Source organism: Meles meles, chromosome 5 (genome assembly GCF_922984935.1).
Source record: "Meles meles chromosome 5, mMelMel3.1 paternal haplotype, whole genome shotgun sequence".
Classification (NCBI taxonomy): domain Eukaryota; kingdom Metazoa; phylum Chordata; class Mammalia; order Carnivora; family Mustelidae; genus Meles; species Meles meles.
The window spans coordinates 50559679-50819642 of record NC_060070.1 but is presented as its reverse complement, the minus strand read 5'-3'; the positions used below and the strand labels follow the sequence as shown (position 1 = coordinate 50819642).

At 39.4% G+C, this 259964-nt stretch overlaps 1 protein-coding gene, 1 long non-coding RNA gene and 1 pseudogene across 2 annotated transcripts; all 3 read left to right on the top strand.

The window, feature by feature from the left end:
* Positions 1 to 117377: 117377 nt before the first annotated feature.
* SH3BGRL2 (SH3 domain binding glutamate rich protein like 2) lies at positions 117378 to 181415 on the top strand. The gene is made up of 4 exons (XM_046005221.1): positions 117378 to 117653; positions 158268 to 158453; positions 173701 to 173781; positions 176561 to 181415. Exons 1-4 carry the CDS (start codon positions 117609 to 117611, stop codon positions 176570 to 176572), a joined length of 324 nt encoding a protein of 107 aa, XP_045861177.1. The 5' UTR covers positions 117378 to 117608; the 3' UTR covers positions 176573 to 181415.
* A 9474-nt stretch (positions 181416 to 190889) lies between these two features.
* LOC123941153 lies at positions 190890 to 197205 on the top strand. The gene is made up of 3 exons (XR_006818225.1): positions 190890 to 191068; positions 192206 to 192278; positions 196631 to 197205. It is a non-coding gene; the product is annotated as an uncharacterized LOC123941153 (long non-coding RNA).
* Positions 197206 to 206086: 8881 nt separating this feature from the next.
* Positions 206087 to 209700, top strand: LOC123942130 (annotated as a pseudogene).
* The last annotated feature ends 50264 nt before the right edge of the window (positions 209701 to 259964 follow it).

Below are 259964 nucleotides of genomic sequence, written 5' to 3'. Positions count from 1 at the left end.
CAGAGAACATGTAAAATGCCTAACATATAACTCTTTTTGAATAAAAGTTAACTGAATTTGACTCTCCTGAATCTTAAGATTTATAATAAAGACAAATGCTTATTTTTGACAGACGTATAATGACCAAATCACCATTTTTTTTTCTGGGGGGGTGGGGGCAGTGGTGGTTAAGGCAAGCCTAATAGGAACAGCAACAACAAAAACCTACCTACATAAAAGTGTAAAACTAAAGTATGGAAAAAAAATTAATCAAATTAAAACACCTAATGAAAAATATCTGCAACATGACAGAAAAATGGTTACCATCCTTAACATATAAATATAACTCATACCATCCCATACAAAAAATAAGAGGCCAAAAGTTAAATGGGCAATTACATATTAAGACCCACAGTGGGCAATACAAGTGATAGGCACATAAAAATATTCAACTTCAAAAAAAAAAAAAATTCAACTTCAGATACCATTTTTAAACTTACAATTACCTAAGTTTTTTCAAAATAACACTCAATGCTGCTAGAATGCCTATCAAGAAAAGATCCACAAGATTTTTGGAAAAAAAGTTGGCAAGATATATTAAAACTTTAATTGCACTTTTAACCTTTGATCTGGTAATTCTATGCCTAAAATAACAAGAATCCTAAAAGTAGAAGAAAAGTTATGTACAAATGGTTATAGAGTACAACTTTTTTAAAGATTTATTTATTTATCTGAGAAAGAGAGAGCATGCAACCAACTGTGCCACCCAGGTGCCTCTACAGTACAATTTTTTTTAAAAAGGGAAGCAACGTAAATGTCTAACAATTGCAGAATAATTAAGAATACTGTAAAAATCAATACAGCATAATATCATGCTATTATTAGAAACACAAAAAATTTGTTACTAGAGGAAATGTTTATAGTACTATGGTAAAGACAAAATTCAAACTAGTGAATACAATATGGTCTCAACTATACATATTCATTGAAAATAAAATACTGAGTATTCTTCCCTCAGAAACCGAAAAATATTTGTGAAGTGCAAGATATATATACATCAAAATAGTGTCTGGCCCACAAGAATTTTAGATGATTTTTTTCCTCTCTTTATATATTTTTATTTTATAATAAAATAAAACTGGATTATCTTTTTAATTGGAATAATTGTTTTTAATATTCAGAAAAAAAGTCCCATTAACAAAATTAATATTTTAAGTATAGTGGTTCTAGTACTATATGGAAAAAATATGCAGACAAGGCAGTGGTACTAATGTTCACTGCAGTATTATAGTGGCAGAGGACTAAAACAATTAGAAGGACCATCAATAAGGTACTGGCAACATAATATAACCACATAATGAAGTACTGTACTATGAAGCTACTAAAGGAATGAGCACTACTTCTGTTTACTTTCTGCAGTCTGGAGCGATCGCCACAAAATATTAAGGAAAAAATATGGATAAAGCATGTATAGTATATTAACATTTATAAAAAAAATTACAAACTTGTATACATAATGTTTCATGCTTTTAAAAAGTAAAAGGACAAACTAAACACTTAATGAAAAAAAAGGGGGGAGGGGTTCTGTAGGGCAAGGCTGCCCAATAAAACATTTCATGTTTTTTCATGGGGCGTCAGCGTCTGCTGCACTCAAAGGAGAACTTTTATGAAAGCAGCTTATGTTCTGAATTGATAATGATGAGGTCTATAGCCCAGCGTTCTGAAACTCTGTCCCCAAATAGAAGAATAAACACTGATTTCAAGGTTTCTGTATTTTCCTTCACATAGTGTCCTTATTTACATAAACTTCGACTGCATCATGGCAAAAAAAAAAAAAAAAAATGGAAATGTTTTATAATCTGTGCTATCTGGTATGGTAACTGGCCACATATGAGCACCTGAGCACCTAGTATGTGGCAAATGTAACTAATTTTTAATTTTGTTGAATTTTAATTAACTTAAGTTTTAAAAGCTATACATAATGGTGTTTGGCTTGCTGAATCTCAGTGATCTAATTTTTAAAGGGAATAGTAATAGTAACTTCCTTGGAGAACTGCTGGGACAGTTAACTAGGTTAATTCAAGAATTGTGACACCATAAGCACTCAGTAAAAATCAATTACATTTAAAATTCAAACATACAAGATGCTCAGTAAATTGATTGATATTCCTTGTCAAAGACTTAGTTTTAATTACAATATAATTAAAAGCTGATCATATGGTATAAATGAGGATTATTTATTTATATGCCTATAGCAGAAGTAGCTCCCTATAACCTGTCCCATCTTAATCAGAGGTGCCACCTAACCTTTCACTGCAAAAGATATACCCCACAAAACATTACGGGCCATTCATCTTCTATGCACCAGCATTCGTCCTTCCCCATCCATGCCTCAAATATATGCATATAGTTTATTAAAAAAAAAAAAAAAAAGGAACCTTCCACTGCCCCATTATTCAAGTCCCTCTCCCTGGGATAGCTATTTTAGTGGCTTATACTTTTATGCTTATGCTATTTCTTGAATTAGCAACTTAAGACTATGTAAGATGAGGATTTAACTTGTGGCTCATTTTTAAATGGTTGCAACATGTAATGACTTGTTTGGAAGTTTTTTTCCTTCAGATTCCTAATTGTCCTTTTTTCTTATTGAAAAGAAAAAACAACTTTCCGATATAACTATTATTTACCTAGCTTGCTAGTCATTCTATCTGTAGCCTGAATTCCACTTCTTTCCTCCTCTTAAAAACATTTTTCTTAGAGGGGCGCCTGGGTGGCTCAGTGGGTTAAGCCGCTGCCTTCGGCTCAGGTCATGATCTCAGAATCCTGGGATAGAGTCCCGCATCGGGCTCTCTGCTCAGCAGGGAGCCTGCTTCCCTCTCTCTCTCTCTGCCTGCCTCTCTGTCTACTTGTGATCTTTCTCTGTCAAATAAATAAATAAAATCTAAAAAAAAAAAAAACAAAAAACATTTTTCTTAGAGATCAATTATTTCCGATTCTAATTTAAACCAATTATTCTGTAGCCCTGTGGTACCACTGTCATTCCGGAATCGTTTTTGTAGTACTTCTGAGATAATCCACTATTTCTAACAGCTCATGTCATCATCTTTATTAGTTTTGATCATCACTTTTCTGGTCTATATTCTCAAGTAACTTCTACAGAAGGGTAAGTAGGTTGACATGAGAAACAAACTGAGGGTTTTGGAGAGGAGGGGGTGGCAGGATGGTGAGCCTGGTGGTGAGTATTAAGGAAAGCACATATTGCATGAAGTACTAGGTGTGGTGTATAAACAATGAATCTTGGAACGCTGAAAAAATAAAATTAAATTACAAAAAAAAAAGGGTAAATAGATTGAGAAAAATGTTCTGAGTCTTTGTATGCCTGAGAAGGTCTTTATTTTGCCCTCCAATCTGGTAGTTTTTTTAAGTTCTGCCATCTAAGTTATTTTCTCTCAGAACTTTAAAGACACTACTCCACTGTCTTCTAAACCCTCAGAGGTTCTTGGAAGATGTTATACTCTCTCTTTTAACCAACATGTACTTCTTCTGAGCTCTCACCATGCAACCGTAATGAAAACAACAACCTCAAAAATCCCTGCCATTATGGAGTTTACACTCTAGTTATGTCATCTGATTCTCATTCCCTTATAGGTTATCTTTTTCTTTTCCTTCCTAGGAGTTTTTAGGATTTTCCCTCCTCTTATACTGCAATCCCACAACATGCATAGGTGGGAGTCTTTCTTCACCGATTGTGTTGCCCCTTTACCTCCCTCTTCCTTTTAATATTGAAACAAGTACCTTTAAGCACAAGAAATGTTTTTATGTTACTTTTCTGATAACTGGCTTTCCTATTTATTCTTTTTGACATTTCTCCTGGCTAAATAACAAACTGTTCTCTCTGTATTTCTATATTCACTCAACTTATCTTTTAACTATCCAGGATTGTTGTGTTATTATTTACTTTGTGCAAACACCTTAATTCCAAGAATTCTTTCTCATTCTGGTTTTTTAAATAACTACCCTGTTCTTGATTTACTGATCCAATATATCTTCATTCCTCTGAGAACACTAAATAGACATTTTGTTTGCTTTAAAGTCTCTCCTGATCCAGGACCTCTGTCTCACATGGTGACAGTTTTTCTCATATATATAACCATATATATGGTTTTATTTCTTTGAAGATAATTTTTGGTTGTCCATTGATATTTTAAAAAGGAAAAAGAAAGAAAAAGAATAAATGGAAAACAGGTATTTATAAATAAGGCTTCCTGACATGCACACTTTGCTTAGGATAAGTAGCAGAGAATCAGCCATTTTCCAGGGGGCTCCTAAAAAGCTAGAATTACAAGGGATAATCTTCAGATACAAATATCTACCATGGCAACTCTACTTCTCTTTTAGGGTTGTCTTTATTTTGATTTTCTGAAGAAACTGCTTCTGTATTTTTTGATGGAAAAGAAAGGGAATGGTGAAGGGCAGGGACTATTACACTGAGTCACTGTGTATGGGACTAGGTAGGAAAGGAAGCATAACTATTACACAGTTTTTCCACTATTCTTCCTTCCCATTTTCAATTATCCTTTTTCCCTGACTTTTCAAATTCTAAGATCCTCTGAGATTCTTTTGGATATACCTGAATCTTTCTTTGCTGTAGTTCCCTCCTGAATGTTTTCAGACACAGCTTTCTCTGTATCAATGTGTTTCATCTATCATTACTCTTTTCCTCTTTCAGAAATGTGCTGTGATGTCTTCTCTACAGACAGTACCCTAAACACCTGATTACTAGTAAGAAACTGAATTGGTACTCAAAAAACTCCCAAGAACAAAAATCTGGGATCAGATAAATTCACAGGTGAATTCTACCAAACATTTAAAGAATAACCCTATTCTCGACATTTTTCCAAAGACATATAGATGGCCAACAGACACATGAAAAGATGCTCAATATCACTGATCATTAGAGAAATATAAATCAAAACTACAATAAGATGTCACCTCACACCTGTCAGAATGGCTAAAATCAAAAGCACAAGAAACAACAGGTGTTGGTGAGGTTGTAGGAAAAAGGGAACACTCTTGCTCTACTAGTGGGAATGCAAACTGGTACAGCCACTGTGGAAAACACTACAGACGTTCCTCAAAAAGTTAAAAATAGAACTACCTGGAGCACCTGGATGACTCAGTCAAGTGTCTGACTCTTGATTTTGGCACAGGTCATGATCTCAGGGTCATGAGGCTGAGTCCTATGTTGGGCTCTGTGTTAAGACACTGGAGCCCGCTTAAAATTCTCTCTCTCTCTCTCCCTTTGGTCCTCCCTATCTCCCTATCTCCCACTCTCTCTCAAAACAAAAAACGAAAAACAAAAAAACTACCTTATGATCCAGCCATTGTACTACTAGGTATTTACCAAAGAATACAAAAAAAAAAAAAAAAAAAACTACTCAAAGGAATACAGGCACCCTGATATTTATAGCTGCATTATCTACTATAGCCAAACTATGGAAACAGCCCAAATATTCATTGACTGATGACTGGGAAAAGATGTGGGGGTGTGTGTATGTGTGTATAATGGAATATTACTCAGCTATAAAAGAGAAGTCTTGCAGTTTGCCATGGTGTGAATGGAACAAGAGAGTATTATACTAAACAAAATAAGTCAGATAAAGAAAAATACCATATGATTTCACTCAAATATGGAATTTCAGAAACAAAACAAACGAGCTTAGGGGGGAAAAAGAGAGGCAAATCAGGAAATAGACTCTTAACTATAGAGAACAAACTAATGGTTACCAGAGGAGAGGTGGGTGGGGGAATGGGTTAAACAGGTGATGGGGACTAAGAAGTGTACCTGTTGTGATTAAGCACTAGGTGTTGTATGGAAGTGCTGAATCACTATACTGTAAAACTAAACTAATTATTACACTGTATGTTAACTAACTGGAATTTAAATAAAACAAAAAAAAGTAAAAGATAGTTGTTTTCTTCAAACTATTCCAAAAACAGAAGAGGAGGGAAAGCTTCCAGATACATTCTACAAGGTCAGCATTATGTTGATACTAAAAGCAAAGATAATACCAAAAAAAGAAAACTATAAGCCGATATATCTAATGAACACAGATGCAAAATGTCAACAAAATATTAGCAAACTACATTCAATAATACATTAAAAGAATAATTCAGTACCATTAAGTGGGATTTACTGCAGCAACACCAGAACAGTTCAACAACTACGAACCATCAACATGACATACCACATAACAAAGGAGGGATAAAAATCGTATGATCATCTCATTAGATGCAGAAAAAAAATCTGACAAAATTCAAAATCCATTCAATCCATCGACTGAGCGAAACTGTCAACAAAGTGGGCTGACAGAAAACATACTGCAACATAATTAAGGCAATATATGTCAAACCCACAGCTAACAATATATTCAATGATGAAAACTTGAAAACTTTTCCTCCAAGATCAGGAACATAACAAGGATGTCCACTCCCGCCATTCCTACTCAAAATGACACTGAAAGGGGCACCTGGGTGGCTCAGTGGGTTAAGCCTCTGCCTTTGGCTCAGGTCATGATCTCAGGGTCCTGGGATCGAGCCCCACATCAGGCTCAGCAGGAAGCCTGCTTCCCCGACCCCCACCTCTCTCTGCCTGCCTCTCTGCCTACTTGTGATCTCTCTCTCTCTCTGTCAAATAAATAAACAAAAAATCTTAAAAAAAAAAAAATGACACTGGAAGTCCTAGCCACCTCAATCAGACAAAAAATTAAAGAAAAGGCATCCAAACTGGTAAAGGAAAAAGTAAAACAGTCAATAACTGTAGATAATGATACTATATACAGAAAACCCTAGAGACTCCACCAAAACACTATTAGAATACATTAATTCAATAAAGGTGCAGGATACAAAATACATAGAAATCTGTTGCATTTCTATACATTAATAACAAAGCAGCAGAAAGAGAAATTTTTTAAAATTCCATTTACAATTGTTCCACAAATAACAAAATGCTTAGAAATAAACTTAACCAAGAACGTGAAAGAACTGTACTCTCAAAACTATTAAACTCCGAGGAAAAAAATTGAAGATGACACAAACAAATGGAAAGATATACCATGCTCATACGTTAGAAGAATTAATATTTTTTTAATATATTTTTTTAAGATTTTATTTATTTATTTGACAAAGAGAAAGAGAGAGATCTCAAGTAGGCAGAGAGGCAGGCAGAGAGAGAGGGGGAAGCAGGCTGCCTGCTGAGCAGAGAGCCCGATGTGGGGCTCAATCCCAGGACCCTGGGATCACAACCTGAGCTGAAGGCAGAGGCTTAATCCAATGAGCCACACAGGCGTCCCAATATTATTTAAATGTCCATACTACTCAGAGCAATCTACAGATTCAATGCAAACCCTATCAAAATACCAGTAATATTTTTTATTAACTAGTACAAGTAATCCTAAAATTTGTATAGAAGTACAAAAGACCCTGAACAGCCAAAGCAATTTTGAGAAAGAAGAAAAAAGATGGGCGTATCACAATCCCAGAGAGTACTGGTACAAAAATAGACACATAAATCAATGGAACAGTACAGAGAGCCCAGAAATAAACCCACCCTTGCGTGGCCAATTAATCTATGACAAAGAAGATAAGAATATATAATGGGAAAGATATCCTTCTCAATAAATGGTGCTGGGAAAACTGAACAGCAACATGCAAAAGAATGAAACTATACCACTTTCTTAAACTACACAAAAAAATAAACTCACAATAATTAAAGACCTAAATGTGAGACCTGAAACTATAAAACTCCTAAAAGAATATAAGCAGTAATCTCTTTGATATAGACCTTAGGAACGTTTTTTAGGTATTTCTCCTTGGCTAGGAAAACAAAAAAGCAAAACTAAACTATTGGGATTCCGCCAAAATTAAAACTTTTGCCCAGCAAAAGAAACCATAAACAAAAAGGCAACCTAGTACATCTGTTAAAGGGTTACTATCCAAAATATATAAAGAACTTATCCAACTCAACACCAAAAAAAAAAACAAAAAACCAATCCAATTAAAAAGTAAGCAGAGAACCTTAATAGACATTTTTCCAAAGAAGACATATAGATAGCCAACTGACAAAAGAAAAGATGCTCAACATCACTAATCATCAGGGAAATGCAAATCAAAACCACAATAAGGTATCAACTCACACCATTCAGAACGGTTAGTATCAAAAAAAGAATAAATTACAAATGCTGAAGAGGATGTGGAGGAAAGAGAACCTTCACACACTGGTGGCAGGAATGTAAATGGATGCACTGGTAGTAACAGATAGTAGCCTCACTTATAATAAGCATAGCATAACCTACAGAGTTAAATCCCCATGCTGTATGCTTAAAACTAATGTAACGTGTGTCATTTGGACCTCAATTTAAAAATATGTGTGCATGTGTATGTGTGTGTGTATACATATATATACACACATATGCAAATAAAAATAAGTACTATAGCTTAACATACCAACTTTGCACTGGAAGGAACCCTGAGGAATCATTTTCTCTGAATAGAATAAGGAAACTAATACCCAGAAAAACAAACTGACTTACTTACCCAAGAGTACAATTTACCTTAGGTGACAGAATTAAGTTAATAAGCCTTGAAATGGATCCAGGCACACCTCAGAGATATTGCAGGTTTAGTTCCAGACCACCAAAATAAAGTTAATATTGCAATAAAGCAGACTACAATAAAAATAATCAAATGAATTTTTTGGTTTCCCAATGTGTATGAATGTTTGAACCACACCATATGATAGTCTACTAACTGTGCAAGAGCATTGTTTTAAAAAAATGTACATACCTTAATTTAAAAATGCTTCATTGCTAAGAATTAAGAAATGTTAATTATCATCTGCGCTCTCAGTGAGTTGTAATCTTTTTGCTGGTGGAGCCCTGCCACAGTTGATGGCTGCTGACTGATCAGGGTGATGGTTGCTAAAAGCTGGGTGGCTGTGGTTATTTCTTAAAATAAGACAATAAGGTTTGTCTCACTGATTGACTCTTCTTTCCACGAACAATTTTTCTGTAGCATGCAAAGCTGTTTGAAAGCACTTACTCACAGAAGAACTTCTTTCAGAATTGGGGTCAATCCTCTAAAACCCTGCCACTGCTTTGTCAACTAAGTTTCTATAATATTCTAAATCCTTGTCACTTCAACAATCTTCACAGCATCTTTACCAGGAGAATCCATCTCAAGAAACCACCTTCTTTGTGCATCCATAAGAAACAACAACTCTTCTGTTCCAAGTTTGATCATGAGATTACAGTAATGCAGTCATATCTTCAGGCTCTACTTCTAGTTCTCTTGCTATTGCCACCACATTTATGGTTACCTCCCCCACTGAAGTCTTAAAACCCTCAAAGTCATCCCATGAGTGTTGGAATCAACTTCTTCTAAACTTCCATTAATATGAATATATTCACTTCTTCCCACAAATCACAAATGTTCTTAATGGCATCTAGAATGGTGAATCTTTTCCAGAAGGTTTTCAATTTACTTTGCCCAGATCCATCAGAGGAATCATTACCTATAGCAGCTACATATTTCTTAAATAAGAGAACTTGAAAGTCAAAATTACACTCCTTGATCTACAAGCTGCAGAATAGATGCTGTGTTAGCAGGCATGACAAAAACAATCTCACTGTGTATCTCCATCAGCTTTTGGGTGATCTGGTGTGTTGTCAATGAGCAGTAATATTTTGAAAGGATTTTTTTTTCTTTTTCCTGAGCAGTAGGCCTCAACAGTGGGCTTAAAATTTAAATTCAGTAAACCATGTTGTAAACACATGTGCTGTCATCCAGGCTTTGTTGCTGTATTTATAGAGCACAGGCAGAATAGATTCAGCATAATGCTTCAAATGGCTCTAGAATTTTTGAAATGGTAAATGAACACCGGTTCAACTTAAAGTCACCAGCTACATTAGCCTGCACAACAGTCAGTCTGTCCTTTGAAGCTTTGATGACAAGCACTGACTTCTCCTTTGTAGCTATGAAAGTCCTAGATGACATCTTCTTCCACTAGAAGGCTGCTGTGTCTACATTGAAAATCTGTTGTTTGGAGAAGGAACCATCTTTATTATCTGAGATAGATCTGGATAACTTGATGTAGCTTCTACAACAGCACTTACTGCTTCACTTTGTACTTTGACATTACTGGGATGGTTTCTGTCCTTAAACCTCATGAAACAAGTTCTTGCAGCTTCCAAGGCTGCAAAAGTTTTCTTTTGCAGCTTCCTCACTTCTCTCAGCCTTCATACAACTGAAGGAGCTTGGGCTGTACTCTGGAATAGGCTTTGGCTTATGAGACTGTTGGGGCCAGTTTGATCTTCTACCCAGACCACCAAAACTTTATCCACATCAGCAATAAGGCTGTTTTCATTTTCTTATCTTACTGTATGTGTTCACTTCAGTAGCACTTTTAATTTCCTTAAAGAACTTTGCCTTTGCACTTGCAACTTGGCTGTTTGATACACAGGTCTACTTTTGGTTTTTCTTGGCTTTCAACATGCTTTCCTTATTAAGCTTACATCATTTCTAGCTTTTGATTACAGTGAGAAATATCTGACTTTCACTTGAACACTTACAGGCCATCATAGAGTTATTAATTGGCCAAATTTCCATCTTGTATCTCAGGGAATAGAAAGGCCCAAGGACAGGGAGAGAGAGGGGGAACGGCTGGTTGGTGGAGGAGCAGAATGCACACATTTATCAATTAAGTCCACTGTCTTAAATGGATGCAGTTCATGGCACCCCAAAACAATTACAACAGTAACATCAAAGGTAACTAACTAATCAGAGATTACCACGGAACTACTATATCAAAAAAGTCTGAAATATTATAAGAATTTAGAAAATGTGACACAGACAGAAAGTGAACAAATGCTATTGGACGAAAATGGCGCCAAGAGACTTGCTCAATGCAGGATTGCCACCAATCAAATTGTTAAAAAAAAAAAAAAAGGCAATTTCTGCAAAGCACAATAAATCAAAGTCCAATTAAACAAGGCATCCCTGTACAAGTTTTCTCTTGGTTAAGTATCCCATTAGGTATTTCAATATCAACAATCAGATGAAAACTACCTCATCTTTGAAATCATCTCCATTTGCATCAATACTGTTGCCTTCCTGCCACTAAAACTGAAGAACCATTTCTGTTCCTTTTCAGAGCTAAACCTTTCACCTGTCTCCTTTCCCATATCTTCTCTCCATCTCAGGACTGTGCCCCTGCTACTGTACTCTGCACAGGATCATTCCTACCAACAAAGAGGCTCTAATAAAGCTGTTGCTTGACTCCATGTCCTAATACATCTATGACCCAGTTGCTCTATTCTAATTTTCCAATAAATCTCTTCTGAAGAGTAATCTAGAATCTAGAATGTTATCTCTACTTTGTTGAACCTGCCTCCTCTTCCTTATCTAAATGTTGGAAAACCCAAGACACCACATATTGGTTCTCTTTTCTTCATCTACACTCTCTCCTTAGGTGGTCTCATCTAAGCTTCATTTACTCTTCCAGATTCACATATCCACCTTCATATGTGACAACTCTATCTGGGTATCCAAAAATCATTTCAAACTTACATGTCCAAAGCCAAAATCATAATTTGTCCTCTTTCTATCCCCACTCTTTCCTATTTTTCTAATTTCATTATATGGCACTTCCATCTACTAAATTACTCCTGTCGCAAATCTAAGGATCATCCTGGATTCCTTCTTAACCTCACATCCCACATCTAAGCCATCTGTGAAACCAGATGGTTTTATCTCCCAAAATACATTCCACATTATTTTTTATCATTCCCACTGCTACTGCCCTATATCAAGCCACCATCTTTTTTCACTTGAACTTCGGCAACTGTCTCCTAGTGATACCTGCTTTTATCCTCGCTTCCACAGAGGAAGCTATGACACAGAAGCAGATAGCATTGCTCTCCTGCTTAATACTCTTCAATGGCTTTTTATAGACATCAGAATCCACAACCAGACCTGCAAACTCATACAAGATCTAACCCCTCAGCCTACTTCTCCATCCTTATCTCATGCCACTCATATACTTTTTCCGCTAAAGTGGCCTTTTTTGTTGCCTCCAACAAAAGGTTGGCAACTTACAAAAGGTTGGCATCAACCTTTTGCCAACTCACAGACTTTGGACTTGCCTCACCCTTTAACCCTAAGAGGTCCTTCTTAGAACTTTGCTCCTTCTCTTCCTCCTGTTCTCAGCACAAATGTCAACTTCTCAAAGATGGCTCTCCTAACATTTCTATTAAACTAAGCCCAGTCACTCTATCTTAATTACTGTTTTATTTTCTTCATAGACCTTGTTACTATTAGAAATAATCTTACATTCATCTTTCTCTTCCTACTAAACAGAAAACTCGTAAGACCAGAAATCTTGTCTGCCTAGTTCGTCATGGTAACAACACCACTCACTAATTTTTTATGGACTGAATGATTATTCTATAAAGCTATTCCAAATAGAACATTAATAATTTCATTCTATAAAGTTTGTCTTTCTGTTTCAAAGGAAATGTTAAATTTTTCCCTCTTTTAAATAACTAAGTAAGACTTATTAAATCTCTAAAATTCCTTAGAAGGGAGAAAAGTTAGCAAATCAAAAAGGTCTGCTCAGAGTCATTACCACAGTAAAGTTGGAATATTCTAACTCAGTTAATTTTAAATAACTGAGATGAACTAATATGGCTTCAGACAAAATAAATTTCACCTGTACTTACAATAATATTTTCCGTTTGACTAATATGGTCATTATATTACTAAATGAATAAATATTATTTTCTCTTAAAAGAAAAAAGTTACCTAGATTAACAGCACACTAAAGATTTATATTCCATGTACAGTTCTCCAGCTAATTTAAGCTAATTCTTTGTGATGGAGAATAAATCAACTAACAGTTGGTTCATCTGTCACCCCTATCTGTAAGAGGGTAACTACATAAAAGCAAAAAAGAAAAACTACAAGTCTTGCCCAATTTCAATTCCTAAGAATTGTTTATTTTCTAAAAATAGCCAAGAGTGTTACCATGGCAATGCTAGAAAACTAGCAAATCTAACATGTCATTTTTCATCCAAAAATAAACTTCTAAAAAGTCCCAAATAATATAGTTCACATGTAACAGGTCAGAAAAAAGATGACCATAAACCACTTCAGTACCAGAATGCCCCCTTTATATCGTTTCAAATGAATCAAAACTAGGTCTAAGCTAAAAAGCTTACTATATATGGAATAACATAATAACTATCTTATTTATAAGACTTGAATAAAAGTTCTTAGTTTTAAGGAAAAAACTATATAAAATCAAAGAACTGTTCATATCTTGTGTTCAGCTTCTTTGTATAAAACATTGCTGCCTGGCTACCTCTGCTGCCAGCAAAAGAACTCAAAACAAGCAACTAGGTAAGTAAAATAAAAATAAACTAAGAGAGAAAGGTATAAATAAGATTTCTCTCCTCAAAAAGGAATATAAATAACTGAAGATGAGACAAAGGTAAAAACAATCTTGTTGCATTTAAAACTGCAACTACTTCTCTCTTATAAAGAAGAAAAAATTATTAGAAACAGATAAAGCCAAGTCATTTTTCTACCCTTCTACAGATATGTTCCACTGTATTCCTAAGCATTTTTTTATCCTACCTTTATTTACACAACACCTACTCCTGCTTTAAAATCAAACTATGTTTAGATTTTAAATATGGTTTTCTGGACTCTACGGCAGAGCACAGCATATGCTAGACTTAAAATTTAAGACATAATCAGCTTCATTTAAACAGCATTTTGAAACAGTGGTTCAAATTAAAGCATTTTAACTACAATACGCATTCCCAAAGTGTAGTCAGTCAAATGAAAACATCACAGAATATTCATTCATACATGTATAAGGCATTTACTGAACACCTACTATGTCAGGCACTGAACTATGAATGGAGATACAAAAAATAAATACAACTGACACCTTACCATTTAGAAACTCCAACGCAGGAAGAAAAAGATAAATACAAGAGTATGAGTACTAATGACAAAAAAAGTAAAGTAGACTAAGTAAACTTGAAACTAAGATTGAGAGGACGGAGGGAATTTGGAAAGACTTCCAGAGGAAATAATGCCTAAATTAAGTCTTTGGGTATTACCTGAGGCTAAACACAAGTATGAGTGTTTTGGGGTTGATTTTTTTGGTGCAGGGGGTGGATAATGGTAGATGAGGTTACTAAAAGAACACAGTTTGTGACAGAAGAGTCTATTTCAGGAAAAGAAAGCAGCATGTGCAAAAGTAAAAGGCATGAGATAGGTGAGGCATATCATCATATCATCAAACCGAAAGAAGTATACAATTGTGCTATTCAAACAGTGGCTACTGAAAATGTGAAATGTACCTAGTCAGAAATGAGATATGCTGTAAGTGTAAAATACACATGGGATTTTGAAAACTTAGTACATAAAAAAGAATGTAAACTATCTACTTGAATATATTTTTAAATATTCATCACGTTAGGGGTGCCTGGGTGGCTCAGTGGGCTGGGCCTCTGCCTTCGGCTCGGGTCATGATCTCGGGGTCGTGGGATCGAGCCCTGCATTGTGCTCTCTCCTCGGTGGGGAGCCTGCTTCCCCCTCTCTCTCTGCCTGCCTCTCTGCCTACTTGTGATCTCTGTCTGTCAAGTGAATAAATAAAATCTTTAAAAAATAATAATAAAAATAAATATTCATCACATTAAAATAGTTTTGGATGTACTGTTTAAATAAGATATACTATTAAAATTAATTTCACCTGTTTGTATTTTTCTGTGACTACTGAAAAAATGTTTTAAATTACGTATATGGTTCACATTATATTTCTTTTAGACAATGCTGGTTTAGAATGACTGCACTGGCTCTAGGGCAGTGATAAAGTAATAAAGGAGACTGGATCAAGTGGAAGACTGTTATAAAAGGATCTTTATATCATATAAAGAAGTTAGTTAGAAAAAAAAAAGGATCTTCAGTAGGATTAAAATGATCAGATCCACATTTATAAAGATCCATCTCTAGCCCAAGAACTGGAGGCCCAATAAGGCTGAAGGCAGAAAAACAGCTGGTCTTGAAATCAGGTGACAAGTGATAGTGCTTTGAACTAACAGAGGGTAACTAGAGATCTAGAGTACAGAATTAAGAAATGTTTATCAAATAAAACAAACTGGACTAGATGACAGATTATATGTGGACTATGAGAACAGAGAATTCCAAATTCTTCCAAATTCAGAAAATGAATTTCAAAGTTTTGGGCTTACAATGGGTAAATATGATACCATTCAATAGGACAGGTCTGGTGGAGAAAGGTGATGGTTTCATATTAGATACATCGAGTTTAGGATGCCTGTAAGAAATCTATGTGGAAACATCAAAAATTAGCTATATAAACTTAGAACTAATTCAAGAGTTCCAGGACAGAGACAAAAACTGATTGTGCATTAATAAAATATAGATGGTAGAAGCCAAGATGACCAGAAGCCTGAAAATGAACTCAGCCAAGAAAAGAACAGAGTGAAGAGAAGGCAGAAGACTAAATTATGAGGAAACGCAATACTGGTGAGCAGAGGAGAAGGAGCATCCCACAAAGAAGCAAAGAAGATCAATAAAACAGGCAGAAGAACAACCAGGTGAAAGAGCAGAATCTTCTTTGCGGGAGGCGGGGGGGGGGGGGGGGGGGGTGGTACGGAGAGATAGAATCAAGCAGGCTCCATGCCCAGGCCAGAGCAGACTCCATGCCCAGGCCAGAGAGCGTGATGCAGGGCTTTATCTCCCCACCTGGAGATCATGACCTGAACTGAAATCAGAAGCTTAACCAACTGAGCCACTCAGGCATCCCAAAAGTAGCATCTTCTAATGGACTTCTGTGTCTGCTATTCAATGACTGCCTAATAGAAAAGATGTGCTGCTGACAAGAAAAAGAAAAATCTTTTCCAAAAATCACCAACTACTTTTTGATATTTAAAATGATGCTCTATTTGTATATATTTGTAATATAAAATTCAAATGTGGAACTATAACTTGAAAAAATATGAATTAAAATAACATAATAAATAATCTCCAGAACTGTACCCTTTTTTCAAAACTGCATGTAGACCCCTCCTGCCAAAAAAGATAAATACATAAAAATCATTTAAATGGTGACTTTTGATCTCAAAGATATTTTTAATCCAAGTTGGTGGTAAAGGACCAACATAAAAATGTTTGTGCCCAAGTGTACTTTCCTATGGAGAGGAGCCAAAACATTCTTCAGACTTTCAGAGAAGGATCCAACAAGCAAAATATTAAGAAAATCTCCAGTAATTGCAGCCCATTGAACTGCTCACACAAACAAAATTTCAAGAACAAGTCCACTTTAACAGAACCATCCAATTTTTTTTTTCAGTTATCTCATTATAGGTGCGAACATCACAAGAAATTAATCCTCACAACAGTATCTACTATTCCCATTCCCAAATGGAAAAAATATATATATGCCCCTTGTTACTAGCCAACAATTTGTTACTAATTGATATTAGTAATTTGTCCAAGGTCACAAAGTGAATGAAGGGGGTTTAAACTCAGGTGAACCTGGCCCATGGTCTTCACCACCGCGAAACACTGTATCCTTTTGGTCCTGCCCACGCAGAACACCAACCAGAGCACTCCGACTCACCTGGCACATTTTTTGCCAAACATCTTTCCTCTCATCCCAGCCTTGATGGACATGTAAAAATTTCACAGCCAGGATAAATGGGCCTTTCCGCTTTAAACAAACTGTCTTTAATCTCCAATTATTATCCCAGAGATACCGAAAGTTTCAGTCTCCTTCCCCTTCTTGGCTCTGTCCTTCCTTTCCCATCTTCAGTCTCCACAGGCCTCTAGGGTTTCCTAATAATTCCCAACCCTATCTCTAGATCCTCCTGCAATGAGTTCCATTCTTCCTTTTCTTTATTCCAACAAATAACCAAACCTTCTACAACTTCGTCTCCTAACTTCCCAATCCCCCACCTGTAGCCAAACTCCCCTCCTCCTTGTCCTTTCCCGGCTGCCGTGCTCCTCACTTATTTGCTTAGGACTCTGTTCTCCCCGCGTCCCCAAACCCTCCCTTATCCCTAATCCTCTCGTCCTCCCTGCTTTAACAACTCCACTCTCACACCTCCATCCACGAATAGCCAGCCCCTCACGCTTCAGTCCCAACCTCACTTCGCACCCCCAACTCCCCAGTTTCCACGCCCACGCCAAAAGCCCACCCCCAACTCGCCCCGGCCCCTCCTCAGATTCGACGCGGCGTCCCGCCTCCTTGCCTTCTCTCTGCGGAACAAACTCCCGGTCTAGCCGCCCAAGAGTGGGTGCCGGGTTGCTGCGAAGATTGAGGGGCGGGAGCCAAGGTTGCCGGGGTGCGGGAAGTTTGAACACAGGGCCAGGTTAGGGGCGGGGACCGTAGTTCCCTGGCTGCGGCGACGCGGCGACGCGGCGACTTCGGCACCACGGTAACGGAGACGGAGGACCATACGGCACTGCGGCAAGACTGCAGCCAGTGATTCCCGCCCCCAATCTCCCATTGGCCTCCGGCACCAGACGACCATTCCTATTGGGGTCAGTGGAACTGGAAGGCGGGACAATGAGTACGGGAGAAGGCAGCCATTGGTTGACCGCTTCAGTTGTAGCGGCAGCCCAGAGTGGGGAAGTGGTTCCCGCCCAGGTTCTGCGGGCCCAGCGGGCCTCCCTGGGCAGTGCAGGGCGATAGGCGACCGCACAGCTTTAAGGGCCTTGGATGGTTCGGGGAGGGTGTGAGCGGAGGGGAAAAGGGGTTGGTGTAATGAATTGTAGAAATTGGCAAATGCGTGATGGAAAACGTTGAAAATTGTTTTGAATCCTTCTTGGAAATCAATTGATTTTAAATTAGGAAGAAATTAATTGTAAACAAATAGCTAGTTACTTCTCGGTCTTAGCACCGAGATTGCTTGTTTTCTGGAGTTGGTGGAATTAGTATACTAAGGGTCCTTCCTTGAGGTCCTGACCTTTGTAATTCACGAACGCGCAGCAAGTTTGGCTTCAAAGTGGGTTTTTTAAGGTTTTGGAAAGGGTTCGAGGCGAATGACATTTGAGAGATTTGCATATTTAAAAAAAAGTAAATGTCGTGGTGCACGTCAGTAACCTATTGAGAATTGCAGTATGGCATTTTCCCTTTTAAAAAACTGACAGTGCGTTAAATGGCATTAATTGCGGGAGGCAGGGAAAGTAAAAAGAAAATGATCTTTTCAGTGAAGGTTATTTTAAGCCATTCTAAAGGTTCTGATTACCAAGATGGCTTAACACCGCACCGCGCTTTTTTCGCCATTGGTAATTTCTTGAAAACTGGACTTTACCTCCATTCTGCAGAGTATCTAAATCTTGAAGGCAAATGCATTGTAATCAATCCTCTCACCATGAATTATGGTAATTCTGTTTCTTGCCTGACCTCGTTTTCCCAATTTTTCCCTATTTCAAAGCTTTCATTTTATCCTGTCAATATCTTTCACTAAAAGTTACAGACTAACCCACCTAAACAATACTGTAATTAAATGCAATTTTCTCTATAGAAAGTAGAAGATAGGAATCGTCTATTAGTGAAAAATAAAGATGAGTAATACCTAAAGTGCACTTAAATAACATTTCACCAGTTTAAATCTGCTAATACTCTTCGTTTAAAATAGTTCACTGGTTATTACTGACTCCATTAGAGTTAATATTACGTAGTTAAATAAGCGCATTGGTGGAGTACTTTTAAAGGAAATAGCTATATAGGGTGAAGAAACATGCTGTGTTTAGGTGAAAGAACAAACGTCTCTCTCCAAGGAGTCAAATGAAGGTTGCTAGCACTCAAGGACAGCTGAGAATGAAACTAACATTTATTCTGCACTAGCAATGTGCTAGGCAATGTAATCTCATTCCATCTTTATTGCTGATTCTAGACGGGTGTTATTCATTGTTATACCTGAGGAAACAGATTCAGAGAAATGAAAGAATCCATTAGGACATACTAAAGTAGTAAGTGGTAGGTGCAAGAATCAAGCCTAGGTCAGCTAAATTCCAGGCTTCAAATTGAATGCCTTTAATATGTTTCACCTACAGGTTAATAGAGTTGCTAGAAAGCAAGAAAGTACTTAAAAGGTTAGTCGTCTCCAAAAAATTATCTAATTGTATATAACACATTTTCAAAATGTTTACAATGTGCACTTTTATTCGTTCTATCATGTTTGGAGTAACAGTGACTATCAATTTATTTGACCTTGAATAAAGACCCAAAGGATTTATAAATCTCCAGGACTAAAAACCAGCTTATTGAACTAATTCTTTAAAATGTATCCCAAAACATGAGATAATTTCTATTCTGCTTTTCAGAAAAAGAGAAAGCCAACAAAAGTATATTTTTATATTATGACACTTGAAATTATATTTAATAGGAATAAGCCTTCTTATTCTTAAAGATTATATTTATGAAAGGAATTATACTAATAATCAGTATAATTGGAGTTTTATTTTTAATATATATTAAATATATTTTTAAATATTTTTAATATATTTTCATATAACATTGTGTTTTATTTTTAGTATTTTGGCCTTACACAGTATTGCAATATTTCCAGATTAATCATTTTGCTAACTGAATGTTCCCTTTCTGCAAGATTTTGATTGCCTCGATTAATACCATGTGATGATACAGATATTATTAATTAAACTCTTCCTAGAAGTGCTTACCAATGAAATTATTCCCATTTTCCATGTGAAGAAACTAAGAAGTTTGAGCAATAAATCAGAAGTTTCATAAAATTAATAGGTAGAGTTCCTTCTGTAGACAATCCAGAAATTACAATGACTGCATTTTAAAAGGAGCATACTATAAAAAATCGTATCTTAGAAAGCACCAAACTTAGCTAAAGTTTGGTTGTGGGTGCCTGGGTGACTCAGTAGGATGAGCAACTGCCTTTAGCTTATGTCATGATCCTGGAGTCCCAGGATCAAGTCCTACATAGGGTTCCCGGCTCAGTGGGGAATCTGCTTCTCCCTCTGACCCTCCCCCCCTCATACTCTCTCTCTCTTTTTCTCAAATAAATAAATAAAACATTTTTTTAAAAATTAAATTAAAAAATAAAGTTTAGTTGTCCATTTAGCACCATTCTTGGAAAAAAAAAAAAGCATTGTCACAATTTTACATATCTTACCTAGATAAGTGGTGATAAAAAAATGGGGGGGCCTGTCGATTAAGTGTCTGCCTTTGGCTCAGGTCAGGATCCCAGGATCCTGGCATTGAGCCCCACATGGGGCTCCTCCCTCCCACTTGTGCTCTATCTTGCACTCTCGCACTATCTCTCGATCTCAAATAAATAAAATCTTTAAAAAATAATAAAAGATGCTCTTAAAAAATAAAAATAAAAAATTTAAAAAACTTTTAAATCAAACTTCTGGTGTGCATATTGCTAGAAAATTTTAAACTTATTAGGATATTACAGGTTGGGGCTCCTGGGTGGTTCAGTTGGTTTAAGTGTCTATCTTCACTCAGGTCACCATTTCAGGGTCCTGGGATCCAGCCCCTAGTGGACTCCCTGCTTAGCAGGGAGTCTGCTTCTCCCTCTCCCTCTGTCCTCCCTCCCCCCACCCCAGTTATGCTCATGGGTGCATGTGCATGTGCTCTCTCTCTCTCTAATAAATAAGTAAAATCTTCTTAAAAAAAGAAATTACAGGTAAATAGATTGTCAGCATATAATACTAACTTTTAAACAGCATCTAATATGCTAGGTTCAATTTCAAAAGAAATTGAATAGCTTAGGAAAACTTGAGCCAGGTGTAAATAATAGTAAAATTGAAGACACATATGGTGATTTGATCTTCCAGAAACAAATTTAGTCTAATTAATTATTATTATTTGCCTTTGCAGTACAGAAGGCTGATACCCTTTGATTATTGCTTTGTTTAAAGGATAAATCTTTTTTGATCGCTATATGAAATTTGCAAGTTTATTATTTTATTAGTGGAGAAAGAAATAAAACCATTGAGATGTTTACTAGTATTTTTCTTCTTTCATAACTGGTGAGTAAATCATTGATAGTTTCTCAATTTCATAGAATTTATTTGAATGTGAGGATCTTTTACTTTTGTTTTGCATAAAAAGAGTTAAGCCAAAAATTGATTTAAGTTAGTTTTTAATACATGTTTTTGGGTTTCATTACTCCACAACTACATCTTTAAGTAAACTGACCTACAGACTAAGTGCTATCTCCAAAGCAGTAGAAATAGCACTGAAGGAAAACACAATTCTATTTGTATTTACATTGTTAGATTTGAAAGGGAGAATGTCAGTACAATTTTCTTAGTAGACAATTGCCTGTACTTAACTGAAAATAATCCATAGGAAATTCTGTTAATATCAGTGACTATATTTTTAATTTACAATAAGTATGCTAGATAATTTTAATTAATATTAAATTATTGCTAAGTAATAATTTAATTAATGTGCTTTTTAATGTGATTTTTAATTTTAATTGACAGATATGTTAGGTAAATCAATATTATTTATTGAAAAAAGTGTTTTTACTACTTTGGGATTCTAGCATAAAACAGCCAGTTATTTCTCCAGTAAAGAAGGAAAGGAAAATGGTATGGCAGAATCACAATGGAAAACTAAGTTAAACACTTTCATTCATTCACTAAATACATATTGAGTACTTACTATGCACTGTTAGAGAATACAGATATGAAAAATAAAGTCCTTGTCTTCTAGCTGCTTACTGTCTAATGAACAAGAAAAATAAGTTTCTCGAATTGCAGTTACTGTGTAATAAGGGCTATTATAAAGGTATGTTTAGGGTGTTAAGGGGACTTGGAAGAGTGACTCTTAGCTCAGCCTGGTGGCCCAGATATGCTTCCCAGAAAAACTAACTCTCGAATTGTAGCCTATGTTACATAAAAGCTAACTGGAGGTGGGAAGATTGATAAGATAGAAACAAATCAGTATACAGCATTAGAGGAGCAGGACAGATCACTGAGTAAGACATGATGGGGAACACTTAGAAAGGGAACAGCCCAAGATATGACTTGAGAGGGAGCAAAGGCTAAATGTTTAAATGCCTTTTTAAGAAGCATGTATTTAATACCAAAAGCCAAGTAGTGACTAATGAGCTTTTGAACAGAGGATTGATACGATTTGAACTGTATTGGAGAAAGATTGTCTCAGTGGCATCATGCAGGGTGAGACTAGAAGCAGAAAGTCAGCTAAGGGCTTTAAAACTTCGGAAAGGGGTGACTAATATAGGCAAGAAATGAAGAGGCCTGCATCAGCTAGTATCAATTGAGCACCTTCTATTCCTGGACCTGAGCTTAAAGTTTTATAAACTCCCTTTATCCTTGCTACAACCCATTTTAACCCTTGTTACAATTCTATGATACCATATTATTTTTATTATTTTGTTGTTGTTGTTGCAAGTGAAGCCATGGTTGGAGGGGGTGGCAGTTAAGAACTTTGCCCAAGGTCACAGTTAAATAGAGGAATAGGGATTTAAACCCTTGTCTGACTCTGGGACCTGAGATTTCATCCATCTTTTTTCCAAACTCTGTTTGTAACTCATTAATTAATCATCAAATCAATTTATGGTTTATGATCACATTTTTTAAATGGATATAGAGTGGGACAGAAAAATAGAGTATTTTCTGTACAGGAAGGATAAGTACCGTGAAGTTTTTATTTCAGTTACTTTTATATACATGTGATATGTATTTTTTTACTATATCTCAAAGGTAAAAAAATGTTTGAGGGCACCTGGGTGGCTCAGTGGGTTAAACCGCTGCCTTTGGCTCAGGTCATGATCTCAGGGTCCTGGGATCGAGTCCCGCATCGGGCTCTCTGCTCAGCAGAGAGCCTGCTTCCCTCTCTCTCTCTCTCTCTGCCTGCCTCTCTGTCTACTTGTGATCTCTCTCTGTCAAATAAATAAATAAAATCTTTTAAAAAATGTTTGAAAAATCACCATATTGCAATCATAATGAAGAGAGAAAGAAAATGGATATGTACCACCTGTGTTACCAGATTGATTGCATGTAGGAGGGTGCAGAGGGAAGAAGGAAGCTAGGTTGAGCCCAGATTCCTGAATAAGACAAGTGGCACCCTTCAAGAAGACAGTGAGTACAGAATGCAAGTGAGAGGTAAAGGACAATAAGGAGTAATGAGATATCTATGGGACATCCAGGTAAGAATGCAGATGGTGTTTCTTATGTAGACAAACACACATCTCTAACATACCCTAGTAATTTTACTCCAAGGTAAAACAGGAGAAACAAAAGCAGATATCCAAAAATACTTAATCAACAGTGTTGATTTAATAATATTATGAAATAGGAAACACCCTAATTATCCATCAACATGAGCATAAATTTTTAAAATGTATATCCCTTTGTGTTCAACTAAATCGAATCATAATTTCAACTAATGTTTTATAACAGTAATTATGTTTTATAGTAGTTCAGTTTAAACATAATTTCCAAAATCCTTAGGAAACTTAAGAACTTGGATTGATAGTACATCAAGTTAATTAATGAATAATCTTTTGATACCTAAAACATTTGTAAGGCTGAATATTGAACAGTGATTACTACACATGTTTTTCTTTTTTTATATACCCAATAAGTGATTATATCTTTAGGTCATGTTAAGAAATATGTTTATTTTTTTCACTCATGTGGAATTTAAGAAACAAAACAAATGATTATAGGGGAAAAGAGAGACAGACAAACCAAGAAACAGACTCAGCTATAGAGAACAAAATGATTACCAGAGGGGAGGTGAATGGGGGATGGGTGAAATAGGTGATGAGCACTTAGGTGTTATATGGAACTGTTGAATCACTAAATTGTACTCCTGAAACCAATATTACACTGTATGTTAACTAACTAGAATTTAAATAAAAACTTTAAAAAACAAAAATGTATATCCTTACAATGTAATGCTGGGTACCAAGAAAATTAACTGATCAACATGATAAATTTCCAAGGTATGTTAAGCAGAAGTCAACCACAAAAGAATATATTCTGTATATTACCACCAATAATCAGCTCAAAAGCAGGCAGAGTTCATTTATACCGGTGAAAATGAGAACATTTGACTATGGGAACAGGGTAGCAATTGACTGGAAAAAAATGAGATTTTTTTAGAGTATTGTAAACAGGTTGTATCTTGACTGAGGTGGAGTTAAAAGAGTGTTTCCTCTATCAAAACTCATCAAAATGTAAACTTACAGTAGGTGTTTTTCACTTTTTCAATGTATGTATTATTTCAACTTTTTCAATGACTTCATTCTAAAAAATTGCATTGACTTATATAATAGAAAAATCTAGAAGGTGACCTATTTCCAAATATGGTTAGATCCATACATTCGATGTCATTAAAATTGTTTTCTCTTCAAAAAAATGATCTCTTTATCTTGCACGTACCTCCCTGTGTGTTGGTTTTATACCAGGTAGGCTGTAGGAAATGCTAGGTATTAACACCTAAGCTCCAGACTTACACTCTATTCACCTAACAACCCCATGGAGAAAAGAACACCTCTTTTCTGATTGGTCCAACAGAAATCCTGGTATTCATTCTGACTTCTCATACCAGGACATGAACTAATTACTGCAGCCAAGGGGTTGCTTGGGGTAAGGGAAGTAGAAAGGGTATGATCCAGTCTCCTGAATTTTCATGTTCTTCCAGAAGAGGTGAGAGAAATGTTTCCCCAAAGGAAAACTGGAATGTTGTTACTAGAAAAAAGTATACCAGACAAAACTTTAAAAAGTCCCCAAAAGTGACAATGACAATTTTATTCAAATAGGTTTGTAAACCAGTCTGGCATACTTAATTTAAAGTTCATTTAAGAAAAACGTATGTAATTATGTAGGCTGTAAATATAGATAATAGCAACCATATATGGTTGTCTTTTGACCCCCCTTCTGATTTATAATACTTATATTGTCAAAAGACTTGGGCGCCTGGGTGGCTCAGTGGGTTAAGCCGCTGCCTTCGGCTCAGGTCATGATCTCAGGGTCCTGGGATCGAGTCCCGCATCGGGCTCTCTGCTCAGCAGGGAGCCTGCTTCCCTCTCTCTCTCTCTCTCTCTCTCTCTGCCTGCCTCTCTGCCAACTTGTGATCTCTCTCTGCCAAATAAATAAATAAAATCTTTAAAAAAATAATAAAATAAAATAAAAAGACTTTCCCACAGTAATTTCTGGGACTCCCAAAGAATGTCTCATACTTACAAACACACCAACCTTCACTGGTAGTCCTTCCTAGGAAAGACACCAGGACCACTGCTGTATCATGCAACAGTCTATCCCATTTCTTTCCAGAAGCCAGCAGTTTCCACTGGTGGCTGTCACTTGCTCTCTGACTCTGAGTGCCACCACCATGTCAGGGCCACAGTTGAATTGGAATTACACCAGAAGTATACCTATTGTTTCTCAGATCCAAACCTACCTTTCTATATTTTGTTATGTAGTGCTGAGAACTCAACAAACTACATTTCCCGACTCTTTGCTAGTTGGTTAATTGTTTGGTTCTGCTGATAGAACACATTAGGAAAAGGTGGCAAGGTGGGAGCTGGTGAGAGCAAAGTTCCTTTTTCATGTCTCTGCTTCTTTCTATCAGTGTGACTACAACACCAGCAGCTGGCTCTATTCTAACATGTCTTTTGCTGTTCTTAGGTCAACATACCTGGAACTGTCCCCTAGGGGTGTAGACATCAGCCCTGTAGGGCCTCTCCTCTGATTACCTAGGCTCCAGTAACCCCCAACCCCAATTATTTTGTTCCCTTAACAAGTTAACTGCTTTCTACAGTGCAAATATCCAGGTTATCTCAGTGTTCCCTTTGTGATCTTTTAGCCTTTCACCACCTATATTCTAATTCCCTGTATTAAATACCTTCTGTTCAAACCTAGTGTGGTTTCTCTTTTCCTGACAGTACCCTGACTGATCTAGTGTTCTAGAACCAAGTTTGGAGATGAATGTGAAATGCCCCTTTCCTATGTATTAATTCTCTTTTAAATGGATCCCAGTGAAGTGTTACTTGCTATTACAGACTAAATGTTTGTGCTTTCCCCCACAAAAAAATTTCTATGTTGAAATCAAAACCCCAGTGAGATAGTATTAAGAGATGGGGCCTTTGAGAGGTAATGACACCATGAGAATGAAGCCCTCACAAATGGGATTAGTACCCTTAAAGAAGACACCAGAAAGCTAGCTCTCTGCTCTCTGCTCTCTGCTCTCTGTCATGTAAGGGTACAACACGACAGCCATCTGCAATCCAGGAACTGGCTTCTCACCACACAAAAAATCTGCTAGCATCATGATCTTGGACTTCCCAGCCTCTAGAACTGTGAGGAATGAATTTCTGTTGTTTTATCCACCGAGGCTTCATTATCATACTTTGTTAGAGCAGCCTGAACTAAGACATTTGTTATGCCCAGACGTTTCATGTAAGTTAGTGAAACAGTGCTTTCATTTCTCATGCATTATGACACAAACCAGTAGGGAGATGATCTGGTATATCTTTGAATAAGTCACTGTGCTATGTAGTCAGACACTACCTTCTTTGATAGCTCTTGATCAAGATAACCATGCTTGACTCTTCCCCTTAGAAAAATTCTTTTTTGGGGAGGATTCTAAGTCCTGTCACTCAAACTGAGGTTCTCACTGCATGTAAGTAGCATCTACAATCTATACAGCTCTGCACTGAGGCTAATGAGTAGATGGGCTCAGCACATACACAGCATATAAATAATCTGAATGAATGTGTTCTTTATATTGTTTGCAGCCTACACTATGATCTACCTCCTTCCCCCCAAAACATATAAACAACAACAAAGAAAAAACTCCACAAAACTTTTCTTGCCTTCCAGGGAGTAATTAACACAGTAGGTAACCAAGCAAACTTAAATACTTAAAATGCTTCAGAATATGATCTTATATTTGAGTAGCATTTTTGCATAGCACTCACAAGGATTACTTCATTTGATTTTAAAACAACCCTGAGACGGATGCCTAGCTGGCTCAGTCAGAAGTGTATGTGACTCTTGATCTCAGGGTAGTGAGTTTGAGCCCTACACTGGGTATAGAGATGACTAAAATAAAATTTTTTAATAAAAATTTTTTAAAACCCTGAAAAATAGGAAGGCAGATATTTCCCACTGTACATAGTGTGCAAACTGACCTTTTGGTTAGATCAGATTTGCCTAATAGAAACACAATATGTGAGCCACATATTTCATTTTAAATTGTCTAGTAGCCAGTCACATTAATATGTTTTAAAAAATGAAATTAAATTTACCATATATTTTATGTAACACAATATATCCAAAGTATTATTTCAACATGTAATCAATATTTTTAAATTATCAATGAGCTATTTCACATTGTTGTTTTGTGCTAAGAATTTGACACTTGTTATGTATTTTGCAGTTACAACACATCTCAATTCAGACGAGCCACATTTCATGTACCTCAGCAGTCACATTTGGGTTGTGACTACCCTACTGGGACAACACACGATTAGATTATTTACCCAGAGACATATAATGGGAAGTAGTGTTCCTCGGTAGCCAGCTTCTGAAAAGGGAATGACCGGTCTGGAAACCTGATTTCACAGACCTGAATTCCAGACATGACTCTGCCTGTTACTGGTTGTGGGATAGTGACAAGATATTTGTTTTCTTTAAAGCTTGGTTTCTTGGTTTCTGGTTTGGTTAAACAAAGCAAACAGCATTAATCTGATGACTTTACTTCCCCTTTCACCCTCCAGCAGAACCCTTTCTTCTAAAGAAACTTGTATGGAAACCCAGTATTTTAAAAACAAAAAGCATGATTTCATAGGACGTATAGGAAGGGCTGCTTCTCCATCTAAAGGGACATAGTAGTGGGGAGGGAAGTGGATTACCATGTTAGTGCACAGCCCTGTTTGTACACACACACACATGCGTACACACAGAGGCATTTTTCTGAGGGGGTTCTGATGAACACTTTGGGCATATTTGAAAACGCTTGGAAGAAGTCTTCTCTAAGATACTTATTGTAAAAAGTCTATGATTCCATGCATATAATTCCACTCAGGCATGGCTGACTCTTTCAACCAGTCTTTAGTTTAACACTTAACTGAGAAAGAAAGTCTAGTACTATCCACAGACATCCTTCTGTTGGTGTTTGACTCACAATTTAAGTTTCATAGTATTGATTTTCATAAATGGAAGCTACACTTTGAGATCAATTATTCAAATAGCTTTCTGAAGCTTCTCTTCAAACAGTACCTGACATAGAAATCTAAAATCCTCTCCCATAGAGTCAGCATGGGCCCGCAAAGTTGAAGTGGATGTGAGGAGGTACAACCCAATGGTGCAGCATCTCTCAAATACCGTTTCGCAAAAGGAGCCCCAAGAATCCTCCTTCCACCCGCCCGGGCAAGCTCATGGAGACTTTTAACAGCTAGAGTTGAACCCTAGCTCCAACCCTTTCATCTGATGGGGAAACAGAAGCCCAGGGAGGTGTTCAAAATCTCACCCCAACCTCGTGGCGGAGCTGACCCAGAACCCAAGTCATGGATATGCTAGAGCTAGCTGGCACTGGCTCACAAGGGCCCATTATTAGATCTTCAGAAATTTTGCAAGCCAGCTGACATCATATTGGTGCCTGGAAATCAGCCATGGGGAGAATATTGACACCACAGACATCAGCAAATGCTACAAATCAGGGTTTTCCCCAGAGAACTTGCTGTTAAAGCCTTTTCCCAGCACACTGATATCCAGAGTTCCTGGGCCCAGGTCTTTATACCCTACACAGCAACCTGGGAATAGATGCACTGCCTTTTGATAGGAATCACAATTTTAAGTTAATAAAAATTTTAAAGCTTTTAAAAAAAGGGTTTATGAAAAAAGGACTTAATACCAAAAATAGCCATTTTTCTCCATATTTACCACTTTCTATTGTCCTGTGGGTACGGGTTCCATTGTCTTTCAAGCTGTTATTTGGAGTCTTCCGTCACTTTGGGGATTGGTTTTTAGTGTTAAGTGAGCCAGGCAGGCCAAAGAACATTAGTTAAATTAACCCCTAAACAGAAGAAAAACCTAAAAGAAATTATCGAAACTGCCGTTTGAGTAGCGAATTATCTGATATACCTTCTCTCTCAGTCCCCTCTGGTTCTATTTCTGGCTAAGACGGTATTAAAAGGTCGGTGTAAACAACTGCCAGTCTCCAAGCTTCTCAGATGGCCTTGAGCCTCCCCGCATTTAATCCCCCCAACTGAACTTCTGATTCATCGCCTTAACAATGACCCTCTCCCTCTGCCTCTCTCTCCCCGCCCTTCACTGGCTTTTCTTCTGTCCTTTGTGGCGCTGGCATTGCAAGCAGCAGCTCTCCTCCTGGGCCTGTTTGGGCATGCTTGTGATGTCAGATGCCTGCACTTCAGCTGTCCTTTCGTATCCATGGTGATGGATGAAAAATAAGCTGCTTTGCAGTGATTTGAACTTTAATCCATTCAAATGATGCATGCTTTATTACTCAGGTGATTTTTTTTTCCCCCAATACTTTCAGATCACTGAAATCTTGAATTATTAAAGAGGAATTAACATGCCTTCTCTTTCTTTGCTTTTTTTTTAAACCTTTTATGCCTTGTTAAGTTTAAATAATCTTCTTTGATCTCAGCACCTGAAAATTTTTTCTTGATAATTAAGCCAATAGGAAAACAATTTTAGAAATATGATTCCAAAGGAAAAGAAATTATAAAAGATAGTATTTGAAGTTCCTTCTCCCTACACACTTATAAGGAATTTTTATTAGGCTGAGTAAAGTGTGGAGGGCTTAATAACACAAGGGAAACATAACAAAAGCTATAAAACATTTACTAAGTGATGTTGCCCAAAATGTTGATCACTTAACGCTAGCAGTACTTGAAATCACTTTAGTGATCTATTGATACAGTATTAGGTAACTGGCTTCAAATTTTTTTGAATTCAGAAAACATCTCAATCTGTTGGTAGTCTTTAGCACCTTACTAATACCTGTTAATCACTTTTTTATGAAAAATGAGAACTGCTTTTCACATGCAAACTGCATGCAGTAGTTTCTAGCTGAAATGTAAGAACTATGTTTAAACTCTAACAATTTTTATAGTGTCTTCCATTTATAAATAACACTGACTTTCTAGTGATATAAAGTTCCTTTCTATTGAAAAATGATCAATCAATACAAACAAAAAATGCAAGGAAATTCAGTTGTCTACAGTTGTGCTGTATTAACAACCAGGATCCTGCCTCTCTTTCTGGAGGACGAAGGGAAACATGCATTCCTACACTTTTCTTAAGTTAGCTATAACCTCTCATCTTCCTGCTTCAGAAGTCTGGACACACAACGTTCAGTGTAACCAGAGGTGATTAGCCCTGGGAAAAACATTAATATTGTATAAAATATCTAGGATATCCATACTCCTAGAGACAGAAAGTAGAGGTAACCAGCCACTGGGGAGAGGAGGGAATGGAAGTTACCTTCTAATGGTTACAGAAATTTTATTTGGGATGGTAAAAAAAATCTGGAAAGGGAGAGTAGTGCTGGTTATACATACTTGGAATATACTTAATACTGCTGAAATGTATGTTTAAAAATGGTTAAAACAGTAGCTTTTCTGCATTTTTATGTGTATTTTACCACAAGCTTAAACTATTGCAATTTATAGCTGTCGTTATTCTTGCTGAAAGAAATCCTAGTGAATTGACCTAGGCAGAAACTAGTGATGGGTCACAGGTCACACTCTGCCATTAGAGTTTAGTGAAGCTGATGCACAGGATATCCTCTCTGAATACTCAGATGCAACAAAGGATCTTTGACAAGTCTAGACTGTGGTTGAATATCAATAACCTAGTGATTCACTATATTGGATCCTGAGACAAGAGCAAGGGACATGGCTATGTAGACTCGGGTAAGAAATCAGACCACAGAAAGCATGATCCCACTTGGCCTGTCTGATATCACTGAACTCTGTTTCTTCTCAACAAGGGCATAGTGACTAATTCCCTGCTCTTAATGATGGGAAAGAAGTGAGGTCAAGGTCATGGTTTCTGGAATCGGTGGCAAGGTAGGGAGAACAGGGTAGCAATTTTGTATGTTTTGATCTGGTTTATGACACCAAAATTAATAAATGGGAACAAAAGCCAAGTAGACTCTAACAACATGATACAATCCAATATATTTAGGAAAATCATAACAGTTGAGTGAATTAAGATATTCAGATAATACAAATTAAATTATATAAATAATGAAGTAAAAAATTGCTAAATTTGGGCGCCTGGGTGGCTCAGTGGGTTAAGCCGCTGCCTTCGGCTCAGGTCATGATCTTGGGGTCCTGGGATCGAGTCCCGCATCGGGCTCTCTGCTCGGCGGCGAGCCTGCTTCCCTCTCTCTCTCTCCGCCTGCCTCTCTGTCTACTTGTGATCTCTCTCTGTCAAATAAATAAATAAAATCTTTAAAAAAAAAATTGCTAAATTTGAAAGTGTCTTTAGTCTCTCCCACCCCACTTCCTGCCAAATGGAATCTTGCTTGGAATTTTTCCTGTTGCCCTAAAACTGTGGCTACTGTCTGAAGCTTAGGTCATTCTCTTAACAGCCATAAATAATTAGGACTCAAAATCTACCAAATCTTACTAAAAAGTGTAGAACTAAACTTCCTATCATCAAACACACCCCTAGAAAACTCTTCTCTTCACCTTCACCTCACCAACGGAATGGCCTAGTGGGTGGGGGTGAGGGGAGGAACTCCAAGAGAAGAATTCATAGAGATTCATAAGGTGCCATGAAGAAGAAGAGACTAGCATTTAGATTCCTGACTTGTATCTGCTCCTTTGTCGCAGCTTCTTTATAACTTTGTGCTGCCATTGGAGTAAAGCATTTGAAAGAGTTCTTAGGAGAGTTTTCCATAGTTCATGGTGGCATCTCTAAGACGCTAATATCCATTCCTACTCTAGAAATGTCCAAAGATAGGAGTCAAAAAAGCCACTGCAAATAACGTTTAAAGATGCAGTATAGCTGAGAAAATGAGGGCTCCTGGCCCCAGTCTGGTTCTTCATGACCTTAAAGGCCTTGGCAAAGATGTCCGACTTTCATGATTCCATATAAAGGAGTGACAAGTGAGAGGAGAGGCAGAAGAGCACAGAGCTGCCTAGGAGGTTGCTGGGCAGTAGATGTACAACCCAGAGAGGAAGCTGGGAGGATGAACTCCTAGTCAAACTGAGGGAAGTCTACTTTGCCCTCTCTTCTTCACAACTAAAGGGAGCTAGATAAAACTGAGCATTATTCCAAGGGAAGCACACTTCATGTACTTGGAATCCAACTCATCCTCTGGGGCATCAGCCTCAGATACAAACATGTTGAACCAGAATGAGGCCAGTGATGTCTCCTCACCTTGACCTGTGGGCCATTCACGTAAGAAGGAGGATGCCTTCCACCAGAGCCAGTTGTGCCATCTCCCCTATTTCTGTTGTTTTCAGAGTTCTAGTTCTACTACATGGGGGAAAGAAGAGATTGAATCAGAAATGAGACTGAAGTTTTCAGATTGAACTATACTTCAAAACCTGAAAGTAACCAGGATCTTATGGAATCTGTCAAAGATGTTAATGTGGACTTTAGTAGAACATAGTTGAAAACAGTGATGGGGCGGGGAGTGATACTATTTTTATTAATAACCCACTGAGCTGAGATTTCTCCATTAGCATACAGATTCAAACTATATACATAATTTTATATCATGATTTCTTTGTTTAATAGTAACAATTTTGTCATCTATCTTTAAAAGTCTTCATTACTATCACTTATGATAGTCTCATATTTCCACTTTACAGATATGTCATAATTTATTTAACCATTACTCTAAGACAGTGATGTTGTTTTCAAATGTTAAGAATTGAATTTTAATATTTATTTGTTCCTTTATGTGATTATTATTATCATTACTAAATATCCACTGATCTGTAGACCAAAGTAATTCTAATTACTGAGTAATTTGTTAGAAGACAGCCAGGAGTTTTGATGATATGTTTAACTTGGCAGCATTACACATTTTATCCTTCTAGTGTTTGCCAGTTTGTGTGGAGCCCATGACTATAATTCTACAGGATGTAACATATCCCTGCCTTCTAGAATATAATCACCACAAGGGTGTGAATTCATCTCTGTTTCATTCTCTGCTATATGCCTGACACCTAGAATAGGGCCCAGAACAGAGTAGGCAGTAAAAATACTTAAGAAAAAAATGAAAGCAATTTTGAGTAGGAGTGGTACATAATTACTCCTCAGTTTCCCTTTGGTTTTTGCAGAGTGGGTTTATGAGAATCACATAAGTAGGTGATTAGGGCAAGAATGGATACAAAACAAATAATGAAGGATGAAAGACATATAGCAGAAGATAGGGACAAAGAGGAAAAGGGAGCTCTGGGTCCCTGGCATCTAAATAAATATGAATGCAATCCTATGTCTTTGTTTTCATTAAGATTTAAATTGATTAATACAATCCGTAAGACATCAGGCTCATAAGATGGTTGAAATCAAGCAATGGATATATGGGAGAAATTATTTCTACTGTTGCTAAGTGGTGGATTGCACATACCTCTCTAACCCCTGGACTCTCAGTCTTAGTAAAATAATGGAAGAGCCATTAAATATATTTTAAAAAGATTTTTTTAAAGATTAAGAACATGCCATTAAGGGAGGAGGTACAGAATAGACATAGCCACAGACCACAAATTTGAGGAAATCCTGGAAGATAAAACCTGAACAAGAGAAGGAGTCCAAGATGGTAGAGGAGTAGGAGACCTTCGTCTCATCTGGTCACAGGCATTCAGCTAGATAGCTATCAAATCATTTGAAACAACTGTGAACTCAACCAGAGATCTAAGAAGTGAATCCTAGGTGATATATGGGAAGATAAACTAGAGCGGGGAGGGACCCTCTGTAAGCCAGCTACCAGAAAGTTATATAGCAGCAGGGAGTACAATCTGAAGCTTTAGAAGTCTGCTCTGGTGAGGAAATGGCTCAGGTGACTAAGTGGGATCAGAACCCTTGCTTGAACAATGTGGTCTCAAGATCCTTGGGATCACAGGAAGACAGGGGTGACTGAGTGTGGCAGAGCTCCCAGACATCAGAGTGGGGAAGCCAGCTCCAATCAGCAAGCCCAGGAGAGGGCCCTTAGCTTGGGGTTGCCATAAACTGCAAACCATGGCACAGTCAGGAAACTGCTCTCTGAGCAAGGGCCCAACAAGCAGCAGAACCACAGGACTCTCCAATCTCCCCCTGGAGGAGCAGTGCAGGAGTGCACCACAGGAATCTGCAGGGTTTAGAGACCCTAAACAGGGTCTAAACAGGGGATAGAAACTCTGGGTCACAGGCCAGGTGAGCATGGAGTGTGAACAGACACCAAGGAGACAGAAGCGATTGACTGCTTTTCTCTGAGGGCACATTGAGGAGTGGGGCCCTGAGGTTTTGACTCTGGGGCTGGAGATTGGGACGCCGCCATGTTTATTCTCATCCTCTAAAGCTGTGTGGAAAGCCTTCATGGAAAAAAGATCACAGAGGGCAAACCTGAGCAGATTACATAGCCTGGCTCCCTGACAATTCCACTGGGGGAAATACACTTGAGAATCAAAGCAACAAGGCCCTCCCCCAGAAGATCAGCAAGGACATCCAGCCAAGACCAAGTTTACTGATTAGTGAGAACTGCAAAAGTCCAGTGGTGGGTAACACAGCACATACAGAGCTCATGGCTTTTTGACCAAGATTCTTTAATCTTTCAATTTTAATTAATTTATTTATTTCTCTTTCCTTTCAACCAATTTCTTATTTTATAACTATTTTTAAAATCTTTTTTAATTTCTATTTTTGCACTAACTTTCAATCTCTTCATTGTATTTAATGTATATATATATATATTTTTTTCTTTCTCTGTAATTTTGGGATGCAGTTTCTTCTAGCAGATGAAATATACCCACAATCTAGTATATGGTTCTGTTCAATTCATCTATTTCATCATATTTGCTTTTTTCCCTTCTTCCTTTTTTTTTTTGGTTTTGTTTTGTTAAAGTCTTTTTTAATTTTCACCTCTAAATTACATTCTATCATTTCAATGTATTTAATTTTATTTTTGTATACATAAGTTTTTCTTTCTTTACAATTTTGAGATGTATTTTCTTCTAACAAACCAACCAAAATACACACAGGATACAGTGTATTGCTCTGTTCTGTTCACCTGTCTGTTTATATCCCTTTCTTCGTTGTTGTTGTTGTTGTTTTTCTTGTCTTTTAATTTTTGCTTTTAGTGTTACATTCCATCCCTTCACTGTATTTAATTTTATTTTTGTACATATATGTTTTTCTAGGATCTAGTGTATTGCTCTATTCAGTTCACCTGTCTGAATACTCCCTTTTTTCTTTCTTTCTTTTTATAACAATTTTTATTATTTATTTATTTTTGCTTTCCAGTCTCTTCTGATTGGCTTAGTGCACATTTCTCTGGGGTCATTGTTGTCATTTTAATATTTTGTTCTCTTATGTATCTTTTCTTTTCTGGACAGAATGACAAGACAGAAAAACTCACCTCAAAAAAGAGAACAAGAGGACAGAGTGACTTCCAGGGACCTAACAATTATGGACATAATAAGATGTCAGAATTAGAGTGCAGAATAACAATTATAAAGATACTAGCTGGGCTTGAAAAAAGCATAGAGGACACTAAAGAATCCCTCTCTAAAGAAATGAAAGAACTAAAATCTAACCTTTCTAAAGAAATGAAAGAACTAAAATTCATCTAAAATAAATTTGACTAAAGTCAAAATCAAAAAGGTTATTAATGGGATGCAGTAAAAAATGGAGGCTCTAACTGCTAGGATAAATGAGACAGAAGAGAGAATTAATGATATAGAAGACTAAATGATGGAGAATAAAGAAGTTGAGAAAAAGAGAGAAACAACTACTGGATCATGAGGGGAGAATTTAAAAGATAAGTGACACCATAAATTGAAACAATATTAGAATAATTGGGATCCCAGAAGAAGAGGAAAGAGAGAGAAGGGAAGAAGGTATATTGCAGCAAATTATAGCAGAGAACTTCCCTAATCTGGGGAAAGAAACAAGCATCTAAGTCTAAGAGGTACAGAGAACCCCTATTAAAAATCAATAAAAATAGGTCAACACCTCTATATATAATAGTGAAACTTACAAATCTCAGAGACAAAGAAAAAAATCCTGAAAGCAGCTGGGGACAAGAGGTCTGTAACCTACAAAAGTAGAAACACTAGATTGGCAGCAGACCTATCCACAGAGATCTGACAGGCAAGAAAGGACTGGCATGATATACTCAGGGTGCTAAATGAGAAAAATATGCAACCAAGAATACTTTATTCAGCTAGAATGTCATTCAAAATAGGAGTGATAAAAACTTCTAGGATGAACAGAAACTTAAAGTTGTGATCACCAAACCAGCCCTATAAGAAATATTAAAAGGGATCCTCTAAGCAAAGAGAGAGCCCAAAAGTAATATAGACCAGAAAGGAACAGAGTCAATATATACTGAAACAGTCACTTTACAGGTAATACAATGGCACTAAATTCATATCTTTCAGTAGATACTCTGAATGTAAAAGGGCTAAATGCCACAATCAAAAGATGCAAGTTATCAGATTGAATAAAACAACAGGACACATCAATATGCTCTCTGCAAGAGACTCTTTTTATACCCAAAGACACTTCCAGACTTAAGGTGAGGAGGTGGAAAACCATTTATCAAAGTAATGGACATCAAAAGAAAGCTGGGGTGGCAATCCTTTTATCAGGCAAATTGTATTTTAAACCAAAGACTGTATTAAGAGATGAGGAAGGACACTATTTCATGATTAAAGGGTCTATCCAACAAGAAGATCTAACAATTGTAAATACTGATGACCCTAAATGGGAACAGCCAGTTATATAAACCAATTAATACTAAAATTAAAAAAACATTGATAATAATACAATAATAGTAGGGGACTTTAGCACCCCACTTGCTGCAAAGGACAGATCATCTAAGCAGAACATCAACAAGGAAACAAGGACTTTGAATGACACTTTGGACAAGATGGACTTCACAGATATATTCAGAACATTCCATCATAAAGCAACAGAATACACATTCTTCTCAAGTGCACATGGAACCTTCTCTAGAATAGATCATATTTTGGATTACAAATCAGGTCTCAACTGGTACCAAAAGATTGGGATCATTCCCTGCATATTTTTAGACCACAATGCTTTGAACCTAGAATTCTATCACAAGAGGAAATTTGGAAAGAACTCAAATACATGGAGGCTAAAGAGCATTCTATTAAGGAATGAATGGGTCAACCAGGAAATTAAAGAAGAATTTTAAAAATTCATGGAAATAAATGGAAATGAAAACACAACTGTTCAAAACCTTTGGGATGCAGCAAAGGTGGTATTTAAGAGGGAAGAATATAGCAATACAAACCTTTCTCAAGAATCAAGAAAGGAAGAAAGTTCTCAAATACACAACTCTACACCTAAAAGAGCCAGAGAAAGAACAACAAATAAAGCCTAAACCCAGCAGGAGAAAAGAAATAATAAAGATTAGAGCAGAAACCAATGAACTGGAAACCAAAGGAACAGTAGAACAGAACAATGAAGCAAAGAGCTTGTTCTTTGAAAGAATTAATAAGATTGATAAACCCCTGGCCAGATTTACCAAAAAGAAAAGAGAAAGGTCCCAAATAGAAAAAATTATGAATGAAAGAGGAGAGATCAAAACCAACACTGAAGAAATACAGTTATAAAAACATATTATGAACAACAATATGCCAACAAATTGGGCAATCCAGAAGAAATGGATGCATTCCTAGAGACATACAATCTATCAAAACTGAAATAAGAAGAAAGAAAAAACATGAACAGATTCATAACAGCCAGGAAATTGAAGCAGTAATCAAAAAACTCACAACAAACAAAAGGCCAGGGCCAAATGGATTCACCAGTGAATTCTACCAGACATTTAAAGAAGAATTAATACCTATTCTTCTGAAGCTGTTTCAAAAAATAGAAATGGAAGGAAAACTTCCAAACTCTTTTATAAGGCCAACATTACCTTGATCCTAAAACCAAAAACCCCCACCAAAAATGAGAATTACAGACCAATATCCCTGATGAATATGGATGCAAAATTTCTCATTAAAACACTAGCCAATAGGATCCAACAGTACATTAAAAGAGTTATTCACCACGACCAAGTGAGATTTATTCCTGGGTTGCAAGCATGATTTAACATACTCAAATCAATCAATGTGATACACTACATTAATAAAAGAAAATGCAAGAACCATCTGATCCTCTGAATAGATGCAGAGAAAGCATTTGACAAAGTATAGCATCCTTTCTTCCTGGTGTAGGAATAGAGGGAATATACCTCAATATCATAACAGCCATATATGAAAAAGCCCACAGTGAATCTCATTCTCAGTGAGGAAAAACTGAGAGCTTCTCCCCTAAGGTCAGGAACATGGCAGGGATATCCACTATCGGCACTGCTATTCAACATAGTACTAGCCTCGGCAATCAGACAACAAAAATAAAAGACATCTGAATCAGCAAAGAAGTTGAACTCTCACTATTTGCAGACTATAGGATACTCAATGTGGAAAATCCAAGACATTCCACCCTAAAATAGCTAGAACTCATACAGGAATTCAGTAAAGTGGCAGGATATAAAATGAATACACAGAAATCAGTTGCATTTCTATACACACACAATGATACAGAAGAAAGAGAAATTATGGAGTCAATCCCATTTACAGTTTCACCAAAAATTGTAACATACCTAAATAAACCTAACCAAAGAGGCAAAGGGTCTGTACTCCGAAAACCATAGAACACCCAGGAAAGGAATTGAGGAAAACACAAAGAAATGGAAAAATGTTCCATGCTCGTGGATTGAAAGAACAAATTGTGAAAATATCTATTGCTCTAGGTAGAGCAATCTATACATTGCTCTAGGTAGAGCAATCTATACATTCAGTCCAATCCCTATCAAAATATCATTGACTTTTTTCACAGAGCTGACCAAATAATCCTAAAATTTGTATGGAATCAGAAAAGACCCTGAGTATCCAAAGGAATGTTGAAAAAGAAAACCAAAGCTGGTGGCATCACAATTCCAGACTTCAAGCTCTATTATAGGGCTGTAACCATCAAGACAGTATAGTAATGGCACAAAAACAGACACATAGATCAGTGGAATAGAATAGAGAACCTACAAATGGACCCTCAATGCGGTGGCCAACTAATGTTCAACAAAGCAGGAAAGAATATCTAATGGAAAAAAGACATTCTCTTCAAAAATGGTGTTGGGAAAATTGGACAGCTACATCCAGAAGAATGAAACTGGACCATTTCCTTACACCATACACAAAAATCACCTCAAATAGATGAAAGACCTAAATGTGAAAAAAGAATGCACACATCAAAATCCTCGAAGAGAACACAGGCCGCAACCTCTTAGACCTCGGTCACAGCAACTTCTGGCTAGACATGTCTCCAAAGGCAAGGGAAACAAAGGCAAAAATGAACTCTTGGAACTTCATCAAGATAAAAAGCTTTTGCACAGCAAAAGAAACAGTTGACAAAACCAAAAGACAACCGACAGAATGGGAGACAATATTTGCAAATGTCTTATGAGATAAAGGGTAGTATCCAAAAATCTATAAAGAACTTACCAATCTCAACACACAAAGAACAAATAATTCAATCAAGAAATGGGCAGAAGACATGAACAGACATTTCTACAAAGAAGACATACAAATGGCCAACAGACACATGAAAAAATGCTCCATATCACTTCTTTTCAGTGAAATACAAATCAAAACCACAATGAGATACCACCTCACATCTGTCCAAATGCCTAAAATTAGTAAATCAGGAAACAACAGTGTGGGACAGCCACTCTGGAAAACAATATGGAGGTTCTTCAAATAGTTGAAAATTGAGCTACCCTTCAGCCCAGTAAATTCGTTACTGGGTATTTACCCCAAAGATACAAATATACTGATCAGAAGGGGTACCTGCACCCCAACGTTTATAGTAGCAATGTCCATAGTAGTCAAATTATGGAAAGAGCCCAGATATCTATCAACAGAAGAATTGGTAAAGATTCCATATATATATATATATTTATATATATATGTATATATTACATTACATATATATTCCATATATATGTATGTTACATTACATATATATTCCATATGTATGTTAGATTACATATATATTCCATATATATATATGTTAGATTCCATATATATATATATATATTTATTTATTTATTTATTTCTCGGCCATAAAAGAAACGAAATCTTGACATTTGCAACAACGTGGGTGGAACTAGAGGGTATTATGTTAAGCAAAATAAGTCAGTCAGACTTCTATCATATGCTCTCATCATATGCTCTCACTGCTTTGTGGAATTTAAGAAACAAAACAGGATCATAGGGAAAAAAAGGAAACAATAAAACAAGATGAAACCAGAGAGGGAGACACATCATAAGAGACTCCTAATCATAGGAACCAAACTGAGGGTTGCTGGAGGGGAGAGAGGTGGTGTGATGGAGTAACTGGGTGATGGATATTAAGGAGGGCTCGTGATGTAATGAGCATTGGATATTATATAATATTGACGTGTCACTGACATGAATAATGTATTATATGTTAATTGAATTCAAAATTTTTAATGGGAAAAAAACAAATAAACAAAAACATAAACAGGTTCTGACTAAAGGAACACATAGAGGAGTGAAACACTATAGCCCCAAAACTCCTTTCTGAAGTAGGTTCAGAGGAATTCCAAGTTCAGAGGCATCATTTACAAAAGTCAGTTCAGTATAGGGGTCTCATCAGAACAATCAATAAAGAAGTGCTGAGATCATTGGGTCCTCCCTGCTCCCCTTTCCCTCTCTTTCTCTATCTTTCCCCTGGGTTTACATTTTCAAACTCAATCTATAAACATAGCAGAGAAGAGCTATTTTTAAAAATGAAAGCAATGAGACAATATAAATGTAAACATCAACAATTTAAGAAGTATAACAAAAGTTGGGAAGAACAGAGGTGGAAGTATCCTAATTTCCTCATCTTTCATAACAAGTTGATGAATACTTCTAAAATCAATGTCAAGAAATAGAAATAAAATATATTCTTTTAAAGAATAGCTGCCTCAAACAAATGAACAAACAAAAATCCCTTAAAAATATTCAACAGGCATGATTATTTGATGAAAATAATTTTGTCTGGGGTATGAGTCTTGGTGTAAGAAGTGGGAGGAGGGGCTGTGAGTATCAGACACATTTGTATAATTTTAAAAGTCTTCTAAGTTTTGATATTGCTTTAATTAAAAACAAACTAATTTTTAAATGGTAGTAACTAGAAAATGTAAAATGTTACTTTAAAATGTTAATAGTCGTTATTTTTGAATGATAAGAATTATGGACAATGGTGGCGGGTGGATTCTACAATTCTACATTTTCCAAGTTTCCCATCTTCATTATTTGTACAGTAGAAAAAAATCATTAAGAAAATGTCACGGGGGGCGCCTGGGTGGCTCAGTGGGTTAAAGCCTCTGCCTTCGGCTCAGGTCATGATCCCAGGGTTCTGGGATCGAGCCCCGCATCGGGCTCTCTGCTCTGCGGACAGCCTGCTTCCTCCTCTCTCTCTGCCTGCCTCTCTGCCTACTTGTGATCTCTGTCTGTCAAATAAATAAATAAAATCTTAAAAAAAAAAAAAGTGGTTCCCCCTGCTATCCTCTCTCAGAGCAACTTACACTTTTAAAAAAAAGAAAATGTCACAGCCATGGGTTTGCTGTAAAGTATTATACATACAAATAAAAGACTTAAAACAATATTTACTGAATAAAAGAGAATCAAGGAGGCCAAGAAAGAAGACTTGACTTTACAATCACTGGTAATTGGAAGAAGTGAAAGTTGGGATTGAAGAGAGGAAGCTGGCACCACTTTCAGAAAGGAATAAATTCTGAATGTACACTAGAATGGAACGTTTGACCAGCCGTAGAGTTTACGGAGCCACTCCTGAATTTTGGTCCACTGTGATCCTGTTTATCTAGATTTTTCTGTATGATGAGGAGCATGCGTATCCACTTTCCCTCTCCTATTTATTACAACCAGATACAAATCCAACTACTGCAGAGATCACAAACGAGAGCTTTCCCATTAGGACATACTCCACCTGAAGCTGTTGCTTCCTGATCATGTACTTGCTGATCATGTCCCTACAAATCAGACATGACCTTACACTGTTCTTACTTGGTCAAGGAGTCAGGGCCATGCCGGCCGTTGAGTTCTTCCACAAGAAGAGCTTGTCACATACGGTGTGGTTAATATAGAGTGTGACCAGAAAGAAACTGCTTACTGTGGAAGGTACATCTGCATAGCAGTCTTCATGCAGCCACAACGTTTGTGCCTTCAACAAACCTCTGGCCCTTGTACTTCAATGTCATGACCATGGCATCTGTCTCTGTGCCTTTCTTTTTACACTTTTTCTGCCAATGTCTCAAAGAGCATATTCTTTTATGCAACATCCAGCAATAATTTGCTACAGAAGTCAGTGGTCAAGGATGCAGTGTTAATTGAACGTCAAAAGGGTAGCACGCCAGCCTACTACATGAAAAGAGTTCCTTCAGAAATAACCACATTGGAGGACACCTGGATGTCTTAGTTGGTTAAGCATTTGCCTTCAGTTCAGGTCATGATCCCACGGTCCTGGGAGGGAACCCCACATCGGGCTCTCTGCTCAGCGAGAAGCCTGCTTCTATCTCTGCCTGCTGCTCCCCCTGGTTGTGCTCGTTCTCTCTCTGTCAAATAAATACAATCTTTTTTTTTTTTTTTTTAAAGATTTTATTTTATTTATTTGACAGATAGAGATCACAAGTAGGGAGAGAGGCAGGCAGAGAGAGAGAGAGGAGGAAGCAGGCTCCCTGCCAAGCAGAGAGCCGGATGCGGGGCTCGATTCCAGGACCCTGGGATCATGACCTGAGCGAAAGGCAGAGGCTTTAACCCACTGAGCCACCCAGGCACCCCAAATAAATACAATCTTAAAAGAAAGAAAGAAAAAAAATATTTCAAGGACCACTGATAAAGGCCATTTGAGAGTTTTGTGCAATGTTTCCAAAATTTGGATTTTCACCTTTTTTAAAGAATTATTTATTTATTATTTATTTATTTATTTATTTGACAGAGAAACAGAGAGCACAAGAAGGCAGAGCGGCAGGCAGAGGGAGAGGGAGAAGCAGGCTCTCCACTGAGCAGGGAGCCTGATGCCGGACTCCATCACAGGACCTTGGGATCATGACTTGAGGCGAAGGTAGCCGCTTAACAGACTGAGCCACCCAGGTGCCCCAGATTTTTACTTTTTGAAGCACCTTTTCTACTGATTCTTCTGGTGGGCTTTTTTCATTGCGGGCTGTAATGATTAAACTATGTTCAAGTTCTTTGGAATTACCAAGCCTCATCCCTAATTCTTTACTATATAATGGAGCGATTAGAGGCTATTGAACTATTAAGGAAGCCATGGCTGTCTTCCCAGTGGGATGTCCAAAAGTCAGCTGGGATGTTTTTTTGGCCTGGGTCTTGCTTCTCAAAGTGGGGTCCGTGAACGAACAGTGTCAGCATTGCTGAGAATCAGTCAGGATCTCAGGTCCCAAACCAGAGCTACAGAATAAGAATCTTCGTCACAGGTGATTTGTCTGCACAATAAAGTTTGAAAGGTACTGGTTTAGGAAAATTCATGGTTGTTTTAGGAATATTCACTGCTGTCAAAACAGAGACTTTATATCTTACAAATTTTGCAATTAATTTCTGAACATGCTATACTGATTATTTGATATTTAAGATAGATTGGATGCTTCTCATAATGACAGCAGTATTTATTTCAAATAGCAGTTACTCTAAGCATAGGATGCTATGCCCTGGGGTATGGAATCAACCCCTTCATTGTCTTGGTGATTCATACCCTTTTAATTGCGATTGCCTGACCCAGAGAGGATTCCAACTCCCAAAGAGTTTTTCATATGGAAGCTGCTTTCCAGTTATTGGTTGGAATTTTCCTTTGACAAGCACTTACATGTTCTACACAACCAAATGAAGAAAGAAAGGACAGAGTTCACAGCTGAAGCAAGTCAAGGAACAAATTTCTCATTTCAGCCTCTTATCTGCCTTGGCCTCTGAGTTTATACCAGCCAGTCCTGATATTACTCTGATCAAAAATATAAAGGAAAGAAAATGGTGTTTGTATGTTTTCTTACACGTGGAAATACTTAGCAAGTCTGAATTCTGATGAACCCCTTCAAAATCACAACAAAACTCAGTTTTGGATAAGATACTCACATGTTCCAATGAATTTCATGAAGAAGAATTTCACCACCTAAATGAGAATAATCCATGCTGTGACTCCAGTGTGTAGAAGGAACCTAAAAATTCAATGTGTGTTTTGGTTTTGGGCTGTGTGTGTGTGGTTTTTTTGTTTGTTTGTTTGTTTTGTTTTGTTTTACATTTGGATGGACATGCAAACACAATGTATCAAAACAAGGGTGATGTTTGCAGCCACCATGGGCAGAAACTGATGAGGGAGCTGAAGGCTACCTGAGGACAAAGCCGAAGCTGATACCACCCCACTCCCACCATGGGATATAAGCAACATTCCTCAGGGACTCCTGGATGCCCTAAAGGAAAAACAGTTAATCAATCAATTAAAATTAATTAATTAATTTTAAAAATCAATTAATTTATTTAATTATTAATTGCTTAATTAATTTTAATTAATTAAAATAGTTAATTAATGGGACTCACTATCCTGCAAGCCCTGAGTCTCCCTCAGTTTACAAATTTCCTAGTGATTTATAAGGAAGAAACTTTCTTGTCAATAGCCCAACTTCCAGAGACCTATAACTCAGTTTTCTGAAGCCCTAACATCACCCTCCTCTCCATGAAATTGAGGGAGGCTGAGGCAGAAGGAAATGTAAACAAAATTGAATTTCTTTTAAACCTGTGGCCTATTGATAAGGACCCGTGATAGGAGGAATGTAACATTCCTCCAGAAAGCTCCCAACTATCTTAACGTTAATGCCTTACTAGAGGGGTAAACAACCTTAACTTGACAAGGCCAAGCTCCACCACCTCTTTGTATCTTGTAGGTCTTCTTTAATACCTGAAAGTTCTTTCAAAACCTCCCTTTTTCCTTACTTCCCCCAACCCCGGAGTATATAATCAGCCACCCCTCACAAGCTTGGTGTAGCAGCTCTTCCTGCCCACGGGTCCTGTCCTTGTGCTTTAGTAAAATCATCTTTTTTGCACCAAAGACGTCTCAAGAATTCTTTCTTGGTTGTAGGCTCCGGACTCTACCCCACCGAACCTCACCTATATTCCAAAACCCTATCAATATTACCAGAATACCAAAGAAACTGGGTGACTTAATCTTGTAAGATAGAGTCATTTTCTTTCTTCTTCCACTAAGTATCTTCGATAATACCTAGTTTTCTGAGAAAATTATATGGTCTGGTCTTTCTCCATTCTGAGGAGATACTATAGTTGTTATTCACAAGCTATTATTTGATATGTTATCATCCATTTTTTAATGGTCATTTTAGTTAGGTGGTCACTTGAGCTGTGCTGAGAAACTCCAGCTCATAAATACAATTCTCAATGGACTTTGGAGAAGAAATGACCTATCTCTCCCTCTTATTTTTCCTGTTGTACCTACAGTAGTTGTATTAATACTATATCATTATAATGGTTTTCTAATGTATGCAAAAATTAAATAAGAGTTTCTAGAATGTCCAGAAAGCTTTTAATTCCAGGGTGGGAGGGAGACATAATTTTTAAATTGCAAAGTTTGTGCTTAGGACATAATATATGCAAAAATATTAATAGAGCCTTTCTAATCTTCTTTTCACATTCTACTGACAGTCATTTGAGAGTTCTTGTTTCTGGAGTATTCTTTGAAATTCAATAGAGGATTTATTGAGGAGTCTGCAATAGGGAATAAAGAATGCTGACTTGAAATTTGTTATTCAAATACACTTTTCTCTAAATCCTGAAATTCAGTCAGTCAGAATATAAGTGAAAAATATAAAATTTAATAGCTTTCATATTATAAAGTGATGTGGTTAAGAGCACAGACTATCAAGTCAGAAGTCAGAGAGACTTGACTTTGTCATTCAGAAGATGCAAATGGAGGCAGGTTACTCAAGTCTCTGTTTTACTGTCCTTGTCTATAAAATGGAAACCATGATGCCCACTTCCTCAGATTTTTTTTGAAAGTTAAGACAATTGCTTAGTAAACCCCAAGACTAATGAATGTAGGTATTATTATATTATTATTATATACCTGGTAATAACAAGGTAGACAATGAAAGAGATAGATATTATTATATAGACAAATATAACTAATACAGATATTATCATTATATATCTGCCAATATCTGGCTAGATAATGTAAAAGACAAGATATTTCATTCACAGTAGTCACATTCTGTGACCTACATAAGGAAAAAAACTAAAAATATACCATGCCCCTAGAAAAGGAAACTGAATAATTTAAAGGTGTTGAATCATCCCAAATTGAATTACAGACTCACTGACAGTTCAAAACAATTTAAGTTATTCAAAATAACCTTAAAGTTTTTTAGATGTAAAAAACACACAAAATGAGTTTTTAAAAATGAAAAATAATAATTATGAGGAGAGATACTAAATGTCCAGATATTAAAATAGTACTAACACAAAATTAAAATATATGATAAAGTAAATGTCTCAAGTCAAAGAAAAAAAAAGAATTATTCATTAAATGATTCTGGGAAAAGTTGTAGGCTTAGAGATCTTTATTTCTAATCGGAATTTTATACCATTTCATTAAATACATACCAATGAATTTAAGAATTAAATTTAAAATTCAAAATATAAAAAGAAAGCATAAAACTAAAGTAAATGCTTATCAAATTTCTCCAAAGAGGAAACTTCTTAAGATTAAAAATAGGGGGGAAAAGTCTCCACTAAGCACAAAAAAACAAAGGATATGAATAGATAATTACCTAAAGAGAAATTAATAACAAATGTGGAAAAGTCTAACATTATTAGAAGCCTTTAAAATTAGATCCAGGTAGATTCCATTTTCATTTAACCACTTATTTCACATTTCAAAAATAAAAATACTGAATGCTTGTAAGAAGATGACAAAAAAGCCATGCTCAGAACAAAGCTGGAGATATCACAATCTCAGATTTCAAGATATACTACAAATCTGTAGTAATTAAAACAGTATGGTACTGGCACAAAAATAGAAACATAGATCAATGAAACAGAATAGAGAGTCCAGAAATAAACCCATGCTTTTATGATCAATTAATCTATGACAAAGGAGGCAAAAATATACAATGGGAAAAAGACAGTCTTTTCAATTAATGGTGTTGGGAGAATTGGACAGCTGCATGCATACAAACAAAGTTAAACCACTATCTATACCATCCATAAAAATAAACTCAAAATTGATTAAAGACCTAAATGTTAAACCTGAAGCCATGAAATTCCAAAAGAAAACATAAGCAGTAATTTTTTTGACATTGGCTATAGAAACATTTTTCTAGATATACCACCTCTGGCAAGGGAAACAAAAGCAAAGTTAAACTATTGGGGCTACACCAGAGTAAAAAGCTTTTGCACAGTGAAGGAAATCACAATTAAACCAATAAGGCAACCTATTGAATGGGAAAAGAAATTAGCAAATGAGGTATCTGATAAAAGGTTAATATCCAAGGTATATAAAGAACTTGTACAAGTCAACACCAAAAAAAAAAAAAAAAAGAAAGAAAAGAGAAAAAGAAAAGCCAATTAAAAAATGGGCAAAGGACCTAAAGAGACATTCTTCCAAAGAATACATACATATGGCCAACAGATACATAAAAAGATGCTCAATATCACTAATCATCAAGGAAATGCAAATTAAAAACACAATGAGATATCACTTTATACATGTCATAGTAGCTAAAATCAAAAACACAAGAAATAAGAAATGCTAGCAAAGATATGGAGAAAAAGGAGCCCTTGTGCCCTGTCAGTGGGAGTGCAAAGTCTTGTAGGCACTATGGAGGTTCCTCAAAAAATTAAAAATAGAATTACCATATGATTCAGTAATCCTATTACTGGGTTTTTACCCAAAGAAAATGAAAATAGTAATTCAGAAAGACAAATGCACCCTTATGTTTATTGCAACTTTATTTACAATAGCCAAGATACGGAAACAACCTGTGTCCATCCATAGATGAATGGATAAAGATGTTGTTTTTCACATCACAGAATCTATAAAAAAAAGAATGAACTCTTGCCATTTGCAACAACATAGATGGACTTAGAGGATATGATACTAAGTGAAATAAGTCAGAGAAAGACAAATGCCATATGATTTCACTCATATGTGGAATTTAAGAAACAAAACAGATGAACAAAGTAAAAAAAGAGACAAATTTAAAAAACGGACTCTTAAATAGAACAAGCTGGTGGTTGCTAAAGGGGAGGGGGTAGGGAATGGGTGAAATAGATTAAAGGAATTAAGAATACACTTATCTTGATGAGCACTGCGAAATATATAGACTTGTTGAATCATCATATTGTACACCTGAAACTAATAGAACTCTGTACACTGATTATACTTGAATAATAATAATTTAAAAAGGCACATTCATACTGGGTAGGAATATAAACTGGTTTAAACCTTTCTGTTAGTAATATATAAAAGTCTTAAAATGACTATATTTTCTAACCCAATAATTTTGCTTTTAAAATTACTTTCTTAAAGAAGTTCCTAAATACAAAAATTGTAACGTATACATAATTATCACAAATTCACTTATAAAAGAAAATTGAACATACCATAAATAGTAATGTGATTACATATATTACAGTATATGATTAAACTTTGGAAAGCATTTAAAATGTTTATAAAATTTATAATGATGAGAAGAAATATAATAATTTTTTCTAAAGAAAAACACTTCCATACAGAAGTATAATAAATGTGCAAAAATATACCTTTGTCTTTGGGTAGTGGAACTACAATAAATTTTTACTTATTTTTTAAATGTACGTTCTGATTTGTCTATCATGAATATGTTTAACTCTTATGATTAGAAAGAGATAAAGTACTTCTGAAAACTGAAAGTAGCATGTTTACTTTATGAAAATTCATACATTTCTATGTGAAAAATAACAATTGTCAGTTTTTTTTTCTTCTCTAACCACATGCATAATTATAGATTTCTGGGTGTCTTAGTAGAAGGATATACACATTTCAACAAACTTTGATTTAAAAAAAGGTAGTTTCGGGGCGCCTGGGTGGCGCAGTGGGTTAAAGCCTCTGCCTTCGGCTCAGGTCATGATCCCAGGGTTCTGGGATCGAGCCCTGCATCGGGCTCTCTGCTCAGCAGGGAGCCTGCTTCCCTTCCTCTCTCTCTGCCTGCCTCTATGCCTGCTTGTGATCTCTGTCTGTCAAATAAATAAATAAATAATTTTTTTTTAAAAAAAGGTAGTTTCTTTAGTTTTAATCAACAGATATAGAATATCTGTAATTAATATTTTTTATAATACCTTATAGAGCATTTCAAAACTAACTGATGATAAATAAGATGATTGGAGAAAGAAGAAGAAATAAAGATTACAACTGTGGGTCATGTTTTAATTTTTATTAAAATGAATAATACCAACCTGTAATATTTTTGCCTGTTAATGTCATGATTATTTTAGTGGTTCAGGACAAGAAAAATTAAAATTTGTGATTAAGGAGAAGATACTGAATTATCCAAATTATCAAAATATTAAAGATTTAAATTCTTATTAGCAACAGAAAACATCCAGCAAGGTTTTCAAAGAACATCTGTACATTAAAAAAAATGTGTGGAACTATTAATAGATAAATGAGAAAACTGGAGCTATTCCACTGGGAATGTTCCCAGATTGTCACAACCATTACCATGCAATAGCCTTCCAAGAGTAATTATGTTTGGAATATTTACATTTGGACTAAATGCGCACTGGAGGAAAGAGCATCGTAATTAGTAGCAGATAAGCTTGCTAGGACACAACCTTGCTTCAGCCAGCAAACATTAGATGTCCAGAGCATGTCTTTTTTCTAAGTAAATTTTAATATTTTATGAGACAATTATTCAGCTATGTGTCTCATTTGGCATGCAAAACTTTTCCCAAAGTGCATCCAGAAAAGTTACCCTGATTGCAGGGAATTTGGAATTAATCAGGTTGGAATGGAAAGAACTGTATATTACAGTTTATTGTTTTGAACCTCCGTAATTTAGGACTTGTGATCTTTCAGATCTAACCGGGGTCTTGTGTTTCTTGAAATCATCAAGAAAGAAAACACTGGGGCTCCTGAGTGGCTCAGTGGGTTAAGCCTCTGCCTTCGGCTCAGGTCATGCTCAGGGTCCTGGGATCCAGCCCCGCATTGGGCTCTCTGCTCAGCAGGGAGCCTGCTTCCTCCTCTCTCTCTGCCTGCCTCTCTGCCCACTTGTGATCTCTGTCTCTCTGTCAAATAAATAAATAAAATCTTTAAAAAAAAAAAAGGGAAAGAAAAAGAAAGAAAACACTGATGATGCAAATTAGTATCTTAAATGAGACTCTCCTAAGAGAGGAAACAAATTTAAACACATCAACACATTGTCTTGCTATGAATGTCAAATGAGTTTCACGTGACTGAGTGACACATGCAAGGGAGGCAAACAAACAGGAAAGAGGGTGTGTGTAGAGCCTGCTGCTGCTGGTCCTGCAGGCAGCTTGGCTCCAGAGATGGCTAGACTCTAATTCGGCAGTTTGGGCACAAGTCATCTATACACAAAAGTGTCGACCACAGTAAAATGGTCAATGGTTTAGGTTTTGCGCACATAAAGATAGCATTACATCCTGGTATCAGGACGGATCTTTCCATAGTTGCATAAATATATAGAATAAACCTGATTTATAGAGTCCCTTTGGAAAGGGAGAAGCAATTTATGTGAAGGTATTTTTGTTTTGTTTTGTTTTATTTATTTGACAGAGATCACAAGTAGGCAGAAAGGCAGGCAGAGAGAGTGGGAAGCAGGCTCCCTGCTGAGCAGAGAGCCCAATCCAGGGCTTGATCCCAGAACCCTGGGATCATGACCTGAGCAGAAGGCAGAGGCTTTAACCCACTGAGCCACCCAGACACCCCTATGTGAAGGTATTTAAACCACAGAATCTATGAACTAAATACAGTGATACATTTACTTTAAAAAATGAAAACTCCACATGAGTTTTCCATGACATAAGAAATATCCCTAATTGACCTTCTGACTGATGGTGAGATAGTTGTTGCTTAGCAAAAGATTCTGATAATAAACTGAGGTGAACCTGTAAGATGCACTCTTGGCACTTGGGGTGTATTTTAATTTAACTCATTATTGTAAAAATGTTCAAGCATATGCAAAAATAGATTAATATAATGAATCTTTATGTAGCTATCACCAAGTAAAAACAATATTTTGGTGATATAGACTTTGATTAGAATTACTACTGCAGGGGACGTCTGACTCTTTCATCTCATTATCTGGAATACCAAGCATAGTCACGACTCACATACAAATGAACGAGTTAATGAACAAAGTTCAAATTAAAAGAAAAAAAGGATTTAATCCAGAAAGTTGTAACAGGAGAAAAGGACTAAGGAAGCTGCTGGAAGAATATTGTACTCTGAGGGTACAATGAGTACTTACAATGATATAAGAACTATTAAAATGGAAGTGTAAAATGAGGGATGCCTGGGTGGCTCAGTCAGGTAAGCAGCTGCCTTAGGCTCAGGTCATGATCCCAGGGTTCTAGGATCCAGCCCTGCTTCAGGCTCCCCTGCTCAGCAGAGGGCCTGCTTCCCCCTCTTCCTCTGCTGTTTCCGTGCTCCAGCCCTCCCCCCCTCTCCACAGCTTGTGCTCTTTTTCTCAAATAAATAAAATCTTTTTTTAAAAATGTGTAAAATAAAAATCACAATCCAACCATACTCTTAACACCCATACAAAAAGGTAGATTGATTCTATTTCCAAGGCACAGAATGAAAGAAAAAAAAAGAAATTTTTTAAGTCAACATGTATCTATTTGGATCTGTAAAAGAAAGGCAAATCGGGAATGAGGGTTGGTTGGTAGAATAACAGCGTATTGCAGATGCAAAAGTAAGGCAACTAGGCTGAAAGATGCAGAAAGAGTTAGGGATAACTGAGGTAAATAGGGGAAGATGGGAGGAAAAGAAACAGGAGCAGATCTGTCCTGTGAAAAAGCCTGGAAACAATACTTTCCAGTAACCACAAGTACACCCAGTGCCCAGATCTTGGTCGTTAATGTCATACTCTGCTGAAAGGAACCAAGGCTTCCCAAAGGATTAGTAGATTCCAGGGTCTGGCATGTGGCTACCATATTAAACAGTGTGGGATTAGTCTATTCCCCTTGTTTCCAGGGACCCAGGAAATTTATGCAACTTTGCTAAAAGTCACACTGTTTACAAGCAAAAATCAAAATTAAAATTCACATCTTTCGGGGCGCCTGATTGGCTCAGTCAATTAAGTGTTGGACTCTTCATTTCAGCTCAGGTCATGATCTCGGATGGTGAGATAGAGCCCTGCATCGGGCTCCATGCTCAGTTTAGGATTCTCTCCCCCTTTCCCTCTGCCCTTACCCCACATGCTCATGCTCTCTCTTTCTAATTAAAAAAAATAATAATATATATATATATATATATGTATACACACACACACATATATAAGATATATATATATGTCACATCTCCTGATTACTAGAAAATTTCCTTTGCTCTATGCCATATTACTTATATATACATGTTTAGTTATATAATATTTATTTTATTTATTTCATATTCCATTTTATATTTTTTGAAGATTTTATTTATTTATTTGACACAGAGAGAGATCACAAATAGGCAGAGAGGCAGGCAGAGAGAGAAGGGGAAGCAGGCTCCCCGCCGAGCAGAGAGCCCGATGCAGGGCTTGATCCCAGGACCCTGAGATCATGACCTGAGCTGAAGGCAGAGGCTTAACCCACTGAACCACCCAGGTGCCCCTCCATTTTATATTTAATTTATTTTAATATTTTAACTTAGAATATTTTGTATTTATTTATAAAAAGAAATACATTTTTAAATGAATACTTATAAGTTCCATGGGAACAGGAATTTTTTTTTTCCAATCCACTGACACTTTCCCAGTGCTTGGAAGAATGATGACATAATATTAGGTGCTTATGAAATATTTGTTGAATGAATGAATACAGGAGCAAACAATTATAAGATGTCATAATCATCAGCTCTGTGATTATTTTAACCAGGCTATACAATGGCAGGTACTGTTTTGTTCACTGTTCTACCTTAAGCACTTGTCACTTGGTCTCATCAGTGGTTAAGCACTTTTTTGAAATATTTATACAACGTCATTTATTTGTGCCACGAGTTTAATTTTGATCAGAGGCATCATGATGTGGAGACCAAGAGCACTAGACCAAGATGGGTGTCTGGGTTAAGTTCTCAATTCTGCAATTAACTGGCTGTGCAGCTTTGGATAATGTCCTTCAGTTCTCTGGGCAGTGCCAAAATGAAAGTTTGAACCATATTTCCAATCTCCAGTTTAACTCTAAGATTAATTTCCCCACACCTTTGCCAAAAAAATTAGTAATTTTGCAAGACTCCAGATGCAAAAGCTTAGTAATTCACTGATTCCCAAGTGTATGGCATTCGTCTGAAAACTCTCATTATATTACATAGGTCATAAGGGAGTCAAAACAAAATTTGGGTTACAAGTGCTCTGAGCAAGAATTTCCAACATCTAGATCACAGAGGTAAAATGTTAAAAAAACAGACACTTTGGCAGTGGCATAAAAGAGATTTGGTAGCAAAACATTCTGGCTCCTGCTGCTAAAGGTGAAATGCATCTCCATGCAGATGTTTCTTTCAACTCAGAACATCAGAATAGGGAGAGTTGTATAATGTCACTTAAGCACATAGTAGGGTATGTGACACAAAAGGTCAACTATTATAACTGGTTAAATCATTTTCTGCATAAAAATGACTATCACTAATAAAGTTTGCTTAGTCATAAACTAAATTTACTCACTCATCCCTTCCACCTAGTTATAGTTCTAAAATCCATCATAGCTAACAGTCTGGTTTTTTCAAGGAATTCCATAGGTGTGCTTATTGTTTTTATACCCTGCCCACCACCACTCCCAATCTTGACTTGACTTTGAATGGAAGAAATATTAATGACTCATTAATTGTTGTTGGTGAGTTGACTTGAAATGTTAGCATATTTACAAAACAGTGACAGCTTGAAGTTTGATAGGCAAGTTGGTTCAACAATACGAATTGCTTTTTTTTTTTTACTGTTCTCTTCATGAGATTTAAGATTTCTTCTATTGGGGGGTCAGCAAATTTGGGGTGGGAATTCAAATTTTACATTAAAACTGTCTAGGTTCTTTTTTTGAAGCTTGAAATATGAAAGGTTGAACGGTAGCAAAATGAGGAAAGTGTAGAAACACATATTTTCAGAAAAGGTTATGATGTTTGTTCCTCCGTGGCTTTCAATATAATTTTCCCTCTTCTTATTTTTTTTTTCTTAAAGATTTTATTTATTTAGTTGACAGAGAGAGAACTCACAAGGAAGCAGAGAGGCAGGCAGACAGAGAGAGAGGGGGAAGCAGGCTCCTTGCTGAGCAGAGAGCCCGATGCAGGGCTCGATCCTAGGACCCTGACTGAGATCATGACCCAAGCCGAAGGCAGAGGCTTAACTCACTAAGCCACCCAGGTGTCCCTATTTTTCCCTCTTCTGGCAATGAATTTCTTTCCCACTTGACTATCTGCAATATCCTATATATCCTTTAAAACCAAGCTCAGGCATCACTACCTGTTACAGATTTTTTTTTTTTTAATTTCCTCCCTTACACGCATGACCTTGAAAAGAAGTCCCATATTGACCACTGACTATTGCCTTGGCCAAAGTGTCTTGCTTGTCCAATGAGAAAACAGCAAATGTGACACAAACGGAGGCTTGTAAAGTGATTACACATTGAAAGTTACTTTCTCTTGTGCTTTTGAAACTCAGAAAGCATGTGAAAAAGCCTAGGCGAGCTCTCTCCGTGTGGGAGACCTACCACTCACCTACCATATATGGAGTGAGGTCGTTCATAAACAACCAGATCCCAGTGATACACTGCAAGAATGTAGACTCATGAGTGAATCTGGAAGAGACCATCCAGACATGAACATCCAGATATAGCCAGTCAAAATTACTAATCTACGATTTGTGAGCTAATAACGAATTATGCTATTGAAGGACTGTTTTGTGGGGTGACTTGTTATAAGCAAAAATTAACTGATCTAAAAATTTGTATCTATAAGTGGGGTGTTTCCAGAGCAAATTTCTGAAATGTACGACAGTAGCAGCAAGTGGAAGCTGGGAAAGCTGGGGACCAAGGCTGTTAGCAAAGACAGGAATAGTAGCAAGAAAAGTGTTAACAGAGGCTGGAAAAATGTTGAGTAGATGATGAGTAAAGGTTGGAACAACTGTAAGTAAACTGCTATGGCAGGCTGAAAAAAAAGGTAACCCTTTCGAGGTATCAGTGAAACCATTTTTACTACTGTCATCTGTGGTACCTTGGAAAATAGAAAATATGTCTCACAAACCCTTTGAATCTGACTAAAGAGACTTCTAGGCGTGCCAACTAGTTTCTGGTCGCTGTATATCAGAGAGAGATGAGGTCAAGTAGGAACTGTTCAGTTTATAAATAGAATTTAGAAGATAATGACCTTAAGGAGAAATCTTGAATGTAAAACTGTACTACATTTTATTCAGTTTTTAGATTTTTTTTTTTTTAAGATTGTTTTTTTAGGTAATCTCTACACCCAAGGTCGGGTCAAACTCACAACCCCGAAGTCAAGTCACACACCCCTTTGACTGAACCAGCCAGGTGCCCCTCGGTTTTTTAGATTTTTAAATCCAGTATTAATTTGTGCTTTTCTTGAATTTGCAAATGCTGGTTTTTTTTTTTTTTTTTTTACTAATTTTGCCACGATGTTTTATTAGAAAATGTGAATCTCGAGGCTTCTGATAAGATACTCCAAGCTAAGAAATTTGCTCAGTTGCACAGCAAGTAATAAGGCTGGGATCTGATCTCTAGCTATCTGGATCCCAAATTTGTATTTTCTTCAGAACACCTTTTCTTCCTCCCTATTTTCCGAATTTTTTCGGAAAGGAGAACGTTCCAATGTATGTTATTTAACTTAAAGTAAAATGTCTACTCTGTTTTCATTTATAAGGATTTTCAAAAAATACCCAAGTTTCAGAGAAGTGAATCCTTTTAATATTCAAGATGGGCGATAGAATGATACATTATGTATGAAGGGCTAGACTATGCTTTCCACTTTTGTTATTGTAATAGAGAGGAAATGATGGTGTCCCAGCAGTGTTCCCGGCTGAAGGTGGCCTCTCTTTGATATGTGACCCGTGATGCTCTCCTGGTGGATCTCCTGCTGCTTCTGGCTTAGCGTCCTCCTCTTTTTCTGGATAAGCTTTCTCTCCCTTTTTTATTTGGAACATTCCCACTTAGATTAATGAAATGAAATTTTCCTTGGCAGGAGAACAAGGAAGAAATGGATTTTCAACAACAGGAGGATATAACATGAAACTTACTTAGGAAGGGAGGGATACATTCAGTTAAGATAATTGCTCTTTCTTTTTCCCTTCCACAAAGGGAAGAAAACTCTATTCTTGGAACAATTTATATGTTATTTTCCCTGGAATTAGAGAACACAGATGATAAATTTCTTTAAGCCCTCATTCGCTCAATTTCTTCATAATCTTCATTCTCTTAGGATTTGGAAAAAAGAAAATTCTCTATTTAAAACATGAATACAATAATAATCAGGCCTCCTACAATGACCATTATGTGTGGCAGAAGAAACTTTAAGAATATAAAACTGCACTGTATTTTATTCCGTCTTCCATTTTTTAAAATTCAACATTTGTTTGTATTTTCCTTGATTTCACAAATTACATCTTTTACCACTTGTGCCATGTTGTTTTATTTTTAAAAAAATGAATGGAAGATGGAGAGGAGAAGTGAGTTGGGGGAAATTGGAGGGGGAGACAAACCACGAGAGACTGTGGACTCTGAGAAACAAACTGAGGGTTTTAGAGGGGAGAGGAGTTGGGGGATGGGTGAGCCTGGTGGTGGGTATTAAGGAGGCACATATTGCATGGAGCACTGGGTGTGGTGCATAAACAATGAATTATGGAACACTGAAAAAATTAAATTAAATTAAAAAAAATAAAATACACTGAAATGCAAAGTGAAATTGGCAACTCTTTAGAAAAAAAAATGGTCATTAAATGTACTTGATGTTTCATCATTTACCAAAGTATCTTAAATATTGTGGAACAAAGATAATTAGAATACAGCCTCCTGGCTTACCATATTTGGTATCGTTACGATGTATGATTTCTCAATAGAGGCAGTGTTTATTTGCATTTGGGGCAGAAAAATAATTCCTTGTGTGAGATTGTTCTGAGCATTGCATTAGCTTGCCAACCCTGGTCCCAACACACTAAATGCCTGCGGAGCCCCAGAATCATCATGATAAGCAAAAATGCCTACACCCATGTACAGGTACTCTGGGGGTATGATATTGTCCCTAATTGTGTGAGATTCATTGGTATAGGCAAATTTGATAAAGCCAAAACTCTCTCCTTCTCCCTTCTAAATTTCTCGCAACTAATTACGGAAGCCGTAGGGGTCATCTTGCTCTCATGAAATAGTCTTCTGCACTCCCACATGCCAGCGCCTATTTGCCTTCTTCCTGCTTTAACTATCTGCAATGACATCGGGTTCATCATTGCTGGTGATTTTTCCTGCTCTAGCCCTTTCCAGATAGATCCTGGTACAGCTTGCTTCTCGCAACTGGCATGTTTCCTCGACATTCCTACAGTTTGTATTAAGTGAGATGAGTGGTATGGCCATGGTGAGTTTGGGGGTAAGGAGAAAGGTAGAGGAGCAGTGAATCTGAGGGCTCTCTCCTTTCATCCCAGAATTTGTGTTCAACACTCTCCTCCCTCTGAATGAATTACTTCCCAAGAGCATCTCAGTGCCTACCAGATTTTGGATTCCATGACAGGAAGGACCTCTGGGGAATAATATCCAGCTGCTTGCTGTTCCCAAATATTTGAGGCTTGGAATCATATTGAATTCATCCAACAAACCTCTGGAATTGAGCAGCAGCCTCTACCAATCTCTAGGTAATTCGAAAATGCCCCATCCAAACAGAGCCCTATTCAAAGTCTTGGGTTGAGAGATCCCACTATAATTTTAGTTTTTAAAACTTTAGCTGACATCTCATCTATATTCTCATCTCATGCTTCCAATTGCTTATATTTTTCTGTTGTTCCAAACTCAATATATCCAGAACAAAAGTATTAACAAGCCCCTCAAACCTGCTAGAAAATCTTTCTAACTTCTTAATTTGGGGGGGAGGAGAGAGGAAATCAGCAGTTTAATTATATTTATGGATCCTAGGTGAGAAAATTTGAGGTAATCTTTGACTCTTCCCTTTCTTAGTAAATACTAATTATCATAATAATTCCTTTTTAGTGAACTAATATGTCACTAATTTCATTGATTATTTGATAAATTTTTCTTTATTTGCCAAATTATGTTCTCTTCACTTTGCCAGGATGTATTTTTCAGAACTTCATTGCCTTAAAACTGGATTAATTCACTACCTTGTAGTTCAGTTTCTCCTCTGTTCACTCTGCCCTCTGATCTATCAAACAGACTTTCCCGTGGAGTGCCATATATACCTTCTGTACCAATTTGGCCAAATAATCCTTGATGTCACTCATTTTACAAATATTTATTGGATGTCTATTCTGTGCCCAAACTTCTCTTCCTTTCCTATTTTTAAAAAACCCTACTTACTTAATATGAAATTTATCCCTATTACTTCAATCCACACTGTTCTCTTTTCTCTGAACTTACTCTGTTAAAGCCCATAGTCAGAACTAAAGTTTGGAATTTATTTTTTATCTATTGTTTCCACAATAAATTTTAAGTCCTTAGAAGACCTAAATCACATTTTTCTCCATTTATATGTTTTCTATAGTATCTAGAACAGGGCTGAGTACATTATAATTGCTTATGAATAAATACTTGTTCACTGATTTTATTAAAAGCTTAGATTCTCCCAACATAGACCTGATTCAAAAATGAATTAGCTGAAATAGAGTATATATCTCTATTCATTGATCTTGGTTGGTTTCCTATAGGCTATGATGTTCCATGTCTTTTAAACAGAATGAAATCTTGCTGATTAAATGTGTCGGGACTAATGCTATTGAGTTAACGCATTCCTTAGTCTCTCAGCATTCCTTTGAAATGGTTTAACACTAATTTGTGCAGACTCAGCCCATGTTATAGAGAAATTATAAGGAAAGAAAGTAAACCTGCAAAAAGTTTATTGAACTTTTTTTTGTGAAATCTGATAAGCTAATGGCAAAATTTATACAAAAGAGCAAAAGAGCAAGAATAGCCAAGTAGGAAGAAGAATAATCAATACACTATTGGAGAAAAAAATGTGCATATGGGGATAGAGAGAATTTGCCCTACCAGATTTCCAGGATTATTTAAAGTTTCATAGTGTGTTACTGGTGCAGAAACAGACAAATATAGCGATAAAACAAAAATTGGAATCTCAGAAGCAGATCTTCATATACATGAAAGAAGTTAGAGCTACAATTTTAGAGTAGTGTTGGAGGAATGGACACCTTATTAATGCCTGGGCAATCTTTTCCTATATGGACCACATCTCACCCAAAAAATAAATTCCTGATGGATAGAAATATATTTAAATTTTTAACTTCTGAAGAAAATATAGGAGATTATCTTTGCAAACTTGTGTTACAGAAAGGATTTAAGATCATAAAATGGGAAGAATCTATAACAAGTCTATTAAAATGAGAACGACCATTTATTGAAAAAGACTATTTTAAAAATGTGAAAAGATAACACACAAGTCAGGAGAATATATTTCCAACACAAATTAGTTAGAACAAAGTATTTGGATTCTCTCTTTATATATATAAAAACACTCTCCAAAAAAACACATTCAAACTAATGGAAAAATGGGCAAAAGTAGATGCCCATTTTACAGAAGAGGAAAAAACCAATGATTACTAAACATATAAAGATGTCCAATTCCACTCATCATCAAGAAAAGGTTGAAATACCTTTCTATACCCAAAATGTTGGCAAAAATGTTAAAGGCCTGAGCAATCAACATGTTTGTGAAGATGAGGGACAACAGGAACTGCCAATGAGAGAGTGAATTTGTTAAACTCCCTTTGAGAACAATTTGACATTATCTAGTAAAGTTGAAGCTGCTTCTGCCTCATACCCAGCAAATTAACCCTAGATATCTACCCTAATCTAAAGAAACCTTCATGTTTGTACAAGAGGGTGCAGGTATTAAAATATTCATCACAGCACTGTTTTTACCAGTAAAAAACTGGAAGCAACCCAAGGGACCAATGACAAGAGACTGGATAAGTAAGTCGTAGTAGATACACTTAACGAAATACTTAATATACAGCCATGAAGACAAATGGGCTACAGTTTCATGCACCGGCATGAAAGAAACATAATGTCGATGAAAAAGAAGGTGACAAGAATACATAGATTGCAGTTGCATTCATATAAAATTCAACCACATGCAAAACTGAACAAACATGCTATTTAGGAACACATATTTTTTAAATTACGAAGAAAAATAAAGAAATAATAACCCACAATTCAAGATAATGGTTACCTAGAAAGCAAGGAATGGAGTAAGTTGAGAAGAATGGTGATGCTAGGCAGGGCTACATTCATTGTTACGCTGAGTGGTGGGCATATTTAATTTCTCTTAGTCATACTCTATGTATGTATATCATATATTCTTTGCATATATGGAATTAATTCAAAATGAATTTTTGGTTACCATGTAACAGGTGTTTAGCTAAATAACTGGGCTTCTGGTTGTGTTATGATTCTAATGTGGATTTGTTTGTCTAAATAATCTGGATGTATACCTACAATGGTCACTTTAAGCATAATTTCTGCTTCCTGTGCATGGTTCCAATGACTGTATATAGACAGAACTCCTTCTTTACAGCTCTATATTCCTTCATAGAGAATTTACACCCGAACTCTACAGAGTGATACTATCAGTGGGAACATGCAGAAAATAGGGGTAATTTGGCTGAAATTGAAGGCGGTATTTATATTAGCTCTGCATATGAATAAATTGGGAGATTTCTACTTTGCCCTGTCTTGGATGGTAATGGTCTATATGTCTACAATTTTAAAATAACATTTTCAAAAATAATCCCCTGTCCCCCTCCATTTTTACAACTTAGGAACATATGGTAGTTCCCAGAAAAAGCCAAATGAATATCTGAAACATTAATGCGCTATGCTGCTATCATCACAAGAATAAAGAAAACTGGGAATCCAGCGATCTCCTAACACAACCACTGTTGCCTGCCAGTTCTTATATCAAATAGAAATCATCACTTGGGGGAGGGATGGTTGCACAGTGACTAAGCAGACAGATGGCAGGTGTGAGTCAAAACACTCTGGGGTGTTAGCTCAAATCACTCTATATTACTCACTGCTGGAGAGAGACGGAATCAAAAACCAAATCGCCCATTGCTCTAGGAGGAAAATGCTGAAAATCCAACTAATGGACATGTGAAATGTGGGGGAGACGGTTTTAGGTGTTGTTTTGTAACTTCAAAAACCAGATTCATTGATCTTTCTCCGTCTTCGTCTGACTTAAGCCTTTCCCACCTTTCCTAGCTGGCCTGCCCTGTGATGTACAAGGAGTTTATTGTTTCTCGGCTTCACGGTCCCGGCTTGGACTGGGATCACTGGTTACAAAGGTTAGCGGGCTACATTCCTGGAGGGCACTGGTCCAAGGCCAGAGAGGAGATCTTAACCACGTCCTTGCCTGGCCAGTAGCCGCGAAGGTTCGCTGCCTCAGCGATCGGTTCCTAGGAGTGACCGAATATAATCTGTACGTGTTAGACACATGCCCAGAATAAAACAAAGACTCAACCGCACTTTCTTATTTGCATAACTGTTTTCCATATTGCCGTCATAAGAGAGATTAGTTTTAATGACTGTGAATGTAATTATAGAAAAGGGCCCTAGGTGGAGCCTCAGTACTGGTGGCGGCAAATGGATGAGCAAATGGGAAATAAAATAAACCAAAGCCCTCCAGAAATACCAGGGAGGATTACAGCATTTTATAGTGTATGTTGCTGTTGTTGTTCTTCTAGCATAGGAAACAGCTGAATATAGAAACGTGTGTTCTGTTTAAGAATAACTCTCAAAAGAGTGTGTTCCCTAATAAAGACTGAAAGCACATCAGCCAGTGTTCTCTCTCTGCGGGAGTTGTGATCAGGGAGCCATGTCCTTAACCTGTTAGCACACCCTTCTGACCATTTCTTCTTGCCCTCCTTATAAAGACACTACCACTGACTTATTGATTTTTATAGTAGAAAATCTCACATTATCAGAAATAATCAGAATTATTGCTTAAATGATTTGCCTTTATTAGATTAAAAACAGAACTATAAGATGTCAAAATTACTTTTCCTGTTTTTTTTTTAATCTTTGCCACCATTGCCAAAGAATCAAGATAGACGTTTTATATTTTGAAACTTAATTTTATTATAAGGAATTTAAGCAGCACATAAACAGAAAAACCAATTGGTGTCTATTGTCACATGTAAAGATTGTTGATGCACAAATCTTCCAAAATTTGGAAGATTTTGATAGATCTACCCAAACAGTATCAAAAAGTGGTAGAGAGGTGGAAAAAGTACGGAGGGATTTCCTGGGTAGAATCTTTTGGGTCTGTGGATAGAAGTCAGAGCATCTCCAACTGAGCTCTCTTTATTTAACAAGCTTGGTATTTTTGTTCATCGTGATTTTTTTGCTTTAATTTGAATTTTTAAAATATTGCTTTAAAATATCTTGATAGCTGAGGGATTTGGTGCTTACTAAGTTCTCCACTAAATGTGAATGGTTCACTCACCTCATCATAGTCTTGACCCTGATCTGTAGACACTAACATCTAACTGAAATTTAGCATTTCCTTTAACTGTGAACTTGGACAGCAAGCCATAATAGTATAAGCATTATTTGTGAATTTGATGCCACAACTTGCATATTATGAATTATTTTATCTGTGGTACATATATCTTATTATTCAATGCCTTAATAAAGACACAGGTACTAATATGCCACAAATTCATTTACTTTAATAATTTGTAACTACATTTCAATATAATGGGGTTTCTTTTATAATCTTACACAATTTATTTTATTCATTCCAATGCACTATTTTGGAAAGGGACCCACAACTTAAACAGACTGTCATAGCACAAAAATGGTTAAAAATATTTATGGGTTATCTACCAAGCCAGCTAATCTCTTGGTCAAATTATCTCTGAGCTGAGACCATTCATTAATTTAGGCAACATATAACTCATATATACATATATTCATACTCACATAAAATACACACACACACACACACAAATAGGAAATGTTTAAAATCGATGCATGGCTGAAATAAACCAAATCAGTTTACCCATTCAGATATACTTTAAATGGTGTAAAAACAGAGTTTGATGAAATTTCAAGTTCCTGGTCCTACTTAAATCTCTTGGGATCTTGGGCCTAGGAATTAAACTTTTATGCCAGCTACCTTGAGATTCTGATTCAGATGGCTGTTGTCCTAAATGTGCTTCAAACTCCAATCCTTGAAGATTACTACAAGAGGTTGTTAAAACCTGTTCACAGTAAGACTTTCAAATCATTTAGAAGGCAGTATTTTTAAAACCTTATATTTAATACTGCCTTCCCCTTTCTTCCTTTTTCTTCCCTCCTGCCTTCCCTTCTTTCTACCTTCTTTCTTTCCCTTCCTTTCCTCCTTTTAGAGAAACACAGAAATTGGCTTCTTTTTCTTTTAATCAAATATTTTAGATAATTTAAAGGGAGAATTTTATAACCAAATCTGCAAATGTACACATCACCCAACTTAAGAAATCAAACACTACAAATAAAATTTAAATCCTGTCAGCCTTCCTGATCATTTGCCAGTCCTTCACCTCCAAGAAGTAATTAATATTCAGAATTGGTGTTTATCATTCACATATGTATGTTTGAAATGATACTACATACATTTGTATCACTAAATAAAATATTGAATGCTTCTAAATTTATATAGTTGGTTATATACTTCATGTGTCTTCTGCCACTTGCTATTTTCTCAACATTGTGCTTAATATTTTCTCAACATTATCGATAATGATACTAATAGCTCTATTTTTTAACCAAACTTTTCATTTTAAAACAGTTTTAGACTTACAGAGAAGTTGCATAGTACAGAGAGCTCCTGCATACCATTCTCCCAAATTTTCCTGGCCTTAACATCCCACACAGCAATGGTACTTTTGTCCAAACTAAGAAATTAACATTGGTACATTACAAATAACTAAATTCAAACTTTGTTTGGGTATCACTAGTTTTTCCATTAATATCCTTATTTTTTCTATTCAGAATCTAATCTGGGATACCACATTGCAGTTAGTATTGGTTCATTTTTTTCCTACTGTATGATTATACTAAAATTTATTTCTCCATCCTAATACTGACTGATGTTTAGGTTGTTTCCAGTTTTCATTAGTACACCTGATGATTGTACATACATATGATATCCTTGCACACATATGTAAGTGTATGTTATACCCACATACAATATCACAAATAAATGAAAGTTCCCATTGCTCCAAATTCTTTGCAGTTTTTTCTAGTGTCAAACTATTTTTACCAATTTATTTACATTTAACTAATTTAATTTACATTTCCTTTATTACTAACAAAATTGAGCATTTGTCATGTGTTTTTATTTTGTAAAGTGCTTGTTCATATGCATTGCTTTTCTTATTTTTTGTATTGATTTGTAGACATTTACATATATATAGTACACATACTCTATTAAATCTTGGTTGACGATATGTATTGCAAATATCTCCTCTAGATAGAGGCTTGTCTTCTCTCACTTTTTAAAACACTGTCTTCAGGTGCGTGGACATTTAAAATATTAATGTAGTCTAATTGTTTCATAGTCTTTTCCCTAAAGGCTTGAATTTCTTTTTCTTGATAACGCAATCTTCCCCAGCCCCGAAAGCACAAAAGTATTCACCTATATTTTCTTCTAGAAGTTTGAAAGTTTTGCTTTGTACATTCAGTCTTTCCTCTACTTGATGCAGGTATGGTGTGAGGTAGGAATCCAGTTTCATTTTCCGCAGACAAATATCCATTATCACAGCAGCATTTACTGAACGGTTTATCTTTCCCCACTGAGCTACAATGCCACCAATGTTAAATATCAGGTTACTATGTGCTTGGCTCTCTTTCTGGACTCAGTTCTTTCCATTGTTCTTTTTTTTCTCTGTTGTTTTGCTAATGCCATCCCATCTAAATTATGTCTTTGTAAGTCTTTGTACATGGAAGGAGCTCCATTCATAGGTTTTCTTCATAAATGACTTGGCTATTCTTTGCCTTTTACTCTTCCATTTCATTGGAAGCATTCTAATTAAATCTTCATTTTAGGATAATCTGGTTAAGGTCCATAAAACAAAACAAAACAACACAAAACTTGGTAGAATTGGGAATTGTGTTGAATTTGGAGAAAACTGCTATCTTTATGATCTCTTTGTATCCACACACATGGTGTATTAGTATGTCTCTTTTAAAGTATATCAATATAGGTTAATAATTTTCCTTCAAGAATGAGAGTGAAATAAAGACATTCGTTATGCAATTGTGAACCTGAGAGTTAGCACCAATAGTTTCTCATTATAAGAAATGCTGAAAGATCAATCCAGACAGAAAGTGATCCTAAATGGATTATATCAGAGATACGAAGGAATGGTGACAAAGACATTAGTGTAAATGTAGGTTAATAATAACAATAATGTCTAATTTGTCAAAGGTAACCAGAATAAAGCCAAAATACTAAACATATAGCATATGATAAGTAGATAAGGGCAGCTAAATCATTCTAATATCCTTAAATTATTAGGAAGAATAATAAATATATAGATTATTTTAGACTTTAAATATGCACATTAAATGGCAAGAGTAATAATTTAAAATATAGATATTTAGGAAGGAATTAGAATAAGAAAAAGGAAGAAAAAATAGAAAGAGGAAACAAAAGATAAAAACAGAAAAATAGTAAACATGAAATAAAATAGTAAAAAAAATGAATAATCAAACAAAAGTATTTTTTTAAGATTTTATTTATTTATTTGTCAGGGAGAGAGAGCACAAATAGAAGGAGTAGCAGACAGGGAGGAACAGGTTCCCTGCTGAGCAAGAAGCCCACTGTGGGACTCAATCCCAGGATGTGGGATCACAATGACCTGAGCCAAAGGCAGACACTTAAACCACTGAGTCACCCAGGTGTCCCAAACAAAAGTATTTTTTAAAGTTCTCATATCTCTAGTTAGAAGGCAAAGACTGTCAGAGTGGATTTTAATTCAGCTAGTTTTTTATTTATAAAATGCACATTTAGAACATAAGGATATAGAAAAGTTGAAAGACAAATTGGAAAAGAATACAGCAGGAAAACACTAACCAAATAAAAATGGTCTAACTATAGCAATAGCACACAAAATATGCTTTAAAGCAAAAATCACTGTTAGAGGTAGTAAGATTCATTACGTGAAGATAAAAGTCTTACTTTATCAGGATGATATGACATTCTAACCTTATAACACAGAAAGCAAGCAAAAGTGAATGAGAATATGGGAAATTTGAACAAAATTTGCAAGCCTGAGCTAATAAACATGCAACTGTTTGTTGCAATGTTCTCCATATGTTCATTGGCCCAAGGCTGTACAGTCTTTTTAAACACATGAGGTATATTTATGAAAATAGACTATGTGTTAAGCCATAAAACTAGCCTTAATGAGTTTCAAAGGCTTGATATCATAAAATAACAATCTCTGATGCAACTGAATTATATTTTAATAAAAAAAATACGTATGTAAAGAAGTACTGCTTAACTGAATATTTTAATAGAAATTAGGAAATATTTGGATTTAAATAATAAGAATATAATCAAAATTGTGAGGAGGAGCAAAGGTATTTCTCAGAGGGAAATCAATAGCATTACATGATTGCAAATGAGAAAGAATAAAAATTCTAATTAATGAACTAAGACTCAAACTTAAGAGGTTTAAAATATAAATTGCAGAATAAACTCAAAAACCTCAACTAAAAAAAGAATCAAGAAAATAATTATAAGATATTATTAAAATAAATAATCAATAGCAGTGAGAATGTCAAAATTTGGTTCTTTGAAAATGGTAATGAAATTGACAAATTTATTTCAAGTTTAATCAAGGAAAAAAGAGAAGATTCAAAGTAAGCACAATTATGGGTGAAAAAGAAAACACTACCAAATTCTGTAGATACTGAAGAGAAAAATAAAAGGAAGTTGTGAACTTTTTATCAATAAACTTGAAAAATACAGCTTATTGAGCCTGAAAAAATATAACTTACCAAAAATGGCTCGAGTATAAGCATATAAGAAATAATCTCTAACCATTAAAGAAATTGAAACAGTAATTCAAAATTTTCCCAGAAAAAAATTCCAATCCCCATAAAGTTTTCAGGCAAATTCTATCAAACACGTGAAGAAAATGTTATTCCAACTTTACACAAACTCTTCTGCTAATGAAGACCTGAATCCAGGTAAGTATCAAATTTATAAAATATTATGACCCCAAATCACCTGAAGATGAATAAGTTTTGAGGATATATGATAAACTATAATCATAATTTTTAAAAATGGGTGGCAAAGCTACACAATCAGATCAGTGGAACAAAATACATGATTTTGAAACAGACACATTTAGGGAAACTTCATTTATGCTATAATATATTCCAGATATGTATCTGCAATATATTGCAGATAAGTGAGTAAAGGAAAAACTAAGATAATTATCTTACTCTCTTTTTTTAGAAACTAGAATCTGGAACAAAGCTTAAAGGCTATTTCTTTACTGGGAGATCTAATCGCAGGGCAGAAAAAATGAAGGACAGTGAGGCTGGGAAAGAAGGCGAAACAAATACATTTCTGAGCTTCACAAAGAGACACAGCCAGTTGCTCAATGCTCAGTCATGCTGAACATCTTAAGACAGGCTGTTCAGAAGCATCACGCTTCACAACAGTCCCTCAGAAGAAGGATGAGAGGAGAATTGATCTGCTCATTTTCACGTCTATTCCTCACTGGTTGAACTTTGTCTTAGAAAACATTAACCCACCACAATTCCAGGCTGCATCACTTGGTCCCTTGGGGTCACCTCTAGGACACCCATGCCAAGATCTCGAGTCTTGTGACATTGGATTTTATCTAAAGGGGGGCAGTGTCAGGAGAAGCCAGAGACTCTATGAGTCCATTTGGGTTGGGCCGGGTACCAGATCCCCTGGTACTCCCACAGCAGCAGACACGATGGGGGCAGTGCTGCCACTGGCACTCTCTATGCAGAAGGTAGAGAAAAATGTCATTGTGGTAGACAGGGCAACAGCTCCAGCAGCCAGAGAGCCATCAGGAGCTCACCAAGAGTGACCAGCTGAGGACTCTGGGCAAGGTGAATCAGAGTGAATTGAAGAGCTGAATTAATTGTGTCCCAAACAATTGAATATTCATATGGGTAAATAAAACATCTGATCCTATCTCACACCTTAAAAAAAGTCAGTTCCAATCGGAATAGAGATCCAACTGTGAATAGCAAGACATTAAGGAGAATATAATTTCTATAAGAGAAAGATTTCTTAGGTCTCCAAAAGTACAATCCATAAAGATTTAAAATTTTTATAACATTGAGGTTAAGGATTAATGTTCATGAAAAGGCCTCATAATGAGGATTTTTATGAAAAAAACACAAATATAGAGAAAACATTTGTTATGTATATAACTAACAAAGGTATTTAGGCTATATAAAAATTATTATAAATCAGTGAGAAAAAGATGAGCAATCCAGTAGAAAAAGCCAAACAATATGAACAGTGTTTAACAGAAGAATACAAATGGCCTGTGAACATATATTAAAATAATCAAGCCTCACATCCACAATCAATTAATGTAACGTATCATACAGTAGGATAAAGAACAAAAAGCATATGATCATCTCAATAGATGCAGAAAAACATTTAACAAGATTCAACAACCTTCATGATAAAAGCACTCAATAAACTAGAATTGGAAGGGCAATTCCTCAATCTGATTAAGGGTGTCTATGAAAAACTCACAACTTCCAACATACTTAATGACAAAACACTACACACATTCCCCTTGAGATCAGGAATGAGATAAAGATGACACTCCTGCCATTTCTATTCAATGTTGTACTGGCTGTTTAAGCCAGGGCATTTGGGCAAGAAAAATAAATAAATGAAAGGCATTGAGATTGGAAAAGAAGAAGTAGAACTATCTTTACTTACAGATGACATTGTCTTTCTTTTTTTAATAGAATCCAGGGATTCTATTAAAAAACTATTCAAACTAATAAATAAGTTCAGCTAAGTTGCAGGACACAATACCTATATACACAAATCAATTGTGTTTCTATACAGTAGCAGTGAACAAACCATAAGTGAAATTAAGAAAACAATTTCATTTACAATAGCATCAAAAAGCATAAAATACTTAAGAATAACTTAACACAAGATGGTGGAGGAGTAGGAGACTGAAATATCATTAGGTTCCAGGAGTTCAGCTAGATAGTTAACAAACCATTCTGAACACCTACAAACTCAACTGGAGATAGAAGAGAAGAAGAACAACAATTCTAGGAACAGAAAATTGACCACTTTCTGGAAGGTAGGATGAGAGGAGAAGTGAATCCAAAGCCACAGGAAGATAGACCGTGGTGGGAGGGGGCCAGCTCCTAGCAAGCTGTGGAGCAGCAGAGCACAAAATCAGAAATTTTAGAAGTCTCCTCCACTGAAGGATATTGCTCCAGAGGCTAAGTAGGGGTGGAGCCCTCATGGGTACTGTGTGGTCTCAGAACCCACGGGGTCACAGAAAGACCAGGGGTGTCTAAGGGTGGTAGAGCTCCCAGGTATCAGAGCAGGGAAGCCAGCTCCAGAGATGGAGCCAAACAGTGAGCTCTCAGCTTGGGGTTACCTTAACCCATGATCTAAGGCACTGTCAGACCACTGCTCTTCAAGCAGGGACCCCACAAGTGGCAAATCCAGAGAACCCCCCTCTCTCTTCTGAGAGGAGCAGTGTGGGAGTGTGTGGCAGGAAACAGTTGGGGTTGGAGACTCCAAATGGGGCTGTGCACCATTTGAGACAGAAATGCTCAGTCACAGGCTGGGTGAGCACAGAGTGTGGCTGGAGACCAGGGAGATAGGAGGGATTGATCACTTTTCTCTGAGGGTACACTGAGGAGTAGGGCCCTGAGCTCCCAGCTCCTCTGGGCCTGAGATTGGGAGGCCACCATTTTCATTCCTGTTCTCCAAAGCTCTACAGAAAGCATTCAAGGAACAAAAGCTCCTGAAAGTGAACCTAAGCAGATTACTTAGCTTGGCCCCTGACAAGGGTAGTACAATTCCACCCTGGACAAAGACATTTGAGAATCACTGCAACAGGCCCCTCCTCCAGAAGATCAGGGAGAACTTCCAGCCAAGACCAAGTTCACCAATCAATGAGAACTGTGGAACTCCAGAGCTAGGGGAGAGACACACATAGAATTTGTGGCTTTTTTCCCATGATCCTTTAGTCTTGCAAAGTTAAATTTTTTTAATTTATTTTTTTCTTATTCTATTTTTTTAAACTTTTCCTCTTTCCTCTTTTAATGTTTTTTTAACTATTTTATCTTATCAATACCTTTTTTTAAAAAAATCCTTTAAAATTTTCATTGTTATACTCATATTTTATCCCTTCATTATATTTAACCTTATTTTTTATATACATATACGTTGGTTTCCTTTAAAATTTTGGGAAATAATTTCTGCTAATAGATCAAAATATACCCAAAAGTGCATGGCTTTGTTATGATCTCCAGCCTGATCACATTCTCTTCTCTTTTCTTTTTTCTTTTTTTCTTTTCCCAACCAATTTATCTTATCAACTCTTATTTTAAAATATTTTATTTTTTTGTCAGAGAGAGAGAGTACAAGCAGGGAGATTGGCAGGCAGAGGGAGAAGTAGGCTCCCTGGTGAGCAAGGAGACTGATGCGGGACTCAATCCCAGGACCATCAGATCATGACCTGAGCTGAATGTAGACACTTAACCAACTGAGCCACCCAGGCATCCCTTATCAACTCCTTTTTTAGAATCTTTTAAAATTTTCATCTTTAGAATCATATTCCATCCCTTCATCATGGTTACCCATATATATATATGTTTTTCTTTCTTTAAATTTTTGGGAGGTAGTTTCTTCTAAGAGACCAGAATACACCCAAAACCAAGTGGGTGGCTCTGTTCTATTCACCAGTCTAATATATATATTTTTTTCATTTTTTAATTTTTTTTCCCCTTTCTTCTCCCTCCGTTTTGGGTCCCTTCTGATTTGGTTAGCATATATCTTTCTGGGGATTTGCCACCCTTTTAGTATTTTATTCTCTCATTCTATATTCTTTTTTTTTTTAAAGATTTTATTTATTTATTTGACACACAGAGAGAGATCACAAGTAGGCAGAGAGGCAGGCAGAGAGAGAGGAGGAAGCAGGCTTCCTGCTGAGCAGAGAGCCCGATGCGGGGCTCGATCCCAGGACCCTGAGATCATGACCTGAGCCGAAGGCAGTGGCTTAACCCACTGAGCCACCCAGGCGCCCCCTCATTCTATATTCTTATTGGGAAAAAATGACCAGGCAGAAAAACTCATCACAAAAAAAGAACAAGAGGCAGTACCGATGGCTGCAGACCTAATCAATATAGACATTGGTAATATGTCAGAACTAGAGTTCAGAATGATGATTATCAAGGTGCTAGCTGGGCTCAAAAAAGGCATGGGAGATATTAGATAAACACTTTCTGGGGGCACCTGGGTGGCTCAGTGGGTTAAGCCACTGCCTTCGGCTCAGGTCATGATCTCGGGGTCCTGGGATCGAGTCCTGCATCGGGCTCTCTGCTCAGCGGGGAGCCTGCTTCCCTCTCTCTCTCTGCCTACCTCTCTGTCTACTTGTGATCTCTCTCTGTCAAATAAATAAATAAAATAAAATCTTTGAAAAAAAAAAACACTTTCTGGAGAAATAAAATCCCTTTCTGGAGAAATAAAAGAACTAAAATCTAACCAAGCTGAAATCAACGTGTTAATGAGGTGCAATCAAGACAATCAAGAGTGGAGGATCTTACTGCTAGGATAAATGAGGCAGAAGAGAGAATTAGTGATATAGAAGACTAAATGACAGAGAATAAAGAAGCTGAGCAAAAGAGAGACAAAGAACTACTGGACCATGAGGGAGAATTCAAGAGATAAGTGATACCAGAAGATGAAACAATATTAGAATAACTGGGATCCCAGAATAAAAAGAAAAAGAGAAGGGGACAGAAGGTATACTGGATCAAATTATAGTAAAGAATTTCCCCAATATGGCAAAGGGAACAAGCATCAAAATCCAGGAGGCACAGAGAGCCCCCCTCAAAATCAAAACAAATAGGTCCACACCCCATCATCTAATAGTAAAACTTACAAGTCTTAGTGACAAAGAGAAAATCCTGAAAGCAGCTCAGGAAAAGAAGTCTGTAACATACAATGATAGAAATATTAGATTTGCAGCAGACTTATCCACAGAGACCTGGAAGGCCAGAAAGGACTGGCATGATATATTCAGAGCAATAAATGAGAAAAATATGCAGCCAAGAATACCACATCCAGCTAGGTTGTCATTGAAAATAGAAGGAGAGATAAAAAGCTTCTAGGACAAACAAAAATTAAAAGAATTTGCAAACACCAAACCCGCCCTACAGGAAATATTGAAAGGGGTCCTCTAAGCAAAGAGAGAGCCTAAAAGTAATAGACCAGAAAGGAACAGAGACAATATACAGTAACAGACACCTTATAGACAATACAATGGTACTAAATTCATATCTTTCCATAGTTACCCTGAATGTAAATGAGCTAAATTCCCAATCAAAAGACATAAGTAACAAAATGGATTTAAAAAAAAAAAAAAAAAGATTGATATGCTGTCTATAGGAAACTCATTTTAGATCCAAAGACACCTACAGATTTAAAGTGAAGGGGTGAATGGATAAAAAAAAAAAAAGATTGATTTGCTGTCTATAGGAAACTCATTTTAGATCCAAAGACACCTCCAGATTTAAAGTGAAGGGGTAGAAAACAATTTACCATGCTAATGGACATCAAAAGAAAGCTGGGGTGGCAATCCTAAAATTGGATTTTAAGCTAAAGACTATAATAAGAGATGAGGAAGGACACTATATCATACTTAAAGGGTCTGTCCAAGAAGAAGATCTAACAATCTTAAATATCTATGCCCCTAACATGGGAGCAGCCAATAATATAAACCAATTAATGACAAAATCAAAGAAACACATTGACAATAATACAATAATAGTAGGGGACTTTAATACCCCCCTCACTGAAATGGACAGATCATCCAAGCAAAAGATCAACAAGGAAAGAAAGGCCTTAAATGACACACTGGACCAGATGGACATCACAGATCTGTTCAGAACATTCCATCCCGAAGCAACAGAATACATATTCTTCTCTAGTGCACATGAAACATTGTCCAGAATAGATTACATCCTGGGTCACAAATCAGGTCTCAGTCAATACCAAAAAATTGGGATCATTCCCTGCATATTTTCAGACCACAATGCTCTGAAGCTAGAACTCAATCACAAGAGGAATGTTGGAAGGAACTCAAATACATGGAGGGTAAAGAACATCCTACTAAAGAATGAATGGGTCGGGGCTGGGAGCCTGGGTGGCTCAGTGGGTTAAAGCCACTGCCTTCGGCTCAGGTCGTGATCCCAGAGTCCTGGGATCGAGCCCCGCATCGGGCTCTCTGTTCGGCAGGAAGCCTGCTTCTCCCTCTCTCTCTCTGCGTGCCTCTCTGACTACTTGTGATCTCTGTCAAATAAATAAATAATAAAAATCTTTAAAAAAAAAAAAAAGAATGAATGTGTCAACCAGAAAATTAAAGAAGAATTGAAAAAATTCATGAAAACAAATGAAAATGAAAACACAACTGTTCAAAATCTGTGGGACACAGCAAAGGCAGTCCTGAGAGGAAAGTATATGGCAATACAGGACTTTCTCAAGGAACAAGAAATGTCTCAAGTACACAACCTAGACCTACACCTAAAGAAGCTGGAGAAAGAACAGCAAAGAAAGCCTAAACCCAGCAGAAGGAGAGAAATTATTAATAAAGATCAGAGCAGAAATCAGTGAAATAGGAACCAAAAGAACAATAGAACAAATCAATGAAACTAGGAGCTGGTTCTTTGAAAGAATTAATAAGATTGATAAGCCCCTGGCCAGACTTACCCAAAAGAAAGGAGAAAGGACTCAAATTAATAAAATTGTGACTGAAAGAGGAGAAATCACAACCAACACCAAAGAAATATAAATAATTATAAGAACATATTATGAGCAACTATACACCAGCAAATTTGACAATCTGGAAGAAATGGATGCATTCCTAGAGACATATAAACTACCACAACTGAACCAGGAAGAAATGGAAAACCTGAACAGGCCCATAACCAGTAAGGAGATTGATGCAGTCATCAAAAATCTCTCAAAACAAGAGCCCAAGGCCAGACGGCTTCCCAGGGGAATTCTACCAAACATTTAAAGAAGAATTAATACCAATTCTCCTGAACCTGTTCCAAAAAATAGAAATGGAAGGAAAACTTCCAAACTCATTTTTAAAAAAGATTTTATTTATTTATTTGAAGACAGAGATCACAAGTAGGCAGAGAGGCAGGCAGAGGGGTGGGGCAGGGGGCGGGAATTGGGCTTCCTGCTGAGCAGAGAGCCTGATGGGGAACTCAATCCCAGGACCCTGAGATCATAACCTGAGCCGAAGGCAGAGGCTTAACCCACTAAGCCACCCAGGCACCTTCCAAACTCATTTTAAGAGGCCAGCATTACTTTGATTCCAAAGCCAGACAAAGACCCTATCAAAAAGGAGAATTACAAACTAATATCCTTGATGAACATGGATGCAAAAATTCTCACCAAAATACTAGCGATAGTACATTAAAAGGATTATTCACCATGACCAAGTGGAATTTATTCCTGGGCTGCAAGTTTGGATCAACATCCACAAATCAATCAATGTGATACAATACATTAAAAAAAGAAAGAACAAGTACTATATGATTCTCTCAATAGATGTTGAAAAAGCAATTGACAAATACAGCATCCTTTCTTGATCAAAACTCTTCAAAGTATAGGGATCGAGGGTATATACCTCAATACCATCAAAGCCATCTATGAAAAACCCACAGCGGATATCAATCTCAAGGGGGAAAAACCGAGAGCTTTTCCCTTAAGGTCAGGAACATGGCAGGGATGTCCACTATCACCACTGCTATTCAACATAGGACTGGAAGTCCTAGCCTCGGCAATGAGACAACAAAAAGAAATAAAAGTCATCCAAAATGGCAAAGAAGAAGTCAAATTATCACTCTTTGCAGATGATATGATACTTTATGTGGAAAACCCAAAAGACTCCACTCCAAAAACTGCTAGAACTCATACAGGAATTCAGTAAAGTGTCAGGATATAAAATCAATGCATAGAAATTGGTTGTATTTCTATACACCAACAGCAAGACAAAAGAAAGAGAAATTAAGGAGTTGATCCCATTTGCAATTGCTCCCAAAACTATAAGATACCTAAAAATAAACCTAATCAAAGAAGCAAAGACTCTGTACTCAGAAAACTATAAAGTACTCTTTTTTATATATATATTTTTTATTTTTTATAAACATATGATGTATTATTAGCCCCAGGGCACAGGTCTGTGTTCACGTTTACACACTTCACAGCACTCACCATAGCACATACCCTCCCCAATGTCCAAATAAAGTACTCTTGAAAGAAATTGAGGAAGACACAAAGAAATGGAAAAATGTTCCATGCTCCTGGATTGGAAGAACAAATATTGTGAAAATGTCTATGCTACCTAAAGCAATCTACACACTTAATGCAATCCCTATGAAAATACCATCCATTTTTTTCAAAGAAATGGAACAAATAATCCTAAAATTTATATGGAACCAGAAAAGACCCCAAGAAGTCAGAGGAATGTTGAAAAAGAAAGCCAAAGTTGGTGGTATCACAATTTCAGACTTTAAGCTCTATTACAAAGCTGTAATCATCAAGAGAGTACAGTAATGGCACAAAAACAGACACATAGATCAATGGAACAGAATAGAGAGCCCAGAAATAGACCCTCAATTCTATGGTCAACTAATCTTCGGCAAAGCAGGAAAGAATGTCCAGTAGAAAAAAGACAGTCTCTTCAACAAATGGTGTTGGGAAAATTGGACAGCCACATGCAGAAGAATGAAACTGGACCATTTCCTTACACCACACACAAAAATAGACTCAAAATGGATGAAAGACCTCAATGTAAGAAAATAATGCCTGCATCAAAATCCTTGAAGAGAACACAGGCAGCAACCTCTTCAATCTCAGCTGCAGAAACTTCTTCCTAGAAATATCACCAAAGGCAAGGGAAGCAAGGGCAAAAATGAACTATTGGGATTTCATCAAGATCAAAATCTTCTGCACAGCAAAGGAAACAGTCAACAAAACCAAAAGACAACTGACAGAATGGGAGAAGATACTCACAAATGACATATCAGATAAATGGCTAGTATCCAAAATCCATAAAGAATGTATCAAACTCAACACTCAAAGAACAAATAATCCAATCAAGAAATGGGAAGAAGATGTGAACAGACGTTTCTGCAAAGAAGACATCCAGATGGCCAATAGACACATGAAAAAGTGCTCCATATCACTCAGCATCAGGGAAATACAAATCAAAACCACAATGAGATACCACCTCACACCAGTCATAATGGCTAAAATTAACAAATCGGGAAACAACAGATGTTGGAGAGGATGCAGAGAAAGGGGAAACTTCCTATACTGTTGGTGGGAATGCAAGCTGCATTCTGGAAAACAGTGTAGAGGGTCCTCAAAAAGTTGAAAATAGAGCTAACCTATGACCCAGCAATCGCACTACTGGGTATTTACCCTAAAGATACAAATGCAGTGATCTGAAGGGGCACGTGCACCCGAATGTTTATAGCAGCAATGTCCCCAATAGCCAAACTATGGAAAGAACCTAGATGTCCATCAACATATGAATAGAAAAAGATGATATACACAATGGAATACTATGCAGCCATCAAAAGAAATGAAATCTTGCCATTAGCAATAACGTGGATGGAACTCGAGGGTATTATGCCGAACAAAATAAGTCAAGCAGAGAAAGACAATTATCACATGATCTCTCTGAGATGAGGAATTTGAGAGGCAGGGTAGGGGACTGTGGGCAGTACGGAAGGAAAAAATGAAACGAAATGGGATCAGGAGGGAGACAAAGCTTAAGAGAATCAATCTCACAAAACAGAGTTGCTGGGGTGGGGAGGTAGGGATAGAGTGGTTGGGTTATGGACACTGGGGAGGGTATGTGCGATGGTGAGTGCTATGAAATGTACAAGCCTGATGATTCACAGACCTGTACCCCTGGGACAAATAATACATTATATGTTTATAAAAATTTTTTTAAAAAGAATAACTTAACAGAAGTACAAAACTTATACTCTGAAAATTATAACATATTGTTGAAAGAAAATTTAAAGAGACCTAAAATAAATGGAAAGACATTCAGTATTCACAGATTGAATGACTTAGTACTGTAGAGATGACAATACTCTCCAAACTGATCTACACAAATAATGCAATCCCTATTAAAATCAAAGCTAGCTTCTTTGCAAAAATCAACAAGATGAACCTAAAATTCACCTGGAAATCCCAGGAACCCAGAATAGCCAAAACAATCTTGAAAAAGAAGAGACTTGGAAGGCTCATATTTCTCAAATACAGAATTTACTATGGTGCTGCAGTAATCAAGAAAACATGGTACTGGCATAAGAAAAGACATAGAGATCATTAGAATAGAATCGAATTTATTTCTAACCCTCACATTTAGGGTCATCTGATTTTCAACAAGGATGCCGAGACAATTAAACGGGGGAAAGAAAAGTCTTTTCAAGAAATGGTGCCAGGACAAGTAGATAGCCAAATGCAAAACAAAGAAGTTAGACCCATACCTTCCACCATTTACAAAATTTAACTCAGAGTGGATCAACCTAAATGTGAGATCTAAACTCTAAAAGAAAGTACAGACAGAAATTGAAATCTTTATGACCTTGAACTAGTCAATCAATGGTTTTAGATATAATACCAAAAGCAAAAGCAATAATTAGAAAAAAATGATAAAATGGACATCATTAAAATTGAAAAGTTTTGTGTTTCAAGAGACACCATGAAGAAAGTGAAAAGACAAAAGTTGTTGAAAAGACAACAACTAAAATTGGTTGAAGATTTTTGCTATTTCTCTGATAATGAACTTATTTATGAAACACGTAATGATCTCTTACTACTCGATAATAAAAAGACTGTTAAACCGATTTTTAAAATAGGCAAATGGTCTGAATAGACATTTCTCCAAAGAAGTTGCATACAGAAATGGTCTGAGAGCAAATGAATAGATGTTCAACATCACTAGTTGTCAGGGAAATGCCAATCAACACCAAACTGAGAAACCACTTGGCATCCACTGGGATGACAACAATCAAAAGATAGATAATATATTGGTGAAGATATGGGGCATATGGGACCCTCATATACTACTGGTGGAAATGCAAAATGGTGCAGCTAGTATGGAACTGTAGCCACTAGCATTTCCTCAAAGGGTTAGACATAAAGTTAACCATATGATCCATCAGTCCCACTCCCGGGTGTATGTGCCAAGAGAAATGCAAATATATATCCACATAAAATGTGTACACAATGTCCAAAGTGGAAATGACTCATATGTTGTATTTCTATACAACATTCAATAGGTGAATGGATAAATAAAATGTTGTACATGGCTACAATGGACTGATTTTTTTTGGCAATAAAAAGGAATGAAATACTGGGGCACCTGGGTGGCTCAGTGGGTTAAGCCTCTGCCTTTGCCTCAGGTCATGATCTCAGGGTCCTGGGATCGAGCCCCACATTGGGCTCTCTGCTCAGCGGGGAGCCTGCTTCCCCCCCGGCCCCCCCACCCCGCCGCCTGTCTCTCTGCCTACTTGTGATCTCTCTCTATCAAATAAATAACAAAATCTTTTTTTAAAAAAAGGAATGAAATACTGATATTGGTACACACTACAATGTGGATGAAAGCTAAAATCTTTGTGCTAAGTGGAGGAAGTTACTCACAAAGAATCAGACACTATATAATTTCACTTAATGGGAAATGTCCAGAGTAGGTAAATCAATAGAGGCAAAACACTGCCTCTATTGATGGATTTGGGTGGGGGAAATGGGAAATGGCTGTTAGGGGACACAGAATTTCTTTAGGTCATGATGAAAATGTTCTAAAATTGCTTGCGATGATGTTTGTACAACTCTGTAAATGAACTAAAAAGTTTTGAATGTACACTTTCAGTGAGTGAATTGTAAGGTATGTGAATTACTTGTCAATGAAGTTGTTAAGAAAATTAAAAAGTGCTCGACCTCATTCAGTATCAGATAGATCCAAATTAAAACCACAGTGATCCACTGTTCTATTTAAAACAAGTGGGGAAATTTTAAAGTTTGGAAAGTGTCAAGTGTTAGCATGGCCAGAGAACAGTGAGAACTGCCATTCGCTGCTTATGAGGGTGCGAACTAGAAGCACCACTTTGGAAAATGCTTTGGCAATAACATGTACACACCCTATGACATAGCAAATCCATTCTTTTCACACAAACATCGGGATACCTGAGCAATAATGTTCATAGCAGCTTCTGTTGTGAGAACAAAAGACTGGTACAACCCAGCCATGCAACTCTGGGATGGATTCAGTTGTCCAGGACCCAGCAGGCTCTTGATCAGTGGTCCCACAGAAATCACCCACAATGGGGGAGAAGATATTCTGTAAATGTTATTTGGGTGCTATTACGAAGGGGGAATAGCTAAAAATAACAACCACCCTCACAAAACAAATAGTCTTTACCCACCAGGATTTGTTTGTTTGTTTGTTTGTTTTCCTTTTACAATTGGTTCAGAACCCACAGGGGATATGGGTGCGATTACCTAACTCCCTGAAACTCCTGAAAAGCAATGCATCTTATTGTTAGCCCAACATGAGTGTGGAATCTTAGAAAGAAATGATATGAGGGTCGAGAAAATGGGGGCTTGGCAACTAAATGTTTTCCAAGGTCCAAGATGGGACTTTGGGGTGACAGACCCCTTCTCTAGTTCTGAATAGAGGAAAAGTAACAGGCAGAAGGCAAATCACTCTCCATTTGTCCCCTGGCCTAGAGAATCAGGAACAGGGACAGGGGAATCCAGTGGACCCTTCATTCCTGAGCTGGTTCAAAACCTGCATTACCCACATGAACCATTCCTCCACTCTCCACCCACTCACGGGGGGCCAGGGAGAAAACCAAATTGATGCTCCTTGTTTCCCTTCCTGCCCCCTCAGGCACACAGGTAGATACTTACTGCTGGGCAAAAGTACTTCTTTCTTTCATTTGAAGTGGGTTCCCAGCTTCTCTTGCCACTAATCATTTCTTTCTGAGTGTGACATTTTCCCATACTTGTCCTGTCTGTTAATAAATCCTCACTAATCATTTATTTTCTAAGCATGACATTTTCCCACATTGTCCTTTCTATTAATAAATCCTCACTTGTCATACCATCTTCCCAGGTGATACTGATGTCATTGATTTGCTCCCTCACCACAGCTTCCTCTTCTGGCCACAGATTCTTAAAAGCATCCCAGGAGTCCCTCCTCAGGTTCCCTCTCCTCCCCCTCCACCATCGGTAAACAAATCTCAGTGTCAGTTGAAGGATTTCATGCCCTGAATCTGCAAACCAGGGTCATCTGTCAACACCATTTACTGACGGTGGTAAAACCTGTGCATTATGATTTTTAGACAGGTTTTGTTTCTGTAGAAAAAGGCAGCAGGGAATCTTATAGGCCCCAGAGGGAGAGTTTTAAGTGGATCTGCAAGGACATGTATGTATCTGCACATTTTTTATGCCTATACATACAATATATATAAATATATATAAATAATGTAATAATGTTTCAGCAATTCGAGTGGATTTTACCTTTTAAAAGTTCAGCTATTTTGCTGATAAATATGACAAGATTCACATATAATCTTTGCTTGTTTTCACCTAATACCTAATAACATAACTAAAGGGTAAAAAGGCCTTTTCAATTTTCTATTTAAAATTTCTTTAGTTAGAAGCACCTGGGTGGCTCAGTCGGTTAAGCCTTCGACTGTTGATTTTGACTCACTGTCATTAGATTGAGACCTACATTGGGCTCTGTGCTCAGCAGAGAGTCTGCTTGAAATTCTCTTTCTACCTATCCCTCTGCCTCTTCTCCCCTCTAAAATAAACAAATCTTAAAAAAATATGTATATAAAGTTTCATTGATTATTGTCCATTCTCCCTCCGCCTCTCCCCCCTGGTTTGTGCTCTCTCTCTCTCAAATAAATAAAAACTTTTTTAAAAGGAAGTATTTGAGGTGACTCATAATAAAAAAAGAACTTTAAAATAATAAAACTATAATAGTAGAAAATAAATGCCATGCAAAAGAAAGAAAGAAAATATGCTTAGCTCATTAGCAAATAAAACTATGATTGAACATTAACCTGAGCTTTCTAGCAGCCAAAGTAAAAGGCGGAAACAGAAAATATACCAGCTCTTCAAATTTGACAAACGGGTTTGGATTTGTTCTGCAACCAGATCTAAAAGGCACATCCAAAAGGAAACATTGATTCCTTTATTCATTTGAAAATGATTTACTGAATATTTCCAAGGAACCAAATCCTATATAACATACTGAGACTACAATGTTAAACATTTCAAAAATGGTCTCTGACTTATAGAGTTTAGAGTCTATTGTGAAAGACAATAAACAACAAATCCAGAAAATAAATATAAATCAGAATTGAAGTGTACAGGGACTAGGAAAATAACCAAAGTTCAGGAAAGCCTTCCCAAGGGGGTGACACTTGAAAAACAAAAAGAGAGGAGATAATTTCTGCCCAGAGATGTTTCAGGGAAGTTCAGAGCCCTGAAATAATCCTACAGATTTGATTTTTGAGGTGTCAAAACTCAACGTGTATTTGCCTAAACTCCAAGGATTAAAATCACCCTTATTTTGCTAACCTATGGCCATATCATTGCATTCCCTTCCCTTTTTTTTTTAAAGCAGATTTTAAAAAAGATTTTATTTACTTATTTGACAGAGAGAGTGAGAGAGGGAACACAAGGAGGGAGAGAGGAAGAAGGAGAAGCAGGCTTCCTATGGAGCAGGGAGCTGGATGGAATGGGACCCGGCTCAGGATCTGAGCTGAAAAAGGCAGTCGCTTAAGGACTGAACCACCCAGGGCATTCCCCTCCATATCTCCTATTCAAGTAAAAGAGAGACAAATAAGAAATGTAGTTTATGATAGAAACATTTTAATTCAAACTCGTATCTGAGGTTGAATAATTTAGTGATTGAATAAACAGGAGGAAGTTCTAGGAAACTGTTTTGTTCTTTTTCAGTTTTCCCAGAGTGAGTGGTCAGAGGAGAGTGCAAGGAAAGAGGGGGAAAGGAGGAAGGAATGCGGAGAGGGGGAGAGAAGGAGAGTCAGAGGAAGTGAGCGTGAATGTAAGAGAGAGCCTCTGCTTTAAAAGGAATATGATGTTGAAAAAGGCTGACAGGCAGAAAACAAGCCAAAGTGTTGTTGCTATGGTTACTGGACCATCTGTGTTCTTGCCTACCATACACCAAAGGGTTATATAACCTTGTAGCCAGCTAAATATTAAAATGGACCTGACAGTGACATGAGTTATTTTTGTCATTTTTTAAGAGGGTGATTCTAAATCAAATTGCAACATTACACAACAGCTCTTCATGTCTACTCCCACGTGAAGTGCTCTAGAATGCTAGTAAAATTCCCCTTGAGGGCATCAAGAAATATCTGAAGTATTGCAGTGGCTCTGATTTTCAATCCTTCAGAGACCATTGTTCCTATTAATTTTTTTGTTTAAAGTAGGCTCCGCGTGGAGCCCAGTGTGCAGCTTGAACTCACAACCCTGAAATCAAGACCTGAGCGGAGATCAAGAATCGGGCACTTAACCAACAGAGCCACCCAGGTGCCCCTTATTAAATTTATAATTAGGCAATGTCTCAGCAATTGATACATTCATATGTTTCCAATTGCAATATATTTAAAATTAGACCAGAAGTAGACTAAAACACAAGAACTATCCTCTACAAGGAAATGAGACTCTCCATTGACCAAAGCTCGAATTTTCCTCAGATGTGGGGCATGCAAAGAATATATTCTCCCCAGGAGAGAGAGAAATGAATATTCTAAATCCATCTCTCACTAGAAATAGAGCTTTCTTGTGCAAGTTCAAGGGAACTGTGGTGAGAATTCTATCACAACTGGCAGAAAAACCAGCACTGAGCCATCCCAACTACCCATGCCTCACAGCATGATTTATAAGAAATGCCAGCCACACAGAAGCCACTTTTAGCCCTAACAAGCTTGCACTGAGCAGGTGTTGGATTTTACCACTGTCGTCCCCAAACTGTATGCCCAAATTGCTTTCCCCTCCATACCTCTCATTTAAGTAAAGGAGAGACAAGTAAGAAATGCAGTTTTATGCTGGAAACACCGTAATCAGACTTGTATTGAAGGTTTGAATCAGTTCGAATAAGAGGTGGAGAAATCTCTAAAGAAGGCCAGTCACTGCTAAGTGTGTGTTTCTGGCCATTAGTTCTTCCCCGCGGGTATCTTGCAGGCACCTCGAAATCCACATGTCCAAAGATTAATTTAACTTTTCCACTTGCCTATCCCAGTTAATATCCAAGCTAGAAAGTTCAAAGCTACCTCCAGTCTTCCCACCTCCAACCACATTAGCCACAGGGATTAGGTGACTTAGTTCACTAACCGTGTCCAAGCCCGGGTTTTCCTCAACTGCCAGATGGATTCCTTTCTTCTCAAATTAGTGATGAACGTTAAATGAGAAAGTGTGTGGAGAATGCTCAGAACAGTGTCTGGTATAGTAAATGTTCAGGAAATTCTGGTGATTCCATGATTATCTCTCACCAGAGGACTGTGAGGGCTCCTAATCCATCTTTCCGAGGGCGGTCAGCGACTTCCCACTTTTTCCATGTTCCCCTCTGCTCCCTTTAGGATCCCCATGGTGCACCACATATAATCATTTGTCTGTGGCAGTTTTCCTGTCCTTGTGTCATCATCATTGGGTGCTGGGTGTGTGGGGAGCAGAAACTTGCCTTTTGGTTCACAAGTTTTCAGTTGGAGAGAAGCACGTCTGAGCAGCTGCCCATGAGGGAGCTCACCCTTCTGCATTTGAACCTGATGGAGATGACTAAATCCCAAACTTGAAGAAGGAGCCATAATGGTTTGAGCCATGGAGGTGGTGGTAATTAGCGCATTGATTTAGTCAGATGGGGTATAATAAAGGGTTTTGCAGAACTGGTTTGCCTCCATATGTCCCATCCCACAAGCTTGTTGTAACGTGGCTTTGCCCCTTGAATCGGGCTGGTTTTGTGACTGGTTTTGACCAATAAAATGTGGCAGAGTTGACACAAGTCCTATAGCTTCTGTTTAAAAGGTTTTCTAACTCTCTCCTCACACTCTGGGGATGTTCCCTCTGAGAACTCTGCCGTGAGACCGCTCTGCTGTTAAGAAAGCTCAGGATGGGGGCGCCTGGGTGGCTCAGTGGGTTAAAGCCTCTGCCTTCGGCTCAGGTCATGATCCCAGGGTTCTGGGATCGAGCCCCGCATCAGGCTCTCTGCTCTGTGGACAGCCTGCTTCCTCCTCTCTCTCTCTGCCTGCCTCTCTGCCTACCTGTGACCTCTGTCTGTCAAATAAATAAACAAAGTCTTTAAAAAAAAAAAGAAAGCTCAGGATGGTTCTATGGGAAGCCTACATGAGGTAAGATCAATATGCCGTGGCCAACAGTCCCCCGCTGAGTCCCCACTCCCCCGCCACCCCCGAGCCCAACTGCCACATGGGTTCAGCCCCAGAAAGGATGCCAGGAGAGATCAGCCGAACAGTCAGGCAGGTGACCCACAGAACTTTGAGAGAAAACTAAGTTGTTGAACTATACTAATCATACGAATGAATGCCTTCATAATCTTTTTTTTTAAATATTTTATTTATTTATTTGACAGAGAGAGATCACAAGCAGATAGAGAGGCAGGCAGAGAGAGAGAGAGGGAAGCAGGCTCCCTGCTGAGCAGAAAGCCCGATGCGGGACTCGATCCCAGGACCCCAAGATCATGACCTGAGCTGAAGGCAGCGGCTTAACCCACTGAGCCACCCAGGCGCCCTGAATGCCTTCATAATCTTGTTCCAATTTCCCATTACAGTTAAATTTCCCATTCTCTGCCCTTAAAGTAGCATGAGGAATTCTTCAGACAAGTATTAAGATCGTAACTTTCTTCACAAACCACCTTGAATGTTCAATGTTGTGGTAAAGCTACAATATTCGGTCAATTTTAAGATGCGGGAAATTAGTTCAATGAGTACCTCAGTTCAAATGTTAGTACGAATATGAAACGTGTGGCACAGGAATTCAAGCAGCTGAACAAGCATTGTTATTATCTATCAACTGCCAGTGCAGCCAAAATGCAAGTTTTGTGAAGAAAACTTGGAACATGTGTGGTTATTATAGTCAGTTGGTTTAAACACATTCAAAAGAGAAATCATTCCTGCTGAGCAAATCAGGAAATGAAAACAGTGTCTGAAAACATTATGGTAGAGTTGGTCACTGGGAAGCAAATTTCATCTGGAAATAGAATCGTGGTGGAAAATTTTTGCTTTGGTTAATTCTCCTGGATATTAGATTACCGCCTTAATCATATTAATCCCCAATGGAACAAGCCAGAGGCTACTCATTTAAAAGAAGCAGTAAGGTAATGAAACTTTAGAGTGCCATTAGATTAGTCTTCCAAACCTAACTTTGCAAATTGGGAAACTGAGGCTGGGGGCTAGAAAGGGCCTTTCCAGCGGTGAGAGATGGCTGAATAGAGCTGCTGGCTTCGGGAAGCTCACAAACCCACCTGGCATCCTATTGATCCCAGGTGGGGATTGCAAAGCATCCATTCTCCTGAAGGAAAGGCCGAGTCTGCCCTGTTTACATCACGGGTCATCTTGAAGTCTCAGGAGGATCCATACACAGAATGTTTCAGTGTTAGGTGGTGGGGCTTCTATTTTGTTTTTTCCAACTCTTTCTAGTCATATACACATCTACAGCTATATTTGTATTCATAGGCCTCTGAAAACTTTTGTTCATGCTGGGCATTAGATACCCTTGCTGGAAGAGTTCAGAAGTTTCCGCTCTCACGATTCTGGTTACACCGCATTATACACGCATACAACTACACTGCGTAGTTATAACTGGAACCGACACTGGCGGGTCACAGAAAAACCGTCGGACCCTTAGTACCTGGCTGGCTGGCAGACCCTTCAGAAGCCATTTGCTTTTCGTTTAAAATGTCACAGGTTACCTCGGCAAGGAAATTGGATATTTGGCTTTTTAGAAATCAGAAACCCACCTTCCTCCTTCTTTTTACTAAATACCGTACTTTTGTTGTTGTTGTTTAGACCAGGATAATTTCCTTATTCAGATGAGTTTATATAAATTAAAGATTTTTGTCATGTATTTGTGCAATTAAATCTGAATGGAAAGTTCTGCCAGTTGTACACATCGTATGAGTAACGCCACTGTTACCTACAACCACACTTTTCTTTTCTTTCTTTTTTTTTTTTAAAGAAAACTATTTTGGTTTTGGATGTTCATTATTTTCAGAACTCCACTTCGGGCTCCAGTTTTGAGATAGACATAAGTATTTTTTTTTCTAGTTGTTTAAAAGGAAAACACACTTGGCTTCTTTATCAGAATAGAGGAGATACCCCTCTACGGTACATTTTTAGAATTCTTGAGACGTTTGAAAGGGACTTCATGGCTGGCTTTACGACCAGAACCATCTATCTTTTCCCCCAGCACTCTTTTTTTTAGAACGTAAATAACTTCATTTCACAACATACCCGTACACACACAGGCCTTGATTGCTCCCAGTCTCAGTGTGATCTCTGTTGATGTTGTTTGGTTCAGCTGGTCTTAAAATTTTCTGCAGTGTGGAGCTTCCTACCCCAGCTGGTTCCCTGTAGCTTCCAAACCACAACAGAGGAACTCTAGCCTTGCAAGAGAGCATGCGTAACTGAGAAAGCCTGTAGTCTGGCAGACAAATCCAGAGATGGAGAGCAGAGCACTGGAATATGAGGCTCAGAATGCACAGCTGGACAAAAAGCACCTGCTGGCCTCCCAGTGTACCTGGCAGAAGGAAGAATTCCTGGCTCTTCTTATCTCTTCTTATCTTCATCATCATCATCATTTCCCTCCCTTTTTTTTTTATTTATTTATTTATTTATTTATTTATTTGACAGAGAGAGAGGTCACAAGTAGGCAGAGAGGCAGGAAGAGAGAGAGGAGGAAGCAGGCTCCCCGCCGAGCAGAGAGCCCGACGCGGGGCTCGATCCCAGGACCCCGGGACCATGACCCGAGCCGAAGGCAGAGGCCCAAACCACTGAGCCACCCAGGTGCCCCTCCCTCCCTTTTTTAAATCCACAGTCCTATTGAATACTTACCCCACAGGTCTACAGCCGTCCTGGATATTCCAGCCTTTCCTGAGTTCTTCCCGTAGAGACTGGGAGGTGCTTCTCTACTGCTTGGTCCTCCCCTACTGGTCCAGTTGGATTCAGCCCAGATGCACAGCAACCTTGGGTGTTTCATCAATCACAAGAGAAGTTACGTGGGACTGGATGAGGGCTCCCCATGGCCTCCTAGGAGGACAGTTACCAACATCACCTGGATCAAGGTGTATCAGACTCATCCCTTCGGTACCTCCTACTCTTTTAGTCTCCAGATTCTCATCTGATTTTTCACGTATGACAGGCTTATTCTCCCCAGTCTAGACTCAGTGTTAGCTTCCAGTAGATAGGAAACATGTTTAACCTATTTTGTTGCCCAAAGGTCTTGGCACATAGTAACTGCTTGAGAGGCTCTGACTTAAGAGGATCCCGAACCTCCTCCAAAAAGATTACAATTCAAGCAGAGGACACTAACGTAGTAACACGGGGGCACTATGACAATGGTTTTGTAAAGATTTCAGCATAACTGAGCATATACAGTGGGAAAATTCTGTCCATGACCTACAAAATCTCCCCCAAATTCAATCTAAGAATCTGGCTTCCTACCTCAGATCAGAGATCTGAAGATCAGAGCTCCCTGGAGTCCTTGTTGAAACCCACCCCCACTCACCTTACCTTCAATTTTGATTCATTGGGTATAGGGAACAATTGAAAAACATCTATTTATTTTAAGTTGCCTACGTGATTGTCTGATGCCTAGCAAGGTTGGGGTATCCTGCCGCCAGGGAAGGTTGAAATGCAGAGTCCTGTGCTAAGAGACTAATCTTCCATACCACCTAAAATTTCTGGGGAGCCTGAGGGTGTAGTACTCCATGGACATAACAATCTGCTTCTTATCAGGGTTAGAACAGGGAGGAGTGGAGAGTCAAGTTGATCATTTACACTAAAACATACATTCATGGTTGGTAGGAGAGGTGTCTCCTTATTGGCAAGCAATAGGATTTCCCCTTGTGTGATAAGCTCCTTTTCATTCATGACATTGGACTTTGGGATATGTATTTGAGGTCAGTGTGCTGATGGTAAGGAGGTAGCATTGTTTTATAAGGGGCAAATGTATATAGAGGGCAGAAAGCATGTACTGTTTGAAAAATCTATTTGCCTACCAAGGACATTGCTTAGACACATCCAGACAAGTTTGACTAGTTGAGAAGGAATGACCATACCTGATACTGGCTTGGATTCAAGAATGTGCCCTGCCCCTCCAGGCTCAGGGTTCCACCTACACCACCCCTGCTCTCCTCCCTCTGACAGCTTTCCCAAGGGGAGAATTCTCTTTCATTCCTCATGTTTCTGTCCATTCCCAGGCCTACCATGTGGTTAAGTCAACAGAGCCAAATGAGTTGTTACAATCCTTTTTTTCTATGGCAATTATTAAGAATTCATTCTTACACCTGTTGATCTAATAGCCACATTGATCCAAGCAGTCAGTCACATAGCTATATTTCCATTAGTTTTCAGGATTCCAAAACACTGAATCAGCCATGTTTCAGCCTGGCTGCCTTTCTTAAAAGACGGTCTTATTATCCACTGATGGAGCAAATATGCCTGTGGACACAAAATTAAAAGAGACTGGCTAGAATCTTCTCATCCATTTATCTGACCAAAGAAGGCAAGCTCTTCAAGTCTCATTTCTCATGTAACCCAGCAAATGGAATTATTATTACATTTATGCACACAGAAGGCACATTTCCAGTGTCAAATTAGAGAATTTTAGAAATGTCATTATGCAACTTGTTACAGGTTTTAGAGATACGCCGCCTGAGATAATGTCTGCCTTTCCATACATTAACTTTACACTTGCTTGTTCAAAGACTGCAAGACATTTTGCTGACATTCTTACTCTGGAGCAAAGGAAGGCACAATATTACGATTCTTCTTTTTTTTTAATAGTGTTGAAAGAGTCCAAAGAAGCAAATTGGAAGAGTGAAATACAAATTAGATGGAGGCTTCAAGTCCAAGATTGATGTTAATTAGTTATATAACCTTGGATTGTCACTTAACTCATTGAGCTCACTTTTAATTTATTTTTAATATATAATATATATATAATATTTAATATTATATTATATTATATATTATAATAAATATATAATATATATAAATATATATATTTATATATATTTATATATATTTATATTATATATAAATATATAATATATATATAAATATATATAAATATATAATAATATTTAAATATAATATATTTATTATTTTATATTTATAAATAATTATTTGTTTATTTTGTTTATTTTATTTATTTTTCAGTCACACGTTTTTATCATTCAACATACATTTCTTAAATTACATGTAAATATTTAGAGTAAAAAGAGTCTCATAAACAAAGTGCTTCAGGAGTTCATGTTTTCAGCTTAGAGAGACAGAGACAGAGCCATGCCCTTGAAGCCAATGGGGAAGCTGCCCCCTATGTTGCCTTGTGCACAGTAGAGCCGCTCTTATCTTCATAAATGCCCTCACAGTTCACAAGTTGTGAACTTGATGAATATGGCCCTTTGTTACCGAAACAGATGTTTTTCGTAATTCTTATTAACTGTGTTAAAAGAAATCATCCGGTGAAGATCTAAACAAAAGCCTTGGCTTTTATTTCATGCTAGACAAGTTATTTTGAAAGTAACTCAGAGCAGTATTTTTTTGACATTCACATTTAGGATCACGTTGTGACTGATGCTCCAGCTCTGATCCCTCCCCTCTGCCTTCAGGGCAGGCTGAAAGTTTTTCTCACTAATTGTTGTCAGTCCCATAACTAAGATCTCAGGTCCAGGACACATGACCTTCTACGCAAGGTCTAACACATCCTGACTTCTACACGAGGTCCGACAGCGTCCAGGAATTTCATGCGTATCTGTCATATTTCACAGATGTGGTGCCTGGCACACAAGTAGACCCTCACTAGGGGTGTATCATATGAATGGGCAGTAAGTGAAGGAACGGATACAGCTCCCTCATCAAGCCCTGTCACACCTGTTTTCTTTACTCTTCAGGCCCCAGGCTCATGCCCTGCAGAACTAGGGGTGAGCTGCCTTCTACTACTTCTATGCCTTCTACTACTACTATGAAGTCTGAAGAAAAAAGTCCTTGATCCTGGAAATAGAAGACCTGGTCATGTGAGGCACAGAAGATACACTCAAATCAAAATTAATTAATTGAATTGAATCTGTATCCTAGTCTTGGATTTACAACTAGATGATGTGGAATTTTTTTTTTGGTAAGGTTCTAAACCTAGGTTTTCTTACATGCAAAATAAAGGAATTAGATTAGGCCACCTTGACTATCTCTCTCAGCTCCAAGTTTCTGTAATTTTATAATTTTATATCCTAGCTTTACTCACAACTTGGATCCATAGCCTAATCCTCCTGTATGGAGCCTGAGAGACCCTGAACTGATCCTTGAAAGGTTGCTAGGGAACCAGGTAACCTCTCTATCACTGTCTTTACCTACAAAGCTGGTTAACAATCCTAGGGCTATTTTGTGGCTTAAATAAAATAAGGGATATGAGATACTGGGAAACATTCCTGACACACAGAAGGTGCCAACATCCATTTTGCATTTATTTTTGTGTATGGCGTAAGTAGGTGGTCTGGTTTCATTCTTCTGGATGTGGCTGTCCAGTTTTCCCAATACCAATTGTTGAAAACACTGTCTTTTTTCCATTGAATATTTTTTCTTACTTTGTCAAAGATTAGTTGACGGTAGTGTTGAGGGTCCATTTCTGAGTTTTCTGTGATGAACAGATAAAGAACATATGAAAGATAGATATATGAGATATATATATATATATAATAACCTATAAGTATTTTAAAATATACAAATGGAATATTACTTGGCCATCAAAAAGAATGAAATCTTTCCATTTACAATGACATGGACAGAATAATAGAGGGTATTATGCTAAGCGAAATAAGTCAGTCAGAGAAAGACAAATATCATATGATTTCACTCATATAAGGAATTTAAGAAACAAAATAAATGAACATAGGAGAAGAGAAGGAAAAATAAAATAAGATGAAAATTGAGAGAGAGGCAAACCATAAGAGATGCTGAACTCTAGGAAACAAACTGAAGGTTGTGGAGGGGAGGAAGGTGGGAAGAAGGGATAATTGGGTGATGGGCATTAAGGAGAGCCTTTGATGTAATGAGCACTGGTTGTTATATGCAACTGATGAAACACTAAATTCTACCTCTGAAACTAACAAAAAAATAAATCAAATAAATAAGAAGGTGCTAACAAATGATAGTGTTAGCTGCTTTTATTATCAAATAACAGCTTTTTCTTTTTTTAGCTAATAGAGCTTTGCTAAATCAATTGGCCTTAATTAACTACAGTGTATAACTCAAGTCTCCAGTTTGAAAATATTCAGTCATGGACTCCAGTGTTGGGCAAATCCAGGTTCTAATTATAGCTGAGGGGCACCTGGGTGGCTCAGTGGGTTAAAGCCTCTGCCTTCAGCTCAGGTCATGATCCCAGGGTTCTGGGATCGAGCCCCGCATCGGGCTCTCTGCTCTGCAGACAGCCTGCCTCCTCCTCCTCTCTCTCTCTGCCTGCCTCTCTGCCTACTTGTGATCTCTGTCTGTTGAATAAATAAATAAAATCTTAAAAAAAAAGTTTAATTATAGCTGAGCCAGTTAATAGCTGTGTAACCTCAGACAAGTGATTCAACCACTCACGCTTCAATCTCTTCATCTATAAAATACGAATCATTATGCTTCTTTTGCTGATTTTCTGGGAGGATTCATTGCTTGTAAAGAATCTGGCATGGGGGCACCTGGGTGGCTCAATGGGTTAAGCATCTATCTTTGGCTCAGGTCATGATCCCAGGGTTCTGGGATCCAGCCTGAGAAGGTCTCCCTACTCAGTGGAGAGTCTGCTTATCCCTTTCCCTGTGCCCCTCCCCCTGCTCATGCTCGTTCACTCTCTCTCCTTCTCAGATAAATAAATAAAATCTTAAAAAAAAAACAAACAAAAAAGAGAATCTGGCATGGGAATTGTTCCCAAAATATCAGCTATAAGCAAGTCCATGTTGTTAAGCAAGGTTGGGCCCTGGGTTTTTTATAACTTCACCATCCACGCAAGAGAACAGGTATATGCAGTCTGTTACAAATTCCACTGCCCAGTTGCAGCCTATAATAATTTCTGGCAGTGTTCCCCATGATTGTTTTGTTCCCCTAACCCTACCTTGTCTAGGAACTTCCAGATAATTATCAAGGATCTTTTTTTTTTTTTAAGATTTTATTTATTTATTTGACAGACAGAGATCACAAGTAGGCAGAGAGGCAGGCGGGGGGCGGGGGAGGGCGGGGAAACATGCTCCCTGCTGAGCAGAGAGACAGAGATGACAAAGCCTGGCTCGATTCCAGGGTCCTGGGATCATGACCTGAGCTGAAGGCAGAGGCTTTTACCCACTGAGCCACCCAGGCACCCCAATTATCAAGGATCTGATATTAAGTGAGTGAAAAAATTTAACTGATTTCAAACTGCAACCTGCTGTCTGTTACAGTGCTGCTGAAATACATACTTGGAATATCTAAGCAATCTGAACCACGGAATAATACAAAAATAATTTTGATTTGACTTTGAAATGAAGCTTGGGATGTTGCAGAAACGAAATGTCCTCTCTCATTACATTCTACCTAGGATAAAATCAATTCCCATTTCCTGAGCTCTCCTCAACTGAAAGCAGGAAGAGACAGCTCAGAACCTACCTGGTTTCAGAGCAGCCCAACTTGCTCAATGTTAAATATTTGCGACAGAAGTCCTCTAGCAATCCACAAAATCCATAGAACTAAATTTGTGTACTCATCAAGTTGGAAACGTCCATTGATTCTATGAATTCAGCTGGCATAGGCCAGTCCCTCTCATATCTATCTGTGTCCTTCCTGGCCATCTAAGGGCCTGAGGTCGGCCAGCAAGGACATCCCGCCACTGGTCCTGCTGTCAGTGGCTATGTCCAGGGGACCTCAGGCTCCCCCCTGAGGAGGGCCAGTCTTACTGGAACTATTATCACCTGAGTCTTACTGGAACTTTCATTACCCAAGGGTCAGGCGTGAAGATACCTCTGGGAGGCCCTGTTAACCTCAAAGGCAAACAGCACTCTGTTTATACCATGGCTAATAAAATAATCCACCAGCCTGTCCTTCTCAGAATCAGAAATGAAAACAATCTGTAACCTAGGGAAGGAAAGCACAACATTCACTCCAGTGAAATAGACTAATTTTTGAACATTTTATTTCAGTTTATAGTATACTGTACTATATCTGTAGTTTCTGGGATCTTTGGGGGAAAAAATGTAGAGAAAGAGTTATAGTCTTTCTTGACACCTGAGAGCATTTGTACTTAGAGATAAGGCTCTGTGTAAATGACCAACAGTGGAGGAACTTTGGAATTGTTCCTGTCAGATAATTCACTGATGGAACTCTTCACTATTTTTTGTATTTTTTTTTAAAGATTTTGTTCTTTTTTTTTTTAAAAGATTTGTTTATTTGGCAGAGAGAGAGATCACAAGCAGGCAGAGCAGCAGGCAGAGAGAGAGGAGGAAGCAGGCTCCCTGCTGAGCAGAGAGCCTAATGTGGGGCACAATCCCAGGACCCTAGGATCATGAACTGAGCCGAAGGCAGAGGCTCAACCCACTGAGCCACCCAGGAACCCCTATTTTTTGTATTTTATTAAAAAAATAAAAAGCCACATTCATCTGGAGCCAGTGCTCATGGACCAAAGGGATTGCTTTCCTGCTTTCTGCTCTGCCTCCTGAGGTCAGGGAGTTTATTTGACCTCCTTCACTGGCAGTTTTCATCTGCCGTATGGAGAAGGCACTCACTGAGTTGACAAGAGCTATGCACAAAACAAGGTATTGATAGTCTCTGGCTGGTCCACTTTTGGTCTCTGTGGTTGTGCTACCCATGAATTAGGGTTTTTCCCCATGTCTAAGCAATGCTGGGTGAACAGTGGGTACTTGGCAAGCAAATGATGATGAAGAAACTGCATGTGGATAATAATGTCCCTGGACAAAGGTCAACTGTTGGTGGTTCACAAGGCAGGGCCAAATATTTAATATGATTTGCTACTTTCAGCAATTCCATCAAGTAGGTATTGTTATGCCCCTTTTGCAGATATAGAAACCCAGAGAGGTCAAGGTGAAGGCATCCAACTCCTTACCTGTGATTGGCAGGAGCTCCATCAGAGTCTGGGCTGTTCCCAGGTTGACACAGACTCTAGCCCCTAGCTTCATACTCTAAGTCCTGCCTCTTTTCTTAATGACAAAGCCACACTTTTAAATAAGAAATGGAAGATGTGTCATTTTCCTCATTTTGCTTCATAATAGACACCACATAATGTGTGTGGTTCCTCTACTTTCTCACTAATGCTAATGATGGAAAACACTAAAATACAGAATATTTGTATTCAGCATCTCCAGGCTTCCTCCTCAGTTCATTTCCTGCTCTGTCCAGTCTTCCCACTTTCCTCTTCTCTAGTGCTGCTTCAGTTTCTTTTATTGACCTGAGAGACTGGTTGGTGCGGTTGTCCCAGGTGGGGAGAGTGGAGCCATGTTGCCTAGTCTATGGCTCTGCCACTCACTAACTTCATGACCCGGTCAAGTTGCTCCACTCAGACGTCTCCCTTTTAAGAACAGATAGCACTCGATTTATAATGTGACTGCCATTCAATACGAGTTCACAGAAGGAAGCTCACACAGTGCTTGGCTGCTAGAAAGTGTGCTGTGAATATGAGGTGCTGCTGTGGTCACTCAGGAAAGTCATCTCATCAACTCATCCTGAATCAAGTGTGGGGAGTGGGGGGGGTGGGAGGGTCCTAAACTCTTTTACATCTTTGTTTAGTGCTGTGGGCCTCAAGCTTTGGGACTCACCAGAATCATCTGAGAGGCTATCCACCTTACTATGAGTCAGTAAGCTTGGCTAAGGCAAGGGCCACTGCCACCAAGCAGGCGTGAGAGGACCAATGTTAAAAACCGCTAGTATATAAAAGGCTTCAGAGGCAGAGACCATAGTTGGCTTCTAGTCACATGACCTGAGACCTGTCACTTACCCCTCCTTACCACATCCAAAAACTGGGAATAAAAATAACTGTCACAAGGTTATTGAGAGAAAAAAGTAAAAAGTTTATAAAGGCATCACAGTGAGATCCACTCACTTGAGTCCTGGATATGAAAGGAAATTCAGAAAAGTTCTAATTAATTGACTTTGCATTAGAAAAGGGGGAAAAATGGGACTTAACAAGATTAAATTAGTAGGTGCTCAAAAAACATTCACTTAAAGCTGACCTAGACCTTGAACTTCAGAGCTGGGACTTGAACTTGTGTTTCCCGTGACTCAAACTCAAGACCTCAACAGAATTCCAGGCTCTAACACTTCCCTGTGGAGCTCACTCTCATATGTTACCTTATAGGGTGGAGTCCTCTCAGAATCTTTAGGAGGAATCGTGCTTACCACACAGCACTAGATGGGTAATGGTGGCATTTTACGCATCAGGGAGAGAAACACTACATAATTGTCCTGTGATTTGGGAGAAGGAAGTGTTAACTTCTCCTCTTCCTCTTCCTCCTCCTTTTGGCTCTTCCTTCTCCTCCCTCTCATCCTTTGGCAGATACACTGTGTTCATTCTATAACTGCCACCAAAGGAAAGCCTGATTCTGAAGGCCCCAGAGGGCTTCCTCCCACTCCCACCCCTCAGTGAGAAACTTTGCGCTAGATACTCTGTTACCACAGAAATCTGGTACCTATCACTGCACTGTCATGAATAATTTCTCAAATTAAAGAAACATAGGATAACTGCCTCATCAGCACAACCTGAAGTCATTGGTTGTTGGCATGAGTAATTTTTCCTTAAAAACACATTTTCCCCCTGCTCATTTCCACCTTCAAAGTTGCAAAGAAAAGTTGGAACTATTCTACACATCTTGAATTTTAAAACCAGAAGGATCTAAAGAGAAGCATTTTCAATCTTTTTTTACCATGATTCATAGTAAGAAATATATTTACATATGGCCCAGTATATACACACATGCACACATTCTATCTAATATATATCCTATTTTATTTCATATTACTGTCTGTTTTTTTGTTCTATTTACTATTTTAATGTTTGGCTCATTAAATCAGTTTCTTGATCCATTAATGAGTTTTGACTTGAAGTATTAAAAATACTGCTGTAGAGATTACAGTTCTACTTTTCTATGTTATATCAGAAAATGCAAAAGCCCAGAAAACAAAAGTGACTTGTCCAAGGTCACATAGCTGATACAGATCAGCATTCCAAAGCAAGGAGGACTGAAAAATGATATAGTGGAGATGGGCAGAGATGAGGGAGTGGAAGGTAGTGAGATCAGTAGGGCCAAAACATGAAGCTCTCCGTGTGCTAACATACCCATACACTCATGTTCACACATACAAACTACAAGTTAGGAAAGCCAGGGAAGGATGTTGAATAAGCAACTAACCAACAAAGTTTATGTTTTCAACATAAAGGATATAATGGGAATGGAGAACAGGAGAGAGGCAATCTCTCCTCTTCTCAGTGCCATGCTTCCTCTCCTCCTTTGCAGCAACATCTTCCAACTCTTGCAAGCATCACATCCCATCTGACGCAAGCATCATGTCCCTGGATTTCCTGTTTTCCCAGGATATCCCTGTACTTCCTTTATCCAGCCTTGTTGATCAAAAAACCCATCTGAATAATGCCTCTGACATCAGGATGCATCAGTCTATGCTTTCTCACCTCTGATGACCTCCATTCTACCTTCATCACATGACACCAGGTTATGCCTTAGACCATGCCAAGTGCTATTCTCTGGTCTTATCCTGTGGACCTGCCCACATTCATTTCACTTCTCTACCCACCCACCTCCAATTCCAGCAAGTATGTATTAAATGCTATTATGTGCTGGTTTGAAATGTATGAAGCATAGAAGATACCAAGTTGTATAACACACAGTCCTTGTGCTCAAGAAGATCTTGTCGTAGTATCAAACAGACAAAGAATTGCAATCCAGAATGACGTATGCTATGCTGCTGCTGGTGGCACTAATAGTAGCAGAATGTTCTTGGTGATTTCTATAACTGGACACTATTCTAAGTACTTTGTGGGGATGAATTCAGTCCTCTTAACAAGTAAAGGTAATTTGGCTGATAGATGTCAGAGCCACGATTCACAGCCAGACATTCTGGCTCTAGAAGCCTTGCTAATAATCACCCCATACTACCAAGGACAGAGAGACATATGTTGCTATGAAAGTCCATTAGGGGTTCCCACATAGAAAGTATTCTGCAGAAGGTGACCTGTGCCGTGAATCTTGGGGGAGGTAATTTAGGAGACCGTGGGTTAAAAGGAAGTGAATCAGGGAGAAAGAGCCAAGTTGACAGTAAAAAGTAGTAGAGAACATTGCGGATAGAACAAATTATTTAGCCTGGGTGGAATCTAGAATGCTTACGTAGGATGGCAAGAGCTAAGATGGGCAAGAGAGGAATTTTATTTGTCTTTTCCCCCTGACATATAATACTTCGGGCTCAAAAATGTTGTAAAATGCCATGGCCTCCTTGAAATCTTTCTTTATCCCTGATGACCAGAGATTCTCCTTCTTTTTAAAATGTTATTATTTTTTAATTAATTTTTTAAAATTTAAATTCTAGTTAGCATACAGTGTAGTATTGGTTTCTGGAGTAGAATTCAGTGATTCATCACTTACATGCATTACCTGGTGCTCATCATAACCAGTGCCCTCTTTAATACCCATCACCCATCTAGCCCACCCATGACCTTTCCCCCGCTCATCAACCCTCAATTTCTTCTCTATCCTAAATAGTCTTTTATGGCTTGTTTCCCTCTCTCCTTTTCTTCTTCACCCTCTCCTCTCCTCTTTATCCTTCTTCTTTTATTCTTTTTTTTATTTTTAATTTTCTTTTTGGTGGGCAACAAAACATTTATTGAGCGATGGTAGTAAAGTGATAGTACAGTGCTCCCAAAGAGGAAGGGACCCAAGGGGGTTGCCCTATTCTTCTTCTTCTTTTTAAAACCCAAATAACATTTTGGGTGTTTTTTTTTTTTCTTTCTTTCTTTCCTTCTTTTTTTTTTTTTTTTTTTTTTTTTTTTTTTTTTTTTTTTTTTGCTATTGTTCTTATCATTTGCTTTGGGCCTCATACCACAACCACCTCTGCCTTTGTCTTACCCTTGGCTGGAATTTAGGCATCCCTCTCTCAACCTAGAGCAAACTTTGCACATAGTAGACACACATTTATTTACTTATCCAGCTAGTTCCAGGAAGTATTCAAGGGAGCTTATGAGTATGGATTTGGCACATTGTAGAAACTGATCTTATTCAAACCGACTATTCCTGAATCAGGTCGTTTGGTGGAAACAAAGTATGCATTTTGTGGGTCATGGAGGTCAGTGGCCACAGGAGAGGAAAAGGGTAGTTTTTTGTTTGTTTGTTTTTTAAGATTTTATTTATTTACTTGAGAGAGAGAGAAAGCATGAGAGAGTGAGCAAGAGAACAGTCAGGGAGAGGGGCAGAGGGAGAAGCAGGGTCCCCACTGAGCAAGGAGCCTGATCCCTCCACCCTGGGGTCATGACCAGAGCAGAAAGCAGATATTTAACTGACTAAGCCACCCAGGTGACCCATGGAAAAGGGTAGTTTTATGAAACACTGGGACAGTAACCCAGGACAGACAGCAGCACAGAAGACGAAAAGGGCTGAAAACCACTTTCTGATTTGGTGGGTTTCTGGGAGCAGAAACAGAAAGAACCGTAGACGTGAACGAAGGAGGCTTGGTAGGAGATTCTTCTCCAAGTAAGCCACTTCTGGCTCCCCTCCAGGGCTCAACCCAGAGGCTACTTCCATTAAGGACTGATGTAGGTAGACACTGCCAGAGGCAGCCCAGAAGACTCACTGTTAACCTCTGCAGTAGACAGTGGCCTAAAGCACCAGCACTCAGACCCTCTTGCATTGGTTAGGGACCATCCTTCTACTTGGGAGCCCATAAGACCCCCTGATTGCTTGAAATTTGGAAACCCCACGGCAGGGACCACACACTGCTGGAATAAAAGCCAGGGGCTCAGATAGAGCTTGGGTTTCAGTCAGTCAGCAGGCGATATCACGAGTTTACACCTTGACTCTCATTTCTGGCTGATGTCCAGCTGAATGGACATTCCCAAGTGACCTCTGTGAGGCCACATCTGTGCAGATAACTCTACAGCCTGGTACACCTATGGGGTCATAAAAATGCAGACTTTAGAACGTGACCCAGTTGTAAATGTGGCTCTGCTGCTTCATCGACAAGTGGCTTCGCCTCCCTGAGGCTTGGCTCCCTCATCTATAAGTGGAGGAATATCTCCTTCAAAGAGCTGGTCTGAGGACTGAGAGTGAGGGCACCTGTTGAGTACCTAAGGCAACACCTGATCGTACTGAACACTCCACGGTCATGTTCATTTATCTTTCAGGTGCTGCTAGACCCTCCTGGGTGTGACTTGGGGCACACAGTGAACTGTACCAATCTCAATGTCAAATGATTTCTGGATTTATAACTCTATTAATATTTTGTATTTCTTTTTAAAAAAAAACAAAAAAACAAAAAAACAAGTCTTTTTTTAAAACCACCCCTGATTTCTTCCAGGTTTCATTCTGGAAGAACATGGGCTGAAGCCACCTTCTTTTGTAATGCTGGGGAGGCAGAAGGCCCTGAACTGCTCTGAAGGACTTCCCTCAGCACGATGACACAGCACAGCTCACATCAGATGGCTGGGCTGCAACACCCCCAAGGAGAAGCAGGAGCCCCTTCGAATTATGATCCTGCAGCCAGCCTTCTCCTGAAAGCCCAAGCGATATGGCCACTCAATGGGGCAACTGTAGGAAAAGCTGGGGGCAGCAGAAGACTAGAGGGTGGGGAGGAGCTGTAGGCAGGAGTAATAAGTACCAGCATTTACTGGGATTCTGAGCTATGTGGCACTTTTGTTTTAGGCTCTTCTTGCCTATTTTTCTGCTACATCCTCTTAGTGACTAAGTGAAAGATGGCTTATCCTGTTAGGAGGATATAGGGAGAAGATACATTGCAGCTATGTTAAGTGACTTACCTGAGATCACACAGGTACTTTGCGGGCATGTCTTCCTGATTCCAGAGCACATCCTCTTATGGGGAAAAAAACCACATAGCCTCAAGGAGGCTAGTCCTGAATCTGCACCAGCCACTATGTTCAGAGACCAGACCCCCTTTTCCTATGATTACATGAGGGGGGCTGCACAGATGACCTCCAGGGTCCTGTCCACCTCCTCTCATGCTGTTCCTATCATGTTGGGAAGCTCTGCTCACTGCAAATGCACAGAGTATCTATTTACTAGGTGCCAGATATTTTGTCTTATACTACTTAATTCATATTTGAATTCTCAGCCAATTTTTTAAAAAGATGTTATTTTTAAGTAATCTCTATACCCAACATTCGCCTCGAACTTCTAATCCCGAGATCGAGAATCACATTCTCTACCAACTGTGCCAGCTGAGCACCCCTCAGCCAACTTTTGATTATGAAAAACAAGAAAAACCTTGATTCAACAATTGTTAAAGTTTTACCATATTTAAAACTTCCATGTCTTTCTCTGTATCTATCTATTTTATGCCATCTATTTGAATTTTTGAGATTAAGTAGTGGACATCTTAAGATTTCACCCCTAACTATTTAGTCTTGCATCTCCTAAGAATAAGGACATTTTCTTGCATGACCACAAATCATGTTCATACCTAAGCAAATTAATAATAGTTCCCCATTTATATATATTTATATATATATATATTTATTTTTATAGTTTAACAGCCAATCCAGATAAAAATTTTCTTCCCTCCAAAAGCTGTTATAGTTTTCTTTGTTTTTTGCATTATGATCCTGCACCCAGCCTTGTCCGGAAAGCCCATGCAATATGGCTGTTCATTGGGGCAACTGGTGTTTGGAACCAAGAGCCAATCAAGTTTTACTCGTTATATTTGGTTAAGCAAAGTAAACAAAGAGTCCCTTGAGCTTTGGTATGTTTGTTTTGTTTCATGACGTTGACTTTAAGAGGAGCCCAGACCAAAGTTTGGTAGGATAACCCATACTCTGGATCTGTCCGTTTTCCTTGTGATATTCATGTAAACACCCTCCCCCATTTTTTCCTGTAAACTAGAAGATGGGTCTAAAGGTCGGATTGGAATTAGGTTAAACATTTTTGACCTGAGTACTTCATAGGTGATTTGTACTTCATATCGATTCAGTCAGGAGACAGAACACCAGGTTGTCCAACAACAGTGATACCATATACTATCACTTGGCTAAAGTGACAATCCACATGTCATTCTGATGTGGGAAACAAAGGCAAAAGAAAAATTAAATTTCCTATTACTTACAGCTCACAGGCGGAGTGACATTCCTCTAGGAACTCAGCTGCCTCGATGTTAATACTTTGCTGAGGGCAAAAAGGCAATCTTAGCCTGAATCCCCAGGATGCTGTGAGTCTGCTTTAACATATAATAATTCCTTTGGAAACTTCCTAATCTGTAACCCTCAGGATACATGCTGGCAATTCATCCCTTAAGCATATGACCCACCCATATACATCTGAAGGGTCTCACGACTGAGGTTTTATTAGACAGTAATAAATGACTTTTCCCAACAATAGTAGCTCCCTCAAGGTCGAGGAAACCTTGCTTCCAAAATTCCTTAGGGACCTATGCTATCTCTAATCCCCTTCCAGCTTGAAAGTATATAATCAGCCACTCCTCATGACCCCAGTACAGCTCTTTCTGTCCACAGGCCCTGACCCCATGCTTTAATAAAACCACCTTTATGCACCAAAGTCTTCTCAAGAATTCTCTCTTGGCCGTGGGGTTCAAACCCTAACATCTTTGCTACATCACTACAATTGCAAAGGTGTGGGAATTCCTTGAAAATCTGTTTTACAAGGTATGGATAATCTGTTCCACAACATCTTTGTACTTAAGGCATAAACATCATTGATTTCTTTCTTTCTTTTTTTTTTTTTAGATTTTATTCATTTCTTTGAGAGAGAGGGCAAACATGAGTGAGGGGCAGGGGCAGAGGGAGGGAGAGAAGCAAATTTCCCACTGAGCAGGGAGCCCAGCATGGGGCTTGATCCCAGAACTCTGGAATCATGACCTGAGCTAAAGGCAGACACTGAACTCTGAGCCACCCAGGCATCCCAACATCATCGATACTTACTTAATTGTATATATTATCTAATTAGTGATTGCAAAATGATGATTTTTCTGAATTATCATTTCTTATTCATTTATTGGCAGACATACATTTGTAAACAAGAGCTTTTCTTTACCTACTGAGGTGAATTATATCATTCCTTTAAAAGGCAGGGTAAATGTCTCTTTCTCTCTTATTGCTAACTTTCAGAGTAAGGAATTGTTACAAGTTGCTTTCAGTGGTGACAAATTGGTTTTTCCCTCTTCTTTAAACAGTTCAATAGACTTGTGGCTTTTTATTTATCTAACTTTTATGATCAGTTGCAGTCATTTTGGGTGCTCAAACTGCCTCAAATTTGGATAGAGGGAGCGCTTTCAAGCTGGCTGGCTCCTGTGACCTTTGAGATTTCCGCATTATTCTCTGGGCACTTCCCTGTTTTTTGGCACAAGAAAATGTCCTGGGCTCACCTTGTACTTTCCATGCTCCAGATTCAGAATCAGCCATTTCTCCAAGGAGCCCTGGAAATTTTATTGAGAATAGTGTTTAAAAACCAAGATTTCTCTACTTGGTGAGCTCATTGTCATTGGAGTGTCATTGCTTCTAAACTGTTTCAGTGGTAAAACTGTGAAGTATATTTATCTAGATCACGAGTTCATATTGATATTTCCAATTCAAATTAAATATTATATATTTTTTGTTATTTTCCTTCTATTTTATATTTGTACCTCCTTTCTTTTACATAGAAAATCTCAGTTCCTAATATCCTAACTTATTTACTTACTTGCCATAGTCTACAATATATATAAAGTAGATTTAAAGTAGAAATTCCAAAAAATTACGTGGCAAATTTTGGATATTTCTTGGAGGGAATTTCTTATTTGTCCTTAGAATACATTCAGTTAAAGACAGACAGCAAGAGTGTTGTGTTCCAGAGTCACTTGAATGAATTTTCTGTGTATGTCACCCATATGATATATAGTTACTTTGTTTCAGTTTGATTTCAAATTTGGTTTGCTTTTATTTTTCTTTGTCATTAAATTTTATTTTTGAATAGGTAAAAACATGTTTGAGCATTTATATGGTTCAAATTAAAAATTATATAAAAGCATAGAGAAATCAGCTACGTACATCCAAATATCCCCTCTACCCTGCCTCCTTTCCTCCCCACTTCCTGGCCCCTTTCAGTAACCAATTATTTTATTTTTGTTGGTTTGATATTTTATGTCTGTGTCTGTAATTTCCTCTACTTCTTTTTTTTTAAATCTTTTTTTTAAAAGATTGTTTATTTATTTATTTGACAGAGAGAGACTGAGAGAGGAACACAAGCAGGGGGATAGGGGATTAGCAGAGGGAGAAGCTAACTCCCCGAAGAGCAGGGAGCCAGATGAGAGGCTCGATCCCAGAGCCTGGGACCATGACCAGAGCCAAAGGCGGACACCCGATGACTTTGGGCCGCACAGGCGCCCCAAAGTAAATGATATTCACTGCTCTGTACTTTGGTTTTTTTCCTTTCCTCACGATATTAACATACATCCTGGAGAATCCATGTAAGTACATACATATCTTCCTCATTCTTTTTATATTACTGCATACCTTATTCAACAATCCTACACTAATGTTGTTGCTATGTAATCCAAAACAAGCAGTTCAGCTTATATTATCTTAATTGTGGCTCTTTTTGCCTTTGTTTATACCCTTCTGGTTCTCATTGGCATCTGAGGTTTTGACCTCTGCTAAGGTTTTCTGGCTGGGTGGAGGCAGGGAACACCAGGTACAGCAGACTCCCGGAAGATTCCTCCCCTCAGTCCACTTGCCTTTGCTGGAGAGGAGGGTAAATAGGAACCAAAGCGCTGGTGTTTTCCCACAGATCCTGCCACAGGCTTCTTCCTGTTTGGATGGAGAGTTAGGGAGCGAAGAGTGAGGAAAGGGAGTGGCTTTAGAGCAGTTTGGTTTTAACTTCTGCATCTATTCCCTCTCCCTTCTCTAGAAGGCACAAAGGGGAACCATCACCCTCTTGTGCTAATTTAAAGGCAATTTAAAAAACAAAGAAACACAGGATTTTACTAAGATTCAGAAGTCCTATTAATCCGTTGAAGAAAGATTGTATTGCACACTGAAGCTGGAACTTCCATTTTCAAAAAATGAATGTTTTGGATTTCTCAGAATAGTTTAATTTTAGTTTTTCAGTGTTCCAAGATTCATTGTTTATACCCCACCCCCAGTGCTCCATGCAATAGGTGCCCTCCTTTAATACCCACCACCAGGCTCACCCATCCTCCACCCCCTTCCCCTCCAAAACCCTGTTTGCTTCTCAGAGTCCACAGTCTCTCATGGTTCCTCTCCCCCTCCAGTTTCCCCCAGTTCACTTTTCCTTTCTTTCTCCTAATGTCCTCCATGTTATTCCTTATGCTCCAGAAACAAGCGAAATCATATGATAATTGACACTCTCTTCTTGACTTACTTTACTCAGCATAATCTCTTCCAGTCCCATCATGTTGATACAAAAGTTGGGTATTCATCCTTTTTGATGGAGGCATAATACTCCATAGTATATATGGACCATATCTTCTTTATCTTTGGGGTAAAGAGCCATGAAAAAGTGTTCAACATCATTAGCCATCAGGGAAATTCAAATCAAAACCACACTGAGATAGCACCTTACACCAGTTAGAATGGCCAAAATTAACAAGTCAGGAAACAACAAATGTTGGAGAGGATGTGGAGAAAGGGGAACCCTCTTACTCTGTTGGTGGGAATGCAAGTTGGCACAGCCACTTTGGAAAACAGTGCGGAGATTCCTTAAGAAATTAAATATAGAGGTACCCTGCGACCCAACAATTGCTCTCAGAGTAGTTTTAAGTAGATAGCTTCATGCCAGCTTCCCCCCACCCCCACCGCTAGTCTCCAAAGCTCACAACACCCACATTTATTTAGTTTCTTTTATTCCTGTGGTATGTCTCACTCATCAATCTCATAGAATCAGGTTCTGTTTTTTGTTTTTGTTTTTTTTTTGAAAAGAGAAACACTTTTTTTTTCGTGCTGGGTAATTCTTTTTGCAAATTCGTTCTTTCAAAGTTCACTTCTTAAGTTACTTGTCCTATTTCTGCCCTACTCTTTTAGAAAAAGGTGAGTAGACCAATTTGGTTAAATTAAAAAGGTATTGCCTCTTCCTAAGGTGTTTTTCTTCTGGCCTTTAGGGGTGTGATACGGCAAAAAGAAACTCATGCAGCGAAGCGTGGTTTGCGAGAGTCCCCTACACCAGATGCATGACTGTCACCCGGCCTGTGAGTTACTTATGCTTTACATACACAGAATAAATTAACCCAGCTCCGAATAAATCACCTGTTAGAGGATAACAGTGTCAGGACTCAGAAGAGCCCTGCACGAGGGTCAGCATTTTTTTTAGCTTGAAGTCAGGAACAGGGTGAAGCCCTGATCATTTCCTGGTCTGAAAGATAGGGGTGAGGTGGGGTGGGGGGATCATGAGAGAGAAAAGGAGCATGTGTGGGAAGAGGAGATGGAAGAGTAGATGAGAGAAAAAGAGCCGAAGGGAGAGAAGGGAAGGAAAGAAAGAAGAATGAGGGACATTATAGGGAAAGCAGAGAAAGGATCCAAAGTATATACCACAGACATAGGTCTTATGGGAAGAACTCTCCCTGGAGGGTTAAAATGTTCATGTTCTCCAGATCTATATCTTCTGCACATGGTGCTATGCAGGAAATTTGAGGAATTTGGTTGTAAATCAAGCACCTTGGAAAATACAGTGCCTCTTTTTGTTAGTAACCAATATTTACGAGTACGTACCATGTTCCAGCACTTATTTAAACATTTGGCATAGATTATGTCAGTTAACCCTCACCCCAAGGCTAGGAATTAGGTCTTACTATTATCTCCATTTTAGTGATGTGGAAACTGAGGCATGGGTGCTCAATAATTTACTCAAGGTCCCACTAAGCAAATATCTGTAGCAATCACTGTTGCGCTCAGCCCCCATTGTCTTCCTTACCAGCAGAATCTCAGTAGTTTGGCATTTAGTATGCCCAGCCTGCATCTTACCCCCACTGGATGAATGATAACAGACCTAAGCCCATCTTAGCTCTCACATTCTCCTTACTCACACACATTTCCCTGGCTTCCTTTGCAGGTGACTCCGTGACCGAGTTCTGACCATTGAGGCTGAAGGAGAAGTCCACTAGGGGACTTCTGGGAAAGCTTTTCGTCTGTGAGAAGAGGAAAGCATATTTTCTGCTTGCCTTCTTTCTTACTACTTGATGATGGTATGAAGATTCTCTACTTGCGGCTGTAGCAGCCACTGGCAACATGAAGCCACAAGCCCAAGGAAGAATATCATTGTGCCAAGGATGGTGAAATGAAAAGGGGGAAGGGTCCTGGATTTTGAGGACATTGTTACAAGAAATCTAGGTTCACCTCCCAGTACTCCTCTTGTTAAGTGAAATAATTAAATGTCACTCGGGCTCCTGAAATTTTGGCAGGTTTAGCCAAGCATACAGCTGCATGTATGTCAACTGAAATGGGAGCAGAAGTAGATTTTGGACATGGGAAGCCCACCTCTGTTTTAGGCTCCCAGGCTTCTATTCAGCACCGCAGAGTTGTTTTCTCCAGCATCTCCCCCCTTCAACCTTGATTCCCAGTATACAGTTGTTACTCTTCCCCTAGGAACAAAGGTAAAATGTAGCAAATCACAGGAAAATAGACACTGATGAGATTTTAACTGCTTAAGATGTACTCTACTATCTAAAACAGGAACAATAGTGATACACATGGCGAGTAAACTTCAGATCACACTACAAAGATTCCTTTCAAAGGACCCATATTCCATGTGTCTGCATTGTTCTCACACAACCACTCACTGACCTTTGTTTGGGCTTCTACCCAGGACTTCAGTTTGGGCAAAAACATTTCACCCTACCCCCAACACACACTCTCTGTTTTATGAATCTTCATATTCTCAGCATCCAGTAGTGCCTAATGCCCAGCGCCTAGTGCCTAGTAGGACCTTGATAAATGGTCATGGTATGGATGGAATTAGAATTGCGTAGTACCCCTCCTGTTATAAGCTTAATACCCCTCCCGTTATAAGGTATAAGCTGTCAGTTATAAGCTTCTCAGGAATTATGAGACATGTTAATATTTTTCTGGTTTTGAGAGATGATTTATTAATAATTCCTAAATTTTAAAGAAATGCAAATTGCTGAAGAGATGAAGTTTAGTAAGTTACTCGGAGAGCAGGTATTCAACAAGTTGAACTGAATGGATTGGGCTTTTTTTTTTTTTAAGATTTTATTTATTTACTTGACAGATAGAGCTCACAAGTAGGCAGAGAGGCAGGCAGAGAGAGAGAGAAGAGGAAGCAGGCTCCCCGCTGAGCAGAGAGCCCGATGTGGGGCTCCATCCCAAAACCCTGGGATCATGACCTGAGCCGAAAGCAGAGGCTTTAACCCACTGAGCCACCCAGGCACCCCGGATTGGGCTTTTAAAAAGCTGTATGTTTGGGGCAAATGTAAACTGTGGTTAAAGTAAAATAAGACTTTCCATTACATTGTTCTCAGAGCAAGAAAAATTTAGTGAATTTTTCAAATAAGTCTGGTTTACAACCAGGAAGCAAGGAAGGAGCAGAATTCCATTATTAAGTACTTTGTTTTGTCACAAACTTAGTAATATCTGGCCAGATCATGGCTTCTGAGTTACAGTGAGTTGAATTCATAGGGAAGTCTCGCTCCCTGACGTCAGTGTTAAAAGGCATTCTGCTTAAAGCTAAAAATGCCTTCCCTCTGGAAAAATGGTATTGAGACCCACAGACTCTTACAGTGGTCGAGACCAAAGTAGAGTGATATCCACAATGGAAGTTGTTCCTAAAGGAACGGGATAGGGAGGGCTGTAAGGAAATGAGGAAACAAAGTGGCACCTAACGTTAAAGTGTTCTATATATTTTATACTCACCCTTTGGTTTTACTTTTAAGGAAAGAGTCAAGAAATTTAAAGGTACAGTCCTCATTGTTCTTTTTGAAATCATTATGCCTCAAGGTATTAAGATGTACTAAAAGCAAATGTTCATAATTTCCATTCGGCAAGCCCGTCAAAAATCACAGGAAACAAATACGAAAAATAATTGCTACAACAATAATAACACTTTATGTTTGTTTAACCTCACTTTTCCATTTTCTTTAATTGTAGCTATATATAAACATTTTCTTATACTTCCTCCATTGCAATTATTCTAAATGGCCTTTATGCCTAGCATAATAAGAAATTATAATGAGCTGAAATCTCATTAGCAATATATTCATGAGGAATCAAAGTAATTTCATAATTCAACAATAACCTAAATGTAAATTTTTGTTTATTATAATATGGTAATCATTTATAAAGGCAGTGAACTAACAACCAAAATATTGTAGAGTATTGGAAGTTCTCCTCCCTTGTGTTGCCTACAACTATCTAAGTAATATCAACTTTTAATCTTTATTTTGTTATGGTGATATCATCTTCTGACCTGCAATGTAATCTTGGAGTGGTGGAGAGAATTTTATAGATATCTCTCTCCAAAATTAGTTGATTAGGAAAGGCCTTCAAGATTAAGAAAACAACAACAAAAAGCAACACAATTGTTGTGTTGCCATTTCCTTCAAGTAGATATATTCTTGTTCATCTTTCATCCTCTGGATTAGCCATAATCTCCATGAGCGTAGGGACTAGGTTTGATTTCCCAGCACCTAGCATAGCACCTGGCACATACTGAATGAATATAGCTGAAAGAAATCAACTGCACACAAGGTTTTTAGTTCTGCCTGTGGTGACCAGCAGATCTCAAATCCTCCTTGTTACAGTTCCAAGATAGTGGCTTATGCCATTTGTTTTCTTCCCATACCTTTTTCCAATTTCTAGGGGAATCAAGGCATTGAAGAGATGAACGTGTTTTCTCCTGTAAGACAAGATAGTGAACCCTCTGAGGAATATGTACAGATTCATGAATATGTTGGCTTCAAGGCTTATTCCTTACTTTATGATTTTCCTTCATTCCTTAAACATGAGTGTGGAAAATTCCATCCAATTCAGAGACTGGTTAGTGTATTCCTGTTTACTAAGATTTTATTTTATTAAAAATAGACAGAACGAGCCTGATGAAACAACATAAAAGCAGAGGGCGAATTCTCTTCTGGAATTCAAGCTCCCGTTCTTCGACTTTATTACTGCTTCATTTCACCAATATTCCTTTTATCTTAAGTACAGCCTCCTCTAAACTTCATTAACATCAAAAAGATTTTGTTAAGTACTTCAACTGAACATGGCACTGTACAAAGAGGCTCATACAAACCTATCTTTGTTATTTAGATAGTTAAACTCACAGACATAAAACAGAAATATTTATGAAATCTAGGGGCACCTGGGTGGCTCAGTCGGTTGAGAATCAGACTCTTGATTTACTGGCTCAGGTCATGGTCTCCGGTGGTGAGATCAAGTCCCTTATCAGGTTCATGCTCGGCACCGAGGCTGCTTGTCCTTCTCCCTCGACTCCTCCCCCTCAACTCCCAAACCCTCCATCCAGCCCCGCTGGCACTTTCTCTAAAATAAATAAAATCTTAAGGGAAATATTTATTATTTATTAAGGAAATATTTATGAAATTTATATTCTTTATGCAAATGAAGGCCGTTCTCTGATTTACTTTACATGATTAGTAATAGCTAATACTTACTGAGTCCTAACTACATCCAAGGCGCTGTGTAATAAAGCACTTAACATGCGTCTTCTCCATTAAGCCCCCAACAACGAGGAAGGTGAGGTGTCCCAAGCTAAGTAAATTGCCTAAAGACGGTGCATACAGCTGTGACAGGTCTGGCCTGAGACCAGTTCCTTTACCACTCTGACCTCCCCCTGCCCTCTGGCTTCTAACCTCCTCTCCCACAGATCTGTCACCCACTAACAGCCAAATGTGCCAACTCAGCTTTCAGAGGAGCAACTGCCTGGAGCAGGGCAGGGATTTGTGATGGGCATGGTGTGGTGACTGACGTGCCTTGAGTGAACTCCTTGGGGAGCTAGGTAGTGTTGGGTTAAGTGCTGTTAAAAAGAGGGCAGTCCTGACAGGGAAGAATTATCAATCAGATTCAATTCCATTCTAAAAATAAAATCTGGACAGTTGAGTCGCCTGACTGTTTAAAAGAGCTCTTTAGGGGCGCCTGGGTGGCTCAGTGGGTTAAAGCCTCTGCCTTCGGCTCAGGTCATGATCTCGGGGTCCTAGGATCAAGCCCCTCATCAGGCTCTCTGCTCATCGGGGAGCCTGCTCTCCCCAGCCCCCCTCCCTACCTACTTGTGATCTTTCTCTCTCTGTCAAATAAATAAAATCTTAAAGAAAAATAAAATAAAAGAGCTCTTTATTTAGTCGTTAGATAAACCATCCTGAAGAATGTTTATGCTCCCTGATGCCCCTTCAAGTTTCTGTCATCATTCCCCAACTTTCAATCAGAAAAGACTGACACAGTTGTTTCTAGGGCCCCATCCGTCTCAAGCCACTGCTGTCAGGGGAATGCCTCCATCCTCTGCTGGAAGTGCCCTCGCAAAGGCCAGCAATGATAACAAACCATCATTATAATAACACCTAGTGCTACTTGTGGGTTTGGAGAACCACAGGATTGCACAGGACTTGCAGAAGTTTTGGCTTAGTTGACTCAGTTTTTCAAAAAATTGAGTCGACATTGAAATAGAATATTTCAGACAAAAACCCAAAGTTTTTGAGCAGGGTGGTCCCATTTGCTATAGTCTGCATGGTGAAGCCTGTGTCCCTCGACCTTCCTCATGACTGCTGCGGGCAGGTGATTCACTACCCACATGTCACATGGAGGTTCTGGTCAGGATTTTAGAGGTGTCAGGAAAAGACCCCCACTTACACAAGCCCAAGATAAAAGATGGAGATGTTTAAACAGCAACCCAAGGCAGGAATTGTGGCATGCTGGGATTTGTGGAAACTGAGTCTGGACGTAGGACAACTGCCAGCCTCTTCATTAGTGTTTCTGTTTTTCAGTCCACGGGGGCTCCACTCTCCTGTCATAGACAGACTTCCTCTTATTCTTCATTTCTGTTTCCTCATTCCTTCACTTGCTCAAAGCCTCTCAACCCCACTCCACCCTCCCTTGCAGCATCCTCCTTTATGCTCCTACTGCTAATTGCCTTAGTCTTTCGATTTTCCAACTGTGAATTCCTGAGAGAGGACTGGCATGTATTTTCAAGTCTGGTCATAATTGTCATAAATTGCTTTCAAGCTGCAATGGGTCCCACTGAGGGAAATGCACAGATTTCTTCCAAACATCTGTAGCCAGGTGGAGCAAACAGATACCTCAGGCATAATTTGGAATTATCCTAAGCATAATTAACACTCATAACAATTGTGAATGAGAGTCATTATTTATACTTACTTTATCGATGTGAAAACGGAGGCTTAGAGAGGTGGCAAAACTTGTCCATGAAATTAAGTGGCAAAGCTGGAATGTGAACACAGCCTGCCCAACTAACAGACTCCAAGCCTCCCTTTTTATTATCTTTCCCAACTTCCAGGCTGAGCAATGTTCTTGCTATTCTCTACTTCTTAAAGCTTAGAACACCTCTCGTGGGTTCTGTGACACTGTAGTCTTTTCGTTTTGTATTTTTCTGATAGTTCCTCCATTCCTTTTATTTCTTTGTTCTCTTTCCACTTTTGAATGGAAGAATTCTCCAAGGGATTCTTCATGGCTCCTTCTTGTTTCTTTCTATACTTTCTTTTTAGGTAAATTCCTAGGCTTTTACACAGTTGGATACCGTCAGACTATGGTTTCTTAAACTGGGGTTCTTGGACACATCTGCCCTCCCACCCTACCCAAGAGACTTGTGGATAGAAGTTACAGAGTTCATGAACTTGAATTGAGAAAAACATTAACATATTTATACTTTCATTAAACTGTAACAGAAATTTACTTTACTAATCCCAAGGCGCCTAGCTGGCTCAGTCAGGCAACCAACTCTTGATTTTGGCTCAGGTCATGATCTCAGGGTCGTGACATCCAGCCCAGTGTTGGGCTCTGGGCTAAATGGGGAGTCTGCTTGAGATTCTTTCTTCCTCTCCCTCTGCCCCCTCCATCCTCACGTGCCCAAGTGCCTTCTCTCCCTCTCTCTCTCTCAAATGAACAGATAAATCTTTTAAAAAAATTTACTAATTCCTTCAATTATGAATGCAGGCAACAAACCCCTGTAATAGCAGCAAACATCTACGACTTTGTTACCAATAGAAATCATAGGTATTTTAATATTTTCCAACAGTTACAAATATTTTAAAATTTTATTTTTTCCCTTTATACTTCAAAATCATAGTGGCTCACTCACACCTGTCAGGATGGCTAAAATCCAAAACACAAGAAATAACAAGTGTTGGCAAGGATGTGGAGAAAAAGGAACCATCTTGCTCTGTTGGCAAGAATGAAAACTGGTGCAGCCACTGTGGAAAACAGTCTGGAGGTTACTCAGAATGTTAAAAGTAGAACTACCATATGATCCAGTAATCGAGTTACTGGATATTTACCCCCAAAATATAAAAGCACTAATTCAAAGACATGTGTACCCCTATGTTTATAGCAGTATTAGTTACAATAGCCAAATTATGGAAGCAGCCCAAGTGTCCACTGATAGATGAATGGATAAAGAAGATGTGTTGTATACATGCAATGGATTATTATTCAGCCATAAAAGAGTGAAATCTTGTCATTTGTAACAGCATAGATGGAGCTAGAGAGTTTAACGTCAAGTGAAATAAGTCAGTCAGAGAAAGACAAATACCATATGATTCCATTCATATTTGGAATTTAAGAAACAAAACAAATGAGCAAGGGAAGAAAAAAGAGAGAGCTAAGCCAAGAAACAGTCCCTTAACTACTGTGAACAAATTAATGATTATCAGAAAGGAGGTGGGTGGGGAAATGGGTGAAACAGGTAATTTATACAATTATATCTCAATAAAGCTAAGAAAAAGCCCGTGCTAGCCAGATGGTCGATCGTGACTTATGAAGGGGCTCAAGTCTTAGGTAATACAAGAGCAGCTTTCCTAAAGCCTATTGACCTACTCAATTTTCGGAGTTCTGTCTTTCGGTTTTGGCTGCCTGCCTTATCTGCAGACTTTACTTGTCAGATGGGTGTGGTATGATACCCTGTGGTGTTGATCCTGGACCTCTAGTTTATATTCCAGATTGCTTTCTACTCTCACTCACTCTTCCATGTTGTTTATTAACTCTGGGTCTCAACTCCACACGCACTGTTGTGGGTTCCTGGACTTCTAACACTTTGTCCTGCATACAAGTTCTAGAGATAAACTTTTTCACCAGCAGAGAATAGAAATTACTCCTACCAGAATGATCTCAATGTATAGTTCCGATCATAACCTTTTCTTCCTTGGAAAGCTTAACAAATTCACTGTAAACTTCTTAGTGATTGCATGACACAGAAACCTATTCCAGGTTGCTTAAGTAAAATGAGATATTTATGATATGGATACAGGGATGTTATGTAGGCCTTAAAAGTAGGGATGTAGGAACATTTTGAGCCATAAACAAGGACTGACAAACTTTCTATAAAGCGCCAAATAATAAATGTATTCGGTTTTGCAAGCCATATGGTTTCTGTCTCCCTGCCATAGACAATATGAAAATTAATGTGTTCCAATAAAACTTTATAAAACACACAACTTGCTACACAGGTCATAGTTTTAGGACCCCTGGACAAAAACATTATCACGATTCTCTGAAATTAATTTCCATTTTGTGTGCTTCGTTGTTCTCTTCCTACTGACTAGCTTCTTCAGCTTCTCTGGTTCTCATGTTGAAACATGGCTTCTGAAAAGCTCCCAGCTTTCATGTCACAAGTTAAAGCTTATGCTATTTCTTTCCCAGTGCTAATTCCAAATCTTTAGAGTACGGGTGTTGCCTAGCCAAGGTTGGGTCAGGTGTTCACCCCTAGACCAGTTAGTTGTGGCTAACTGAGCTCTGGGTCTTGCTGTACCAACAGGGATTTGGTATGCCACCCTACAACGTCTTAGATCTGAGCTGAGGAACAGATTTCACAAAAGAGCGAGGAGCTAGGCAGACAACCAGGGAGAGTCTCCTGCTGCATTCATTCAAACTTACATTTTCCACATTGTTCCTATCAGTCCCCTCATAACCCTTTCTTGAAGCACAACCAACTGCTTGTTGATCTCATAAACTCTGCATAGTCTCACCCAGCATTCCCCCCCATCTGCCAGCAGATATTCTACTCATCTTCAAAGTCTCTTCTAAAAAGCCACCCTTTCCTTTTATATCCACACAAGGATCTATTGGTACAGTGTGTCTTGTTCTGTTGCTATTTCTGTACCTGTCTTTTTGTTTTGCAGACAATAGGTTCTCTGCTGAGTGAGGAAATGACTTATTCAACTTTTCATCCACTTTGGTACCTTTCAGAGAATAGGCTCTAAGTTTCTATTCGTTGAGTTTAGCTATATCTTCACAGCTCAATAATTCCAAACTGAAGAAAATGCTGATTTTTAACAGTGGCAGTTATATAGGAAATGTAGTATCTACTTTTAAGAAATTATTTTAAATTTTATAAATATTCATTTCCGCATGTATGGTAGGCAAATTAACGTGCCTGTGCAGACAGATATTAATTACAGCAAAGGTTATATTTAACTATTGTTTATAAGAAGAAATAAAGTCATATAAGGATTGAATCTTCTGTTAACGTGCTAAATTAAAAAAGAGTAGTACAGAAATGACATAATAGGAAAGGTTATAAACTTGAAATATTAAAAATTGCTCTAAAAAGCAAATGCTCCAAAATGGTTAGTATCTGTGCAAGAAATTAACCAAAGAGCTAGAGGCTTCATTATCCAATTTCTTTCTTTCTAGAACTATTAATTAACATTGTTCCCAGAACTCTGCTAAACTCCCCTGCTGAAACGCAGAAAGTAAATACAGTAACTGCAGAGAAAACTGGTTCATTTCCACCAAACTGTGAGAGGTTTGGGCTTTTGTGAAACAGAAAACTCTTGCTAAATAACTATTCCTAAACTATTAGCAACTACATAAAAGCTTTTTATTTAACAGCATCCTCCTGGGAGATTGCGCTTGGAATGTGCATTGGTTCTGAAAAAAGCCCAGATCTGGCTCCGTTGTAAATATAAGGGGCACAGAGGCGAAGCCATTGTGTAGAGCAGCGGGTGGGGCGGGTGGGGTCCTGATGCCCAATGTTGATAGGAGGATTCTAATTTCGCTTGGTATTTATTTTTTCTACTACAATTACAGTTTTGCAAAGAAAAATAAAATATCGGTTGTGCTCTCGGCTGGCTTCTAATTTGCAGTGTTTACAGAAGGAGACGTCTCATTTAACTAGAAGAATCACCTTTCTGCAATCTCCAGAGCCGTTGGGAGCACACAGGAGCGCCCAATCCCACAGCACCTACTACCGCCACCTGCTGAGAGCCCCACCCCGCTCCACCCCGCTCCACCAGCCCGCCGCAGGTTCTGACTTGCCCCGCACGCTAGCGGCCTCAAGACCGCAGGTCTCGGAGGCTCGATCCCTTCTGTGGGCGTTTCTGGGTGGGGATGCTCCAAATCAGTAAACCACAACAGACAAACCAAGGTTGGACTCTGAACCAAACCCTCTTGCCTAGTTTTCTTTTTCTCGGTCTCGCCGGGATCCTCGCTACCCCTTGTCACAGCGTCTGCCTAGCCTCTCCCGTCCAACCACCTGCGCGTGTAAGCGATTGTCACGCAGTAAGGAGGGGCTGGAAAGAGCTCAGTCCACTAGGCACTCCAGGCAGAGAACGAAACTACAACTCCCATCACGCCCCGCAGCCTGTTCCCTCCGCCTCCTCCCCTCCCCCTCCTCCCTCGGCCAGCGGCCGGGAGGCTCTGGGCTTTTATCTGCTGACCCGCGGGAGGGAGTCAGGTCCCTGCGATTTTCCCCCACCCGAGCGCTCTGCCCGGCGACGGCGGCGGCGGCGGCGGCGGCGGCGGTGGCGGTGGCGGCTCTTAGCCGAGTTTTGCCTCCGCGTCCCCGCTAGCCCTGAGCCCGCAGGGGCAGACTGCCCGTCCCGGCGTGCGAGAGGATGGTGATCCGCGTGTTCATCGCCTCCTCCTCGGGTTTCGTGGCGGTGAGCACTGCGGGGACTGGCAGCGGGCCGGGATCGGGTCTCCGGGGGTCGCAGGCACCAGGCGCGGGTCCTGCGGGAGGCGCGCCCCGCTCGCCCCTGCGCGTCTCGGTGCGCAGCGCGTCCGGACGCGGGAACCCGCACTGGGCAGGTGATCCATCACACTTGCACAACAATGAAAAGGGCGGGGAGCAAAGGTGGGTGGGGGACCCCAGCTCACCCACAGGCCCTGAGAGGGAGACAGCGCTGCGGGAAAATGGAGTCCGCGGGCATCCCCCAGCTCCAGTAGTGTGGCTCGGGAATTTGGGGAAGGGGGAGTCTGAGAGCCCCGGAGGTCCCGTTTCCCTTGGTTTAAGTTCTTCCCGATTTGGGACATTCAGCCTGGTTATATTTTGTATAACCAGCTTTTGTCTAGGCTGCTTAGCTACCTAGCTCCTGAATGAAACAAGTTTAAGTAGTAATTGCTCTCCCCCTCCCTTCCTCGCCACCCAGTACATTTCTTTAGTTTTATACCTGTGCAAATAGAACTGTGGACTGGGTTTGTCCTGTCGTGCTAGGATTTTGTTTTTGTCTTTTTTTTCCTGCCTTGGAAGCTATGAATATTTTTGCATCTTCATGTAAATGTGTGTGTTTGGTTTCTTTACCCTTATAGTGCCATGGTCAATTTCATCTTGAGGGTGTATAAATTGTGGTCTCTCTAATTATTTTAAGCTGTTTTGTTTGGTCGATATTGTTGATTTTTTTTTTTTTTTTTTTTTTTTTTTTTTTTTTTTTGGAGTGAAGTTAAATAGCGAGGTGTCCGACTAAGGAAAAATTCAGTAATATACTTGATAGCCCACAGAGGAAGACATGTTTTACATGATTATTAAGAGTTGGTGTCCTTAGTAAGAGTTAAACTATAGATTTAAGGGGTTCCTTAGTGAGATATATAATCAAATACATCAAAAGTGCCATATTGATTGTTTAAATTTGATCTGGTCCGTTGTCTGCCCAGCAATAACCAGACTGTCCCCAAATTTGTTTCTGAAGCAGGTGGGATGGAGGATAGAATAAAATATTGTTTGTAAATCCTTAAAAACCACTTTTTATTTAAAAAGAAGAGACTTTTTATTTAAAAAGAAATCAACACTGTAGTGCAAAAAAGACCTCTTTTTAGATAGGAACAATAGATGGGAAATTCCACCTTATCTTTATATGCAGGCATGTGGTGTCCCCATACTCCTGATAGTTTTGGTATTTCTGGTTATTTGTGGTTGCTTAGTCATACCTGTCCTTTACAGATTTCTCCATTGAACTACACTTCATGCGTCAGGAAACTCATGTTATTCTGTGGATAGATTTTATTCAAATGCACTTCTTCATACGAACGCTCCAAAGCTTTTGGTTTCACCACCAACTTGTATGCTTCAATAATTGTTGCAATAGCATTTTATTGATTATGGAAAGGCTGATCTGTAGTATTAAGAAGCCTAGGTTATGATGGACAAGTCAAAGTCAAAACTTTAGGTAATTACTTGGCTTATCCTGTCAGCAGGTAATATACCAAGATAGTTCTGGAGTTGTGGATCTCTATTTCCTCAAATCCAGTAACAAGTATTTATTGTCTGCCTGTGACCTTTTTTAATTTTTTAAATTTACTGTTACGTGTTTTGCACATGAATCTGGACTTCAGAGACCTAAGTTTGGAAAAGGGGCTCCATCCCTGCCTGAGTTTCTCTTCTGTGGAATGAAGGGTTATGATGTATAACTTAGAATTACATTCTAGCTTTAACGTGTTCTGATTTCATCAGTTGTGTAAATGTGGATAAATCCTTGTAACAGCGGGTTTTTTTTTTCCACTTTAAATGTATTCATATTAGCCTCAAAATGAGTTTATTCTTGTCCTTTGGTGTTTTACTGTGATGTCTCAGCTTCCCTCACTGCCCTTCCTGCTAGTATGTGTTCTGATAGGGTTTGATTTGAGCTGGAAGACATACTTTGTTATGTCCATAAATAGTAATTGTCTATTTTAATGGACCTCACTTTTTTAGTTCTTAATCTTCAGTCAGTAAGTCCCTCCAATTACAATATTATCTCTTACCTTAATACATAGTTTTTCTGTAATAATGTAATGTTGATACTTTTGGTGATGATAAGTATATGGTTGTATGCAAGATAATGCTTTCTAAGAGATAATGGAGTTGTTTAGGTTAAGTGTTGGCCTGGGGACGTTAATGGGGCTTATAGAGTAAGCTACATTAAGCTTTGATGGCAGAGCCATGATGTTTTCCCTCCAGCAGCGTTGTGTTGACCATTGGTGCTGTTTTATTTGGTGACCAACAGTGACTAGCAAGTGCATGGGAGAACAAATAATTTGATTTCCAAATCAGTTTGGTTCTAGCAGAAGTTTATTAAACCACAAGGAAGGAACGTAACTAGAAACTGACTTTGCTAAGTGAGTCCATGGTATTTCCAAAAAGGTGTTCTGCCCCAGTCAGCAGGAGATTTAAACAATGTATTTAGAGAAAAATCCTCATATCTTGTCTGACTTCCCTGAATTTTCCAGCTTCAACACATACCAGTGATATTTGGAATAATTAACATCAAGGGATTATCTGCCTCAACTCCAGGTAAAATCTGCTTTTACTAGGAAATAAAAGACATGCCACATTATTATGCTATGGATACCCAAAAAGCAGATTTCTTTTACAGCTGATAATGTTGCTCTCGTTCATATTGTAGTGATGGACATTTATTTCAGTCCTCAGAAAATAGTATATTTCTAAAGTGCCATTTTAAAGTTTTATTTATTCTGCTTGTATACCCAGAAAGGGGTGTCCTGGTAACTTTATTCAGGAAGTATATTAATATGACTTTAAATTTGAAAAATTGAAATCCGTCAGTGGTTTCATTCATTCACTATTTTATTCATGCAACAAGTATTTTCTAGGGATCTGCTGCTTGCGCAGCTCTGTCCTTGTTCTTGTGGGGATGTCCTTGTTCTTGTGGGGAATTGGAGCAGAATAGAGGATGTGGCCTCTGCCCTCAAGAAATTTAGGTGAGGACCAGGTGGGGAGATAAGATAGGAAAGCCAAAACCACCAGTAATAAAGTACACCTCAAGGACACTTGCCTCTTTCAGAACACATTATCAGAAATACAAATAATAGAGGGGCAGAGGGATACATTGCAGGATGTTAGATAAGGAGGAAATGTGCCAGAAATCATAAAATATGCATGGGGGAGCCTTAGGCAGATGGCAGAGAAAGGACTTGAGTTAGATTTGGAGCCGGGAAGGGAGTGCAGGGCCCATCTTGTTCAGGCTGGAAAGGGAGGAGTTTTGGGTAGAAGAGGGCAGGCCACCGATGTCGCTGTAGACCTCATTTGAGGACGAGGTAGACTTTCAGTTCCTGCAAGAAGCCCATGATGACAAACTCTGTAGTGCTCAGCATCTCAGAGATGTCTTCAGTATCCGCTTCTTGTATGCTGTCTGGAGCCTTTTGTCCCCAGGTAACAAGGGACTCTCTGGCAGGGAGGGATCCTTGGTATGTGATTTTAGAAAAATCTTTATCCCTGTGCTTGCCTTGACTAAAATGTCTCAGAAAAAGAAATACAATCTTTTACTCTTCGTGAAAGTTTCTGGGCTCAGTTGAGCTGGAAGAAAACCTAAAGTGGTTTTCTCGCGACATCCAACCACCTAAAAATCACAGAGAAGGAAATTTGGGCATAGAGATCAAGTGGCTTACCCTGGAGTCATTTATGTCAGTTGCTGCAGAGCTAAGGAAGGGTTAAATGGATACCAGACCTCCTGACTCCTGAACGTATTCATTCCTCTGTTCATTCAGCAATGAACAGAATGACTCTTGTACTCATCTATCACTGAAAACCTGCTAAGTACCAGGCTCTGTGTTAGGTGCTATTAGGTGGTAGGTGTATGTGAGGGCTTGGGAAAGACTTAAACGCCGGCCTTATGGAACAAATCAGTGCTAACTCAGTATGGGTCAGAGACCTGGGACACAAACCATTTAAAAAGGAGAATGAAGGGCTGATGTGAGCTTGGGTAGTGTTAACATGGAGCACGGTGTATCCTTGGTTATTAGAGAGGGACCATCCCTGGGAGGAAAAGATAAAAAGAAATTGGAAGCAAAGTTGGAAAATGTAGAGCTTTGTCCAGGGCTGCTGCTCTATTTTCAAGTGGGGATGCGAGTAGCCGGCGGAACTCATAGAGACTATGCCCAACGTTGTCTGGAGTTTTGCAGCTGTAGAAGAGCCACCTAGGCGCACCTACTGGTTGGCATGACGTAACTATTTTAAACATGTAATAACAAGTGAAGCTGTTGCAGCTCCACAGAATGTACTCAGTGAAGCTTCGCTGTGTGAGGAGGCCCTGGCAAGGAGTTCCATGCAGCTAAAGTCAGGATATGACCATGTAGAATAGACTAATAGGCAGTAATTCCCTATGTGATTCTAATGCCAGAAGAAGCTGGTGAGGGTAAGCCTGGGTCATCAGCCTGTTTGTTTATTTGTTAAGATTTTATTTATTTGAGAGAGTGCACAGGCATGCACATGAGCCAGCAAGCATGAGCCAGGGGGAGGGGCAGAGGGCAAGGGAGCTGGACAAGCAGACTCGCTACTGAGCACAGCCTGGGCTCCATCCCAGGACACCAAGATCATGACCTAAGCCAGCATTTAATGAGCCACCTAGGCGCACCTGTTTAGCCTCTTTAACTCACTGAAGCTCCAGAGTCACAGGGCAAGGTGGTTATTTGTTCCCGTTTTACAGATGGAGAAGCTGAAGTTAACTGCCCTAAAGAGATCAGACACAGTAGATGGTGGGAGCCTGAGTCAGACTCCAGCTGGCAGGTTCCAGAGCAGTTCTCCTCTGTGGGCACTGTGATACCCTGGGGGAATGAGAGTACCAGGGATGCTTGACATCCTGTAGTGTGCTGGACATCCCCCATGAGAGTGGCGGAGGTACCCTTGATGAGAAACGATGCTGAAGAGCATTGGCGAGTGAGGGTGTGGAGTGAGGTTAGGGAGGTGAGAGCATGTAAGAAATGACCAGGAGAAACAAGAGTAAGTTGGGGGTATAAGAACAAGGGTGTGTTCGTAAGGGAGTGCAAGTGCATTAATTTCCTAAGGGCTGCCATTAACAAAGTACCAAAATTGGGGGCTTAACTGGAATTCGTCTCAGTTCTGGAAGCTAGATCAGGGTGTTGGCAGGGTTGCCTCCTTCTTAGGGCTGGGAGGGAGATTGTTCTGTGCCTTCTACCTTCTGATGGTTTGGTGACAAGCTTTGACATTCCTTGCCATGTAGATACATCATTTTTGACATTACCTTTATGTGCAAATGGTGTTCTCCTTGGGTCTGTGTCTATCACAGTGCACAGATTTCTCCTTTTTATAAGGACACAGTCCTGTTGAAAAGAGCTTACCCTAATGACTTCATCTTGATTGATCATCTGCAGAGATCCTATTTCCAAATAAAGTCACATTCATAGGTACTGGGGATTAGGATTTCAGCATTTTGGGGGGTGCACAATTCAGCTCATAACAACACGGAATATGAGGGTTGAGATAGAAACACTAATTAATGGAATTTCCCCCTTTAATTGGAAAGACTGCAGGCACATTTTTTGAATCTCAAAGTTAGCTCCTGGATATGAAATTGTATTGAATTGCAGTTAATGTATAAGTTCTGTTTCTAGGAAGGGAGATTTAGCACTATCCCAACTGAAGACCTGACCTCAGTTTTTCTAGTTCATTTTATTATTTCCCAAATTTGATATTTTCTCATCCTACCACAATATTTTAAACTTAAAAATATAATCAAGGGCATGGACTCCTACAAAACTAGGGGCTTTTTATCCATTTGTATTGGGATGTTTTTAGTAAACATTTCCATTTATTTGAGAAAATGAAATTTTGATAAGTATTTATAATATGGAATATAATGTGGTTTCCACATTGCAGGAATTTAAGACTTTGAATCTCGTCTTTTTGTATTTTACAATTTTTTTTTTGTCAAAAGGAAAACAAGTGTAGTGAAAAAAAACAGTTTAATAAGCAGCAGTATGAGACACCAAATGAAATAATACTTCTTCTTTAGATTTTTTTCATTTATTTATTTATTTAAGATTTTAATTTATTTGAGAGAGATTGCACATGAGTGGGGGAGGGAAGAAGGGAGAGGAGCAGCAGACTCCTTGCTCAGCAGGGAGCCACATGGGGCTCTATCCCAGGACAAGAGCCAGAGGCAGGTACCTAACCCTAACAAACTGAGCCACCTAGGTGCCCTTTTGTGTTTAATGTATAAAAAATTCTGAAATGAATTGTGGTTGGTTGGTTGTTTTTTTCAGTGAAGTTAGAAGCAGATGACGGAATAGAAAAAGTCTAGCTTCTTAGTGAGTGTTTCACTTTTAAAATGTTTCATTTTTAATGTTTTACTTTAAAATGTTTCACTTTTAAAAATAAAAATTAGTGTGAATTATGGTCATTATACATGAAAGTTTAAAATACTTTATTTTGAAATGCAGATTTTAAAAATGGGATCAAGAAGTTATTACTTTAATTGCTAACTCAGTTTTTTAAAAAGTCACCCTCTAAACTCTAACTTCAAAAGGAGACCCTTTCGGGTTTCAGCAAATTTTCAGTAGGAATTGCTTTAATGGGGGCTACAGTAGCTGCATAGCTAGCTAGCAGCAGGTTATTCTGATTCAAATTACATTCCTATATACTTTCTTCTTATGTGATTAGCTTTCGTTACACTGTCTAATTCAGTATGTGAAAAAGGACCTTAGCTTTCCAAATTAGAAATTTAGTGAAAAGAACTTTTTTTCCTATGAAATAGGGAGATGGCAAATGCTTATTAATATTTCATGGAAAAGATCCACTTCTGATTATATACAATTGTTTTTTGGGGGTCCTTTTTCTAGTCGTTGTTTAAAACCGTGTCATTGAGGAGCACCTGAATGGCTCAGCTGGTTAAGTGTGGGACGGATTTCCTCTCAGTGTTGAACAGGGTCTACTTGAGATTCTCTCTGTCAAATAAATTAAAAAAAAAAAAAAATGAAAGCATGTCGTTGAGCCTTTCTGTTGAGTGATTGTTGAGCCCAGTAGTGATCAGTATTGCTTGGAATGGGGAGTGGTCGTGGGGCTGGGAGAGGTAGGTTTGGAGATAAGAAGTCAACCAGCAGCAGCAGCCCAGCACTGTGTTTGAGGCCCTACAGCCTCCCTTTTATCTATCCTCGCCTGGGTGGCTCAGTGGGTTAAAGCCTCTGCCTTCGGCTCAGGTCATGGTCTCGGGGTCCTGGGATCGAGCCCCGCATCGGGCTCTCTGCTCCGCGGGGAACCTGCCTCCTTCTCTCTCTCTGCCTGCCTCTCTGTCTAGTTGTGATTTCTCTCTGTCAAATAAAAAAAAAAAAAAAAAATTAAAAATAGGCTTATCTGAGTTTATCTGCCAGCACTAATTACTGAGGAACTGAACTATAGTAACTGAAAGTGTTGTTTTACATTTGATTGTTTTTTTCTGAACTCTAAAAAGAAGGCAACCTAGGAAAGTGCCTTCTGGGCTCTTGATGGCTTTGTGGTAGGACTGATAGCTGAACTAGATGCTGGCAGGTTAGGCGGCCCCCTACCAACAAGCCCAGGTCCTTTCAGGCTGGTGCAGCCCCTGGAGACTAGAACAATGTGGTTGGTCCCCTGGGTCTGGTTCCCTCTGTTACCACTGACAGCTTATTTATTCCTGAAGGGACTGAATTCTTCTGGGCTGGTTCAGTACCTGGAAAAACCCCAAAGGGTTCCTGGAACTGACCCTGAAAGTGGAAGGGCAGGGTGTGGTGTGCATCAGGGTGTGTCTACCTCCTTGCTGGACCTTTGTGGGCTCTCTGCCAACATGGCTTCAGAGCTCCTGAAGCCGGAAATGAAATGCTGGCTGTGACTGAGGGCAAAGGGTTTTCGGTACTTCAAGATACGTTTTCTATTTCCTACCAGTGATTGCTCGGATCTGGAATTGGCATTTTGTCAGCTTGGGCCTAGTGGATTAGGGAGTAGAAGGCTGAGAAGAAGAGAGACCCAATTAAGTGACTTGCTTGACAGGTCAGTCGGTGGTATTTGGTAAATGCAAGTATAGTTAAAGTCAGCAACTATTACTGCATACCAATCCTATGTTGAAAACAAAACAGAAAACCCAAAACAACACAACCAGGGTAGCTTTTGAGTTCTTTTGTTTTCCTTTTGGTGCCACAAAAGGAGTGGAAGTACGGTCTTCTTCATTAATGACATTCCCATGTGATTTGAAGCTTACTAGTTCTCTGCTTTAGTAATTACATTCATTAGGATAGTTCTTTGAATGGGAATTGGCCACTTCCACAAGCCTGGATCCCCTATTGACAGGAGTTTCAGGTACCACTGACCTTTTATGATAAATAAACTACTTGCTAGCCAAAGTATTTGTGTTGAACATTTTCTGGTTTATTTAATTCTGGAGTTAGTTTGTATTGAAGCCAAGCACCTACTTTTGCCCCATCCACGGATTATCTCTCATTGGAAGGCAGTATAGTCTCACATTTAAGGCAGGGGCTGTCCAAATTCTAGCTCTGCCCCCGCTGAAGGACATGGCCTTAGGCAAGTAACCTGAGACTCTTCATTTGTAAAAATGGGATGGGAACAGTACCTTCTGCCTGTTGACTGCTTTGAGAACTGAATGAATAGGTCTTCCATAGGAGGTATTAAGCAGAGTGCCAGGTACATAGTAAGAACTCAGTGCATATTACCTATTGTTTCTGTTATATCCTTATCAACAGCAGCAAGTAGTAATAACAGTAAAAAAAAAAAAAAAAAAAAAGAAAGAAAAATTATAACCTTGGATCATGTAAGATTTTTAATCATCAAAAAAATTATGTATAGTATGTAGTACTTCCTAAGCCAAGGATGCATGCTGACCTAATTTTCAAATTTTTAGTAAATTTAAGGATAAAGAATTTTTTTTTTTAACTGAAGTTTAAAGTTCGACTTGAATAAATAATAAGAGCATTACAATTTGAGGTCATTCCCCCAAAGAAATCACTTAGGGTTCTGTAACTCTAATTAATTAATTAATTAATTATAATTAATTTTTGAACCTTTTATAGGTACACAGCACATCATGCATGAGGCCCTAAGCCATATTTATTCATTACGTACAGAATGCTTACTACCGTGCGATTAATTGGTTGCTATTCTTTGCTGTACCTAGTACATGAATTTAGAGTCCTGGTTTGATTTCAGGCTTCCTATACTTAGCAAGTACATTTCATCCCAAATGACAGTTTTGACTGATGGATGGTGAAGCTGGGAGAGGGGTTTTGGAGCTCTGGCTGGGATCAGCTGGGAAACAAACAGTATGATTGACTGTTGATGTCTGACTTGGCTCCAGAGCAGGGAGGACCAGGGTTTATGCCACGTATTTGCCAGCCCTGTCGTAGACTCTTTCAGATTTGCATAACTGAATGTGGAGTATTTTGAGTCTGGGAGCAAAAGGGGAAAGAAATGGGAGACACCAAGTTGAATTGATGGGTGGACAGTATCCTCTGCAAACATCTCACCCCAGATCTAGGGGGAGGGCCATAGAGAAGGGCCAGGATCTCTGTGTTTAACGAAGGTGAGTGAAGAAAATGATTATCGTGACTGTGAAGCTGAACACTGAACTCTGATGCTTGCTAAACATTTGTGGGAAGCTTTCCTAGGTGGCTGCTGGGCAGGCGGATGGTTGCAAAAGCGGTTGAGGCTTTGTGGGAGAAGTTGGTAGAAAGAGAAGGGGAGAAAGACACTGAGATAAATGGACTGTCAGGTATGACTGTCTACCTTGCTGAGCCTTGAGCCTGTCTACCTTGAGCCTTGCTCAGCCTTGCTGAGCCTTAGAGCCCTGGAAGGTCAAGTGAACAGTTAGTGTTTTGCTGTGCCCAGAATGTGGTAGGGTTTTTCCTACAAGTTATTTAATCATAAGGATGCCTCTACAAACTATTTATTATATCCATTTTTCAGATGAGAATATTGAGGTACAGGGTGATTGAGTAACATGCCTAGGATCATTCAATTCAATGACTCCAGATTTGAACTCCTCCCTGTCTTAAGATTTTGTGTCCAGTATCTCACATTACTCACAAGGAAAGCCCCTGCTCGGAGGCCAGTGAGAAGCTCAGTGAGAAGCTGGGTCTTGCAGACTCAGAAACAGGCCTGGATAACAGGGTGTGAGCTCAAGTGAAGGAGAGAGGAGCAGTTCCAGGGGTCCCCACTCAGCTGTTGAGCAGGTCGCTGTAGTTGCAATGTCCTTGGCATGTGAAAGCAATGACTTTGCTCCTGCAGAGACTGATAAGAGATCTAAGAAATACGGGTTGAAATGGAAAGCTAATATTTCATAAAGATTATGATAGTAATGGAAACAACAGCTCTCATTCACACTGTGTACAGGACATATTCAAGGCTTTATGTTTGTTTTTTGTATTCCTCAAAGGAACTTGGCTCGGTAGCCATTCATATCCATTCCCACCCTCCTTTACTCTCTCTAGCAGAATAGGAAAATGAAACTCAGAAATTTCAAATAACTTGCCTTGTCATAGAATCCAGAAGGTACAGATACTATGTCTGTGTCATCCATTTTCCTAATGGCCATGTCCCAGAAGAAGGAGTCAGAGGTTAGAGAGAAACTGAGACGGTCTTTGAAGACACTGTGGAATGTTTCGTTGGATGTCCTGAAACCAAATGTGTGATTTACCTCAAATGCAGTTGTCTTGGTTTGTGTGATAGAGTAGAACTGACTTGATGTGTTGAGCTGGAGGGAGCAGGATGGGATGGGAAACTCATGGGGTAATATGGGAGAAGGAAATGTTGGCCAGGATGAGGTCCAGGACAGATACTTAATCCCTTGGGATCTTTGGGTCAGCATGAGATCTACTGGGACAAATGGTGGTGGTAGTAGAAGTGTGTGCTCTTTTCCATCTGGGATCCTCTGTTCTTGGGAGACATTTTCTCCACAGGCTCATCATTCCCTGTTTTCTACCCTGTAAATAATGTGTCCTTTTGGGTGGAAAGAGCTTATCAGTATATTGCAGCCTACCGTGGGAGTTCAGTGCAAGAGTGTGTAGAAAGTGGGAGGCCAGAGGCAGGGCTGTTAGTGGTTGTAGGGGAGGGACGGAGGGCCTGTAGGAGTGCAGACTTCCACTGTGTGTAGAGGGAAAGATGCGGTCAACGTGCACAGGAAGGCAGGAGGGGCCCCCAGGAGTAGGAGGACATTCATTCACCTCATCTGCCCCGTTTAATAATTGTAATTTTTGTGCTTGCATATTGTCAGCCATCTCTCTCTCTAAGATCAGATTCTTTACATGTAATTTACTGAGAGAGCCTTCTGGCTGTGCTTGGTAGAAGACATTTATGTGATATAAATAAGATGATAAGTGGAAAGAAGGTTATATTAGGAGTATAATGACCTGGGTTCAAATTATGGCTCCGGTGTTTTCAGTGGCAAGATGGCATGGCATAGCAAGTCTTTGAACTTCTCTGGATCTCAGTATCCCCCTTTGTAAAGTTGTTGGAACTTAATGACAAGGCAGCCATTAATAATATTATGAATTTCGGGGCGCCTGGGTGGCTCAGTGGGTTAAGCCTCTGCCTTCAGCTCAGGTCAGGATCCCGGGGTCCTGGGGTCGAGCCCCGCATCGGGCTCTCTGCTCACAGGGAGCCTGCTTCCTCCTCTCTCTCTCTGCCTGCTTCTCTTTCTACTTGTGATCTCTGTCTGTCAAATAAGTAAATAAAATCTAAAAAAAAAAAAAAAAATAATAATATTATGAATTTCACTTATATTTAAGTCTATACTAATTCTCTGGTCTTTGTGAACTTTCAACTCTAAATAAGCTATTCAGATTTAATTAAGGGAAAAAAATTATTGTTCTAGCCAGAGAATAGGTCCCGAGTTAAATGGAACAATCTGTGTTTATTAGGGTCTGTGTAGGCTAGAGGTCATAGTCTAGTTGCAGAGGCTAGAACCCCTTCTCTTTTGAGTTAACACAGTGTTTTAAAATGTTTTTGAACAAAGATTTTAAATCCTGGGGAATGTTTTTCTCACACACATACAATCTAGAATTCCTCCTCTTCTTGAGACATCTGTAGATCTCTTTGACCCCAGTGCCTTACTCCATCATGGCCTGGCTGCATTAGAGTTGATTAGTGGTGGTCCCTTCATCGGGGCATGCGCTCTTGGGGGTCTCCATACCCCCTACCATTCCCGCTGTCTTCCTAACTCTGAGCTTCTTGTTACTGAGCTTGTGCTGTTCTTTTTCCTATAGTACGAAATATTTCTTCGCGTATATGTTCATCAAAAGTGGGAAACTACAAGATTGTATTGAGAGGGTTCTATGTGTTTCATGAAGAATGGAAGCCAGCGAAAGTTTCTTTGTGGAACGATGGAAATGATAGTCCTAAATAGTTATTCAGTGATTTTTGGCTTCATTACTTTATGTTAGTTATCTGACTCCTATGGGCATTTGAATGATTCTGTGGAAACTAATTATTATGGGAAGTAAAAAGTGTCTATTTCCTGTCTGTGCTTGGTACTGGCCTCTCAGTCACTCTGATCTCTGACCTGCTGCTTAGAGTCATTATACTCCAGGACGGAACTTCCTGGAAAACCTTAAAAATGAACTTGATCATACCCTAAGCGAGGTTGTATCAGCAGCATCACTGTTGCCATTTTAGTGTGGGTAAATCTTTATTGTGGGGTTGTCCTGTGCATTGCAGATGCTGAGCACCATGCCCGGTCTCTACTCACTGGGTGTTTGTAGTATGCCCTGCCCGCAGCTGTGGCAATGAAAAATGTCTCAAGATGTTCCCAGATGCCTCTTAGGGGCCAAAATCACACCTGGTTGGGAACCCCTGCTCTAATCTATAGTAGCAGAGAGGAAATGCTCACAAAGATTGCCTTAAAACCGGAAGGAACTAAAGAGATCATTTGATTCATCTTTCCCTTCTGATGAGGTGTGAGCTGTTAAATTACTAGTTCAAGTCTGCACTGACTGCCCTTGTATTTCTAGAACAGTGCATTGTGGACCTAGAATATTGCACTGGGAGTTGGGAGACTGAGTCTGGTTCTGGTGATGACATTTTTTTTTCTTTTTTGTTAATTCTGTGCTTGACATGGGGTTTGAACTCACAACCCAGAGATGAAGGGTCACATGCTCTACGGACTGAGCCAGTCAGGTGCTCTCCCCCACCCTTTTTGCTGCCATTTAATCAACTTTCTGTTTTTAGATAAGAAACTAAGATTTTCTGGGCTCCAGGTTTCTCCTCAGGCTATTATTGTTTTTAATTGAGATATAATTCACGTACCATAAAATTCATCCTTTCCGGTTGTACCTTTCAGTGGGTTTTAATATACTTCCTATGTTATTGCCATGATCTAATTCCAGAACCTTACCTCACTTCAAAAAGCTTATGTCCATTATCAGTCATCCTCCATTCCCTCCTGCCCCCAGCCCCTGGCAACCACTGATCTCCTTTCTGTTCCTATGGATTTGCCTGTTCTGGACTTTTCACGTAAATGGAATCCCATAATATGTTGCTTTTTGTGTCTGGCTTTTATTTAGCATAATGTTTTCAGAGTCCGTGTATGTTACTGTATATATCGGTACTTCATTTCTTTTTATGGTTGAATAATACTCCATTGCATCAGTATACCACATTTTGTTCATTCATTCATCAGTTGATGGACTTTTGGATTGTGCCCACTTTGGGTCTGTTATGAATAATGCTACTGTGAACATTAGTGTGATCGTGTTTTCAATTCCCTGGGATATAGACCAGGAGAAGAATTGGTGGTTCATATGGTAACTCTGTGTCTAACTTCGTAAAGAATTGCCAAGCTGTCTTCCTGAGTGGTTGTTCCATTTTATATCCTGTTAGCAAGGTTTGAGGGTTCCAGTTCCTCCACATCTCCACCAACACTTGTTATTGTCTGTCTTCTCATTTCTAGGCATTTTAGTAGGTGTGAGGTGGTATCTCTGTGTGGCTTTGATTTGCATATCTCTAACAACTAATGATATTGATGCTTTTTAGGAACCGGTTGAGAGCCATCCTTTGAAAAGCTCTTCTAGCTTTGAGTTTTTAAGTTTTTTCTTCTAGTCTACATATGAACCAATATGACTAACACAGAATTGGGTCTTTAGGGATATCTATTTTGGAAATTGATCGGGTTAATCTGTTTTCCTATGTTTACGAGTACTTTTTATTTCACAGTGTTTAGCCGTATTCAGGATGCAGAATGGGTACATGGCGTGATCCTTTCCCCTCCCACACAACTCCTATTCTGAGGAGAAAAGGTAAACATGGAAAATAGAGGGTAATACAGAGTCCCATGGAATGTATAGCTAAAATGATCCATCTCATGGGTAAGTCTCGGGGGCAGATGTGTTTATTTGGATGAGGACAAAGAAAGTCATATCAGAGCTAGATGGAAAAATAACATCCTCTTGGGAAGGTGGCTGTTCTAGAAAATTTCACTAAAATACAAGTGGCCAGGGGAAAAGAGTTTATTTTTTTCCCCAAAAATATTTTATATGAGCTTGTGGCCTGGAATAGATGTCACCTTCCCTGTTATTTTCCATCAAAAGAATGAATTTGCTTTGTATGTCTGTGCTGCCCTTTGTTTTAGACTAGATGACTCCTTTTCCACGGATATGTAGTTCCCATAGTGTGAGAGCTAGACAAATGGAGGCTCTCTAGTTTGTTCCATGGGGCTGTTTTAATAGCAAGCCTGGTTTTTAAGAGATAATTAACCGGGAGGAGATGATTAATAATTGACTTTTTGAATTCCTTTTCCATTAAAGAGGAGAAAAAGGCTTCATCCCTTTAACAAGATTAAGTCTGTGTGTTGGGTTCAGAGAGCTTAGAAGAACTTCATTGGCTCCTAATGCTTACAGCTTCAAGGCCTAACTTTTTGGCCTAGCATTTGGGGCCCTCTGTGATCTGAATCTGACCTACCTTTGCAGCATTTTCTCTTTCTGTTCCTTTGACTACTATATAAATACACCAGGCTTTTTTACCTTCTGCCTTCTATGCCTTTTCTCCTAACATCCCCTCTGCCTGTGCTCACCCTGCATTGTGACCAGATTCCCCTCCTTTCTTTGAAGCCTGTGCCATTTCCCAGTGAAGTCTTCCCCACGGCCCTCCCTTTCTCCTCCTCCCATCAAACTGGGAGGACTCTGCTTCTCCAGGCCAACACGGTGCAGCCAATGTAACTGCTATCCTGGGTCCTCCACACATTCCACCCTTGGTTTTAATTATTTTGTACCCAGGTTGTTTGAACTACAAGTTCTAAGTTCTTTGAGGTCACAGCTGTTGCATTCATCTTTCTATACCTCCACATTTCCTACTAAAGAACTTGGCATGTAGCATTTGCTGAATGAATGAAAAAGAGATATTTTTTCTATAGCTTCCACAGCACAAATATTGAGCTTATCGTTTGACCATGCCAGAGTGGGACCGGCATGGAGCACATGCACGGAAGTCTGCCCTGGAAAACATAAAAGGTTGCGAGGGACATGATTTACAGGTTTCCCCTGCTACCCAGAAGTAGAACATTCCTATGAAACTTTTCATAAGCCAAATGTCATCAAGGAAAGAAGCAATTACCGTTCATTTATATGAAAACAATGCTGAGTGTTCCCAAACCCAAGAAGATAACCTCTCTTAGGCTTTTTTGATACCTGAAGACACATCCTGGTAACAGATGCGTACAATGAATAGAGATAAAGCACAGATGCTCAGAGACAGGGTACAAAGCTACAGGCTTGATGCTGAGAGGCTGAGTGTAGTTCTGGGGAAGGAGCTTGGGGGCGCCACTCCTGCTGCTGGGGAGCGCTCTGCTTCTATAAAGGTTTGCTGCCAAACAAATGCTGAAGGTTATTTGTGCTTTTTGCCTTTTACATCAAGGTGAAAATCCTCTTTGGATTTTTTTCAGTTAGTGAAAGTAGATACTAATGTAGGCTTTTTATATAAAAGTGAAGTGGCATACTGTGAATTTGAAAAAGCGGCAATACCTGTATTTTCCTGCTTCTTAAGTAAGTGGCATGAAGAATTCATGTTATGAGAGGTGATTGTATTATACTATTCCTTCTCTTGCGCAGATGTAAGAATTCTAGAACGCCTGTGTGGAATGACGCTGGAGACCTGGAAGGAAGCAGAGGGGCCTCTGAGGGGCAGTTGACTATTCCACATACTGGGGGGCTGGGCTGGGGGCTGGCCTTCAGAGCCTCACCTCAGACAGCTAAGTGAAACCGGCCACAGCAGTCTTCTGCTCCACTGAGGGCAAAGCGAAGCTCTGAGAAGTACCAGCTTTCTCCTGGAGGCAGAACGAGAGACTTCCAGAAGCTCAGTTTCAGGCTGTAGTTGGTATAGGATAAAACAGCAGGCTTTTACACATAAGTGACTCTGAGAATGTCAGTGCACGACATCAAAGTATAAAAATGGATTATAATGATGATTCTTCATCCAGAACAGATTGAATCAGGTTGGGCATGTTTTGCTCTGACGTGCTCTGCTGAACAATGCAGGAACACATGGAGTGCATTTTAGAAAGATTTCTGAACTAAATTTAGTTTAAAATGAAGTAAAGGGGCGCCTGGGTGGCTCAGTGGATTAAGCCGCTGCCTTCGGCTCAGGTCATGATCCCAGGGTCCTGGGATCGAGCCCCACATCGGGCTCTCTGCTCAGCAGGGAGCCTGCTTCCCTTCCTCTCTCTGCCTGCCTCTCCACCTACTTGTGATCTCTGTCTGTCAAATAAATAAATAAAATCTTTAAAAAAAATCTAAGTATTAAAAAAAAAAAATGAAGTAAAAATAAATTTGTGTTCGAAGGGATGCGCTTCAGTTATATGGAAAACCACAATCTCCAGTTCCAGGAGAAGGTAACTTACTTGCTCCTACCTCTTTTACAACTCCTCTTTTGCCTTCCATCTTCTTTCTCTCTACCTTTAGGTATAATACCTACCTGTAGGCTCCTTTCCCCCATTATCCACGGAGCTGCTTGGTTTATTATATTCCTTCTTTTTATATTTCTGGCACTGTGCTTTTGTTCTTCACTTACACGACACGGAGCTTCATAGCCCCCCTCCTCCCACACTTCCCCACAGACTCCTGCCCAGCCCTATAGGCACCCCTCTGTGACTGCCAGTTTCATATGGAAGTTCATGGTTGGCAAGCCCTGTCTCCCCCCTCTCCTTCCTGTTAGACTATGCACGGCATCAAATTAGAGGCCTTGTTTTGTCTCTTACGTTCCTGTAGTTCCTAGGACAGCCTAGCACATTGCAGGGTCTCCACAAGGTCTCATAAAAACCTGAGAGTAGGGGCGCCTGGGTGGCTCAGTGGTTTAAGCTGCTGCCTTCGGCTCAGGTCATGATCTCAGGGTCCTGGGATCGAGTCCCACATCGGGCTCTCTGCTCGTCAGGGAGCCTGCTTCCCTCTCACTCTCTCTGCCTGCCTCTCTGCCTCCTTGTGATCTCTCTCTGTCAAATAAATAAATAAAATCTTAAAAAAAAAAAACAAAAACCTGAGAGTAAACAATGACTCCTTGATCTTTTAAAGAGACTTTAATTTTTCTTTGTTCTGGTTCCCAGTGTATTCTCTTTTTTTCTCTCTCTCTCTCTCCTTTGTTAATTTCTCCACTTAACTCTCTTGAGTCAAGATGGAATGGAGTATTATATGGCTGAGGATATAGAGAGATTTGAGGTGGAAGCACCAGAAGTTGGAGGTATTCCTCAAGACTCCATTTTATCTGGCAGTTGTATGAGACCCAAATAGTGTCTCGCTGAAGCTGGATGAGAGTTTTTAGCAGACAAGGCACATAGCTTTGCTCAGAAGCCCAAGGTTGGAAGATTAAGCTGTTGATGTGGCCAGTTCAAGACAGAACGGGTCCATAGAATGCTGGTAAGGGTATCCAGACTTTCAGGGGCACCTGAGTGGCTCAGTCGGTTATGTGTTTGCCTTTGGCTCAGGTCATGACCCCCGGGCCCTGGGATTGAGCCCCCACATCAGGCTCCTTGCAGGTAGTCTGCTTTCCCTCTGCCTGCCGCTCCCCCTACTTGTGCTCTCTCTCTCTTTCTCTCTGACAGATAAATGAATGAATGAATGAATGAATGAGTGAATGAAGTCTTAAATAAAAGAGCATCCAGACTTTCTTTTAGAGGTATCAGTTTGTGCCTACAAAGGAAATGTGAACTAATTATATGATGCCTCATAAAATGTAATTGTGAAAATGATCTGGTGTCCCTCAGATTACTTTTCAAATGTAAGTAGAAGTAGTTTCCAGACCATCTCTTAGGATCAGTTTCCACACAATTGAGGATTAACTGATGCAGAAATGGGAACAACATTCACAAACACACTATGTACAGAGTAGCATCTCCAGCCATTGATAAAGGCATGGCCTTTGGATGAAGGCCAGTAATTCTTGCCTGTGGAAAATACTGTCCTCAGCAGGATTTCCTCCTTACTGCAGAGGATTTTGACTATTACAGCAAGTTCTGCTAGACCAGCTTTTCTGCAAAGTATTATCTCATTAACAGGTGGCACGTGTATGAGCCATTGTGTAAAGCTTTCATTTATAGTCTTATAAAATCGTGGCATCCTAAATTCATATTTTATACTTGACTGACTTTTTTCTTTTTCTTTTTTTTTTTTTAAAGATTTTACTTATTTATTTGACAGACAGAGATCACAAGTAGGCAGAGAGGCAGGCAGAGAGAGAGGAGGAAACAGGCTCCCTGCAGAGCAGAGAGCCCGATGCGGGGCTCGATCCCAGGACCCTGAGATCATGACCTGAGCCGAAGGCAGGGGCTTAATCCACTGAGCCACCCAGGCACCCCAACCGACTTTTTTCTTTAAGGAAGTAAACATGTAGTCTTGACAAAAAATGAAAAATAATAAAATCAAGCCAACCACATCTTTCATTCCATTTGCTAATGTTTTATTATGACCTCACATTGCTAAGTAATACAAGTTGTTGTTGTTTTTTAAATTAAATTAATTAATTAGTTAATTTTTAAAGTAAACTCTGTGCCCAGTGTGGAGCTTGAACTCATGACCCTGAGATCAAGAGTTACGTGCTCTTGATCTCAGGCGCTCCTGTTCTTTTTTTGTTGTTATTTTTAATGAAAACAAGTTTTTTTTTAAATGCAGACAAAAAGTAGTTTAATACTTGTGTTGATGGTGAAATTAGTTAGAGCTGTTTACATTGCACCAAGCAGGTGGGGAAGGAGACAGATTAGCTGACAGGTATGTGATAAGCAGCTCCTCCGAAGAGACCCTACGGAATCCCACTGGGGATGCAGATGTGATGCTCTCTCACGGTCTTCAGCCTTCAGAGGAATTATGGTTGAGTTGGGGAACATCGCAGATAACGCGCAACTGTTAGGAAACCGTGCCAGGCTGTGTGTCATTCTTTGCTGGGTTGGCAGTGACTAGGAGTATGATGGGACTCTGATAAAGGAGATGATCTGGGAAGGCAGTGGTTGGTGCAAGTCAGGCGTGCTCAGCCTTGGTACTGTTGACTGTTGTGGACGGCTTTTTGTGCGTTGTAGGATGTTTCACAGCATCTCTGGCCACTGCCCATTAAATGCCAGTAATACCACCCGGTTGTGAGAACCAAAAATATCTATAGACATTAACGAATGTTCCTGATGGGAGATAAAGTTATTCCCCGCTGAGAACCACTGGGTAGGCATAGTTGAGCATAGTGTGGCTTTGGGGCTAGGCTGTGAAGAATAAACAGAACTTGTATAGGAAGTGTGGATAGTATGGGAATGAAGGAAGCATTTACATAAAGACCCAGTCAGTTTCTACACATGCCAGTCTTGGAGTAGAGCTACTCAGAGTGTAACTTACGGACCAAACTTTGTTGCTGATATTAGCGCTGCCATTGAAGGTAAACATTTAGGAACTTTTATAGTAAGTTTACACAGTAATTTATGAGTTTGGGTTTTTTTATGCTGTAGTAATAAAAACTTTAGGCTTCTCTCTTTTCTTTTTTTAAAGTAAACTCTACACCTAGTGTGGGGCTTGAACTCATGACCCCTAGATCAAGAGTCCCACCTTTTACGGAGTGAGGCAGCCAGGCACCCCTAGCCTTCTCTTTCTATGTCTTTGTTATTTGGTTTCTCTAGAAATTTATTTTCGCAAGTATCAGTCTGTGACAGATTGGAACATTAACACGAGAACAACAGCAAACTGATCCTTTACCACTGATGCTTGAAGAAGCACCAAGGCTGTGACCAGACTGAATTTAGTGTGCGTGGTGGGGAAGTAGATGGACTAGACCTGGTTCAGATGGAACATGAAGGCAGACTGGTTTGTGAGATCTTGCAGGGAGTCTGACACATCTTGGACCTCATTCTCAAATCTTTTCATGATGTGTGAATGAAAGTCTCCAGGTAGTGCAGAATGGACCTCGAACTCAGGAGAGGTGGTCCAGTGGATATTTCTGAGATGGGAGCAACTTTCGGGAGGGGGTGTTAATGTCATTTAGCTTGTTTCTATACTTTTTGTCTTTCAGTTGCCTGTTTATCTCCAGTTAACTAGAAGTTAACTAGAAACCTTTTCTAGTTACTTGTCCTTGAGCCATGATTTTGAACTGGTTAATTGCCCCTTTGAAACTTTAAGTTAATGTATACATTTTAAACCTTGTGTGTCAGATTGTGGGTGTCCTTTCCTTTTGGGATTTGTAAACACTTCAGTGTCTTTGGCCCAAAGTAGCTTTTGTGATAATCAGGCAGTGCCTATACCTGTACCTGAAGGAAAGGAAGGAGAGTACATATGGTCCCTTTGCATTTTCTGTGAGTGGAAAAGGTCTGCCCCTCTGTGGTTTTGTCCTGGTGTTGGTAACCTTATAATATGGAGTCTTATTTGAACTTTGGACAGCATTGATGTGTGGTTATGGAGGCCAACTCATGTCTTCTCTAGAAGCTTTGGAAAGCATTAGTTGGCTGAGATTCCCATCTGCCACTAACTTTTCTTTTATTGGACTTACTAAATATACTTATTTAATAATTTATATCCGATAATTTCGATATCTGAAGTGTTCGTGGGTTTTTTTTCCCCTCCCTTTTGTTTTTGTAGATCTGGTTCATGATTGTATTTTGTTTCTTGGTATGCTTAATTCTTGAATTTTAGCTGTTTCCTTGCTAATACCTTAAAACTAATTGCTGGAAATAATATGTGGAGCTTAAAGCTTTGTAATTTCACTCAGGATGATATAATGGGACAAGAGCTCTTGGTGTCTCAAATCTCAAATGTCAGTCATTTAGCAGAGTGGAGAAGTGGGTGGTGAGCTGCTCGTTGGGAAATCCGGGTTCCAGCCCTGACTTGTGCTACTTATATAGTGAATTATTTTGGGTTAGTTACTTAACTGACTTCTCTGTGGCCAGTTTTTACCATTTTGCAAAAGACAGGCCATTGAATGATTGTAGGACAAATGACTGATTTCAGGATCATGGTCCAGGCATCGGCAATTTCACATTATTGTTTCTGCAACTTCATTGTTTGCTGACATAGTATGCAAGGTCCTTTAACGTCAAAGAAGTGTAGCGTATGTTCCCTGCTCTCCAGAATTTAAAATTATGCCTAAAATTCTTGTCTACTTGACTAGGCAAAATCCACTAGCTCTTAGAAACAAAAGGAATTTGAGTAGCATGTTCTCTGCAGGTTCAGAGGAAGTGAAAGATATTCGGGACATGGGATGGAACTGTGAGTGGTAGGCTCTAAGTTGGGCCTTGTAGGAAGAGTAGGACTTAAATGTTTTTTGTTGTTGTTGATTTTTTTGTTTGTTTGTTTAGGACTTAAATGTTGAGAAGGCAAGAGGACTTTCCTGGTGAGGGAAACAGGTTCGGTCGCTGTGGGGAGGAAGTAAATGTAGGCAGAGGAGAGGTGGGAGATGGCATGAGGAAGTTGGGACCTCAAATGCAATCCCACACACCTTAGCCCTTCCCCCGTGCCTCCCATCCCCCTCACTCCAGCAGCAGGCACCCACTTGTACTTTCTGTCTAGAGAATGGTGGCCCATTCTAGACATTTTATATAAAGGGAATCGAGTAGCATATGCTCCTTTATGACTAGCTTCTTTCACTGAGCATGTTTTCAAGGTTGGGTGATGTGGCCTACATCAGTACTTCATTCATATTTATGGCCAGATGATGCCATTTCTATGGATATATAATGCAAATTCTTGAGCCCCACCCAAGCCTTACTGAGTGAGAAACTTAGAGGTTGATCTCCTTTCTACAGTCTGTTTTGGTTAGCCCTCTAGGTAATCTGGATGTACTGTGGGTGGAGAGCCATTACTTCAGGGTGAGTGGGAGAGGGCCATGAGGCTGGGCAAGGATTTTTTTCTTTCATCTCAAGGATAATGGGAAGTTACTGAGAGTTGTTTTTTTTGTTTTTTTTGTTTTTTTTTTTGAAGAGACATTTTTAAACAGACTTGAAGCCATTAGGTTTATGCTTTAATAAAAATATTTTAGTGTGTGTAAACCTGGCGATTCATAGACCTGTACCCCTGGGGATAAAAATACATTATATGTTTATAAAAAAATAAGAAATAAATAAAAAAATTTAAAAAAAATTAAAAAATATTTTAGCTGCTCAGTGAAAAGCAGTTTGGGGGAATCTGGTTAGAAGAAGACACAGGAAAACTGTAGACGAGAGACAATGGCTTGACAAAGGCTAACAGGAGTGAAAATGGAGAAATGTGGATGGGTTCAAGAAAAATTTTAAAAGCAGAAAGGCCATGACTTGATTAATTGTACCATCTGGGAGAGTCAAAAAGATGAAGTCCAGGTTTCTGGGTTGGGCAAGTAAGTGGGTGGTAGTACCATTTTGAAGATCTTCTGGATTTTCTGGTTTCTTATGTGTGAGTCAAGTTTTTTTAAAAGATTTTATTTATTAGAGTGGGAGAAAGACCGCATGTGCACGTGCACAAGGGGGCGAGGGGGAGGGGGAGGGAGAAGGAGACTCCCCCCCTGAGCAGGGAACACCATATGGGGCTGGATCTCAGGATCCTGGGACCATTACCTGAGCAGGGCAGACGCTTAACCTACTAAGCCACCCAAGTGCTGAAGTCTTAGAATATGTGAGGTTCAGTGGGGTGGAGTCTGGTGCGGATGACCAAGAAAGAATTCTTGTGAGGTCTTTGGTGCAGAATGGTGATTTATTAAAGCACGGGGGACAGGACCCATGGGCAGAAAGAGCTGCTGCCCCGGGGCTGTGAGGCATAGTCCATTATATACTTGCAAGTTGGGGAGGGGGTTAGGGATGGCTTAAGTCTCTAAGGAATTTTGGCAGCAGGGTTTCCAGGACCTTGAGGGGCTATCTGTTGTTGGGAAAAAGGTTATTCATTACCAGTAATAAGACCTTTTCTTGAGACCTTTTCTTGAGATGTATAAAAGTGGGCCATATGTTTGGGCATGATTGTCAACCTGTATCTTGGAGGGTATAGAGATAAAGTTTTCAAAGGAATTGTTAAAATAACTTAAGGATCCTGGTTTGGGGTAGGGGTCAGTCAGGCTAGGATTGCCCTTTGCACTTAGCAAAGCCTCCAGGTGGAGGTAATTGAGTCCCTAGAGGAATGTCACTCTGCCTGTTTTAAGGGCTTGTCACTGGAAATTTAATAATTTTTCTTCTGCCTCTGTTTCCCACATCACAAGTGCCCCATGTGTGAGTTAATCTTAAGCACTCCTTCTTCTTCCCAGAATCTGTACTTTCTGACAAACCCCAGAGACAACAATGTGAGTATATACTATCTGGAAAATTCTCTTGGGATATGTGCCACACACGTGTAGAACCCTAAGTGACATTAATATGTACTAACACTGTGTAAGCTCTACAAAAAATATAAAATATCAGAGAACGTAGAAAATAAAGATGTAACCAAGGTGTTTGGACTCCGGTGTGTGTAGAAGTCTAGCCAGACAAGGTAAATTTACATAATTTAGAGAAAAGAGATGATGGGGTGCTCTGTTGAGAGGAGAGATGAGATTTTAAGCCTCATTCAGTTCTCAATAGGCGTAGGGTGTGAGCTGAGGTGCTCTGGCTGGATGGAAGTGTGTGTGACAGTGTACATCAGGATTCCACAATTCTGGAAATCTAAGAACGTGAGACCGTGTGACTGTCTTTCTACGATGTTTATGAAGAGTCAGCGAGGAGTTGTAAAATTCTGAAAAGATAGTGAAGTGTGCTTGAGAAGAACATTCTTGTCTGCCTTTAGAAGGGAGTGGGTAGGACAGTAAATTTCTGAGAGGTATGGCCAGCAGCACAATAGGGACTTCAGAAATGGGGAGAGATGGGCAAGAGAGGAGGGGTAGCAGTTTCAGGACTTGGCTGCTGAAGGAAAGAAAGGAGGAGATGACCTCGTGGTTACTAAGAAACTGGAGGAAGATCTGGCTGTTGGAACCCTTGATGGAGCAGTTGGGAGAGAGGGGGCTGCTGGGAGAGACGCTGGCTTAGGTTTTCACATGAACAAGGAACCATGTGGGATCAAACATTTAAGTGTGGTTTTGAAAAATAAATTTACTAAGCTCGAGGGGGCAAATTTTAGAGATTCCTCCATCTTTTTAATTTTAATTCATTTCTGGTACTGTCCTACTTAGTTATCTTTTAAAATTATGCCAAGAATTGGAAACAAAATAATGTCACACTAACCTATGATCTGGACTGTGAAAGGAGTTGACTGAGCTGCTCTGAAAATACTTGTTCCCAGTCAGGAAGTACATACAGGTAGCATTTTCATTAGTGGTGGTTGGATTTGAGTTCATGGGAAGAACTGTTGGGCCAGTGGGCGGGGGGTGGACAGTAGCACCCCCTCTTTGATGGGTTCTGAATTATTTCTTTAAGCTCAAGAGCAATAGACCATAAACTCGGACACCTGCCTGAGTTTCAGTTAGGGAGCTAAATGAACTGACTGGACCTAATTACATATAAGCCATTTTGGTCTTAATCTGTATTTCCAAAACAGAGACAGCTGTGACTCACAATAACAAAGGTTTAAATCGACATTGGCTCTCAGTGTTAAAATAAATACACCAGTAGTGACGTTAAGTCCGAGGGCATAGCATGGGGACATTTGTTAATTCCTCTTTTCCTTGACTGAAATCTCTTGTTCTCCCTGTTCCACTTTATAGTTTTAACTTTTGCATTCCTTTTCTCAGTTCCTGTATGCGGCAGAGATGGAGCGTCGAAAGGTTATTCTTGTGAACACACAGCAAGGACTAGTGTCTGTTTGCCCAACCTCGTTCTGCTCTGAACGAGCCCCTGTTCAGAGGTCGGCTCTGCTCGCTCACCAGCTGCTTCAGCCCGCCGCCGCCGTGTGAGCACGGGAGCGTGTGTGGGAGCACGAGCCTCGGTGCAGAGTAACCCCTCAGGGAACATGTGCTGCTGGTGAGAAAGGGTTATGGTAGTATTTAAAGGGAAACTGAGTCTTACTAAAATGTACAGTCCCAAAAAGAGTGGATCCTACATTTAAGTCAAGTAGTAAAGTCCAGGCACTGTCAGTGCTTGAATATTGGCTCCCTGTAACTCACTGCTCACCTGGGAAGTGAGCTGAAGTAAGGCAGAGGCAAGTGTTTACCCCTCCGCTGGGTACAGTGCCTGACACCTGCGAGACCTTCGGAATGTCCTGGCGGAATGAACGAATGAGTGAATCAAGGAGTGAATGGAGAAAGAGAAGCCGGGTGACTGGAATTGTACCGGGTCCGGGTATCCCCAGTGACCAGCAGAATACGCTTGCTAAAGAAAAGAACAGAGGATGAGGTTAGTGGCCTTAGAATAAAAATTATAAGGAGGTTCCTGGGTGGCTTAGTCGGTTAAGCATCTGCTTCAGCTCCGGTCATGTTTCCGGGGTCCTGGGATCGAGCCCCACATTGGGCTCCCGGCCCAGTGGGGAGCCTGTTTCTCCCTCTTCCTTGCCTGCCACTCTCCCTGCTTATGCCCACACGCTTGCTCACGCTCTCGCTCTCTCTCTCTATCAAATAAATGAATAAAATCTTTTTAAAAATACAATAAAATAAAAATTATAATAATAGTAAACATGTATTGAGTTCTTTCATTGGGCCAGGTACAACTCTGGGAGCATTATGTCATTTAATTTTCATCACCGCCCTCTGAGCTGAATTATGATCTATAGATTCTCACAGATGGAGACACTGAGGCTTCGATGGAATAAGGAACTTGTCCAGGGTGATCCTTCTCTTTCTGCCTGGCCAGGACTAGAACATGACTGGCCCATATGAGGATCAGGCCATTGCCCTTGGCATCATTATCACAGTGTTCCAACCATCATGAGCAAAGTGCCACATGAACCAGGGCCCTGCACAGACCTCAAAGCCAGGCTTGCTGTGGTCAGGTTTACCTCCCCACCTTCTTTATTCTTTATACTGCCCCTGTTTTTAGTGCTTCCAAACTGAGTATGAGAGGCGCCCTTCGTCTAGTTTAATCACAACTGCATCGTTTTCATTTACATAGTTTATCTTTGTAACAATGTTAAGTTTTGGACTTGTAGGTGGTTCTCTTGTCATACTGGGTCATCAACAAAGTTGTATTTTGTTAATAAAAACAGGAAAGTTAGGGGAAGGAGGTGGATTGGTGGATTGACTTTGTGACAGCATTGTTTTTGTTATTTTGTTTTAGCCGTCAAGTTTGAGGTGATGTTGGGACATTTAAGCATAAATTTCCAGAAAGGGTTTGGAACGGTGGGATTGATCCTGTGCAAAAGGCCAGTTTTGAAATGCAAATTTTTAGATATAGTTTCATAGAGGTGATAGTTGAAGCTGTGGAAGTATGTTACATCTTCAAGGGCTAAAGTACTAATATGAAGAGAAAACATTATAAAGGATGTTGCCCAGACCTTAAGATGTCTCTGTTTTGCCAGATTCAGGTGCTATAAGTATATGCTAATATTCCTGTCTTTTCTGACTCTAGTTTTAGTACCATGTCTCATTTATGTTAACCCATAGAAAATATACTAGCAGTATAACATGCTGCTATATTTACAGTGAAGCAAGATTAGATTTTTAGGATCTCTTTATCAGTCTGGTGGTAACTTTTCCACTCCGAGGCATGCTAGAATGCTTCTAGGCAAAGGATATCAAGATTTAAGCCATAGTTAGAAAATATGGTGGATTTTGTTCCCTCCATTTTTGCTGGATTTGCAGGATAGGAATTTGCAAACTTAACTTTTAAAACCTAGTATAAGAAAAAAGGCACTGAAAAATTAGATTAATAGAATTTAATATTTCTCATGTCTGGAGCAGAGATCTGCCTTATGATTTGAAAGTTAGTTAGACTCAAGCATTATAAAGACTTAAACATTATAATCTTGTGTGCACACACATGTGTGTTTCCTCTGGTCCCCACGGCTTTTTTAGTGCAGTCATCTCTGGAGTTTTTTGATCACATACCCTAATCTTAATAATAATTAAAAAATTCCTTGAGCACATATCCCCATATGTGTATGCTTTAAATAAGTGCAGTCTCTATACTGCCATACTAATAAATTATGTGCATCATAAAATGTCCACAGCATAGCAATTAAAGTCATGGGATGCAGTTTAAACAATATTGTTGATTATATTTTTTAATGATCAAAGTTTTCTCTCATCAAAAACAGTTTTTCTTAGTGAGAATAGTGTGAACTAACAATCAATACTACAATTTGAAGGTTGGCTTTAACAGTTGTCATTGTTGAAAAGGTAATTCCCCAAGAATCCATAGATTTAGATGGAGGATGAACATCGTTATAATTAAAGAATAGTGGTAATCATTTTTCTGATCCCATTCATTAGTCATGCAAAAGCTGTTAAATTTTGATAGCTGAAATTATACTGTCTTCACTGATGTCAGTTGAAGAATTTTACATTTTACACTGAAAATTTTAAAAACTCTTGTGAAATTTTCCATTTGAAACACTTCAAATTAGAAAGTTATACTTACAGGTTTTCATACTGACAGTTTTTATAGATGACAAGCACTGTTTTCAGTAATAAAATAATATCAAAATAATATCAAACATTTCCTCAAATCTATTCTGTAAAATAGTTACTTGATAAAGTATATTTACCTTGAATGGATGAGTCAAGAAAGAAGAGGGTGTGTGTCTGTATGTGTGAGAAAGGGTCTGATACATGTTAGTATGTTAGTTAGCTTACTGCTGATACACTTGTCATCATGAAAAAGTCAGCACATTTGGAAGAGTTTTCTTTTGTAATTAAAAAAATAACCTTTAATATACTTATATATTATATATAATAAATACTTAAGTATAAGTATATTAAATATAATTAATTAAAATATAAATATAAATATTAAAGTATATTAAATATACTTAAGTATATTATATAATATACTTAAGTTTCTAATGGTAGAATAAAGTTCTAAACATTAGTACTTAATAGAATTCATGCATGCAATAAGATAACTCTGAAGATTATAAAAACAAAATAATTTTGATACAACCAAAATATCCTACCTCAAATGTGTATGTTATGACAACTGTATTAAATATGTTTCTAAATCTTGTATCCTTGGAAGATAGTATTAAAAATACTTGCTTCAGGCTGAAATCATGGGAGTTATTTAAAATAAAAAATTATTAAATTGCGAAGATGACTTACAAAAATGGAAAAAAGAAACCAGTGCAAATTGTTTAAGAAAACAGGACCAAAAATGTGGACTGATACAAAAGAAAACATTAAAAGTATTTATTCACACTGAGTAATGTTTATATGGTTAACATAAACATATTGAGTGCCTGTTAAATAGCAGGGACTGGGCGCCTGGGTGGCTCAATGGGTTAAAGCCTCTGCCTTCGGCTCAGGTCATGATCTCAGGGTCCTGGGATCGAGTCCCGCATCGGGCTCTCTGCTCAGCAGAGAGCCTGCTTCCCTCTCACTCTCTCTCTGCCTGCCTCTCTGTCTACTTGTGATCTCTCTCTGTCAAATAAACAAATAAAATCTTTTAAATAAATAAATAGCAGGGACTGTGCTAATAATACCCAGATGAAAAAGCACAATTTTTTCCATTATTAAAATTTTATTGCTTTAATTTATACCATATAATACTGGCTGTTTCAGGAATCGTCATGTATTTCATAATCCATCTCTGTCTGACACTCTGATTCCTTAAAACTCAAGTTTCAATCTCTTGCTAGACAGCCTCTCTCATTGTTATCTTTGACTTGGTAACCTGGTATTTGCTTTCTAGTAAGATAATGTGCAACAGACACCAGACAGATAGAACTTGGTGTGTGACCTCATGTTTAGTTAAACAGTGCGAGAATGTTGACAGCAGATGGCTTCTTGGGGTTTAGTCTCTACCCTGACCAAAGAAGCATATTGGTGTGTGTGTGTGAGAGGAATGTGTTCAACGGCTGCTAAGGGAGAACCTGGCTTATGTGAGCTTAAAAGAACGGTCGTGTTGGTCTCTCCATAAGTCTGCAGACTGATTTGTTCAGGGCCTGTGTTTCTAGGATTCTCTTGGTCCTTTCCTGATGTTTACCGGCTTAGGGTGGAAAAGTTGTCTCCATACCTCTCGCCCTCACATTGAGGTTCCAAGCAGGAAGGAAGAGGAAGGGCGGGGATGAAGGGCCTAACATCTGAATCTCTCTGCTTGATCAGGAGAGCAAAGCCTTGTTCAGAAGCTCCACTCAGCAGGTGTGGGCTTACACCTCAGGGGCCAGAGCTGGGTCACAGGGCTACCCAGCTGCCAGGGTGCCTGGGCAAACTAACTTTGGTTTTCCAGTCTTCACAGACTGAAAGAAAGGTAACTAGTCTAGTGTCTGCCAATACTTTGTGCTGCATGCATCCTCTTTATGACAGTATAATGCCTAGTGAGCCCACCAATGAGGTATTAGTTAAAGAATTTGCCATGTGGGGTACCTGGATGGCTCAGTCAGTTAAGCATCTGACTTTGGCTCAGGCCATGATTCCCCAGTCCTGGGATCAAGTCCCATGTTGCTTTCTGCTCAGCGGGGAGTCTGCTTCGCTGGCTGCCTTGGCCAGAAGCTTTTGCCTGCTTGTTCTCTCTGTCAAATAAACAAAATCTTCAGAAAAAAATAATTTGCTGTGAAATTATGTTTCTTCGAGATACTTTGCTCAATTGCTGGGAAGTTCCTAGGGTCTTTGACAAGGGAAAGATCATGGGTCCTTTCCTCCCTTTGTGGTGGAAAGGAGTTGTCTTAGGGCCCTCTCCTTCTCCTTAGTTCAGTCCAGCCCCTCCATGGTAAGTTTTGTCAAGTTACTAGAAAATTTATGCTTTCTGTTTTCTTTCCTCTGCCTTTCAGTTTTTCCATGGGAGGTATATAGAAGGTCTTAATCAGTCCTACATCTACCTCAAGTCAGAAAAAAGAAAACTGTATTTGAAGTGTGAAAGTAAGTGAAATAAAGAACTGTTAGGTCGAATACCTAAAACCTTTGAAAGTACCCAGAAGGCACTTTGTATATATTTTTGCAGAAGGTCCCATCTAGGGCAAAGAAAGGAAAACTCAGGAGTTCGAAGGAATGAGACAGTTGAGCAAGTCCCTGGTATTGCTTAGCTCTTTTTGTATTTAATCCTCTCAGTGACTCTCTGAAAAAAAAAGGGTCCATTTCACATAAAAGAGGCAACCAATACTGAGAGAGAAGCTTTGTAATTGCCTCAAGGCTACCCAGCTCTCAGGGCCAGGATTACACTCGGAGAGTCTAACTCAAAAATACACACTTCCTGGGGCGCCTGGGTGGCTCAGTGGGTTAAGCCGCTGCCTTCGGCTCAGGTCATGATCTCAGGGTCCTGTGATCGAGTCCCGATCAGGCTCTCTGCTCAGCAGCGAGCCTGCTTCCCTCTCTCTCTCTCTGCCTGCCTCTCTACTTGTGATCTCTCTCTGTCAAATAAATAAATAAAATCTTTAAAAAAAAATACACACTACCTGTCCTCCCTGCAGTTTTCCTTGTTGTCTTCCATCTGTACTTCATTTCTCTTTAAACTTGCTCTCGCACAATTATGCACATTAAATCTCTATTAAAAAAACAACACCAACTATCTTCTTCAAATTGATTATTCCTCTTTATTTGCTAGTGGCTCCCAAGGTCCAGAGGTGCAGCATCAGCTGTGTATATCCCGGAGCTGACACATGACTAGACATGTCTAGAAGCCTGTGGAAGGATTCTAGCAGGGGGCTCCTTAATTACCTAACATAACTGTCAGCCTTCTGGGAAAGAACTAATCTGAGGAGAAGAGAGTGGAGGAGTGCAAGTTTACTTAAAAGTGCCTCCGAGTAGGGGTTAATCTGACTCAAGTGCAGTGTAATTTATTTAGCCGGTCCTCTCATCCAATCCCGAGGGACTTCTGGAGCCAGGAGGTTGCCCAGTGAAAGAGCTACAGACATCTTCACTACGATTTTCACGGGTCATTGAGTGTTCATGCCGGGTCAGCCCATTCGGCAGCACCAGCCCAGACAGTTTATCGCCCGGGCGCCGGTGGGGGCGGGTCACCAGGGCTTGGGTAGGTCTTTCTTGCCAGGGTATGGAGTTGAAAGGGTAAACATTCTTTGTCTTTGTTTGGGCTGTGATAACAAAATTGACTGGGTATCTTAGAAACAGTATAAATTTATTTCATACAGTTCTGAAGGCTGGACGTTCAAGATCAGGGTGCCAGCACGGTTGAGTTCTGGGAAAAGCCCTTTGCTGCTTGCAGAGCAAGCAGTGTCCTCACATGGTAGAAAGGGCCAGGGATGCTCTTGGGTCTCTTTCTTAAGGACACTAATCCCATTCATGAGGGTTCTGTCCTCATAAAATAATCACCTTCCATAGTCCCCCACCTTCTAAGATTATCACCTTGGGGGTTAGGTTTCAACATATGAATTTTGAGGGGAATACAGATCATTTATTGATATAGGGCCTCTTAAAAAGCTTGGTTCAGAGCTTTGGAAATACTGGGGGAAGTGGATGGGAGTGAGAGAACCCCATGGTAGCTGTTGGAAGCGGAGACAGGGAAACACTGGTATATTTATTTGCTTCTTTCTCAATTTCCATCAATTTGCAGATATATCAACAATTAAAACATTTGGGCCAAACAAAATACGACATTATACACTTGCAGTTTTTAAAATGAACTGACAACAGCATTTATTCAAACATACAGTCACATACAACTTTCTTCTTCAGTATCCTCGTCAATGTTAAAAGCAAAGCCTTTTTCACATTCAGGGTCTACAGATCGTTCTGAGTTATTTAGGTAATTTACAGTTACATGTAGCATCCTAGACACACTGCTTTTTAAAATTGTACAGCTTTAGCATTAATTGAGAAATACTGGCGTTTGATCTACATTCCTTTTTGGCTAAACTTCAGTTACATTTGTTCCTACATTAAATTACCAACTCCATTTGATCTCTAGAACATCACCTGGAAATCTTTGATGTTCAGGGCTGGAGTGATAATTCTTTAATCATCCATTCAGTTAATATTTACTGAGGGCCTCCTGCTTTGCCAGTGTCTGTGCTGACAGAACTGACATTGTGTAGAGAGGTGAGCCTAAAGTCAAGTACAGAGGTGAATAAATAAAATTTTAATAAATTTAGACAATAGAACTTGAGCTAAGGTGGTTAGGGAGGACTCTCTGTGGTAGAGCATCCTAAAGGACGAGAGAACCAACACTGCTGAGAGTCAGGATGAAGCCTTTCTGTCACCCTGGCCCTTCCATGTATGAAAATCCTGTCTGTTCATTAACAACCGTGTAGTGAAAGTTTGCCACATGCCAGACATGCTTCGTGGCCCTGGGGATACAGCAGTGAACAAAACAGGAGACGAAATCCCTGGCCTGGTGGAATTTATATTTTATTAGGGGAGATAGGGAAATAAATATGGAAAACGTACAGTATGTCAGATGCTAAGTGCTGTGGTAACAAATGGAGCCTTGAAGGAAGTAGGGAGTTGAGGGGTGGGGTGCTGGAAAAATGTAAAACCTGGTTGTCAGGGAAGGCCTCATTAAGAAATTGAACTTTGAGCCAGATATGGGGATCTTTGGTCTAGTTCAGGGCTGGCAAACTTTGTAAAGGACAGACTTTTTCTTCAGGCTTTGGGAGCCCTGTGCCTCTGTTGCAGCCCTCAGCTTTGCCGCAGACAGTGTGGAAATGAGTGGTTGGAGCCATCTTCTAATACAACTTTATTTATGGACACTGAAATTTGTATCTCATATGATTTTTACATGTCATCTGTTAGGGTCCATGATCAAAGGAACGAGACTGACACAAAGCGAAAATCAAGCAAAGCTTTATTTCGTGCCATGCATCAGAAATGAAACTGACCGGTAGGCGCCCAAGCCTTGCTGGGGGCCACCACCTCCCTGCCCCGGGCTCCCTCCAGGAGGCACCTTGCCAGGCCCTCACTGTACCACAGGCTGCTCCTGTCAAAGTCGCTGGCGGCACTGCTGGTGTTACAGCGCCAGGCAGCGAGGTAGCTCGCCGTGGCGCTGAGGCTGCTGCTGCTGCTGCTGCTGCTGCTCCCGCTCCCGCTCCCGCTCCCGCTCCCCACGGCGCCACTGCAGATGCTGCTCCTGTCAAAGCCGCTGGCGGCAGCGCTGCTGGTGTTACAGCTCCAGGCCACGAGGTCGCTCGTGGTGGCGCTGCTGCTGCTGCTGCTGCTCCTCCTCCTCCCACTCCTGGCGCACTGCTGACTCCTCCTGCTATATTTCCCCCCCCCCCGCAGCCTCATAGACCAGCTTTTATAGAGGTGATTGAGCCCGGCCCACACACAGGTGGCCAATGGGATTGCAATACACAGAGAAAAATGCATAGTCATGCTACGTCTGCCACACACAGAAAAAAAAACTGCTAGGTAACACAGAGGTGGCCAATTGAATTTCAATTTGCCCTAGTAGATATATGTGCTCCCCACTGATTAGATGTCTTCACCTGGCCTGACCCGCCTTTGTATCTAGGCTTTGCAAGTAAGTTCCTCTGGGAGGGGTGGGGTCAATCTAAGTACACTACATAAACACAAAATGACTCCCTCTGGCCAACCAGGCCCTTACACAAGTACAATTTTTTTTGACCCCATTAAAAAATATACCATTTTTGACTGTGGGCTATCCAAAAACTGTTATGAGCTAAATTTAGCCTGTGGGCCATAGTTTGCCTTCCCATAATCTAGCCTAAGAGATTTTGGATTCTCTGTGCCTTTTAATTGCTGTGGATGATGTGTAATGGTGTATGTTTGAATAATAAACTCCAACTCTCATGCTTTTCTTTCTTTTTCTGTTTGGGGTCCAACACCTTTTTTTTTTTTCTTTGTTGGCAGTGATTTTGTGAAAATAATGAAAATTCATCTGTTCATTCAGTGACATATTCATTTCACTTAAATTTAAGTCTTACGGCTTTTATTTCTAGGCTCTGCTATGCAGTAATAGCTTTTATTTTCAATCCATCATACTTGTATGTCTGAAGACATTTTAAGTAGCAGTTAAGAATTTTCTTCAGATAGAGCTGTAGAAAAACTGGAGAATGGCTCAAGCAATTCAGGGTTAATTTGTCTAATACAGAAAGGTTTAGAGCTGGCTGCACAGCATCAAGGACCCAAGCTCCTGTCTTTCTGCTTCGCCATCCTTAGCATATGGTGTTCGTTTTCACAGTTGCAGAATGGTTTCTGCACCTCCAGGCACCACTTCTGTATTCCTTCAAGAGAGGAGGGAGAAGGACATAATGGACTTTGTGTTTTCATTCATTAAGTGGAGCCCTCCAGAGAACGTCTGCCTTCTCTCTCATTGGCCAGAACTGTGTCATGTGATGACCCTCTGGTTCCAGAGGAGTCTGGGTAAAACAGGATTTTGTAGTGGAGTGTATTGCTCTTCCAAACAAAACCAGACTCCTGGTACTAAGAAAAGAAGGGAGATGGGCTACTGGGTAAAAACTAGCATTATCTGCCAAGGCTTCTTAGTGTGTTAAAAATGAAATAACAACAACAACAAAAACCCGAGTTATATAGGTCCTTGATCACATCTGAATTGTCATGTGTGGCAACGACGGTAGTCCCACAGTTTACTTCTCTTCCACTTTCACCTCATGTGTCTTTTGATATTGATTGTTGGGTATGTTTTGTTTCAGGATAGTTGAAATATGGGGAGGATAAAGCTCCTTGGGTCAAGGAGGTACCAAGGTGGTATATGTTGGTGTCATTTGAATTCTGGGTTTATGCCAGCATGTGCAGCGCCGTTGGCAGCTTCCTGTTGCCACGTGGGAACCCTTTCTATTACCTGGGGCCCCACCCAGCAAGCCCTCTCTTCTCCCAAGTCCCCACTGCCCAAGCTGGCCTATCCCCCTGCCATATAAGCCTGGGTTTCTGCATTCCAGGCCCCATTCACCCCAGCAGGTCTTAAAAATAGCCAGTAGTGGCAGCTTTTGACTCATCTTCCTTCCTGATGCTAATGCCATAGATATCCACTCCAAAACTTCCTGCTCTGGGTTAAATTTCTGCCCTTTGTTTATTTGAATATTTGCTGTAGTATTAATATTCTGTGGCTTTAGCTCTTTCTTAAGAAAAATTGAATTTTATTTTATTATTTTTTAAAGATTTTATTTATTTATTTGACAGAGACAGACACAGTGAGAGAGGGAACACAAGTAGGGGGAGTGGAAGAGGGTGAAGCAGGACCCTGGGATCATGACCCCAGCCAAAGGCAGACACTTAACCACTGAGTCACCCAGGCGCCCCCAAGAAAATTTCTTTTTAATTATCTGGCTTTTCTTACAAGTTTGAGTAAACATGGAGGCCAGTGAGAACAACATGCTCTGACTCCTGGGGCTTCGTGTCCTGTTGGAAAACCTGATTTATATAAAACACCACATCTTGGGATGCCTGGATGGCTCAGTTGGTTAAGCCACTGATCCCGGAGTCCCTGTATCGAGTCCCGCATCGGCTCCCAGCTCCACTGGGGAGTCTGTTTCTCCCTCTGACCTTCTCCTGTCTCATGCTCTCTCATTCTCCCGTCTCATCCTCTCTCATTCTCTCTCTCTCAAATAAATAAATAAAATCTTAAAAAAAATAAAAACAAACAACCCCACAAAAAAACAACACCATATCTCTATGGCTATATACTACTGTTCCCTTCCATATGAAGCTCTCTTTCTCAACATAACTTTCTTCTATTTTATCTTTTGAACATTGACATATTCACATTGTTCAAAAACATTTAAAGTTCTCACTCCTACTTTGTTCCTGTTGCCCAGTTCCCACTCCCCTAGCCTCTATACATCTATTTCTGTTAGTTTTTTATATAACTCTCAAGAATTCATTTTTTAATTTATTTTTTATTATTTTTTATTTCGTTTCAGTGTACCAGAATTCATTGTTTATGTACCACACCCAGTGCTCTATGCAATACATGCCCTCCATAATACCCACCACCAGGCTCACCCAATCTCCCATCTCCCGCCCCTTCAAAACCCTCAGTTTGTTTTTCAGAGTCCATAGTCTCTCATGGTTCGTCTCCCCCTCCAATTTCCCCCAACTCCCTTCTCCTCTCCTTCTCCCCATGTCCTCCGTGTTATTTCTTATGCTCCACAAATAAGTGAAACCATATGATAATTGACTCTCTCTGCTTGACTTATTTACTCAGCATAATCTCTTCCAGTCCCATCCATGTTGATACAAAAGTTGAGTATTCATCCTTTCTGATGGAGGCATAATACTCCATCGTGTATATGGATCACATCTTCCTTATCCATTTGTCCGTTGAAGGGTATCTTGGTTCTTTCCACAGTTTGCCGACCGTGGCCATTGCTGCTATGAACATTGGGGTACAGATGGCCGTTCTTTTCACTACATCTGTATCTTTGGGGTAAATACCCAGTAGTGCAATTGCAGGGTCATAGGGAAGCTCTATTTTAAATTTCTTGAGGAATTTCCACACTGTTTTCCAAAGTGGCTGTACCAACTTGCATTCCTACCAACAGTGTAAGAGCGTTCCCCTTTCTCCACATCCTCTCCAACACATGTTGTTTCCTGTCTTCTTAATTTTGGCCATTCTAACTGGTGTAAGGTGATATCTCAATGTTGTTTTGATTTGAATCTCCCTGATGGCTAGTGATGATGAACATTTTTTCATGTGTCTGATAGCCATTTGTATATCTTCATTGGAAAAGTGTCTGTTCATGTCATCTGCCCATTTTTTTTGACATGATTATCTGTTTTTTGTGTGTTGAGTTTGAGAAGTTCTTTATAGATCTGGCTATCAGCCTTTTGTTTGTACTGTCATTTGTGAATATCTTCTCCCATTCCGTGGGTTGCCTCTTTGTTTTGTTGACTGTTTCCTTTGCTGTGCAGAAGCTTTTGATCTTGGTAAAGTCCCAAAAATTCATTTTTGCTTTTGTTTCCTTTGTTTCCTTTGGAGACATATCTTGAAAGAAGTTGCTGTGGCTGATATCGAAGAGGTTACTGCCTATGTTCTCCTCTAGGATTCTGATGGATTCCTGCCTCACCATACACAAAGATAAACTCAAGAGTTCATTTTTAACAAAATAAAAGCAAATACAATGTGTTCCTTTATTTTTTCTATTTTTAAAAAGTGTTCTTAGTCAATGCACAGTTCTCTTCCTTGCCCCCCCACCCCCACTTACTCATGTACTCTGGAGATTTTCATGGCGGTGTTAATGGTACATACAGAGCTTCTCCTTTTTTGTTTTTTAGTTGTGCAGTATTAAGTGATCTCTTTGAAACACAAACCTACTCCTGCCTTCTCTGCTTTCCTCTTTTAAACCAGAGATATAATTATTTACATTTTACTCCCTGTACTACTGTCAGTTATCACCTTTGTTAGTAACTATCCTTTGCTTCTTGAGCATTGTTAGTGTGTAATGATGCATTTGAATTTCTTTTTTAAACAGCAGCCAGTTTGTTCCTTTCCCTCAGTTTTATTGCAATACGACTGACATATAGTATTGCATAAGTGTAATGTATACAACACAATGATTTGATATATGTATATATTGTGAAATGATTACCACAGTTAACACATCCATCACTCACATCATTTGAGTTTTAATATTGTGTGATACATCTTTCAAATATTGGCTGTAAGGAGGGAGGGGTGTTGAGACATGGACCCTTTCACACATTGCTAATGGGAATGTAAATTGACATGGACTTTTTGAAAAGCAGTTTAGCATGTGTTCATCAGAAGCCTGGAAAATGTCTCTACCCTTTGATTTGAGTTTCATTCATAGGGCTTTGTCACTAAAAATAGTGTTGAGAGTTACAGTCAAAGATTTCTAAATAAAGATGTTCACTACCTGATACTTCTAGTGGTGGAAGTTACAAGTATTCCAAATACCAATTATTGAATATAAGTTAACAAAAAACATGTACACAATGGATTGCTAAGCACATATTTCGTACTTTTGAGAAATTTTTAATGACAGGACAGTACACAGGGTGTATTTTTGAGTTAAAGGGGCAAGATGCAGCTGTTTCTGTTGAGGGTGATCCTGTGAAAGAAATGGCCAGTTGAGGGCGCCTGGGTGGCTCAGTGGGTTAAGCCGCTGCCTTCGGCTCAGGTCATGATCTCAGGGTCCTGGGATCGAGTCCCGCATCGGGCTCTCTGCTCAGCAGCGAGACTGCTTCCCTCTCTCTCTCTCTGCCTGCCTCTCTGTCTACTTGTGATCTCTCTCTGTCAAATAAATAAATAAAATCTTTAAAAAAAAAAAAAAGAAATGGCCAGTTGAGCTGTAGGAAATTATAGTTCAGCAATAAATGTTGTGTGTGTGTGGTGGGGGGAGCTAGGGAACTGAGGATTAAAGAAACTATGTATGTATCTTTGATATATCCTAGTATTGAGAGTATATGAGTTTTTAGGCACTCACATTTTGGGGAAGATGTAGAGGTGGGATGGATATTATGTGTATATACATTATATGGAAAACTCAAGTGTGACTGTGTGTCAGTTTCGTTTTTGCTCACTCTCGTGAACGTTTGAAATGTGTTGCATAGGTAAAGCTCTATATATGGACGTTAAATCCAAACCTCTTCCTCCAATTAAATTTTGAGAGGATTGCGGGTAACTTCTTGTTAGGTTGTTTTACAATTTCTAGACTTCTAAAAATGCAAATACATTGCTTTCATAGTCAAAGGAACTGGATCATGAAGGACATTGTGCTATGCTAAGAAATGTGTGTGTTCTTCCAAGGGCAGTGGGGACCCACTAAATAAACAGGAGAACGACATGATTGTCTTAACGAGAACACATAACTAAGACCTTGATCAAAACAGGTGACCACTTTGACGTCAGCATTGGCCTTGTTTGTCTGCCTTATATGGTTATAAAGGGAAATTAAGTAGGATGAATAATACTTTTTTTTGCAAGCCAAAGTTTCAGAATAATATAACTACATTTCTGAAATTATGTACCAGTGAGAGAAAAAAGTTAACTTTTTCAAAGAAATTAGAAAGAGCTTAATTTAAGAAACTAAGATAATACATCATACTACCATACGGTAGTTCCCTTGTTTTCTGATACCACCGAGTGTAAAGATTCCTATTTGGCTAACTTTGTATTTCTGTCCATACTAACTGTGCAAACTTGTTAGTCATTACACTCAGTGATCAAAAACTGTGTGCTCATGGCATACAGCCCATTCCATCTCAGAAGCACGTCATTGAGGCTCTTGGGGGGAAGGTGGAGGAAATTGGTAGGGGTAATCAGTATATGGATGTTTGTTTTTCAGGCATTCTGTTTTTTGGATGAGAGGTCTTTCTGGTGACTTGATCTCTCAAAAGGATTTTTTTCTATGGCCATTATAAAATTACTTCACTGCTTAAGTTAGTTCTCTATGTACATTTCCCAGATTCACTTAGAAAAAGCAAGCCTCTTGAATCATGTTCTACATGCTGTGTTTAAGATACTGACTCTTGTCACCCTATCTGAATTATTTAATATGTGCCCTTAAATAAGAAGATTGATAAGATTTTGAAAACCTACAGATGTGTTTGCTGCTCTTCAAGAGCATACCTGACTCCTTGTGACTGAAGAAGGAAGCGTGAAGATGAGAGGAACAAAAAGGGTTAAGTTCAAAGTAAGCTGATGCTTGTTTACTTTCACCTTAGAAGCAGAGAACATTTTTCTCTTGTGAACTGATGAAAAGATGCTTTCATGACAGTGGTTACAGCTGTGGAATATCTGAAGGAGACTGCTGAGGGAAATAAAAATGTTGCTCCTCCCGGGAATCAGTGAAATGTTGACATCTCAGATGGGCTATACATGGTTTTCAAATGGTTTTGGCAGAGGGAGCTTTCATGATTGTAAATGTCAACTTCTGTAAGTGAGAGGGAGAATAGTTATGGCCTACTGAGAACTGAGTCCCTCACCTCATACATAATCTGATCCTTCCAGGTTGTGCTCCAGAGTTCTGGGGAGTCTAGATGAAGAAATCATTATGTCAGGATTTGCCTAGACTTCTGCTGGATATCCAGTGAGAGGATGGTGCTTGGTGCCTACGGATATTGCCTCCTTTTTTTTTTTTCTTTTGCATCAGTGATCTCTGACAATAAGAAATCAAATCTAGTTCAATTCGGAAAGATGAGCCTGTCTCCTTATTTGTTTGTCTTCCCTCTTTAGATAAAGAAGAAGCAGCAGGATGTGGTTAGATTTCTGGAAGCCAACAAGATAGAGTTTGAGGAGGTGGATATCACGATGTCAGAAGAACAAAGACAATGGATGTACAAAAACATCCCCCCAGAAAAGAAGCCTGCTCAGGGCAACCCTCTGCCACCTCAGATATTTAATGGTGACCGATACTGTGGAGTAAGTAGCAGATTTTTACCACACTGTTATTTGGGTGATTCAAAACACAGTTACCTAGAGTGAAGTCGGGTTTTTTTCAGGGAGGACTGTGACTCTTCACCCTGTGCCATTCAGGTTCACAGTCTGAAAGAGGGTATATGAGTCCAAGGACACAGACGATGTGTGAATGTGAGTGCATTACTTGTCTGTCAGTCTTTCTGTCTCTCTGCTTGAGGAAAGTGGTGGGAAGGGAAGGGGAGTGTGTGTGTTTAATGTGTTCTAAATTTTAAAGCAGATTTTTTGATTAATACGTTTTGGGGGCAGAATGGAAGGGATAGTTATTCTTGAATCTTTACTCTTCTATGTTATAAATAACTGCTAATAGCCGATTATAAACCAGAGTCGGTTTTTTTTTTTAATTTTTTTTTTAGGATAGTGAGTCAGATGGGTCATTATGAACACCTGAGATACATTAGGTGCCTTCTTTCTGTATGTAGCATATGAGAAGATGAAGTCACATTTGTCTAATTATCTATTTTCCTTCTCCCTGGGTTAAGGAAAAAAAAAAACAAGAAACTTCTTTCTAATGAGTAGTTAGAATTTGCCCTTGTCATACTCTAAGTGTATAATTGTTTATTTTAGGACCTGTACTACAGTTCTTTAAGGATTGCTGGAGAAGGAGAAGGGGCTCTAGTACTGAGGTGCTTAAGGTGAAATAAGTAGCTGGGTTATATTGGAGTGGAGAAAAGGGATAACGGTGCTTTAAATACCTTGAAAGGAAACAGTTTCCCTATGCATAAGAGAGAAAGAGATGTTGAAACGCAACACCACAAAGATTGTGCACAGACTTCTTGAATTCCTGTCAGGGGAAAATCTTGAACATGGTGCTAGATTTGATGGGAGTTCTTGTATGACTTTATATTTGTGTTGACACCTTTGGGAAGTCATTTCCCTTAAAGTATCAGTTTTCTCATCTTTAAGCAAAGGAGGATAATATCTGTCTTACTTCCCAGGATATTTTGTGACTATAAAGTACTTTTTAAGAATAAAGCTTATTGTTTTAATTGTGGACTTTTTTACATTGTGATCTCATATTTTATTAGGGGAGTATGTGGTAACTGAAGGTATAGCCCATTCATGATTACAAACCCTAGAAAATGGACTCCCGTGTCTGCAAACTGAAATGAGGTATAGCTGAAACTGTATATAAATTGTACAGTTCAAAACAAAGCAAAACTCTTAGTCAAATAGTGCTATAAGACTTAAAAATCTAGCAGTTTTCTGTCCCTCAGAGTTCTCAGGTATGTGAATTCCTTTGTTTTGGTTTTGTAGTTGAGCCGTAATTCTGCTGGGTATAGAATTCTAGGTTGGGAAGAATGTTGGTGGTTTTGCTTCATTATCATCTGGTTCCTAGTGCTGCGATGGAGAAGTTTAATGCCCTTTTCCTCGATCTTTTCTATGTTTTTGCCAGTTTCTTCTTTCCATGTTTTTAATGTCTCTTATTTATAAGTGTATCCTAAAATTTTTTGGTGAATTACCATAATGTAATCTATGTAATGTAAACTATGTTACACAGTTCACTATGCTGTGTGTTCAGTAGGTCCCTATTATCCAAGAATTACATGATTGTTAAATACGTTTTTACATTATTTTCTTTGAAAAATTTCTCCCTTCTTTTTCTCTGTTCTTTTTGTCTAGAATACGTATTAATTTACATGTGAACTTCTTATACTGATTTTCTAATATTCTTATCCTTTTCTTTTGTATTGTCCTCTTTAACTTTTTGTTCTACTTTGTGGAAGATTTCTTTAACTTAATCTCTGAATTTTTTCATTGAACTTTTATGTCATCTTTTTTTTCCTTTTTTACATCCTGATTTTTTTCTTTTTAATAATGTGCTTTTATAAGATGAGTATAAGATCTTAGCTCAGGTTTTCTTCTCTTTCTAGTATTGTTCTTGTTCTACTAATTCCCTTTTTTTCACGTGCTTATTTTGGTCTTTTCTCTCCTCAGATACCTGGTGATCCTTGTCTTTTGTTTAAGAGTTGAGGCACTAGAAAGCTAATTAGAAGCTGTGTATGTGCTCATATATATGTGTGTGGGCTTGTTTCCTACCAGACTTCTCTGTAGTTTGACTGGGTAGCCTGTTATATTCTTGTGGTAGATACGGATAATAAAATCTGCAGGGCTTTTCTCAGATGATGATTTAATTTTTCTGGAGAATGGCTCTTCAGTCTCTTGCTTTGGGGATATCAGCCAGACTACTGGAGTTCTGGACCTATAGGCTGAGAGAGCTGGAGGGTTTTGCTCACTACCATTCACCTTCACATCGCTGTTTTCACCCCCCTACCCTTTCATGCTGCTGTTTGTAAGTGTATTGCTTCCCAGAAGCCATATTTATTAACAGTATACCCTCTAGTTCCTTTGGAAAGAGTGAGGTAGCCTGGAAATCTAACTGCTGTGTATGTAGATTTTCAGTCTCCCTGTTTTCTGCCTTTGCCCACTCACCACACCTTCACAATAGCTAATGCCTCCCATTCCTGATGTCTCAGGGGGGCCGCCCCCACAGCTTATTCGGACACCAAGGTTTGATGATCTCTGCTCTCTCATGACCCTCACCATTTCTCTCCTCACTGCCTGCATAGGTGGTGGTTCAGAGCTATAACAGTCTCCTAGTTTTGTTTTTTTTTTTTAAATGGTGTTTCTCGTTTTTAAAAAAAAAAAACTCTTGTTTTGTTGATTTTTTAAGATAAAGGAGGAAGCGACATCTTGGTCTGTCATCATGAAAATAGATGTCTATCTTTCAGAGCCCTTTTAATACAGGAATGTATTGAATGAATAAAAGAATGTAATGTGAAAGAAAGTTAATTCCTTACCCTTGCTTTTACTTCTTTATGACTTTCTAAATTTCTGTGTATCTTTGGCCTACAGAGTCTATGGACATTTTTTTCAGATGGATTGTCTGGGAGCTGGCTAGAGGCTTACCCATTGATTAAACTGTGCTGGATAATGGCATCCTCTCTGAGCAGTGTTAGTCCCGTGGGGACGGTGACAGCAGCATTGGTACACACTCTGTCTTTATAATTTGTGCTGGTGGAGTTTGGAAGACAGTGTCTGCTCTTATCACCATCAAGTCAATTCAAATTTGACAGAAATAAAAGCGTTAGAAGGCAACTAGCCATGGTCTCATTCATCCTGCCTGCTCCTATGTGCCTTGCTTTACCTAGTGACAGTTTAGGAGAGGTCTTATCTGGTTGGGTAGCTTGTGGAAACCTGCTGCGTTGCAAGGGACAGGATCCAGTGAGCATGAAGATTCTCCTGTTCCCCAGAATAGGCTGGAAACTTACTACTTTATTTTAAACTGGGTGAGCTAGCCATGGGGAGACATGAACAGCTGCTAAGCTACTTGGTGATCAGTGTAGACCATTTCCTTCTCTCTGCCCTTTAGTATTTGAATAATCTGCCTGTTGGGGAGAATTCCGCCACTGAATGGGAGCTCATTGGCACGTTCAGTCACTTCTTCTCACCTCAGAATTTGAACATTGAGGGGATAGGGCAGCAACACAGGAGCAGTTGGACAGGGTCTTGGGGTCAAGAATAGCTGGGGCAGGTGTCCTAATGGGGCAAATCCCTGGTGTGACCGGGTGTGTTCTTGGCCACCCAGACATAGAAGTTCATCTTATAAATTGGTTCTCCAGCTTTAACGGGGATTCATAACTTCCTGCTCTCCTGCCACAAGTTCCTGTCCTGTTAAGTTGCTAATGTCCATTTCAGTTGTTTGTAATCAAGAACCCAAATTGCACAGACTGGTTGTTCTTGATATTTCCTGGGAGTATCCCTACCATGAGCAAGATTCTTCTCTGGAAATGGGTAACCTAAAGGTAAACCATTTCTAGACTTTTCTGATGGGTTTTACAGTGTCTGATTTGGATTTTGGAAAGCCCATGGTCCTCATGTTCAAGGTTTAAGCTTTGTCCTCTCTCTGTGTGGAACTGGCATGTGTGGAGTGCACCAGAAGTGAAAATGCACACATCTGCACTAAAGGAAATTATCTTCTCCCTTTTCATTTCTCTTCTCCCTCCCTATTCGGTGGGGGGTGGGGAAGATTTGGATTTTTAAAAATATATTTAAATTAAATTAAATAAATATTACAAATATTTGATTAAAAGCATACATTATAAAAGTTACTATCTTAAGTGTACAGTTTGGTAGTGTTAAGTATATTCATTGCTGTAATACAGATACCTGGAGCTTTTTCATCTTGCAGAACTGAAACTCTGTACCCATTAAGCAACTCCCATTTGTCCTCTCCCCCCAGACCTTGATAATAGTTGTTCTGCTTTCTACCTATGAATCTGACTATGTTAGATACCTCATAGAAGTGAAATCATACAATGTTTGCCCTTTTTTTTTTTAGTTTATTTCACTTAGCGTAATGTCCTCAAGGTTCATCCATGTTGTTGTATGTCTTAGCCCATCAAGACTGCTGTAACAAAATACCACAGACTGGGTATCTTGCAAACAACAGAAATTTATTTCTTACAGTTCTGGAAGCTGGAAGTCTAAGATCAGGGTGACAGCATAGTTGGGTTCTGATGAAGATGCTGTTCTGGATTGTAGACTTCCAACTTCTGGAAATGTCCTTACATGGTGGAAGGGGACAGGGGACCTTTTTTTTATAAGGGTTTTAATCCTATCCTTGAAGGCTCTACCCTCATGGCCTGATCACCTCCTAAAGGTGTTTAAGCATCAGGATTTCAGCATGAATTTCGGGGGATACAAACATTTAGCCTATAACATTGAAGCAGGTGACAAGATTTCAGTTCTTTTTAAGGCTTCTGCTGTGTGTATATATCCATTTTTTTAATCCATTCATTCATTGACGGATTGGGCTGCTTCCACCTCCTTGCTGTTGTGAAAGGTACTGCTTTGAACATGGGTTTGCAAATATCTCTTTGAGATTCCACTTTCAGTTGTTTTAGATATATACATAGAAGTGAGGTTGTTGCATCACATGGTAGTTCTATTTTTAATTTTATGAAGAACCATCATACGGTTGTCCATAATGGTTGTGCCATTTTACAGTCCCATCATCAGTACCCAAGGATTCCCACTTCACATCCCCATGAATAATTGTTGTTTTCTTTTTTCAGTTTCATCTTGTTTTGAGAGCAGCCATCCTAATAGGTGTGAGGTGGTATTTCATTGTGATTTTGATTTGCATTTCTCTGATGATTAGTGACATTGAGTGTTCCATACACTTATGGTTCAGTTGTATATCATTTCTTTAAAATTTTTTAAGACTTTTAAAAATTTACTTGATAGACAGAGATCACAAGCAGGCAGAGAGGCACGCAGAGAGAGGAAGGGAAGCAGGCTTCCTGCCCAGAACCCTGGGATCATGACCTGAGCCGAAGGCAGAGGCTTTAACCCACTGAGCCACCCAGGTGCCCCTGTATATCATTTTTGAAGCAATGTCTATTCAAGTCCATTGTCCATTTTTAAATCAGGTTATTTGATTTTTTGTTGCTGAGTCTTAAGAGTTCTTGGTATATTCTGGATATTAACCGCTTACCACATATCTGATTTGCAAATATCTTCTCCCATTCTTAGGTTGACTTTTACACTGTTGATTGTATCCTTTGATAAACAAAATTTTAAAATTTGATGTAGTCCCATTTGTCTATTTTTGGTTTCATTGACTGTGCTTTTGGAGTCATACCTAAGATCATTACTTGCCAAATAGCTTTGGGTTTTATATTTAGTTTTCAATTCATTTTTTAGTTAATTTTTATATATGGTATATTCATTTGCATGTGGATATCTTGTTTTCCTAGCACTGTGTGTTGAAGAAACTGTCCTATCCCCGTTGAGAGTGGTGTTGGGGCACCTTTGTTGAAGATCATTTGATCATATAAATGTGGGTTTATTTTTTGGACTCTTATTCAGTAACAGTCATCCATGTGTCTGTCTTTATGCCAGTACCACACTGTTTTGATTACTGTAGCTTTGTAATATGTTTTGAAATCAGGAAATGCAAGTCCTCCAACTCTGTCCATTTAACTGGAGCCTGAAAGTAGACTAGAGATGGGTTAGAATAATCTCAAGGAGGTGCAGAAAGGCTGAATGACCCGTAGTGGTTCCTCGTGGCCTCGCCTCTCCTATTCTTTCTTTCCCATCAAGGGAGACAAGGAGATATGTTAGTGTCTTCTAACCATTGGTGGAGGCTCAGAAGCACAGCACAGAACGCCTAAATGTATGTGGTTGTATTGTTTCTACATTTTTAAGTGTGTTTGGGCATCTTTTTGAAGCATGCAGAACCAGCTCTCTTAATGATCAGTTTTAAAATCCCTGATTCATGCATATGATTTTATTTTTTAAAAATCATATATTTGAATTTGAATATATTGAATTTGAACATAAAAATATATATCTCCACACATAAATCTAAGAAATTATTTTCAGCCAGAAATCTTATAAGAAGTTGTTGGAAAGAGATGTTTAAAGAGATTTTCGTATTGAATTGGTTATCCAACATTATTATTGTTGTTGTTACTTTTTTCTCCCAGCACTAAAATGAATATGGAAGTAGAGAATATTTGAAAAATGAGAATAAGAAAGGGGGAACAATAAATACTACCTTTCAAATAAAACTGCAAACATTTGGCCTATACATGTTCTCTTTTTTTACAGTTGATTTAAATTTTTAAAGTCACATTTTTTTATCATACTGTATATACCATTTTGTGCCCTGCTTTGTTCTCTAACAGAAGTAGTTTCCATGTCATTATAAGCTTGTTTTTTAGAGGTTGCATCTTATTCCCTTGGGTGGATTATTATAATTAACTTAATCATTCCCTCCCTGTGGGCTATTTAGTTTGTTTCCAGTCACTTGAAATAATAGTTTGCAACTGGTAAGCTCTTTTGAAGAATGCATTAAATTGAATGTTATTTTGTAAAGTACATTCTCATTCAAGCTATTCTACTGTTTTTCTTTTCCTTAGAGTCATTTCTCCTTCTTTCTTCAAGAGTCTTCTGTCAAATAACAAAAATATTTTGGGATGTACTGTTATCAAGAAATGAAGGGTTATTGTTGGTGGCCGTAGAATCTGGGTTCAAGGTGAAGAAGAAATCACTTGGCAAATTGAAAACTAGTAAAAGATAAAACAAGTTGAGTCTCTCAGGGCTCAGGGGTGCCCAAAGTCGTAGAATAAAGACGGCCTATCTGCCCAAAACAGCATTTAGCTTGAAGATTTTGAGTACGTTGCAAAACATAATTTTTAATGGCAAAAGAAACACAGATACGTTATGGGGCAGAATGCCTGATTTCCATGGATTTTTAAGATTGAACAAGGCTTCAAAAGAAATTTCACTTTTGTAGGGGCTGGCTCAAAATATATCCTCCGATGTTCTAGATCAAGGGTTGGGCCAACTGATAAATTAGTCTTTTCAGACCACCAATTCTCTGCTACATCTTCTTTTTCATTGGGTTTCTTCATCTTATTTTCTAGCCATTTAAAAATGTCAAACCATGCTTAGCTCAGAAGAGGGGCCGTCTAGAAGGTCTGTTGTTTCTTCTGCCTCCTGGGGTTCTTTAGAGGCCACATTTGAGAAACACAAGATTAGCTGTTTCCAAGTCTCCTCTGTGAAAATGAAGTGTATCATCTGTCAAGATGGAGTAGAACGTAGCGATAGAATTTTGACCCAGGCTGAAGCCTGACTGGCAGTAATTTTGTGTTACTACAACTCTCATTGTTGGAGTCAATAAGGAAAAGAAAAAAAGGAAAGCTGAAGTTTAAAATTTTCGTTACTCACGGGAGATTGTGCTCTGTCTCTAAAATACGGATGTTACTTACGTAGGCTTAATGACTACATCATCTACATGGTATGTAAGGCAAAGCCCTGAAAGCTATCCCAAACTCATTTTCCTCACCTCAATCCTACTTCATTACCAAATCCTGTAATTTTTATCTCCTATGGAATTCCACCCTCTTTCTCTCTCAGAACTCAATTCAAACTGGCCTTGTTACTGAGCTTTCTCTAACCAGGGCTCTGGTTATCACTGCCTCTCCCCTAGGCCCAGCAAACCTGTGCCTCATTCCTCTTAGCATCTTTAGCTCAGAAATTTTTTTCATGTAGTTCCCTTCAGCCAGTCCGTGAGGGTCCTTGGTTCACTTCAGCAGGCTCTGTGACATATTTATCTTAGTATCTGCATGATGCTAGGAACCCGGAACATACTTAACCAAAAATTGGTTGTGTGAATGGGTGAATAGCTACACAGATGTTTTTAGCTGAGCAGGTAGCTAACCTGTTCTGTTGGGGCCTGCCCTGTCGAAGTTCTGAGCATTCGCATTCCCATTTTATTAATAAAAGTCAAGTCTCAAGAGGAAGCTCACTGAGCCATCTTCTAAATTTTACAATGAAATCTATTCAGGAAATCACCTCTGTTGGAAACTCACCTATCCTACAGGTAGAATTTTCTTAAGAAACTTAATTTGAATTAAATTCAAATTAAAGATAACTTATCGAATCAAGAACAGTCTTCAGATGTTTTACTGTAAATAGTCTTATATGACATCCTCACATACTAGGAACGGAAAAAGTCGGGTGGTGGGGAAGGGGTGATAGAAATTCCTCTCTATCCCTTGCTGATCAGCTGTATGCCCAGAAGCATAACAATTTAATTAGATATTCTTTGCGGTTTTATCTCTTTCATATAACCGTAGTTTTTATTCTTCTGTCTATAAATGTTTAATCTCCCACTTTCACCTCAGTGAGATGTTTGCTGCAGTATCCTACAGTGATGAATCCCTGGGACGTGTCTTTCATGAAAACGATGGCTTATGCCGTGAATATTGAAAACCTTCATCCAGACAGGTTCAGGCTGCCCCCAGCTGCATGTTTAAGGGTTTTTTTTAAATAGGGTCCAAGTTGGAGGTTTTCTTTCTGTTAAAATGTTTCTCTTTCTGAGCCTTATGCAGTTAGAGTTAATGAAAAGAAAACAAAACTGTTAAAGACCCGAAGGCCGTGAGGAAACAAAACTGTTGAAGACATGAAGGCCATGTTAACACTATCAACATGAAGACAATAAAGGAGGGTCAGAAGTGAAAAGTCAGTTTTCCTCTGCCCTGCTTCGTAGGTGCCCCCCACCCTGAACTCCCAGGAGATAGCCTCTCCTGTGAGGCTCTGCTTTGCAGTTTTCTTGGTTATCACCATTCTGTGCCTGTATTCCTTGATGTAAAACTTTAGAGGGCACGTTTTTCTTTGAAAGATGAAATCTGCATTCTTAATAGCTTCTCTCATTTCTCCCCCACGTTGATTCCCCCCCACACACGCACAGCATTGCTAAAGCTTATACGTCACATTCTCCTCTCTGACTGTAATAACTATTCTAAAATATAATATATAAACATATTTAATATGTATTTTTATTTAATTTATTTTGGTATGAACCTATAAATGCTAATCTCTACAGAGCTGTTGTGTCCACAGTCATAGAGGAGGGTATATTATCCTCTTTTACGAAATCCCTGTGGCTTAAAGGAGAATGACATAAATGTCAATATCCAAGAGATTCTCTTAATTAATTTTAGCCTCTTCATTTAATTCCTCTGGGTATTTCTTAAAATGTTACTGCTGGTTTCTTTTCCTGTGTTTAACGCACAAATTTTTTTCCATTCAGTTTCAGTTTGCTCATTCTGCCATCTTGTACCAGCATGGTCAGAAATGTTAAACGTGAATTAGGTATTTAAAATCCTCAGCTTTGGGGTGCCTGGGTGGCTCAGTGGGTTAAGCCTCTGCTTTCGGCTCAGGTCATGATCTCAGGGTCCTGCGCTCGAGCCCCGCATCAGGCTCTTTGCTCAGTGGGGAGCCTGCTTCCTCCTTTCTCTCTGCCTGCTTGTGATCTCTCTGTCAAATAAATAAATTTAAAAAATAAAATAAAATCCTCAGCTTTGGGCTTAACCATATTTTTGGTGTTTGACTTAGAAATTGCTGAATGAAGCTGTTTCAGACAAATACATCTTACATACCCTACCAGGATAGGAACTGTCAACTATTTTTTCCTTCTATATCAAGATTTTATAAAATAGAACATAGCATTCACAGTTCTTAACCACTAAATCAAGATATTCTGCTGAGAGGCTACCCTCAGGCTTGAAAAATTTTAAGAAGGAGCCTCTGCCCATTTTCAGCTGCAGCAATGCTGGTTGTCTTAGAATTTAAAATTTTTTTTTCTTCTTTTGGGTAAACCAAATTTGCTTTGGTTCAATTAGAACCGACTGCTGCCACCATTTACTTATAAGCCGTGTAGTTTTTATTCCGCACAGCCTCCTGTTTGGATATGCCCTTGGCATGTGGAAATAATATGGGTCTGTCACTTAATTGTCATTGACTTAGCGTGGGAAGCCATACAGCCTAGCCGTGTGGCTACTGTGGGTTTTCCTCACTGTTCTCCTAGGGAACACTAAAAGGGCAAAGAACTTTAAGGTCTTTGTCTGAAATGCTTGTCTAGTCCTTAATAGTCTAATCGTGGCGTACGGGTAATGTACTTAGTGAGCTCTGTGGAAGAAGGAGGCTATTGTGCGCTCTACCTGTTGTAGATTTTACCATGAGCTTATAAATTTTCTGACGTTGGTTTTCATTTGAATGCAAACAGAAGTTTAGGTGACAGAAGCTTTTCCCCCCTTCTTAACAGCTGTTTAGCCTTCTTTATTTTTCTTAAAACTGCAGCATTTAAATAGATGTTCCATAGTAATAGTGCTCAGTTATGTTGATACCTGTATAGTCCAGAAATTTCTCTTTTCTTGTACTAGAAACAAAGTGAGTTTTCTTCTTTTGTTTTATGTGTAATGAAAATTACTAGCTTCTGCAACTGGGCAGCTTTATCTTCAGTATGCTTTGTATATTTGTACCCTTCTCCAAAGGTAGTATTAACTGATCATTATATTGTACAGTTTCAGAAGGTTGATTTTGCTGAAATATATAACTTGTAGATGTGTATTTATAGACATTTCAGAAAGTGTCTTTGACTATATGGAATTCAGCAAGTCTACTTCAAGGCTTTATAGTGAGTTTTTATAGTGAGTTTTTAAAATACAGTGCTTTTAACTTTTGCAGTACAAACCTTAATACATCTCTAAAAATAGAAGCCTGATAAATGAGATGAATTTGATAAGAAAGCAGAACTCTCTCTTTTATTGGGGAATGCCTAAGGCCATAAGAATTTACGTCTTAATAGGAGGTGATTTAAAATTTTCTAATACTATTTTACTCTTAAATTATTTCAGTCATACTGTTTAATTTATTATCTCTAAAAGGAGGTATTAACTAGTAAGAAATCCCAGATTTTAAATTATCAACCACCTCTCTGCCTAAATATGACAAAAAAAAAAAAAAGCTGAAAACCTTTTACACTTTGAGATTCATCAGTCTTTTAAATATCAGAAATAAATTTTTTACATAATTTTTAAGAACCCATAGTAGGGTAGGATTCACTCCAATTATGTTACTAGCATAAGATTACCTAAATCATGACCCATCAGTCATTAATTAGCAAACACAACTCATTCATCCACTTGACAAATATTGGTAACCTGATGTGTATCAGGTACTATTCTAACACGCACTTTTTTTTTAAAGATTTATTTATTTATTTATTTGACAGACAGAGATCACAAGTAGGCAGAGAGGCAGGCAGAGAGAGAGGAAGGGAAGCAGGCTCCCCGCTGAGCAGAGAGCCCGATGTGGGGCTCGATCCCAGGACCCTGAGATCATGACCTGAGCCAAAGGCAGAGGCTTTAACCCACTGAGCCACCCAGGCGCCCCCTAACACGCACTTTTAAAAATTACTGCCCTTAAATTATTCTGCTTTTAAAGTTAATTACCAAATCTTATATTTGTCGCTTTGAAAGGAATTAATTACCTAAAGTGACAATTTCTAAGCTATTGGGAGGATCCAATTCAATATTCAGGTAAGAAGCCCCCTAGCCATAGTGATGTTAAAGCCAGAGAAAGTACACATTGAACAGGATTTGAACCCAGATCACTAAAATGGTATTCAACTATTTGGAAATACCTTTGTTACAAAGAATATTTGTAACAATATTTTCAGTTCATGGGATTTTGCCTAAGTTCTGTTAGACCTGTATTATTTGTGACATAGTTTTTCTTATAAAAAATTATTAAATTTTCCATAAACTACAAAATCTGTAATCTCCTAGAGTCACTAGAAACCTCCAGCTGCCCAGCTGATATCTTCTTCACTTGGATGTCCCAGACAGTTGCTCAAACTGAACATTTTGAAACCACTTCAGCCTTACTCTCACATCTGCTTTTTCTCTGGTCTTTTCTGTCAAATCACAAAGGTCAGAGCTGCCTTAAGTCTTAGTTCTCTCTAACCCCCTCCCCCACAGTTCTAAAGGTGAGTATGGTCAGTTATTCCTCCAAAATCTATCTCCAGTCTGTCCACTTTTTTCTATCTCCATTATCATTGGTTGGGTTCAGGCTGCCACATTCTTACCTGATTACCACAGTACTCCCTTGACTTTTCTCCCTGCTTTCCTTCTTGTAGGCCTGTCTCTGAGCCATTCTCCACACAGTTGACTTAAAGATTTCGTGTCCATTGATTTAGAGTATGCACGTGAGCGGGGAGAGGCACAAAGGGCAAGAATGAGAATCTCCAGCAGACTCCCCGCTGGGTACGGTGCAGTGTGGGGCTGATCCCAGGACCCTGACATCATGATCTGAGCTGACATCAAGAGTCAGGTGCTGGGGCGCCTGGGTGGCTCAGTGGGTTAGGCCTCTGCCTTCGGCTCAGGTCATGATCTCAGGGTCCTGGGATCGAGTCCCGCATCCGGCTCTCTGCTCTGCGGGGAGCCTGCTTCCTCCTCTCTCTCTCTGCCTGCCTCTCTGCCTACTTGTGATCTCTGTCTGTCAAATAAATAAATAAAATCTTTAAAAAAAAAAAAAAAAAAGAGTCGGGTGCTTAACGGACTGAGCCACCCAGGGGCCCCTAACTTAGCTACTTTCTTTTTAAGATTTTATTTATTTATTTGACAGAGAGAGAGATCACAAGTAGGCAGAGAGGCAGGCAGAGAGGCAGGCAGAGAGAGTGAGAGGGAAGCAGGCTCCCTGCCAAGCAGAGAGCCCGATGCGGGACTCAATCCAGGACCCTGAGATCATGACCTGAGCCAAAGGCAGCGGCTTAAACCTCTGAGCCACCCAGGCGCCCACTTAACTACTTTCTTAAAGGAAACTAAATCATTCTGCTCCTTGCCCAGAACCCATACATGATTTCCTTTTGTCCTTAAGATAAAATTCAAAATCTTTTTTCTTGCTGTTACACAGTCTGGCATATGCTCCTCCCTGTCAGACTTCCCAGCCCTTCACCTGGTCAACTCTTCTCCTCCTTCATATTTCAGCTTAAAATGCCACTTATTTATTTATTTACTTGACAGAGAGATCACAAGTAGGCAGAGAGGCAGGCGGAGAGAAAAGGGAAAGCAGGCTCAATGCCAAGGAGAGAGCCCGATGTGGGGCTCGATCCCAGGACCCTGAGATCACGACCTGAGCCGAAGGCAGGGGCTTAACCCACTGAGCCACCCAGATGCCCCTTAAAATGCCACTATTTGACATAGGTTTTTTGCTGCGCCTCGCTTTTTAGATACATTGCTCCTTCCTGTCAGGTCAAGGAAGGCCCTCTTTGGCGGTGCACTGTATTAGGCCTGTTCTAACTGGCAGGGGGAGCTACCACCTGAAGACCTATGGAAGGAAGAGCGAGTGGCTGAGAGGATGGTGAATTAAAATCAAGCTGCCTTTAAAACCACATGCCACTCAACTTGCTAAAACATTTGAACAAGGGAGTCTCTATACAGAGTGAAATAATTCGAAGATTTTTTCATTATTGAGGCATCCTTTGCAGGAAGCAAATCTCCATACTCCAAGTGATGGACTCTAATTCAGATTCCTAGATGGGTTTCAGAAATGCTTGTGATGTCATTGGCTCGGCTCAGCAGCGAATTCATTAGGACTCAGTGACTGATATACAGGGTGCCCCATACCTGGTTTCCTTTTGGCCAGGAAGCATCAGAGTCCAAAAAGCATTGATTTTAATGTCAGTGAGAATTGGCCCCAAATCTCAGCTCTTTCACGATTGCCTGTCAAACTTGGGCAGAATATTTCTTGACTCTGAGCCAGTCTCCAACCTGGTGGTCTGTGGTGGGGATTAAATGAAATACTGATTTTAAAGTCCCTGGCACAGAGCAAATGGCTCCAGTGATTCTGATCACTGTCTGCTTACATTGATCCTTCAGAAAAAGTTATCTAAGGAACTTCTACCAAATTTTGAGACTGCTTTACCTGGACTTAGAAACCATATAGTTACATCTATGCAAACGTTTGAAAAGAAACAATTGATGAACACATTGACCAGAATTCCTTGTTAGTTTCTCTTGGAAAGTAGGAAGAGAAAAATGATTCTGTGTTTGAGGCAAAGATAAATGTTACAGAGGATATAGTTTCCTCTAGGTTTTATTTGATCTTTTTATTCTCTCTGAAGACATAGTCTAAAAGAATGTGGATAACTTCAAAAGCAGAATAGAAGCACTTGCACTGACACGTGGAGACCTTTATGGCTTTCTGTTTACCCAGGGATTTTTTTTTTTAAAGCCCTAGATAACAAAATATAAGAATGGAATTGGGAGGGCGCCTGGGTGGCTCAGTGGTTTGGGCCGCTGCCTTCGGCTCAGGTCATGATCTCAGGGTCCTGGGATCGAGCCCCACATCCGGCTCTCTGCTCTGAGGGGAGCCTGCGTCCCTCTCACTCTCTCTGCCTGCCTCTCTGCCTACCTGTGATCTCTCTCTGTCAAATAAATAAATAAAATCTTTAAAAAAAAAAAATGGAATTGGGAGTCAGCCTTTCATATTGAAGCACCCAAAGTAAAATCTTTTATCAGAGTTATTTCACACAAATAAATGTTAGTTTGGCACAAGAGGGAGAGGGAACGTGTTCTGATTTCACTTGTCTTGTCAGTGTTTTACATTTTAATCCTGTCACAGGCCTTGTATTAAAAACATGGTACACCCATCGTCATACTCAGAAATTTTTATGCTCAAGCAGAGCCAATCCAGTAGATTTATGTAGGTCTTCCCTGGCCTGCATGAAGCAATGGTGCATTTTTTCATTTCCATAAAGAATTTTTTAGAAGCACCAAATACTGATAATTGTTTGCTTTTTTTTTTTTTCTTTTCTTCTTCCTCTTTTTTCTAGGATTATGACAGTTTTTTTGAAGCAAAGGAAAGCAACACGGTCTATTCATTTTTAGGCCTGAAACCACGGTTGGCATCAAAGGTAGGGGAATCTTTTCTTGTTTTAAAATTATCTTTTTTGAATTGTCTCTAGGGGTTGAGATTGAAGGTGTTAAAGGAATGTGTGTGTAGTCTCCTAAATTTTTAAATTTTGCTTGCTCAAGTGCACGGTCAGGGACTACCTCGTGTAAAAATACACAAAGAAGTCCAGATTTTTTCCCTCCAGTTTTCAATTGTTGTATATTAGAGTTCAATTTTATCATTTATTTTCTTTATAATCTATATCCCCTTCTTCCAAGAAGAATTTAGGTAATAAGTGCTTTCTATTTTAAAGTACAAATTTACATTATTCTACATTTTTTTGAAATAGCAGAATCAAAGCCATATTTTAAGGTTTTTTGCACATTTAACTCCTGTACTTTGGAAGGGAGATGGTCTGTAATAATAAATGGTCAACTTTGAAAAAAACACGAAAATTCCTAAACTAAATCAGAAAGCTTTTTGAAGCTACTTTATCACATCATATGTCTTCGAAGGAACATAAAAGGCTCAAGCTTTTCTAGTATTGAGACCAGAAGTTATATATATTATTACAAGTTTGTGAAATGTATAGATTCACTTCCAAAATAAAAAATAGGGTTTCTTTATTAAATAAGGTAATATTTTATTTCCCCCTTTAAAAAACACCATTTTCTTCTGATTATGAAGGTAGCCTCAGTTAGGAAAGGTTCATTTAAGAAAATACAAAAGTATAGAGTAGAAAATAAAAATCACGTATTATCCCACCACCCAGAGACAAGCATGTTAACTTTTTTGGGTGTATTTCCTTGCAGTCTTTTTATACAAACCAGTTGAGGTTTTGACTCTATTTCAAATTGAGACTGAATTCTAAAGTATCTATTTTTAACACTAAATTGAAATGGAAGTGCAGTACTGGGTACTTTGATGTCTGTAAGCAATAGGTCTCTTGAGGCTACCCAGGATCTGCACCATTTCTGGAACACCTATGGGAGGAAAGCAGAAATTATCAATAATATAAATTTTATACCAACACCCGCAGTTCATAGCCGATGTGAAATCTTGCTTTGTTTTTACATTACTAAGTCCACAGATGGTTGTGGGTGGTTTCCATGCATATGTTTTAAACAGTGGCAAAACCCACACATATAATATTTAAAGGTTCTTAAAACTATTTTTATAAAGATGGAACATTGGAATACTTGTTAGGAAAATTATAGTGTTTTTACAACATATTTCATCCAAAAATATTAAACAATCCAGATTTATCTTCAAAGACCTGGAAAAAACACGGGTGGGAGTAATCTAAAGGATGTATAAATCTAGTGGACATCATTATCTCCGCAAAAAAAAAAAAAAACCTTAAAAAAAAAATACTGTGTGCCTGCCATCTTTGTTCTCATTTTCCCCTAAAGAGGCAGATTCCTTAGAGAATCTGAGGGCTGACTTTTTTACTCTTCAAAAATATTTATTTTCATAAATTTCCCAGGAAGTCTATAATCTATAAAGTATGCATTTCACATGACCTGTAGTCACAGTATTAAAGTTGGTCTTCTGATGCCATTGACAACTGCTTGATTTCAGTCGACCATTCCAAAGGCATTAAAGGCACTGGGCAACCCCACCCATTCAGTCCACCACATTCCAGCCCCTCAGTCGGACATAGGAGCAGGAGCACATGGAACCAGAGTGCAAGTCCATGGTGCAGTGTTTGTACAGTCTTCTCTCGTGACTCATTCAGGGCCTTAAGGGTTATTGGCAACTCACACTTGGCATAGGAGAGAGGTGAAAATATGTTTAAGAGCAATTCAGCTTTTACCCCCTTGATACTCACATATTTTTTTTACTGTGGTAGTAAAACACACTCAATCCACAATCCACACTCAAAGGCCTAGACAGAGCATTCATGGGTATAATGTACTAAAAGATGGCCACCCCCTTTTCTCCTTTCCTTTCCCTCCCTCTCTGCAGTATATGTACATAAACAATAGGGCTATCTATATGCTATATACATATATGCCGAGGAACATATAAAACTCCACCAGCATCTGTAATTGCTCTTACACAATGAGGACAGAATAGAGAGATGGTAGGAAGAGAACGTTCACAAGCCCAACAGGCCCAGGTGTAGGTAGACTCTGGGCAGTTCTTAGAAATGGACAGGGTAGAGAAAGGTGAGAGGTCACAAAATGGTGGCCTGTAGGCCACACTGGGTCTGGATGCAGCTGTCCTACACAGAACTTTGAAAAGAATTTAAATGTATTGCTCATATTTAAAATACAGTTTTCTCACTTTTCTTCTTTCAAAACATTGAAAGGATAGAAAGCCTAGGGGAGCCCACTTCCTCTTTGGCTGGTTGGAGCCAGTAGAAGCCAACCCATCTTGGGTACCTACCTAAGAGAAAAAGAGGCCTTTTCACCAATAATTTTCAGGTAGAAAACCATCAGGTTTGTTGTTTAATTAGACCTAAAGCAGAGCCTGGAGTAGCAGTTTCTGCTTTGGGATCCCTGCCATTCAGAGGTGATATTCAAAATACATAACAGCTGGTAAATCATGGTCAGTCAGTGCAGTCATTGGAAACAGGTGGCTTCCTTTCTCCTTTCATACTTGGCAGGTCAGGTGGGTATGATTGCAATCTATGCTGATCCTGAAACCTAGGATTTGCTCTCATCAATCCCATGGGGGTGATTTCTTATGATTTCCAACATCTCCATTCCTGACATCATTAAAACATCATTGCCGGGGTGAATTTTCTTATCAACCCAATGCAACAAGTGACCTTTTTTTCTTTTTTTAAATAATAGGCAGAACCTTAGAGAAGACAAGTGGAAGGTAACGGAGATGCATTTTGGAGCGCCCCCTGGTACTCAGCACACACCTGCTTACCTAATGCATCACTGTGACTAAAGCCACATGCATCATCAGTAACTTTGCTTGCCACGGAAAAGGTGTTTTTAGAAGACGTGGGTATAATGGGGTTGCATGATTGCTTAGAACCAAATCAGGACTGTGGTGGTTTTTCCCTTATTTTCAAAATTGCCTGCAGTTGCCTCATTCACCTGGAGGTACTCTAACCTGTTACAGGTGTGCTTCCTTAATGACTGAAAGATAAAGTGGATGGCACCATTGGAGAGAAGATGTTGGATCTGCCCTAGGTTGTAGTCGATGCCAGACCCGCCTCTCTTTAAATAGCCTGGATCGTATCCTTGAACTTAGTTTGCCAGGCTAGTAGAATCTTTTGCTCAGAGAGAAACAAAGCAGTGCTGGCTGACAAAGGGCTGCAGATTTTTGGCGCAGAAGTCACAGCTGTCACTAGTCCTGGGCTTCGTAATAGCACCTATAGATAAAGATGTTCTAGCCTCCTTTGGTAATGGACACTCTTATTTCCATAAATCCTCCAAACTCCTACAGATGTTTCCAGAAATCACTGTCGCAACAATGTGTGATCAGGACCAAGTTACAGGGATAAAAATAGTTGGTATTTTGGAAAATACAGGCTTCTTCATCTCCTGCAAGGGAAAAGTTTTATTTAAATGTAAAAGACAGCTTAGAAAAGATATATTTTAGGAGGTGTCCTAATTAGATAGTAAATTTATAGGGAAATGATCTGACTCCTATCTGAAGGGATTTTCAGCTCTAGCAACTTCTTTATGCACAAGTAACATATTTTTAAATGCAACTTCCCTAACTAACAGCTGCTTATTCTATTTTGTGAATGGATTATATTTTTTTTGAGAAAGGAAGATCTTGGCTAGATATATTTTGTGAGCTCTTAATGAGGCATACTAAAAGATACTAATATTGGGGTAGAATTTCATTTTTTTTCCTCGGTTGCTTTTCACCAGACCTTTAACTGCTTGCTACTATTTCTGGTCCGTGTACAGTCCCACATTTTTCAGGGTAATGTAGATACGTGTTCTCATTCCGTGTATGGATACCAGTGAGCTTTCAGAGAAAGGGGCTGTCAGAGAATAGCTCTGAATGGTACTGGGCATGTAGAATCTCTCTACTCCCTGAAGAATGGATGCTGAACATGTCTACTTCCTTCAGGCAAAGGTTCCTTTTCTCCATTCTTGTCCCTGCTTATGGTCTTTAGAGTTTTTGGTTGCCAAACATAAACAGCCTAGAATAGGATAAATTCTTAGAGGGTTGCCTAAAATATTCTGCTTTCCTCAGCATCGTGATGCTGGACCTGTCATTCAGATTCTGAGCAGGATGTAAGAAATTCAAAGTACGTAAGAACAAAAGCCCTGTCACCTGTGTTCTCTCACCCTCCAACTAACTAAATGTGGACCACTCTGAAGGACTTGAATGCTGACGCGGAAACCCCAGCCTGAGATCTGCAGCCCAGGACTACGACCAGAAGAAGAGCATGACCATGGATTTTGACTTGACTGGAACAAATACATGATCCACAATTTTCTCTCCAAGGAAAGCTGTTGTGAAATCATGGGTATTACTGCTTAGGTGGCATTAAAGAAGATCCAGGTCACATTCCATCTGGTAAATCCCAGGGACTATCATTTTATTTTGAACTGGATATTGTGTTTGAGTCAATGTCTCTTCTGACAAGGCTTAGAATTTCGTTTGCAGATACAACAGTTTTAAAAAGTAATGACACCGTGGTCTAACCTCATTTAGTCTGGTCTTGCCAATGAGTGCCAAGAACCAACTTGGTAAGATCGAGGCCTTGCAAGTTAAATTCTGGGGTTGTGGGATCAACAAGACTTGCTAGATAAAGACAGCTCCTCAGATCTGTTTATCTTAAAACTTTTGCATTACTGTGGTGTTGGCAGGACCCAAATGGGTCTCCTAAACAGACTAGTTGGATGGCATTGCTAAATTGCTACCGGTCGCACATCATCTTCTCCTCACCTCATTATTTTAATAATAATAATTATTATTTTTAAATCAGCATAGAAATAAGAGCCCAGCCCTGGCTGGTGCTGTACTTGTTATGAGGGAGGTGGAAGCACCCTGTGTGGCCTTTGCCACAAGACCCAGGCTCCGCCGGGCACTGCCCTCTGGGACCACGTTGTGTTCAGAGAAGCTTGTCTCTTTCCTTGTACTGTTTTACCAGCTAAATTCCAAACATGTAATGATTTCCTGTTCCCTTTAACTAGCTGCCTTTAGATTTGAATATTCACATGCTTAAAAACCTAGGAAAGAACTAGGTGGGAGTTGCAGACGTAGATGTAATATCAGAGGCATTTCAGAATTTTTATTTCCTGGAGTAGGCTCATTGGGACAAAGGAAATGTGCTGCTAAAAATAAGATTATGCCAGTTTAAAATTAGATAAAATACAGAGTGCCATCCTGCTAGGTATATGCAGACCAAAAGAAAATTTAGTTGGGGTAATACTGATTTTTTCCAAATTCCAGTGTTCTGTTAAAATCAAAGAGAAGAAAAGGAAATTTTTTTTTCTCTGTCAGATTCTGATACATTTTAGATTTGTTTCTGTTTTATAGATTCCTTTAAATACCTAGCTGTTTTTGTATTACGTGAATTTAAAAATGAACTAAACTTGTTTTTGTCTTCTGTTATTGAAAGGTACCAAAGCCTCTATCTGTTTTGTTTTGTTTTTAATTTGATTTTGCTATATAGGGTTTTGCTCTATCTAGAAATATTTTTCATTTAACAGCGTTTCTTAAGTGTCAGGGCCCTCTTATCTGCATAATTATTACTTTTAGATTTCAGTGTGTATGCGTTTGTCTTTAAGGGCCCTGGTAAAATCTCAGATTTTATATTCAGCATTAAAGAGAAATAAATTCCAGAAAACACATATTCTGAAAATGGAGTATTTGTCCCCTACCATTTCTTACACCTGTTCTAATGTCAGTTCTGTGTTTGCTTGAAACCTTCCTGTTCAGTTGGGATGTTATAACTCCTGTTCCTGAATCTCATACCTGAATGCTGCAGTTTGGTGTAAAAATGCAGACAGAGCCTTGACCATTCAAGGAGACCAACATGACGTGGTCCTGTGTGTATGTGTGGTGGGAAGTGATCACAGAATCCTCTCAGTGACCAGGACCAAAGACGCATTAAATCTCTTGCTCCCTTGGTTGGTTCCAGTAGATGATAGTGCTTTCCTGAGTGCACTGAAGCCGCAGGCTGGTGGATTTGTTCCCTTAATTGGGTGCAAAAAAACAAGTACAGTGTAGCCGCCACCCTTAAATAGCCAGGCCTCCCTTGAGGCAGCCCTCTCCGAAAGCGGGAGAAAACATTTCTGAAGGCAGAGTCTGAGGCTGATCTCATCACTGAACTATCTCAGACCTTAAGCACCAAGACACAAGGGGGGTGAAGGAGGAGAGAAAAGAGAACAGACTAGGTTTGAAGGAAATGTGCCAAATCGTGAAGCCAAATAAGCCAGGTCATTACTGCCCACTTATCCCCCAGATTTTCAGTGTTCCTAGTTCTTCTAGAAATGCGGGTCATCTTATCAGTCAGCATGTGTTGAGCCCCTGGCCTGGAGTGGGTACTGTCTGAGCAGGGCAGGAGTCTCCGCCGTGAAGGAGAACACAGTCAAGGGCGGCCGTTACTGCCGAGTGATGAACAATAGGGTCGAGGTCAGCTCGTGGCACTCCGTTCATCGTGAAACGTTATGTGTAATCTCCTTTGCTTGTTAAGATTATTTCTTAACAAGCCCTTCCAGGTTTTAAGATTATTTCTTGCAGTGGAATATATACACATACATACACACACACTGAAATATAAAGAGAACAAGCGCCTGTGTGCCTGCTACCAGCTCAGTGCCTTTCCTTTGAGGCGCTGTGTACTCTTCTCGGACCCTATCCCACCCCTGTTTGAGAGTGGGAGCCCCTCTCCTGAAGTCTGCGGATCATAGCCTTTCTCCCCTTTACCGTTTTACCTCCTTTATCCTCTGTACCTTTAAATAATAATAAATGGCATTAAACCGTATTCTTCTGTAACTTTATGTTCTTTGCAATTGGGCGTTATCATTTTGGAACAAGTGTCCTGGTTTCTTTTCACTGCTAGGTACTACTTCATTCTATGACTGTATCACAGTTTTTCCCTTCTTCTGTTGCTGGATATTGAACTGCATATTTCTTTGAAATAGAAAAAGTGTTGCTTTTTCTATTCAGTGTTGGTATGAACATTCTTTTATATGACTGTCGGTGCACATAGCCAAGACTGGATGTATACCTTGAATAGAATTGCTGTGTCGTACAGTAAAGGACGTTATCAATAGATAAGGCCAAATTGTTTTCCAAAGTCATGGTACCAGCTCACACTTTCACGGGTATCCTGGAATTTTCAGTACTCTAGATCCTGTCCACATTCGGGATCATCGGACTCAAGTTTTTGCCAAGCCGAAAAATATAACATGGTCTCTCATTGTGGTTTCATTTTGCACATACTTGATTACTAATAGGTTGAATGTGTTTTATTATGGTAATTCCTAAGTAGGAATTTGGAAATTCTTCTTTGTGTCTCCTACGTTTTTTCCTACTGTGTTCTGTTTTTTAATTATCAATTTGTAAAAGTTCTTTATAACTTACCTTTTATCAGTTAATGCTTATTTAACTATTTAAAGAGAAATTATATTTAGAGTAGAAAAATCTTCTGAAGCAATTACCAGAAGTATGAAAAGCATGTGAAGCTTTCTTCTATTTGGAGAAAATAAAGATAAGTGCATATATTGTGTGTTTTTATTGTGTGCTGATTTTCAGCTTGTCTGCATATTAGCCCAGAGAAGATGTACTTTGGAAGCCCCTCTGTGCTCTAGCAGGGTTCTTTCTTTGAAGCTTATTGTAAGGCTCATCAGTTCTAGTTATTTGGCAGGGAGTTAATGTCATTTGGTTTTCTGCTATAAAATTTTATTGAAAGGAGATCTTTATATAGACTGCATATTTATATATGCACATTTCCTTAGTTTACCAAAATGTAATAGACTTATGCTAGGCCAAAATGATACTACACTTACAAGGACATCAAAAAGTTACTTTAAGTCATAGATTGTTTTGAACCTATACTCACATTAAATAATCCTTAAGCTGAATGAGCTAGATCTGTAGCCTAGAAATATAACCCAGTGTGTTGTGCTTATAGCATGTTTTCATGTGTGTGAACTAACTGGTGGGTATAAGAACGAGAAACTACAATGCAGCCTTATCTTCTGAGGCTCTTGCTGCCCAGGGACAGCATTTTTAATAGATTTTTAATAGGATCCTGGTATACTAGAAGATGTAGTATGAAGGAAAGAATGTAAAATAACTTAGTAATAATTCTTATATTGACTGCATTTTTTAAATGATATATTTGGGGCATATTGGGTTAAATTAAATATTAAAATGAATTTCACTTTTTTTTAATGTAGCCACTATAAAATGTTAAATTACATGTATGGCTTGTGTTACAGCCCTCTTGGATGGTACTATTCCATACCAATCTCTGCCTGGATTTACAATAGAATTTACAAAACCTTTAAAAGGTTTTTGGCATAATGCTCCTCCTTTCATTTGTAAAATGAAAGAAAGTGTGAACATCTTTTGGAATATAATTTTCTAATACTGCCAAGAAAAATGTTTTTCTCATTTTGCTTTTTTGTCCTAGCTTGAAGTACTTTTGTAGTGAAGAGAGAGGTTCTTTTTTTTTTTTTTCCCTGGGATAAAAAGAGTAATCTGTGTGTGTGTAGTAATATGGGGCATCTCTCTGTGTATCTAAACTCTTGTTCCTTTATTGCCTTACAAAGTGGTGTCTCCTCTCTAATTGGTCCACATCTGTGAACAGTCATGGTGGTGTGTGTGTTTTCTTTTTCTTTTTTTTTAATTGATTTTATTTATTTATTTGATAGAGATCACAGTAGGCAGAGAGAGAGAGGAAGGGAAGCAGGCTCCCCGCAGAGCAGAGAGCCTGATGAGGGGCTCAATCCCAGGACCCTGGGATTGTGACCTGAGCCGAAGGCAGAGGTTTTAACCCATTGAGCCACCCAGTCGCCCCCTCTTTTTAAAGAGGAAATTTTTTTTAAAGATTTTATTTATTTATTTGACAGATTGAGATCACAAGTAGGCAGAGAGGCAAGCAGAAAGGGAGAGAGAGAAAGAGAGAGAGGAGAGGAAGCAGGCTCTCTGCTGAGCAGAGAGCCCGACATGGAACTCCATCCCAGGACCCTGAGATCACGACCAGAGCTAAAGGCAGGGGCTTAATCCACTCAACCACCCAGGTGCCCCAAAGAGGAAATTTAATGAACCATACAGATGCATCTATAATCTGCAAAACAGTGATGAATATCCATAAGATTTTATCCTAGATTTCCTAAAATGTTAATTGTCTGTATCTGTAAAACTCATTTGAGCTCATAGGAATATATGGATAATCTACTTTTTGCATATTTCTTTCTGGTCTCATTGCCAAAGATTAAAACAGAATGTGAGTATTAAGGGAAAATATCTTCCCTCTTTTGCCCAGGACTTTAAGCCATTTTCTTGTTGCTACTCTCAGCGAAACGGTTTTGGGGGAAAACCTATATTTTGTCAGTTGTTAAGTAGGAGAATGGGTTTTGTTTTGTTTCTTAAAAATTTTATTTATTTACTTGTCAGAGAGAGAGAGAGCGTGCGCACAAGTAGGGGGAGCAGCAGGCAGAGGGAGAAGCAGGCTCCCCACTGAGCAAGGAGCCCATTCGGGACACGATCCCAGGACCCTGGGATCATGAACTGAGCGGAAGGCAGATGCATAACTGACTGAGCCACCCAGGTGCCCTGGGTTTTTTGTTGTTGTTGTTTTTTGACTTTTTTGTTGTTTATGTTTAATTATTATATTTGGGACCCTTCCCTGAAATGAGAGTGATTGTATTATAGCCCTTGTATGCCAACAGATGCCAACTATCTGTTTCACGTAGTTGTTTTGTATATTGCTTTGGGGCTCATTATTTGTCATTCTCATGAACTACCATACGTATGTAGGATTTATCTTTTCAGGATGGATCGAATAACCCCACAGAATCTGAGATAAATTATAGATGAACATTTCTCATGTTCATTTGATGTAGCTTATTGATATTATCCCAATGTGTTAAATTGGGGTAGTATTTTTCTTCATATCAATCCATTTCATGCCACATATTAATAACATCCCTAGACTGAAATACAGATTCTGGGCTCTGGATTCAAAGCCAGATTCAAAGATGACTCTGAGATCAGTAGTTAGGGCAAAAAAAGACCCGTAATTTGGCATTGACTCTGTTATCCTAGACCAGATTTACCCTCTTCTCTCTCCCTGCCTGTATTCAGTGGTAAACCACTCCTAAACAGTCTGCTCTTAGCCACATCCTACCCAACTAGTACAGGTAGCAGAAGTGATGACAGCAGTGATATTTTTACTCTCCAGATTGACAGGCAGAAGGAATGCCTCCAGCTGCAGCTTCCCTTGCTCTACTATTTTACATGCCTAGTAAGTATTTATTATTACACCGTCAGAATCAAAATGAGAAACTGAATCCTGACAAGTTTCCCATTCTAGTCATGAGGTGACCGGGCAAACAGAATTTTTTTTTTTTTTTAAGATTTTATTTATTTGACAGCGATCACAAGCAGGCAGAGAGAGGAGGAAGCAGGCTCCCATTGAGCAGAGAGCCTGATTCGGGGCTCGATCCCAGGACCCCAAGACCAGGACCGGAGCCGAAGGCAGAGGCTTAACCCCCTGAGTCACCCAGGCACCCCAAAATTCATGATGTTATATCTCATATGCCTTCATGGGGACTTTGGGGAAACCCTAGGGAACGAGGAGTGTGTCAACAGGGTCTAATTTCATTCCTATATAACCAGCCAAGTGTGGAAGAAACAGTCTAGGATACACAGGGACACTGGAGAACAGGAATGTGATGTTAAAATTCTAAACCTTGGGACGCCTGGGTGGCTCAGTTGGTTAAGCAGCTGCCCTCGGCTCAGGTCATGATCCCAGAGTCCTGGGATCGAGTCCCGCATGGGGCTCCCTGCTTGGCAGGAAGCCCGCTTCTCTCACTGCCTCCGCCTGCCTCTCCGCGAGGCAAACAGAATTTTATCAGTTACTTATCTGGCAGGTGAAATGACGACAGCATTCAGACTTGTGGGTGGCTTCTGAATGGCAGAGGAAACCTGTTCCCTATCATTGACTCATTTAGAGACCAGGCTGTGTCTGAGACAATTCCAGAGGGGCTCTGTCCTCTAGAACCCCAGCATATAAACCGGTACATCTGCAGTAAGGATGGATAGACCTACTGCTGGAATCAGACGGATATGCAGGCAAAATGACAAGTTGTGATGGGGGAATTTGGGTGGGAGTGGTGTCTACCTCAAGAGATGGCCATCTTCCTGAAAATGGGTAATTTCAGGAGAGAATAGATTTTAGATGATGGGGAAGATCTGTTTTCTCCAATGTTCTTACCATTACCGAAAACTTTATTGCATTTTCATTGCAAATAGCTCTTTATTGAATGGTATTTTCAATAGAGTTACAACTTACATTCTAATTTTTTGCTGATTGGAAGAGCATCCTTCTCATGATTTGTGGTAGAACTAAGAGTCACCAAATAAGCTGTCCAGCCAAAGCCCAAGAACTCTGTGCTAGTAAGTCATTTTTTTTTTCTTTGTATCTCAGCTTACATTTGTTTACCTGGTAAACATCTGAGAAAGAGAGTAGCACTTTCCCATTTTAGTGAGGGTATAACCACCAGTCACCAGCTAAACCCAAATTTGTTGTTATAAAAACCAGAACCATTATCTCTTCCGTATTAAGACCATTATGTGAGTTTGTTGACGCCCAGTATTGATATTATGTTTGTGTGATGTTGGTGAAAGAATAGTACTCTTTGTAATTCACCTGTGAGCATAAATGTTCACTGCTTAGTACCTCAGAAGCTAACTTTTCCTTGTGTGTTTTTTTATTTTATACCATTTGGTTTGGGTAAGAGACGAATTACTAGTATGTCCTTTTTTAACTTGCATACAATAAATTTCTTACATAAAAGCTGACCCTACGGTCAAATAAAATACATGGATTATTAGTATGTGTTCAACAGTCTAATTGATAATTAAAAGTATGGCCATAAACTGAGAAGTCTAGTTTTTTTCTTACTGTATCACGAGTAACACCTATTCCTTGCGTTCTTTCTGCTGACAATTACCAGTTGCTAAGTGAAGTGTGTTTTTATCAGTCTGTAACCAAGCAAGAGGTAAACACCACATGGTTATTTGCACAGGAAATTAAATATAAAGAATTCCCAAGCACTGAGAAAGGAGTGACTATCAGATGTAAGAACACTATGTTTTACCACAGGGCTAAGGGAGAATACCCAAGGAAGGAAAAACTTGGGAGGGAAGTGGGGCTTCAGAGCTCCTGGTGGGGGGTGGGTGTCAAGGTTGCAGCTAACTGGATGATGGCACGGAGGTTTGCTGGCTGGTCTCCAGTCACGTGCAACAGCAAGCAACCTCAAGTGCAGTCAGGGGCCCGGGGGCCCCGGCCAGGCATGTAGGCTTGCAGAGGGAGTCAAGATGCAGGGCAGACAGGAGACTAGGAGCGTGTGTCCATTTCAGGGGGGCTGCGGAAGGTTATCGCTGGGCCAGAGCTCCAGGTCTCTATGGGACCCTGTGCTTTGCAACACCCCCCCCCCAAGAGAAGGCAGCACCATCAGACCACACCACTGACCCACCTTGCTCTCACACAGGAGAGCTTCCAACTTAGAAAGTTTAACATCGGACCCATGTGAAGGAGACATGCTTAAAGGGATTCTGTCTACGATTACAGAATGTTTGAGGGTGAATTTGGAGCTAAGACATGATAAACCAATAGCTGGCATGTATCATAAATGAATTTCCTTAGTAACTTCTCCTCGGGAAGTTTATTAAGAGTTTATTAAGTTTATTAAGAGTGAAAGGATTATCAGTGTTTTGTGAAGTTTAGGCAGTTTAAGTGGAAATTTGCATTACAAGCAACACTGATGCCTTGCTGTCAGGTATCCAAAACTTCATTGTATGAAGTTGGCAACTCAGTCGTTACCTAAGCTGGTGAGCTTCATGTCACAAACACAAACGTTGCAGAAAGATGCAAATCTTAGGATGTGACATGACTTCATGACTTCTGGTCATCCTTACTTGGTGGTTCTCAGTTTCACGTTGAAAATTGAGTATTATTTAAATGAAAAAGCATGATGCTGAAGTATATGTTTAAAGCTTCTAGAAAGGACTCTTCATGTAATCAGTTATCAAGGATACACACCAACCTGTTTTTAGAACATTGGTCTTAGCCTTGCACTAGAATCTCTAATTCCTCAACAATTAATACCAAGAACCCAGTACTTCCATAAAGGACATAGCTATTGGCTCTTAATCTTCTTGTTTTTAATTTACTCCTATGGCAAACAGAAAATTGAAAAACTTCTCTGTAAAGTCTGACCTATCCACTCACCCTAAAAGATTTTACCTCTAATGGAAGACAAGGCAGAAGGTTATTAGGAAATAGAATGTGCCAGATCCAATTAAATCCAATGATTATGTGCATTCTCAGACTCTCAGTTCATGGTGGCTAGTGATTAAGCGAGTGGGTAGATGGAGAGATAGATGATCCTGCCAGATATTCTTCCTTTTATTAACTTTTAAGTGAACCTGAAGCGAAAGAGAAATTAATTTTGCAGAGAAAGTAATTGGCTTCCAAGGACGACCACTCCAGAACAGTCCGTTCCTTACCTGTGGCTCTCTCTAGCCTTGCTACTGGAATGCTTGCTGTGCCTGGTTTCTGTTTTGATTTTTCTCACCGATACTTGAGGCTTTTGTGTGACACTGAGACACGTTTACTAAATCAAGAGTAACAAATAGATATTCAGAGTACCAACACTGTTCTGGACTTGATTGGGAATATAAAAAGAGCTTCTAGGGGCACCTGAGTGGCTCAGTGGGTTAAAGCCTCTGCCTTTGGCTCAGGTCATGATCCCAGGGTCCTGGGACTGAGCCCCACATCAGGCTCTCTGCTCAGCGGGGAGCCTGCTTCCCCTCCTTCGCTCTCTGCCTGCCTCTCTGCCTACTTGTGATCTCTGTGAAATAAATAAATAATTTTTAAAAAACTTAAAAAGAAAATAGCTTCTAGTGTTACCTCCGTCATAGTAGGATCGCCCATTGTTGATGTGATGGTGGTGCCGCCAAGCCCAACCATAGAAAGGATTTCCGCAGTGGTGGGTGAGGAGCCTCACTAGAGACGCTCTGCGCCCTTTTAATTCTTGGGCTCTATGATACGGATTTTACAGGTGTCTATAAATCAGTAGTAACATTAGTCTTGTTCCAGGAATGAATTACTCTTACTCCACAAACCCAGAGTTTGCCATCCATTAACACACAGGCCAGGGAGGTATTATTTTATAGAACGATTAGCTCACAAAACATTCCACTTTCTCTAATAGGCAAATGGAAGGGTCACTGCTGCCTTACAATAAAGAGACCAAAATCTGATACTAACTTTTATTATATAACTGCCCATTTTTTCAATGTGATTGATAGTCTTCAATATATGTACTCTCTCTTTCTCTCTTTTTTTTAACCCTTAACTAGCACAGCAAATTCAGTCACTAACATAACCTTTGGCTTGTTTCTCTGTTCAAGGAAAACCCCTTGCCTTCCTGGGCTCCTTATTAATTTTAGCCCTAAAGTCAGAAATCAATACGAATTGCTTTTAGAAGCCCGACAGAAGTCTGCCAGTTTAGCAGTAACTAGATATAGTCCTTAAAATGAGCTAACTGCTGTTCAGTATTTTTCTTGGGGAGAGCAAGTGGGTGGATGATAAAAACAGCATGTTCTCTTGTCTTACAATAACCTTCATTATAGTCAAAGTTCTTTGCCTAACAGTAGCTTTGGTTATATTCAAAGCTTTCAGAAAATGACTGTATAAATATTAAATGCAAGATTTGGAAAGTTCTCATTTTCTCTCTGTGTGTGTGTGTGTGTGTGGTTTTGTGTGTGTACACATAGATCTGCTAAATCTTAGTTTAAAGAAAAACGAGGCAAGAAGTATCTTTCAACGGAAAATTCTTTCCAGTTATTCAATGTAAATCTCACCATAGCCTACGAAATGTGACCTATAGCAGCCATCAGAAGCAAGCTGCAGTGATTACAAGGTCAGGGACAAGAATCGCAGGGAGAGGATGAAAGCAGAATAGCAGAAGGTGGGGGCAGGGCCACAGCACAAACAAGGACACATGAACAGAGGAGGCCGTTCTAGTGGAGGGAGAGAAAGGGAAGCAACGGAACTGATTTTTGTAAAAGTCTGTCACACATTTTGAAGTCAAAGCAGACAACTCTTCTGGATTTGGCAAGGTGGAGAAAAATGATGAAATCAGAAAGGAGCAGTCCTGGAGGGCAGGGTTTTCATCTTTCTGAGCCCTTCTGAATTCTCCCACCCAGATTTTGAAATACCATATATTTCCATTTATTTATTTATTTATTTTTAAAGCTTTTATTTATTTTTGAGAGAGAGAGAGAGAGAGAGCAGGGGGAGTGGCAGAGGGAGAAGCAGACTCCCCACTGAGCTGGGAGCCTGATGTGGGACTGGATCCCAGGACCTTGAGATCATGACCTGAGCCAAAGGCAGACATTCAACTGACTGAGCCACCCTGGAGCCCCATATATTTACATTTATAGGTTGTAAAATTTCAGAATGGGGAAGAACTGAGTATTAGTGACTAGTGAACTTTCAGAATATTTCCAGAACTCTAAATGTATCCACTCTTCAATGTTTGCTGCTTTCCACCTGGTTTGAAAATCAAATCAACTCTGTAGCCTCCAAAACTGTATGCAGATCTAAAGGAAGGGAAAATATTAAAATGGTATTATACAAGAAAAACAATTTTTTGTGAATTTTTTTGTGAACTGAGTGCCTCTTTAATGAATATTCTGAGAGCCCAACAAAATCCCCCATGTTCCAGTGCTGATGTGGAAAATAAAACAAAAGAATAAAATTAAAAAGTCACTACGTCTATCATTTATTCTCTTAGTTTGAATTTTGCACAGCAAACTAGAGCTAGAATGGAATATATAAACATATATATGTAACAGAGGAAAACCATTTTTCTTTTTTTTTTTTTTCCTGGATAATCTTGAAAAAAACTACATGCTCCGCCTGTATATGTGGGGCCAGCCACCCTTCAACAGGACTTGGCTGGTGGCGACACCTAGAGGCCTGGAAGCTGAGCACAGTCACAGCTGTTGGCATTTCACTTGTCACCATAGTGATTAAAAAGCCCTGAGAGGATAATGGTGAAAAGGAAATTTACCTTTTAAAAAGTCTTTTTCAGTACACATTTATGTACATTAAACTGGAAATGAAGGTCTGGGGAAGGGAAAACTGCATTATATCAGAAAATTACCTAAGTGGGTCAGGAAACACGTGTTCTCAAAGGAGGTGGGCATTCCAGCACCTCTCGGGCAGGCAGGGAACAAGGGGGTGGGGGGGGGGGGTGGAGGCTGGGGGCAGGGCACAGGTTTGGCGCAGGTTTGGCTGATCGCCAGGTTTGAATGTACTGTAATGCAGTGCTTATTCTCAAAGAGTTGTAGGGAATTCAAAAGTAAACTACAGACCAAATAAGATTTCCCACAGCACCAACCACCAAGAGGTGATAGAAAATATTTAATGAAGTGTGACTTTGTGTTTTGGTGGAGTGATGTAGTGGGAAGCCCCCCACCTCCCTGCCCATCCCTGACCCAGCTGGACCAAGCAGATCTCCTAGAGCCATTGCCTGCAGCTTCCCTCACAGCTCAGGGAGAAAGAGCAGATAGAAAGATCAGGAGGATAGAGAAGATGACCCTGAGGCATTTTTTAAATTCAGGCATTCTGTAAAAGAACATTAACTGAGCACAATATTAGTTTCCTACTGCTGCTGTTGCTGCAGATTCCCAAACTTGGTGTCTTGAAACAATGTATCTTGGGGTTCAGGAGGTCAGAAGTTCAAAATGGGTTCTTACAGGCTAAAACCAAGGTGTTGGCAGGGATGCGTTCTTTTCTGCTGGTTCTAGGAGAAAACCCATTTCTTTGCCTTTTCCAGCTTCTGGAAGCTACCTGCCTGCCTTAGCTCAGGACTGCATCACTTGGCCTCTGTTTTCACTTGACATCTCTTTTGATTCTGGCTCTTCTTCCATCTCAAAAGGATCCACATGATGACATTGGGCCCACTCATGATAACCCAGGATAAACTCTCCATTTCAAGATCATTAATTCCATCTGCAAATTCCCTTTGGCCAATGTAAAGCAACACATCCACAGGATCAGGGGATTAAGACGTGGGCATCTTCAGGAGGGAGACAGCATTATTCTGCCTACCACAAGCATCTTACAGGTAAACACTGTGCCAGCCAGGCAGAGAAGCTGGAAGGTCCCTGCCTCTAACAGGGTGGGGATGGGGGTTGTGCAAAAAATCAGATCTTCCAGCAGGACCAGCCGTGTTTACGTAGGGAACTCAGTAAGAAGCTAGCCCCGCTGAGGCAATCCGTTTGGACTTCCTAATCCCAGGTGCCATTTGACCTAACTCTGAAACATCAAGGAGAGTTAGCTACAGGGGTGAGAAAGGGAGTTTTAAGCAAAGCAAACAGCATATGCAAAAGTACAGGAAGGTGTAAAATAGCGCAGCAGCTTCCATGATTAATAAGATGTTGGCTTGTGCTGCTGGAAGTGGCAGGAGATGGGGGGCGAACCTAATGGCTCAGCTACGTTATGAGACACTGTCTTCCTATGATAATATCTGTTCTGGGCTCAGAGAAAGGGGAGGTCGATCTTCTCTCACATAAACATCACTTTCCAGTGTCTGTGGTGTACGAAATTATGTTCAACCCTGATCAAACAGCCAAACGTATTTTAATCTACTCTTTTATTAGCCACTTCTAATGATGAAAGAAAAAGGAGTCATAAAGCTGGAATGAAGATAAGCAATTGATAATCCAATGAAAATATTAAAAGACAATATCTAGAGAAAGATGTATAATATATTTTTCATAAGACTCTTAATATAGTTCTGTTCCCTCACTGCTGGCCTCATGAAAATTTTAGTGAGATTTTCATTAGGAAAAAAAGATTGTCATGGTAAAGACCCAAAGGTGAGTTGTTAAGAAATGTGAAACAAATGTGATATTATTGAACCATTTCACACTAAAGAGCTTGTAAAACACGTATTCCTCTGTTATTATGGAAATTTTATTTGATTTTTCTCTCTCTTTTTTTTTAATTTATTTATTTTTATTTGTTTATTTACAGCATAACAGTGTTCATTGTTTTGGCATCACACCCAGTGCTCCATGCAGTACGTGCCCTCCTCATTACCCACCACCTGGTCCCTCAACCTCCCAACCCCCCCACCCCCCCCGCCGCCCCTTCATAACCCTCTAGTTGTTTTTCAGAGTCCATAGTCTCTCATGGTTCATCTCCCCTTCCAGTTTCCCTCAACTCCCTCTCCTCTCTGATTTTTCTCTTTTGAATATAGGCTAATCCCCAGCTGGTGCTTCCTGAAATTGGCCTACAAATGAACTGAGAAATGTGGCTAGAAAACCGTGAAGGTCAGTGGATCAAGGTGGAATGAAGGGTTGGAATGACTGAGGCATCATAGGTGTTTTCCCAACAACGTCAAGAACCGCACCTATCACATTAAGCAGGGAGCAGACTCTAAGGGGCTATGGGATTTGGACATGAATCTAGAATCTAGAGCATGAATCTAGAATCTACTCAAAATGTAGTCCAAGGAGCAGCAGCAGCAGCACATGGAGACTGCCACACCCCAGCCCCAGTCAAAATCACGTTTTCGCAAGCGACTACTGATTCAGAGTCAGGCTGAGGTTCAGAAGCACTGTGGGAGATGGTGGAACGTATTGGAAGATTTCAGGCAAGCGTGCCCAAGAATCATGTTTGCATTTGTATAAAACCACAGAGTGGGCAGTGAGAGAAGATGGGCTGTGGGGAAGGGTGATCTGAATAAATCACCCTTGAATAAAGGTGAAGATCAATTAGAAAGTGAATTCAGGGTTGACAGGGTTGGAACTAGAGCCATGGCCATGGAGATGCCTCATTAGCTGTTAAGGAGAGGGAGGCGTGAAGGGTGATCCCGTAATTTCTGGTTTCATTGATGGATACAATTAACTAAGATAGGGGAAATAGTGAGGCTGCTTTCAGACACTGAGTTTGAGATGCAGTGAAACACCCAGATGGTGGAATTCTCCATTGGACCGCACAGTGGCTGGGCTGAGAGAGTTCAGGAAGGGAAAATGAAAGATCATCCTGAGAAGTAAAAAAAAAAAAAAAAAAAAACAGTGAAAATACTGTATGGAAAGCTGAGAGAGAGAAGAGTCTCAAAGAAAGGTCAAACAAACACTAAAACATATCCTTTGGATATGACATTCTGGAATTTTGGGGTGAGCTCCTTAGTATTTATATGCCCCCAAAATGTGAGAAAGAATTGCTGAAATTGAGAGACAGTCAGTAGAAATGGAATAGGACCAGTGAATGCATAAAGAAAGTTACTAAGGAAAAAAAATCTAAGTTGGGGCAAGTGGACATGTAGTAGCAGGTGTGATTTTAAGGACACTTACGGCAGCAAGCAAGCCACTTGAAAAGGAGAATCCTTCAGCCAAAATCTTATAAAAGCCAACTGAAGCACAGGCAGCCCAGAAAAAGAGAAATAAAAGTGATAAAATGGAGATCAGAGGTGTTAGAGGCTCTATGGAGATTTTTACAGAAGGAAAACAGAGAAGGAAGTTGGAAATAAGTGATCAAGACAGAGGCGACTCTAAACTGTGGCTGTTGAGTGTCTTCGGTTTTGTGCTGTCTCATTCAGTGTATGAAGTGAAGCCTGCCTATTGTCTTGCAGCCCTAGTAACTTCTCAGCTGGCTGGCTGTACGCGCTACACAGTGTGTTGGAAACTCTCCATCCACTAGGCCCTCTATTAATCTTGCTGTATTTTCAGTCTCGGTGTAATTTTTTAGTGCATTAAAAACTGGGTGGGCTTCAAGTTATTGTACTTTCTTAATGTTTCAGTCCATGAGCTACAGGGATGTTTTTTATCATGGCAATTAATTTAGTGTCTTCAAAAAATGTACACTTTGGGGATCTGTTCGACTCAGGAAGCAAAACCCACAGCAAGGCTTCTATAGAGGTCAAAGGCAGAGCCTCACAGACACCTGGGTGACTAGATAGAGATACACAGATTTTGCCTTTGGTCTAGTCTAACTCACTGAAACCTGATTTTGAAGCTATACCTTTGTTTCCCTAATTTTTATGGGTTTTTTTTTTTTTAAAGCAAAACTAAAAATGACAGAGTAATTACTATCTTTGTAGGAGTCTCTCTTTTTACTCAATCATTACATACAATAATTTACTCCTCTAAACAAAACATCATAAATCTGAAAGGTTTAAAACTGCCGGCTAATTGGTTTAGTTCTGTTGTCGGCCATACAGGCGGACCTCTCGTACACTGTCTTCATTCAACACCATTTGTTTACAGTCATCTTTCCTAGTTAACACATCTCCTTTCCGCTTGCATAGTGTACATAATTGATTTCACCCAGTACCTAACCCAGATTCTATCATCTTTCCTTAAACCCACCTTTATCAACACACCAGTACTTCTCATTGGGTAGCCTGGTGTTTATTATCAGCCCACATAACCAGCACTGACAGCCAGCTCTAACCCAACGATAACATGGATGTGAAGCAAATAGAACACACCCGTCTTGTTTAATTCAAGCAGTGAGAACAGAATACTGATTTGAGGACTGAAGTTAAGCCGTTTGGCATGGCTGGATCATGGGCCTCCAGCCTGCCAGAGCTCTTTCTCTCCAACTCTCTGCTCTAGTCTGTGTCTGGCCTCATTCCACAGTGTGTACACCATGCTGAAGGAAAAACAGCTCTGGGTTCCCATAGTCCTTAAAACTAAGACTGTATGTCAAATATCAGGGAAGACCTTGACCAGTTTGGGTCACATACCCACCATACAGAACAGCTTTCCAGAACCACATGGAGTATGGAGAGGTTCCCCAAAAGAAAAGTTGGAAGGCTATTGCCATTTGTCAGTATCCATGCTGGTCATATAAAAATGACAGATATATGCTACATCCCCCCAAAATGAAGGAAGTTAGCTGTTTGGAGATATTCTGAAAATGACCAGAAGCCACACAAATCAAGAAGCAGTAAGACCCTGCGAATAGCAGAATTTGATTTAAGGTAGAGTTAGGGACATGACAGTATAAAAGAAGATCATACCCTAAGTGATCACAATATGATACCAGAAGTAATGTAAAGAGGAAGAGAGAAGTCCTTACAGGGAAAGACAGTTAAGAGCAGAAATGTCAGTGAGCTCCAGATGGGGCCCTGACACAATGATTCAAGTTATTATTTAGCAAACACATTGAATGCCTGCTATATTCTAAGTCAGTAACTCTCAAACTTTTTGACCATGAGCCATGTTGAGAAATACATCACAGATATCAATTCCCCAACATATACATACCATATACTTATATAATAAAACCATATTAAACAATATTTATTCTTTTAATATACAGTGCTCCCTGACATTTTCCATTCAGCCTATTGCGTATTTCTAAAATTCCTGTGTGTTAGTTTGCCAAGGCCGCCATAACAAAGGATAACACACAGAGTGGCTTGAACAACAGAAATGTGTTTTGTCACAGTTCTGAGGCCGAAAGTCTCAAATCGAGGTGTCAGCAAGGTTGGTTTCTTCTGACACCTTTGCCCCTGGCTTACAGACAGCTGTTTCTCCCTGTGTCTTCCCATGGTCTTTCCTCTGTATGTGTCTGTATCCAAATTTCCTCTTCTTATAGGACACCAACCATATTGAATTGGGACCCACCATCATAGCCTCATATTAATTTAATTATCTCTTTGAAAGTCCTGTCTCCAAATACAATCACATTCTGAGATACTGGGGATTAGAACTTTAACAAATGCATATTAGAGGACACAACTGCACCCCTAACATACTTAATTTCACAGCCCTCTATTGGGTATGACATGCAGTTTGTAAACACTGTTCTAGGAGAAACAGAGAATACCTTCTGTCAAGTAACTCGCTGTCTGGCTCGGGGCTCAGTATGCTTTCTTCTGTAAAAGGCCAGATAGTAAATATCTTAAGCTTTCCTAGTCACATATGGTCTCTGTTGTATATTTCTTTGTTCTTCTTTATAACACTGTCATTCTTAACTTGAAGGTTGTACACAAACAGACTACGGATTTGATTTAGCCAGAGGACCAGTAGTCTAACTGACCACCCACTTGTCAGGCACTTCCTTTAAGCCTCATAGAAGAGGACACCACATTAAGATAATCTAATTCCTCCATTCTGATTCTAATTTTCCTTATGCAACCTCCAGAAATAATTTGGCTTTCCAAGTAGATTGTCCAAATTCTACGAAAAGATATACAGATCAGAAAACAATATTCTGGATTACTTAGCTATTTTTCCAGTTTCGAATTAATAAACTGACAATCCGATTGTCATGTGTGTGTGCATATCCTTGTGTAATGTGTTTGCTTCAATGAATCAGTTCAGCTCGGCATACGCTGAAAAACTAGTGTGGGGACTTGTACTCCGGAAGCTCAATCTTAGAACATGGTCACCACAGATTGTGTTATTCTAGGTGGCCCAGTCTAGGAAAATGTGCATCATCCCTTTTCCCAGCACTCTCTATAGGGTCAAGTGATTAAATAGTGACTGACTAGAAAGAAAGGAAAACGTGCATCATCCCTTTTCCCAGCACTTTCCATAGGGTCAAGTGATTAAATAGTGACTGACTAGAAAGGCCGAGATCTGACTGAGACAATGCGTTTATGTGCCAGAAGAGCGAGCATCTGGGTTCTACTCCATCTTACTTTTTTTTTTTTTTTTTGTCCTTTTAGGAATATCCATCTCTTTGCATATAGACCATCTACAAAAATGGCTGCCAACACATTTTCCATCCTTCTACCTGCAGCAGACCACTTACCCCATCAAGAGATAGAGTCTGTTTCCCCTGCCTTTAAATCTGAGCTGGCCTAGTGATTGGCTTCATCCTGCATGGCGTGATGGAGGCTGAGGGGTGAGGCTGCACTAACTCCAGGCCTGGGCTCTATGAGGCCTGGCAATTTCTGCTTTGCTGTGGTGGGCTCTAGCTACTGTGTAAAGAAACTTAGGCTACATTACTGAATAATGGCAGACCACGTGGGGAGACCTCATCAGCACCTGGCTGAGGTGTGCAACATGGGAGTGAGGGCATCTTGGGTGTTCTTCGGTGTTCCCCAGCCCCACATGAGGACCTGGGTCATGCAGCTACCCATGTAAGCCCCAATGATGCCATGTGGACAGAACCTACCAGCCAAGCAGATCCATCCCACAGAATTGTGGGAAATAATAAATTGTTTATTATTAGATTATTAAACAATTGTCCTGCATTGGAAGACAGCAGAATGGAGGAAGAAATAACTCAGGAATGTTCTCTCAGTAATCCTGATGCTACCTTGTCTCTGTCAAGAATAGTTTGGATTGCAACTACTGATTACAGGGGCTTAAACAACATGCAAGTTTACTTCTCCATCCTGTGAAAGCCTAGAGACACTGAAATAACTAGTCAGAAAACACATTGCACGTTACAAATTTTTCTACTTTGGTCAAGAACATGCCTTTTCCAACAGTAGTTCTCCCACCTCCCCTGCCCTCCCCTGCATTGGTGTTCTCAATTTTAAGTTACTAAGTCAATGTTCACCCCTTCAGAGTTGTCCCCACACTAACTCTGAATAGAAGCACACGCGGATTTTAGCATAGAACACCTGAGGGGGAAGCTCCCCAGATCTAGTATCAACTTCACTGCTTCAGGTTTGAAGAGAGACTAATGGTAAGTATCTTTCTGAAGAACCACGAAGCCTCTGGTTGGATCGCCCAACAATCGCTGAGGCTAATTTTGTCACAAATGTTTAGCTTCAGGGTCTTTCATTGCACAACTTTCTTTCAAGGTTGCGGGTAGAGGCCTAGCAATGTGCTCCCATATCATCATATACTTGTATAAAAATAACCATAAGGCTGGCCACGACTGCTGTCTTTTTCTCATCTAACATACTCTCTGCCATCCTTTCTCTAGTGTCAAGTATATCAGATTGGCGAGGGGCTAAAATATGGCTCAGCGGAGGCGGGACTGGTGAAGCAATTAGTTTGAGAAATATTTGTGTGGTTGGCAGTCGCTTCTTTGTGCAGGGATATTCCTGCTAGCTGGCTCGGTGTGGGATGAGCTCCAAAAATACTCCCACTTCCCACTGCGCTGACTCACAGCACTGCAGTACAACGACAGGACCAGAGGTGGAATCATGCTATAAACACGTCCTACTACGGTTGCCACGGAAGCATATGGGCACAGAGGAGAAAGGTTTGTGATGTACAAAGCCATCAGCTGGTCTGTGGAAAATTTTTCCTATCATCGGTGTGGAACATTACAGACAGAGGATTCAGTGCTCACTGATACCATGCCAAGAGAGTTCTTTCTGGTCAGGAATGTAGGTAATAAATAGGACATATAATTATAAAAGCACTACATACTTTTTTCCCCCCACTTTTTGATGGCAATTATGCAAAATCAAATGTAATGGAATTCCTGTGTTTGAAAATACAAACCTGTAGTGGATTAGTGAAGACATCTGTACGTGAATTGCACATTTTATGTGTCCTAACATATCGGATATAGTCTTAGCAATTTTGATACAGGCTGTCCTACCATAGTCAGGTGGCTCCAGAGAAAATGACTCAAATAATAGACTGGTATCAATTCAAATAATTGTTAAGATTAGTCACTCACTCCAGAAAAAAATCTGAAATGCCCTAAAATCCTACAACACGTGCCTCCTTTTAACTTTAAATTTCTTCAATTTGCTAGAAATTTTCTAATTTTAGTATATGTGCTGCTGAAGCAAGCACTATTAGAAATTTTCTAAAAATATATAGGCCATTAGCAATGAGTTGTGTAGTTAGAAAAAAACTTCTAAACTACAATTTTTTATCTGCCAGAAGAGTGAATTATTTCTAATTTTTCTACAGAAAGTTGAATTAATAAAAAATACTTTTCATATAAAGAAGTAATCAAAGAACATACAACCAAAAATATAGGAAAAGGCATTATAGATATGTTATAGATATGATATAGATATGTTATAGATATGATATAGATATAGATATTATATTCTAATAATTTAATTATTAGATATATGCTTGGTTTTGGATTTGGGAATGTTGGTATTAATTTTTTAATTTTTAATTAAATTTTTAATTTAATTTTTTAAAACGTGTATTTTATGTGATAGTCTTTCTTACTTTAACCAGTGTTTACTTTCATACCTCATTTTCAATGAGCTCTAGGCTCTATAATGTTTGACTCAGCCCCTGAACAGTAGAAGAAAATTCCCAAAGTTCAGCTAAGTAAGAATAACCTGTCCTCCCAAAGAACAAAGTTTTACATTATGGTGTATAAATGCGACACTGACATTCAAAGTTGGTGCTTTCTGGACCAAAGACATGGCCCTCCTAGAGCTGTAGCCAGGGAGGCTCCCAGGCTATGTGGAAGGTCATCACACTGGCCGCCCAGTCCGCTGCCCTGGCCTGTGCTGGCGTACGTGTGTTTGGCACTTGTGCCATGTGTTCAACACATTTATTACTTGAAAAGAAAATGGTGCTCCTTTTTGCTTTTTCCTGGCCAAAGGGTGTGTTACATAAACTTCAAGTTAAAATTCCATCTACATGCATATATTTACCCCATAAAGAGTGAACTCTGCTGTCTATACCTTCATTTTCCTGGTTACTGGCTTGAAAATAAACATTTGTCTCAGAGCAATTCAAGTTTAAGCAGAGAGTTGAGAGGCATTTAATTATCAAAAATAATTATTACCCAAAATAAGTCCTTTTCACTTGGAAGTATATTCCCTGGACAGTATCTCGACTCCAAATAGGTTAGCAAAAAATGTTTTATGCATCACCCTCTAATTAAGGTTCAGGAAGTGGTGCTCCCAGCAGACAAGGAAAATATTCCTTTATTTTGACATCGCACCATTGTTGAATTTATGGAGTTGGAGTAAGCACCAGAATAACTATTCACCACTTATTAGTATTCACTGCGGAAACTTGCCCTGAACTTCATGATTTTAAAATAACCTATTAAGTAAACTAGACATTCAAATGTGTTTTATTTTCAACTGAAAGATGCACAGATAATTTTTTCGGAGCTAGTAATTTGTGGTTTCTTTTGAAGTTTTGTTTCTTATTTACTTTTGGAAGGGTTTCCTAGAGTTTTTATAATTTAATTCTAATTGCCTAAGAATGACATCAAAATGTAATGAGAAGAATTTAATCCAAAAGTTATTTTTTTGATGGAAAATGGAAGAGCTCTGACAATAAACCAGTTGCATAGTAACGTTTTATATTTAAGTTTAACCATCTATCTTCTCTCTCCATTGGTAAAAATAAATCATGGGAAATTAGATCATTAAATCCTCTTATTCCTTATAGAATTTAGCTTACTTAGTAGTACAACTGCTCTATTCTACAGAAATTAGTCTAGAAACACATTTCAATTTCAGTGCCTTCAATTCCCATTCATTCTAGTCACTGATGTAGTTGTGGCTTCATCACCAAAAGGTTTCAATGTTTTGGACAACTTCATAAACATAAAACTCTATACCATCCACACAAAATTTACTTATACAAAGAAACAATTAATTCTGTTTACCAAGAAATGATTCGAACTTTTTGTTAACATTCTGTTTTTTAATAAGCCCCTTTCCTCAAGTGTGCCAGGTTAGTCTGGTAATTGAGGTATTTTCAATTTCATACCTACAAGAAGCCATCTTAATCATGGGATAATTTTTACTTATTTATTTTTTTCCGGTCAGTTCTCATGCAAACACTAAGTATGTTTATGGTCAGTGTTGACAAGAGCCTCCATGTGGGGTGTACTGACCTTGCAGCTATTCCTTCCAAGCCCATCTGATCTGCTTGAATCAAGGCTCACTGACGTGGCAGTGAAACTTCTTTAGTACATCCCCATGGGGAAGCAGTGACTCTTAGTAAAAATCATTCGTGATGCTACATCTGCTGGTAAAACTAACAAAATGATTATTCTTCAGTTTATAAAAAATAATTTTGTCTTATTGGAGGAGTCAGGATTTTTAGGGTTTGTCACCAACCTAAATGGTAAAAAGCTTGGTTCTTAAGGACAGTATAAAAACAGTAGCGTCTACTATTAGCCATTTTAGTTCAATCTCTACGATGGAACTCTTTTGGTTCCTTTTATCATCTTCACAGACAAGGGGTCATGCCCTTTCCTATGTGTACTGATCATCTCTTAGGATGATATTCTCCAAGCTTCATGGCTCTGATCACTGCTGGTCAGCATTACTAATGGGGATGTGGTCATCTGTTAGCTGCAAAGGTCAGTGGTATGGCCATTCGTTCACACTGAACTGGTCAAGAGAGAAGGTGGGAGGAAAAAGATGGTGACTGTGCTATGTTTTTTCGGCAGTGTCTCCGAGACCGTAGATAGATAGATAGATAGATCTGTATCTATCTATATATTTATATATATATATTATTCACTGAGGATCATTACACTCTTTTCACTGCCTTCTTCCCAGGAATCTGGAGAGAAGCTCTGGAAAGGCTATGTCAGAAAAGCCAATAATATTACTCAGGGCTCCACTCAGAATGTCTCACTCTTCCCTATTCAGGCTTAGTAGCATTAGCAAATGTTCTATGAACCTCTCCTCTCTTGAATCACTGCCTTTTCAATTCTAATCCTTTGTTCAGAAGAGTAAGGGACATCTGTGATTCCTCAGTCATGCAGGATACTTTTTAAGGAGCCAGTTGTCTGGGCCAATGCTTCTACTCACTATCTTTTCGAAGATGTTCACCAGATCCTCATGTAAATAAAGCCATTGACTGTGTTGCCAGCAGTTGGCTATTCCATGATGTGCCTAAATTCATAGAGCTGGCTGCACAATTCCCACCTTTATTTTTGGACTCATGTTATATTTTATCCTTGGAAGCCCTAGAAGATGTGTCTGTTAACACAATTTCTTTCCTGTCTTGTAAGGTCTAAGGTTGTGCACTATTTCTTACCGTTCATCTCTCTCTTACTAGAATATCAACAGACTTGTCTGAGTTCTTTGTGCTCACGTAACTTTTCCCTGTGCTATTGCTTTGATGAATACCAATTTCTTAACCTTTCTCTTTACACAAACACACTGTGTTTCTCCTTATCAATCTGGAAACCCTTTATCCTGGCTTTCAAAAACTTCCCCAAACTCCTGTCTCTGTCCTATTTTTCTTTATCTCCAGCTTCTCCCCATCATATCCACCTGCTTTAGCCTAGCTGCCCTCTCCTCTTTTAGAGCAATCAAAAGAGGAGTGCTCTCTCCACCTAATGCCAAGCCATTGCTTGTCCATTTCCCCATGTGGAATGCCTTTCTTCCCTCCCCTCTCCCTAGTCAGCCTTCAAGCTGCAACCCAACTCCTTCCTTCTTTCTTTAGGATATCTTTCTTGACTATTCCTGCTGATTCTGTCCCATCCCTGGTTCTCTAACTTATTTCCAGAATTTCTCATTTGCCACATTTATCACCAATAGTCCAATATGGTTCCTTATCTCCTCAAGGAGATTATGTGTGGTTTCTTTTGGAGAATAAGGGCCCAACTTTAGGCTTCCCATCCTTCCTTCACATTGACTTTAGCACAGGGCCCTCCCTTAGGAGGCACTAAATAGGCCTTTTTTGAACCATCTGGTGCTGGGCTATTCTGAATCACAAAAGGACCCTTGCCTGAAGTTGAACTGATCCTCAGAAAAGTTGGATGATTGATTATCTTAGGTCACACAGTTTTCTTTTCATCTGTCCCATTTTTCCTGCTATCATCAGCAATAAAAATGTAGACATTTACATTTGATGTACAGGTTTCCTTCCTGTTAAGCAATTCTCTACTCCTCTCATTATCCCTAATCTTCTAAAACCTCCTCTTTTGTAATGGTTCCCCATGAGAAAGCCTTGTTTTAGTGCAACCCATTCCTAGCCTGATTGTTTTGTGATATCTGGTATGTAGATCCCTTTTCTCCCTATACTGATGTGATAGTACAGGAGTTGGGAACAAATAGTTTAAGCTTTGCAGGCCGTTTGATATCTGCCTCAAACACTCAACTCTGCCATTGTCACACAAAATCAGCAATAGGCAATTGTAAGCAAACGAGATGGCTGTGTTCCAACAAGACTTTTTATGAACACTGAAATGTGAATTACATACCGTTGTCATGTGTGTTCATATTATTCTTTTGATTTTTTTTCCACAATCATTGAAAAGTATAAAAACTATTCCTAGTTGGTAGGCTTTACAAATACAGATAGGTGGGCCAGATTTGGCCTGATGACTCCTGATACAGTATACTAAAGTATAGCCAGGGTACTTTAATTAGAGGTAAAGTTGGCTTGAGCCTGGTTCTCTGGTCTATGGAATTTCAAATCTGTCTTTAAGGTTCCTGTCTTCTTGGTGACATATGACCTCGCCCACTTCTTGTTCCCTCTTCCTTATGTCTGGCATCTGTTCTACACCATGCTGACCCCCCATATGAAATAAAGCCCCTTTAATGAGCTCCTCAAAAAACTCCCCACCCACACAGGTCATCATGAAAAAAAAAAACAGACTTTACCAAAAGTTTCAGAGGAGTTTGTCACAGAAATCTAAGACATGTCAATGAAATAGGACATTATACTTCTTAAAAGGTCATTCTATCCCTTTACCCATCCCCCTTCCCTCCCCCAAAATACTATGTCTTCTTTTAAGAGGACTGGTTCAACTTTTTACAAGAGCAATATCATTTCTCCCCTTTTAAATTTTAGGCATCCATCCATCCATTCATTCATTCACGATGTATTTATTGAATGTTTACTACAGTAAACATTTCTCTAATGATGGAAATGTTCGATATTTGCACTATTCAATAGAGTAGCCACTAGTCACATGTGACTACCGAGTACTTGCAATGTGCCTAGTGAGACCAGGAACTGAATTTTAAAATGTATTTTATTGAATGAATGGCTAGTACTACCATCTTGGATAGCACAGATTTAATTATGTGCAGGCCACTTAGATACCCTAAGAGTTCTGTTCATACTCAGTTCCTAAAACTTAGCACAAAGTTGGGACTGGGCTTTCACTGCCAGTGTGCAGGATTTAATTAAAATGCTGTTTTACTTTGGCTGTCTTAAAATCACCAACGTTCAAAGCATTCATTCTTCACTAATCTCATGTAATTGAAGATATTCCCTGGCTTTCAAGGTTCTCCCCTATTTTCCACTTCAGTAGTATACAAATGCAAAAGTTCATTTCCCTCAAGGGCACATTCCTCACAAAAAGCACATCTTCAACCATGTGTCCAAATGCTATATTGATTCCAGCTGGATTTTTTTTTTTACCAAGTACATAGATTCAACAGCTGGTCTTTGTTTTTAATGCCTCTCCATTTAGGCTAAATATTTCAACTTAAATACTGTTTTAGCACGTTAACATAGGAATGATCCATACGAAAACTATCCTATGGAAATATTGATGGTTTGTGCACAAAAGGATTAATCTAGGTGGATTAGGAAGACTTCAAAATAGTGCTAGAGTATTTCTCAGAAATGTCGATGGATGCTTAATTTAATCACTATAGATAAACACAATCCCTTGGGTAATGAAGCCATACTTTGGCATTGTCACAAGGATATAATTAACCTGTGCATTATAGCAAAGCTGGAATCATTGTTACCATGCCACTTGGAACATTCTGCCAGAGATTATATTATTCAAATACATGTAGATCTTGAAAAAGCTTGGGTCTACAACCCCAAAGACTAAGCTAGTGTTGGAATCCACTGCAAAATTATGGCTCACTGCAAAATTATGGCCCCAAATTATGGCTCACTCTCACAAAAGATTGTACCTAAGAAGGCCATCATATTCAGGAGACCAGTTATGTTTAGCCTTCCCTACTTGTTTGAGTCACGTAGCAAGTGGTAGGGCTCAAGATACAAGATACTGATAACTGCTTTCCTGATTAAAGAATAGATTACACATAAAACACCCAGTTAATATCTTGTCATACAAGAAGCAACTGACAAATCTTATTTCCCCTTTCCCTGACTTTGCTCCCTGGCCTTTTAGACTTTAGTTCCTAGGGAGGTGCATATCTAAAGGGGCCATCTCCCAAGGATACTCTGACCAGATAACTCACATCTCTGGCATAGAGGTGCCCTGGAGGGATTATGAGATAGGTCAGAAGTGAGAAGTGGCTCTGACCAAATGGTCCCAAACAAGGCCACCAGCAGTAGGAAAGGGTATTCCTCTCTACTGTCAGTATTATAAACCCGGAACACAAAAAAATCCTTACAGGAAATGTTCCAGGTAACATGAGCTCAAATTAAAAACCAAGCTCAAACAAAGCCTTCAAGAGCAATGGATAGTGTGGTGGAAAGAATACTGCCCAGTAATCAGGAGAACGGGATTCTAGCTCTTACTCTTTATGGATCCAAGCTGAACACATTGACACTGAGTCTTAATTTTTTATCTATGAACAATGGGTATTAAACTAGGTGGTCTTAAGGTGGTATGATTCTTTGTCATTCTATAATATTTCACTACAAAAATGATTTTGGTAATATTAACCCTATTAACAAAGCAGCTGTAGCAATATCTTTAGCTGCATTTGAGGAAACAGTATCACTAGGGCCCCCTGACTCTCACTGTGGTCTGAGTCCACCATTAAATCAGGCCTGACTTATCCTTTCACACAGTAGACACTAGGGTCTATAAGAACTTTAGGGACCATGAAAATGTTGTAGTTTTAATTTCTTTTAAAATCAGAAAAAACAATGAATGTAATAATGATGAATATGTAATAATAAATGCAGCCTTGAGTACATTGTTTTTACACTGTTTAAGTACACTGTTTAACAATGTTTACATTTTTTTACTGATTCTGTCATAAAGTATAATTTAAAATTACTTTGTTTAAAGGAGGAAATGGTCCATAGTCATAAGGTAGTCCTATCCATTACAGACTCTGATGTATAAGAATTTATACCGCTTTTGATTAGATAAAACTTAGGAGAGTCTATAAAGGTCTTTATGCTCTATGTCCAGTAGTTAGCACTTGGTGGTGACGCTTGGAAATAAAGTTACATTTGAAAATTAAACTAGCAGATCAACACAGTGAATGAGACCAATAATTTACAAAAGTTACTTAAAATGCCAAAAGCTTTCAGGAAGAGCCAGTTAGGATGTTTGTGGGAGTAATTACAACCATTATCAACCATTTATGATGTACCAGGTGTTGTGGTAAGTGCATTATATGTATTAGTTCATTTATCCTCACAACAACCTTATAAGGTGAGTATTATTATAAACTCACTTTACAAAGGAATAAACAGGCTTACAGAGATTAAGTTTATTTGGTGAATGTCAGACATTTGATAAATGGTGGAAATGGAATTTGAACATGGAGTTTGATTTGGGAGAATGCAATAAGGCCCCAACAAAAAACCCTCACCCTGTGAAAGCACACTCAAGCCCCCACGGACTAGCAGAGCTCAGCACGGGGGGAGAGAGTCTGCATGGAGCACGGGGAAGTAGATCATACCAGGTGGGCTCCAAATGGATGAATCCTAAAGATGAAAAATAAAACGTGAAGGCTAATCAAAGAAAATGTTATTTATTTCATGACCAAGTATTAGATAACAACCTCTCAGAACACAAAGCAGTGGAACCCTTGTCCCTCTGCAGATCAGCGTGATCTGCAGGTAGGTAATTGTTTCAGGTAGGTAATTGTCAATGGGCCTTGCATGAGAGAATCCTGAATTGTTTTAAAAAATTAGCAACAGATTTACAAGGGTGTAGTAATACAACTGGAGAACATTTGCCTTCTTAAAAATTTTAAGTTTGCAATGGTTACAGATCAAAAGAATGAAACTAATTGAAAATAGTTATAAGAAATATAAAGAAATGACCATTCCAGCAGATGGATGGGAATCATCAAAGAGAGGCCCAGCAGAGGAGGAGACAGCAGGACAGAGGGAGAGAAGACCAAAACCAAAAGCTTCCCTTGCTACACTGCGAAGTGTTCTAGGGATTCCTAGTGAGATAACATTAGAAGTTATTATAAATATCATAGCACATAGTGTTCATAGTTTGTAGTAAAGAACGATGCCCAAGCTAATTTAGAGTAATTTGCTTACAGTCCTTATTCCATATGGTCTTCATTAAGTTATTCTCAATTCTTTTGTGATCTTTTTGAAGTGTTGGATAAATGACCTTCTCTAATGCTCTTAGAGCATTAATGTCTGGATCAGATGGACCTCACTCAGTTGGCATATTAACCATGTCTTCTATTTTCTGACTGTTTGACATCTTGGGAACCTTGCTTTCCCCAGAGCAAGTACCCTTCTCAGGATTAGCTAATTCCTAGAGACAGCAAACAACTCACCTGTAAGCATACCCTTCATAAACAAACCAGCTAATCTAGTGTATATACGCCTCAACCATATCCTTTAGTGGACTCTCACACTGTGGGCCACTGTCTGTCTGCCCTAATCACCCCAGGATCAGATAACAGATAACCAGGGACACCCACTATGCCCCAGACCCTGCTGATATTATTTAAAACTTCTCAAACCCAAACCTACTTACCCTGCCTCTCCAGTTCCTTCCCATGGAAACCATAATAAAGGCTAGTGCCCACATTTTCCCCTTGATCCCTTCACCTTTTGACCAAACCTGGTTCCTCCTTATGTGGCCCCTTATGGCATGGTATGCCCCCTCCTTTGGGGAACTGTAAATATAACGAACTATTTTTCCTATGGCAGTTGTCTCCTGATCTTCTGGCTTTGCCATACCTGAATAACAACAAAATCTGTATTTTAAAGTGATTTGTAATTGTCCTTAAGATAGTGGTAACCTGGGTGGGAAGGCCAAGTTAGAAGCTCTCTTCACTGAATACCACCTTAGCCAGCTTTCTTCTTATCTGTGTTGGGATACACATTACCAAGGACCTTAGTGCTGTTTTCCACATGGGCCATAGAAGAAAAATGTTGATATTCTGGCCACTAGATAAAGAGTTTCTGGGATAGGGTAAAGTGGATGAAATATAGTTGTATCCAAGACTCTTTGATAGCCACAAGGGAAAGCAAAGAAGGAGAGGGCCATGATTTGGGTATGACCCTTTCAGTGCTACTCAATGAGAGAATACAGAATTCACACCCTCAGGGAGAAGGGAGGGTGTGAATGCACTTGGTAAATTGAAGTCAGGAGCATTAGCTGGCACACAATAAGGGAAAAAATATTTAAATATGAGGAATATGAATCATCTCATGGGCCATATGGAGATTTAGAGAGCGGGACAGGAATAAATTATATCTCAGTATGATGTGTTTCAGTTCACATAGTTTAGGAGACAAGGGGCCCCAGGCTGGATTGGAATATACCACTAGTCCTCCCCTCTCTATGTCATAAAACCAGAGATCCCTTTTCCCTTCCAGACCCCACTGCCCCTCAAGGGTCAGTAGATCCAGAGAACAGTTGACTCACTCCTCTGAAAGCTAAGAGAAACCTGGGGAAGGAGTCAAACCCTTCTCCATGAAATGGGATGGAGACAAAATAACAAGGTAGAGAAGACTCTTCACCATTTCTGTAGGGACCAATAGTGCCACCGTTTCCTCATCTGCCAAATATGGATAACAGTAATGCTCACTTCTGAGAGTTATTGTTCGTTGAGGGATATCTGCAGAGCCCAGGGCCCAGACCGGGTCCACATAGCTGCTCATTAAGAGTTAGCGAATGCAGACAGGGGCGCACAGGGAATCCCGAGGCCTCCCTCCCACTCACAGCAGGGAGTGGTCCCCACGGTTGAGGCCGCCGATCCTGCCACTCACTTGGCTCTGGCCTGGAACAATCTGATAGGGCAGCCCTGGCCTCTGGCCCTGCTCTAGGGCCCTACCTGGCGGTGAGGGAGGAGGTGGTTGAGGCAGCCTGGGTCCATCACGGAGTCAGAGGCCCTGAGCCTGCGCTGGATCTTGCACCTTTCCAATATGCATGTGCGTGCTTGGAAGCCGAGGGGGCCTAGTGAGCCCATTTGCAGACTTAGATGACTTCCCTCCAGGGAGAAAGGAAAGGGCAAGACATTGTCAAATCAGACCTGGCGCGGTGAATCGAGATGTTAGAATTCGCGCGGAAGCAGGGCCAAATACAATGGATTGAAGTTCAGTATCAACCTTAACCACAGAGAGAAGAAACCAGAACTGTCAGAACAAGTGTCCGATGGCCCTGTGGAGTCAGTCACCCCGGAGAGTAGTCAGCTGGTGCGGAGGGAGGGGCAGCAGTTTCTCCGACAGTACCTGGAAGAGATTGGCTACACGGACGCCATCATGGACTCGCAGTCCAGGCGCATGCATTCCCTACTGGGCCATTCTTTGGAGCTCAGCGGGGCCAGAGAGCCCAGGGAAGAGGTCTGCAGGACCACCTCGGTCCCTGGGGGGATCAGCAATAGTGAGTTGCTGCTGGTGAAACAAGTGAACAGACCAAGAATAATGTGGCAGGCAAAGATGGCAAAGAGCTCTTGGGGGGACTGGGTGCTGGAGCAGATCCCCTTCCTGGGGAACTGTGAGGATGGGAGAGCCATGAAGACCACCAGCCGGATGGTGTGCTGCCCAAGAAATAATGCAGGAAGCTGCCCGCCAAACCTGATGCCTGCCGTGGAGGACAGAGTGGAAGAGGAAAAATGACTCTGAGGATGCCATTGTTGGGTTCTATTTTCTGGGCTTGGGAAAGGATGGGGATTCCTCTCCAGATCCTCGAAGATGCTCTGGAGAGGGACCCACTCTGAGCTGCAAAGCCAGGGGGTCAAACTCCAGAGAATTTTGGTCAACCTTCGGAGTGTGGTGAGCAGATGCCTTCATCTGGAAGATTCCAGACCTCAACACAGACCCCTAACATGGTTATGATCTGAGTGTGCTGACCCATGTCCTGCCTGGAGGGCCATGCAGAGGCTGTGCGGGGCCCAACCTTTAGTCCCCCCTCCTAGTGCGTTCCCTACTATTCTGTCAATTTCACCCATGGACATCCAGGACTCCGGCAGCAGCAACTCGACCCGCCTCTGTACTTTCCCCACAACCAGCGATCATGGGATCACCACAAACAGCGATCACAGGATCCGCATCTCAGTGGTCTTAGCAAGCACTGAACCTGCCCACATGGTGCCCTTCTTCTGTTCTGATGGCACCACTTTTATGACCTTGACACTGGCAGTGTCCTCCTCACCCTGGAGTCCAAGGGTGAGGACTGGTGGCAGCAGCACCACCAGATCAACCAGGTGGTGAGTCGCTCAAACCAGCGACCATGATGACAGAGGCATCCACCTCCTGGACCAGTATGCACACTGACACTCTGGCCAAGGTCTTATAATACCCACCTGGCTCAGTCCTGACTGCCACACTGGCTGGGGAGTGGGCTAGGCAGGTGGGACCAAGAGGACTCCCAACCTCAGTCTGGAGGCTGAGAGGCCTGGCCTCTTCCTGCCTTCCTCAGAGTCTGGTGGTGCTTTCCCCAAGAGACTCTCCACTGTGACCCACCCTTCCCTAAGCATCCAGCCTGGAGAGCAGCCTCCTTCAGGGATCACCCTCCAGGATGGCGTCTGGGAGTTTCCTCTCTGTGCCCTGAGGCCCAACCCTGATATCTGAGCTGCCTTCTTGGGCATAGCACGACCAGGGCAGGGTATCCTTGGGGATCAGCTTTCCCAAGATGCCAGAAGGTTCCAGGTACTCTCATTGAATCCCCAAAGCATCTTTTCCATCTTCCCATACCTGAGTGGGTGCTGTGCTGGGAGGAGACCAGGTGTTCCTGCTCTGGTTTCCGCCCCCCAGTCGCCAGATGCCATGGAGCCAGTTGGACCCTGGACGTCCTCAGTGGGAATACCAGTCCTGGCACACACCAGAAACTTTCTCAAGCCTATACTCCTACCTCCAGTTCCCTAAACACAGCTATCCAGAAACTACTCAATGTCTCCAAGGCCAGTAACTTCCTCGGGAGCCGATAATGGCCTCAAGGGAGATGCTCATCCTTACTTCCTCTACCCCTAGAAAGAGAGCTTTCTCTTGCCTTTCCTTGGGGCATGGAGAGTAGAGAGGGTTACCCCATAACTCCCTGTATATTGGTATAAATAAATGGCATTTTAATGGAGCCCCGCCCCCACCCATGTTCTCACTGTGTGATAGTCTGTCTTCTCCTCTCCTGGCCCTCTACTCTCTTCTTCCATTTATTTCATTTCCTTTTTGGGGTTCTACCCTGAACTCTTGGTCTCTCTTCCAGGTTTATAAGCTTCATCCCTTCTGCCCTGGACTTGGATGTGAAATTTGTCTCCGTAAGCCCTTTGGAATAAGAAAGAAAAAAGCTAGCTATTGCTATCATCTACATGGCTATTATCTATTATCTTCATTTCACAGATGAGGGAACTGAGGCTGCAACCAGAGGTTACTGGTAGTAAATGCCAGGCTGAGCTCAAACCCAAATCCACACACCCAACACTATGCTGCTTCTTATACAGCAAAAGGCATTCTTTTTTGTGGGACTGCAGTGAGACCTGTGTGATTTACCCTTCTTTCTCCCCCCTTCCTTTGTTCTAACTCCAAGCTTGTCAGGCAGGCTTCTGATGCCTTCCTGGGATCCTGGTGTCAGAGGGGCTGCTCCGAGTAACAGAAATTAATCCCAAGATTAATGAATTGACATTGTGCTAATACAAAAGAAGTTTTTGCTTTGCTTTTTGGCTTGTGTATCACTCTATTCTGAGAACTCTGGGAGCACTGGCAAAATTCAGTTTTGACTCTGGAAAGCTGGTACACAGACCTTAGCTGTGGTGAGCATGACAAGGAATCACCACGTTGTGCATTTGCCCTTTGGCCTGGTCAGTCTTTTTACCTCATCCCTCTCCGCCTGTCTCATGCACCATGAAATTTTCCTGACAAGGCCCCAGTTTATTTTTCCATCTATGTCATTCTATGACCTTAATATAGGTCAGTAATTGCTGTTCTTATTGATGCTGACGTAAGTTCCCATCTCCACAGCTGTTTTTACTCCAGTGACATTATAAATGTGGTCATGATCCCTGATTTTTCACAATTTAGAATTCCTTGAGAACACTCTCAGGAAACCAAGGATGCACTTCTGAGTAAGGGGAGTGGAAGTAAAGAGAGACCTCTATGATAATCCTCCAGCTGCTAGAGAGGAAATACTGGTATTGAATCAATGAGATTTATTTGCTTTATTCCACATTTGTGAGAATATTGGGAATTACTGTCTATGGTTGGTGGCATCAGATGACTGGTTTTCTGGTACACTTAAGTTCAAGCCTCTGCTGGGAGGTGTTGGTAAAAGGAATACAGGAGGCCTCACCCAGGGCAGAAGCTTCTCTCTCAGATCATCCTGATATCTGGAACAAGATTTGGCCTTCCCCTGAGGCTCAGAGAAGCATAAATGTTTAGATATACCTGGGCTTAGTACCATTTTTCAGAGAAGGTTTCCTATCTTTTTTTTTTTTTTTTTGGAGGAGCAAGGCAGTCTTTGCCAGTGTTCCAGACAATAGTAGACACTACATAAACATAAATTTGCTTATGTGGAGACAAACAAAACCCCTCTGTGGGTAAATGGGGAGAAATGTTCATCCAATCTATTATAAAAGACGGTAAAAGTAGTTGTGCCACAATGTAAATGAATTTAAAATTCAATCTTTTTGCAGACAAATGGGGAAGTTATTTTTACTTTATAAAGTTGATTCTTCACAGGAAGATTCCTTTAAAGGCTGGATATTGATTAATCTGGAATAACAGAGAAAAAAATATACATAAGCACAACTTCAAACACATCTTTTTCCTTCTGCCCTGTGTCCATCCACAGGGCATGTTCCTCATTCCTAAATCTTCTATGCTAGTTCATGCCCCTGTGTCTTTGCACAGGCTGATCCCTTCACCTGGACAATTCTCTCACACACTCTACCTGTTAGAATTCTACTCAGATACTCCACAATTTATGCTTTATATAGTTAGTCTTTCTAGCACATGGCCCTTGGGATATACTTCTCAGTTGAAAAGAGTGTAAGTAGAAGCTTTAAAATGTTTATTGAATTGAATTAAACAAATGTAATGTAATGTAAAATGAAGCATTTGTTCCAAATGCCAAATAATTGAGAAAATATAGTCAAGACAGAGGCTGCCTTGTCATTATTAAGCTTAGAATAACATTTCAAAGAATTATTTAAAATAGCATAAGCTACCCGAAATGCATCATACTCACATCTGCTAACGTTCCCTCCTTCCAGTTCTCATGTCCAACTTGTGAAGTGATTATGTTAACCTGCTTGCAGCTAGCTGCTCTGAAAACCTACAAATGCAGAGTCCCACAAAAGGCCCGTTTCCTTTAGGTAGATATTTTAGCCTGTGAGCTTCTGGACCCATGTCTCTTTCTGGAGTTATGTCAGAATCAAACGGAAAAGACTTCATAAGTAACTGACACCTAGTATTAATATCTTAATTACCTGCTGAGAGGTATAATTCAGTTTTAATGGACATCTTTTAATGGATTTTAACGGAAATCTCTAAAAGAGGTTTCTAAAATAGCCTGAAAGAATACCAGATTACCGGAGGGAATAAGTAAATTGCTGATTTGGAACATACAGTGTAAATAAATAAAACACCCCTAACTCTTACCCTCTGCTGACATAGATACTAATGGTCAGAAATTTGAAGAAATCATTTCCTAAACAACATTCCTATGGCCCAAAATATGCTCAATGCCTCCCAAAGTAAATATCTTTGTGATAACATAATAATAATGGAATCCAGTGTAATATAGAATTCTCTAACTCTGTTGGGAAATGGGTTTCATGCAAGAACCAGACGTTGTTCCTCATTATCATCTCCAGCTACGTCAAATTGATAATGGCAAAGGGCACTTTTAACGGAGCAGGGTTACCCGAGCACAGATGTGACCTGTTCCCTTTGCATTCTTTACATATCTCAGCAAGATCTTTATTCACATTTGCTGAATGGAGAAGGGAAGGAGACCAGCACCGTCAGCTACGACAGCTATGTGATGAGGGTTCGATCTCTGCAGTGGTACCTCCCCCTCCCGCTCCTAAATTTCTCTTCTAATCTTGCATGATGTACTTGGCTCAGGTGTGACACGAGTGCCTTTACATTTTCCTCTCCTTGAATATCTGCTTGTATTTTTCCTGCCTTGCCTGCTTACCAAACTAGCAGAGACATGATCTTCTTTAGTCTGGCTTTGACGATGTAATGAAATGCCTGGCGTCCATTGCTCCTTTCAAGCTTCCCCGTTCCTTGCATCAGGGCTCTCTGAAACAGCCATGCTGTCGTTTATGGCTTGGCTGTCTTTCTGGTGCTGCCCTTATTCTAAGTATTTTCTGTTGCACTTGGCTGAAATTGTATATATGCAGTAAAATCACTGAACCGAGGAAGATCTGCCTGCCTGTTTCTCCCGCAAGGCAAACAGCATCCGGAGGAGCAGCTCATCATGGATCCAGTGATATTTCAATCACACTGTGACCGAGCAGGAGGGTTTAATCAACTCCTCCACATGCGTAATTCACAATGGATCCCTTTTGTTTCACTTATCATCAGAATGAATACACACAAGAAGCTCATTTAGCCCCCACCATTTGTCATCAGCTGCCCTATTAAACATTGATTTTATTTTCCCAGGTCAGAAATAATGAAATCAATATCGAACATGGCAGGTTTGTATTTACTCATACTTTTCATTCAGATTCCCTGAATAATTTTAAAACATTTTACATCATGTAAATGTTTATAGATTTAAATGTCAGTAAAGGTTAAGAGGTAATTGCATATGAAACTGACTGCATTAAATTTTAAAGTGAGAGTGGCTTTTATTAAACACATATGGAGATATTGCATTATTTTATTGTTATGAGCCACTAACTCACTCATTAGTTAATTTGTTCATTATTCATTTGACATATGTTAATGCAGCATTAGTATTTTTTGGAGTGCTTGAAAGTAAAAAGTTAAGCATTGACATATAAAAGTGTTTTCAAACTATTAAACTTCATAGAAATGTTGTATCTGGAAGTCCTTTTTGTGTTTCAAATATTCACTCATTCACAAAATGTTAGGCACTTACTGTGTACTGTGTACTGCCCAAGACCTGTGGTAAGAAGCGTAAATTCACAGACAGGTAAGAATCAATCCCCCTCCCCCCACAGCCTCTGCAGGAGCTCAGAATTTGGTGGGAAAGAAGCTGGCACAGAAAAGGTCAGACTTTGGTAAAGAAATCATAGATGAGGTTCTCTGTGGTAGACTTATAGGTGGTCTCCTGTTCCATGGGCTCTACAGAGGGATAGAAGAAGCAGAAAGCAGAGAGAAGAGAAAGATCAGCTCTGAAATGGCCTGAGGTATTTAGGAATGTTGAAAAATTATAGTGCCTGGAAAAAAGTAATAAGAAAAGTAACTAGAGAAATGGAAAGAGGAACCAAGATGTGAGGGTCTATTTGTGGTGCCTTGACTTCACCCTTTAGTCATGGATCTAGTTGCCATTCAATAGCTTTGTAATCTTGTGTAAGGCCCTTGGTTTTTCTGAGATCTATTTTCCTTATCTATCAAATGGGGGTAATGATACCATAGTCCCAAACAATCTCATACGAATGTGATGAGAATCGGGTTAAATAATGTACATGAATCATTTTTAAGACAGTAGAACATGACACACAAAAGCAATATTGTGATTATGATTTAAAAGCTGAGGTAAACTTGATTTTCTTCGAAACAAGTCATCAGAAACAATCTTCTTTCCTGAAGTACCAGATAGTAATAGCTACTTTATAAGCATATAGTAGAAATGTATTTAAACATCAATTCCTTGACTGAGAATCAACCCAAAAGTCTCTAAGTGAATTGACTGAAAGTAAGTAGAAAATAAATAGTTCATAGCCTCTGGTGTGAGTGGTGCTCCTAGAGTTATGCTCTGTGTTACCTGCACAACCATACACGAGGATCTTTGCCAACAAAAAGCTTTGATAAGCGAGTGAAGAGAGAATAGTGAAAAAATCACTATTTGAAAAGATTTGAGCTAGCATTTCCCAGAGAGGAAAGACATAATTCACTGACCAAAGAGCACACTAAGAGTACTGAGCATGATAAAGACAAATATACACTTCCAGCTTTACCACTAATTGATTGTAGACACTGACCATGGTACTTCAACTCTCAGTGCTCTGGTTTCCTTATATATAACATGAAATTATTTATTAGAGAAAGAGAGATCATGCATAAGCAGAGAGGAAGGAGAGAGGAAGAGGGAGAAGCAGACTCCCCGCTGACCAGGGAGCCAGAGTGAGACTTGATCCCAGGATCTTGGGATCATGACCTGAGCCAAAGGCAGATGCTGAACCAACTGAGCCACCAGGTGCCCCCAGAACATGAAATATTTACGCTACTTTCTTCATAAGTTTATTATGAAGTTCAAGTGAGTTCATATCTGTGTTTAGCACACTGGTACAGAGCAGGCACTCAAAAAGTGTTAGCTATTATTACAAAGGAATGACAACTAGATTGCCAGCCTTACCAAAAAGAAAAGAGAGTGGACTCAAAATCACAAATGAGAGAGAAGAGATCACAACCAACACAACAGAAATATAAACAATCATAAGATAATATTCAAAAAATTATAAGTCAACAAAATGGGCAATCTGGGAGAAGTGGATAAATTCCTAGGAACATAGAAACTACCAAAACTGAAATGGGAAGAAATTAAAAATTTGAACAGACCCATAACCAGCAAAGAAATCGAGTTAGTAATCAAAAATCTCCCAACAAACCAAAATCCAGAGCCAATTGACTTCCCAGGGGAATTCTGCCAGACATTTGAAGAAAAGTTAATACTTATTCTTCTTAAACTGTTCCAAAAAAAAAAAAAAGAAAGAAATGGAAGGAAAACTTCCAAACTCATTCCATGAGGCCAGGATTACCTTGATTCCAAAACCAGATAAAGACCTCCACTAAAAAGAATTACAGGCCAATATCCTTGATGAACATAGATGCAAAAATTCTCAACAAGATTCTAGCAAATGGAATCCAACAGCACATTAAAGGAATTATTCGCCACAATCAAGTGGGGTTTATTCCTGCACTGCAGGGGTGGTTCAATATTTGCAAATCAATGTGACACATTGCATGAATAAAAGAAGGACAAGAGACATATGATCCTCTCAATAGATCCAGAAAAAGCATTTGACAAAATACAGCATCCATTCTTGATAAAAACCCTCAAAAAAGTAGGGATAGAGGTAACATACCTCAACATCATAAAGACCATTTACAAAAGACCCACAGCTAATATCATCCTCAATAGGGAAAAACTGAGTTTTCCTCTGGAGTCAGGAGCAAGACATGGATGTCTACTCTCACCATTACTATTCAACATAAGACTAGAATTCCTGGCCTCAGCAATCAGACAACAGAAAGAAATAAAAGGCATCCAAATTGGCAGGGAAGAAGTCAAACGCTCACTATTTGTAGATGACATGATACTCTATGTAGAAAATCTGAATGGACTCTACCAAAAAATTGTTAAAACTAATACATGAGTTGAACAAAGTCACATGATAGAAAATCAAGGTACAGAAATCTGTTGCATTTCTGTACAGAAATAATGAAGCAGCAGAAAAAGAAATCAAGAAATCAATCCCATTTGCAATTGCACCAAAGCAATAAGATACCTAGGAATAAACCTAACCAGAGAGATAAAAGTTCTGTACTCTGAAAACTATAGAACACTTATGAAAGAAATTGAAGAGAACACAAAGAAATAGAAAAATGTCCTATGCTCATGGGTTGGAAGAACAAAGATTGTTAAGATGTCTATATTACCCCAAGCAATCTCCACATTTAATGCAGTCCCTATCAAAATACCACCAGAATTTTTCACATTTTCACAGAGCTAGAACAAACAATCCTAAAATGTGCAAAGAACCATAAAAGACCCAAATAGCCAAAACAATCCTGAAAAAGAACAGCAAAGTTGGTTCTGGACTTCAAGCTGTATTATAAAGCTGTAATCATCAAGACAGTATGGCAGTGGCACAAAAACAGACACATAGATATGTGGAACAAAATAGAAAACCCAGAAATAGACCAACAACTATATGGTCAACAAATCTTCAACAAAGCAGTAAAGAATATCGAATGGAAATAAGACAGTCTCTTCAATGAATTGTGTTAGGAAAACTGGACAGCAACATGCGGAAGAATGAAACTGGACCACTTTCTTACACCATACACACAAATAAATTTAAAATGGTTGAAAGACCTAAATGTGAGACATGAAACCATCAAAATCATAGAGGAGAACAAAGGCAGCAACCTTTTGGCCTCAACTGCAGCAACTTCTTTATAGACACATCTCTGGAGGCAAGTGAAACAGAAGCAAAAATGAGCCACTGAGACTTCAAGATAAAAAGCTTCTGCACAGTGAAGGAAACTATCAACAAAACTAAAAGACAACCTATAGAATGGGAGAAGATATTTGCAAATGATATATCTGATAGAGGGTTAGTATCCAAAATCTAGAAAGAAAAACTCAACACTCAAAAACCAAATAATCTAGTTAAGAAAAGGGCAGAAGACATGAATAGATATTTCTCCAAAGAAGACATCCAGATAGCTAACAGAAACATGAAAAGATGCTCAATGTCACTCATCATCAGGGAAATACAAATCAAAACCTTGGTGAAAACCCCCTCATACCTATCAGAATGGCTAAAATTAACAACACAGGGAAAAAAACAGATGTTGGCGAGAATGCAGAGAAAAGGAAATCCTCATGTACTGTTGGTGGGATGCAACCTGGTGCAGTCACCCTGGAAAACAGTATGTAGTTTTCTCAAAAAGAACTACTTTATGACCCAGCAATTGCACTACTAAGTATTTAACCTAAGGATATGAAAATACAGATTCAAAAGGATAAATGTACCCTGATGTTTATAGTAGCCTTACCAACAATACCCAAACTATGGAAGAAGGCCAAATGTCCATCAAGTGATGAATGGATAAAGAAGTGGTGTTTATATATATATATATATATGATGGAATATTACTCAGCCATCCAAAATAATGAAATCTTGCCATTTGCAATGACCTGGATAGAGCTAGAGTGTATTACACCAAGTGAAATTTTAAAAAAGACAAATACCATATGATTTTAGTCAGGTGTGGAATTTAACAGATATACATAAGACAAATAAATAAAGAAAAGCAGAGGGAAACAAACCATGAGATTCTTAACTATAGAGAACAAACTGAGGCTTGATGGAGGGAGATAGGTAGGGCGTAGGCCAGATGGGTGATGAGTGTTAAGGAAGGTACTAGTGATGAGCATTAGGTGTTGCATGTAAGTGATAGATCATTGAATTTTACTCCTGAAGCCAATATTACACTATATGTTAAATAACTAGAATTTAGGGGCACCTGGGTGGCTCAGTGGGTTAAAGCCTCTGCCTTCAGCTCAGGTCATGATCCCAGGGTTTTGGGATTGAGCCCCACATCGGGTTCTCTGCTCAGCAGGGAGCCTGCTTCCCCGCCCAGTGCCCCGCCCCCCGGCGCCCCCCCCCCGCTCCCCCCCCCCCCCCCGCGCCTGCCTTTCTGCCTACATGTAATCTGTCTGTCAAATAAATAAAAATCTTAAAAAAAAAGATAATAGAGTATGACAAAAACTTTATTCCCATAAATTCTATAACTTAGATGAAGTAGAGAAATTGTTTGAAATGCACAAGTTACAAAATCTTATTCAAGGAGAATTAATAACTGGAATAGTACTGTATCTTTTGAACAATTGGATTTGCATTGCAAAGTTTCCAACAAAGAAAGTTCTAGGCCCAAATGGTTTCATTGGAGAATTCTACCAAATTCTAAGAGGAAATCACACCAATTCTACAATTCACTTTCAGAAAATAGAAGATACAGTTTCCAACTCATTTTATGAGGCCAGTATTATCTGATACCAAAATTAGACAAAGATATTACAAAAAGAAAAAAACTAAAGAATGATATCTTTCATGCCCAAGATGTAAAAATCTTCAACAAATTATTAGCAAATAAGATCCAATGTTATATAAAAAGGATAATTTACTATTACACAAAGTTGGTTCAACCTCAGAAAAATCAATCAATGTAATTCACTATATTAACAAATGATACATAATAAAAATTCTTACAAAACTAGGAGTGAAAGGGAACTTCCCCAACAGGGTAAAGAGCATCTACAAAAAACCCTACAGCAACATTATACTTAATGGCATGAGACTGGACACTTTCTTCCTAAGTGGGTACAATGTAAGGATACCTTTCTTACCGTATTTATTTCATGTTTACTCTTAGTATCATAATTTAACTTTTAAATTGTGTAATAAAACAGGAAAAAGAAAAGACATACAGATTGGGAAAGCAGTAGTAAAATGCTTTCTATTCAAAGATAACATTTGCTTTGTGGAAAATTTCAGGAAATCCAAAAATAAATAAATAAATAAATAAATAAAGCTTTTAGAACCAAGAAGTGAGTTTAACAATGTCACAGGATGCAAAGTTAATATACAAAAGTCAATGGTATTTCTATATGCTAGCAATGAGCAATTGAAAATTGAAATGATAGAAAATTGTCCTTTACAAAGAATTTAAATACTAAATATAAATCAAACAAAATACACACAGATTCTCTGTGCTGAAAACTATAAAACACTGATGAATAAAATCAAAGCAGACCTAAGTAAATAGAGAGAGATGTCATGTTAATGGAAGACTCAATATTGTTAAGAAGTTAATTCTCTCTGAATTGATCTATAGATCTAACAAAATTCTCAACGAAACTCTGACAGGATTTTTTTTTTTTAGATAGAAAAAAATTCTAAAATTTATAAAGAATGGCAAAGAAACTAAAATAACCAAAATAATTTTGTCAAAGAACAAAGTTGGAGGATGAACACTATCTGATTTCAAGATTTCCTATTAAGCTACAATAATCAACACAGTAGGATAATGACAAAAGATAGACTTGTAGATCCATGGAACAGAATCAAGAGGCCAGGTATAGACCCACTGAAATATAGTCCATTGATTTTTGGCAATGAGGCAAATGCAATTCAACAAAGAAAGAAGAGTCATTCAGCCATATGCAAAGAAAAGAACTGTGACATTATACATATCATACAAAAAGTAACCCAAAATAGATTATAAACCTAATGTAAAATATGACACTATAAAGCTCTTAGAAGAAATCATAGGAGTAAATCCTTGTAAGCTCAAACTGGAGAAAGATATCTTAGAAACAACTCCAAGAACATGACCAGAAAAGAAAAAAATTCTTTAATATACCTCATCAAAATATAGAAACTTTTGCTCTTTGAAAGATAATATTAAAAAACTGAAAAGCCAAGCCATAGACTGATAGAAAATATTTATAAAGTATGCATATGACAAACAACTTGTATCCAGAGTATGTTTTTAAAAGTCTTAAAATTCAACAAAAGGAAAACAAATAACCCAATAAGAAATGGGCAAAAGAACTACTGGGTATTTACCCCAAAGATACAGAGGTAGTAAACAGAAGGGCCATCTGTACCCCAATGTTTATAGCAGCAATGGCCACGGTCGCCAAACTGTGGAAAGAACCAAGATGCCCTTCAACGGACGAATGGATAAGGAAGATGTGGAACATATACACGATGGAGTATTATGCCTCCATCAGAAAGGATGAATACCCAACTTTTATATCAACATGGATGGGACTGGAAGAGATTATGCTGAGTGAAATAAGTCAAGCAGAGAGAGTCAAGTATCATATGGTTTCACTTTTTTGTGGATCATAACAAATAACATGGAGGACAAGGGGAGATAGAGAGAAGAAGGGAGTTGAGGGAAATTGGAAGGGGAGATGAACCATGAGAAACTATGGACTCTGGAAAAACAACCTGAGGGTCTTGAAGGGGCGGGGGGTGGGAGGTTGGGGGAACCAGGTGGTGGGTATGAGGGAGGGCATGTGTTGCATGGAGCACTGGGTGTGGTGCAAAAACAATGAATACTGTTATGCTGAAAAGAAATAAAATATATATATATATAAATTTCAAAAAAATAATGGGGTAGATATCTAATAAACCATATGCCACATGTCTATGGGGATTAAATACCTAAACGTAAAAAAAAAAAAAAAGAAAGAAAGAAATGGGCAAAAGATTCAAGTAGACACTTCACCAAAGAAGATTGGTAGGCACCTGAAAATATACTTTTTTGAAAAAGATTTTATTTATTTATTATTTGAGAGGGAGTGAGAGGGAATGAGTGGGAGGAGGGACAGAGGGAGAAGGAGAGACTCCCTGTAAAGCAGGGACCCTGACGTGGGACTCTATCCCAGGACCCTGGGACATGACCTGAGCTGAAGGCTTAACCAAGCCTCCCAGGCACCCAGGCACCTAAAAAGATACTTAACATCATTATTGTTTGGGGGAAATTCAAATCGAAATCACAAGATCCCATTATACTTCTATTAAAGTGACAAAAACAAAAACAAACGCCTAACAATATCAAGTTCTAGCAAAGAAAAGGAGAGTGGAATTATCATATGTTGGTAGTGGGCATCCAAAATGGTATAGCTACTTTGTAAAATAGTTTGTCAATTTCTTATAAAACTACACATGCAATAACCATTCAGCCCAGCAATTCCAGTCCTGGGTATTTTACTTAGAAGAATGAAATAAGTTCATACAAACACTGTACACACATGTTGGTAGTTTTATTCATAATCACCAACAACTGGAAACAACCCAAATACCTTGCAACTGTTGAATGGATAAACACAAATTATTATTACAGACAACAAGACGGAGGGAGCTCAAATACATTATACTAAGTTAAGGACCAACACACTATTTGGTCTCTAGGCCCAGTTCAAACCCATTTATTCATTTATTGATTGTCTGTGACTGCTTTTGTGTTACTACGGCAGATTTGAATAGTTGCAACAAAGACCATATGGCCCACATGGTGTGGTAGCTAAAAATATTTACTACCTGGCCTTTAGAGGAAAAGCTTACCAATCCCTGTGCTAAGTGAGGGAAGATAGACACAAAAACTACATGTTATATGGTTCCATTTATACAACGTTCTGGACAATTCAAAACTACTGAGATAGAGAACAAATCACTGGTTCCCAGGGGTTGAGCTCGGTCACAAGGATTGACCATAAAGAATCAGTATTTTGGGGGCACCTGGGTGGCTCAGTGGGTTAAAGCCTCTGTCTTCAGCTCAGGTCATGATCCCAGGGTCTTGGGATCGAGCCCCAAGTCGGGCTTTCTGCTCTGCTCTCTCTCTCTCTGCCTGCCTCTCTGCCTGCTTGTGATCTGTCTGTCAAATAAATAAATAAAATCTTAAAAAAAAAAAAGAATCAGTATTTTGGGGTGTGATGGAACTATCCTGTATCTTATTATGGTGGTTGTTACACAACTGTCTGCATTTGTAGTTAACATAACTGATAAAATGGCACATCTATCCCCCACCCCCAAAAGTGAGTCTTCCTGTATGTAAACTACAAAAAAAAAAAAAAAAAAGAAGAAGAAGAAGAAAAGGCAAGACAGAAACAAATGGTGTAAAATGGCACATATATTTGGCTTTTTTGGCTGCAAGTTGCAGAAACTCAAATGATTTTTAAGCAGGAAAGAAAAGAGAAGATTCATTGCTCAGAGAGCTGGAAGAGTTACCTTCAAACCAAAGGCTGGGCTTCAGGAGCTAGAGCTGAGAGGTAAGACCCACAGATCACTGGGGCCAGGATTCTTTTGGGTCTTATATTCTTGGTTGCTCTCTCCTATTGATCTCCTTGTAGCAGGAAACCTTTTCCCTGGCAGTCCTAATTTAGTAAGTCAGAGAAAAGGAGAAAATTTTTCCCTCCAAGTGTTTATTTATCCACTCCAGGGAAAGATGACGACCTTTGTGGCCACAGACTCACACCTTGATCAATTACTGTAGCCAGGAGGGAAAAAGTGCTAGGATAGCTAACCGCCTCTCAGGACAAAGGTCTAAGTTCTGTTTTGAAAAGAATGGGATTAGAAAGCTTCTCGGGCAGGGGAAATGCAGTTAGTTGTAGTTTCAGTCAACTTCATTAACCACAAAATTATAAAATAAACACAATGTCTCGTGAATATCTCTTTATAGTTTCACCATTGTTTCCCTGTGCTAGGCAAACTTGATTTGAAAGGCTGGTCAAACAAAGGCATTGAAAAAGGTTTTGAGGCACTTAACCCATGGAGTCTGTGACTTAATAGGAGTGGGAGCCTATCTTAATTAAATGTGAAAATATTCGTTTCAGGTCCCAATGGATTTCACTGAAGTATTGATACTTCAAAAAAATGACAAAAGGGAAATGGCCTAACTCTGCAGGTGTAGCCCAAATTAAAAGACCTTATTATGTAAACCAAGCCCTATTGTAACACCTTTGTGATTAACCTTTTTTTTCCTTTGAAGTACCAGTCTTTAAACATTTTGGAATTCTTTTTTAAAAATCAGATCGAGATAGCCCCTCTTGGTTAAAAATAATAGATGCTTAATTTTAAAGATTTTCTTAGGAAGCTATTAATTATGATGATTGAACTCAGTTTACTAATTTTCCTGCCTGTGTCTGTGAACCAGAACCAACATTCTCTTCAAATAGAAGGTAGACTTTCAAAATCCTTAATTTTTTTATTGTCCTGTAGTGGATATTATAAAGATATTATTAAACAAAGTATAAGTCCTCTTCCAAAGCAAAAGACATCTAAGCTTCATTGGCTTTTCTCTTTCCCATTCTGCGATAGTATTCCAAGGGCCCTGCCTGGAAGGGTTAGCTTACACAGAGTAGACCACGTATCCACAAATCTCAGGTGCCTAAATTGCCAACCAGATCAGGAGGGAAAGACAACAAAAGCTGGCTTCCCTTTGCTCAGGCTTCTAGCTCATCAACAAGAAACAGCCTTGGCTGCTCATTTGCGGTCTTGCATTGATGACTTCTTCCCAGGAGGGAACCGCAAAGAGAATCACTCACCCTCAAATATTCATACTTTCTAGCCTGGGGAAGCGAAAGCAGGCGGAAGAAATTGGAATAGGACTTGCCTGAGAGAAACTCTGAATGCTTTCAGGGAGAATTTATGTCACGTACTCTCAAGTTTTTAAACCTAATTTAGTAAGTATACAGCTTCTTTGCAAAATAACACCGAACATATCAGTGATTTTTGTCTTTTCCAACTGGAAATGGAAGGAAAGTTCCCCCTTACTGGCAAATCCTGTCAGTATTACAGCAGTTGCAAAGAAGTTAATCCATCTTATTTCTTTCTCCTGTGCAATAAAGTTATATTATCACATATTTTAAATTGCTCTACTAGTCTATTTTAAAACTACAAGTTTAAGTGGTATAGAATACTTAAAGTTGGAAACTAAAAAAAATGTTATTAGGGAAACTCATTTTGCATTCATATGAAGTAATGTCAATCTGGTATGATCAATTTTAATAGAAGTGATTCAAGAACTGGTGTACTTGTTCTATAATTTGTGGTGATTGTGACGGGCTGATCAAAATCCTTCTTGTCTTTTAGAATTGAAGACAAAGGCTAATTCTGAAAACAAATGGTATTAAGTACCTCCACATTGAAGGAAGGAATGTTTAGAGGTATGCTTAAGGGTTTTTGATTGACTTTACTGATACAAAACCTCCATTTCAACCCTAGCCTCCCGGATCGGATAGAGGTGAGATGAGATGAGATGGCACAGAGGGCAGAGGAAGATGCTGGGTGGAAAGAAATTTGTGAGGGGAGGCTGAGGAGAAAGGGGTTCAAGCAGTGGTTTAACCTGAGGCCCACCTGTGGCATTTGACACCTAGGTTGGATAGTTCATACCCCCTTCCTCTCTGTCATGAAAATATTTTAGGGGCACCTGGCTTCGGCTCAGGTCATGATCCCGGGGTCCTGGGATGGAGCCCCACATCAGGTTCCCTGCTTAGCAGGGAACCTGCTTCTCCCTCTGCCTTCTGCTACCCCCTGCTTGTGCTCTCTGACAAATACATAAATAAAATCTCTTAAAAAAAAAGTATTTCGGTAATCATCACAAACTGAAATAAGTGATAATAACCGACTGACAGAAAAGAGATGCAAACAGTGAAAAATGCTTTACTGATTTTTGTAACTATAACTATGCCAGGAAAAAAATTATTAAAAGTTAATAAAACATTGCAGAAACAAGATAAAAGCAATGGATTAACCTATTTTAATTATAATGCAGTTTTTGAAAAAAGGGGGATTATGCCTTCATGTTGGTCTTGCACAATAATGAATGACATTACAGTTTCCATCTTTAAACCTTAATTTTGTCAAAAGAGATCTTCTGCACATATTCATGTTTTGCCAGATTTGTCGATCTACCTTCCCTTCCCTCACGGTTGGTTGAAGAACTACTTTTTTATTCACTTTAATTTCAAAAGCTTTTTTCACATGAAGTAATACACATACAAATAGTAGTGAAAATTTCAAGCGTAAGGATAAGTTCAGCAGAGATTCATAAAAATCTCATTTCACAATAAATTCTAGCAATTGCCTTACTAAACATGTCATTGTTTCTTTGGGATCTATTCTAACAGCTTTTAAAAGTCTCCAATCAAAAATATTTCACTTATCTTTACTATAAACTCAACATAAATTTATATCATATTCCATAAAAACTTATGAGGTTTTCCTTCAGCAAAAATTAGAAACATTATCTTATCTCTTGTTTAGTTCTTGATAAGAAAAATGAGATGGTTCAATCTCAGCTTTTGTGGCAATGTAAGACCAACATCTTTTGTTATTTCTTCTGGCAATTTTCTTTAAAATTTGACTCTTTTTTTCTACATAAATATTCATTTTTGTCTGTGTTGTTGGGAGAAAAAACTTTTTCTCTATCAGCTTAGGTCTGAATGGCCAGGGGTCTGCAAATTAACTGACAATAGACACATTAATGAGACAAAAATGTACAGTTCATGTAAAAGTGCTCTATGGAGACATCTAGGGATCAAAATTTATATACTAGTTTAGTAAGGGGAGGAGGCACGAGTCAGAGCTTCAAAGAGTGGGAGCTTCTGATGCAGGTTGTTTACATAATATTTTTGAATATTCCAGTGCCCAAGAACAGTTGTCTCTGTGACAGACGATTCTTATAAAGCTCTGTTTTAGTCAGATAAGAGAAATTAAGATACGATTTCTTCCTGCATCTGTTGTAGCTCAGAAGTTTTCACTTTGATAACATTTTGGCGGGTCTTTCTTTGGTCCTTTCAATGTTATGTGCTGTAATTATAGCTTCTTTCAGAATTTCTGTGTGTTGATCTTCAAGAAGCAGTTTAAAAGTCTGCTGTGTCCCTGTTGTTCAAGGCTGATTTTCACTGTTTACAAATATTTTGGGGGTCTTATTAACCTCATCTAAAACTTCACAACCAGAAAAAAGATAACTCAGGAAAGAAAAATCGCATGCAACACAGAGAAATTTTAAGCTAATCCTCTTGGGTCCACATTTTCTTTCAGATTACATAGTACTTTGAAGATTGAAATTAACTTTTCAAACTTCTTTTGACTGCGTAGCTCCAAAATGAATATGCCATCTCATCTGAGAAGATCTCTACACTGTTTAACACACATTCTGCACTGGTTTTCATCAATGAGGTGAAAATTAAATGAATGAATACATTCTGCCAAAGTTCCAAAAGAGCCACTCATAAAGCGATGTTTCCAAAAGAAGTGAACTCTGCAGAATTTCAAAGACTAATTTACACAAGACCTACATAAGGATGGGGAGTGATTTCTTTGATTGGTGCCTGACATCATTGTGAATATGTTCCATAGTTCTGGCTTTGTCATATCTTCGACCATAACAGATTGATGATGATTTTGCCCATCTGTCATCATTTAGTTGTTTCAACAACTCTTCCGTGGGCTTAGCAACATTTTTCCAGAAAAAGCTAAGAAGCCCAAGAATTATTCCTCTATTCAAAGTTCATCATCTTCAATATGGATGTACCTGACCACTTTGCACATTTGATCAGTTTGTGCAACATGGGGAGTGCTAGCAAAAGTAATTCCGAAGTATTTTGCTCTTAAAATATCTGCTACTCCTGAATGGCACCATTGACTGAATGCTTTGTTTTCTTGATTCATTCCTTAGTTAACAACTTAAAAGGGGTATATAGTTCAACTCTGTAAATATAGAATTCAAACTCCATAAAATATTGCATGTGCACACTAAGATGTGTTCTTTCCAACGAGACACATCACACCTCACACTTTGCAGTTTCACTGGTTTACATAATAAACAAAAAATCCACGTGGTCACATAGAATAACAGTTTTATTTCCTTCCCTTTACCATGGTTGTGCTATCATTCAACTTTGAGTCTTTGGCTAAAAGTAGGACTATGGAGTACAGTAATGGTTGTGTCTAAACTGGACCATTATGAACTTATTCTTAAAAGGAATGCCTCTTACAGAATCCTTGTGTGTTGGCAGCTAGTTGATCAGTGAAGAATTCTTCAAATTAACTTTCATATAGAATAAATACTTATTAAAGATAAGAAACAAAAAGTATTAATTTGGGGGGGCCTGGATGGCTCAGCCTGTTAAGCACCTGCCTTCCACTCAGGTCATGATCCCAGGGTCCTAGAATTAAGCTCCACACTGGGCTGAGCAGGGAGCCTGCTTCTCCCTCTCCCCCTACCTGCTGCTCCATCTGCTTGTGCTCTCTCTGTCAGATAAATGGAATATTTTTTAAAAGTATTAATTTGAAGCATACGTGTGCCTGGGTTTACACACGTGTGTGTGCGCACACACACTCGTGTGCGCCAATAATTGTTTAGACTTAAACCAACAAAAGATATTTATAGGGGTAAGTATTTTATCACTAATGTTATTCAGAATTGCCAGTCTGAGGTGATAATAAAAAGCATACTGACTTAGAGTTGGTTTTATTATTGTTTTTAAATTCTCTGCAATTAATGTATTGTTTTATTTCCTGTACTGGATGGGACCCCTCCCACCACCTTATTCTTTGTATAACGTTGGTCTGGAAGAGAATCATTTTTAAGTTCTGTAGTCTTACTTAAAAAGGGGGAACTGCTTTGTTGTTTCTAGATAGAGTGTTTACTTGAAGGCATGTCAGCAAGCCCAACAGTCATGTTTCAAATGGGAGAAAGAAAGTTGCCACAGTGGCATAGCCTGGTGGTAGAACGGACAAGATTGTCCTCATGTCTGAGTTGTGTGTCTGTGACTGAGGCCTCAGAGTTGGGTTATAGTGCTTAAGGAAATTGTTTGGGAGAAGTCTAGATAATGAAACTATGTTAGCAAAAGAATAGAAAGAGCAGCTATGGATCTGGGCTGTCCTCTTGATGACAAAAAAGGAAACCAACTAGCTCTTACCACCTCTTAAAGACCCACTCTCCCATGTCTTCCCACCGAGGCCCATGGAGCCTCAAGCTGGTCTGTGCTAGGTAATGAGGGTGAGATGGAGGAGGGTGGGAAGAGACTTTTAAATGAACATAAGTTTGAAATTTTAAGTGAGGAGGATTAACTCTCAACAAGGAAAATGTCTTAATAACCTAGCATGCTTGACAAGTTATGGAATCAGTCTAAGATGTCTTTGAGGGAGTCTATTATCTACTGGGAAAAACATATGCAAGCCAGGAGCCAATAGAACTGAATTAGAAGTTTTTGGGAAAAAAAGTAGAAACTTTCATTTTTGTACTTGGATAAGTTAAGATTCCTCACTGAGCCATTTAAAAACAGTTACATTCTATGGCACCTGGGTGGCTCAGTCAGTTAAGCATCTGCCTTCTGCTCAGGTCATGATCCCAGGGTCCTGGGATGGAGCCTTGCAGCAGGCTCCCTGCTCAGTGGGAAGCCTGCTTCTCTCTCTCCCGCTACCTCTGCTTATATTCCCTCTCTCACTGTCTCTCTCTCTGTGTCAAATAAATAAGTAAAATATTTTAAAAAATAAAAATTAGAAAAAAAACAACAGTTACATTCTACTGGGTAAAAATGTATTGAAACAATTTGATCCCCAAGCTGTTGCTTGGTGGGAACCTAGAGAATGTTTTCCTGACTGGGTCCCTGTTATAATTGTCCTTTTTTTTCTAGGACATGGCCTATGACCCTCTTTCAGAGATTTGTTGTGCTTCCTTTGACATTAACTTTCAGGCTTTGAGTTTATCCCATCACCTAAGGTTTCAAGAATCCCAATGGTGAACCATTTAGTTCTGGAGCTATTTCCAAAAATACGTGTGTGGGTCCAACATGCACAAAAGTCTCTCTCAAAAACTAGCCAGAAGTTATTGCATAAATCATGGCAACTCATCTTTCTTCAAATAACATGACTTCCCCTTTTTGTTTTCCAACTTTCCGCTATATCCTATTTCTTTTTCTTTCCATTTGTTCTGCTCTGTATTTCCCAGAGGAGTGCCCATAATTTTCTTGTGAACTGGATAATTATAAAGTTTAAATGAGTTCTTTTTATCTGAACAACTCCTAAATTGTTAACATACTCAAGTTTCTCATTTAAATAACAACTAGAAATTGTTAAATTTGAGTTATGTATGCATAAAGCATTCCATCATGGAACACTGGAAAATCTTTTGAGGCTATTGATTGTCTTGGGCTAAAAAATTGCTTTTCTTGTCTGTGTTTACGGGGGGGGGGGGGGGAAGAACCATGCTATTTCAAAAGTGTTTTGTCTTTGGGCTTATTTCTATCTAAATGTGTAGCTGTTGAGTACTGTATCTTTTGTGACAATGATTGTAAGTCTATTGTAAAAAAAAAAGATGTTAGGCAAATTTTATCATAGCCATTATTAGCTTAGAAGTCTTTGAAAATTATTTTTTAGGTTTCAGATACTCATGACAATATATTTGCTATAATTAGGAATAATAGAGGAGGATCCTAGGAAGGCAGAGATTGTAATTCCTCATTTGCCATCATAAGACATACTCCATAAGGGCTTTTAAGGTTCTGGTGCATATGTGTTTCCCAATTTAAATGTCCATCTGAGTTCCCCTCCTGGATTCTGTCAAAAACCATATTTCCCCACAGGTCCCCAGATTTCTGTAAAACTAGGTCACATAATACACCCTCTAGGAATGAGACTCTTATCACAAGTAAGAGATAAATTGGCTGTCCACAGGACGAGACTTAAGATAGATTGGGCCATTTGGTCTTTTGGCACCTTTTCATAAGCCCAGGGAATGAAACAATTTTTTGGAAATATATTATCTGTATCTTCCAGAACTCCAAATAAAATAATAATGATAATCTCGTGTTTGTAAAGCCCTTTATAGTTTACAACATATATCCACGTTTTAAAAGTTGTTCCTCCTAGGGTCTAGGTGGCTCAGTCGGTTAAGCCTCCACCTTCAGCTCAGGTCATGATATCAGGATCCTGGGATTGAGCTCCAAGTTGGGCTCCCTGCTCAGCAAGCAGTCTGCTTGTCCCTCTCCCTCTGTCCCTCCCCTCCACTTATGCTCTCTCAAATGAATAAAATCTAAAAAAAAAAAAAAAGTATTCTTCCTCACAGTAATCCTTTGAAGTCAAAGTAATAATAATATCCTTATTTTGTGAGACATTAATTTACTTTCTTAATAGGGAAATTCTCAAAGTCTAATCCCAGGTCAGTCAGTGCTTTTCTCTCATCTACAACTTTCATTCTATTTGTCATAGATAAATCTCTCCTTGAGAAGACTGAGGACAACCTCCTAGAATACATCTCTGCCCCCAGCACACAGAAACCTCTACATGACAGATGGTATTCTTGCAGTAACCATCTCAGCATATAAAAAGGGGGATTTCTCCCTGCAAAGTGACATCATCTCTCACATGACCCATCAGGACATTTAGATAATCAACCATTTTAAAGTTGATAAACTTAAATTTTAAGAGAATCTCAAAATATAAACCATTAAGATATAGGATAAATTTCATATCCTCATTCAGTTTGATCCCAATTGAAAGAATCCAATATCCTCTTCTGTTCACTCAGTGTTACATTCCTCTTCCAGGTTCCATGGTTGTGATTCTTCTAACTCGTCCTGCTTCTCCACAGCTAAAGCAGAGTTCCTCAAGTCCCAAGAAAATCCAGAACTCACAGCCTTACAGCTCCATTTCATCTTGGCAACATGGTGCTTCAATAGGGAAAAATCATTTAACACATAAATGCAGCTCTGAGATGTTCACGTCCCTTGCCACATGAACAGGATAAAAATTTTACATATTTAAACTATCTATTTCATTATAAAATAACAACTTCAGTGAAATTTCAAGCACTTTTGAAAGGGTATAAAATGAAAAGTAAAAATCCTACCTCCCCTCATTGATTCCCAGTGTTTCTTTCCAGATGTGAATACTATTAACAACATCTCATGTGTACCACCAGGAAGCTGTCTTGCAAAAATAAGCATATATAGAAGTCCTAGCTTCAACAATCAGACAACAAAAAGAAATTAAAGGCATCCAAATCGGCAAAGAAGAAGTCAAACTATCACTCTTTGCAGATGATATGATACTATATGTGGAAAACCCAAAAGCCTCCACTCCAAAACTGCTAGAACTTGTACAGGAATTCAGTAAAGTGTCAGGATATAAAGTCAATGTACAGAAATCAGTTGCATTTCTTTACACCAACAACAAGACAGAAGAAAGAGAAATTAAGGAGTCAATCCCATTTATAATTGCACCCAAAACCATAAGATACCTAGGAATAAACCTAACCAAAGAGGCAAAGAATCTATACTCAGAAAACTGTAAAGTACTCATGAAAGAAACTGAGGAAGACACAAAGAAATGGAAAAATGTTCCATGCTCCTGGATTGGAAGAACGAATATTGTGAAAATGTCTATTCTACCTAAAGCAATCTACACATTTAATGCAATCCCTACCAAAATCCCATCCATTTTTTTTCAAATAAATAGAACAAATAATCTTAAAATTTATATGAAACCAGAAAAGACCTCAAATACCCAAAGGAATATTGAAAAAGAAAGCCAAAGTTGGTGGCATCAGAACTCCAGACTTCAAACTCTATTACAAAGCTGTCGTCATCAAGACAGTATGGTATTGGCACAAAAACAGACACATAGATCAATGGAACAGAATAGAGAGCCCAGAAATAGACCCTCAACTATATGGTCAACTAATCTTTGACAAAGCAGGAAAAAATGTCCAATGGAAAAAAGACAGCCTCTTCAAAAAATGGTGCTGGGAAAATTGGACAGCCACATGCAGAAAAATGAAATTGGACCACTTCCTTACACCACACACAAAAATAGACTCAAAATGGATGAAAGACCTCAATGTGAGAAAGGAATCCATCAAAATCCTTGAGGAGAACATAGGCAGCAACCTCTTTGACCTCAGCCACAGCAACTTCTTCCTAGGAACATCGCCAAAGACAAGGGAAGCAAGGGCAAAAATGAACTATTGGGATTTCATCAAGATCAAAAACTTTTGCACAGCAAAGGCAACAGTTAACAAAACCAAAAGACAATGGACAGATTGGGAGAAGATATTTGCAAACGACATATCAGATAAAGGGCTAGTATCCAAAATCTATAAGGAACTTAGCAAACTCAACACCCAAGGAACAAATAATCCAATCAAGAAATCGGCAAAGGACATGAACAGACATTTCTGCAAAGAAGACATCCAGATGGCCAACAGACACATGAAAAAATGCTCCACATCTCTTGGCATCAGGGAAATACAAATCAAAACCACAATGAGATACCACCTCACACCAGTCAGAATGGCTAAAATTAACAAGTTAGGAAATGACAGATGCTGGCGAGGATGCAGAGAAAGGAGAACCCTCCTACACTGCTGATGGGAATGCAAGCTGGTGCAGCCACTCTGGAAAACAGTGTGGAGGTTCCTCAAAAAACTGAAAATAGAGCTACCCTATGACCCAGCGACTGCACTGCTGGGTATATATCCTAAAGATACAAAAGTGGTGCTCTGAAGGGGCACATGCACCTGAATGTTTATGGCAGCAATGTCCACAATAGCCAAACTATGGAAAGAACCTAGATGTCCATCAACAGATGAATGGATAAAGAAGATGTGGTATATATACACAATGGAATACTATGCAGCCATCAAAAGAAATGAAATCTTGCCATTTGTGACAACGTGGATGGAACTAGAGGGTATTATGGTTAGTGAAGTGAGTCAGTCGGAGAAAGACAACTATCATATGATCTCCCTGATATGAGGAAGTGGAGATGCAACATGGGGGGTTTGGGGGGTAGGAAAAGAATAAATGAAAGAAGATGGGATCGGGAGGGAAACAAACCATAAAAGACTCAATCTCAAAAAAACAGACTGAGGGTTGCTGAGGGGAGTGGGGATGGGAGAGGGTGGTGGGGATATGGACATTGGGGAGGGTATGTGCTATGATGAGTACTGTGAAATGTGTAAACCTGGCGAGTCACAGACCTGTTCCCCTGGGATAAAAACACATTATATGTTTATTTTAAAATTAAAAAATAAAAATTAAAAAAATAAGGGGCACCTGGGTGGTCAGTGGGTTAAGCTTCTGCTTTCGGCTCAGGTCATGATCTCAGGGTCCTGGGATCGAGCCCCGCATCAGGCTCTCTGCTCAGTGGGGAGCCTGCTTCCTCCTTTCTCTCTGCCTGCCTCTCTGCCTGCTTGTGATCTCTCTGTCAAATAAATAAATTTAGAAAGAAAAAATAAGCATATACATGTATCTTTTCCACAAAAAACACAAGAGACATTCACACTCAAAAATGATGTTAAGTGAAGAGAACCAGCTTCAGAGTGATAGAGGAATAAGAACGCAAATGGAAGAGGTCATTACATTGAGGCAAATGTAAAAAGACCCACCCATAAGGGGCACCTCGGTGGTTCAGTTGTTGAGTGTCCAACACTTAATTTCGACTCAGGTCATGATCTCAGTGTTTTGAGATCAAGTCCCATGTTGGGCTCTGTGTTGGGAGTGGAACCTGCTTAAGATTCTCTCTCTCCGCTCTGTGATTTCCTCCCATCCAAATACATACATACATATATACATACATACATACATACACAAAATAGTGATATTGTATTCATGTTACCTATATATGCATGAAAAAGTATAAAAAATGTATTAATCAGATACACATTAAATTCATGTAGTTCCTTAGAGATGACTAAGGTACAAGGGATGGAAAATGAAAGAATTGCTAGTTTCAGGAGTAGGTTCGGGGTGAAACTTATTCTCTGTACATTTTTAAATATATTTCAAATAAAAATTTTAAAAGCAAAGTAGATTCTCTTATTACATGCTGTTCTGCACTGCACTTTTTCCATTTAACCATAGATCTTGGAGAGTTTTAATCATTTTAGCATACACAGATCAACCTGAGTTTTAAATGGATGCATATCACTGGACCATACTCTTAAGAATGATTAAAATGGGAAATTTTATATTATATAATCTTTACCACAATTTTTTAAGTCACCAAAAAAATGGTTGCATGGTATTCCTTTTTATTTTAATTATTTTAGCATTCTCCTGTGGATGGACATTTACGTTGTTTGCAGGTTTTTGCTGTTACTACTATAATGAATCTAAAAATACATTTATATTTTATCACAAACATCCAACTGTAGATAAAGATATATTTTTTTAATTTAAGATTTTTTTTAATTTGTTTATTTAACAGAGATAGAGATCACAAGCAGACAGAGAGGCAGGCAGAGAGAGAGGGAGAAGCAGACTCCCCGCTGAGCAGAGAGCCTGATGAGGAGCTCGATCCCAGGACCCGGGGATCATGACCTGAGCTGAAGGCAGAGGCTTAACCCACTGAGCCACCCAGGCACTCCCAGATAAAGATATTTTTCGAAAATGACTTTGCCTCACTACAGAATTTTGATATGAATTTTAGACCAGTACTAGCTGATATAAATTTTAGATGACATTCATTTATAGTTATAGAATTTAGCCAAGGTATTTCATTCATGGACATTATTTCTGCTTTGGGGCAAAACTGTCAGGCTTTAATATTTTTTAATATAAATTTTGGCTGTTACCATGATTTCGGTTAAAATTCCACTATCAGAAAATTTTTTTAGTGTTGCATTAAAGCTTAACCTTGACAAAACCAATCTCCAGTCATTTATGCCTTATCACAATTGAATTTATCAGTTCATTTTCTAAGATTTATAAATAAATAAAGCTTGAAGACAGAAGACATTACAAGGGTAGAACAAAAAATCGCCCAAAAGCAGAGGCCCCCATAGGGCAACGTAGCTCCTGCAAAATTGTGTGTAGGGCAGACGCAAATATTTCACAAGTGTTTTAGTATATTGACACCACGCTGTCACTCAACTCTCAAAGGAAATTTTTAAATTATTGCAGCGAAGACTTTGAAGTTTGTGATAGCTGAGTATAGATTTTTGAGATTTTTGGTGCTGCTAAAATTGCCCTATACATTTCTGTTCTAAATTTTTGCCCCGGGCTCTATCATTAGAGGCACTATATTAGTGAGGCCAGTCATGCAGCCAATGCCCACAACGGAAGCGCATGATTGATATTGGAACGGTACAGATTTCCATCTCTCTCTCTCTCTCTCTACACACCCACACACCCACACACACACACACACACACACACCACCTCCACCATCACCACCACCACCACCTTGGAGAAAGCACTGGCCAGCATTTCCCCCATGTTTATAGGCATTTTAATATTATTTTTAAACTATGGTGAGGAGGAGAGGAAATTGGGTATTTTTGTTTATTTGTCAGTTGGTTTCCATTCCACTCTGTTTAAAAAATACATACATTCTTGAGAGGTTTAGATCTTGATTCAGGGGACTATGATCTTAATATCAGCGTGCCTAATAAGGGCAATTTTCCCGTAAAAGGAGCTAGCCTTCACCTCCTGACCCCATCTTCCTTGCTCACAGAAATTGCAGTCTACTTTTTAAATATATGCTTTTGTTTTCACCGGAGCCATTGGTAGTCTACAAATTCTGTCATGTGGCTGTGTTCAGTAGCTCTAATAGCCGTGATGGAAGCTGTGTGTCAGCTCCGATGAAGAAGGAAAATGGAAAATGAATAGAACACGTTAATACCCTTTGGCGGAGGGGTGGGGGTGGCGTTCTCTTGCTGTTGGGAGACAGATGTAAGCTTGGGATCAGAAATGCAGATATGATTTAATTATGTTAAAGTCATGTTATTTTTGCTTTGCACGTCACTTCAAGGATTTGCATGCTATTGGCTGTCACTCGATTATTGAAGAAATAGCTTTAAATTTGGGCTCTGATAAAATATTTTTAAAAGTACAAAAAGACAGATTTTAAAGTCTGCAGCAAATGAACTGCTTTTTGGGAAATCTGGATATATGTGCTATTTACATTTAAATAAGTCACCCGGCATGCAGGTATGTATACATTCGTGTATAATTTTAAATGACAGGCTCCAATTTAATGCAGAAGCTAGGGTTCATTAGTTCCCTGAGAAGGATTGATTCTCCATAGCCGGAATGGTGCATACAGCTCTTAGATAATTTGTAATGAATTGAATTTTCCTTCAGCATACCTAATTAGCGATTCTTTCTTTTGCTACTTAAAAGGCTATAGACATTTAAACAGATAAATGTTTGGAAATCTGTTAAGATGCCAGAAAGGTATTAAGCCTTCGTGTTCATGCGCTCTGGGAGGGGGTGGAGCGGGAGAAAGCATAGGAAAAGAGAACACTTCATTCTGGAAAAATTAAGTTGTCAGGGTTTTGCTTTAAGAGCGTCATACGTTTTCTAACTATTTGCAGAATTACTTGGCAAATTTTATGTGAGGTAAGTCAGCCATGAACCAAGTCTTCCGGTTGCCTCTTGTTCTTTTACCTGGCTGACTGGCTCTTCAGCGCCCCTCGTGGTAAAGCATGGGAATCCCGGGGGGGGGGGGCATTTCTTCCTCAAAGTTCTGCACACAAAGAGATTTGCTTTTCACTACAGGGACATGTAGACTGAGCCAATTCAAAGACAGATCCTGGGAAGTAGACTGGGAAGTAGATCTGGGAAGTACACTAACAGATCTTTTAAATTAGTCTCTATTCATAAAAGTGTGGCCCTCATGGACACAAGACCTTGAAATTGTCATTTCTGCCAACTCTGAAAAATGGATGCTATAGTAATTCAGACTTTGTCTCAGTTTTTCTTGGAATTATTGATTGTTCCAAAGCTTCACATGGCATAGATTAGATATTTAAAAGTTGAGGTCATAATTTTCACAGCATTCCATCTTAAGGTAAATTATAACTCTGTCCTGTTTCTTATCACCAAAAGCACCATACGTATCAAACTATGCCAAACATTAACAATCAGTCACTGCTCAGGAAATATGGTGGAAGTCAAGAAAGTAGAGATAATTCAGTAGCAGTTTAATGGTGTGAATGAATAGAGAAATGTTCAGTGTTGATTGCCTTTCAGAGAATAATGAATCCGAACACATATTACGATGTCAGATGGAGATTACATGCTGTGGCCACGGGTGAGGAGATAGAGGAGTTTTCATTGAGTGGCAACAAAAAGGACCTGTTTTCCACATTAAAATGATTTGGACCAGTAGATAGCAAGTCTACCAGTGTTGGGATAGAAGAGGAATTGATCACCTCTAAAGTCAAGATGTTTAAGAAAAGAATTTTTGTTCTGAACTGAGTTGGCACTGACTTTGTCTCTGAATTTTCCAGGATGCCATTTTGAGCAAAATAATAATAATAATAATAATAAAGTAATTTAGAATAGCAACAAGAAATGCATAGTGTTTACTTAAGAGAGAGTTCCACTTTTGTTTAGTAGTTTAATTGAGGAGCATTCTTTCTTGCTTTCTTTTTTAGATATTTCGTCACAGTCTATGTTTTCAAATTTGCAAGACTCAAAAGACATCTATAATTATTGTTGATAGAACTAATCATTACATGATGCAAGATTCTAACAAATTTGAGTTCCTGCAAGAATGAATCACTCAAAGCTCAATAGAGGGAAATCCATGCAGATCAAACAGGACAAGGATAAACTACATGACCAAGTGGACTGACTTGGTACACGCTCTACCAGCCTCACTCTGCAGGAATAGGACAGTTGCCCAAAAATATTTGGAGAGTTCTCATGTGGAAAAGCCAAAACAGGCCAGTGTTCTTCACCTTCTTCTTCTTTTCTTTTTTTTATAATTACCTCCCTAAAGAGCCTTTTTAGATATTTTTATCCTAACTGCCCCACCCTCACCATGAGATAACTAATACCACATATACACTCTACATCTCTTTATGCACTCTATGTATTTCTGTGCTGGGTACATAAAAAGAGCTAAGATTCCTCTTGCTTCCTCTCCCAAAGAACTACTTCTCTTCTCCTTGGGGGCCATATTGCCCCTATTGAGAGAATGCAGGGATAGACTGAAATGATTACAGTAGCTCTGGCAAGTGAAAACAAATCCAGACTCAGCAAGGAGTGATTATTCAAACAAATTACTGCAAAGGAGACAAGGGAAATGATTTCCAGGAGCGTGGGCCTCAGTTAAAATTCAACGTTCTCACTTCCTCAGAAGCCTCCGAAGGACAGATTTCTAGCTCAATGTGAAGAAGTTCTAAGAGCCAGAATTTTCTGAAGGCAAATGGGTTGATGTTCCTGGACACTGATTTTGTTTGAACAACTACTGACTGACCCCTCAACCTGGATGCTGTAAATCATGAGTCACAAGCTCAATTCTAGACATAGACTGAAAGGCCTGGCTGAGTCTGGGTTTCTGTGGCCATAAAAGCACAAGAAACCAAGACTATAACTGTCCCCTTTGGAAACTACCTCAGGCATTATCTTACAAATAGACTTCCTCAGCAAGTTTAATCTCAAATATGGGATATAGCACTGTGTTTGAACTTTTCATTCCCCATACCCTATAGGGTCTAGTTCTGTCCACAGGTTCAGAGGAGGAAGCAGAGACTTCAAATCCAAAGAAGCTAGGAACCCTCATTCGCAAGGGAGAAAACAGAGCTAAAACACTAACAGGTAAATGGAGTCCTAAATTGAAGAGGGATGAGAGTCTCTATAAGGCTGGGGTAGGCCTGGAATCTGAAAGAGGGAGGAAAGAGTAACTACAGATGAGTTAAGAGTCAGTGGTTGAGGGGCGCCTGGGTGGCTCAGTGGGTTGGGGCCTCTGCCTTCGGCTCGGGTCATGATCCCGGGATCCTGGGATCGAGCCCCGCGTCGGGCTCTCTGCTCCGCGGAGAGCCTGCTTCCTCCTCTCTCTCTGCCTGCCTCTCTGCCTAGATGTGATTTCTCTCTGTCAAATAAATAAAATATTAAAAAAAAAAAAAAAAAAAAAAAAAAAAGAGTCAGTGGTTGATTGTTGGGGAAGTCATGGACACTTGCCTACAGCACCGTCTCCCAAAGGAGCTATCCCAGGTGGACCAGGGGGCTGGCAAGACAGGACTGGAAAGTATATATTTGTACCTCTCAAACAGCTCTCACTCCATGCCTTCTGCCAGCGTACTTAATTTATCCAACTGGGCCTCCGGTCTTATCTGCCAGATGCCCTACAAAGGACTAAATATTCTTGAAGGTCCCTTTCTGGTTCAAAAATGCTAGAGTTTTAGATTCTCTCAGATCCGCCTCATTTCTTTCAGATTTTTGTTCTTATGGAACATCAACTATCATTGATTTTTAAGAGAAGCCTCAAAAATACAATCTGATTTATACATCCCATTTCTCACTTCTTTTGTGAAATGTTTCTCTACTTTCTACTTGGATTATCCAGAATTGAATAACTAGTTTTTGGTTTGGGTTTTTTTTGGGTTTTTGTTTTTTGTTTTTCATTTTTTTACTTTTCTTAATTGAAAAAGAAATCTTATGGGCTATGCAGGTTTTGTTTTGCAATTTAATTTTGTTTGGACCTAATGTCAGTAAAATACATACTGAAAACACCAATTGCATTTTTGTCACTAAGTAAATTTAAACTTGTTCTATTTAGTTTCCAAAGAAAGAACTCATGAAGAAAATACCTTCTGTATTCTCATAAAAGTATTGAATTTTAATTACATATGGAATTTGGCTTCATATCATGCATAAAGGGATAAAACCACATTGTAGAAAATTAAAGGAGCAATTTAGAAAAAAATTGCTCTTGAAGTATTTTACTTAAAATCTTCAGCTCTGAATTAAATAACTACTTAATTTCTTTAGATAACCAAAGAACACTTAAATAGAAATTAAGAAAATTGTTTTTAGGAGTTTGCAGTTTGAGGAACCCATTAAATAGATTTTATTGATCTTCCCTTGAGTATACACAGACTATTTTAAATCTTATACCTTAACTAGTTAATTCAACAATTGGGTCCCTATTATTTTCCAGGCGAGGTGCTAAACATACAAAAGTGAGTACAGCTGGTCTCTGCTCTCAAGGCCTTAATCCTCTCCTGCTCCAACAAGGCAGCTGGGCAAATGGCTCAGCTGGTTGATTGTGCCGTCTGATTACCTGAGTCAGACTCTACGTTTTACTAGGTTAGTAAAAGTTTACAGAAGTTGTTGACTCCTTCACAGTTTTAATTCCTTCATCTGCAAAAATGGGGTAACCAGGGACTCCAATAAGAATGTTCTAGCTAGGGGCACCTGGGTGGCTCAGTGGGTTAAAGCCTCTGCCTTCGGCTCAGATCATGATCCCAGGTCCTGGGATGGAGCCCCGCATTGGGCTCTCTGCTCAGCAGGGAGCCTGCTTCCTCCTTTCTCTCTGCAAAGAGGGGCACCTGGGTGGCTCAGTGGGTTGGGCCTCTGCCTTCGGCTCGGGTCATGATCTCAAGGTCCTGGGATCGAGCCCCTCATGGGGCTCTCTGCTTAGCAGGGAGCCTGTTTCCTCCTGTCTCTTTGCCTGCCTCTCTGCCTACTTGTGATCTCTCTCTCTCTCTGTCAAATAAATAAATAAAATCCTAAAAAAAAAATGTTCTAGCTAAAATGTTTAGAGTATGTTAAATATTTAGAACATGCTTGTGATGATCTTTCTGATTTATTCACTTAATTAGGCTCCAACTCCCAGTTATTCAACCAGACATTAGTCTAGATGTCATGGGGAAGGGGTTTTGTAGATGTGATGATAGCTACAATCAGTTAACTTTATCCTTGGGCATCTGGGTGGCCCTGAATCATTCAGTTGAAAGGCCTTAAAATCTGGGCTGAGGCTCCCCTGGGGAAAAAAAAAAAAAAAGCAGTTCTGTCTGTGGTTAGCAGCTTCAGCCTGCACAGGAGAGTTCCAGGTTGCCCTGTCGTGAGTACTTTTGTAAGAAGAGCCACCTCCCTTAAATGAGAAAGGAAGAGCGCTTACTTTCTCCATTTCTCTCCTCCTCATGAGGAAGCGGAGAGAGAGCCCTCACTGGAACCCAACTGTGCTGGCACCCTGATGTCATGCCTTGAGAACTGAGAGAAATAAAGGTCTTTTATTTCAGCTACCGCTCGATGACGTTCTTAGAGGGCAGCCAGAACTAACAAATCCAGTGGGCCACAGATTCTGCCCAGATACACAGGAGTTCCCTTCTTTCCTGTCCTCTTTGAGGCCTCCTTACTTGGTTATTTGTTCTGTGACCCACTCAGCAGGTTTTCAATAAGCCTGTTTTCTTTTATTTCTGTTTTCTTTTATTTATGTTTAATTCCTTGTAACTGAAGAGCTCTAACTGATACTTTAGGTTTGGCCCTGAGGTCTCTCCTCATGGCACCTTGGTCTTCCTGGGCATCCTGTACTCTCATGGCTTCTGGCACTCCCATGTGTTCTGCATCCTCATGTATGTATCTTCAGCCTGGAGCTCCCTCAAACTCTCCACGAGCACAGATGATTACCCAACTGCTCTTCTCTTGTACAGCTCCCACCCAGAACCCAACATGTCCCAAAGTGAACTCATGGACGTTCTCCCCAATTCTGCTCCCTCCCCTCCTCCATTCTCTACTTCAGTGATTGATAGTGCCATCCCCTCAGTCATTCAAACCCAACACCTCTTCCCCTTCACCCCCCTCAACAGACTAGCAATCTCTTGGTTCTGGTGATTTCCCCTCTTAGTACCTCTTCAGTGCATTTATTCCTCCCTACCTCTTCTCCCTGCCTCAGGCCCTCAGCCTGGCCTGGGCTACTGTGGAAGCCTCCCCACATTCCCTTATTCTCACCTTCCTCTCCCTCCCTGTGCACCTGAGCCAACCTACACACCGGAGACTTGTTCTTAAAGCAGTATCTGCTCAGTTCTCTATCCTCTTTAAAACCCTTCTTCCCTATGACCTATGTAAAAAAGCAAACTCTGCATGGCAAACAAAGCTTCCCAGATCTTACCTCTGCCTGATTTGCCCATCCCTCTTTCCTCACTGCGATCCCCTAAATTTAATAATGTGGCTGGAATTACACTTTACTTAAAATGTCACATATTCTCCCTGTTCCTCCAATCCATCTGTGCTTCTGCTGCTCCCTTTGCCTCGAATGGCCTCCCCCACCTGTCCCCTGCCATCTGCCTGGTAAACACCTACCCATCTCTTTTTTCCAAAAGACCATGTTTTTCTTATTATAAAAGTAGCAGGTATTTGTTGCAGAAAAAAAAAAGTCAAAATGTACAGAAGTGTAATAAAGAATAAATATTACCTAAAAACCCACCACCCAGAAACAAACATACACTCCCATCCTAGCTTTGCAACAAAGCCATGGTGGGCAGGCAGAGAACCACTGGAGAAGGACCAGGATCCGCCTTCTGGAGCAGGGCCTGCATGGGTGGGGTGGCACAGGGAAGGTCAGTCATAGAATGATTTCAGGTAAGGATCAGGTAATCTGGACCCTCCCTTCTCCCACCTCACTGTTAACATTTAGTCATGACACACCTGTGCATATAGGTATTCTGATTAATAGACATCTTTCTAGACCATTTCTTCTGTCAACACCCCTACACCCACACCTACACACATGCCAGATATCCCCTCTCTTAACAAAATGCTGTTTGATAAACCGTTTCCAAAAAATAACCATTTTAAGTAAGTTCCAATTTTTCACTGGTTTCATAAAACTACATTGTAATGAATATCCCCATACACATTCTTTTGAGCATTCATCTATTTCACGAATTTCAGGAAGTGACATTTCTAGTTGGAGGGTATGTATATGCTCATTTAAAATTTCAAATTCTAAAATTTATTGTCACACTGCCCTTCAATGATTAAACCAATCTTCATAATTTCTTCAGTGTATGGGAGTTATTTTATCCTAGCTTATCATTAATTTGTATCAACATTCTTTTAATCTTCACTAATCCAATAGGTTAAAAAAAAAGATCTCTCACATTAGGTTTAATGGAAATATGTTTTCAGACTGCAAAAGTAATGCACACTCATTCCTGTAAAATACACCACACCATGCAGGCTGCTATCAATTGATTGTGCTGTCCCTCTAAAATCTAGGTTGAAGTCCTAACCACTGGAAACTCTGAATATGATATTATTTGAAAATACGGTCTTTGCAAGTATAATCAGTTAAGATGAAGTCATGGTGGGCCCTAAATCCAATGACTGGTGACTTTACAAAGAGAGATTTAAAGACAAAGACACAAGCAGGACAGAAGGCCAAGTGAAGACAGTGGCAGAGAGTGAAACGATCCATCTGTAAGCCAAGAAATGCCAAGGATTGCCAGCAACCACCAGAAGCCAGAAAAGACAAGAGAGGAAGCGCCCCTAGAGCCTTCAAACAGAGCCTGGCCCTTCTTGATTTCAGACTTCTCCCCTCCAGAACTAGGAGACAATAAATGCTGAACCACTCATTGGTGGTTGTTGTAAGCCACCCAGTTTATGGTACTTTGTAAGATAGCCCTGGACATGAATACAGAGGCCTACGGGGATAACCACATTGACAGTGTGATTAATATTTCAAGGAGGACCCTGAATCTTGTTCAAGATCAGCCTAGGCACTGACGCCTCCATGAAGCATTTCCTGAACATAGCCAGTAGCATTTACCTCTGTGCAACCACTGGACAGACCATGACCTTGGTAACTAAAACTATGCCATGTGAATATCTACATGTATCTATCTTCCTCCACTAGGCTCCTTGGAAGAGAGCACTGTATTTTTTCCATCAGCATATCTTCAACATCTAAAATACAACCTGCCACGCAGTAGGCACCTAATAATTGTTCAGTGTTTGAATGATCAGTAGGCCAAATGGCCACCATGTTATGCAAAGTATAAGCTTTGGAATCAGACCAACGTGGGGCTGACTTTCAGCTCTTTGTGATAAACGACCTGGGACACTTCTGCGTTGCTGTTCCGTCCCTGACCTCGGCTTTACCTTCCTCCCTTCATAAGCTCCACTCCAGCCATGCTGGCCCTGATGAACCTGACAAGCACACTTGGTGCCACATAGACCTTGGCTCTTCCTCTTCCCTCTGCCTGAGATGCTCTGACCCCAGAATCTGTGTGCATTGATCCTTCTTTTCCTTCAGCCTTATCATGGAGGCTTTTCCCCTATGTAAAATAGCAACACTCCCACACCGGCACCAGGCTCTTTTTCCTCCATAGCACGTCTCACCATCTGGCATATTATGTATTTATTCATTTATTTTCTAGATGCCCCACCACCCCTATTACCATGCAAGCTAGTTGAGGACAAATGCTTCATGTGCCTCATAATGCTTAGCACATAGTATCCCTCATAAGCACTTGTTAAATGAATAAATTCATTTCTGTTTCAGGGGTCATTTTGACTTCCTGAGGAGAAACGAATAACTCTGAGACAGCCCAGGGAGGTTTCTCAGATGAAGCAATGTTGTTGAATAAGAGCTCATCAGATGGAGAGGCAAAGATGAATATTCTAGATGTAGTGATGAACAGGAACAAAGGAGCAGTAGCCATGCAAGCTGGGGGGGGGGGGGGGCACTGTGATAGGCTGGTAGAGTGGAGATGTGGCTGGTCAGAGTAGAGTTACTAGAAATGAGCTGGGAAAGTAGAACCAGATTGTCAATAGCTGTGTTTGCCTTGCCACCTTTTGCCAGGGACTGAGGAACTAAAGAAGGATTTTTAAATAATGAAATTATGGGATTCTTCTACGTAGATACCTCCTGCAGCAGGTAGGTACACACGGTGAAATGAGGTTGGGCACGTGGTGACGATTTGAGAGGTTCGGGCCCAATCAAGATGGACTCGGGGAAGTCTGGATGACCTCATTTACTTTGCAAATAAGGAGAAAGGTTCTGATTTCAAAGGAATTTTGTTGATAGAGTCAATCATCTTGATGAGCAATTGAATATGGAGGACAGTTTCTAGTTTAGAAGGGTAGTTGGATAGTGATGCCAAGGTTAACGGACAAGGGAATTTAGAGCAGGGAGTCTACGGGGCGGGGTGGGGAATAAACTGAAAAATGGTATTGTGTTGGGGATTGCAGGAGCCAAGGGAAGAATTTTAATAAAGAGAGTGATCAAAACTGCCAAGTCAGTAGAGAGGTCAGCCAAGGGAGAACCGAGAAGAAACAAGAGACGGATGTTATCCAAGTGCTAGACGGTTTTAGGAACAGGCTTATGGAGTGCTGTAGTGAGGGCGGTGTCCAGACTACAGTAAGTGAATGGCAAGTTAAAACTTCGAAGTATGAAAGGAGGCAATACCACTTCACATTGTGGGATAGCTATTATTTTTTTTAAAAAGAAAGAAAATAATCAGCGTTGACAAGATGTAGAGAAATGGAAACCCTTGTGTACTGCTGGAGGGAATGTTCAACCATGCAGCCACTGCCAAAAACATAGTGGGTCCCTCCAAAATTGAACATAGATTTGTCACATTTCTAATTCTATGATTTCCATTTCAGAGTATATATACCCCAAGAAATCAAAAGTAACACCTTAAACAGATATTTTTATACCCACGTTCAGAGCAGCATTATTCATAATAATCAAAAGGTAGAAAAAACCCAAATGTCCAGCAATGGATGAACAAATGTGGTATCTACATAAAAGGGAGTTTTGTTCATCCTTAAAAAGGAATGACATTTCAACATGGGCTACACATGAATGGACCTTGCAGAATTTACGCTAAGTGAAATAATCCAGTCACAGAAGAACAGATACTGCAGAACTCCATTATTATGAGGCACCTAGAGTGGTCACATTCCCAGAGACAGGCCTTAGAGTGGAGCATGCCAGAGCCTGGGGGGAGGGAGCAATGGGTAGTTAGTGTTGAATGGGTACCGAGTTTCAGGTTGGGAAGATAAAGTTCTGGAGCGGGATGGCGGTGGCTGTGCAACAATGTGAATGTACCTCATGCCACGGAATTCTACTCAAACACGGTTAAACAGCAAATTTTGTGGTATGTATATTTTACCATAATTTTGTTTTTAAAAAGGAGACAAGACAGTGATTTTGTGATAGCCTTGCAGGTCCATTTTTTTTTCCTTTTTTTTCTTTTTTAGAATGGAGGGAACTGGCTTATGTTCATGGTAGGAGAAATGGAAAGAACTAGTAGAAGGCAGAAACTGCAGATCAGGAGAGGAAGGACTATGAATTGTGCCATTTATTACCAGAGTGACTGAACATTGAAGGAGATGTGACATTTTGTACCAAAGTAGCTGAAGTCCCCATTTGGCTACTACAATAATGTCTTTATTCCTTTCCAGGATCTCCCCTTCCCTCCTCCACTTCCAGTGATTGAACTCTTCAGGGTTTGCTCAAGCCCAGGGTTACCAAGCCTGCGTGCCTAGGGTGGTAGGAAGCAGGGAGACTGACCGAGCAGCCCCCTGTCTAGGACATCCTAGGCTCTGCAGCTGTTGCTGCTGTGGCCACAAGGTGGCACTGATTCTCCGGCAGCCCTCGCTATCCCTGACCTTGGAAAGTGGGGAGGAGGTGGGGCTGGGTAGGAGCCGCACACTCCTGAGGCTGCTGGTAGGTTCCACGTCTGCCCCGACTCTTGTGGGGGGATCTTGAAGATCCGAGTCCTCCTCCTTTCTCTGGAGCCTCTCCTGACTCGCTGCATCCAGGGGTCTCTCTCTCTGAGACCTGCCCCATTGTGACTGAGCAGCCAGCTCTCAGCAATCTTGCTACCAAAGATCCCGTCTATGTACCCTCCCCTAGACACACTTCCCAATCCTAGCTGGGTTCAGGGATTCTACTTCAGTTGCATGAACTCTGAGCCCCATAACACTGCCCTCTTCTTCTTTAGAGCTTTCCTCCCGAACCCCGGAGTACAGGAAATCCCCTCTCTCTCTTAGTTCTTCTCACAGAAGGCAGGTGATTTTCAGGGTGCAAACTCCACCAGTTTGTCAGAACATTGACTGAGCAAGCCCTTCCATGAAAAATGGGGAGGGCAGAAGACAGATAGTATGGATGGAAGGGCCAGACTTTGAAAGAAGGAAGGATACATAGCTCTCCTTCTGAGAAAGCAGAGAAGGTTTAGGTGGGCAGAAGGAAGGGAGTTTGGGAGACCTGGGATCAATTTCCCTCCATATTTTCATTACGAAATAGAAACAGATGTCATGTCCAAAAAATGAGAATAGTAAGGTTGAGGCATATTCGCAGAAAAGGAAAGTTGCAGAGGGAGAGACCAGTTGGCTGAGTCTTGCACAAGTGTCCATGTGATCTTGGAAACAAATTGTTTACTCATTTATGTATTTAAGACATAAGAGGTAGGGATAAATCTGTGAACAAAGTAGAAAAAAAACCCTTGCTCTTTGGAAATGTTCTAATTGGGGAGGGGGACACCAGGAGGGTGGAAAGAACTAGGAGGTCTTGACAAGAAGGAAAAGAGGCTTAGTAGAATGTGTCAGAGTGGGGGAAGTGGGAGCTTTCAGTGGATAAGCAGGAGGTATCTGGTTAGAATTTGAGATGTCATGAGTAGCATACTTCAAAGTGATGACAAATCAAGAGTGTGCCCTTGGGAGTGAATTGCTAAAAATGGCCTGATATGGGCTGATGCACGGTGCATGCCCAAGGAAACCACAGCTACAACCTCATTCCTCTGAAAAGGGTTTCAGATTATATTGAGGAGTGTAGGAAATTTCTCTCATGCTTAACCAACAAATGCCCGGTAGAATTTAACATGCTCCCTAAAACAGTTAGGAATGCATGAATGCCTGCCAGCAAATATTATAGGTAGGGACCTTAACTTTACTGCCAGTCTATCCATTTCTCTTATAATAGGTGGATTATTTTGTTCTCTTCTAAAAGGATGATTCCTGTCTGTCTTCATAAAAACGTTGGTGAGAGGCAGTGTGCCGGTGTTGAGGTTGAAGTGACAGAGAAGCGTACGGAAGTTTGGTGAACTAGCAGCTTACGTTTCTCTTTTGCCAACTCCTGACTTTAAGGAAGGAAGAATTGCCAGGAGTGGCAAGGCGAAGTGTGGAAATCTCAAGCCAGAACTGTACATAGTGAGACCTGGGTCTGGTCTCCTTTACCTGGGAATGGTTTCCCAATTGCAAGTTCCCTTCTATTTCACCACTAAGTATGCAGCATGTCCTCTGCTATCTTATGAAAGAGAATTTATCATTGGAGGGTGATGATACATGAATATAAAGGAATGTGACTGGGTGGAAGGAAATGAAGAACAATGATGACTCATATATATTCATTTCTTACTTCAACAAATACGTGCTAAATGTCTACTAGTCATGTGCAGGCATATTGCAGGTGTGGGGGCCATTCCTGAACAAAACAGTGGCCCTGCTCTTTGAGAAGACAGAGAATGCATAAAGGTGATCATTTGTAGGGGTGGAGTTAGAAGAATTTGGGGGCTGATCAAGGAAAAACATAACTGAGAGGCAGGAACACACAACGAACTCTACTGGGTGGCACTTGGTCGGGGTAGCTTGAGAAGGGAAGTTCCTCACAGCACAAGACGGTCTAGTGATTTGTAGTGAGGGGACTAATATCTGGAAGGAGAGGAAAGCAAAGGAAGCCCCAGGAAGGTAGGGTTGGAAAGGGGCTTCTGTGTCTAGATGATATCATTCAGCAGCATGGTGGAAAGTCTCTGCGTCAGAGAGCTCTGAAGGGCAGCAGTGGCTTGGAGCCTTCTAGCTACAGGGTGCTATCTTACCAATGAACAACAACCGTTGAGTGAGGCTTTAAGGGGTGTACAGAACAGGCAGGCTCAGAATGGCTAGAAATCTGTGTGGCTGGGCTACTTTTTAAATAATTGGATGTACAAAAATTTGAGTTTGGCTCAAGCAGGCTTTTGAGCTAACAACCTCGAGGCCAACACACGGAGCACATCTTTGGCTCACTTATAAACACATGTGCTAAGGAAGAAATAAAGCAAGGTGAGGAGACACGGTGTCATAGGAGATGGTGTCTATTCTAGATGAGTGGTCAGAAAAGGCCTCTGTGGTAAGGGAACATCTGAGCAGAGACATGCGTGAAGTAAGCAATTGACTATGCCATATGGAGACCTGAGAGGAGAAAGTTTTGATAGTTTTGTTTTGTGCTGAGGAACAACGTAAAGGCCAGTGAGGTTAGAGCAGAATAAGCAAGGGAGACAGGGGTGGGAGGTGAGGCCACATTACTTAGGGCCACACAGGTCACATGCAGGAAGAATTTTATTCTTAGTGAGATAGGAGCCCACTCGACAGAGGGGAGCCATGACCGCACTCACTTTTTTTTCCCACTCACATTTTAAATATGCTTTCATGTTCCACAGAAGCATGTGTCATCCAGGGGAGGAATGGCAATGGCTTGAACCAGAGCGGATATTGGGAAAGGCCATGAGAAATTAAACTCTGAAATTTTAAAAATAGAACTCAGAGATGTTGATGAATGGAGTGTGAGGTATAAGAAAAAGAGAAAAGGAGTCAAGGATGACCAATATCTTTGGTCCATGATATTGTCCTGCACCTGCCATATTTAAATGCTAGACAACATGGGGTCTGTACTGTGCATTTTACCCATTTAGGTCTCAGAGGAGCTATTAGTGGAGGCAGCATAGTATGGACAGGAGTAGAAGTTATGAGAGCAGATGACGGGGGGTTGAATGCTGGCATCCCCCTTACTAGCTGTGTGACCCTGGGCACACTTCTTAACTATTCCCATATCTGTAAAATGAACAGAACTCTGAGATGCTGTGAACACAAACATATATAATGGGTAGAAAGTGCTTAGTGCCTGAGACATGGCAAGGGCCCAACAGATGTACGAATATCAGTGCTCAGCAAGAACTTACAAAGATAGGAAACTTACCATTAGGGATGGGGAAGGGACAATTTCAGGTGAAGTGAATGAGATTCTTTTGATTTGTAACTACGCTGAGAAAACATCCTTCACTCACAGAATGGCTATGTAATTTGCAGGGCCCAGTGCAACATGAAAATGCAGGGACTCCTGTTTACATTAAAGTGTGAGTTTCAAGATGGTAGCCAACGAGCATTGCACAGAGCAAAAAGCCCTTGGGAGTCAAGGTTGTTGCATACCCATGAAATCAGTGCCATTCATCAGAGAGTGCTCCAACTCTTTTCCTCTACGTATTTATTGCCAAAGGCCTCTTAGGGTCTCTGGGCCTCTCAGTGTCTGTTTGACCATTTCTGAGTCAAACTGAGGGAAACTGGTGGCATAATTCAGTTGTGCACTAGAATCGCAACCCATTCCACCAAACCGTTCTGTCTCAGAGGCCTTTCTCTTTGGCTTCTATTACCATTTTAAAAAGTATCTCACTTCTCTGTATGCTCTTGAATAAAATTAGAGCCTCCCAGATATTTTTATCTTTCTATTAGCTCAGCATATACAAGTAAATGACACCATAATTCCCTTGAGAAGATAATGCTGAGTATATACACATTTCCTACATTTGGGTAGTACCTTATACATTTGAAAATGCTTCCAAAATAGTAGTCATGGGAGATGAATGATATTTTAGAGGACACAAAAGTTCAAAATGTTTATATTGTTTTCTCAAAATCACTGTTAGTGGAATTACTACCATTGGACACCAGTCCTCTCTACTTCTGGTCCTGCATTTTTAACCAGTTTGCAAAATAAATAGAAACTAGACATGATCTTGGTCTCTCAACTTGGGTTCATGTGGAAGATATTAAGATTTCTTTCTTTGATAAGGAAAAGTTGAAAGCTTGTCCTAGTTTTCTTTTGAATGTCAAATGTAATTCCATAATATCAAGTATTTTGTGTATTTTTAATGTCTGTAGTGTCTTGAGAGATTAGCCTAGGTCAGTTTTTTTCCTTCCTTTCCCGTTCCTTCCTTTCCCGTTCCTTCCTTTCCCGTTCCTTCCTTTCCCGTTCCTTCCTTTCCCGTTCCTTCCTTTCCCGTTCCTTCCTTTCCCTCTCTTTCTCTTTCTTTCTTTCTCTCCCTCCCACCTTCCTTCCCTTCCCTTCCTTTGTCTCTTCCCTTTTTTTAAGAATGTCTAGAATATGCTTTACATATAAATGTCTTTAGCCAGTCACTTTGGGTGTAGAGCCATGGTTTTTAGCTAGGAATGATTTAGCTCCCAGAGGACATTTAGCAACACCTGGAGACATTTGGGTTGTCACATTGAGGAATGCTACTAGATTCTAGTGTACTCTCAATTAGAATAATCTTTGGAGTGCTGGGGGATATATTTAAGCTGCCCTAAACTTAAAGCAATAAACATTTTTCTATCTCACCAGTTCTATGAGTTAGGACTCTGGTCTTCTAGCTCAGGATCTCTCCCAAGAGTGTAAGTAACAGGTTGAGTTGGGGCACAGATTTCAATCAGTGGAGGATATACTTCCCTGCAAGAAACAGGTCTCCAGTCCTCTCCGATTGTTGGTTGGAGACATCAGTCTAGCATACACTCAAGTTCCCACATAAAACCAAATGTGAGGATCACTGGGTCCATTTCAGAGGCGACAATTCAGGAGACAATTCAGCGGTATGTGTTGAAAGCATTAAAGAAGTCTAATTCTCAGATTTATCTTAAGGAAATAATTAAATGAGTGTACAAAGATATGAATACAAAAATGTTTTTTCATGGGCTAGCATTTAATAGAATAAAATGGGAACAACTAAATATCTTGTTTAATTAAGTTATGTTATAGCTACACAACAAAATAGTATGCAGCAATGAAAAGTTATGTAGATGCAGGCATGCATAGTAATAGAGAAAGATGTTGTGGTGCTATTACTGAGTTTAAAAATCAAATTGGGAATAATCCTTAAAAGGCATACTTTAATAAAGCCATATATATACACAGGAAAAAATTCTGGACAGACTCTACCATGTTGACAATGATTATTTTTTAGAGTGATAGGAATATACCTTTAAAATTTTTCTCTATTCTACTTAATTCATATGATTTACATTTTCTTTTTATTTATTTATTTATTTATTTGACAGACAGAGATCACAAGTAGGCAGAGAGGCAGGTAGAGAGAGAGAGGAGGAAGCAGGCTCCCCGCTGAGCAGAGAGCCTGATGCGGGGCTCGATCCCAGGATCGTGACCTGAGCCGAAGGCAGAGGCTTTAACCCACTGAGCCACTCAGGCGCCCCTGATTTACATTTTCTACAGTGAAGATACAATATTTCATAGCAAAAATGAACCAATACTATAATAAAAAGTAATAAAACCAACTTTGCTTGCTAACAGTCATACTGTACCTTTAGACTGTTCTTAGTCCATTTGGGGCTGCTACAACAAAAATGCCATAGACTACAGTTGCTTAAACAACACAGAGATATTTCTCATAATTCTGGAGGCTGTGAAGTCCAAGACTGAGATGTTGGTGGATTTAGTGTCTGCTGAGAATCTGCTCCCTGGTTCAGAAGCAGCAGTCTTGTCCCTGTGTCCTCACATGGTAGTATTAAAGGCGGGGAAGTTCTCTGAGGTCTCTTCTGAATGGGATTAGGGAGAAGAGCTTCATTCTCACAAACTAATCACCTTCCAGAGGTCCCATCTACCAACACTATTGCACTGGGGATTAGGTTTCAACATATGAATTTCGGGGGGACTCAACCATTTGTGATTCAGTCCTACTGGGGCTTTCAGCACCCTGGAGAGTCCTCTCCCCCCACCCCACCCAGTTCACTGTCAGTCTCCCACTTTTGAGGTTCTGCCCAGATGCCTGAAATCGCAGCAAACAATCAGACCCAGACCATTCTTCCTTTCTCTGGGGAAGGTTCTGCACAAGTCTCTTCCCAAGCCTCCCTCACAGCAACAGCTGTACTACCCTGCATCCTAGGGGAGGGAAGCTGTCACTGTTACCCAGGTAGAAAGGAACAACACAACACATGTAGCTAGCAAGCGTGAGAGGCCATGGTTGGAGACATGGAATGCCATACTCCAGAGCCTTCCTCTGACCCTTCAGATATTTGTGTGATGTTGACACTCCCTTGTCCGGTCAGGATGAGCCTGCAAATGAGACATAGCACTAATTTTTCATTTTTAGCACTCCTTTGAAAGTTAAAACACATTATTTTTTTTTTAAAGATTTTATTTATTTATTTGACAGAGAGAGATCACAAGTAGACAGAGAGGCAGGCAGAGAGAGAGAGAGGGAAGCAGGCTCGCTGCTGAGCAGAGAGCCTGATGCGGGACTCGATCCCAGGACCCTGAGATCATGACCTGAGCCGAAGGCAGCGGCTTAACCCACTGAGCCACCCAGGCGCCCCAAAACACATTATTTTTATCTTTGGAACACAAAGCCCTTATTTTCTATTAACAAATGAGAAGTAAAATAAATTGCATTAAGCTGTGCTGTCAGGTCTTCATTTCGATGAGATTATTTCTGCTGAAACATTTAATTGGGCATGGTTTCTGCATTGACAATAGCCAGTATATTCGTTCCCCAGTGAACTGGGAATCAAATCCTGTTTGAAGGAATCATTTATATGTATATTACAGGTTCATTAAATAAAACAAGTGAAACCCGTGGCTGCACAATATTACCAAAAATACTTTGCAGAATGTGTTGCGATTCCTTTATTGCCTGATGTAATTAAATTCATGTGCTATAAAGTAATACAGAAAATGGTTCCATTCCTTTCTGAATGCAATACATTCTTTTCAGTTTCAGAAATCAAAACTGGAAAATGCCTATATTTAAGGTAAAGTGCTTTCAAAACTAATCCCAAGGAGGAGAATTCTTAATATGGCAGGTCGTTAGAAATGTGAGTTATTTCCTACCAAGCCTTTCTTAGGCTCCAGCCCCCAACCCTTTTATCTGATTCTGAAACTGCCTCAGACATAATTGGGTTTCCTAAGACCTGTTTCTCTCACTGGACACAATTGTGAACAAAGAGGACTGAACTGGGAAAATAATTAAATTTAATGAGAGAGACACTGGGGGAGTGTGAGTGGTTTCCTCTGTTTTCTTTGATCTAAAATAATGAATGTTCATGCAGCAAATAGAGCAGAAAGATTACAAACATCTAGTCCTAAACAGGGGTGGCGCTTTTATGCAATCTAATGAAATCTCCTTCAACAAAGCCATGTTCACAACTGGGTTTGTTCAACCGTGACAGAACATCCTGGAGCTCTGTATTTTTAATCTTTGTTTGTACCAACTAAATTGTACAGAATATGCTCTGTCCAAGGTACATGAAATGTATGCCTCCAGTCATTTCTATCCCTTCAGGTTTGGGATGTAGAATTTTCTCCTTTAGGTGTTTTAAGACCTTATTTTATTTTTTTTAATTTTATTTTATTTTATACCCTTTGTATGAAGACTATCCAAACTGCACTTTCTTCTGACACATGGCAGGACTGTGTGCTCCCTCAGGTAAAGACAATCTCATGTTTATCACTGAATGTCACACTTCCTCCCACTCCATTATCAGTGGCCTCACTCACCACCTGGCCTCCACCCGACTCTCGGGGAGGCTGGAAATGTAGTGGGTCAGCACTAACATCCCGACAGTGAATAAGCCTCTGCCGTGTAATTTCCATACAGTACTCCATCACATGGCTGTGCCCTAAGTATTTTAAGCAATTCCTTATTGTTAGGCATTGTGGTGATTTTCCATTTCTATATATTATAAAGAACATCATGGTTTAAGGGGGAAGAAGAACCCTAACAGTTTATGCACATTTCTGGTTACTTTAGGATAATTTACTAGAAACAAATTACCTCCCCAAAGGAGGCTTCCTGACCTTTATGTAGTGATCATCAACCAGGGAAGATTTTGCCCTCCTTCCCTCCCCATCTCCCACCAAGGGATATTTGGCAATGGTTGAAAAGATTTTATTGTCACAACTTGGGTTTGGGGGTTGGTGCCCCTGGCATCTGAGTAAAGGCCAGAGATGCTGATAAACACCCTCCAGTGAACAGGACAGCCTTCGTGATGAATGATTTACACAGCCCAAAATGCCAGCTTGGCTGAGGTTGAGAAACCCGTTTTAAACTACAAACATGTCCTAAATGAGTACCTAAGCCTCAGTAGCATTCAGGTATTTTATCCCCCCCCCTGCCCCTGCCCCCCACCAGTAGTAATCCTTAATGTTACTGGCACCTGGGACTCTTTTACAACTATTACAATGAAATATGAAACGATATTTCATTGAGCAAAATCTTCGTACATTTGGATTAGAAATTAATGCTCAAATCGTCCTTTATGTCCTTTCTAGTTTTGTACATGTTGGTAGGGTCTCTCTGAACTATTAACTATTAAAAAAACTATTAACTATTAAAAAACAGTTAACTATTAAAAAAATCCAATTATTTCACTGGCCTAGAAACTCATCTTCATCTTAACCTAAATAAAATCTGACTAAATGATGCCTTTTGTGAATGACTGTTTATAGTTTTAACCCCAGGAAAGGGAACTACATTTCAGATGTACATTTTTTGTCTTATTTTTTATTGTTTTATTTTTCAAAATTTAAAAAATATGTAATAATATTTGGGGGGAATTTGAGTATTTACTTTTACCTTTGCATTCCCTGTATGGTGAGCCATCTTGATTTTCCACACAGAGCAGTAATATAATCTTTTTAAAAAGTTCTTACAACAAAATTAAGTAAAACAGGGTCAATTGGAAGTAAAATATTTAATAATAGTGTAGATGGAGAAGAGAGGTCATAACAACTTGCATGGTTGTAGTTAGAATGACAGATGTCGGAGGAGAAGTGATTTAGCCATGCCCAGGCCCATTTTCAGGGGCCTGGAAACTGGATGTATACACCAGAAGGTGGCTCTCCATCCTGGGTGCACATTAGAACTACCCAGGGAACTTCTAAAAAATGCTGATGCCCAGGGGCACCTGGATGGCTCAGCCAGTTAAGCATCAGACCTGTTTCAGCTCAGGTCATGATCTCAGGGTCACGATTTCAGGGTTATGAGATGGACCCCTGCCTTGGGCTCCAAGCTTAGCACAGTCTGTTTAAGATTCTTTCTCCTCCCTCTCCCTCCCTTTCTGCTCCACTCCACTCTACTCCCACCATCCTCCCTCTCTGTCTCTCTCTCAAATAAATAAATAAACAAAATCTTTAAAAAAAGAAAGAAAGATGGTGATGCCCAGACCCAACTTAAAACCAATTAAATTAGCATCTCTGGGTACAGGGCCCAAGAATGGACACTGTTTAAAGCTCCCTCTGTAATATGCAGCTGGAATTGAGAGCCAGTTATACAAGCCTCCTCCCTTCTCTTCATGATGATTTCCAAGATGAACTTTTGGAAGTGTACAGCTTAGCTAATAAACAAGAGGAAGGGTAAATTCAGTTTTTATACCTCTGACTTTGAGAACTACAATCAGTTTTGTCATCTTGTTCTAGAACACCCCAAGCCTCCGCAGTGACAGCCTCTTCAGGCCAAGCTGTTCCCACCTCATGAGGATGCCCTCCTTGGCCCCCTGGGCTCTGTAACCTCGCTACGGTCTGCATAAGGAAGAGCGGAAGGGTAGCAATAATTAAAACATGCTTCCACTTGTCCAGTTCTTACTGTATACTATCTTTTGCTGCAATGCTTCAATGAACATTATTGTACACACAAAAATTTGCACATGTGAAAGTATATGTAAGACAAAAACTTACATGTGTACCTTCTTTGTAAAAGTGGAATTTGTATATACACTCTTCAGCTTTTCATTTGGAAATGATCTCAAATTCAGAAAAGTTGCAAGAACGATCCAAGGAATTTTTCTTCCTAAACTGTAGGAAAGTGAACTGCGGACATGATGGCCCAGCTCCCCAGTACTTCGTCATGTATTTTCTGCAAATTAACACCTTCTTATATAACTGCAACACAGCTACCCAAACCAGAAAGGTAGCACTGATACGTTATCCATCCTAGCTTTCATTCAGCTTTCACCAGTTATCCCCAAAGCCTTTATAGTAAAAGTTCAGTCCAGAACCACAGGTTGCACTTAGTTTTCTCTTTAGTTTTCTCCACTCTGGAAGAGCTCCTCAGACTTTCCTTGCTGCTTCTGCCCTTGGTGCTTTTGAAGATTCCAAGTCAGTTATTAGCAGAATGTCTGTAGTTGAGGTTTGTCTGCTGTTCCCTCACGATTAGATTCAGGGGTGCACCCTCATGGACTCCCCAAAGTTTTGCTGCAGTCTTCTCTTTGCCTGTTATCAGGCGGGGCATGATTTCAGTTTGTCCTATGCCTGATGTTGTGAATTTTGCTTGATTAGGGAGCTGTCCACTGGGTTTCTAAAGCGACTCTAAAGTATTTTGTGGGAAGGAATTTGGAAACCATGTACTGAGCCCATTCCTCTTCAAACATTCAATTCATTCATTCACGCATCTGTATCACCCTGCCCTTGTGGATTTCTAGTTCATTCACTAGGTTATCCTCCATTTGCATCATTACTCATTACCGTGTGGAAGTTGTTCCAGCCTTCATCCGTGGGAACCCACTCAAGTTGGCATGGTATTTCATAGATCATCCTTCAATCACGTCCTTGTTTTCTCGCATCACAAGATGTTCAGGCTCAGCTTTTGATTTCTCTGCGCCCAGCCCTGGTATCATCCCTTTATCCAAGGACTTTTGGATTTCTTTCATACAGAAAGGTATTTACAAACCAAAATCCAGGTACCAGATATGTTCCTCGCTACAGACCCTCTCAGCAGACACAATGAGGGAATCTCTATGTACACACATACACACACTCACGTGCACACACACATATATGGTAACATCACACTTTTTTTCTGTAACTACATCTATATACTACAAACTGTGAGTTCACACCAATATCCTCAATTCCAATCCAACACCACAGGGTTCATTCCAGTCTTCCTTCCCATTCTCCAAGACTCCCTTCCATTCTCCAAGACTGAGAAGCCTGTCTCCTGTTATCCTTAGTGTATTGACTAATTTGATGTGGGGACACCCTCCTCACTCCATTAGGATGCTGACCCTCTGTACTGAACTTCTGCTGGATTTTAGTGGCTTATTCTGGGCCCCCTCTCCCCCCGCCCTCTGCCCCCTCATCCTACTTGGGTTCTGAAGCCCTGTGCCAAGCTGCCCCACACCGTGCAAATGTCTTCCTCGTCCTTCTTGCCCTGAAGTGGACGGCTGTTACTGCCATCCACCCACTTAGATGCCCTCCTCACTCTCCTCGTGGGCTGCCATCCTATGCCTGTTCACCTTCTTGCGTGGGTCCCCTCTTTGCCTTGCTCAAGCCACCCTAACTTCCTCTCCCCACCCTCATGCACCAAGACCTGCTTCACTCAGCCAAACCTAATGCTATACAAATTTTCAATTTTGAAGTTTATCCCCAAATGCTAAAAGCTCTTACCACCAATGTGAGAGCGCCCGTCTCCCCGACATCTTCCACAATGGAGTGTGTTAGCCCACTTGCAGACCTTTGCTATTTCGAAAAGTGAAAAGTTAAATATCTTACTGTAAATTGAACTGTATTTCAAAAAAAGGTACTTCTACAAAAAAACAATTAAAACTCATATTCTCATTAAAACTCAAATTTATGATTCCATTAGCATTCTTAGTCTTTGATAGTAAATATCAAACTCAGTAAAAGGCTGAAATCCCTTCAGTTATATAATAGCATGTTTTCCTCTGTTTAATAACTAAATTGAGTGCCAGAAACATGTTAGTCCCAGATTTAATTGAAAGGAATAGTGAATTTTAATGTCTAATGGGACAAGAAAAATAACACATCAACAGTCTGTTTTGACTGAAAGAGTTGTCAAATCAATAACTAATTGTACTGA

Bases quoted from the DNA above. Each gene is read 5' to 3' on its own strand.
- SH3BGRL2 (XM_046005221.1), top strand. From the start codon at position 117,609: ATGGTGATCCGCGTGTTCATCGCCTCCTCCTCGGGTTTCGTGGCG. The intron at 117,654-158,267 runs GTGAGCACTGCG...TTCCCTCTTTAG, and splicing joins CCTCCTCGGGTTTCGTGGCG to ATAAAGAAGAAGCAGCAGGA. The intron at 158,454-173,700 runs GTAAGTAGCAGA...TCTTTTTTCTAG, and splicing joins ATGGTGACCGATACTGTGGA to GATTATGACAGTTTTTTTGA.